Below are 258,313 nucleotides of genomic sequence, written 5' to 3'. Positions count from 1 at the left end.
GTTAAATCACCACCTGTCAACTCTCCTACTCAAAGGGGAAAGCAGCCTATGGTCATCTGAAACTATGATGACTTTTATTTCAGCTGAACTAAATAACTGATAGCCATTCACTTGTTAATTTAACAGGGCAATGGCTTGATCAATCAGAGTCAAGCTGCCTGGTTTAAATTTCAAACAATGCTTGGCAGTTAACTGTCAGTCATTATCAACTGGTGCATTCTCCATGGCAACACTCCACCAGAGTATGCTTTCCAACCAATTAGAACTCTCTTCTCATACAGTAAAAGTTGTTGTCTCCCCTGAATTTGGTATTCTTGCAATTGTCCTGATGAGTGCAAGATGGAAAGCTTCGACAAAATGTATTTTTTCAGCAGTACTCAAGTCAGTACGACCAAACAACTAAATTGTTAACCAGTCTCAAATATTCTGAAATGTTGGAAGACTACCATTCACAGCAAAAACGTTATACTGTACTTATCCGCGCTGTTGGTATGTTTCCAGTCAAATGTTTCTGAATGAATAAAAATAATGATGCTTGTATATCCCCTAAATTGGCAGTAGCAAAGTGGTTACCACTGTTGCTTCACAGTGCCAGGGACCCGTGTTCGATTCCCAGCTTGGGTCACTGTCCGTGCGGTGTCTGCACGTTCTACAAGTGTCTGCGTGGGTTTCTTCCAGGTGCTCCGGTTTCCTTCCACAAGTCCCGAAAGACGTGCTTGTTTGGTGAATTGGACATTCCGAATTCTCCTTGTACCCGAACAGGTGCCGTAGGGGATTTTCACAGTAACGTCATTGCAGTATTAATGTAAGCCTATTTGTGACACGAATAAAGATTATTATTATCCCCTCAAAACTCATCTTGTTCATGTGGCTCAACACTTCCTCTCAAACATAACCAATGAAAGTGCAAATCAACCAACTTTTCTTTCTGACCTCATGACTGCTGACATTTTAAGTGGTTCGCATTCTTTATTTCTGCCCCCTTCTCTTTCAAAACAGTCGTCATCATCACAAAACCTGTTCCTCTTGGAAACACCTAGAAAATGTTGCCTCCCAAATCTGTGCCTAGGTTTCCCACAACTCCTTGTCTGAGCTTCCAATTGGGTTTATATTCTTGCCACAGTGTTAAAATGGTGCTAACCTAAGTCATAACTTAAAAACTCTGACTGTAACCATGCTCTATTCCTCTTCAAAGCCTTTGACATGTGCAATCACTCCATCTTTCTTCAATAATCTTTTTTGATCAGCTAACTGGGATTACCATCCCTTGGTTTCACTCTTATCTCTTTAATCCTAACCTGAAAATCTCCTGAAATTGTTTATTTCTCTGCCCCAAACCACTTATTTTGGTGTCCCTAAAGGACCTATCCTTGCTCCCTTATTCATCATCGATATGCAGTTGTTTGGGAACATTATCCAAAGACAGTATCAGGTTCCGTATATGTGTTAGCCACACCCAGCTCTACCTCGCCATCACCTGCCTTGTTTCTCCACCCCCCCCCCCCCCCCCACCTTCTCATGTAACCACTCCCAGGCATGCAGCCTTCAAAGAACTTTGTATTCCTCCAATTTTGACCTCCTCTCCATTCCCCACTCCAGGATTTATAACCTTGCCCTCGGCTATCCCGGGCCCAAGCCCTGGTATTCTTTTCCTAACCTTCTCCATTTTTACACTTTTCTCTTCCTTAAAACTACCTACTGAAGCTTAGATCTTTGACCCCCTCCGAATATTGCTTTCTTTGCCGGAGTACTAATTTTTAGCGATTTAGCCTTCTGTGAGGCGCTCTGGGTTAGTTACAGACATTAAAGTGGTTTAATAAATATGCACGCTGTTGTTATTAACATTTCACATGTGCCTGCCCATAAATAGAGCTGAGCAGCTTTAACCTCTGCAGATCAATGTTCATTATGTAAAAGCAAGCCTCGCCTAAGCCTTAGATTAAAACCTGACAAAAGTCCTCAATACGATTAAAAACTAGCATTTCACGACAGGAAGGTGTGACTGAAATGCACATTTCATGAGCAGCATTGATTTGGTATCAACCCCTGACTGGGTTCTTGAGCTCCACTTAACGCAAGCATCAGTCCTATGCACAAAACACTGAAAGCTTGGCATTTTTGCAAAATCTACAAACCTTCTAATTTGAGAGGTAACATGGCTGGATCATTACGATTAAAGGGCAAATGACAATTTCAACAAGCACATTACCTTCACCGCTGCTCTTCCTCCAGTGTAAGTTATGCCTGGAAGGGCAAATATATTTTTCATTTCAGCTGAATGCGAGTAAATAAATGGTCGATCTTGATATTAACTCACATATATCACATGGGCTTCAGTTGAATCAGATTTACTTCTATAATTCCACAAAGTCTATTTTATTACAAGAAATTTATGATGACATACTTACTGCTAAGAATCATTCTGGAGAAATTATAACAACAGCAACTTCTACCTTATAGTGTATTTAACTTAACGTGCTAAGGTGCTTACAACGTAAATATATTTCCTTATATTTAGAATGCAAATATTTGTTTGGGTCAGACATTTAAATTACTTGTTTTAAGTAATCATTAGACTTCATGAGTGAAAGGAAATTGTTTGTGGATATACTTGTCATTCATAAGATAAATGTTTAGTTAGTCAATTGTACCAACAAGTGCATAACAAAATGTTTCTTTACGTTAATACTTTCACTTCCATGTGTATCCCACTCTTCTTTGACACTATAAGAGCACAGTGAATTATATAGAAATGTATTATGAAATTCTCAAACTCTGCCCTGTGTAACCCATAACCCCACGGCAAGTTCAGTATTTAATCAAACAATTGGCACATTGCATTTGGACTGATTTCTTAATTCTGTCATTCTGCAGTTTCCAAAGAATGTAACCCCATCACTTAAGTGGAATGATTTTCTGGCAAGTGCTACTTTGCAAAGACATGTTGCAATTCAAAATGATAATGACAGAACAGAAAGGATCAGATAAAAAAAAAGGACCAGATGCAGGAGCAAATCTGGGAATTATTTATGCTGGATGATCTCCAAATTGCTTCAAATATGAAATTTATCAAATACCTAACAGAGGGTTTGCATGTCAGGTCTATTTTGGAGAGTGGGATGACAAGTTCAGCAAATTAACTTCTGGCAGTTGTTGGTTGGACTAAAGTTTATCTGGTCTTTTCATTCAAGTCAGAGGCACTGGATATTGGCATTTGACAAATGACGAGGACTGTAAACAAATTATAGGAAGATATAGATAGGTGGCAGCTGAAGCACAGTGGGCTGAATAGCTGGCTTGTAATGCAGAACAAGGCAGCAGTGCGGGTTCAATTCCCGTACCGGTCTCCCCGAACAGGCGCCGGAATGTGGCGACGAGGGGCTTTTCACAGTAACCTCATTGAAGCCTCTTTGTGACAATAAGCGATTATTATTATTATTGTGTGAATTAGTGACGTATTTGTGTGGAAAAGTATAATTAATGGAAAGACACTGAAGGGTGTAAATGAGCACAAAGACCTAAGGGTACAAATATATAATTCCACGTAAGTATGAATGCAGGTACATAAAACCATAATAGAAAAGGCCAACAGTAGTATGGGTTTTATTTCTCACAGACCAAAATAGAGTGTTAGGTGTCCCATCATAGCAAGTGCATTGAGTGCTGTGTCGGCTGACCAAGGTGATGCCAGGGATAGGAATCTCAAGTTACAAAGACAGTTACTGGCACATTTTCTACTGAATTACAGAAGGCTAAAAATGGGAATTTATTGTAGATTTGTTAGGTTGAATTGGGAACAACTATTTCTCTGGTCAGTAAGGCGGTGATCAGGGATCTTCATTTTAAAATATTAGCAAGTTACTGAGGCAAACATGGCTGTTGGACCATAGAATATTCTTACATAGGGAGTGATTGAACTGGACATCATGCAATCTTCTGAGGCAAAACTGCACATTTGAAGCAGAGAAATATATACGATCACGGAGACAAGACAAGTGGCATTCAATGTGGATTGCTCCAACAAAGCTATCACATATAATGGGCTGGATTACCTCCCTCTGTGCTGTAAATTCTTCTTACTGGCTACTGTTGTGCATTCTGAGTTCTGCTGTGATTCGTTATCTTCAACACAAAACCTTTTTTTTTGTAAACCATTTAGCATTAGTAACTTGATGATTAATGACTTCAAAATCAAAGATAAGTATTAGGGTTAGGGTTAGGCTGCTGCTTTTTGCATTTACTGTACTCGTTCACTTCCCTATTTTGTTCCTTTATACAAAATTAATCACCTTGACAAGATCACCTGATGATCTTCAGTGGCAAGGCCACCAGTTTTGAGCCATTGGCAGGGCTGAGATTAAGAACTATGAGAGAAGGCTGGAATGACAAACTCGACCATTCCCTGCCACCTCAATCCCTTTAATGATAGAATAAATGTTTAACAATTTTTGTAATTGAAGGTTAAAAATAATTTTAAATACTGCTGAATGCAAAATATTAAATTGATGTGCAAGCAAAAAAAGGTAAAATGTGAATAAGCAGGTATCCATAATTCAGTCTTTGCTCCAAAGCCTTAACGTTTCTTGTTATTTAAATGTAATTGCAACCAGCATGTGAAGATATTTTTTGATTGTCCATATACACATTTTTATTGAAGCATCTTTTTAAATACTTATTTGAAATAAAATGAATGAAAATACTATTTACGATAATTTCATAGTGATTACACATACTTAAAATATACTACATTACCACTTGAATTGTTGATAATTGCTTAAAAGGTCATCATAAGACAAAAGGGTGGTGGTCCTGAAGCAGAATTAATGAGAATGTTTAATCAAGAAGCCATGACAGGCTACAGCTTCGAAAGCCATTGACATTCAGCAAAAAACATACAGTAGCACAGTTAGTTGTATTCATGCACTGGTAATCCAGAGATCTGGACAACTGATCCTGAGACATGGGTTCAAATCTCAAATGTCAGCACAGCAGCTGGGGAATTAAAATTTAGTTAAGATTAAATAACAGCTACAAAAATGTCCAATAAGAATAAAACCAGATGGCCCACCTGGCCATCAGACACAAGGGACACTCTGCCAGTTGACCCTGCTACGTCCTCCTTACTTCATCTGGGGATATATGGAAGAGCTGTCATCCCACAGACAAGTCAAGCTACAACCTGACATAGACATGCTCATAGAATCATACCTTTCAGCCAATGTTCTAGACTCCCCGATCACCAACTGGTGGTATAGAACACACCCACCTAAGGTGGTGATACAGCGGATATACAGTCAGGGCAAAATATTCCTGGGAGTCCGCAACATTGACTCCAGATTCCATGCACTCTCAAGCTTCAGAACAACCATGGACATGTAAATCTCCTTCTGATTATGACATAGCTGATAAATTACTGCTCCTCCACATTGAACATTACTTGAAAAATCACTGAAGAGAGCAAGAGTTCAGAATGTACTCTGGGTGGGAAACTTCAACGTTCATCACTAAGAGTGGCTGTGTGGCTCCATTACTGACCACGCTGGCTGAGTCCTTGAAGGAAATCAGCTTTTTCTGACAGGTAAAAGGCCATTTTAATGTAAATATTAAAGCCCAGTCTTTAAAACCCATTTTAAAAAGAGGATTTCAGTATTCATAAACTTAGGTCATGACAAAACACACAACTTGAACAGAGGTACAGAACTTGACACATCCACAAACTAGCTGGTGATAAATGCAACATTTTTACTGGCAATATGAACTGACTATTGTTCCAATGAACAGAATTCAAAATTAGTTTCATATTAAAAATGAGCTGGACCAGTGATCAGATCAAGGTCGGAATGAGCACCATAGCGAAATGAATCCACCATTGTTCAGAATATGGATAAAATGTGAGTCAGCAGAAAAACAGTAAGAACCAGACTCGATTACAGCGCAAAATCACATTCCATAGCACACACAAAAATTCAAACATGAAACATTTAAAACATATGTTGCACATTGAGGATTGACAATAACTATCCAATCAAATGTATTTGAAACTCACCCAAACCAATCAAGACGACATAGAGGTAGGGACTGATGGCCTCAGACTGATAACATTTTCCTTAAACATAAGACAGCCATTTTCTATCCGGATCAATCTATACTTTTACTTGACTATTCACTATCCTTATTTTCATATTTTCTCTTCTAAAACCCTTGAAGTCTGCGCAAGCTGACTTTGCCTTAAGCAAGAAACCATTTCTGTATTATTTTTGAAAATTAAAATTGTTTTATAAATTACTTCTCTTTAAGTCTTTTGCTGGCAAGGCTTTATTGAGAATAGATTTAAGTTTCTCTCAATTGTACTCAGTAGAGGCAATAAAAGATTCTTATTTCGCATCTGAGAACTGTACCTCAAATTTCTACCGAGTTTTAAATTGTATGCGAGACTGCACTTGAACCGCATGGTAGATCTCTACAATTGGCGTAGTCGGCAGGTCATGAAATCTGAAATTCGCAAAATGGCCGTCTTCAACACGGGAAAGGACTTTCATCCCTTTTCTGGAATTAGTTTTTGGAGTGAGTACAGGGGTCGGATTTGTTGTTGACGGAGGAGGAGAAGTAACAATTGATATGTTATTTTTAGCAGTTGCTGTTTCGGACTGGGACTGAGGTCTGGGTAGGATCAAGTTTAAAGCTGCGGACAGTTCTGGTCTTAAACCAGTGACAAATTGGGTTTTAAATGATCCTAATGCACTCATTTCACAGTTTTCCTCTTTTGGCTGGAGTTCCATTCCAGAAAACTCCTTCCAAACTGTTTTAAACATTTCATCATAGTTTGTGAGATCTTTAAATGGTTTAAAACCCAGGCTGTTGTCTTTATCACTTCAACTCCAAGCTATTTGGTGCTTAATGGGTTAAGTTGTATTACACTTTTGTTTGCCACTAGGCTCGTTGTTCAACTGAACAGGCTTTTCTTGTTTAACAATCTCACAGTCTATTAAAGCTGCCATGAGAGGCCTTTGGATCGGGGCCAGCAGCATGTCTTGGTCGGTCTCAGAGTAAGATAACCGTTTGTTCTGGGGGAAAAGGGTCCTGAACCCGGAAAGGACAGATAGTCTATTTGGCCAGACTGCCCCTGTGGAACTCCGATCAGTGTATTCATTGTTTTCATGTCACTAGCAGCTTGCAATAATGCAGGATCTGATCTAGATACCGCTGGTCCATCTTGGGTCTTAAAATCATTTCAACTATCGGCGTTGGTGGCGATATTTGCTTTGGAAAGTTGAGCTGAGGTTTTTATTTATAAATATATTTATTAAAGTTTTTTAACACAATTTTTCACCCTTACAAACAACCCCCCCCCCCTTGTAACAAAATAGAAAGATATAAACATGGTAAAACGATATGTTACAGAGCTTTGTACACTGGCTTCCTCCCGTACATGCCAGTTTTCCAGATCTTTCATGTGTTCTCTTGCTCAAATACCCCCTAGGCAGAGCCCCCTTCCCCCTCCCTCCCCCCCCCTTCACAGAACATCCCCCCCCTCGCCCCCCTGGGTTGCTGCTGCTGACCGACCTTCCTCTAACGCTCCGCGAGATAGTCTAGTAACGGTTGCCACCGCCTGTAGAACTCCTGCGCAGACCCTCTCAAGGCAAACTTTATCCTCTCCAGCTTAATGAACCCAGCCTTGTTGTTTATCCAGGCCTCCACACTGGGGGGCTTTGCCTCCTTCCACATTAGCAAGATCCTTCGCCGGGCTACTAGGGACGCAAAGGCCAGAATGCCGGCCTCATTCGCCTCCTGCACTCCCGGTTCGTCCACTACTCCAAATATTGCTAGCCCGCAGCTTGGCTTGACCCGGACTTTCACCACCTTAGATATTGTTCCCACCACTCCCCTCCAGAACCCCTCCAGTGCCGGGCATGACCAAAACATATGGACATGGTTCGCCGGACTTCCTGAGCACCTCCCACATCTGTTCTCTACCCCCAAAAACCTACTCAACCTCACCCCGTCAAGTGCGCTCTGTGAACCACCTTAAATTGTATCAGGCTGAGCCTGGCACACGAGGAGAAATGAACCCTACCTAGGGCATCAGCCCATAGCCCCTCCTCAATCTCCTCCCCCAGCTCCTCCTCCCATTTACCCTTCAGCTCCTCTACCAACGCTTCCCCCCTCTTCTTTCATCTCCTGATATATTGCCGACACCTTGCCCTCTCCCACCCATACGCTCGAGATCACCCTGTCTTGAATTTCCTGTGCCGGGAGCAACGGGAATTCCCTCACCTGCCGCCTCACAAACGCCCTCACCTGCATGTATCTGAAAGCATTTCCCGGGGGTATCTCAAACTTCTCCTCTAGTGCCCCTAGGCTCGCAAACGTCCCATCAATGAACAGGTCCCCCATTCTTCTAATCCCCACCCGATGCCAGCTCTGAAACCCCCCGTCCATCCTCCCCGGGACAAACCGGTGGTTACCCCTGATCGGGGACCACACCGAGGCTCCCATTGCACCCCTGTGCCGTCTCCACTGATACCAGATCTTTAGCGTTGCCGCCACCACCGGACTGAGCTGAGGTTTTAAAGACAGATTTGAAGGCTTTTGAGGCACTAATTTGTCTGTCAGTAATTTGTTATGACATTTCATGGTGTCCACGTCACTTTCCAAAATACATTTTTCCTCAAGTAACTGGCAATTCTGACTTTTAAGACCATCATTTTCTGATATTAACTGTTGAAGTTTGGATTCTGAGTCAGTATTTCTCTTTTGGAGTTCATCAATTTGTAATAGTAATAGCGGAGTTCTGCATTTTGAGTCTGCCAATAGTGTTTCAGTTTGATCAGATTTCTCGAGCTTAGATTTTGCAGCTCCTAATTGGTCAATGGCTGCCACTAGTTTTTCTTTGGCAGTTTTAAGTTCGCAATTGTGTTTTGTGTTTGTGACTGTTTCTTGCTGCTTATGGAGCTGTGCCATTACTGCAAAAGACCATTTCATATGTTTCTTTTTGGTCAATCACGTGGGTTTTCCCCAAATTGTTTGGATGTCGTCAAGGGACCACTGTCCTTTAAGGATGTCATATTTTGATTCAATTTTCGTAGCTACTTTAGACAATCCAAAATGTCTATAAATTGAAGATCTAAGGTCTCCCAATATATCGTCAACAGAGACATCTGGTACAGCGCGACCTCCCCTTGAAGTTGTGGGAAGTTGTTCTCTACCTTTTGAAGGAACTGAATCTATTTTAGGATTTTTGTCCGCCATAAATCCAGCCTTACACCCAATTTTTTTGTCGTCAACAAAGTTGTGCAATTTGACAATCACACCGCCGCGGCTATTCGTTATTCAGTCCCGTTTTATTTAGTTTTACGACCTGCACCCGATTGAATAACGCTTTCTTTAAAAAATCCTTTCTAAAGGGGTCGAAGCACTAGCTGGTGCAGCTTTAAGACTTTTAATGGGTGAAAAAAGAGATTTTCTTCCACCAGTCTAGCCATTTTTCTTTGGGTCTTCCGTCCTTCTGGCATTTCTTCGGTCTTCCGAATTCCTCCGACTCTGCGCTCCTCCCCTTTTGCCGAATACGCAAATTGTTAAAGAAAGCACATCAATCGTTACTTCTCCTCCTCCGTTAACAAATCCGCCCCCTGTACTCACTCCGAAAAAGAATTCCAGAAAAGATATGAAATTCCTTTCCCGTGTTGAAGACGGCCATTTTGCGAATTTCAGATTTGATTACAAACTGGACTCCTACGATGAAGACCCGCCTCCTGGCTACAGGGATATGCCCCAAATCACGTATTGCCAAAAAGTTGCCAAGAACTGTTAACTTGAGAAAGAAAAACTGTCATTATTTTGAATGTTGCTTTATTAATTTTAAGAAATTAACAAATCTTGTTAGCTGTGCTTTCTTTAACAGAGCGGGCAAATTCATCTACAGAAAACCAAGTTCATTCAGCGCAAGATTGATCCAGTCATATATTCAATAAGTTATTGTGTTTGATATTTTAAAATAAATGTTTAAAATTAGCTTGGAAATTAAAACTTCAGACAATGTGGAAGCTGTTTTTAAAACAACTCTGATTAAAAGTAAAGCCATGAAGAGAACACACCATTCGAAGACAGTTGATCACGGGAATTTGGCAGCAATCCAACTTTTACCCCCAGTCCATTTGAGTGACAGATATAAAAAACGTTTAGAGATGCAAATTGCCTCATTCCAAGTTATCCACCCACTGTACGCCCTCCTTTGTTTCTGCAGGGAAATTAACCCTTTCAACAGGCTTTTGTGTATACTCCAGAAGATGTCAAAGACTTGGCAATACACATCCAATACAAAGTTAAAAAAACTTGACCAACCCTTTGATTATACTCTTTGGGGTTGGCTTTCCGGATGGTTGGATGGCACAGGAATTAACATCATTCAGGGACTTTTCCTATTTTGCATATTTGGACTTATCATTTACGTACTAATGTTGCTGATCAGATACTTTGGCTAATGCATACCTACCCATAGTGCCCCACCAATCCACATGGTTCATATTAATTCATATGCACCATTAGCCAATAACATCAAAATGGAAAGTTTCTGTTGAACTATTATTTACTGCATTATTATTCATTTATTAGTGAATTATTAATAATTTTATTACTGAATGACATAATCAATTTTGATAACCATTTTACCTATTATTAATAAATCATATACTCAACTTCAGTATTTTGCTGTATAATCATTTTGTTTGTATACATGAAATTATTATTATTAATCGTTTATTACTGAATTATGTAATCATGATATCAATTTTTAATCAGTATATCAATGTTTTAAGCAATTTATCAATTTTTACTAAGTCATTTCCCTCATCTCCCTTCTTTATCAGGACTACCCGCTCAAAGAAATAAACATGCCCTCAGTGCACGAAACACAATTTATGCTAAAATTATTCCTTTTAATTGGGAAATAAGACTTGCCAACAAATTAAATAAAATAACAACTATCATACAAGATGTAGCTGATTATACCGCCACTGCCCTAAATAAAATCTCTGATGAAATGCGTGGCACTACAAAATCCAATGGCACTTGATTATGTGCTGGCCGAAAAAGGTGGCACCTGCGCCCTGATTGAGTGTTGCATTTTTATTCCAGATAATTCAAAAGAAGTTAAAGATCTGGCAGCACACATTCAAAAAGTCAGAAAGCTTGACACACCCTCAGATATCTCTATCTGGACAAAACTTTGCAAATGGTTGGGACCCACGGGAATATCCATAGTACGATTTATCTTTTTCTCCTGTGTATTCATCATCTACATAACATACTAGTATATCAAATGCGTTAGCCAACTATTCACCAAACGCAGGGCCCCACCAATCAGAATGGTTCACACTAATCCCACTGCACCACCATACAATGAAATTGAACTAAACTATTATTGTTGAACCGTTGCTAACCAATCAATTATTTGATTGTATTACTAATGTATTTCAAAAAGATTAATACTGAATCAGTAGAATCAAATTCAATTAATTGATTAATTGTTGTTGTATAATAATTTTTTTAAAGATTTTTATTAATTTTTGCCGTAATGCTTGAAATGCAAAGCTTGTCCACTCTATTGTTGAAGATTGTTATCAGTGACAATGTGAATGAGTTCCTCTTCGCGCTTTTACCTATCCTATCGCATTTACTCCTTTGTTTTATGTTATTGTGATATATCTCACTTAATCTTTCGATTTATCAAAGGGAGGACTGAAGGAAAGCAGCTATTTTTGATAAGTAAATGGCCATTTTAATGTAAATATTAAAGCCCAGTCTTTAAAACCCATTTTAAAAAGAGGATTTCAGTATTCATAAACTTAGGTCATGACAAAACACACAACTTGAACAGAGGTACAGAACTTGACACATCCACAAACTAGCTGGTGATAAATGCAACATTTTTACTGACAATACGAACTGACTATTGTTCTAATGAACAGAATTCAAAATTAGTTTCATATTAAAAATGAGCTGGACCAGTAATCAGATCAAGGTCGGAATGAGCACCATAGCAAAATGAAATGAAATGAAATTAAATGAAAATCGCTTATTGTCACAAGTAGGCTTCAAATGAAGTTACTGTGAAAAGCCACCATTGTTCAGAATATGGATAAACTGTGAGTCAGCAGAAAACCAGTAAGAACGAGACTCGATTACAGCACAAAATCACATTCCATAGCACACACAAAAATTCAAACATGAAACATTTAAAACTTATGTTGCACATTGAGGATTGACAATTAACTATCCAATCAAATGTATTTGAAACTCACCAAAACCAAACAGGACGATATAGAGGTAGGGACAGATGGCCTCAGACTGATAACATTTTCCTTAAACATGAGAGTTTGGCAGCCATTTTTCATCCGGATAAATCTATACTTTTACTTGACTATTCGCTATCCTTATTTTCAGATTTTCCCTTCTAAAACTCTTGAAGTCTGCGCAAGCTGTCTTTGCCTTAAGCAAGAAACCATTTCTGTATTAATTTTGAAAGTTAAAATTGTTTTATAAATTACTTCTCTTTAAGTCTTTTGCTGGCAAGGCTTTATTGAGAATAGATTTAAGTTTCTCTCAATTGTAATCAGTAGAGGCAATAAAAGGTTCTTACTTCTCATCCGAGAAGTGTAACTCAAATTTCTACCGAATTTTAAAGTGTATGCGAGACTGCACTTGAACCGCATGGTAATCTCTACAGTCCTATTAGCCAGACTGAATCCATGGCAACTGCTGAGAGAACCAACATAAATGAATTTACTTGAATTTATCCTCATTAATCTACATGCTGAAGATGTATCCGTCCAGGTCAGTATTAGTAGAAGTGACCAACAAATTCCTTGTGGAGATGAAATCCAGTCTTCACACTGATCAAAACCTCCATTGTCCTACCACTGTGTCAACTGGGATAGATTCAGAACAGATCTAGCAGCTTAATATTGGTAATCCATCCGATCCTGTCTGCCATCAGCAGCAGTAGAATTATATTCCACCACAATCTGTAACCACATGGCATAGCATATTCCTCACTCCACCATTATCATCAAGCCAGGGGATCATGGTTCAATGAAGAATGTAAAAGTCCATGCCAAGAGCACCAGCACACGTACCTAAAAATGAGATGCCAACCTGGTGAAACGACAACACATGATTGCATGCATGTTAAACAGTGGAAGAGGCATGGTAAATACAGAGCTAGGCAATCCCACAACCAAATGGTTTGATCAATGCTCTGCAGTCCCACCACATCCAGTCGTGAATGGTGGAGGACATTTAAACAACTAACAGGAGGAGGAGAATTTGTGGACACCCCATCCTCAATGACATGGCGGAGCCTAGCATCTGAGTGCAAAGGACAATGTTGAAATCATCTTCAGACAGATGTGTAGAATGGATGATTTGTCTTGGTTCCCTCTTGAGATACCCACAATTACAGGTGCCAGTCTCCAGCCAATTCAATTCACTCCACAGTGGTGTTGAAAACTTGTCCTCCAGAATTAGCTGTGCCTCCAGCCTCTTGCCAGATCAGCCCATAATTTCTAAAGTTGCAATCCAGCAAAAAGGGTATGGGAAGCTTAAGTGGTTATATTATTGGATTAGTGATCCAAAATGATCCAGAGACACAAAAAGTTTTACCACGCCAGTTGGGGAATTTAAATTCAGTTAATTAAATAAACCGGGAATAAAAAATTAGTGTCAGGAATGGTAACCAAATTCACTCCTTGTGACATCAAGAAATGACTGAAAGCACTGGATACATCAAAACTATGAGCCATGACACATACCAGCAGAAGAGCTTAAGACCTATGCTCCAGTACAAGCTGGACCTTACCAATGTTACAGAATTAGCATTTCCCTGAAAAAGTGGAAAGTTTACTCACCAATAGGAGATGCCGCTTTGGGTTCTGCAAGGACCACTCGGCTCCAAATTTGATCACAGGCTTGTTACAAACATGGTTAAAGAGAATTCCAGAGATGAGGTGACTGCCCTTGACATGAAGGCAGAATTTGACTTAGTGTGGCATTATGAAGCCTTCATGAAATTTAAGTCAATGGGAGATGAAATAATTCCAAACACAAGAAAAAGTAATAGACTTGAGGATTGGGAACAGTTTAATATTCAGCAAAGCAGACCAAGGGATTGATTAAGAAGGGAAAATACAATTTGAAAGTAAACTAGCGGGGAACATAACTGACTGCAAATGTTTCTATAGGTATGTAAAGAGAGAGGGGGCGGCATATGGCACAATGATTAGCACTGGGACTGTGATGCTGAGGTCCTGGGTTCGAATCCTGGCCCTGGGTCACTGTCCGTGTGGAGATTGCACATTCTCCCCATGTCTGCGTGGATTTCACTCACACAATCCAAAGATGTGCAGGTTAGGTGGATTGACCCCTTAATCGGAAAATAAAAATTGGTTACTCTAAATTTATTTTTAAAAAGATATATAAAAAGAAAAGATTAATAAAAGCTAATGTAGTTTCCAGACCCTTACAGTCAAAAACGGGGGAATTCATAACAGCGAACAAAGAAATGGCTGAGGAACTAAATTTGTACTTTTCTTCTATCTTTACAAAGGAAGACATGAATAATATACCAGAAGTTCTGTGAAGCACAAGTTTTAGTGAAGAGCTGAAGGAAATTTGTATTAGTAAAGAAATGGGTTTGGAGAAATTAGTGGGATTGAAGGCTGACGAATCTCCAGGGCCTGTTAATCTTCCCAGAGTACTTAAGGAAGTGGCCCTAGAAATAGTAGATCCATTGGTAGTTCCCTCCTTGTGATCCTAACGCGAAGCGTGAAGGATCACATAACTACGTTGCTTTCCTTTCCTGACCCAGTGAGCACTTCTTTCATGGCCTCTACACTGACCATAACTATGCAAAAAAATGTTAACTGACAATTCTAAGGGGCGCTATGTCAAACAGGGACATGCATTACAAAACAAGAAAATGGGAACCTCTAACTACCCTTAATACACTACACTCACTTGAACTTTTCATCACTCTAACTTCCTCAACCATACAAACAAAATCATAGCAGTTTATACACATTTTTCCTGGCTTGGTAGTCAAGCTCAGGATCGTACAATTGCACATGAACATTTCTTTATTTATAACAAAAACGTAAATGAATGCTCTTTATTATAGATCGCGGGGGTCGGGGGTCTGGTCGTATCCGAAAATAGGGGATCTGATCCTATATACCCGGGTGCGAGCGCGGTAGGCTCTCCTTCTCCATTTTCTCAGACGCATAGTCTGCACGATGCAGCAGAGTATCGCCAATACCAATAAGGATTCTATCAAGTAGGACAGGGAGTGAGTACCAGGTTATAAACCTGGCAAACCAAGATGGTGCGGTGTCGCTTGTGACTGGGCTCTGGGTACTGTGGGGAAGTGAATCATTAACGGCTGGGGGGCTTGAGGTCATGGGGTTCGCGTTCACGCGCAACCAAATGTCCATTGTAACGGTGAACCATGCGAAGGATGTCCTCATGGTTCTTCTTCTTTCGCTTCTCTTCTCTTCTCCGGTCCTGGAGTTCTGTGGAAACAAGCATAGTGTCTGTAACTATCTTGGTTTAACATCTTGTACGATAGTCTGTCTGTCCTTTTAGTGCTAATTACTCCCTTTATAATTGGTCACTATGTGTGACTCCCTCATTGTTTTTTCAAAAAACGAATTTTAGGACAAGACACACTTACAAATAATGAACCAGTGCGAGCCGTCTCGCAGACTGTGCGGTTTACCATCCAAATGTTTCAGGATGTAAATAGCATATGGTAGGCAACCTAAGGGTTACCTGAAACAAAACAAAACTTTTTGAACTAAAACTTTCCAAAATGAGGTGCGACGGGTAAGAGTTGGATGGAATCCCCGGGTAGGACGGCGACCAATGCCGTGTCTCCCCTACCCGAGCATAGTTGACCAGAGGGGGGGTTCCCAGGCAGGGCGGGTCCCAAGCCGTTTCTCCACTGCCTGAGCAACCGACAAGAACGGGCAAGAAATTATGTAATCATGGGGGGTTGCCGTAGTGGTTCTACCTTCGAAACAGAAGGGCAGTTACGAACGGGCGTCTGTCGACAGACGAGTTCCTCTGAACTGGCTTCTGGGACAGTGGCAAGTCTCTGTGGGCAAGTCCTCAAAGGTTTCTGCTGAAAGGGTGTGGGGCTGTGGAAAAAAAAAATTCCGGTCTGACATACAACATTTAATACACTACAAACAACATAAAACATGCTGCAGGTTCCATCAGAAAGGACACCGTTTTCTCCCAACCGGTTCCTTTTAAAACATCATCTGGATACCTCAGTTGTCGGTTGCGAACAGGGTCGAAAAGGGGTTCTCGTTTTGGGAGTCAGACTCAAGGTCGTCATCTTCTCCCGGATGCCAAACTCTTGAATGTATCAGGGCTGAAAGGGCTGCTTGGTATGATTTTGGATCGCTCTCGTCATTCCGGATGAGTCTGAACGAGTTGTCTCTGTGCCAATGGGTGGTGTCTAGTTGTGTGGGGACGGAATCGGGGTCGTCATTGTGGGTCGGTGGTGGGGTTTGTTTAGGAAAGTGATCATGAAGGCATCATTCGAATCCTGGTCAGATTCGCTGGGTGTGGGCCCTGTTGCATGGGGATAGTAGGGAAAGGTGCTGTGGCTATCGTCCGAGTCACAGTCGCCGTCTCTGCTGCTGCAGTCTGTGGGCGTTCTGGGGCGGAGTGTATCTTTCGGGGGTGGGGTCGAGGTCGAGTCCGTGGCTGGGCTGGACGTGTTGGGGGAGGGTAGGGTTACGTTGGCTGTGGGCAGGGTGTGGTGTGCTGCGTCGAGCATGACGTGGTGTGCGAGGTTAGACTGTGTTCCATGTGCCTTCAGCTGGTTGATATGGAACCACGCAGTCTTTCCATTGGGGTACTTTATCTTGGGCTTACTTTGTCCGCAATGGAGTACGGACCCGAGTACTTTGGTGTCAGGGATGTGCTGGGTTTGTATACAGAGAGCATGACTTGCTGTCCTACACTGTACTCAGTCGCATGCACTGTCTTGTCGAAACAAGCCTTGCTCTGTTTCGTCCTTGTGCCCAATTTCATTGCGGCTGCTAGCTGAGCCGTTTTAACATTATCCACTAATTGCTCTACTGCTTTCTCGTGTGTGAGGGCCGTCACTTCGGGGCTGATCAAGTCTAAACCTAATAAAAATTCTGAGCCTTTCATGGGGCGGCCGGTCATGAGGGTGTGTGGAGTGTAACCTGTGGAAGTTGAAACTGTATTATGCAAAAACATCAGCGCAAAAGGGAGGACTGAGTCCCAAGTGGTGTTGTTTTGCTGGACCATTTTTCTGAGGGTGGATTTTAGGGTCTGATTCATGCGCTCCACGATACCACTCGACTGGGGGTGGTATGCTATGTGGAATTTTTGGGTGATGCCAAATATCGTGAGGACGTTCTGCATGACACGTCCCGTAAAATGGGAACCTTGGTCGGATTCAATGCTGCGGGGGAGTCCCCATCTCGTAAAGATGTGGTGGGTCAAAATCTTGGCTGTGGTCTTTGCCGTGTTTGTCCTGGATGGGAATGCTTCCACCCATTTCGTAAACGTGTCTATCACCACGAGTACATATTTATAACCATTCCTGCAAGGGGGCAATGGTCCTATAAAATCAATCTGGAGGTTAGACCAGGGGCCATTAACGGATCGGGTGTGACTAAGCTCAGCCTTTTTGGCATATCTGTCCGGATAATTCTGGGCACAGATAAGACAATTCTCGATGTCGTGATTTACATCGTCCTTTAAATTCGGCCACCAACAAAGCTGCTTGAGGTGGGCTGTTGTGGGATCGATTCCCTGATGCCCATGACCGTCATGGAATAAACAAATCAGTTGATTTCTGTCCTGTTCAGGAACCACATAAAGGGTGTCTTTTAACACCACACCGTCATGTGTGGTCAGAGCATTCTTAAATCTCTCGTAGGGTGCTGGATAGTTTCCTTTTAAAATCTCCCTGAGATTGCTGTCCTGCTTCTGGGCCTCCACTAGATCCTCGATCCTAGTCTGTGAGACCTGAACTGCATTCACTGGTGCGCTTTCGGGGGGTGTCCAAAAATATCCATGCCTGGAACCTGCTTTAGCCAGTGCGTCGGCTTTTACATTTCCAGGGGGGGGAGGAACGATGGTGACTTTGAACTTTGACTATACCAAAAGTCCTGTTCTGTGCTCGCTCTAAGATGTGACGGAGCAATGGGGCTGAGGGGAGGGGTTTTCCGTCTGCAGAAACAAATCCTCTTGCTTTCCACAGGGGCAGGAATTCCGTGAGGCTGTTGCAGACATAGAGGCTGTCCGAGTATATGTCTGCTGGGCTGGGGAAGGAATCTGGGTGTTCCACTATATATGCGATGGCCGCAAGCTCTGCTGCCTGCGCGCCTAAGTGTCCTGGAAGTTTTATTGCTATTTCTTCCAGGGCGCGTCCCTGTGCGTCCTCGACATAAATACCGCATCCTGTTATGCACTTCCCAGCCAATATTGTTGAAGATCCATCCACATATATCCTTATGGGCCCACACGTGTCTGTGTGCTAGGGGCTCTGGGTTGAACTACCTATCTTTCTGGGGGTTGTTTTAGCAATAAAGGGGCCTGTGTTGTGGTGTGGAGAGATAATTTCACATTCATGGGGGGTTCCGGGGTACTGTTGGTTGTCGGCTAAAAAAGTGTGGGTCTTTGTTCGTTTCACAGTGATATCCCGTCCCTGCAAAAGAAGGGTCCATCGAGCTGCTCTTATTTGACTGACTGTACCGTCCTTGAGTCGTCCATCCAGTAAAAGTTGGGTGTGGGTGTGTTCTGTGAGGATCGTGATGGGGTTCAGTCCGGTAATGTACGAAAAATACTGAACTGCCCAAAATACTGCGAGCAGGTGCCTCTCACAGTCTGAAAATCCCTGCTCCACAGCATCTAAAATTCTGGAGGTGTAAGCTACGGGCCTTAACTGTTCGTGCCGATCCTGGAGGAGCACGGCCGAAAGGGTGCGGTCTGTGGTTGCCACCTCTATAGCGTAAGGGGAAAGCGGGTCTGGAACTTGTAGTGCGGGGGCTGCTAGAAGTGATTGCTTCAACGCATCCACAGCATCCGTATGCTGCGGAAGCCATTCCCATTGGCTCCTTTCTTTAGGAGGTCTGAGAGGGGTGCTGCCTTGCTGGCGAAACCGTCAATGTGGTTTCGGCAGTAGCCAACCAGTCCTAAAAACGACCGGAGGGCTGAAATGTTCTGGGGAAGGGGCAATTTAGCAATCGAGTCAATCCTTTTATGCTCGATCTCGCGTTTACCATGTGTGATAATTGTTCCCAAATATATCACCCTATCTTCCAAACTCTGGGCCTTTTTGGGGTTAACTTTACAACCAATTGAGTGTAAGAGTTCCAGGAGTTCGGACAGAAGCTCGGTGTGCTCTTCCTTGGTGTCTGTCTGCAGTAGTAGGCCGTCTACGTACTGGACCAGACAGTCGGGGCGAGAGAATTTGGCTAAACCATTTGCCAGCTGCCGGTGGAAAATGGAGGGGGAGTTGTGGAGGCCTTGTGGCAGGCATGTGCACGTGTACTGCTGATTTTTAAAGGTGAAGGCAAATTTGTACTGGCACGCCTTTGCCAATGGAATGGACCAGAATCCATTACTGACATCCAAAACCGTAAAGAATCGGGAATTGAGTCCCTGATTGAGCATGGTCTCGGGACTTGTTGCTCTTGTGGGGGCTGCTGCGGGGGTGATTTTGTTGAGTTCCCGATAATCAATGGTCAATCGCCATGATCCATCGGGCTTTCTCACTGGCCAAATCGGGGCATTATTAGTGGAGGCTACTGATCTAAGTACGCCCTGCTCTAATAAGCTTTCGATTACTTTTGCGATTTCGCCCTCTGCCTCTTGGGGAAATCCATATTGTTTTTGGGGTCTAGGGTCAGGTCCTGTGATCTGTACGGAGCCAGTCATCTGGCCACAGTCATGTTTGTGGGTCGCGAATGCTGCCCTGTTCTTTTGCAGAACTGCCCTAACCTGCTCGTCCGTACTAAGCGTGGTCGGGTTGAACCACAATTTGCCTATTGCGTTAATTTTGTTCGCGTATTCTCTTATGTTGAGCGTTGCGGGGGCTCTTGCAGACTTTGCCATTTTCCAGACACACTGGTCGACTGGATCAAATGATAAGTTGTGGGAATTCATAAAATCGATTCCTAGAATGTGTTTTGCTGTGTGAGGCAGATCGACTAAAACTACGGGGTGCTTGGTGGTGATGTTACCAATTTGAATGGGTACAGGGGCTGTGATGTGTCCCTGCTGTGAGTGGCCTGTAAAGCCGCTGAGGGTGATGGTGGCTGTAGTGGGCCACGTGTCCTTTTGAAACAGGGTGGAGGAATTTATTGTGGTGCGGGACCCTCCTGTGTCCCATAGAAATTTGATGGGCTTCCCCGAATTTTTGCTGCAACTACCGGTCGTCCGGACCTATCCCAAAGGGTGTCGCAGACCCAACTGGGGGAGCCCGAACACCGTCAGTCTGTTCCGGTCAGGTCCGTCTGATCTGAACGGGCACTAACAATATGAATGGGCTCTGTCTTCTTCTTACTTAGAGTGCCCGTCTGCTGGGCTCTCTGTGGCTTTCTAGGGGCACTGCATTCCCTTGCAAAGTGTCCTAAATGGCCACAGTTGTAACACTCCTGTGACTTGGGTGGGCGGCTGTTCTTTCCTTCATTTACCCATAAAGGGTTCTGGTCTGTTGTAACTGCCTGTATATCTGCGTCGGCCTGCTTTTCTTCGGGAATTTTAACTGCGGATTTGTTTTGTACAGATTACTCCCAGGCGCGGGACAATCTTTTCGCTACCCATTTTTCATTATGAGCTTCCTCTGAGGGATCATAATTTGCGCAGGCTTTCTGTCCTGTTTCTGTGGTATGGGAGATAAGGGTGCGGGTCCATTTGGCCATGTTGTCTCCAAAGACTGCTGCAAAGTGGATCCACAGGCATCCAGCAAACGCTGTGGGGTGCTCGGCTTTCTTTTGCCTGCATTTGTTGAGGCCATCTACGGGGTCAGCCCGGTTATACCCGATCGCATCCAGGATCGCGGTATGCATTTCTGCAAGGGTGCCTCCTCCTACATTCTGTGGGATTGGAAGGGCTGCTGCGACTGAAGGGTCTAAACTTAAAACTGTGAGCTTTACCGCCTCTCGCTCTTCCAGGCCGTACATGGTCGCCTGCTGCTTTACTCTGGCAAAGAAATGGTGGGGATTTGAGGTGGGGAGGAACGGTGTGATCGTATCGCACGCGTCCCGTAATTGGGTCACTGTTAAGGGGGTGGAGTATAGAAATTCCGCATCGTCCGATGTGGCTGTGCGGTGGGTGGTTACTGGATTCATTAGAGCCTGAACTATCTGCTCTGTGGGGGGTTGGGGCGCTTTTCTCTTGTGGGGCTTTCCGTGCGCACATGTTCCCTGAACATATCTCTGCGCTGCCTCGTTTAATTCTTCCCAATCAGGGCCGTCTTCCTTATCTAATTTTGCTCCAAAGGTTTCCTGGAATCCGTTTTGAACTGAAAGCAGAGATTGCAGCTCTGCAATCTGCTTCCGGCACTTTGCGTGGTCTAGTGAGCTTTGTCTTTGCCTTGTGATGGCAGCATGGAGTGCTCTTAACGCTGCCTTCAGGTCACCACACTGTCTCTGCAATGCTTCTACCTGCTTCGCTGTTTCTTCACGTACCAGGGCTGCACGTTGCGTGTCCTGATAGGCCTTTTCATATTGGGAGTGGAAGCTGCTTAAGTGCGCCAGACAAGACTGGTGTGCCCTTTTGGCATCCTCCACCTCTCCGTCTTTTGCTGCCAACTTCCTTCTCAATTCTAAGTTCTCTCTTTCTACCTCGCTTACATCGACCTTACTCATTCGATGTATGCCTTCTACTTCTTTCCGGAGCGTCCTAACGACCTCCTCTGTGCCTCGCAACTGTGCCAAGCAGGACATGATTGCCATCGGCTTGCGAGCTTTCCCTAAGCTCCTTTTGTGGATCTCGCTCAGGTTCTCCCACCACGTATGTCCTATACTCCCGGGGCCTGATTCCTCGTTGTCACAGAATTCACTCCAAAGGGGCCATCCCTTCCCTTTGAGGTACTTCCTGATTTCTTCCTCCCAAATGGGACATTGTCCCACTCTACTGCTGCTGGTCGCTGCGACCGCAAATTCCTCTGGGTTCATGAGGCGCTGCATTGCCTGCATTGCCATCTTTCCTATCTGAATGCTGCTCTTCAAATTTGGGACAAGGGTATGAAGGCGGTGCTATAAATACGGGTACGGCTTTCGCTACTTTCCGAAATACAAACTCCCGACAGTTTTGTCGCAACAAAAAATCTATCAGTTTTACCTTATCGCCCTGTTGGTTACGCATGCATACACACACTTCCGAATTATGAGTATTGATCAGCACTGCTTGAATGCTTGTGGTTTTCTGTTCCCAATTGGTCTCTAATCAAATTCTGGGTTCTGCCGGAGTGGTTATGCCACTTCTAGATCGGGTCCCGTCAGATGTCACCAAATAATGTTGCTAACTTTCCGGTTGGTTCAATTGCTCTGTTTTATTACCTTTGCTCTCGAGTCGCCAGGTATCTTTATGATACCGCCACGAGGTTCAAGTCCAAGTAATGATCAATAACTCAATACACCGATTAGTAAGATTCAAATTAAAGCACATTTATTATACACAGTAATCGCTACTCATGCACAAATTCTACGTCTAAGCTACTTCTATAACTAACAGGCCTATACTTAACGTCGGACTGGCCCACCAGGTCAGGGGAGCAAATGGCCTTTCGTTCGGGTTCTGAGTCTGCGGGATTCGAAGTTGGTACGGATTGGTACCTAGTAGCGCCTATCACGTAGCGAGTGTTGAATTAAGACTTACTTCTGTCGGTGGTCACTGCACCGGTCACGGTCAATGTTGGTTCGTGTTGCTGGGTGACCCGGGCAGGATGAAGAGGTGAAGAGAGCAATTTGAACTTGGGGGCTTAACTCTTATAGTCCCCAGGGGCTTCCCGCCTTTCGGGGCGGACCCTGTACCTGGTCCCAAGTGATTGGACTTTGTCCCAATCGCTTGGTTCGATTTCTCCAATACTGGAGCGGTTCCCTGATCGATGGGCGGTCTTGAGGTGTTCGTTCACCTCCTTTGTGTTGGCTCCTGCTGGCGCCGGGGAGTCTGGCGTTGCTTTGTGTGTCCAAAATGTTACTTATTGTTCCCGGGGATTGCTCATCAGTATGTAGATGGCTGCTACATCGTTATGCTGATGGTCGCTGGTATCGATGTTGTCTGGCCTTTTCCAGAGTAAAATACACAGCAAACCTGCACCTGCTGGTTTCTGTCTATGTTGGCTGACTTTCCCATCAGCCTTTGCCATTCGCCATTTTAAATCGGGAGTTGGCCAATTTAGGTGGCTACAACTTCCCAAATCACCTTTTTCAGCATTTTATATGATTTCAATAGGCTCTGCTGTGACAAAAATAAGAATTTTTAGCAGCAGCTTATAGGCGTTATGTGTATTATCTGATATATTATTTTTAAAAAGAGGTATAATCCTCAAAATTATTTCTGAAATTGAATTCTGGGATTTTTTGCTGTTGTCTGTAGCATGTTGAAACAATTCAGTCAAGCTATGGACTTAACATTAGCAGAGAATATTACTCAAGTGTTAGAAAAGGGCAATTCATAATTATAATCTATGCAGAACATTAGATTCTATGGATTACATCAACCCGACCTGGCACAGTTTTAACATATTTTTAGATATATTAATGTATACTGTTATCCATTATACTAGTAATTTTGTTAAGATTGCATAGTGGCATTTCAATGGAAAACCTGAAGACTTATCAATACAGGAACATAATTTAAATGGCAAATTTAAATTGGCATTAATTTGCCAACGTATATATTTTGTCAATTGAAAATGATGTCTCTTACACGTAGATTTGGACCCTGGTCCCCTAGAGGCCATATTCAGGGTGTCAGACCTGCCGGATTTGCAGATGGGTGCGGAAGCAGATGTCTTAGCCTTCGCTACGTTGAATGCTCTCAGGCTGGTCCTTTAGGGGCGGAGGGCAGCTTCTCCCCCTGTGCCTCGGCGTGGCTGGAGATCTAATGGAGTTCCCATACTTGGAGGTGCAACTTGTTCTGGGGTTTGTTTATTTTACACTTTGGGGATCTAGGTGCCGTCAAAGGATAGAGGGGGCAGTTGCGGGGGGGGGAGGGCGAGGGTGTGGGTTGGGTATGTGTTAATTCTATGTAACAATATTAAAATATTCTTTAAAAAGAAATGATGTCTCCTACCTGAAACAGCAGTTTGGCTAATATTCCTCTTGTCTGTTTTCCTTTTCTACCTTAAAAGTACTAGTTAGATACATGTTGTTGAAATCAGAGTCTCTGCAATTGACAGTTAAAAGATATATCAGAAGGTGAGAGCATTGAGGGAGAACTAGGGAACAGGGACAATGGGGCTCTGAGGCAGAGCAGTTAGGGAGAAGTTGCTGAACACAGCGGGTCTGATGGCCTGAAGTGCATATGTTTTAATGCAAGAAGTATTACGGGTAAGGCAGATGAACTTAGAGCTTGGATTAGTACTTGGAACTATGATGTTGTTGCCATTACAGAGACCTAGTTGAGGGAAGGGCAGGATTGGCAGCTAAAGGTTCCAGGATTTAGATGTTTCAGGCGGGATAGAGGGGGATGTAAAAGGGGAGGCGGAGTTGCGCTACTGGTTCGGGAGAATATCACAGCTGTACTGCGGGAGGACATCTCAGAGGGCAGTGAGGCTATATGGGTAGAGATCAGGAATAAGAAGGGTGCAGTCACAATGTTGGGGGTTTACTACAGGCCTCCCAACAGCCAGCGGGAGATAGAGGAGCAGATAGGTAGACAGATTTTGGAAAAGAGTAAAAACAACAGGGTTGTGGTGATGGGAGACTTCAACTTCCCCAATATTGACTGGGACTCACTTAGTGCCAGGGGCTTAGACGGGGCGGAGTTTGTAAGGAGCATCCAGGAGGGCTTCTTAAAACAATATGTAGACAGTCCAACTAGGGAAGGGGCGGTATTGGACCTGGTATTGAGGAATGAGCCCAGCAAAGGTGGTAGATGTTTTAGTAGGGGAGCATTTCGGTAACAGTGACCACAATTCAGTAAGTTTTAAAGTACTGGTGGACAAGGATAAGAGTGGTCCTAGGATGAATGTGCTAAATTGGGGGAAGGCTAATTATAACAATATTAGGCGGGAACTGAAGAACATAGATTGGGGGCGGATGTTTGAGGGCAAATCAACATCTGACATGTGGGAGGCTTTCAAGTGTCAGTTGAAAGGAATTCAGGACCGGCATGTTCCTGTGAGGAAGAAGGATAAATACGGCAATTTTCGGGAACCTTGGATAACGAGAGATATTGTAGGCCTCGTCAAAAAGGAAAAGGAGGCATTTGTCAGGGCTAAAAGGCTGGGAACAGACGAAGCCTGCGTGGAATATAAGGAAAGTAGGAAGGAACTTAAGCAAGGAGGGGTAGAAGGGGTCACAAAAAGTAATTGGCAAATAGGGTTAAGGAAAATCCCAAGGCTTTTTACACGTACATAAAAAGCAAGAGGGTAGCCAGGGAAAGGGTTGGCCCACTGAAGGATAGGCAAAGGAATCTATGTGTGGAGCCAGAGGAAATGGGCGAGGTACTAAATGAATACTTTGCATCAGTATTCACCAAAGAGAAGAAATTGGTAGATGTTGAGTCTGGAGAAGGGTGTGTAGATAGCCTGGGTCACATTGAGATCCAAAAAGTCGAGGTGTTGGGTATCTTAAAAAATATTAAGGAAGATAAGTCCCCAGGGCCTGATGGGATCTACCCCAGAATACTGAAGGAGGCTGGAGAGGAAATTGCTGAGGCCTTGACAGAAATCTTTGGATCCTCACTGTATTCAGGGGATGTCCCGGAGGACTGGAGAATAGCCAATGTTGTTCCTCTGTTTAAGAAGGGTAGCAAGGATAATCTAGGGAACTACAGGCCGGTGAGCCTTACTTCAGTGGTAGGGAAATTACTGGAGAGAATTCTTCGAGACAGGATCTACTCCCATTTGGAAGCAAATGGACGTATTAGTGAGAGGCAGCATGGTTTTGTGAAGGGAAGGTCGTGTCTCACTAACTTGATAAGAGTTTTTCGAGGAGGTCACTAAGATGATTGATGCAGGTAGGGCAGTGGATGTTGTCTATATGGACTTCAGTAAGGCCTTTGACAAGGTCCCTCATGGTAGACTAGTACAAAAGGTGAAGTCACACGGGATCAGGGGTGAGCTGGCAAGGTGGATACAGAACTGGCTAGGTCATAGAAGGCAGAGAGTAGCAATGGAAGGATGCTTTTCTAATTGGAGGGCTGTGACCAGTGGTGTTCCACAGGGATCAGTGCTGGGACCTTTGCTCTTTGTAGTATATATAAATGATTTGGAGAAAAATGTAACTGGTCTGATTAGTAAGTTTGCAGACGACACAAAGGTTGGTGGAATTGCGGATAGCGATGAGGACTGTCAGAGGATACAGCAGGATTTAGACTGTTTGGAGACTTGGGCGGAGAGATGGCAGATGGAGTTTAATCCGGACAAATGTGAGGTCATGCATTTTGGAAGGTCTAATGCAGGTAGGGACTATACAGTGAATGGTAGAACCCTCAAGAGTATTGAAAGTCAAAGAGATCTAGGAGTACAGGTCCACAGGTCACTGAAAGGGGCAACACAGGTGGAGAAGGTACTCAAGAAGGCATACGGCATGCTTGCCTTCATTGGCCGGGGCATTGAGTATAAGAATTTGCAAGTCATGTTGCAGCTGTATAGAACCTTAGTTAGGCCACACTTGGAGTATAGTGTTCAATTCTGGTCACCACACTACCAGAAGGATGTGGAGGCTTTAGAGAGGGTGCAGAAGAGATTTACCAGAATGTTGCCTGGTATGGAGGGCATTAGCTATGAGGAGCGGTTGAATAAACTCGGTTTGTTCTCACTGGAACGAAGGAGGTTGAGGGGAGACCTGATAGAGGTCTACAAAATTATGAGGGGCATAGACAGAGTGGATAGTCAGAGGCTTTTCCCCAGGGTAGAAGGGTCAATTACTAGGGGGCATAGGTTTAAGGTGAGAGGGGCAAGGTTTAGAGTAGATGTACGAGGCAAGTTTTTTACGCAGAGGGTAGTGGGTGCCTGGAACTCGCTACCGGAGGAGGTGGTGGAAGCAGGGACGATAGTGACATTTAAGGGGCATCTTGACAAATACATGAATAGGATGGGAATAGAGGGATACGGACCCAGGAAGTGTAGAAGATTGTAGTTTAGTCGGGCAGCATGGTCGGCACGGGCTTGGAGGGCCGAAGGGCCTGTTCCTGTGCTGTACATTTCTTTGTTCTTTGTATATGGGTTTCAGTAACTAAATACATTTTCGATCTTGCAGATTTTGGATCATCCAATATATCTCGGGCTGGCAAGGCAGGGGTGAAACTAATGGTAATTTAAGCATTAGAAGAAGAAACATCTTTCTCTTCCTTTTAATGTAGTAGTTTTCTGTAGATAATAGAGAGCTGACAAATATTAATATCTCTTATTTTGTTATTGAAATATTTGCAGAAAGATCATTTATGTCTGTTTTGATATAAGGTGAAATGTGACAATCACTTTTAATAGGGGCTGGTTTAGCACAGTGGGCTAAACAGCACGGGTTCAATTCCCGTACCGGCCTCCCCGAATGTGGCGACTAGGGGCTTTTCACAGTAAAGTCATTGAAGCCTACTTGTGACAATTATTTCTTCATTTATGGATGGTAAAGGATCTGGTATACATTGCCAGAATTTTTAAAAATAAATTATATCTCATTTTATAATGTATGACTTTCATTTACAGGCACAAATGATGTAACAAGTGTAAACAAATTGGTCTTTAATTAGTAGTTAACTGCTGCACCAGAAGATTCCTTGCTTGTTCAAGCACAAGTTTGCATGCCAAATTACAGTTTGATTGCACATTCTAATGTCAAAACAACTTTTTTTCAAAATTAATTTTTCTTTGACGAATATGTGAATTAGGAGCAGGAGTAAGCCATTCAGGCCTTCAAGCCTGCTCCACCATTCAATAATATCATGGCTGATCTGATTGTAGCTTCAACCCCACATTCCACCTACCCCTGATAAACCTTGATTTGCTTGTTAGTCAAGAATCTCTCTACCTCTGCCTTAAAAATGTTGACCCTGCCTCCAATGCTCTCGGGGGAGGATAGTACCAAAGATTCACAACCATCTGCGTGAAAAAAACATTTTCTCATCTCTGTCTTAAATGGGTGACATAAGAACATAAGGACTAGGACCAGGAGTAGGCCATCTGGGCCCTCGAGCCTGCTCCGCCATTCAATGAAATCATGGCTGATCTTTTGTGGACTCAGCTCCACTTTCCCGCCCGAACACCATCACCCTTTATTCCTTTATTCTTCAAAAAACTATCGATCTCTACCTTGAAAACATTTAATGAAGGAGCCTCAACTGCTTCACTGGGCAAGTAATTCCATAGATTCACAACCCTATGGGTGAAGAAGTTCCTCCAAAACTCAGTCCTAAATCTACTTCCCCTTATTTTGAGGCTATGCCCCCTAGCTCTGCTTTCACCCGCTAGTAGAAACAACCTCCCCGCATCTATCCTATCTATTCCCTTCATAATTTTATATGTTTGCATTAGATCCCCCCCTCATCCTTCTAAATTCCAACGAGTACAGTCCCAGTCTACTCAACCTCTCCTCGTAATCCAAACCCCTCAACTCTGGGATTAACCTGGTGAATCTTCCTCTGCACACCCTCCAGTGCCAGTACGTCCTTTCTTAAGTAAGGAGACCAAAACTGAACACAATACTCCAGGTGTGGTCTCACTAACACCTTATACAGTTGCAGTATAACCCCCCTAGTCTTAAACTCCATCCCTCTAGCAATGAAGGACAAAACTCCATTTGCCTTCTTAATCACCTGTTGCACCTGTAAACCAACTTTTTGCGACTCATGCTCTAGAACACCCAGGTCCCTCTGCACAGCAGCATGTTTTAATATTTTATCATTTAAATAATAATCCCTTTTGCTGTTATTCCTATCAAAATGGATAACCTCACATTTGTCCACATTGTATTCCATCTGCCAGACCCTAGCCCATTCACTCAAACTATCCAAATCCCTTTGGAGACTTCCAGTATCGTCTATACTTTTTGCTTTTATCTTAGTGTCGTCTGCAAACTTGGACACATTGCATTTGGTCCCCAATTCCAAATCATCTATGTATGTTAATCTGTGTATGTATGTTTAATCTGTGTCCCTCTCGCATGGGGAAACATCCTTTCAACATCCATCCTGTCAATTCCCATAAGGATCTTGTTCAATAAAATGACCTGAATCTTCTAAGCTCGAATGAAACAGGCCCAGCCTTTCCAACCTTTCCTCAAAACCCTCCATCCCAGATATCAAGTGAACCTTTTCTGAGCTGCTTTTATCGCATTTATCTGCCAAACCTTTGCCCACTCATTTTACTTATTTTTGACCGTTTTCAGACTCCTTACGTCTTCTACACAAATTACTTTCCTACCAATTTTTTTTTTGTGCCTTCAGCAATACATGGTTCCTTCATCCAAGGTATTAATATAAATTGTGAATAGTTGAGGTCCGGCCATGTCACATCTTGCCATCCTGAATAAGACCCATTTATTTATTCCCTACACCACGCTTCCTGTTAGCTAATCAATCCTCTATCCATGCTAATGTTACCCCTACATTATGAACTCTTACTTTACCTAGTAATCTTTTTAATAATAATCTTTATTGTCACAAGTAGGCTTACATTAACACTGCAATGAAGTTACTGTGAAAAGCCCCTAGTCGCCACATTGCAGCGCCTGGTCAGGTACACAGAGGGAGCATTCAGAATGTCCAAATTACCTAACAGCACTGTGGTGAGCCACGTATGGCTGTTGTATATATTATTGTATTTACTCACTGTTACTGCTGTTGTGTTAATGTTGTTGTTGGCTTGTGGCTCCGCCCCTCTGAGAAGGTATATAACCCATCGATCCGGGACAGCCTCTCAATGCAGGAGAAGCTACTGGTGGGCACATTCTAGCTGATTAAAACCACAGTTCTTGTTAACAACTGTTTTGTCTGGATTGATTAGTATCAATTTAATCAGCTAGAATTTTTTTTTAACATGGAAGCAGTTGTAAAACCAGAATGCCTCGATCTTGACCCGCAGGCGCCGGAGGCTACGGCAATATTTGAGCATTGGCTCAATTGTTTTGAGGCCTACCTCAGCTCCTTCACCGCCGAGGTCTCCCCGGAAATTAAACAGTGTCTCCTCAACGCCCGGGTGAGCCACAGGATTTTCCAGCTCATCAGAGACACGGTCTCATACACAGAGGCAGTGGAGCTGCTCAAACGAAAGTTTGTGAGGCCGGTGAACGAGGTACTCGCTCAACACCTCCTGACCACGCGGCGTCAGCGCCAGGGTGAGTCACTGGCTGAATACCTACGTGAACTGAAAGTACTCGTCTGCAGTTCTAACTGCAGGACTGTCATAGCGGTCGAGCACGTGGAGCTGATGGTCCGGGACACCTATGTGGCAGGTGTCTAGTCCAGCTACATCCGGCAGCGGCTTCTAGAAAAGGGGGCCCTCGACCTCGAGGAGACTGTGAAGCTGGCTACCTCGCTGGAAGTGGCCTTCCAGAGCCTGAATGCCTTCCCATCCGATCACGCTGCATCCTCGGGGACATCGGAGGCGCAGCCATAACTCGACCCAGGCGTGCCTCATTCCTGCGCCGCGCGGTAACCGTCCAGCTACGGAGGACCATGCTGTTACTTCTGCGGTCAGGGCCAGCACCCCAGGCAGCGTTGCCCGGCTCGCAACTCTACGTGTTACGAGTGTGGCAAGAAGGGGCACTACGCTAAAGTATGCCAAGCTAAGCCTAAAAATCAAAATCAAAAACCAAAAGCCTGTCAAGCCCAGTCTGAGACTCCAGACCCTGCAGCGTGGCATTGTGCCTGCCCGGAGCGCCCTCTGCTGACGCGTCACTCGCCGTGTGCAATCCATGGGGGCAGCCATTTTGTCCGACTTCGGCGACGCCACCATTTTGCAACCAGAACGACACTCATCAACTCAGCTCCATTCAACTTGAGCATTCCTGGATTTGCCATCTTCAAAGCTCGATGATGGCCATCAGCCTTAACGGGCAGGAGACGTCCTGCCTCTTCGACTCCGGGAGCACGGGTAGCTTTGTCCACCCGGACATCATAAGGCGCTGTTTCCCCCGGGTCCTCCCCGTCTCACAAGTCACATCCCTAGCTTCCGGATCACACTCAGTGCAGATCCAGGGGTACTGCACCGCCAACCTGGCAATACAGGGCGTCGAATACGCCAATTTCAAACTCTACGTCCTCCCCCATCTCTGCGCCCCTCTCCTACTGGGTTTAGACTTTCAGTGCAACCTCCGTAGTCTAACCCGGAAGTTCGGGGGACCCTTGCCCCCTCTCACCGTCTGTAGCCTCGCGACCCTGAAGGTCGCCCCTCCCTCGCTCTTTGTGAACCTCACCCCAGACTGTAAGCCCGTCGCCACTTGGAGCAGACGGTACAGTGCTCATGACAAGGTCTTCGTCTGGTCAGAGGTCCAGCGACTCCTGAGGGAAGGGATCATTGAGGCCAGTAATGGCCCCTGGGGAGCACAAGTGGTGGTTGTCAGGACCGGGGAGAAACACCGGATGGTCATCGACTACAGTCAGACAATCAACCGGTACACGCAGCTCGATGCGTACCCCCTCCCGCGCATATCTGACATGGTTAATTAGATTGCACAGTATAGAGTCTCTCTACGGTGGACTTGAAGTCCGCGTACCACAGCTCCCTATCCAGCGGGAGAACCACCAATACACTGCTTTTGAGGCAGCTGGCCGTCTCTCCCATTTCCTCAGGGTCCCCTTCGGCGTCACCAACGGGGTTTCAGTCTTCCAACGAACGATGGACCGAATGGTCGACCAGTACGGGCTGCGGGCCACATTCCCGTACTTGGATAATGTTACCATCTGCGGCCATGACCTGCAGGACCACGACGCCAACCGTCAAAAATTTCTCCGCACCTCCCGATTCCTTAATTTGACATATAAGGAGAAATGCGTTTTCCGCACAACCCGGCTAGCCATCCTCGGCTTTGTCATGGAAAACGGAGTCCTGGGGCCTAACACCGAACGCATGCGCCCCCTCCTACAACTCTCCCTCCCCCACTGCCCCAAGGCCCTGAAAAAGTGCTTGGGGTTCTTCTCCTACTATACCCAGTGGGTCCCCAACTACGCGGACAAAGCCCGCCCACTCATTAATTCCACCACTTTTCCCCTGATGGCTGAGGCCCGCCTGGCCTTCAACCGCATCAGATCCGAAATTGCCAAGGCCACAATGCACGCCCTGGACGAACCCATCCCATTCCGGGTGGAAAGCGATGCGTCTGACTTTGCCCTGGCAGCCACTCTTAACCAGGCAAGGAGGCCTGTCGCCTTTTTCCCCCGTACCCACCATGCCTCCGAAATTCAACACTCCTCTGTTGAAAAGGAGGCGCAAGCCATTGTGAAAACTGTGCGGCACTGGAGGCATTACCTGGCCAGCAGGAGATTTACTCTCCTCACAGACCAACGGTTGGTTGCCTTCATGTTCAACAACACGCAGCGGGGCAAAATTAAGAACAAGATTTTGGGGTGGAGGATCGAGCTCTCCACCTATAACTACACCTTGAGCCCCCAGATGCCCTGTCCCGTGGCACCTGCGACAACGCGCAGGCTGACCGGTTATGGGCTATCCACAACGACCTCTGTCACCCGGGGGTCACCCGGCTTCTCCACTTTGTCAAGGCCCGCAACCTGCCCTACTCCAAAGAGGTCAAGGCCATGACCAGAGACTGCCAAGTCTGTGCGGAGTGCAAGCCGCACTTCTAGCAGCCAGACACGGCCCACCTGGTGAAGGCCTCCCGCCCTTTTGAACGCCTCAGTGTGGATTTCAAAGGGCCACTCCCCTCCACTGATCGTAACGTGTACTTCCTCAACGTTGTTGAAGAGTACTCATGTTTTCCTTTAGCCTTCCCATGCCCTGACATGACCTCTGCCACAGTCATCAAGGCACTGCCAGCATCTTCACCCTGTTCGGTTTCCCCACTTATATTCACAGCGATCGGGGATCCTCATTCATGAGCGATGAGCTGCGTCAGTGCCTGCTCAGTAAGGGCATCGCCTCGAGCAGGACTACCAGCTACAACCCCAGGGGAAACGGGCAGGTGGAGAGGGAGAATGCTACGATCTGGAAGGCCGTCCTTCTGGCCCTACGGTCTATAAGTCTCCCAGTCGCCTGCCAGCAGGAGGTCCTCCCTGACGCGCTCCACTCCATCCGGTCACTGTTGTGCACTGCCACTAACGAGACCCCTCACAACCGTCTATTAGTCTTTCCTAGGAAGTCGATCTCCGGGGTCTCACTTCCTACCTGGCTCATGACTCCTGGGCCGGTACTCCTCCGGAAGAACCTGAGGAGCCATAAGGCCTACCCCTTGGTCGAGAGGGTTCACCTCTTCCATGCGAACCCTCAGTACGCATATGTGACACACCGCGACGGGCGACAGGACAGAGTCTCCCTCAGGGACCTGGCCCCCACGGGTACCCCTGCGCCCATCGCCTCCTTCCACCTCCCCATCTATCCAATCAACTCATACCATTAGCACTGCCCCTGCGCCGTCACCCTGTCCGGGACCCTGTTGTGAGGACGTGCACCCGGAGTCGAAGGTCTCGACGCCAGTGCCTACACTGCGGCATTCACAGCGGACAATACACCCTCCTGTGAGACTGAACATATGAGTCCACTTCACCCCCGCGGACATTTTTTTAAACAGGGGGTGAATGTGGTGAGCCACGTATGGCTGTTGTATATATTATTGTATTTACTCACTGTTACTGTTGGGTTGATGTTGTTGTTGGCTCCGCCTGTGGCTCCGCCCCTCTGAGAAGGTCTGTAACCCATCGATCCGGGACAGCCTCTGTGCGGGAGAAGCTACTGGTGGGCACATTCTAGCTGATTAAAACCAGTTCTTGTTAACTACCATTTCGACTGGATTGATTGGTATCAAGCACGTCTTTCAGGACTTGTGCGAGGAAACTGGAGCACCTGGAGGAAACCCACGCAGACACAAAAAGAATATGCAGACTCTGCAGACAGTGACCCAAGCCAGGAATCGAACCTGAGACGCTGTGAAGCCACAGTACTAACCACTGTGCTATCGTGCTGCCATTTTGATGTGGCACCTTGTCAAATACCTTCTGAAAATCTAAGTACAACACATCCATATATTTCCCTTCATCCAGGTTGCTTGTTACTTCATCAAAGAACTCTTAATAAATTCTTAAAACATGATTTCCTTTTTGCAAAACAATGTTGACTCCGCTTGATTGCATCCAGATTTTCTACTTATACTGCTGTAACCTCCGTAATAACAGATTCCAGCAGTTTCCTTACAACCAGATGTTATGCTGACTGGCCTGTATTTTACTGCTTTCTGTCTCCTTTTTGTTTTGAATCGAGGAGTCACATTCGCTATTTTCAATCTGATGGGACCTTTCCTGAATCTCGGAAAATTAAAAACCATGCATCCACAATCTCAGTAGCCTGGGATGAAGTTTTTAATTTAACGTGTGACAGACGCCCCAAACTAAGGGTGTTGCTGCGTTGGTGGAAAACTGGAAATCCACCTGGGAGGTGGCACTTCTGCAGCATTTGTGCCTCGTTGTTGAAAAATGCAATCCTCCAAAAGCAAGTTGTGCCGCGCTCGGTACATCTAAAAGCGGGTGTTCCCAGAAAAATCAAACAGGCCCCTGAGAGAAGGCGATGTCCGCCATCACTTGTGTTTGACTCCAACGCTTCGAAAATCCCAGCTGAAAAAGTTATAGCAGCAGCGTCACGCCTTATCCCACACGTGCTGTGCTGGGGGGGGGGGATGGAGAGCGGGAAATTCCTACAGCAGTGCAGTTAATTTTGCTTTGTGGACAGGAATTACATAAACGCGCGCATACTGGGCAAAGGGAGAAGTATATTTTCCCCACATCCCGCATTCGAAGTACCACGTTTTACTCTGTGGCAACAACACCAGGTCGCAGCCCCTCACTCCAGACCAAAGCTGACAGGCCCCAAAAGCCTGGTCGAACATTCCAGAAGAACGCAGGAGCGGCGACAGCGGGTTGCTGGGAGAAGTGCCACAGTCATTAAGGTGAGTTTCAACGGATGCAGGGAAGACGTGGGTTTAAAATTGGACCCCTGTCGCGGAAGAAAGAACAACGTTTGTAATGTAAAGTGCCGCTTTTACTGTGAGCCTCTACGAGCAGTTTGTAAAGAGGCTTGCTGTGTGCTCGGCACAGGCCCGAGGGGAGGGAGGAAGGACGAGGTGTCGGGTAACGCAATGCAGTTTGTGTTTGACAAAACGGGCAAATTATTTCAAAGGTAATAAAAACAGAAAATGCTGGAAGTACTCCGCAGTATACTGCTTTCAAATTATTTCAACCAGTTTGTAATATGTTTGATTTGGGGGGGGGGGGGGGCGGGAAAGTAGAGAATAATCTCCTTTCTTGGTCTTTCCTTTGGGTGGGGTTATCAGATCCGGTCTCACTGTCTGGCTCTATTTCGAGGGATGTGCTGTCTTTTAATATTCATTACAAGCCCACTGACTCCCATAGTTACCTGGACTACACTTCTTTGCACCCTGTTTCTTGTAAGGACTCGGCTCCGCTCTCCCAGCTTCTCCATCACATGAGTTCTGATGATTCATTCTTCCACAACAGCACTTTATTTTCCTCAATTGAGAATGAGATAATTCCCTCCACAATACCCTGGTCCATTCTTCTATCACCTCTAACACCTGATCCTCTTCTCATAGCACCTTCCCATGTAATCACATGAGATCTCATTCATTCAAGGAATGTGGACTTCGCTGGATGATCAGCATTTATTGCCAATACCTAATTGCCCAGGCAAAGGTGTTGGTGAGCTGCCTTCTTGAACCGCTGGATGTAATTAGTGTAAGTATACCCACAGTGGTGTTGGGAAGGATGTTCCAGGATTTTTGACCCAGTGATGTGTAATACCCCCTTTATGTCATCCTCCATGTCCAAAGCCCCAAACACTCCCTTCAACTTAGTCTGTTGTATTTGACGCTCACAATGCAGTCTCCTCTGCATTTGGGAGATGAAACACAGAGTCAACATTTTGCAGGATACCTCCACCTCCCAGTTGCTTGCCATTTGAATTCACCACCTAGCTCTCATGCTCTTGTTTATGTTTTTGGCCTACTGGTGTGTTCCAGTGGAGCTCAAAGCAGACTTGTGGAATATAACCTCATTATACGATTAGGCACTTCACAACCTTCTGGACTCATCATTGAGTTCAGAAACTTCAACCATAAACTCTTTGCTCCATTTTGTATCTACCCACGTTTTGCTTTCAGACAGAAATAACCTTTATTCTGCTATTAACGCATTCTGCTATTTTGTTTCAGACGTTGCTCATCTTTATTCTGCTATCAACACAGTGCTTTGTTCTTTTACTATTACCATTCCCATTCTCTTTGCTTTGTTCCATGACATCTTTGTTATTTAACCTCTCTATCCCTGACCTTTTCTTTTATTCCACCTGACCTCCCTCTCCATTTTCTCCACAGTATGAAACCTGTCTCCATTTCTGTCTCCCTTTAATTCTGAAGAAGAGTCATATTGGACTCAACATAAACCCTGTTTCTCTCCATATATGCTGCCAGACCAACTGAGATTTTCCAGCACTTTCTGTTTCTATTTCTGGTGCATAGCATCTGCAGTACTTTGCTTTTATTTTCAGATTTTTATGTTAAGTGCTTAACTTGTGGCATACTGCTACTTCGGTTAAATACTGTAAAATGTCACCAATTTTCTTTAGGAAGAAGACTGCAGGAATTCACCTTTGCTATTACTTAAAATGTGAAAGCTCCATATGTTTTAATCAGTAATTATTCAACCTCCAGTAGCATTGCACAAGTGTAAATCTTTGAGGTAAAAGGGTGGGAATAATTTGATCAGGATGTGTAAATGCAGAATGTCTTTAACCTAGGAGGGGGCCGTTTGGCCAATTGAGCTGTGCTGGCTCACTGCGAGAGAAATTTAACAAATTTCACTCTCTACCCTTTCCTCAAAGTTCTGTATACCTTTCCTCCTTCAGGTGCTTATCCAATTTACTTTTGAAAATCATTATTTAATCTGACTCCATCACCCTTTTGTTCCAGTGCATTCAAAATCATAACCACTCACTGCAAAAAATATTTTCTTATGTCACCTGGATCTACCTTATCAAATCTGGAATAATATGTGCAGTTTTGGTCTCCTTATCTGAGGAAGGATGTTCTTGATATAGAAATGTGTAGCAAAGGTTTACCAGACTGATTACTGAGATAGCAGGACTGACATATGAGGAGAGATTGAGTTGTTTCTGATTATTCTCTGGCGTTCAGAAGAATGAGGGGGAACCTCATAGAAACCTATACAATTCTTACAGGACTAGTGGATAGATGCAAGAAGGATGTTCCTGATGGTGGGGGAGCCCAGAATCAAGAGTCACAGCAAGGACTGAGATGGGGAGAAATTTCTTCACCCAGAGAGTGGTAAGCCTATGAAATTCGCTACCACAGAAAGTAGTTGAGGCCAAAACATTGCATGTTTTCAAGAAGGAGTTAGATACAACACTTGTGGGAGAAAGGGATCAAATGATATGGGAGGGAAGGCAGGAACAGCCTATTGAGTTGGATGATCAACCATGATCATAATGAATGGCGGAGGAGACTCAAAGGGCTGAATGATCTGCTCCTGTTTTCTATGTTTCTTTATTCTTTTGCCAATCACCTTAAATCTGCGCCCTCTAGTTAGAAAGTTTGGGAACTGTCGAGATTGAGGACTCTTGGACCTACGCCCTCCTGATTTTATACCACTGTGCTGCCACCTCTGGTGGCTCCGTCTTGCCAGTGGCATGACGATGGAGAGGTCTAGGATATTGGTTGTAAGGTACATTCATAGTTACAGAATCATGCCAGACTGTTGCTTGATTAGGCTGTGAGACAGCTTTCAAAGTTTTGGCACAAGTCCACAGATGTTGGTGAGGAGGACTTTGCAGAGTTGACTGGACAGGGTGTGCCGTTTCCATTTCCGGTGCACAGACTAATGCCGGGTTGTCCATTCTGTTTTATTCTTATTTGACTTTTCCTTAGCACTTTGAAACAGCTGAGTGTTGTGCTAGGCTGTTTTAGTAGACAGTTAAGAGTAAACCACATTGCTGTCAGTTTTGAATCACATGTAAGCCATACTTGATAAGGATTGCAGATTTTCCTCCCTGGAAGAGGTTAGTGAAACAGATAATCAAATTGTTTCAACATTAATGATCATTAAACTATCTTTTTAGTCCAGCTTTATTTATTAATTGAATGTAATAGATCCCAGTGGTGCAATTTAAATTCATGCTATCAGAGCATTAGTCCGGCTCTCTGGACTACCAGTTCATCAACATTGCCACTATGCTACCATCTCCCTTGTTATGTCCTATATTCTGTCCTTGTAGTTACATAACACATTTACATAAAATAGTGAAGCTAAGAGGCTTTCTCCACTATCTTTTAAATATATATTTGTGGATAAATTTGTCGCGTAATCCGATCAGTGAGGCAATGTTACAATGTTTCTGGATGTTGCTGATTTAGCGAATTGATATTGGTGGCAGCCTTTCCTTGCATTCTTCTAGTTCATTTGTCTTCATGAAGTCAAAGTTCATTTGTCTTCATCTTAACTTTGCATACTTCACCAAATTCCACTATTTCATGAATCCTTTGTTATGAAATCAACTTAAATGGTCATAAGAAAATTCTGGATGAGAAAAGCCATTGGTCTGTTAGTTAATCCATGTAGAATGATGCTGAAGTCCTGTGATTGTGCCATTTAGTCGGTTCTTAAATGATTCTAAGATTTTTGCTTCCACTACTTCATCTGGAAGTTCATTCCATGTTTGATCACTTTTTGTGTAAAGAATTTCTGATCATGATCCTATATTTACAACTTAGTTTAAAGTAAGTTTTACATTTTCCCCATTGAAAAGCTGACATACACTTTTATGTGATTAACTTTGAGGCTGGAGATCCCACATTTTTTGAACGGTTCATCATAACTCCATCCTCTTAGTCTTCGGGGGAGTCTATCTTTTCATGTATTTTATTCCAAACATATTCAAAAATGAAGTCACAAATCAGTAACCTTGTCAACACCCCCACAGATCACAGTTTGTATAATTCAACAAACAACTCCTCAAACATTGTCATGAACAGTCCCCACCGTGTCTCATAGCTCTCCGCTGATCCTCTAAACTGTAACTTAATCTTTTCCAGACAAAGGAAGTCATACAGGTCCCCCAGCCAGCTGCCACCCCTGGAGACATTGCCGACTGCCATTCCAACAACATTCTTCATCGGGCAATTAGAGAGGCAAAGGCCACGATATCGGCCCTCCTCCCCTCCATCAGCTCTGGCATTTCCAATACCCCAAAGATCGGCACCATTAGGTCCAACCTGACCTCTAGCCCCACAATTTCCAGTAGTGTCCCGAGTATCGCCTCCCAGTATATCTCCAACTTCTCACAGCTCCAGAACATGTGCGAATGATTCGCTGGCCCTCGTCTGCACTTCTCACTCATCTGCCACCCCCTGGAATAACCCACTCATTCTCGCCCAGTCATTTCTTTTTGCATAGAATCCCTACAATGCAGAAGGAGGCCATTTGGACCACCGAGTTTGCACCGACCCTTGGAAAGAGCACCCTACACAAGTCCACGCCTCCACCCTATCCCAGTAACCCGAACTAACCTTTTGGACACTAAGGGGCAATTTAGCATGGCCAATTTACCTATCCACGTCTTTGGACGGTAGGAAGAAACTGGGGCACCCGGAGGAAACCCACGCAAACATGGGGATAAAGTGAAAACTCCACACAGACAGTCTCCTGAGGCCAGAATTGAACCCGGGTCTCTGGAGCTGCCACCGGGCCGGTGCCACTGTACCATCAGTGCACAACCTTGAATTGGATCAAGCTCATCCTCGTGCACGAGGTGGTTGAATTTACCCTATGCATTACTTCACTCCACACTCTCCATTCTATCTCCCCATCTCTTCCCATTTATTCTTAATCCTCACCACCTGCATTCCCCCTTGCTTCCCCAGCCAACCATATATATCACCAATCCTGCCCTCCCATCCACATCTGGGAGAGTAACCACTCCAGCAGAGTATACTCTTTGGAAACCCTCTCCATTCTTTTCACACAAAGTCCCTCACTTGCATATACCTGAATTAATTTCTCTTCAGCAGCTCTTCCAGACCAGCAAACGTCTCTTCCAAGTACAAATCCCTCACCCTCACCAGCCCCGTCTGTCTCTACTTCCTATATATGCCATCCGCCTCGCCCGGCTTAAACCTGTGGTTCCCCCACCGATGTGTCAGCACTGACATCCCCCCCCCCCCCATCCTAAATTGTCTCCTCAACTGATCCACACCCTGATCGTGGACTGCACTACCATGTACGTTCACTGCACCAGCGGAGGCTGTTGTCACCGTGGCCCCCAAGCTGGACCCTCTCCAGGACTCCTCTTCCATCTTAACCCACTCTGACCCTTCTCCCTCCCACCACCGTCTCACCTTATCCATATTTGCCGCCCAGTAATAATGCAGTCGGTTCGGGAACGCCAGCCCCACTTTCTACCTCTGCCTCCATGGCACCTCCCCTTCCACACAAACTCCGAGATTGCGGTGCCTAATTTCCGGGGAAAAAAGGCCTTGGGGATAAAGAGCAGGAGGGTCTGGAATACAAACAGGAACCTCAACAGCACATTCACCTTAACCACCTAGACCCTCCCTGCCGGTGTGAGGTGCAGCGTATCCCACCTCTTAAAATCCCCCTTAACCTCCTCCACAAAGTTGTCAGATTCCACTTTTGCATCGTCGTTCACTTCCCCCATCACCTGGACCCCCAAGTACCTGAACCTGTCCTGAGCTACCCTAAATGGCAATGCTCCCAGATTGGCTCCTCGACCTGCCTCATTCACAGGAAACATCTCACTTTTTCCGGCATTCTTCCGACATTCAACTTCTATCTCAAGAAGGCCCCAGAACTTTCCAGTATACCCATAATTCTCCAGCAACTCTACCAATACTCTCCAGCAGGTCCCACGTGAACAGCAACAGGTCGTCTGCGTACAGCGACAACCAGTGTTCCCTACTCCCCCTGCCACTCCATTGACCCCCCCCCCCCCCCAAAGGCCATAGCCAAGGGCTCTATCGGCAGCACGAACAACAGCAGCAACAGCGGATACCCTTTCCTTGTTCCCCTGTGCAACCCAAAACTCCATGAACTCATCTCATTTGTCTGTACATTCACCTGGGGCCACAAATAACAGACACACCAACGCCACAAACTTGGGCCAAACTCTAACTTTCCCAGGATCTCGACAGGCACCTCCACTCCACCTGATCAAAGCCCTTCTCCGCGTCCATACAGACCACTACTTCTGGTCTCCGCCCCTCCTACCGGGTCATAATCATGTTTGACAGCCTCCTGATATTACTGGAGAGCTGTCAGCCCTTTATGAAGCCCATTTGGTCCTCACCAACCACCCCTGGAACACACCCTTCATCCTCCCCACCACTAATTTGACCAACACTTTCACATCTATGTTTAGCAGTGAAATAGGCCTGTATCACTCACACTCCAACAGATCCTTGCCCTTCTTCAGAATTAGCATAATTGACACCTGTGTCAATGTCTCCGGCAGCTCCCCCATTTCCAGTGCCTCGCTAAACATCCCCAGCAAATACGGTGCCAACTCAATCGCAAACTCCTTGTAGAACTATGTCGGGTAGCCGTCCGGCCCCGGGGCCTTCCCAACTTCACCCCCCTTATGCTGTCCATCGTCTCCCTCAGCCCTAATGGCTCCTCCAGAGTCTACATCCTCTCTCTATGCACCCTCCTTGCCCTCTGTTGCTGCCCCACTGCTTTTCCCATCTTCAGCCTGTCAAACTGATCTGTAACTGTTAACTCTCCGCCAACCCCTCCTTGGTGGGAACACTTGAATACTTCCTATTCACCTCGGCTATCTTGTCCAAGAACCGTCCATATTCCTCCCTACTCCTTCTGTCCCTGTGCGTGTTGAATGAGAGAACCCCCCCCCCCCCCCCCCCCTGTTAATTGGTATCACAGATTGAAAATAACTGGCCAAAGAACTGGAAGGGGCCTGAGAAATGTATTTGCACTGGATTTTTATGTTTGAAATGCCTTGTCTGAAAGACTGGTGGAAATAGATTCAGTGGTTTAAAAAAAACAATTCCCGGCCTATGGGGAAAGAGTAGGGGAATGGGACAAATTGGATAACTTTCAAAGAGCTGGCAGAGTTATGATTGGTTGAAGGGCCTCCTGTGCTGTATGATTCTCTGAGCCTAGTAAGCAAGGAATGGTAGGTAGAGCCAGAAAATTACACCGTTTCTTACTGTTTTGGTAATATATTTTGTTGACTGCTGCTCCGCATTGGTTAATCGTGTGTCTTCCAACATCATCCTGAACTATTTCAACACATTTCATGCAGTACATGTATTGTCAGTTTTTCTTTCTAGTATACAACACCTTACATTTGTAAATATTGTGTTCACTTGCCAATATTCTGCCCACAAACATATTTCACCCAGTCAAATACAGCTAACTAGATTTTGTACTCAATCATTTAGAATTTTGAAAGTGAGGTGGGGGGAAAATAAGTGTAGAAATATTGCCAGCTGTAAACCAAACAGTCGATGTTTTGGAGGGAGGGGGGGGGGGGGCGGGGGAAGAGGAGGTTGTGATCGAGGGATCACCAATGAAGTTGACATAAAGCTGAACAGACCAGTTCTGATCTGTTTGATTGATCCAATGTTAGAAGTAGGTGGCTTACCCAAACTGAACAAAATATTTCCATTCATAGACTGTATGGGGCTTCTTATTTCCTTTGCTGAATGACATTGCTAAAGTTTCAAAAGTAGTAAAATAATTGTGATAAACAATATGAAAAATGTTTTTGCTTTCAAACCAGGGCACTTTTTTTTCTGAAAGAAGCATTTGAAATTGTGTGCACGGATGATGATTGAAATTTTCATTATAAAGGTACGTAACCATAACTATTTAATGCATACCTTCTATTACATTTCTAGCACATTTGATCAGACTGCAGTTTTGTTTAATGATTTGAAGTTCATTTCTGTTCACATTATCATTACATACTTCACCAAATTCCACTTTTTCCACCTTTGGACTGTGGGAGGAAACCGGAGCACCTGGAGGAAACCCACGCCGACACTGGGAATCGAACCTGGGACCCTGGAGCTGTGAAGCAACTGCTAACCACTATGCTACCGTGCTGCCTTTGAATGTCACTGCAGGATGGTTAGATTCTCTCTCTCATTATAGATAGCGATTGCTTGCCACATCTGTGGTCAAGTTTACTGGCCACTTATCAGCTCAAACCTGAATGTTGCCCAGGTCTTGCTGCCTATGGGCATGGACTGCTTCAGTATGTAAGGAGTCATGGAATCATAGAATTTACAGTGCAGAAGGAAGCCATTCGGCCCATCGAGTCTGCACCAGCCCTTGGAAAGAGCACCCGAAGCAAGCCCACACCTCCACCCTGTCCCTGTAAGCACCCCGGAGCACCAGGTGGAAACCCAGTCAGACACTGGGAGAAAGTGCAAACTCACGGTGATTGCACCATTTGCGGCTCTGTGTGGCGGCACAGTGGTTAGCACTGCTGCCTCATCGCTCTTGTGACCTGGGTTCAATTCCGTCCTTGGTTGACTGTGTGGAGTTTGCAATTTCTCCCCGTGTCTGCATGGGTTTCCTCTGGGTGCTCCGGTTTCCTCCCACACTCCAAAGATGTGCAGGTTAGGTGGATTGGCCATGCTAAATTGCCACTTAGTGTCCAAAAAGGTTAGGTGGAGTTATGGGGATAGGGTGGAGGTGTGGCTGTAAATTCTATAATACAAAACTTTCAGATTAATAAATATATTTCTACATAACCTTTTGGATTTTAAATTCTGAAGCAATCGCCTAATACATTAAAATGGATTTTGGTGATTGTGTTTGCTGAATGAAAAGACCGAAAAATTATTTTCAGTTGGAGCGCAAACCATGTCCACATTCATTCTCAGAATGTGTGTGACACGGGAGTACGAAAAGCTAAGAGCCCATGAGCAAGGTATATATATGTGTCTTGCTTTTCACTCCTAGTATTCCCATAGCATTAATCCATCGATTCAGAAAAATTAAGTAAGTTTTCACCATTTCAGCCTTCAATTTGTTTCTTCAAATTCAGACGTTTTTGTCTTGTATTTCGTACATTGGTCACTATGTAGAACAATTTTCTAAAGTTCTAAATTTTCTTTGCAATTATTTTGAACCTGTGTCTGCTTTTTCTATTCTATACTTTGGGAACCATTCCCCAAACTATTTTGCAGAAGAGATCACATCTTGAATGCTTCTTTTGCAGCCTGGGGAACTCCAGATAGAGAACCATAGATAGATTTTTGTTAAGCAAAGACATAAGGGATATGGGTCAAAGGCAGGTATATGGAGTTATGCCGCAGATCAGCCATGACCTCATTAAAAAGCGGTACAGGCTCAAGGGACTGAATAGCCTACTCCTGTTCCTAGTTTCTCCTGTCAGTCCGCCATAATTGACACAAAAACTTGCATTTATATAGCATTGTTAAGAAAGTAGAATGGCCCAAGGTGCTTCAAGGAGCATTATCGAGTCACATGAGATACCGGAGCTCAAAGGTTTGTTCAAAGACAGAGGAGGAAAGAGGAATGTTAAGGTTCAGGAAGGGAATCCCAGAACTTGTGGCCCAGGCATTTGAGTGAACTGCTACCAATGATCAATTGATTAAAACTGGGGATGCACAAAAGGCTAGAATTGGAGGAGAGCTGATATATATGAGTCTTGTACAGCTGGAGGAGATGGCAGTGATAGGAGGAGATGAGACACTGAAGGGATTTAAAAACTAGGAATGAGAATCTTAAAATCAAGACATTGCTTTATTGGGAGCTGATGTAGGTCAGCGAGCACCAAGGTGACGGATGAATTAATGTAACTTGGTAGATGTTAGGATGCAGGCAGAATTTTAGATGAACTTGTTTTAATGGGGAGTGGAAGCTGAGAGGCTGTCTAAAAGGGAATTGGGGTACTAGTCTAAATACAGGATCAGTCTTTAATTCTTCTTTGTACTACTTTTGATATGATCCCTTTTGTCTCAGCAATTGGAACAGGATACAGTACTTCAAGTAGTGATCTGCATATTACTTGGTTATAACAGTTTCTTGTTAGTATTCTATTCTTTTTCCGATGTATTTTATTTTAACAGTTGTTGATTATTGCACTGCATTAAAAACAATAGGCTCTTTGGTTGTTTTAAACCGTTGTAGAGTGAATGGTTGCTTGCTCTTTTTTAATCCTACATACATTTGTCTGCAGCAAAGTTAACCTGTTATGTGTCTGCCATTTCTGATTGAATTGCCCTTTCTTGTTTGATGATAACAAATTTTACTCCTGGTCTATACCTACCTCTTTTTTAAATAATGGGACAATGTTATCAGTTCTCTCGCACCTCACCTGTGGTCAGGGAGGACTTGAACATTTCTAGCAGTACCCCTGATATCTCCTCCCTCAACAGCCTAGGGTACAGCTCATTCAGGCCAGCAGATTTATCCACTTTTAAAGCTGCTAAATCTGCCAATTTATCTCTCTCCCCCCCCCCCCCCCCCTCACTCTCTCTCACTCTCACTCTCTCTCTCTCTCTCTCTCTCTCCAATTTCCTCTAATATTTCACAGTTCTTCACCTGATGTCTATATCTACATTGTCCTATTTCATTGTGAAGATCGATGCAAAGTATTCATTGAGAACTGTACCCATATCTTCTGGGTCCACATACAGCTTTTCTGTATGATCCCTAATTGGCCATACTCTTTCCTTATTTACCCTCTTGTTCTTTATATATGGACAAAACCACTTTGGGGTTTCCTTTATTGTGCCAGCCAAAGCTTTTTCATGTAATTTCTTAGCTTTCCTAATTCCATTTTTCAGTTCCCCCTGCCCCTGCACTTTTTGTGCACCTCTAGGGACTCTGCCATATTGAGCCCTTGGTATCTGCCATTATCTCTTTTTTTCTTAATCCTGACCTTTTTGCCCCTTGACCTCCAGGGTTCTCTGGTTTTGGTCCCACCTTTTGTCTTTAAGGGAACATGTGGGCAACATGCTAGCATAGTGGTAAGCACTAAGGCTTCGCAGCGCCAGGGTCCCAAGTTCGATTCCCGGCTTGGGTCACTGTCTGTGCGGAGTCTGCACGTTCTCCCCGTGTCTGCGTGAGTTTCCTCCGGGTGCTCCGGTTTCCTCCCACAAGTCCCAAAAGATGCGAAGGTTAGGTGGATTGGCCATGCTAAATTGCCGCTTAGTGTCCAAAAAGGTTAGGTGGGGTTATGGGGATAGGGTGGAGGTGTGGGCTTATTAGGGCGTTCTTTACAAGTCCAAGGGCTGGTGCAGACCCTATTGGCCCATGAGCAAGGTGTATATATGTGTCTTGCTTTTCACTCCTAGTATTCCCATAGCATTAATCCATCGATTCAGAAAAATTAAGGTTGTATCACAGCTTGGTATGGAGCCTGCTCTGCCCAAGACCGCAGGAAACTACAAAAAGCCGTGAATGTAGCCCAGTCCATCACGCAAACCAGCCTCCCATCCATTGACTCTATAATTCCCGCTGCCTCAGAAAGGCAGCCAGCATAATTAAGGACCCCACGCACCCCGGACATACTCTCTTCCAGCTTCTTCCGTCAGGAAAAAGATACCAAAGTTTGAGGTCACGTACCAACCGACTCAAGAACAGCTTCTTCCCTACTGCCATCAGACTTTTGAATGGACCTACCTCGTATTAAGTTGATCTTTCCTCTACACCTTGCTATAACTGTAACATTATATTCTGCAGTCTCTCCTTCCTTCCCTATGTACGGTATGCATTGTTTGTACAGCATGCAAGAAACAATACTTTTCACTGTATACTAATACATGTGACAATAATAAATCAAATCAAAATTGCAGTGTTAATGTAAGCCCACTTGTGACAATAAAGATTATTATTATTATTATTTGCCCTGCACTCTTGCTATATCCTCCTTGAAGACCTCCCGCTGCTCTTGATACAGTTTTATCTACAAATTGTGGCTCCAAGTCGACTTGGGTCAAATCATTTTCCATTACTATCCTAAATCTAACTGAATTATGGTCACTATCTGCAAAATACTTGTCTATGATACATCTTCCACCAGTCTAAGCACATTTCCCACTGTTCAACCCAGAATTGCCCTCTCCCTTGTTTTATCCAATTCTTTACTTTCCAACTTCCAACAATGGTAAACCCTGGAATGTTAATGGTGAAACATTCCATGATGGTAATGCCATTGAACACCAAGAGAAATGAAAATGAAAATCGCTTATTGTCACAAGTAGGCTTTAATGAAGGTACTGTGAAAAGCCCTTTAGTCGCCACATTCCAGCGCCTGTTTGGGGAGGCTGGTACGGGAAATGGTTAGTAAGATTCTCTCTCTTGTTGGAGACTGTCATTGCCTGGCATTTGTGTGGTACAAAGAACAATTCAGCACAGCAACAGGCCCTTCGGCCCTCCCAGCCTGTACCGGCCATGATACCAACCTTTGCCAAAACCCTCAGTACTTCCTTGTGCCATATCCCTCTATGCCCATCCTAAACATGTGTTTGTCAAGATGCCTTTTGAATGCCGTTAATGTATCAGCTTCCACAACCTCCCCTGGCAACGCGTGCCAGGCACTCGCCATCCCCTGCGTAAAAAAACCTGCCTCGCACATCTCCTCTAAACTTTGCCCCATGGACCTTAAACCTATGCCCTCTGGTGACTGACCCCTCCACCCAGGGAAAGAGTGCCTGCCCATCTACTCTATACATGCCCCTCATAATCTTGTAGAACTCTTACAGATCACCCCTCAACCTCTGTTTTTCTAATGAAAACAGTCCCAAGTCTATTCAGCCTCCACATAGCTAACACCCTCCAGACCAGACAACCTCCTCTCCAACCTCTCCAAAGCCTCCACATCCTTCTGGTTGTGTGGCGATTAGAATTGGTGCTAATGTCACTTTGTGTGTGCTTAGGTGGAAGACCCTGGCTGTTTCTGGGGGCGAATAACTAATGGCTTTAGTGATCTGGTTGAAAATGCAAATCAGTTTCAAAAACTGGAGGAAAAGATGAATCAACTCTACCACAGAAGCCATGAAGATTTGGAAGAAATTAAGCTTCCTGTTCTAGAACAAGGGCAGGTAATTTGTTTTTTATACTCTGCCTGCGAACATTCATAAGCAAGGAATTGATACCTTAATTTACATACCAGTGAATCTTCTGATTCTTATGGAAATAAATTGGAACCTCTACCATCACTATCCATACCTGCAAGTAACAACATGCATGTTGCCACGGCAACATGGACTCCTTGGGGGCTGATTTGGCTCAGTTGGCTGGTGTGGATCAAATTGGTACCAATAGCACAGGATTTCATCCCCAATCCAGCTGGGATGGACTCAGGACCTGCCTCTTTGCCCTACCTATGTTTCAGATTGTAATGTTATGGGTTGGACTTGCCTTTAGGCAGAGAACTCAAGAAGAGAAGAAATCTTCTGCTGCATAATCCATGATGATTGTTCACAATTTACATAGATGATTTGGAGTTGGGGACCTAGGGCAATGTGTCGAAGTTTGCAGACGACACTAAGATGAGTGGTAAAGCAAAAAGTGCAAAGGATACCGGAAGTCTGCAGAGGGCTTTGGATAGGTTAAGTGAATGGGCTAGGGTCTGGCAGATGGAATACAATGTTGACAAATGTGAGGTTATCCATTTTGGTAGGAATAACAGCAAAAGGGATTATTATTTAAATGATAAAATATTAAAACATGCTGCTGTGCAGAGAGACCTGGGTGTGCTAGTGCATGAGTCGCATAAAGTTGCTTTACAGGTGCAACAGGTGATTAAGAAGGCAAATGGAGTTTTGTCCTTCATTGCTAGAGGGATGGAGTTTAAGACTAGGGTGGTTATGCTGCAATTGTATAAGGTGTTAGTGAGGCCACACCTGGAGTATTATGTTCAATTTTGGTCTCCTTACCTGAGAAAGGAGGTACTGGTGCTGGAGGGTGTGCAGAGGAGATCCACTAGGTTAATCCCAGAGCTGAAGGGGTTGTATTACGAGGAGAGGTTGAGTAGACTGGAACTGTACTCGTTGGAATTTTAGAAGGATGCGGGGGGATCTTATAGAAACATGTAAAATTATGAAGGGAATAGATGGGATAGATGCAGGCAGGTTGTTTCCACTGGCGGGTGAAAGCAGAACTAGGGGGCATAGCCTCAAAATAAGGGGAAGTAGATTTAGGACTGAGCTTAGGAGGAACTTCTTGTTGTGAATCTATGGAATTCCTTGCCCAGTGAAGCAGTTGAGGCTCCTTCATTAAATGTTTTTAAGATAAAGATAGTTTTTTGAAGAATAAAGGGATTAAGGGCGATGGTGTTCGGGCCGGAAAGTGGAGCTGAGTCCACAAAAGATCAGCCATGATCTCATTAAATGGTGGAGCAGGATTGAGGGGCCAGATGGACCTCTCCTGCTCCTAGTTCTTATGTTTTTACGTTCTTATGTTCAGTGTTCTTCTGAAGGGATGCTGCAAGCCAGCGGTGTTGTCTTCAGATAAGATGTTAAGTTGATGCTTTCCCTGTTCAGATTTATATTATAGATCCCATGGTATTATTTAAGGAGCAGGGTTCTCTAGGCATTCTGGTCAACATTCTGAATCTGCCAACACCACTAAAACTGATTATCCAGTTATTCACCTTATTTACTGTTTGTAGAGGTTTGCTGCACGTGGCCTTGGCTGCCATGTTTGACTACACAATAGTCGCCAACCATTTAGGAAGTCATTTATTGTTTGAAAAGCATTTTGCATCATCTACCTCTACCAAGTTCCGATGTGAATCCAAATTCTTTCTTTACTTTTCAAAGGAACATTTTACACTTGTATACATTATAATCCACTATTTAAGAAAGAGTCTTTTGAAAATAATTTCCTTAGTCCTGGCCCTTTGTTTCTTCTCAGTGAGAAAATAATGAGAACTGTCTTGAAATCTCATCTGTGGATAATGGTGTTCAAAGTTGGTAGGGATAAGTAACGCCTCAGTGCCTTAATTTAACTCTAACAAATTTGAGCTCAAATGTATAGCTGCTTGAGTAATCCATGCATAAAAATGGAGTTTATCTCTCTTCTAATTGGACAATAACTTTTTGTCTTTTGTTGCAGATATGTGCTATTTACTGCCATGAACTACGGTGCTGGTGCAGGGCAATATTAAAATCCCTTGTATCAAGTGGAAGCAGTTATCTTGCAGAGTGTTTCCTTGTTGACTACGCAAAGCACATTCTGGTGAAAGCAAAAGAGTAAGCATTAACTATGCACAATTTGCTTGTACTGTTGAGAGAGTGAAGATTTAAAACACATTTTATTAAACTAGTGGTATATTAATAAAGCATTCTAATTTGTTAAATTAATTTTGCTATTCATCAAGGTGAAACCTATGACTGTTGGGGATTAGAGCAAGCACTTTCTGGTCTATGGGGGAGACTTTAGAAGAGGAAGGAGTCTGTACCTCTGAGCCATGTTTTTGTTGGTGTCAGGATGTTAATACTGTCATCCATGATGACACCATGGCTGGCAAAAATCCAGTTTGAATGGCAAAAAATTCTGGGAGAAATATCGGTTGTGATGTGGTACTTTGATGAAAAGGGTGAGTAGGATGGAATGGAGTTGGTGAGCTGAATCTCCACTCTTTTCAACTTTTAGCATGCTCCTTGGGGGATTTTACAATTGGAGTTTGTATCCATTGCAGCATTGGGCTCTATGATGGGTCTAGTGGAGAATGCTGAGGGCTACATGGGCCAAAGGCTGTTTTTGAGGGGTTAATGACAGGTGAAAAGTTTAGCTCAGAATTTGTAATGTGTATGTATTAAAAGCAGGACTTGATATAGAAGAATCAGCTGAAAGATTACAAGATTGGGGGAGGGGGTTGCTGGAGAAGGGACTGTACGAAAACCATAAGTTTGAAATCACAGCAATGGGGTTGATGTGGTTGTCATTGTATACGTAAAAATAGACACAACGCTTAAAAGACAGTTCAAGTTAATCAAATTTTGAATTGTTTTTGAAAATTATATATTTTCCATTTTGCATATTTCAGTTGCCTTCAAATAATTCTAACATGGGAATATCTCTGCATGTTTACCAAATGTGGTTTTAATGCTCTGACGGGCTAACTCAGTTGAGGTTACAAAAGCATGACACAACCAACCAGTTTACAATTGCACAAATGAAAATCACCCAAGAAGCTACTGTTGCATGGTATATTACAACAGAAGAATTCTGCCCACTTCAAAATATCATTGGTATCTGCTGAACCATCAGCACTGATCCCTTTACAGCTTTCTATCCAAGAAATGAAACAAAATAATTTGATGTTTTGTATGTGGTACATGTTTAAGCATGGAGCAAAACATTTTTTTAAAGCAGTAGAATCTTGTGACTTTTGTGGTAGATAATTTGCCCAAACCTATATAAGCTAGAACCAATTAAATTGTGTGCGAATAATCAGGCTTGTTTTTCAGTTACATATCCATTACTAATTAAGAATCTACAAAATGTACCCTCTAATTTCTCTTTATTTAACTGCTAAAGTCATTGCAAGAGGGACTTTTTGCAGTTAGCATTCTGATCATTTTCAAATTTGCATATTCAGATTACTATCTGAATTTAGTTTTAAATACTGAGAAGAAGTAGAGCCAGATCTTCCAATCTCTGGATAGTTGGATACCCAGAAGATGTGCTATGGAACACCTCGGAATTCCAACACAAGGACTCTTTGGGAATTACCTGGGATGTTTAAAATTGCGATGGGCAATTCCCCTGATCCCCAGGAACCTCCTGATGGTTCCAACTTACTCACTTGGATAGTTACCCAGAAAATGTTAGACTGAAAAAAACCTACTCTAACACCTGGGTAACTACACAACTGACCCCCAAACACACTCATTGACTCCCCACTGACCCCTGACCTGACCCAAGTCTCTCCTTTCTCAACCTGACCTGACTAGCCCCCAACACCTGCCCCCCTTGCCCACTCACCCTCTCTCTGGAGTTCCTTTTAAACCAGCTTTTGAATATTTAAACTTCTTACTTACTGGGGTATGGCAGCCAGTGTTCCAGAAAGAAGCATGGCTTCTGCATGGATCTCTGCACTGCTCCCTACAAGGTTTGTTGCATTGGGTCAGATGTAAAGGATCCTCGGTCAGAAGCTACCTCAATTATCAGAGAAAGATAAATGTGCACATCTTTCTGATTAGGGTAGGAAATCGGGTTTCCGATCTGATCAGAAGATTGGGTCTAAGTGTTTAAGATGATAACTAATTTTGTGCAGTTAGACGGTGGTAGTAGTACATACAAACATGTGAATTAGGAGCAGGGATAGCCACTCTATTTTGCTGCACCATTCAATAAGATGATGACTGATTTGATTATAACCTCAACTCCACATTTCTGGCTACTCCCAGTAACCTTAGCACGCCCTTAGACCAAAAGAGATAGGAACAGGAGTAGACCCTTCAAACCTGCTCTTACATGGCTGATCTAACACTTACTAAGTTCACTTTCCTGCCTTATCTCCGTAACCCTCAATTCCCCCACTGATTAAAAACCTATCGATCTTCGCCTTGAAAAGGACTCGGCCCCCTCAGCATCCTGGGGTAACTAATTCAAAAGATTAACCACCCTTTGAGAGAAGAAATTCTTCCCCAAATCTGTCTAAGTGAACACTATGACTATGTCCTCTGGTCCTCCACTCTCCCATGAATGGAAACATCCTTCCAACATTTATCCTGTCTAACCCCTAAAAATCGTCTATGTTTCAATCATGTCACATCATCTCATTCTTCTGAACTCCAAGGTGTACAAACCCAAACTGTTTAATTCTTCCTCATATGGGAGCCCTTCCATACACCAGGCCATCATAGTAAACCTCCTCTGTACTGCCTCTAATATATCTTTCGGTACCAATGCTGCACACCGTGTTCTAAATGTGGTGTCACTCGTACCTTGTACAATTGCAGCAATACCTTTTCATTTTTATACTCCAGCCCCCTTGAAATAAAAACCAACATTCTATTTACCTTCCCTATTAACTTCTACAACTGTATGCTAGCTTTCTGGGTTTCATGAACAAGAACCCCCAATTCCCTTTGTGCTACAGCTTTCTGCAGTCTCTTTCCATTTAAATAATAATAATCCACATTCTCACTCTCTTCCAAAGTGAGCAATCTCACATTTTCCCACATTGAATTCCATTTGCCAATTTTCTGCCCGCACACTTAACCTGTCAATATCTCTCTGCAAACCATTTATATCTCCCTTACAACCTGCCTTCGCTCCTACCTTGTCTCATCCACAGATTTGGTCACAGTACACTCTGTTCCTTCCACCCTCCAAATCATTAATATTTATTGCGAAGAACTGCAGTCCCAGCACTGATCCCTGTGGCACTCCACTGGTTACTGCCCTCTAACCTGAGAAATACCTCCTCTTTACTTGCTGCTTCCTGTTAGTTAGCCAATTCTCTATCCATGCCAGAATATTTCCTCCAACACCATCAGCTCCTACTTGCCTTTTGTGTGGCACCTTATCAAATGCCTTTTGAAAATCCAAACGTATAACATCAACTGATTCTCCTCTACTGTGGCTGATACCTCCTCAACGAACTAGTAAATTTGTCAAACATGACTTTCCCCTTCATGAAACCATGCTGACTCTGCCTGATCAGATTATGGGTGCGATCTACTGGCCACGTCCTGCCGGAATAGAGCATGATGCGACCAGTAGATGCCGGGGGAGGGCTTCCGACGGTTGGTGCACCTCGCGAGATCTAACCAGGTCTCACGAGGCATCAAAATCAGGATCCCGCCCACAATAGGCGGGACCAAGCCTCGCACGCTGAAATGGTTTAAACCCACTTAGGCACGCTGACTCCGCATCTACCAGCTTCCCCAGGGAGACTCGAGCCGGGTGCCGTTCAGTACTGGTCCACACAAACGTGAACCAGGCAGAATGGCGCTTTTGGGGGGGGGGGTTCCCAGGCCATGGGAACCTTGGCACTACCAGGCTGGCACTGCCAAGGTTCCCAGGTGGCACTGCCAAGTTGACAGGAGAATTGCCAAGGTGGCACGGCCAAGGGTCAGGACCTGAGGGGGACCATATCCATGAAAGGAGGGTGGATGGAGGGTATGAAGGGTGAGGAGCTGCAGGTCACTTATGCAGAGGTCTCTGGAAAATTGGGCGGTGAAGGGTGGACGTCCTGGAAGGGGAGGGGCCCAAAAGGGGAGTGGGAAGGCCTGAAAAGGAGGGGACCCTCAGCGACCCTATAGCGGGGTGTCATTGCTTTTTGGGGAGTGGGGGGGGGGGGTGCGCGGCAATCTCTGAAGAGACAGTCTGGCTGGCGAATTCAGCTCCCCAGAAATGAAACTAATTGAAGTATTGGCGAGCCTGGTGAGAAATTTCACAAGGCCCAAATAGTGTGATTAGATAGAAGTGGAGAACTCGCCGATAGAGCGGAGAGAAACGGCGAGCAAAACACTGCAATTGGCACTTGGAAAGTTTCCTGTTCGAGCATATGACTTTCCAAATGCACTGCTATTCTCTCCTTTTACAATCGATTTGAATATTTTTTACAATAACTCCAGTTAGACTAACTGGCCTGTAGTTTCCTGCAGTTTGCTTCCTTTCCTTTTTGAACTAAGGTACCACATTGGCAGTTTTCTAATCCTTTGGCACAGTTTCATAATCAAGAATATATCTAGCTCTGCCTTAAAAATATTCAAAGACTCTTTAGCTCAAAAGTCAGTTCTAAAGCAGAGTTCTAAAGACTCACGACCCTCTGAGGAAAAAATAATTCTCCTCATCTCTGCATTAAATGAGTGATCACTTTTAAATAGTGGCCCCTGGATCTAGATTCTCCAACAAGAGAAAACACTCTCTCCACATCCACCCTGTTAAGACCCCTCAGGAAGTTTTCAATCCAGTTGCCTCTTTTAAACTCTAGTGAACACAAGCCTAACCTGTCAAACCTTTCTTCATAAGACAACCTGCCAATTCCTGGTATCAGTCTAGTAAATCTTCTTTGAACTGCTTCTAACACATTTACATCTCTTAAGTACAGAGACCAGGACAACTCTATAAGACTCTTATGACTCAACATCTATATTTCTGTTCAGTGTACGAAGAGCAGTTGATTCCTTTTGGAAGCTACCATACCGTGCTAAAAGATTTTCATTGTTTGGCATACAGCCAATGACATTGCACATTGATGTTTGTGAAGAGAAAGCAAAAATTGGGTAAGTAAGAACGTTGCAAAATGTTAACTAACTTATCTATCTTTACATTCTATCTTTACATACAATTAAAATAACCTTTGTTAGTATAATGTAAAGCACACCCAAATTTACAGATCTTGCAGATCAATTGTAGGAACCAGTTAATTCATCCTTTTTTAAAACCAAATAATGATCATTATCAAACTATGCTTCTATCCTGCATTTATTAATGGTTCAGTTTATTTCGTTGATCGCGTGCTCTCGTGACCTTCAGGGTATGCTATAGGTTCTAGAACATGTTAATAATGTTGTTAGATAACTTGGCTTGTGGATTTAAAGCCACTGCACAATGCCCCTGAAAGGAAGTGCCTCTGAATTGGAGCTTTATTAATAGTGGTGGAAATTGCTCCTGGCTTGTTCCTCTTGTTATCGCGACAATTTTCCCAGGTCATTGTGTCATTGAAAGAAGGAAGAAATCATCAAGAAAATGAAAGAAAACTGCAATTTTGAAATAAAATGAAGAACAAATCTGGAAATGGACAGATTAATCAGCATCTGTACAGGCGAAGGATGGTTGGCATTTCAAATTTTCCACTTTCCCTTGTCTCTCTCCACAAGAAGCAATAAGAATATGGTTTCAAACATAAAAAGCAGAAATTGAATAATTCATAACATATCAAGATGATCTCTGCAGTTAATTTTTGAAATGTCTTCAGTGCTTTTTTAAATTGGTGAGCTATGCTAGAAGCTTGGGGTAAAACAGAGTTCAGGTCCGTGATCTTTCAACTGAATTCAATTTTGATGCATCATCCTTTAGCTGAAGCATTAACTCTGTTTCTCTCTTCACAGATGCTACCTGACTTGCTGAGAGTTTCCAGCATTTTCTGTTTCTATTTCAGATTATTAGCATCCGCAGTACTCTGTTTTTCAATTAAAAACCTTGTTTTACTCTCTTTTCACTGCTTCCCAAGTGAAGAAAGCCATGTAGTTGACTCTCAAATTACAATTTTTAAAAAATTATTTGTATTCCCGCCCCCCCCCCCCCCCCAAATTCAAATTTAAGCCAATTCATGGTCTCCACAAGAGAGAGATACAAGATCAAAGCTGACAAGAAAAGGCAATGCACCTCAACGTGGGCTTGATCTGACGTTTGATCTTAGCCAAAAGGCCGAGAAGTGATTCAGTCTTAAAAATTTGATCCTTGAGATAAGCAAAAGCGTACCTTCTGGGTCATCATGATTTGCTAGTAAAGCCAGTGATTTCTGCTCCATGCTGTAGTCTGTTTCATGTCACCCCCCCCTACCTTTGTTATTCAGAAGTTATTACCCGAGTACATCATTAGCTCTCAAAGTATACTAATATTTATTTTAAAGTTCAGTACCTCTGCCCACCTCCCAAACCCATTCTCTACTGTTTTGCTCCCTAATCTAATGGTGTACTAGCATAGTCTCATTTTCAGCTGAGGAGTAACCATTGCAGCTGTGGTCTGAGTTAACTGAGTAGTGCAGTGGGCAATATCTGATGTGTTCAGAAATGAGAGGTTGGTGCCTTGATACCTTCAGCGAGTAGTTAATTATTTATATGATAGGTAGTGCTTTGGGCTAGATTGGTATTGCGCATAGTGACATTAGAGACCGTAGGGGGCACTGAGAACACCAGGGCAATTTGGAGGAGCTGATGCTTTTGAAAGTTAGAGAAGTATTTTTTGGGTGATTTCCAGCTGAGTATAGCGAGAAAGATATCCTCAGTCATGATATTTAAAGAGTACTTAATGGTTTTGTTTCATCAAACTGTTGGCACTTACGAACAATATTTTGTATTGGTTTACTTCATTTCTTTGCTTCTCACCCAGCACCCACTCCTTGAAAGTAGGGCAGGAGTTATGATTGAGTAAGAAATGGCAGCATGCTATCAGAAAATTACAGAGCTAATGATTTTCCCAGACTTTAGTCCTAAAAACGAATTGTATTCCCTTCTCAACGATTGTAGTGGATTTTCCAAATATGGAGCTGCGTTCTCATTTTTAAACAGTATGCTGCAATTGTTGAATGATTTTTATGGCATGTATTTGACATGTTTCTGGGACACAGTAGTTCTCACCACTAAGTATCGTTTATTACTCCCAGGACAGTCTCAAAAATGTTTTTTTGCAAAAGTTAAATCGCCTTGAATTCATAATAATGTACATTATTATACCAAGATGTTTTCATAAACATTATACAGCATTTCTATAATACACCATGTCAAGAAACCAAATTTTGGAATTGGGGTTTGAAGATAAAACTTGTCCCACCTTTCTATATTTTGACTTATGGTTTAATTCTTGTTGTAGAAACTGCAAATTTTGTTTTCTTTTACAGCCCAGCAGTAAAATGGGATAGTGCCGCAATACAATATTTCCAAAGAATATCTCGAGGTATGAGTTTTTTCTTTAACCCTTTAAAACCACGATCAAAAACACAGAGTCTTGGATGAAATGGAGTATATGTTGTCATTGAGTAAACTGATTAAAGTTTTTGTTTTGCATGCGGGTGGGATTTTAAACTGTTATTACAAAATGTCCATTGTACCAAATATCAATAGCGTAATCAACAATAACTGGACTGTTTTCAACTTTCAAATGTACAGTTACATCTTACTATGAAACACAAATGACCTGAGTGTCGTAGTAAATGTAGTTTTAAAGATTAACTTTCGCTTTATAGCTCTGCAATGTGAATAGTTTAAAATCCTGATTGATGCTTTATGTGTGGGTTATTATTTTATTGTCTGTAACAGAATCTGAAGCTGTTGAGGCACAATTACAAGGTGTTGCTGGGGATACCTTTGCAGTTCAATTATATCTCACTCTGAATGATGAAAAGGTAAGTTGATTTAAAGCAAATGGTTGTGCACGATAAAAGTAGAAGTTCTCAATTAAAATAAATAGTTGTGGGAAAACAGTTCATTATACATTATCTGTATTTTGATAATTGGAATAGATAATTAACTTTTTCTGGAAATTATATAATCTTTATTAGTGCCACAAGTAGGCTTACATTAACACTGCAATGAAGTTACTGTGAAAATCCCCCAGTCAACACTCTAGCGCCTCTTCGGTTACACTGAGGGAGAATGCAGAATGTCCAATTCCCCTAACACATCTTTCGAGACTTGTGGGAGGAAACCGGAGCACCTGGAGGAAACCCATGCAGACACTGGGAGAACCTGCAGACTCCGCACAGACAGTGATCCAAGCCGGGAATCGAACCCGGGTCCCTGGCGCTGTGAAGCAACAGTGGTAACCACTGTGTTACCGTACTGCCCTTAATCACTTTAGCGAATACAGTCCCAATTTTTTATCTGATGCATTGGTGCCAACATGATTTTGATGCAATTGTAGTGGACCTCGTAACTGCAAAACTTAATAGAAGTACTCCCTGTCCAAAGCCTGTCTGAAAGCATAGCGGCCCTGTCCCTGTTGACTGAGATTCTGCAGCTAGCACAGAGTGTGAAATGGGACAACAAGAATTTGTTCATCTTCCCCTACAATAGCAAGTAGCCCAAGAAGGGCTCGCAGGTATATGAGTGGTCCCAGGAGAAAACTGGAAATGGCAATGCTGTTGTTGCACAGACCTTTTCAGTTATGCAGTCATTAAAAATGAGCAGTCGATTTCTTCTCTTGTCCTTACATAATGTAAATGGGTCACCAAGATGCATGAAAAGACTTAATGAGCAACTCTGTTTAAAAAGGAGGGAACAGCTGAGACAAAAAGGGCATTCTGCTTTAACTACTCAAGATAATTTTGCTTGCTGAGTGGATTTTAAGCAACACCTTTGTAATTGTCAGTGCTCGTATAGGCAGCTGTCCAGGATAAGGGAGTAAACATTGGGGGCTATATTTCAATTGAAAAGGCTAATTCAGCAGTGTATACCTATTATTTTAGTTGTTCAGTAACTGGATACTGATTATTTTAAGTAGACCTTGCCTAGAAAATAGATTTAAACGGTAGATATTTTCACTCTTGTAATTCATTGGGATTTTAATGAAAAATCACACAATTAATGTAATTTGGATAAAAAGTTTCACTGAGTTGAGAAACCTGCCTTGTGTTTGGACAGCCTAGACTATTGACTTATGAAGCCAAGTCTAAGGGTCCTAAGCTAATTAAGTTTGAATGCCTCCATGTAGAATTTAATGCCCAAAGCAAAAACTGTTCAGGAAGCGATATGTGGGAGCAGGGTGAATGTTGATAAGTCTAAGTTTCCATGAAAGCGGATTATTTTGGAAAAATAATAATATAATAAGCTTTATTGTCACAAGTATGCTTACAGTAACACTGCAATGAAGTTAGTGAAAAGCCCCTAGTCGCCACATTCCGGCGCCTGTTCGGGTACACAGAGGGAGAATTCAGAATACTCAAATTACCTAACAGCACGCCTTTGTGACTTGTGGGAGCACCCGGAGGAAACCCACGCGACACAGGGAAACCATGTGGACTCCGCACAGACAGTGACCCAAGCCGCGAATCGAACCTAGGACCCTGGTGCTGTGAAGCAACAGTGCTAACCACTGTGCTACCGTGCTGCCCATAAGAGGTTAACTCTACATCTGAACTAGACTTGTAATGATCTAACTGTTCTTGATGAGTAAAAGATGTGGCACTAATGTTCCTTTTCTTCACAAAACAAAAAGAAAATAAGTAAGCACTGGTTTGACCATTCTCATTTTTCACATCATGCAATATATAGTTTTCATGCTGTTGTGAAACTATTGCTTTAGAATGAAAGCTTCACAGTAACTCCCTGAATTTGTCATTTCTTTTTAAAAATAATTCCTTTTTATTGCACATGGGTTTTTCTTTGAGAACAGAGAGTTCAGGTGATGGGTGGTATGGTGCTATTAGCGCTGATAAAGTGGAGGCGAGCTGATGAAGGTACTAGTTTCGATCGTGGTAGAGAGATGCAAATGCATCATAGTTTACATTAAATTGAAAATTCTGGCAAGCATGACTAAAATCTTGAAAACTGTGGACAAGAAGTGCATGCCAATGCAAGATTTTTTAACAATGAATCAATTTCATCCCAAATATGTCCTTGATCATTTCTTGTAGAAGCATGTCTTTTTCATACCATTGTAACCTGAATTTATGATTAGGATTTTTTTCTAATTCAAATAATTTTTTCGACAAGATGTTAATTTTTCTTTTTAAGGTGTGTCTGAATGATGATTTAGTAGCAAAATTTTTTGCATGTTACATTTCACCAAAAAATCAAAATCTGGCAAAAAATCTGAAATCTTCATCAGAGGTCTCTTCAGTATCGTGCCAGAAAGAAGAAGCACCAGTTAAGAAGAATATTGGTCATGCAGCATTAGCTCTTTGGTCTGAAACTGTGCAAGGGACTGCACTTACAATATTAAACCAAGGAAACCAAGGTGAGATCAAGCTCTTGACTGTGTCTATTGCTTTCTTGTTTTTCATATCTTCTGTCAAATTGTCACATTTCATCAGTTGTAAGGCATTCCTAAATGCTGTTTAGCTTAAATTTGCTTAAGGCTGTATATTCTACTTGGTTATACTTTCGTTACTGGTCATTTTGGATGTGCATTTTAATTGTTGATCTGAACTGCTTCCAGGTCATAACTTGTTTTTAAAAAAAAATCTTCCTCATCTTTCCTCCAGACCCCCGCCCATTTCTTGCTTTAAATTTGTGTGTCCTGCACAATCGGCTAACTCTTTGCTCCAAATAAAACAACTCCAGCCTTTCTAATATAGCTAAAATCCCTTTCGTCCCTGAAATCATTCTGGTAAATCATCTCTGCACTCTTGAGGACACTGGCTTCCGAAGTGTGGTGACCAGAACTGGATGTAATACTCTATAGTTGTGACCTGACCAGAGCCTTGTTAAGGCTTAGCTTATAGAATCAGAGTAACTTAACCTGCTTTTGCATTCAATATCCCGAGTGAGTATATCTCTTGTCTCTAATGAAGCCCAAAATCCCAAATGCTCCATTCATTCTAAGGGCAGCACGGTAGCCTTGTGGATAGCACAATTGCTTCACAGCTCCAGGGTCCCAGGTTCGATTCCGGCTTGGGTCAGTCACTGTCTGTGTGGAGTCTGCACATCCTCCCCGTGTGTGCGTGGGTTTCCTCCGGGTGCTCCGGTTTCCTCCCACAGTCCAAAGATGTGCGGGTTAGGTGGATTGGCCATGATAAATTGCCCTTAGTGTCCAAAATTGCCCTTAGTGTTGGGTGGGGTTACTGGGTTATGGGGATAGGGCGGAGGTGTTGACCTTGGGTAGGGTGCTCTTTCCAAGAGCCGGTGCAGACTCGATGGGCCGAATGGCCTCCTTCTGCACTGTAAATTCTATGATAATCTATGATTTAAGCTCATGAACCCACAGATCCCTATGTCTCAACACACTCACTTTATAATTGTACCATTAAGCCTATATTGCCTCTCCCTAAGCCTTCTGCCAAAATGCTTACCTCACACTTCTGTATTCAATTATTTTTGCCACTTGTCTACCTGTTTTATTCATCTATGTCCTACTGCAGTCGATTTGGTTTTATTCTCAATTTGCCAGAACTTCACGTTTAATAGCATCAGCAAATTTAGTATTCCAATGTCTATGTCACTCATCCTCCCATTATTTTGTGGATACCCTATTTATATAAGACAACATTTTATCTCACAATCAATATCACACAAACAGATTATCTGGCTATTATATTGCTGTTTATGGGAGTGTGGTGTGCATAAATTGTCTGCTGCATTTCCTACATTACAATATTGACTATACTTGTTCTGTTGGTTGTAAATTGTTTTGTGACATCCTGTGGCCATGGAAGGCACTATATAACTAAGTCTTTTTTAGTTTTGGAGTTCCATATTATGTTTACCTTTTATTATGAATTAAATATATTTGGACTTCTTAACTGTCTCTGTAGGCTCTGCTGGCCAAGGGGCAGTTTCTCAATGTCTACAATCCCGAGAGAACCTATCCTGCAAAAACTTGAATAAACAATGCAGCAAGACAACTGTATCCATATCCAGCAGAAAATCGGTGGAGTCAGTCAAAACGTTTTCCCTTTGTCCTTTGGAAAAACAATCCGATTGCAAGAAAACAAGGTACGTGTATATGCATTTCAATTGGCTTTCCTCTGCTAATAAGAATAATTGTTTATCAGCTGTAGCTCCATAAAAATGTATTTTATTCATCCTGTGGTACTGCTTACAGTAAAATAGAAGAAAAACAGAAAGGGACATTATCTTTTGGAAAACATAATGCTGGTTCTGTAATTCTATCAAATTGTTAAAGTTTTTTTCAAGTGTGAGGAATTTGTATCAGTGCAGTGGAGATTTACACATCGGCAGAGTATTTATCATTGTGGCCGATATGCCAGATTTACTCACGTTTAATGAATATGTCAGCTACTATAAAAGATATACTGAAGACACCCACCTCCATCTCTCTGCCACTTCCCCCATAAGATTACACCAACATTTCCTATCTCTGGTATCATCTCAGTAAATCTTGATTTCACCCTCTCCATCCTTCAATAGCTGAACTATTGATTCATACAGGCTGGGCATTGTAGCTTTGCTTTGTGCTGTGCCTCTTTTTTTTAAATAACTTTTATCAACTTGTTCCCACATGTCTATGCTCTTTTATAGTTTTGCCATTCAGTGCAAATTTATCTTGTTTCTCCCAAAATGTATTGTTTCACAAGTTTTCATATTAATTGACCATGTTAAATTGCCCCTCGGTGTTGAACGGTTAGGTGGGATTACGGGGATAGGGTGGCGGAGTGAGCCTAGATAGAGATGTTCTTTCAGAGGGTTGCTGCGGACCTGATGGGCTGAATGGCCTGCACTGTAGGGATTCTATGATTCCATTTCCAGTTATCAGGGTATGAATGTAGGTGAATCGGCTGCCATGTATTCACTTCTCCTCGCCTTTTTTAAACTTAGGTTTTACTTCCATGGTGAAATGAGAAAGGACAAGAAAATCTCCACAGCTTTGCAGAAATATGATGAAATACCAGCTTCAACAAGTTATGTTTTTATTCTACTTATTAATGTAATTTAAAATAAATATTTATGCAATAAAATACTATTTTCCAGGGCTAATACATGATAAAATTGCACTTATATTTATACTATGAATAGTGTAATTCATCTTCATTTAAAATTTGCCAATTGATTCTGGGGTGGCCAAGGAAGTTTTTCCAATAAGTCGTTAATCTGATCCTAGCTCTGTGCTGAAAATGCTCTGCTAACAGAAAGATTCCTTTAATTGGGTTCAGTACACTGAAGTTAAGGAGAGGAAAATTGTCTGGGGTTCCTACTCCTGAAAGCGGTGTAGCAGTTCCTGCTGAATGTGTGCATGTGTTGACATTGTGAGAGGATCAGAATTGTATTAATGCTGTGTTTAAGTAGTCTGGCAACACTCTGAAAACATGCATGAAAGCTAACCATTCAGATAAGGAAATGGAGAGTGAGCAACAACCAACTTGTATGAAATGCAAACTTAACAAGGAGTCCACATTGTTTGGAATGCAAGGAAATAAATTGATGAGAGAAAGAGCAAAATGCCTTCTTCATGAGCACCACTACTCCGTAGTAAAATACTGAGAGTGACATCCTTCTGTCATGATGTGGAGATGCCGGCGTTGGACTGGGGTGAGCACAGTACGAAGTCTTACAACACCAGGTTAAAGTCCAACAGGTTTGTTTCGATGCCACTAGCTTTCGGAGCGCTGCTCCTTCCTCAGGTGAATGAAGAGGTCTGTTCCAGAAACACATATATAGACAAATTCAAAGATGCCAAACAATGCTTGGAATGCGGCCATTAGCAGGTGATTAAATCTTTACAGATCCAGAGATGGGGTAACCCCAGGTTAAAGAGGTGTGAATTACATCAAGCCAGGACAATTGGTAGGATTTCGCAGGCCAGATGGTGGGGGATGAATGTAATGTGACATGAATCCCAGGTCCCGGTTGAGGCCGCACTCATGTGTGCGGAACTTGGCTATAAGTTTCTGCTCGGCGATTCTGCGTTGTTGCGCGTCCTGAAGGCCGCCTTGGAGAACGCTTACCAGGAGATCAGAGGCTGAATGCCCTTGACTGCTGAAGTGTTCTCCGACTGGAAGGGAACATTCCTGCCTGGTGATTGTTGCGCGATGTCCGTTCATTCGTTGTCGCAGCGTCTGCATGGTCTCGCCAATGTACCACGCTTCGGGACATCCTTTCCTGCAGCGTATGAGGTAGACAACGTTGGCCAAGTCGCACGAGTACGTACCGCGTACCTGGTGGGTGGTGTTCTCACGTGTAATAGTGGTATCCATGTCAATGATCTGGCACGTCTTGCAGAGATTGCCATGGCAGGGTTGTGTGGTGTCGTGGTCACTGTTCTGAAGACTGGGTAGTTTGCTGCATACAATGGTTCGTTTGAGGTTGCGCGGTTGTCCTTCTGTCATGTAAGACGATAGTTTGTGCTGTGGGGGTCAACTTTCTGTTAGGCATCGCCTGATGTGGCTCAGACAGGTATGGGATTTGGGGGGTGATGTGCACATAGCGGGCTGGTTTAGCACAGTGGGCTAAAAGCTGGCTTGTAATGCAGAACAAGGCCAGCATCGTGGGTTCAATTCCCATACCGGCCTCTCTGAACAGGTGCCGGAATGTGGCGACTAGGGGCTTTTCATAGTAACTTCATGGAAGCCTACTTGTGAAAAGCGATTTTTATTATTATTATTATTATGCCAATCCCTGGGGCCAGAGGTCTCTGTGTTATAGGTGAAGTTTCTCATCATCCAGACTGAGCAGTGGTGCTAACTTTTGGTTGGTTCAATTGGCTCTGTTTTATAACCTTTGCTCTCGAGGTAAAATCTGTATGATACCGCCACGAGGTTTAAGTTCAAGTAATGATCAATAACCCAATACACCGATTAGTAAGATTCAAATCAAAGCACATTTATTATACACAGTAATCTCTACTCATGCATAAATTCTATTTCTAAGCTACTTCTACAACTAACAGGCCTTGCTCTGTTTCTTTCTTGTGCCCAATTTCACTGCGGCTGCAAGCTGAGCCGTTTTAACATTTGCCACTAATTGTTCTACTGCTTTCTCGTGTGTGAGGGCCGTCACTTTGGGGCTGGTCACATCTAATCCTGATAAAAATTCTGTGCCTTTCATGGGGCGTCCGGTCATGAGAGTGTGTGGGGTGTAACCTGTGGATGTGGAAACTGTATTTCGCAAAAACATCAGCACAAAGGGGAGCAGCTTGAGCTGCTTGATGTGGGAGCTGGCAGATCCCATTGCGAGCTGCAGCGACCACATCTGCAGTAAGTGTTGGCTGCTCGAAGAGCTCCGGCTCAGAGTTGATGAGCTGGAGTCTGAGCTTCAAACACTGAGGCACATCTGGGAGGGGGAGACTTACCTGGACACTGTGTTTCAGGAGGCAGTCACACCTGTCAGAGTAAGTAGTTTAAATCCTGCCAGTGGCCAGGGACAGCAGGGTGTGACTGCAAGTCAGGCAGGTAAAGGGAACCAGCAGTTAGGAACTCAGGAGCCTCAGCCCTTGACTCTGTCCAACAGGTATGAGGCACTTGCTCCCTGTGTGGATGGCGAACAGGGCTGCAGGAAGGATGAGTCAGCTGACCAAGGCACCATGGTTCAGCAGGCCATTCAAGGGGAGGGAGTAAATAGGCAAGTTGCAGGGGATTCTATTATCAGGGGGATAGATAGTATCCTTTGTGAGCAGGATAAAGAGTCCCGCATGGTATGTTGCCTGCCCGGTGCTAGGGTGCGGGACATCTCTGACCGGCTTGAAAGGATACTGGAGAGGGAGGGGGAGGATCCAGTTGTTGTGGTCCATGTCGGTACCAACAACATAGGCAAGTCTAGGAAAGAAGACCTGTTTAGAGATTATAAAGAGCTAGGATTCAAATTAAAAAACAGGTCGTCAAGGGTCATAATCTCCGGATTACTGCCCGAGCCACGTGCAAATTGGCATAGGGAGGCAAGAATAAGGGAAGTTAACAAGTGGCTGAAAGAGTGGTGTGGGAAAGAGGGGTTCCTTTTCATGGGACACTGGCATCAGTTTTGGGACAGGGGGGACCTATACTGTTGGGATGGTCTCCACCTGAACCGAGCTGGGACCAGTGTTCTGGCGAAAAGAGTAAATAGGGTGGTCAATAGCACTTTAAACTAAAGATTGGGGGGGAAGGGAACGTCAGGGAACCAAGAGGTGAAGTAATCAGTGGGAAGCGTAGCTGCTTAGGAATACAAAAAAGCACGAAAAGACAAAACTCAGGAGAGGTTACGATAGTCTCCATCCCACAAAATATGACAGTGTATGGAAAGGTTCAGTAAACCAAGGTCCACCACACTAAGAAAACAAAAAGGGACGGTCAATAGAGAATTAAAGGTGCTATATTTAAATGCGCGCAGTGTACGGAACAAGGCAGATGAGCTTGTGGCCCAGATTGTGACTGGCAGGTATGATGTGGTAGGCATCACAGAGACATGGTTGCAGGGGGTTCAGGACTGGCATTTAAACATCCAGGGATTCACAACCTATCGAAAAGACAGAGAGGTGGGCAAAGGGGGTGGGGTTGCCTTGTTAATTAGGAATGAAATTAAATCAATAGCACTAAACGACATAGGACCAGGTGATGTGGAGTCTGTGTGGGTAGAGTTGAGGAACCACAAAGGCAAAAAAACCATAATGGGAGTTATGTACAGGCCTCCTAACAGTGGTCAGGACCGGGGGCACAAAATGCACCACAAAATAGAAAGTGCATGTCAGAAAGGCAAGGTCACAGTGATCATGGGGGACTTCAATATGCAGGTGGACTGGGTAAATAATGCTGCCAGTGGACCCAAGGAAAGGGAATTCATTGAATGTTTACAGGAGGGCTTTTTGGAACAGCTTGTGATGGAGCCCACGAGGGAACAGGCCATTCTGGACTTAGTGTTATGTAATGAGCCAGACTTGATTAAAGATCTTAAAGTAAGGGAGCACTTAGGAGGCAGTGATCATAATATGGTAGAATTCAATCTCCAATTTGAAAGAAAGAAGGTAGAATCAGATGTAAAGGTGCTACAGTTAAATAAAGGTAACTACAGTGGCATGAGGGAGGAACTGACGAAAATCGACTGGGAGCAGAGCCTAGTGGGAAAGACAGTAGAACAGCAATGGCAGGAGTTTCTGGGAGTAATTGAGGACACAGTACAGAGGTTCATCCCAAAGAAAAGAAAGGTTATCAGAGGGGGGGATTAGGCAGCCATGGCTGACAAAGGAAGTTAGGGAATGCATCAAAGCAAAAGAGAAAGCCTATAATGTGGCAAAGAGTAGTTTGAAGTCAGAAGATTGTGAAGGCTACAAAAATAAACAGAGGATAACAAAGAGAGAAATAAGGAAAGAGAGGATCAAATATGAAGGTAGGCTAGCCAGTAACATTAGGAATGATAGTAAAAGTTTCTTTAAATACATTAAAAACAAACGGAGGCAAAAGTTGACATTGGGCCGCTCCAAAATGACGCTGGTAATTTTGTGATGGGAGACGAGGAAATAGCTGAGGAACTAAATAAGTACTTTGCATCAGTCTTCACAGTAGAAGACATGAGTAATATCCCAACAATTCCGGAGAGTCAGGGGGCAGAGTTGAATATGGTAGCCATCACAAAGGAGAAAGTGCTAGAGAAACAAAGAGGTCTAAAAATTGATAAATCTCCGGGCCCGGATGGACTACATCCTAGAGTTCTGAAGGAGATAGCTGAAGAAATAGTGGAGGCGTTAGTTATGATCTTTCAAAAGTCACTGGAGTCCGGGAAAGTCCCAGAGGATTGGAAAATCGCTGTTGTAACCCCCCTGTTCAAGAAGGGAACAAGGAAAAAGATGGAAAATTATAGGCCAATTAGCCTAACCTCGGTTGTTGGCAAGATTCTAGAATCCATTGTTAAGGATGAGATTTCTAAATTCTTGGAAGTGCAGGGTTGGATTAGGACAAGTCAGCATGGATTTAGTAAGGGGAGGTCGTGCCTGACAAACCTGTTGGAGTTCTTTGAAGAGATAAGAAATAGGTTAGACCAAGGAGAGCCAATGGATGTTATCTATCTTGACTTCCAAAAGGCCTTTGATAAGGTGCCTCACGGGAGACTGCTGAGTAAAATAAGGGCCCATGGTATTCGAGGCAAGGTACTAACATGGATTGACGATTGGCTGTCAGGCAGAAGGCAGAGAGTTGGGATAAAAGGTTCTTTTTCGGAATGGCAACCGGTGACGAGTGGTGTCCCGCAGGGTTCAGTGTTGGGGCCACAGCTGTTCTCTTTATATATTAACGATCTAGATGACGGGACTGGGGGCATTCTGGCTAAGTTTGCCGATGATACAAAGATAGGTGGAGGGGCAGGTAGTATGGAGGAGGTGGGGAGGCTGCAGAAAGATTTAGACAGTTTAGGAGAGTGGTCCAAGAAATGGCTGATGAAATTCAACGTGGGCAAGTGCAAGGTCTTGCACTTTGGAAAAAAGAATAGAGGCATGGACTATTTTCTAAACGGTGACAAAATTCATAATGCTGAAGTGCAAAGGAACTTGGGAGTCCTAGTCCAGGATTCTCTAAAGATAAACTTGCAGGTTGAGTCCGTAATTAAGAAAGCAAATGCAATGTTGTCATTTATCTCAAGAGGCTTGGAATATAAATGCAGGGATGTACTTCTGAAGCTTTATAAAGCATTAGTTAGGCCCCATTTAGAATACTGTGAGCAATTTTGGGCCCCACATCTCAGGAAGGACATACTGGCACTGGAGCGGGTCCAGCGGAGATTCACACGGATGATCCCAGGAATGGTAGGCCTAACATACGATGAACGTCTGAGGATCCTGGGATTATATTCATTGGAGTTTAGGAGGTTGAGGGGAGATCTAATAGAAACTTACAAGATAATGAATGGCTTAGATAGGGTGGATGTAGGGAAGTTGTTTCCATTAGCAGGGGAGACTAGGACCCGGGGGCACAGCCTTAGAATAAAAGGGAGTCACTTTAGAACAGAGATGAGGAGAAATTTCTTCAGCCAGAGAATGGTAGGTCTGTGGAATTCATTGCCACAGAGGGCGGTGGAGGCCGGGACGTTGAGTGTCTTTAAGACAGAAGTTGATAAATTCTTGATTTCTCGAGGAATTAAGGGCTGTGGAGAGAGCTGGTAAATGGAGTTGAAATCAGCCATGATTGAATGGTGGAGTGGACTCGATGGGCCGAATGGCCTTCCGCTCCTATGTCTTATGGACTGAGTCCCAAGTGGTGTTTTGCTGGACCATTTTTCTGAGGGTGGATTTTAGGGTCTGATTCCTGCGCTCCACGATACCACTTGACTGGGGGTGGTATGCAATGTGGAATTTTTGGGTAATGCCAAATATCGTGAGGACGTTCTGCATGACACGTCCTGTAAAATGGAAACCTTGGTCTGATTCGATGGTGCGGGGGAGTCCCCATCTCGTAAAGATGTGGTGGGTTAAAATTTTGGCTGTGGTCTTTGTGTGTTCGTTCTGGATGGGAATGCTTCACCCATTTCGTAAACGTGTCTATCACCACGAGTACATATTTATAACCATTCCTGCAAGGGGGCAATGGTCCAATATAATCAATCTGGAGGTTAGACCAGGGGCCATTAACGGATCGGGTGTGACTGAGTTGAGCTTTTTTGGCGTATCTGTCCGGATTGTTCTGGGCACAGATAAGACTATTCTCAACGTAGTGAGTTACATCTTCTTTCAAACTCGGCCACCAACAGAGCTGCCTGAGGTGGGCTGTAGTGGGATCGATTCCCTGATGTCCCGGAATGTCCTGGAAGAAACAAATCAGTTGATTCCTGTCCTGTTCAGGAACCACATAAAGGGTGTCTTTTAACACCACACCATCATGTGTGGTCAGAGCGTTCTTAAATCTCTCAAAAGGTGCTGGACAGTTTCCTTTTAAAATCTCCCTGAGATTGTTGTCCTGCTTCTGGGCCTGCATTAAACCCTCGATATTAGTCTGCGAGACCAGAACTGCATTCACTGGTGTGCTTTCGGGGGGTGGCCAAAAATATCCATGCCTGGAACCTGCTTTAGCCAGTGCGTTGGCTTTTACATTTCCAGGTGGGGAGGAACGATGGTGACTACGAACTTTAACTATTCCAAAAGTCCTGTTCTGTGCTCGCTCTAAGATGTGACGGAGCAATGGGGCTGAGGGAGGGGTTTTCCGTCTGCGGAAACAAATCCTCTTGCTTTCCACAGGGGTAGCAATTCCGTAAGGCTGTTGCAGACATAGAGGCTGTCCGAATATATGTCTGCTGGGCTGGGGATGGAATCTGGGTGTTCCACTATGTATGCGATGGCCGCAAGTTCTGCCGCCTGTGCGCCTAAGTGTCCTGGAAGTTTTATTGCTATTTCTTCTAGGGCGCGTCCCTGCGCGTCCTCGACGTAAATGCCACATCCTGTTATGCGCTTCCCTACTAATATTGTGGGAGATCCATCCACATATATCCTTATGGGCCCACACGTGTCTGTGTGCTGGGGGCTCTGGGTTGAACTACCTATCTCTCTGGGGGGGTGTTTTAGCAATAAAGGGGCCTGTGTTGTGGTGTGGAGAGATAATTTCACATTCATGGGGGGTTCTGGGGTACTGTAGGTTATCGGCTAAAAAAAAGTGTGGGTCTTTGTCCTTTTAACAGTGATGTCCCGTCCCTGCAAAAGAAGGGTCCATCTGGCTGCTCTAATCTGACTAACTGTATCCTTGAGTTGTCCGTCCAATAAAAGTTGGGTGGGGGTGTGTTCTGTCAGAATTGTGATGGGGTTCAGTCCGGTTATGTACGAAAAATACTGTACTGCCCAAAAAACTGCAAGCAGGTGCCTTTCACCAGCTGAGAATCCCTGCTCCACAGCATCTAAAACTCTGGACGCGTAAACCACGGGCCTTAACTGTTCGTGCCGTTCCTGAAGGAGCATGGCCGAAAGGGTGCGGTCTGTGCTTGCTACCTCTATGGCGTAAGGGGAAAGCGGGTCTGGAACTTGTAGTGCGGGGGCTGCTATGAGTGCTCTTTTCAAAGAGTCCACAGCATCCGTCTGCTGTGGAAGCCATTCCCAGGGGGCTCCTTTCTTTAGGAGGTCTGAGAGGGGCGCTGCCTTGCTGGCAAAACCGTCAATGTGGTTTCAGCAGTAGCCAACCAGCCCTAAAAACGACCGGAGGGATGAAACATTCTGGGGAAGGGACAATTTAGCAATCGAGTCAATCCTGTTGTGCTCGATCTCGCGTTTACCATGCGTGATAATTGTACTCATATATCACCTTGTTTTCCAAAATCTGGGCCTTTTTGGGGTTAACTTTACATCCAATTGCTTGTAGGAGTTCCAGGAGTTCGGACAGAAGCTCGATGTGCTCTTCCTTGGTGTCTGTCTGCAGTAGTATGTTGTCTACGTACTGGACCAGACATTCGGGGCGAGAAAATTTGGCTAAACCATTTGCCAGCTGTCGGTGGAAAATGGAGTGGGAGTTGTGGAATCCTTGTGGAAGGCATGTCCACGTGTACTGTTGATTTTTAAAGGTGAAGGCAAATTTGTACTGGCACACCTTTGCCAATGGAATGGCCCAGAATCCATTACTGATATCCAAAACCGTAAAGTATCGGGAATTGAGTCCCTGCTTGAGCATGGTCTCGGGACTTGTTGCTACTGTGGGGGCTGCTGCGGGGGTGATTTTGTTGCGTTCCCGGTAATCGATGGTCAGTCGCCATGATCCATCGGGCTTTCTCACTGGCCAAATCGGGGCATTATTAGTGGAGGCCACTGATCTGAGTACGCCCTGCTCTAATAAGCTGTCGATTACTTTCGCGATTTCTCCCTCTGCCTCTTGGGGAAATCCATATTGCTTTTGGGATCTAGGGTCCGGTCCTGTGATTTGTACTGAACTAGTCATCCGGCCACAGTCGTGTTTGTGGGTCGCGAATGCTGTCCTGTTCTTTTGTAAAGCTGCCCTAACCTGCATGTCTGTGCTAATTGTAGTCGGGTTAAACCAAAATCCGCCTACTGCGCTAATTTTGTTGGCGTATTCACCTATTGTGAGCATTGCGGGGGCTCTTGCGGATTTTGCCATTTTCCAGACACATTGGTTGACTGGATCAAAGGATAGGTGGTGGGAATTCATAAAATCTATGCCCAAAATGTGTTCTGCCGTGTGGGGTAGATCGACTTAAACTATGGGGTGCTTTGTGGTGATGTTGCCGATTTGAATGGGTACAGGGGCTGTGATGTGTCCCTGCTGTGAGTGGCCTGTAAAGCCGCTGAGGGTGATAGTGGCTGTAGTGGGCCACGTGTCCTTTTGAAACATGGTGGAGGAATTTATTGTGGTGCGGGACCCTCCTGTGTCCCAGAGAAACTCGATGGGCTGTCCCCATATTTTCGCTGCAACTACCGGTCGGCCGGTCCTATCCCAAAGGGTGTCGCAGACCCAACTGGGGGAGCCCGAACACCGTCAGTCCGTTCCGTTCACGTCCGTCTGATCTGAACGGGTGCTCACACTATGTATGGGCTCTGTCTTATTCTTATTCAGGGTGCCTGCCTGCTGTGCTCTCTGTGGCTTTCGTGGGGCATTGCATTCTCTTGCAAAGTGTCCCAACTGTCCACAGTTGTAACACTCCTGTGACTTTGGTGGGGGGCTGTTCTTGCCTTCATTTACCCATGCGGGGTTCTGGTGTGTTTTAACTGCTTGTTTGTCTGCTTCTGCCTGCTGTTCTTCGGGATTTTTAACTGCGGGTTTGTTTTGTACAGACTGCTCCCAGGCGCGGGACGATCTTTTTACGACCCATTTCTGATTATGAGCCTCCTCTGAGGGATCATAATTCGCACACGCTTTTTGTCCTGTTTCTGTGGCATGGGAGATAAGGGTGCGGGTCCATTTGGCCATGTTGTCTGGGGACAAATGGGCGCGGTCTAAGTCTCCAAAAACTGCTGTAAAATGGATCCACAGGCGTCCAGCAAACGCTGTGGGGTGCTGGTTTTTTTTTTGCCTGCACTTATTGAGGCCATCTACAGGGTCACCCAGGTTATACCCGATCACGTCTAGGATCGCGGTATGCATTTCTGCAAGGGTGCCTCCTACTTTCTGTGGGTCGGGAAGGGCTGCTACGACCGAAGGGTCCAAACTCAAAACTGTGAGCATCATGTGCTCTCGCTCATCCAGGCCATACATGGTCGCCTGGTGCTTTACTCTGGCAAAGAAGTGGTGGGGGTCTGAGGTGGGGAGGAACGGTTTGATTTTCTCGCACGCGTCCCGTAATTGGGTCACTGTTAAGGGGGTGGTGTACAGAAATTCCGTGTCGTCCGATGTGGCTGTGCGGTGGGTGGTGACTGGATTCACTGGAGCCTGAACTATCTGCTCTGTGGGGGGTTGCTGCGCTTTTCTCTTCTGGGGCTTTCCCTGTGCACATGTTCCCTGAACATATCTCTGCGCTATCTCATTTAACTCTTCCCAATCCGGGCCGTCTTCCTCGTCTAACTGTGATCCAAAGGTTTCCTGGAATCCTTTTCGAACTGAAAGCAGAAATTGCAGTTCTGCAATCTGCTTCCGGCACTTTGCGTGGTCTAGTCAGCTTTGTCTTTGCTCCCTGGTGCCAGCATGGAGTGCTCTTAACGCTGCCTTCAGGTCACTACAGTGCCTCTGCAATGCCTCTACCTGCTTCTCGGTTTCCTCTCGTACCAGGACTGCACGTTGCGTGTCCTGATTGGCCTTTTCGTACTGGGACTGGAAGCTGCTTGGATGCGCCAGACAAGACTGGTGTCCCCACTTGGCATCATCCACCTCTCCGACTTTTGCTGCCAACTTCCTCCTCAATTCTACGTTCTCTCTCTTTCTACCTCACTGACATCGACCTTGCTCATTCGATGTATGCCTTCTACTTCTTTCCGGAGCGTCCTAACGACCTCCTCTGTGCCTCGCAACTGTGCCAAACAGGACACGATTGCCATCGGCTTGCGAGCTTTTCCTAAGCTCTTCTTGCGAATCGCGCTCAGGTTCTCCCACCAAATATGTCCTCTACTCCCGGGACCTGTTTCCTCATTGTTACAGAATTCGCTCCAAAGGGTCCATCCTTTCCTTTTGAGGTACTTCCTGATTTCCTCTTCCCAAACGGGACATTGTCCTACTCTACTGCTGCTGGTCGCTGCGACCGCAAATTCTTCTGGATTCATGAGGCGTTGGATTGCCTGCATTGCCATCTTTCCTATCTGAATGCTATCTTAAATTTGGAACGAGGGGGATTAAGGCGGTGCTGTAATTACGGGTACGACTTTCGCTATTTTTCCGGAATACAAACTCCCGACAGTTTTGTCACAACAAAAACATCTATCCGTATAACCTTATCGCCCTGTTAGTTACGCATGCATTTAACACACTTCCGAATTATGAGGATTGATCAGAACTGCTTGAACACTTATGGTTTTCTGTTCCCAATTGGATCTCTAATTCAAATTTTTGGGTTTGCCCAGAGTGGTGAAGCCACTTCTAGATCGGGTCCCGTCAGATGTCGCCAGTAATATGTTGCTAACGTTTGGTTGGTTCAATTGGCTCTGTTTTATAACCTTTGCTCTCGAGTCGCCAGGTATCTGTATGATGCCGCCACGAGGTTCAAGTTCAAGTAATGATCAATAACTCAACACATCAGTTCGTAAGATTCAAATCAAAGCACATTTATTATACAAAGTAATCGCTACTCATGCATAAATTCTACTTCTAAGCTACTTCCACAACTAACGGGCCTATACTTGGCTTCGGACTGGCCCACCAGGTCAGGGGAACAAATGGCCTTTCGTTCGGGTTCTGAGTCTGCGGGATTCAAAAGCTGGTACGAACTGGTAGCTAGGAGCACCTATCTCGTAGCGAGTGTTGACTTAAGACTTACGGTCTCTTGGCAGCTGAACCGGTCACTGTTGAGGGTTGGTTTGCGGTGCTGAGTGACTCGGTCAAGAAGAACAATTTGACCTTGGGGAGGTGGGGGGGGGCTTAACGTTATAGTCCCCAGGGGCTTCCCGCCTTTCGGGGTGGACCCTGTACCTGGTTCCAAGTGATTGGACTTCGTTCCAATCGCTTGGTTCGATTTCTCCAATACTGGAGCGGTTCCCTGGTCGATGGGCGGTCTTGAGGTGTCTGTTAACCTCTTGTGTTGGCTCCTGCTGGCGCCGAGGAGTCTGGCTTGGCCTTGTTTATCCCAAATGTTTCGATTGTTCCCGGGGATCGTTCATTACTATGTAAATGGCTGCTACATTATGCAGATGGCTGCTTGTATCGATGCTGTCTGGGCTTTTGCAGAGTTTAATACACAGTAAACTTCCACCTGCTAGTTTCTGCCTATGTTGGCTGAATTTCCCTGCAGCCTTTGCTGTTCTCCATTTTACGTCAGGAGTTGGCCAACCCAGGTGGCTACAGCAGCCACACTTCAAATCCGCTTTTTAAAGCCTGGCAGTTGTATGTTTTAAGTCCGTCTTCAGGTCAGTGTCACTGACAATTGCTGGGCTGCTGCTTCCACTCTTTTTGTGTAGCTTCATGGTTCCAATTTTTATTTTGAAAAGTCTTCCAGGAAACCATGGAGCTACCTGAAGGTCAAAAGAGTGCTCTTGGTTAAATAGCTGCTTGAAAAATGTAACGTGAAATCCCTGTAATCATTTTGGAACCAATTGAATGCTCTGTTACTGGCTACAAACAGATCCTGGAACAAGTTGGTGTTTTGGAAGCCCTCTTCTGACCCTCAGATGGCAAATTTTATTTTCTCCAGTTTCAGAAATTCTGGCAGGTTGGAGAGCCAGTCTGCAGCCTAAGGTGGTGCTGCCAACCGGCAGCCGAGCAGGATTCTCCAGTGGCCTTTCAGGGAGGCAAAGGCTAGGGCATCGGCCCCTTCCCCATGCTAGTCTGAGACTCTGAAGAACGCCATTTTTGGATATTGCTCCACCCTCATTCTCACAGCTCTGGACATGGCCTCCAAAATGACTGGCAAGTCTGGCAGGCCCAGAACATGTGGATGTGATTGGCTGGACCTCCCTGGCATCGTTCACACTTGCCCTCGACCTCCGGAGAGAAGCTACTCATTCGGGTTCTGGTGAGGTGCGCTCTGTGCACCACCTTAGTTATGTTAGGCTGAACCCTGTGCATGGAGAGGGGAGTTGGCCCTGTGCAGTGATTAGATCCAGAGACCTCCCCTATTTCTATGCCTAATTCCTCCTCCCATTTTTCCCTGGTCTTGCCCAGGAGGGAGAGTATCTCCTCCCATAGTCTCCCTACTGGTCCCCACAGTTTCCCTCCTCTAGGTCACCCGTGTCCAGCAGTTCTTCGACAAACGTGAGTCCTGGTATCTGGGAATGCGTCGTCCTTTTCTCCATCAGACTTGTCGGGTTCCATTTGTGGATCCGTATCCAGTTGTGGGCTATTTAGATCCCCAGGTAGCGGAATTTGGTCTGGGCTTGTTTGAACGGCAGCCCTTCCAGCTCTGTCCCTCCCCTCTGCGGGTTCAAAGGTGTTATAACCTGCCTGCTTACCATTGGCCGGGGACTAATGACAATCCCACAATCCTGTGGGAGTAATGAGCTTTCTCAATGAGGGGGGGCGGAGAAACCATTAGTAAACTCCTAGTATAAATAAAGCTGGCCAGTTTGGAACCAGCAGGAAGGAGAGTGCAGCAAGGGAAGTTGCTGCTGCTGTTATATATATATATATATATATATATATATATTATTGTAAATACATGTTATTACTTTGTATCCTTAAAACTCATGCTGGATTCTTCGTGACCCTCACAAAACTGGCGACAAGGGTTAAAGTGAATAGCTGTCTACACTGCTGAAGCCACCTCCCTGGATTTTCCAACAACAGGTTGGAAGTTGTTTTCTATTATATCATGCCTCTGTATGGACGCTTGGATGTTTTTGATGCTGCGCTGGAAAGCTGGAACCAGTACGCACAACGGATGCGTTACTATTTCCGGGCAAACAATATCACCGAAAACGAGCACCAGGTGGGCATATTGCTCACCGCCTGCGGCCCACATACGTTTGGGGTGATTAGGAGCCTTACGTACCCAGCTGCGCCGGACACCAAAACATTTGATGAACTTGTGAATATAGTGGGGCAACATTTTAACCCAACCCCGTCCACGATAGTCCAGCGTTACCAGTTTAATACCGCTGAGAGGACCCCTGGAGAATCCCTTGCCGATTTTCTATCCAGGCTACGCAGGATTGCGGAGTACTGTGACTGGTGAGACCTTGTCAGAAATGTTACGCGACCGTTTTGTTTGCGGTATTGTCAATGCGGCCACCCAGAGAAAGTTGCTAGCTGAGCCAACATTGACTTTTCAACAGGCCATTCAAATAGTATTGTCCAGAGAGAGCGCAGAACGAGGAGTGCAGGAGCTACAGGGAATGGACGTGCATGGCTTGGGGCGCAACCTCTTCCGTCCGAAAACGTCCCCCCGCACTCCTGCAGTACCTTGGGCGAGGCGACGTCCGGACCGACGCCAGTGGCCGTCGGACATTCCTCCCCGAAGGGAGCCTTCTCCAGAACCAATGGATGAGGAGCCATGTCCGTGTCAGACTTGTAGGCGCCGACCCCGTCGCGGACGCCGGTCCTGGGGGCGTCAGAGGCGCCGTCATTCCGACCGAAACTGGGACCAGCCCAGCGGTCGTACCTTCCATGTGGATGAACCTGCGGCGGCTACTCCTGATGACGTGGAGACGGAGGATGACTGCCTGCAGCTGCATTGTGTGGCAGCTCCCCGTGTGGCCCCCATTAAGGTGACAGTACGGGTCAATGGTCACCCGCTTGAGATGGAGTTGGACACTGGCGCAGCCGTCTCCGTGATCGCCCAGAGGACATTTGACTGCATCAAGCAGGGTATACAGAGCCCTTACATTAACCGACTCACAGGCCAGGTTGGCCACCGACACGGGGGAACCACTGGACATTGCAGGAACTACAATGATCCCTGTTGTTTATGGACGCCAGGAGGGGCGTTTCCCACTTATCGTGGTGCGCGGCCATGGGCCCAGCCTGTTGGGTCGGGACTGGTTGCGCCATTTGCGGTTGCAATGGCAGCACATCCTCCAAACAGTTTCTGAAGGGTTGACTGAGGTGCTAGGACGATACCCAGATGTATTCCAACCTGGTTTGGGGAAAATAAAATGGGCCGTAGCCCGTATCCAAGTCGAACCAGGAGCCACGCCGTGCTATTTCCGGGCGCGCCCGGTGCCTTACGCCTTGCTCGAGAAGGTAGAAGGGGAGCTCACTCGTTTGGAGAGTTTGGTTATTATGAGGCCCGTACGTTTTGCTGACTGGGCAGCACCAATTGTACCTGTAATGAAGCCAGATGCCACAGTTCGCTTGTGTGGCGACTATAAACTTACAGTGAATACGGTTTCCCGACTCGACTGATATCCAATGCCTCGCATATAGGATCTCTACGCGAAGCTTGCAGGTGGACTCTCGTTCACAAAATTAGATATGAGTCACGCCTACCTGCAGTTGGAGCTGAACCCTGCCTCCCGACCATATGTAACGATTAATACACACCGGGGCCTGTATGAATATACACGGTTGCCCTTTGGAATATCCTCTGCCTGCGCTATTTTTCAACGTGTTATGTATGCATTTTGAGAGGTTTACCACGTGTTGCTGTCTACTTAGGTGATGTTTTGATTACAGGGACGTCAGAGCAGGAACGTTTGGAAAATCTGGAGGCTGTCCTTAGACGCTTTTCGGAGGCTGGAGTCCGTTTACATCGCGCAAAGTGCGTATTTCAGACTAAGGAAGTAGTCTACCTAGGTTGTCAGGTGGACCATGAAGGTTTGCACCCTGTCGCAGAGAAGGTGCGTGCGATTCAACAGGCCCCCGCCCCGACTGACACTTCGCAACTTCGTTCTTTTCTCGGTCTCGTAAACTATTATGGGAAGTTCCTCCCCAATCTGGCAACTACGCTTCCCTGTTGCACCTTCTGCTAAAGAAAAATCCCACCTGGATTTGGGGTCAGCCGCAAAAAAACGCTTTCCGGCGGGTAAAGCAACAATTGTCGTCGTCTGGGTTACTAACCCACTATGATCCTGGAAAGCCTTTGCTCGTCACATGTGATGCATCCCTGTATGGTATTGGGGCCGTCCTGTCCCACAAGATGGAGAACAGGGCCGAGCGACCAATAGCTTTCGCCTCCCGCACATTGACTGCAGCGGAGAAAAAGTACGCGCAGATCGAGAAGGAGGGCCTGGCAGTGGTTTTTGCGGTGAAACGCTGCCACCAGTACGTGTATAGCCGCCATTTCACTATCGTGACTGATCATAAGCCTCTGCTGGGACTTTTCAGAGAGGATAAGCCAATACCGCCCATTGCTTCTGCACGGATCCAGCGCTGGGCTTTGTTGCTTGGTGCATACGAGTATTCTCTGGAGCACAAACCAGGAACGCAGATAGCAAATGCCGACTCACTGAGCCGATTGCCTTTATCGACCAGCCCCATGTCGACCCCCACGACTGGTGAGGTGGTTGCAACCCTAAATTTTATGGACACCTTGCCTGTCACGGCATCACAGATCCGTGAGTGGACCCAGACGGAGCCAGTCCTGTCAAAGGTTCGGCACATAGTCCTGTATGGTGGGCAGCATAGACAGCTCCCAGGCGAGTTGCGGGCATTTTCCTCCAAGCTGTCAGAATTCAATGTGGAAGACGGCATCCTCTTGTGGGGGACGCGTGTGATTGCCCCGGAAAAAATCCAGGAGCTGATACTAAGAGACTTGCACAATGGGCATCCAGGTGTGACCAAAATGAAAATGTTGGCCCGGAGTTATGTCTGGTGGCCAGGAATCGACACCAACATTGAGAAGGTGGCCCAAAACTGCTCCATTTGCCAGGAGCATCAGAAGCTTCCGCCGGCTGCGCCCCTACATCACTGGGAAAGGCAAGGGCGGCCTTGGGCACGCTTGCATGCAGATTTCGCAGGCCCTTTTCAAGGATCCATGTTCCTTCTATTAATCGACGCCCAGTCTAAATGGCTAGAGGTGCATAAGGGACAACGTCCTGCGCAACAATTGAAAATATGCGTTTGTCGTTTAGTACGCATGGCCTCCCCGAGGTGCTGGTCACGGATAACGCCACTCCATTCATGAGTGAGGAGTTTGCGAGATTCATGAAGATGAACGGCATACGCCATATCCGCACTGCGCCACACCACCCGGCTTCAAATGGGTTGGTAGAGCGTGCAGTGCAGACATTCAAAAGAGGCCTAAAGAAGCAGTCTTCCGGATCAATGGACACGAGACTGGCTCGCTTTCTGTTTACGTATAGGACCACCCCGCATGCGGTGACTGGGGTAGCTCCCGCAGAACTCCTAATGCGCCGGAGACTTCGCACCCGCCTCAGTATGGTTTTCCCGGACATTGGCGCAAAAGTACGCCGCACACAAGAACGGCAGGGACAGGGATTTTCTCTGCATCGGCCGATTCGGCAGTTTGCGCCCGGTGACCCAGTGTTCGTTCGGAATTTTGCTGGTGCTGCCCAGTGGGTTCCTGGTGTAATCTTTCGCCAAACGGGCCCTATATCTTACCAGGTGCAAGCCCAGGGTCGTCTCCAGCGCAAACATGTAGACCACGTTCGGTCCAGAAGACTCCCCTCAAAAGATTCCCCGCCCCCGGAGCTCATTTCTACAGCCGCAGAGACCAGAGACAAGGGAAGGTAGTCCTCACAATCTTCCACTGGTGCCTCAGGTCGTTACAGAACCGAATGGAGATAGAGACGCTGACATGACGGAGGCAGCAGACTCTGACTCCGAGATGGAGACACAGGACGCATCAGAGGGGGAATCCTCGGGTCCATGGGCCGTGGATGTACAACCGTTGCGCCGTTCATCACTGAAGCGCCGGTCTCCGTCTCGTTACACGCCGCCTGATCCAGCGCTGCGTGCAAGTGGTGTCCGGCTTGCGGCAAAACGAGTCCGATGCCCTCCTTCGCCAGCGTCTTCGGTGGATTCCTTGGACTTGGGGGGGGGGGGGGGGGGAAGGGATGTTATAACCTGCCTGCTTACCATTGGCTGGGGACTAATGACAATCCCACAATCCTGTGGGAGTATGAGCTTCCCCAATGGGCGGAGAAACCATTAGTAAACTCCTAGTATAAATAAAGCTGGCCAGTTTAGGAACCAGCAGGAAGGAGAGTGCAGCAAGGGATGTTGCTGCTGCTGCTGTTATTACTTTGTATCCTTAAAACTCGTGCTGGATTCTTCGTGGCCCTCACAAAAAAAGGGAAGATTTCACTTTTGCTCAATGTGTAAATGTGTAACCCGAGAAGGCTGTGAACCCCTTTAAGAGTTTCATTATCCTTTCCGTGCTGGTCCAGAGGCTCAAAATATTGAGGGGCAGGTCATCTGTGTAGAGTGAAACTCTGTGCTCTCTGTCTCCACTTTGGACACCTCTCCACCCCTTCACTGTTTTGAGGCCAATCGCCAGTGCCTCGATTGGCAGAGCAACCAGCAGCGGGGATAGTGGGCATCCCTGCCTCGTGCCTCTGTGCAGCTGGAAGTATTCAGAGCTGGTGGTGTTTGGCTGTACGTACGCTCGCCCTGGGAGCACTATACAGCAGTTTCACCCAAGAGGTGAACCCTGGCCCGAATCCAAACCCTTCCATTACCTCAAGGAGGTACTTCCACTCTATTGGATTCAGTGAAAAGTATTGTTCTGTGTACAGTCCCGACAGATCATTCCATACGGAAAAAAAACATAGGGCACACATAAATACACAAGTGTAAATACATAGACACAGGCATCGGATGAAGCATACAGGAGTGCAGGGGTTGAGTTGAGGAACCACAAAGGCAAAAAAACCATAAAGAGAGTTATGTACAGGCCTCTTAACAGTGGTCAGGACCAGGGGCACAAAATGCACCACGAAATAGCGCATGTCAGAAAGGCAAGGTCACAGTGATCATGGGGGACTTCAATATGCAGGTGGACTGGGTAAATAATGTTGCCAGTGGACCCAAAGAAAGGGAATTCATTGAATGTTTACAGGAGGGCTTTTTGGAACAGCTTGTGATGGAGCCCACGAGGGAACAGGCCATTCTGGACTTAGTGTTATGTAATGAGCCAGACTTGATTAAAGATCTTAAAGTAAGGGAACACTTAGGAGGCAGTGATCATAATATGGTAGAATTCAGTCTGCAATTTGAAAGAAAGAAGGTAGAATCAGATGTAAAGGTGCTACAGTTAAATAAAGGTAACTGCAGGGGCATGAGGGAGGAACTGACGAAAATCGACTGGGAGCAGAGCCTAGTGGGAAAGACAGTAGAACAGCAATGGCAGGAGTTTCTGGGAGTAATTGAGGACACGGTACAGAGGTTCATCCCAAAGAAAAGAGAGGTTATCAGAGGGGGGACTAGGCAGCCATGGCTGACAAAGGAAGTCAGGGAATGCATCAAAGCAAAAGAGAAAGCCTATAATGTGGCAAAGAGTAGTGGGAAGTCAGAAGATTGGGAAGGCTACAAAAACAAACGGAGGATAACAAAGAGAGAAATAAGGAAAGAGAGGATCAAATATGAAGGTAGGCTAGCCAGTAACATTAGGAATGATAGTAAAAGTTTCTTTAAATACATTAAAAACAAACGGGAGGCAAAAGTAGATATTGGGCCGCTCCAAAATGACACTGGTAATCGAGTGATGGGAGACAAGGAAATAGCTGAGGAACTAAATATGTACTTTGCGTCAGTCTTCACAGTAGAAGACATGAGTAATATCCCAACAATTCCGGAGAGTGAGGGGGCAGAGTTGAATATGGTAGCCATCACAAAGGAGAAAGTGCTAGAGAAACTAAGAGGTCTAAAAATTGATAATCCTCCGGGCCCAGATGGGCTACATCCTCGAGTTCTAAAGGAGATAGCTGAAGAAATAGTGGAGGCGTTAGTTATGATCTTTCAAAAGTCACTGGAGTCAGGGAAAGTCCCAGAGGATTGGAAAATCGCTGTTGTAACCCCCCTGTTCAAGAAGGGAACAAGAAAAAAGATGGAAAATAATAGGCCAATTAGTCTAACCTCGGTTGTTGGCAAGATTCTAGAATCCATTGTTAAGGATGAGATTTCTAAATTCTTGGAAGTGCAGGGTTGGATTAGAACAAGTCAGCATGGATTTAGTAAGGGGAGGTCGTGCCTGACAAACCTGTTGGAGTTCTTTGAAGAGATAACAAATAGGTTAGACCAAGGAGAGCTAATGGATGTTATCTATCTTGACTTCCAAAAGGCCTTTGATAAGGTGCCTCATGGGAGACTGCTGAGTAAAATAAAATAAGGGCCCATGGTATTCGAGGCAAGGTACTAACATGGATTGACGATTGGCTGTCAGGCAGAAGGCAGAGAGTTGGGATAAAAGGTTCTTTTTCGGAATGGCAACCGGTGACGAGTGGTGTCCCGCAGGGTTCAGTGTTGGGGCCACAACTCGTTTATATATTAACGATCTAGATAACGGGACTGGGGGCATTCTGGCTAAGTTTGCCGATGATACAAAGATAGGTGGAGGGGCAGGTAGTATTGTGGAGGTGGGGAGGCTGCAGAAAGATTTAGACAGTTTCGGAGAGTGGTCCAAGAAATGGCTGATGTAATTCAACGTGGGCAAGTGCGAGGTCTTGCACTTTGGAAAAAAGAATAGAGGCATGGACTATTTTCTAAACGGTGACAAAATTCATAATGCTGAAGTGCAAAGGGACTTGGGAGTCCTAGTCCAGGATTCTCTAAAGATAAACTTGCAGGTTGAGTCCGTAATTAAGAAAGCAAATGCAATGTTGTCATTTATCTCAAGAGGCTTGGAATATAAAATCAGGGATGTACTTATGAAGCCTTATAAAGCACTAGTTAGGCCCCATTTAGAATACGGTGAGCAATTTTGGGCCCCACACCTCAGAAAGGACACACTCGCACTGGAGCGGGTCGAGCGGAGATTCACACGGATGATCCCAGGAATGGTAGGCCTAACATACGATGAACGTCTGAGGATCCTGGGATTATATTCATTGGAGTTTAGGAGGTTATGGGGAGATCTAATAGAAACTTACAAGATAATGAATGGCTTAGATAGGGTGGACGTAGGGAAGTTGTTTCCATTAGCAGGGGAGACTAGGATCCGGGGGCACAGCCTTAGAATAAAAGGGAGTCACTTTAGAACAGAGATGAGGAGAAATTTCTTCAGCCAGAGAGTGGTGGGTCTGTGGAATTCATTGCCACAGAGGGCGGAGGAGGCCGGGACGTTGAGTGTCTTTAAGACAGAAGTTGCAAAATTCTTGATTTCTCGAGGAATTAAGGGCTATGGAGAGAGAGCGGGTAAATGGAGTTGAAATCAGCCATGATTGAATGGTGGAGTGGACTTGATGGGCCGAATGGCCTTACTTCCGCTCCTCTGTCTTATGGTCTTATACTACTCAGTAGAGAAGCTGTGTGAAGAGATCAGATCAGTCCAGAAGAGGGTAATTCAGGAGTCTGGTAACAGCGGGTATGAAGCTGTTTTTGAATTTGTTAGTGCGTGTTTTCAGACTTTTGTATCTCCTGCCCGATGGAAGAAGTTGGAAGAGTGAATAACCTGGGTGGGAGGGGTCTTTTATTATGACTCTGTCAAAGGCCTCTTCTGCACCCAGGGATCACCTCTAGTGTTCTCTCCCTGGATGGGATCATTATCACGTTCAGCAGGCACCTGATGTTCGATGTTAGCAAACTGCTCTTCACAAAGCCCATCTGGTCCTCTGCGACTACCTCTGGCACGCAGCTCTGCAGCCCTGTTGCCAGGATCTTTGCGTCTGCGTTGAGCAGTGAGATGGATCGCATTCCGTCGGGTCTGTGTCCTTTTTGAGTATCAGTGATATTGAGACTTGTGTCAGTGGCCGGGTGCCCCTTACTAGGTCTGTGAACATCTCTCCCGCAGGTGCAGGGCCAATGCTGGCGCTAATTCTTTGCAGAAGTCTGTTGGGAATCCATCTGGCCCCGGCAACTTCCGCCTGCATGAAGTTGATACTCTCTATGACTTCCCCCAGTTCCAATGGTGCTTCTAGAGCCATTCTGCAACAACCGGCATGTCCAGTCCGTCGAGGAACTGCTTCATCCCCGAGTCCCCCTCGGGGATTTGGAGGTGTACAGCACCGGGTAGAAGGTTCTGATGGCATCGGTGACCCTTTCCGGCGTGGCAACTAGTCTGCCGCTGCTGTCCCTGAACTGGGCTACCTTCCTCATGGCTGCCTGTTTTCTCATCTGGTGAGCCAGCAAACGGCTCGCTTTGTTTCCCTGTTCGGAGTAGGTCCCCCGTGCCTGGCGGAGCTGGTGCATTGCTTTCCCATTGGAGAGCAGGTCAAAATCAATTTGTAGCTTCTTCCTCTCTGCCAGTAGCTCTATGGTCGGGGTCGTGGAGTACTGCCCCATCCATCTCCAGTATGGAGTCGACCAGCTCTTGCCTAGTTGCCCTCTCCTATCTTTGCGTGCCTTGTACGCAATAACCACCCCCCCCTCCTATCAATGCCTTCAGTGCCACCCAGAACGTGGAGGGTGGGACCTCCCCATTCTGGTTCTTGATAACATGCCCATCTATGGCCTGTGATGTTTATGGCCTGTAATATCTATTCGCAGGATGCCTCATTGGCCAGAAGGCCCATGTCCAGCCTCCACTGGGGGGGGCGGGGGGGGTTAGTTGTGCCCAGCCCATTTCCAACCTCACTTCCATGTAGTGTGTAGCGTGGAGTGTGGTCAGAGATTACTATTGTGGAGTACTCCGCCCCTACCACCGCTTTCCTCACTACAAAGAAGTCGATCCTAGTATATACCCTCTGTACTTGGGAGAAGAAGGGAACTCCTTCTCCCCTGGGTGTGTTAACCTCGATGTGTCCACTGCCCCCATCTGCTCCATGAAGATGGGCAGTTCCTTCGCCATGTTTGACTTTTTTCCATGTTTTGGGATTTGGTCTGTCTGTCCATGGGGCCTGTACGCAGTTAAAGTTTTGCGCGCCCTCCATCATGAGTTAATGTGCGTCTATGTCGGGGATTTCCGGCATGGTTTTCTTCATGAATTCCAGTGTCATCCCAGTTGGGAGCGTACACGTTTACAAGGATTACTGGTGCCCCTTCCAGGACATTACTAACCATGACGTACTGTCCCCCTTGGTCAGTAACCATCCTCGTTGCTGTGGATGCTGCTCTATTATTGAGCAGTATGGCTGCCCCCTCCCCCAACCCTCGTTCCGTAGCACGAATGGTTCATCTGTCCCACCCAGCTCTTTCTTACCCGCAGTCGGTCCTTCTCCCTCAGGTGGGTCTCCTGGAAAAAGACTATGTCGGCTTTCATACTTTTCAGATGGGCGAAGACTCTGGATTTTTTTCACTGGGCCATTAAGTCCCCAGGTGACTGTTCTGACAGAGGTTTCTGCACCCCCGGCGGGATCAGCCATACTTGCCTTATGGATGCACCCCTGCACTCTGGGGTTTCCCTTTGTTAGGAGGCCATCCAAGTGATGGCCATGGTTACCGTCCTCACCACATGGCTGTGCTGCCTGTGCTCTGGGGTTTCCCTTTGTACAGGTCCCCCCGGTCGATCTATACCTCCCCTCGACCAATGCGTGTCTCTTCTCTTTCCCCTCCCTTCCTCCTCCTCACCCCCTCCTTTTATCTTACTGCTCTCACCCCCTCCTTTTTGGCACTTGATATCAGATTTGAAGACGTGGCGATTCCGTCCGGCGCAAATAATCTCTACATTTTTTGTCATGACCGGTCCAATTAAGTGTCTGCTTCACTGCTGGTTTTGTTGCCTTTCCAGCCCATGCTTGTGCGCACATTCTCCTGCTTCTGCTGGTGTGGTGAAATAGTACTCCCTGCCCTGGAAAGTCACCCAGAGCTTGACGGGAATCAGTATTCCGGACTGCACATTGTTCTTCTAGAGGGCTACCTTGGCTTTGTTAAATTCTGCCCGGCGCTGGTCCAGGTCTGCCCCAATGTCCTGGTACAACAAGATTGAGTGCCCTTCACATTTACAGGACCTTGTATGACTTGCCCAGTTCTGGATCTTTCCCCGGTCTTGGTACTGGTGCAGTTTTGCAATGACGGCCCGCGCCTGCTCCCCGGCTTTGGGCTTTGGCCGGAGTGAAAACTGTGGGCTCTGTCCACTTCTGGGGGTTTGGGGAAGTTTCCCCCTCCAACCGGTTTGCCCAGCATCTGGGCCATGTACTCTAGGTTTTGTTGCCTTCAGTGCCCTCCGGTAGGCCCATAATGCGGAGGTTTTGGCAGCGCGATCGATTTTATTTTCTTGGTCCTTGACCTTCCCACTTAGTGTCCCTTGCGTCGCCACCAACCTTGCCATCTCTATCTCCAGTGAGGCGATCCGATCGCTCTGGTCGGTCACAGCCTTTTCCAGCCTCCTATGCCTCTAGCCGCTGTTCCGTTTTTTCCAGCATCGCTTGCAGGGTGACCAGCGTCTCCGCTACCCGTACTTTGACCGACGCCATCATTTCAAGTTTGATGGCATCCTTGTGCTCGTGAAGTTCCTGTATTGTGAATTCCCTCTATTCGTTCATCGGGAGGTAGCCCGGTATATTTTCTGACAGTCCATCCCATTCGGGTATGGCCAGGACCTCGTCGCCCCGTGTGATCACCATCGCCTTAGTCTTCCTCTCCTTTTACTGCCTCTGCCGTCTCTTGGCTCCTCGGGCTGTTGTTGGTTGGCATGTTTATTTGTCGTGGTGGTGTTGGAGGAGGGTGGTCCCCCCCCGTCCCCGTCAATGTTTAGTGGGCTACTTTGTTAAATTAAATGAGTTATAACTACCTAATTTCGAATTTCCAGGAGGAGAGCCATCTTTTGTGCGTCCGCTCAGCACATCCCTGTCACCCAAAGTCCATCCAGGTACTTTTTAAAGGGTGTGAGGCAACCCATCTCTACCACCTCCCAGGCAGTGCATTCCAGACTGTCACCACCCTCTGGGTAAAAATGTTGTCCCCAACATCACCCCCCAACCCTCACCTTGTACTTGTGTCCCCTCGTGACTGACCTTCAACTAAGAAGAACAGCTGGTCCCTATCAACCCTGTCCATGCCCCTCATAATCTTGTATACCTCGATCAGGTCGCCCCTCAGTCTTCTCTGCTCCAACGAAAACAACCCAAGCCTATCGAACCTCTCTTCATAACTTAAATGTTCCATGCCAGGCAAAATCCTGGTGAAGCTCCTCTGCATCCCCTCCAGTGCAATCACATCTTTCCTATAATGTGCCGATCAGAATTGCACACAGCTGTGGCCTCACCAAAGTTCTATAAAACTCCAACATGACCTCCCTGCTTTTGTAATCTGTGCCTCGACTGATAAAGGCAAGTGTCCTGTAAGCCTTTTTCACCACCCTATTAACCTGCCCTGCCACCTTCAGAGATCTGTGGACAAACACGGCAAGGTCGCTTTATTCTTCAGAACTTCCCAGTGTCAGGCCATTCACTGAACACTTCCTTGTCACATTACTCCTTCCAAAGTGTATCGCCTCACACTTTTCAGGGTTAAATTCCATTTGCCCATTTGATCATCCTGTCTAAATCTTCCTGTAACCCAACACTCAATCTCACTGTTAACCCCCCAGCCAATCTTTGTGTCATCTGCAAGCTTACTGATCCTACCGCCCCACATAGTCACCTATGTCGTTCATATAAATGACAAATAAACAGGGGACTCAGCACAGATCTCTGTGGTACACCAAAGGATATTGGCTTCCAGTCACTAAAGTAGTCGAATCCACCGTCTCAAATTACCCTGTATCCCATGTGCATTTGCTTTTTTTTTGTAAGTCTCCCATGTGGGCCCTTGTGAAAGGCTTTGCTGAAACCCATATAAATGACATCAATTGCACTACCCTCATCTACGCACCTGGTAGTCACCTCTAAAAATTCAATCAAATTTGTTAGGCATGACCTTCCTCTTACAAAGCCATACTGACTATCCCTGATCAAGCCTTGCCTTTCCAAGTGGAGATACATCTGTTCTTCAAAATTTTCTCCAATAGTTTCCCTACCACTTATGTGAGACTCACTGCTCTGTAGTTCCCTGGCTTATCTCTACAACCCTTAAATAGTGGAACCACATCAGCAGTTCTCCAGTCCTCTGGCACCTCCCCCGTGGCCAGAGAGGAATTAAAAATTTGGGTCAGAGTCCCTGCAATCTCCTCCCTCGCTTCCCACAGCATCCTGCGACGTAATTCATCGGGACCTGGACATGTGTCCATTTTTAAGTACCTTCAATACCTTGTCACTCCCTTTGCCAATTTATTCAAGAACCTCACAGTCTCTGTCCCTGAGTTTCATACTTACACCCTTGGGTGAAGACGGATATGAAGTATTCGTTCAACACCCTCTCCTTTGTTTTGAACTGAGAAGCTAAAGTCAATCGTGGATCTTCCATTCCTGAAGCCACAATGGGATTTAGGGTAGATGCACGGGTACATTTATTCGCTGCACCTATTATTCTTGATTGGAAAAAGTAATTTGGATATACTAATCTCTGCAATCCAGAAAACTATTTTTCAGAAGCACCAATTGTCTGGAATTTCTTTGGCAGACCCAAACGTTCCCGCAACATTATTTTAGTACTGGATCTCGAAGTAGAAACATGGAAAATGCAATATTTTGATAAGTAAAATAATTTTTGTTTCTGCTTTAGAATGTTATATAATTTTTATATTTAAAGTAAGCAAATATTTGTACTTGTGGTTTTTCTGGTTCACAGACTTATGGTTAGGAATTCTAACATCGTTCCATAAACCAGAAAAGTCCAAACCAGAAATGGTTGGTCCCAAGCAATCCAGAATGGAGAGGTTACATGTGAAAAAAAAGTTTACAAAGGCAGCCTAGGAATATTCATGCCGATAGATAGCTGTGTTGAAGATTAGGTAGACCATGCATTTCATTACCTACATGCATTAAGATTTAACGGGGTACGGGCTGTGCTTTTATAGAAAATATATATGCATTGTTGTTCATTAAGGGTGACCATTAATAGCATTTATACAACTGTTTTACAGGCTTCTACAGTTTTTAAACCCAGATCCATTGAATACAAAAAATGAGCTTGAATTTCATCTGCAACAGGTAACTTGATGAGAAATAGTCATGGCACCGCTAAGTAGTTTTAATAATGAGGGAAAAAAATTAAGGTTGATTTTTCTCCCTCCTTATCTTCACAAATACACATGGCTTTTAAGGTTAATACGGGTTACAAAATATACCTTGGGTTATAATGGTCTCAGTGTCCCTTTAAACACATAGGCTGGCTGTGGTAAGACAGACACTACAATACAAGTGAATGTCTGTGGATTTCTTCTCAAAATTCTCCAAATCACCCCCCCCCTTCAGATGATTCTTGTACCGTGAGTCATAGAAACATAGAATTTACAGTGCAGAAGGAGGTTCATCGAGTCTACACCGGCCCTTGGAAATAGCACACATCTAGGCCCACACCCATAACCCAGTAACCCCACCTAACCTTTTTGGACACTAAGGGCAATTTAGCATGGCCAAGCCACCTAACCTGCACATCTTTGGACTGTGGGAGGAAACCGGAGAACCCACGCAGACACTGCGAGAATGTGCAGACTCCGCACAGACAGTGACCCAAGCTAGGAATTGAACCTGGGACCCTGGAGCTGCGAAGCAACTGTGCTAACCACTGTATTACCGTGCTGCCCCAATAGTTCTTGAATGACAAGGTTGGTAAGATAGAGGAGGTTAAAAGTGACTAGATTTGGTGTAAGAGGGAAATTTCTGGGGTATTGAGACCAGCTCTAGAACTGAAGCAGCCTCCAGAGAATGGATAGGCAGGACTGGTACCACATCTCCTGCAGAGAGTAATGTTAGCACACTGGACTAAATCGCTGGCTTTTAAAGACGACCAAGGCAGGCCAGCAACACGGTTCAATTCCCGTACCAGCCTTCCCGAACAGGCGCCAGAATGTGGCGACTAGGGGCTTTTCACAGTGACTTCATTGAAGCCTACTTGTGACAATAAGCGATTTTCATTATTTTCATTATTAGTGCATGCCCATGGAGTCACCTTGTCTCACTGAACTCCGGCTTCCACACAAGTGATTTCAAATTCTGCTTTCAAAAATATACTTTTAAAATCTTCTTTTAAACAATGCAGTCCTTCAGTTGCTCCCATCAAAGTTTTGTTTTCAAGTTTTACACCTCCCTCTTCAGGATTTCTTTTGTCTGAAAGACTGCTCTCCAATCCAGCCCCACTGATTTTTTGCGATTATGTCAGGTCTCCTAAATTGTCGCAAAATCTAAAAATCACTTCAGAATCTTTCTGGCATCTGAGCCATCTTCTCCTGTCTAATGGGGCTGGCTTAGCACTGGGTTAAAAAGCTGGCTTGTAATGCAGAACAAGGCCAGCAGCGTGGGTTTAATTCCCGTACCGGCCTCCCCAAACAGGCGCCAGAATGTGGCGACTAGGGGCTTTTCACAGTAACTCCATTGAAGTCTACTTGTGACAATAAGTTGTTATTATTCTTTACTTGGGCAGTTCACTGTGCTAGGACTGTTCACCTTGGATTTCTTGGAAACTTCTTTTTATTTCTTTAGTTTCCTTAATTAGCTGGACCTTAGCTCTATGCACTAGTTTTCTTAACTATTCCTGCACGGTATGGTTTTCTCCTTGCAAAGCTGAGAGCGATGCCCCCTATATGGCCTTCTAATCTAACTGCCAATCAATTTGACTAAAATTAAACTCAAAAAACCTTAAAGGGGCCTGTGATTGTTAGGCAACAACCTCATGCTTCTGCCAAGCTTTGCTTTTCACGCTATAACCTCTTTATGCACAATGGAAGCAGTTTTAATTGAAACCCAAGTCCCGGCACATGCAAAGCACCTTTTTTCCAGCAGGAATCTTACTATAGGTTCACCCTTTCTTACACAGGTACACTAAATTAAACCCACTTAATACTCTACCTTATTTCTAATATTTATCAATGCAATTATAAATCCTTTAAAACTACCTTAATCTAGATTGTGTACGGCTGCCAGAAAAAACTAGGGTTGCACAGTGCCACAGATGGTAATCACATCTAAGTCAGCAAAGCATACTAATTCTGCTGTCAGCGAGATGGATCAAATTACTGATGTACTGTGCACATCCTTTTATATAATAATTTTTCTTTTTAAATTCTCAATTGTCCACTACATGTATCATAATTTTTAAAAACTGCACAAATTTTGCACCGTTTCAAAAAGACTAAAATGAATTAAAGTTCTTTTAAGGGAGTATCCTAGTGGTTGGTTACTTTATTTTCTGCTAAACGTTTCTTGCAAACTAGTCTCTTGTTTTATCTAGGTGATAAGGTACGAATTCTCAATGTATGACACTGTTCAAAATTATGTTTGAATAGAATGCCAATGATTTGTGAATGATCGCAATGGATTTCTTTAGAAGATGAGTATAGTCCTTTCTAGTGTCAGACATTTGCATTCTTCAGTCTGGTATTTGATCTCTTCTTGGGTTAACTGAATTTAGCTGCATAGTTATTCCGCATTTAAGTTTGTTTATTTTGTTTTAGACATTCTATGTACAATAATTAAGTATTATGGCTCTCGAAGCAACGCAAGTTGACAGAGGCTCTCCGAATAAAATAAGTGGCATTGTTGACCACATAAATTGTAGTTGTATCTTTCGGCAATGAGAAAGTGTATGGCCGGGATTCTCCGAGCCCCACACCGGGTCGGAGAATCCCCGGGGGGAGCTGCGAATCCCGCCCCGACGCCGCCTGCCCTATTTTCTGGCGTCGTTTTTCGGGCGGCGGCGAGTTTCCCACCACGCCGGTCGGGGGCCATTGACAGCGGTCACCTTCGGGGCCAGCTGGTGCGGCGCCAACCCTTCCACCGTCCACCTAGCCCCCGAAAGTTCGGAGAATTCCTTGCTTTCGGGGGCCGTTGATGCCGGAGTGGTTGACGCCGGTTTTCCCGCCGACGTAGGGACTTAGTCCCCAAAAGGGAGAATCCCGCCCTATATCTTTTTTTCAGAAATATGTTTTCTATGGTGAAAGTTGGCTTCTGCATTTAAGTTTGAGCAAAACCTTTGTCTCATTAGAATCTGTTCTTTTTAGCCATCCCACAAAATGGCTTTTGACCTATGGAATGGAGTCTTAGTGCATTCACACAACAAATTGAGTCCTTGCAGAAGCATGGAAATGTCACCTGTTTCTCTGGATTTGAAAAAGGTACAGTTTTTATACATCACTAAATGCAAACTAGTTTGTACAGAAACTTTACAAATCTGAAAATGGAATGAATCCAGAACTTGGTTCAGTTGTATTCACTCAATACAGGACCTGTAATGCACCAGCAAGTTTATTTTTCTTTCTGTGGCAAAAGGTTGCACTTGTAAGTGTGTCTCACCTTCTACTTGTATTCTGCTATTTTCTTTTTGACACTTAGCTTGACAAGTTTAACACCATCACCTGCAAATGCAGGCTTTGAAAATCCCTCCATCATTTAATTTGTTGGTATCTCGACAATCTTTTGCAGGCTTATGACCCGTTCATTGACTCTGGCCTCCCAGTACATTTCAGTTTTGCGCTGCTCTCTTTTTGGAAGAGCTTCCAGGGTATTTTTAGGACTCCCTCTACATCTGTTTTCCACCTCTTGGTCCTAATCACTACTTTCCCAGCACGTATCCTTTTGACTAACTTCTGGTTACCTCTCCCAGCAGTGCAACTCTTTGCAACTCCATGCAGCACCTTGAGATGTTTTTCAATGTTAATAGATCTTCATTACTATCATCATCAACATTGTAAACCTCAGGAAATGTATTTATGAGCTCTGTTATGAACATAAAGATTCGCTAGTAATTTATTTACTTTTTAATTTCAAGTATCCAATTCTTTTTTTTTCCAATTAAGAGGCAATGTAGCGTGACCAATCCACCTACGCACATCTTTGGGTTGGGGTGAGAGTCATGCAAACACGAGGAGAATGTGCACACTCACACGGCCCAGTGCGAGTAGTTTATGATAATCAAAAATAACTAAGCATCTGCCTTAGGGAGACAGAATTTAATAAATTAAGCCATTGTCAAACTGCAATAATGAAACTGAATACATTGTAGGCTTTGTCGAAGAGAATAACATTTTCTTATGTTGAACTTCTTGCATTTCCCCTTTGATCCAAATTGTCCTGCTTCTCTCTAATATCCAAAGTCATTTAATTCACATAAATGTGTGACACCTTTTGGTTGTCTGTGTACCATACACTGCGTAGAAAATAGCTTGGCTGTACTGAGTGAAATTGTGTAGCTGCATGGTAAATTCCTAGATTATTTGCTATTATTCTTATTTAGCACAACATGTTAAATCATGGAGTATGGCTTCTTTACACAATTATCTGGTTTATTTTCTCTCAGGAATTATGTAAAATAAAAACTGGTATTCCAAACATTGTGCAAGCTTACTGCTGGCCTGCTATAGGTCGTGGTTGTGACTTAGTTGCCATATCAAAGAAAGGAGATGACCCTCTTCTATACATCCCTCCATTGTTGACGTTTCTACAGTTACCATCTGTATACAGCTATCAACCCAGACGAAATTTGGTAAATTCATGTGAATTCTGTTTGACTTTTTTGTTTTCATGTTAGTGTTTCACATATGTTTTGTATCATGTCCACAAAAGTTGATACGTCTAAGTATATTTAAAATTCAATTTATATCAATCTTCCAGTTCTCTGTTATAGCTCCTTTAACCTCTGACTTCTTGGACAATTCTCTTCATTTCTCCAGTTTTTCTAACTAGCAGCTCTTCAAATCTCTGCACTTGTTTTCTTAACCATTGCGCCATGGTATGGCTTTTCTTCTAGTAAAGCTGAGAGAGATGTTCCCTTCTAAACCAACTGCTTTTAACAGCTGTGTGAGCTGCCTTCCCCTCGCTACCTATCTCCAACTGCAATCAAATTAGCTAACTAAAACCTAAAAACGTTTCTACCTTACAAGGCCTCAGTTGCTCAGCACCCACTTGTTAATTTACTCTTCACACTGTAGCCCTCTTTAAGCATAGCATTACAGTTGGATTGAAACCAACCCCCACACATACAAACACCTTTGTGCAGCATGAATCAAATTATAGGTTTTACCCTTCCAGGCACAGAAGCGTTAAATTAAACCCACTTAAAACAAAAATGTATTTCTCAATGTTTACTAATACAAATATAAATCCCATAAAACTACCTTTGTTTTCCAACAAACCCAGCCTTGGATAAATTCAGTGAGCTAGCCTCCACTGCTTCATGTGGAAGAGAATTATTTTTTTATCTCACCTCTGTCTTTAAAGGAAATCCTCTTATTTATTTACAATATATATTAATGACTTGGACAAGGGAAGTGCATGTACTATTAACAGGTTTGCGGATGGGATGTAGACCGGGTAAGTGAGGGGGAAAATGTGGCCGACGAAATATATTGCCGCAAAAGTGAAGGAATGCACTTTTGTGGGAAGAATAAAAGAGATAAATATTATTTAAATGTTGAAAGCTGCAGCACAAAGGGATTTGGGGGTCTTCGTACATAAATCATAAAAGCTAGCTTGCAAGTTCCAGGTAATTGGGAAAGCAAGTGGAATGCTGGCCTTTTTTTCAAAGGAAATGGAGAATAAAAATCAGGAAGTCTTAATAAAATTTCCCAAGGCATTAGTAGACCACACCTGAAAAATTGTAAACCATTTTGGTCCCACTATCTAAGGAAAGATATACTGGCATTGGAGATAGTCTAGAGAATGTTCACTAGGTGATTCTGGGTACGGAGGGATTTCCCCTTTGAGAAGTTGAACCTGTTGGGTCTGTACTCTTTAGAATTTAGAAGATTGAGAGGCACCCATATCAAGACATGAGGGATTCTCAGGGAGCTTGACAGGCTAGATGCAGAGAGGTTATTGTCCCTTATGAGATCAGCCATGATCGAATGGTGGAGCAGACTCGATGAGCCAGGTGGCCTAATCCTGCTCCTATATCTTATGAACCTATGTGAGAGTACATGACCAGAGGGTATTATCTCCAGAGTAAGACATCGCCCATTTAAGACCAAGATGAGGAAGAATTTCTTCTCTTGAGAGCAGTGAATCTGTGGAATTCTTTACCGTAGAGGCTGGGGCTTTAAGAATGTTCAAGGCTGAGACAGACACATTTTTAATCTGCAAGGGAATCGAGGGTTATGAGGAAAGACCAGAAAAGGGTTCTGGGGATACGGCGGGAAAGTAGAGTTGAGGATTATATTATGAGATCTCATTGAATGGCCTACTTGTTCTCTTGTGTCTTCTGGTGAGTCACTTTTTAAATGGAGTCCCCTAGTGCGAGTCTCTCCCGTGAAAATGATAGGAAACACCTGCCTAGTACCTATCCTATCAAGTCCCATCAGGATCTTGTATATCTCAATAAGATCACCTCTCCCTTTTGCAAGGCATACTGGCTGCCAGGAAGCCCACAGGAAGCTCCACTCGGCATCTACCGGCTGCGCCTTTCTCCCAGTTGAGCAGGACGCGGCCGATAGATTTCGCCCATAGTCTCTCATACATAAATATTTAATTTCCACCTTAGTCAGTACATGTCTGTTCTTTAAGTCAACAGTATAATTTGATCTTGTTCTATCCAAACAACTAGTGTTAGAACTCACGCTTTTAGCATGTCAGTGCAACATGCATTCTTTTTTTCTGTTTGAACTGCTACGCTCTGTATCCTTAAGTCCTGCAATTCTGTACTCTATTGATCTCCACTACACTTAAGCAAATATTTGTTCACCCTGTTGTCTAATTTGCTTATCGAAAGCCCTCCGTATAACTGCACCCTTATCAGTTGCCTTTTGTATAATTTTTTAATCTTCAATTTATCCAAGCTTCTTGACACATGGGAGAAATGATCTGAAATGCTGCTCCAATTACAGGTTCCATTTCTCCCATGCTGGTTGCTACAGCTTCTCAAATCACAGATATCCTCCCTCCCATTTTTGCTGCTCCTCCAGAGACCAAATCTGTGATTGGACGAGCAGTAAGGGAAATTAGAGGTAGTATTAGAGTCAAAGAAGAGACTTACAAATTAGCAAAAAAATGCAATAGACCTGTGGATTGAGAACAGTTAAAAGATTCAGCAAATGCAGACCAAGGGATTGGTTAAGAAGTAGAAAATACAATATGAAAGTAAGCAAGCAGAGAACATAAAAACTGACTGTAAAAGTTTCTATAGGTATGTCAAGAAAAAAAGATTGATAAAAATAATGTAGGCCCCTTACAGTCAGAAACGGGGGAATTCGACTTCCGGCGGAGTCATGTAGGCGGAGGTCACAGGTTGGGTGACTCCTGCTCGACGCTCTGGTTTTCAGTGCCCTGTTACAGGGGCAGTTTTGTACAAACTGGTGCAGGAAAGCATAAGGAAGGTGGGGAATGTCAAAGACCTAGAAGAAAACCGTTGGGAAGAAGGGGACGAGTGAAGGTTCGCCGTCAAGTGAAAGGGTCACCCCGACAGCAGGAAAGATGGTGGAGGCTGATTCGCCGGGTGGGGCTGTTCCCCTCACAGTGGAAACTCTGACCGTGATGGCTGGAGAATTCGAGAGGCAGATCGCTAAGCACATGGAGATGCTGCAAAAGGAGATGATGGCTGAGATGAAGGAGTGAGTGGAGGAGGCGATTGTCCCGGTGAAGGTACGGGATCAAGGAGAGAAATTGAAGGGGGTGGAGGAAGTTCTGTCGCAGCACACTGACCAGTTCACTTCGATGGGTGAGGAGCTGCAGGGGGTGGTGGAGGCCAACCAAGGGCTCAGAGCCAAGGTGAAGGACCTAGAGAACAGGTCGAGGCGGCAGAACCTACGAATTGTGGACCTGCCTGCGGGGATGGAGGGCCCAAGGCGAACTTGAGTACTTGCAAAGTAGTTGGCAGAGTTGTCCGGGGAGGGGGAAGAAGCTTCCCGATTATGAGCTGGACAGGGCTCACACAGGCCCAAGCCAAAAGCAAACGAGCCACCGAGGGCAGTTATAATTTGTTTCCACAAGTCTCATGCTAAGGAGAAGATCCTGAGTTGGGCGAAGTAAAGGCGTGAGGTGAAGTGGGAAGGAGTTGGTAGAGTATCCAATTATTTTATTCCAATTAAGGGAAAATTTAGCATGGCGAATCCATCCAACCTACACATCTTGGTTTGTTAGGGTGAAACCCAAGCAGACACGGGGAGAATGTGCAAACTCCACACAGACAGTGACCCGAGGCTAAGGAGTTGATATTGTAATATACCAAGACTTGACGGTGGAGCTGACGAGTAGGCAGGCGGCCTTCCGACAGGTGAAGGCAGCACTCTACAGTAACGTTGTGAGATTTGGCGTGGTCTGCCCGGCGAAGTTGAGGTTGACCTACAATTCTAGAGACGTTTACTTCAAGGCAATGGAGGCGGAGGGGGCGTTCGTGAAGGCTGAAGGATTGGGATTGAAATGAAATGGGATATGGACTTAGGGCAGTTTCCTGGATGTGGTTTTTACACTGGTTTTGTTTGTCTTTGTTTCCAGGGACTGGGTCATGGGGGCGGGGATGGAGAGGAGAGGGGCCTGACCAGGGGCCTCCACAGTAGCAAGCAACGGTTGGCTAGTGAACAGGAGTGTGGTAGAGGGACGGTCCACAGTCGTTGGAACCTGTTTGACCAGGTTCCGATTGGCCTGGGAGGTGTGAAAGGTGGGGATGATGAGATCGATACTGGGAGAGGTATTTTCAGGAGGAAGTGGATGGGGGGATTCTGGAGGGGACGGAGGTTAACGGTAACAAAAGGATGGGGCAGGTCAGGCTGAAGGCAGGGCCCGGGGATATGATGATGGAGGATCGGGGGAGGGGGCGGGGAGACGGTGAGGGACCCTGGTCAGGATAGTGAGGTGGAACGTGAAGGGCTTAGCGGGGCCGGTGAAGAGATCGAGGGTTTTTACACACTTGAAGAGCTTAAAAGCCGACGTGGTGACGTTGCAGGCGATCCATCTGAGGGTGAAGGATCAGGTGAGGCTTAGGAAGGGTTGGGTGAGTCAGGTTTTCCCCACTCTGGGTTCGATAGCAGAGCTTGGGGGGGGCGGGTAGGGTATTGGTGGGCAAGGGGGTGAGGTTTTAGATGGCGACGGTAGTGGTGGATCGGGGGCAGGTACGTGATAGTGACGGGGGCGCTAGAAGGGAATTTGGTGGCACCGGCAAGCATATATGGTCCCAACTGGGATGATGCGGGGTTTGTGAAGAGAGCACTGGGTGCCACCCCAACACTCGTTGATAGTTGTGGAGGGATTGGAATATGGTGCAGGATCCAAAGGTGGACAGGCCTCACCTGCGCTCGCTGGCCCAGTCGGGGGGGGGGGGGGGGGGGGCAGAGGCCCTGGCTGGGCTTAAATTGTGGTTTTCCTTGCTTGCATTTCTTTTTATAACTTTCCTCGTGATCGTTGCAGACAGTTAGAAGGACAGAATGGGCAATTGAGGCAGGCAAGTAAGAGGTCAAAATGTGTGGGAAGGGCGAAGAAGGAAAAATCTACCTGTTCATCATTGGGCAAGCTCTTGAGGGTTCCAGAGATTTACAGAGGTGTACAACATAAAATTGTGTTTCTAACATTAACGTTTGTGTTAATTTTGGTGTTTTCATTCAGGAAAGCAAAAATCAATAAGATTTAAGGCAGACGTGTTTCAACACCTGGGGTAAAGCATTAAACCAATAATTTTGTGATGTATTTTAGAATCTAATTCATACAAGTAATAGAACAATCTTTATTTGTTTTTCTTTGAATGTTAGCCATTAGCAATAATTATTTGCCCTGGACGACAGAAGGCCCACTTTGTGTGTCAGGTGTTAATGGACTTAACAAGGGGTTCTCGACCTCTTTCTCTATCGCTGATTTTGGTTGGACAAGATCCAGAAGAAACAAAGAAAATGAAACTTACCAAAGCATGTAAGTGTGATTGTTGGCAGACTGGCTTCTATGCAAATACAGGTCTTTGATGAGAATGAATATTAGGTAAAATCTAATGTATTCTATTCTCTGTTGTAGAATGAATAATTTCCTCTAAATGGATCCTTGTAATGACATATGATCAACTGTAATGAAGACTTTTAGGACTTTGTCTTCCTCCTTTGCTCTAGTCAGTCGATTTAATGATTTACTTTTCCTCTAGTTTCTGCCTCTTGATCCCAATTCCTTTCAAAAAACTATGATTAACACTTTCTATCTATATTCATATTCAAGTCGGTCTCAAAAATCCAATTGATTCTCCAAAGTTTTGAATTTTTGTGCTTAAAGCTGCGGTCTACATTGTATGCAACTATTAACATCAATGCACATGGATATCAAGGTCCCTCTGCACAGAAGCATGCTGCAATTTTTTTACAATTTAAATAATCCATTTTGCTGTTGTTCCTGCCAAAATGGATGACCTCACTTAAACTATCTAAATCCCTCTGCAGACTTTGTGTCCTCCGAGCACTTTGCTCTACCACTCATCTTTGTGTCATCTGCGAACTTTAATGTATTACACTTGGTCCCCAACTCCAAATCATTTATGTAAATAGACAATAATTGCAGTCCCAACACTGATCCCTGAGGCACACCACTAGCCACTGATCATCAACTAGAAAAACACCCATTTATCCCCACTCTTTGCTTTCTGTTAGTTGACCAATCCTCTATTCATGCTAATACATACCCGCGAAGAAGGCCTATGGTGTGCTAGCGTTCATTAGCAGAGGGATTGAATTTGGGAGCCGTGAGGTGATGATGCAGCTGTACAGAACCTTGGTAGGGCCACATTTGGAGTACTGTGTACAGTTCTGGTCGCCTCATTTTAGGAAGGATGTGGAAGCTTTGGAAAAGGTGCAAAGGAGAATTACCAGGATGTTGCCTGGAATGGAGAGTAGGTCTTACGAGGAAAGGTTGAGGGTGCTGGGCCTTTTCTCATTAGAACAGAGAAGGATGAGGGGCGACTTGATAGAGGTTTATAAGATGATCAGGGGAATAGATAGAGTAGACAGTGAGAGACTTTTCCCCCGGTTGGAACAAAGCATTACAAGGGGACATAAATTTAAGGTGAATGGTGGAAGATATAGGGGGGATGTCAGAGGTAGGTTCTTTACCAAGAGAGTAGTGGGGGCATGGAATGCACTGCCTGTGGAAGTAGTTGAGTCGGAAACATTAGGGACCTACAAGCGGCTATTGGATAGGTGCATCGATTACGGTAGAATGATGGGGGTGTAGATTGATTTGTTCTTAATCTAGGACAAAGGTTCGGCACAACATCAAGGGCCAATGTTCTGTGCTGTATTTTTCTATGTTCTAACTAATATAATATTGTAACATGCCAAGCAATTTTCCATTATAAAGAAAAACCATGAAATCCGTTTCATGTTTCCAAATATTCTGTCATTTAAAGGGAAACCAAAGAGCTGATATTCACCGGGGCTAGATTTCCAAGTGGGAGGGAAGAGTTCTGATTGTGGAATTGTAACTCCACACCATGAGTTTTTTAACAGGCTCTGTACAGAAGCAATCTTTGTTGACCAGCTTGGTTCAAAGTCAGGCAAGGAATGTTTCAAAGATGCTGCTCGGGGTAAAGGTTTCAAGTGGTAGGTACAGCCTGGTTTAACGGGTTGGTGGATGTTCACGGGGGTTTAAAGAGAGATTGAGGGCAGAGATGGGGGTTGAAAGTAGAGGGGTGCATTGGGGAGGATCATTGGAAACTGTGGAAGGGTATCTGGATCGTTGTGGCTGGGGAAGGGATGGGGGGGGGGGGGGAGCTGGAATTGAAATTGTTCGCTGGATGGCCTTGTAGGCTGGGGGGTAAATATCCCTGGTCCTCCTAGCCCAGAGCCAGTTCCAAAAAGGCACTTACCTGATAGATCTGAGGCTCTTCACTTCCTTTTACCTGCCAGATTTCCCGAGGCTTGGAAATCTGGTCAATTGGTTAAAAAAAGAAATACGATTAAATTGGAAGCTTGCAGCCTCTCTAGAAGTTTTCAATGGCCAATCTGTCTCTTGGGAGTGGAATACTGATTCACCCTGTTAATGAGGTTCAAGGCCATTAGGATATTTGTTTCAAATGTTTAGATTCTAAACTTCCCATTCCCCACCAGTTTTTGAAGGTTTTAATTATCGCAATCTGTTTAAATATTGGATACTTTGTTGAGTATATTTTGTTAAAAATATTAAATATTCTATGATAGGTTCTTTTGGGAAGTTAGAAATCCTGACCCAAATGTGCAATTATTTTGGTGCAATTATTTTGGTGAACTTAGTGGTATGTTTGATTAGAGCTGAAAACAGAGGTGTTTTCTGGAGGGCAAAGTGGAGGGTTAGGCATAGTTGGATGATGCACATCACAGAGTGGTTGGAGACCAGCTGCAGATGGCACAAGACAGGTGAACATGACATGCTATGACAGCAGACCTCCTGGTAAGGAGTATCTACAAGCAGCAGCAGTTATATATTTGACATGTATTTTGATGAGAAATGACAGAGATGAAAGTCTTTTTCTGAAAACAATTGGGAGAGTGTATAATCTCAGTTTCTGGCTCACAAGGTGTGATGCCAAAGCAGTGGGAAAATAAAAATTATGCTGAAAATCTGAAAATGAGCATCAGTGAAGCATACAGGAAGAGGGATTTTTTTTTAAACCAAATATCATAACGAATATTAAAATACAGCTATATTATTCTTAGAATTTTGGTAACTTATTATGAGCACTTTTCAAACGCGTGTATTAGGAAGAAGGAATAATAAATTGGGGTATGGAATGTTTTGTGTGTATGATATATATTTTATATGTGTGCTTAAAACTTTGCTTGACAGGTGCAAAATCTTTTTTCAATTCTGTTGGACAAACTGCTTGTTTAAAAAAGGTAATCTGAATGAGATGTCTGAGTAGTCTGTTATAATTTTTTAAGTTTCACCAGTTTAAGGATGACATCTGTTAGTGTAATCAGTTCTTGGTAAATATAATTTGCAATTAACCGAAAAATACAATCTATTACATTGGATAAGCAAAACCGCTCGAGCAGAGCAATCGATTAATTTTTAGAGTTGCGTTTTAAGTTCATGTCCTGCACAAGGTTAAGTTAACTTATGAACAACTGAACTCAAAACTAATTTAAATAAATCTATTGATAGCATCACCTTTTTGTGCTTGCTAATTATACTTTGGTTGAACATGTTTTTCCTGACTTCCGGGTGCGGCGATGACCAGCTGAGTCGCACGTTTCGGCAGCTCCCTGTGAAACGGACTTTTGGGCTCTTGATAGGAGCCCCAACGGCAATTTTGACGGCTAAAAACACTGTGCGGTAAACCAGAAGGGAATCCCCCCTGGATACGGATGGAAAAAGGAGGAGAGAGTGGCCAGATTGCAGTGGATCCTTTAGAACAGCGGCAAGGAAGGCAAGCAAAAACCAAGATGGCGTCGGAAGGTGGCAGTTTAACATGGGGCCCTGAACAACAAGAGTTCTTGAAATGCTGTGTGGAAGAGATCAAAAAGGAAATGAAGAAAGAGCTGTTGGCCCCGATACTACAGGCGATCGAAGGGCTAAAGGAGGAACAAAAGACCCAGGAGCGGGAGCTTCGGGTCGTGAAGGCAAAGGCAGCCGAGAATGAGGACGATATACAGGGCCTGGTGGTGAAGACGGAGACGCAGGAGGCACATCAGAAACGATGTGTGGAAAGGTTGGAGGCACTGGAAAACAACGCAAGGAGGAACAACCTGAGGATTCTTGGTCTTCCTGAAGGTGTGGAGGGAGCGGACGTCGGGGCATATGTGAGCACGATGCTGCACTCGTTAATGGGAGCGGAGGCCCCGGCGGGTCCGTTGGAGGTGGAGGGAGCATACCGAGTGATGGCGCGAGGACCGAGAGCAGGAGAAATTCCCAGAGCCATAGTGGTGAGATTCCTCCGTTTTAAGGATAGAGAAATGGTCCTTAGATGGGCGAAGAAAACTCTGAGCAGTAAATGGGAGAACGCGGTGATCCGCGTTTATCAAGACTGGAGTGCGGAGGTGGCGAGAAGGAGGGCGAGCTTTAATCGGGCCAAGGCGGTGCTTCATAAAAAGAAGATAAAATTTGGAATGCTGCCACCGGCAAGACTGTGGGTCACATATCGAGGGAGGCACCACTACTTTGAGACGGCGGATGAAGCGTGGACTTTTATTGTGGAAGAAAAACTGGAATGAGCGGGTTATTAAAAAGAACGTTCGAACAAAGTGGTGGGGCGAATGTGGGGGGCAAAGAGGGGTTTTATGTACTAATCCTGCGATGTGGTAACTTTTCTCTCTCCCACAGGTGGTGCTGGGGGGAGGAGGGGAGGTGGAGGAGATGGGGCGTTGGCCATTGGGGGCGGGGCCAAGGGAGAAGCGCGGGCTTGGTTCCCGCGCTATGATAATCATGGCGGGAATAGAGAAGCAGGAAGGAGGGGGCGTCGCACGGTGCGAGCCGAGGTCACGGGGGGAAGCCGAGGTCAGCCAGAGTTTGCTGACTTCTGGGAGCAACATGGGGGGAGTAATTACGCTAGCGGGGGATCTAGCGGGGGGGGTGGGAGGGGGAATTACTGGGTTGCTGCTGCTGGGGAGAGGGGGGAGCTGGTATGGGAGAGGATGGGCGGGGGGCACCGCCTGGGGGAGATACAGCTGCGTGGGAACCGGGTGAGGAGCTGGAAAAAGGGGATGGCTAATCGACAAGGGGGGGGGTAGGAAGCCCCCCAACTCGGCTGATCACGTGGAACGTGAGAGGGCTGAACGGGCCGATAAAGAGGGCACGGGTACTCGCACACCTTAAGAAACTTAAGGCAGATGTGGTTATGTTACAGGAAACGCACCTGAAACTGATAGACCAGGTTAGGCTACGCAAAGGATGGGTGGGGCAGGTGTTCCATTCGGGGCTAGATGCGAAAAACAGGGGGGTGGCTATATTAGTGGGGAAGCGGGTAATGTTCGAGGCAAAGACTATAGTGGCGGATAACGGGGGCAGATACGTGATGGTGAGTGGCAAATTACAGGGGGAGGCGGTGGTCTTGGTAAACGTATATGCCCCGAACTGGGATGATGCCAATTTTATGAGGCGGATGCTAGGACGCATTCCGGACCAAGAGATGGGAAAGCTGATAATGGGGGGAGATTTTAATACGGTGTTGGAACCAGGGCTGGATAGGTCGAAGTCCAGGACTGGAAGGAGGCCGGCAGCAGCCAAGGTGCTTAAAGATTTTATGGAGCAGATGGGAGGTGTAGACCCGTGGAGATTTAGCAGACCTAGGAGTAAGGAGTTCTCGTTTTTCTCCTATGTCCATAAAGTCTACTCGCGAATAGACTTTTTTGTGCTGGGTAGGGCATTGATCCCGAAGGTGAGGGGAACGGAGTATACGGCTATAGCCATTTCGGATCACGCTCCACACTGGGTGGACTTGGAGATAGGGGAGGAAACAGGAGGGCGCCCACCCTGGAGAATGGACATGGGACTAATGGCAGATGAGGGGGTGTGTCTAAGGGTGAGGGGGTGCATTGAAAAGTACTTGGAACTCAATGATAATGGGGAGGTCCAGGTGGGAGTGGTCTGGGAGGCGTTGAAGGCGGTGGTTAGAGGGGAGCTGATATCAATAAGGGCACATAAAGGGAAGCAGGAGAGTAAGGAACGGGAGCGGTTGCTGCAAGAACTTTTGAGGGTGGACAGACAATATGCGGAAGCACCGGAGGAGGGACTGTACAGGGAAAGGCAAAGGCTACATGTAGAATTTGACTTGCTGACTACAGGCACTGCAGAGGCACAATGGAGGAAGGCACAGGGTGTACAGTACGAATATGGGGAGAAGGCGAGCAGGTTGCTGGCACACCAATTGAGGAAAAGGGGAGCAGCGAGGGGAATAGGGAGAGTGAGGGATGAGGAAGGAGAGATGGAGCGGGGAACGGAGAGAGTGAATGGAGTGTTCAAGACATTTTATAAAAAATTATATGAAGCTCAACCCCCGGATGGGAGGGAGAGAATGATGGGCTTCTTGGATCGGCTGGAATTTCCCAAGGTGGAAGAGCAGGAAAGGGTGGGACTGGGAGCACAGATCGAGGTAGAAGAAGTGGTGAAAGGAATTAGGAGCATGCAGGCGGGAAAGGCCCCGGGACCGGATGGATTCCCAGTCGAATTCTATAGCAAATATGTGGACTTGCTCGCCCCGGTACTGACGAGCACCTTTAATGAGGCAAAGGAAAGGGGACAACTGCCCCCGACTATGTCTGAAGCAACGATATCGCTTCTCTTAAAGAAGGAAAAGGACCCGCTACAATGCGGGTCCTATAGACCTATTTCCCTCCTAAATGTAGATGCCAAGGTCCTGGCCAAGGTAATGGCAATGAGAATAGAGGAATGTGTCCCGGGGGTGGTCCACGAGGACCAAACTGGGTTTGTGAAGGGGAGACAGCTGAACACGAATATACGGAGGTTGTTAGGGGTAATGATGATGGCCCCACCAGAGGGAGAAACGGAGATAGTAGTGGCGATGGATGCCGAGAAAGCATTTGATAGAGTGGAGTGGGATTATTTGTGGGAGGTGTTGAGGAGATTTGGTTTTGGAGAGGGGTATGTTAGATGGGTGCAGCTGTTGTATAGCGCCCCAGTGGTGAGCGTGGTCACGAATGGACGGGGATCTGCATATTTTCAGCACCATAGAGGGACAAGGCAGGGATGCCCTCTGTCCCCATTATTGTTTGCACTGGCGATTGAGCCCCTGGCGATAGCGTTGAGGGGTTCCAAGAAGTGGAGGGGAGTACTTAGGGGAGGAGAAGAGCACCGGGTATCTTTGTATGCGGACGATTTGCTACTATACGTGGAGGACCCGGCGGAGGGGATGCCGGAAATAATGCGGATACTTGGGGAGTTTGGGGATTTTTCAGGGTATAAATTGAACATGGGGAAAAGTGAGTTGTTTGTGGTGCATCCAGGGGAGCAGAGTAGAGAAATAGAGGACCTACCGCTGAGGAAGGTAACAAGGGACTTTCGTTACCTGGGGATCCAGATAGCTAAGAATTGGGGCACATTGCATAGGTTAAATTTAACGCGGTTGGTGGAACAGATGGAGGAGGATTTCAAGAGATGGGATATGGTATCCCTGTCAATGGCAGGAAGGGTGCAGGCGGTTAAGATGGTGGTCCTCCCGAGATTCCTCTTTGTGTTTCAGTGCCTCCCGGTGGTGATCACGAAGGCTTTTTTTAAAAGGATTGAAAAGAGCATCATGGGTTTTGTGTGGGCCAGGAAGACCCCGAGAGTGAGGAGGGGATTCTTACAGCGTAGCAGGGATAGGGGGGGGCTGGCACTACCGAGCCTAAGTGAGTATTATTGGGCCGCTAATATTTCAATGGTGAGTAAGTGGATGGGAGAGGAGGAGGGAGCGGCGTGGAAGAGATTAGAGAGGGCGTCCTGTAGGGGGACTAGCCTACAGGCTATGGTGACAGCCCCATTGCCGTTCTCACCGAGGAACTACACCACAAGCCCGGTGGTGGTGGCTACACTGAAGATTTGGGGACAGTGGAGACGGCATAGGGGAAGGACTGGAGCCTTGGGGGGGTCCCCGATAAGAAACAACCATAGGTTTGCCCCGGGGGGAATGGATGGGGGATATGGAATGTGGCAAAGAGCAGGAATAACGCAACTGAAAGATCTGTTTGTGGATGGGAAGTTCGCGAGTCTGGGAGCGCTGACCGAGAAATATGGGTTGCCCCAAGGGAATGCATTCAGGTATATGCAACTGAGGGCTTTTGCGAGGCAACAGGTGAGGGAATTCCCGCAGCTCCCGACACAAGAGGTGCAGGACAGAGTGATCTCAAAGACATGGGTGGGGGATGGTAAGGTGTCAGATATATATAGGGAAATGAGGGACGAAGGGGAGACTATGGTAGATGAACTAAAAGGGAAATGGGAAGAAGAGCTGGGGGAGGAGATCGAGGAGGGGCTGTGGGCAGATGCCCTAAGCAGGGTAAACTCGTCGTCCTCGTGTGCCAGGCTAAGCCTGATTCAGTTTAAGGTATTACACAGGGCACATATGACTGGAGCACGGCTCAGTAAATTTTTTGGGGTGGAGGATAGGTGTGCGAGGTGCTCGAGAAGCCCAGCGAATCATACCCATATGTTTTGGTCATGCCCGGCACTACAGAGGTTTTGGATGGGGGTGACAAAGGTGCTTTCAAAAGTAGTAGGAGTCCGGGTCGAACCAAGCTGGGGGTTGGCTATATTTGGGGTTGCACAAGAGCCGGGAGTGCAGGAGGCGAGAGAGGCCGATGTTTTGGCCTTTGCGTCCCTAGTAGCCCGGCGCAGGATATTGCTAATGTGGAAAGAAGCCAAGCCCCCGGGGGTGGAGACCTGGATAAATGACATGGCGGGGTTTATAAAGCTAGAGCGGATTAAGTTCGTCCTAAGGGGGTCGGCTCAAGGGTTCACCAGGCGGTGGCAACCGTTCGTCGAATACCTCGCAGAAAGATAGACGGAATGGGAAAAAGAAGGCAGCAGCAGCAGCCCAGGATCCGGGGGGGGGGGAGGAGGAGGAGGAGGAACCAGAAGGACTCTCAGGGTTGTTAATATATACTGTATAGTATGTATAGGTCGTTGCTACAGATAATTATATATTGGACTGTTAAATTATATTTTTGGAGAGTGTTACTTGTGACAAGGCAGTTGCCAATTAGGGCTAGTTTCCATTTTTGTTATTTATTATTTATTCATTTTTTGTTTATAAAATAGGTCATTGTTATTTGTGTTGTTATAATATTGTGTAAAGAATGCACAATGTACTGTGTTGGTTGACCAAAAATTTTCAATAAAATATTTAATAAAAAAAAAAGAACATGTTTTTCCTCCTAATAGCAATTATCCATGAAACAGTACTTAATGACTCATTATTACTTACAAATTTTCAGTCTTGACTTTAAAATATAAATTTAATTGCAGGTGATGTAGTTGTTACTACGCCTCACAGTCTGATACGGATCCTTCAAATACACTGCCTATTTTTTATTAGACTCAGCCATTTGGTGTTGGACAGGGTTGATGTACTTTTCGATGAAGCAATGGGTGAAGTGAGTAATGTATTGAAATGTTAGATTAGTAGTCACAATTCTTGATTTGATTATTTGCTTACTGTCACTTTATTGAAGCTAAACATACGCTGGTTTAAGATTCTATAATTTCCTTGAAAATCCAAAAAGACCTGAATTGATCAGTATGGGTACAAGATGCAAGGATGATATTCAGTTAAAATATGCATATTAAAAGGTACGTTGAAGACAGACAAATATAAAAAACCATGGAGCAGTAGGTTCATTTCTTTGTTCCAGATGTCCAATGTAGCTGCATTTGGAGTTGCAGCCTGTCTTCTGTGTGGTGGTGCTGCAGGGAAGGTAGGCACATTTCTGAAGAAAGGAGAACAAATGCAGCGTTCCCGCTATATTCTTTTTGATGTGCATCCTCATAATTGGCACAAAGCTCCAATGTGGATGTTTTTGGCTATGTGGCCACTATTGATGCAAAAAAAAATAGTTTGGCCTCGTTGAAAATAGGTGCAGACATTTCTGGCCTGATGAGTTTGTAACATTGTGTGATATTGGCTGGCTGACGGCTTTTTTCCTCTCCCCACAGTAGAAATCCAGGAATAGAGCTCTGCCTGACAACGTGAAGCCTGAAACAGTTTTCTGAAAAAATTGAACTCGTACAGTTAATGCATTCTGTTGCAATTTTGGGATTTAATCTTCTGTAACTTGGTGTAAGAAATTAAATAATTTCAGTTGTTTTGTTCCCAGAAGTTTGAAATAATTACACTTTAAGATTCATAACTCGGGAGCTTCATTGAGTTTATTTCTTGCAGTTCTCCTTGTGGCTGACTGATATGTTGTTGGTTTGCACCTGGCTGCAGTGCAGCAGTAAATATGGCACTCTGAATGTATATTTGCATCACCATTAGTTCCTAACTCTGTGAATAGTAAACAATATAACATCACTTTTTTAAAAAAATTATAATGACTCCTTATCAATATAACTATTCCAGTCATGTCTTTTTTATTATATCTAACCAAAGATGGTTAACAATTAACTTTAATAATTAAGCTGGACACCTTTAGATTCTGTTGGAGCTTGGTTTCTCAAAATATGATACATGATATTGCTTGAGTGGTAGAATATTGTGCCTTCATCTTGTAGATTTGTTAATATTGGAAGAGAGCTTTTGATGTGTTGGCATGCTGCACAGGCAATTCTGTGTGTGTTGATGTTGTGTATTGCTCCTGATAAGTTCTGCTTAATGTCGCTAATGTTGTCTCACTTGCTGGTGATGTTGATGTTTCACCACTTGGTGGTGCTGTTGATGTTATCATGCTGGTTAGTGATGTTGATGCTGTTTTCTGCTTTTCCAGTTCTAGTGCAGGTCCAATATAACTGTTCCTTCTCATGTGCTTTTTCATTGCTTTTGGTCCCAATGCTATGTGACTTGATATCGCAGCTTCACCACATTTGCTGGGTTTCAGGCTTTCATGATAGAATCCTATATGCATACAGTTTGTCCTTTTCAACAGCTTAGACAAGGAATGGCATGCTTAATAAAGTGTTGACCTCCTACCTATGCATCAGTGAGTTGTTGTCTTACTTCCCCCTGGTCAGCTGAGGCAGAGTTGTCTTATACTTGCCTTCAACGGCTCTACAGCAATTTCATGGCAGTCTTGATGGGTGTAGATCAGGGTGACAATAAGGAAGGTCTGGGACTTCCTTTGTATCTTGCCACTTTTTAAGGGTTTTCTTGACTGTCTAGACGTGTCTTTCTATAGACCCGTGTTCTCTTGGGAAATATGGGAACAAGGTCATGATAGAATTGTTCAGCAAATTCCTTTACATTCTCTAAAGATGAAATGTTGCTCTTTTGGGACTTCTAGTGGTGGCCTGCAGGGAGCGGTCATGCACAAGGTATGAAATGAAATGAAAATCGCTTATTGTCACAAGTAGGCTTCAAATGAAGTTACTGTGAAAAGCCCCTAGTCGCCACATTCCGGCGCCTGCTCGGGGAGGCTGGTACGGGAATTGAACCCGCACTGCTGGCCTTGTTCTGCTTTACAAGCCAGCTATTTAGCCCACTGTGCTAAACCAGCCCCATGAGAGGTCATGCACAAGGTAGCTCCCAACAGGGTTCTTGATCTTCGGCCTTTTTTGCCCTGTTTCTGAGGTTATTTTATTCGAAGAATCCCATCTACCAGATAATATAAGGTGCCCACATTAAAGAGATGCCAAGAAAGGCCAGAGGAAAGAAACCTAGGGATAGAAATTCGGCAATGGATTCAGCGACTTCACGAGGCTCCTCGGTGGAGAAAATGGCGGAGGCTGCTTCTGTGACTCCGGCCACTCCAATCACGGCCGATATATATTGACTGGAGTACTAGTGACAGAATTTGAGAAGCAGTGGAGAGTTATGTCTGGGGACCTTGGAAAGTCGATAGAGGAGGCCCTAGGTACCATATGATCTAAGGTGGAGAAACCGTTGAGAAGGTAAGGGTACATGAATAAAGGTGTGGAAAGGCTTTGTCAAAACACAGCAAGCAAATTGTTTCGCTGAAGACTGAAATCGTTCTGGCAGCTGGTGAGAATAAGAAGCTGAGTACTAAGGTTGACTATCTCAAGCTGCTCGATGAGGCAGGACCTCGGAATTGTGGGGTTAGAGTCATAGAGGTTTACAGCATGAAAACAGGCCCTTCAGCCCAACTTGTCCATGCCGCCCAGTTTTTACCACTAAGCTAGTCCCAATTGCCTGCATTTGGCCCATAAGCCTCCCTATCCAGCTTTCCTATATAACTGTCTAAATGCTTTTTAAAAGGCAAAATTGTACCCGCCTCTACTGCCTCTGGCAGCTCATCCCAGACACTCACCACCCTATGTGAAATAAATTGCCCCACTGGACACTTTTGTATCTCTCCCCTCTCACCTTAAACCTATGCCCTCTTATTTTAGACTTTGGGACCTTTGGGAAAAGATGCTGACCATCTACCTTATCTATGCCCCTCATTATTTTATAGACCTCTGTAAGATCACCCCTAAGATAGGGTGAGGGAGTGGGCCTAGGTAGGGTGCTCTTTCGGAGGGTAGGTGCAGACACAATGGGTTGAATGCTTCCTTCTGCACTGTAAGACTCTATAATTCTATGCATTATGGTTGTTATGGGAAATATATAGCTCCAGGTGGGGGAAGTAGCTGCAGCTTATATCAGTTTAGTATGGGATAATGAGTTTGTTTTGTTGGGGTAGGTGGGAGGGGGAATCGTTCGTTTTCATGTTGCCGCCAAGAAAACCTGGGAGGGGTTATTAACTTAACTAAAACAAACCATGAATCAAATCCTAAGCCCATCAACAAAAACAGAATGAGCAACAGGTATTTAAACTTACACGCCACCGCCGCCACCACCACCCTGTGAATGGGGTTGTCAATGCTAGCCATGCCTTTTGTGACAATCCTCTGCCGGTTTTACCCTGGTGGCCATTGCACTGTTCGGGTTCCCCGCTTATATACATATAGTGATAGGGGGTCCTCTTTTATGAGCGACGAACTGCGTCAATTCCTGCTCAGCAAGGGCATCGCCTCGAGCAGGACGACCAGTTACAACCCCCGGGGTAACGGACAGGTAGAGAGGGAGAATGGAACGACTGTCCTACTAGCCCTACGGTCCAGGAACCTCCCAGTCTCCCGCTGGCAAGAAGTCCTCCCGGATGCCCTCTCATGGGGCTGGTTTAGCACAGTGGGCTAAATAGCTGGCTTGTAAAGCAGAACAAGGCCAGCAGTGCGGGTTCAATTCCCGTACCAGCCTCCCCGAGCAGGCGCCGGAATGTGGCGACTAGGGGCTTTTCACAGTAACTTCATTTGAAGCCTACTTGTGACAATAAGCGATTTTCATTTCATTTCATACCTTGTGCATGACCGCTCCCTACAGGCCATTAAAATGTTTTAATCATTGGTGAAACCCGCTGTCAATGTGAATATAGAGACACAAATTGTCGAAAGAAGAATTTCCAGCTATGCAATGAAAATCTAATTCTTGTCGGGCGGCATGGTGCACAGTGGTTAGCACTGCTGCCTCACAGCACTGAGGACCCAGGTTCGATCCCCGGGTCACTGTCTGTGTGGAGTTTGCCCATTCTCCCAGTGTCTGCATGGGTCTCACCCCGACAACCCAAAGATGTGCCCCACAAAATTGCCCTGTGGTGGCCAGCAACTACAAAACATAACAACATGGTATAATTGGTTATTCAGGTACCGTAATACCTCCGTAAAGTGTTTAGTAACTATTTACAAGTCTGGTAGCTATGTACATTCGGTGTTTTATATTTACAGATTCCGGTTAAAATGAAGCAATCAGTCGATCGGGGGCCCTGGTCGTCCTCTGTGATCGTTGGAGCCTCGGTGGTGACTCCGGTGGAGGCTTAGGCGTCTGTGCCTCCGGGAGCGTGGCTTCGATCTCCATGGCAGCTTCGTCACCCCTAGACGGCGCTGGTGGGGAAAACGGCTGACCTGGGGAGGGAGCGCCTGCAGGGCGGCGTCGGTGGGTGGGGGGGGCCTAGGCAGGGGCGGCGGAAGGACCGATCCTCCTGTAAGGTGCTGCGGTGGAAGGGAGGGTGGGACTGATGGCTGGAATGTACGTGGAGTTCCGGCGGGTGCCAGGTCCCGTAGGGAGACGGTATCTTGTCGGCTGTCGGGGTACGCCACGTAGGCGTACTGGGGGTTAGCATGGAGCAGATGGACCCTCTCGACCAGCGGGTCCGACTTGTGCGCCCGCACGTGTTTTCGGAGCAGGATGGGTCCGGGTGCTGCCAGCCAGGTCGGGAGCAAGGTCCCGGAGGAGGACTTCCTAGAGGACAAGGAGACGTTCGTGAGGTGTCTGATTGGTGGTTGTACAAAGCAGTGACCGGATGGAGTGGAGGGCATCCGGGAGGACTTCTTGCCAGCGGGAGACTGGGAGGTTCCTGGACCGTAGGGCTAGTAGGACAGTCGTTCCATTCTCCCTCTCTACCTGTCCGTTACCCCGGGGGTTGTAACTGGTCGTCCTGCTCGAGGCGATGCCCTTGCTGAGCAGGAATTGACGCAGTTCGTCGCTCATAAAAGAGGACCCCCTATCACTATATGTATATAAGCGGGGAACCCGAACAGTGCAAAGATGCTATGGAGGGCCTTGATGACGGTGGAGGCGGTCATGTTGGGGCAGGGGATGGCGAATGGGAACCGGGAGTACTCCTACATCCTGAACGTGATTGACGTGTTGCGGTCGGTGGAGGAGAAGGGGGCCTTTGAAGTCCATGCTGAGGCGTTCAAAGGGACAGGAACCCTTTATCAGGTGCACTTTCTCTGGTCGGTAGAAGTGCGGTTTGCACTCCACGCAGATTTGGCAGTCCCTGGTGGCTGTCCTGACCACCTCGATGGAGTAGGGCATGTTGCGGGTCGTGACGAAATGGAAAAAGCGAGTGACCCCCGGGTGGCAGAGGTCCTCGTGGAGGGCTCGGAGGCGGTCCACTTGTGCGGTGGCACATGTGCCGCGTGACAGGGTGTCAGGAGGCTCATTTAGCTTCCCGGGACGATACAAGATCTCGTAGTTGTAGGTGGAGAGTTCAATCCTCCACTGCAAGATTTTGTCGTTTTTTTATCTTGCCCGGCTTTGCATTATCGAACATGAAAGCCACCGACCGTTGGTCAGTGAGGAGAGTGAATCTCCTGCCGGCCAGGTAATGACTCCAATGTCGCACAGCTTCTACTATGGCCTGGGTCTCCTTTTCGACTGAGGAGTGGCGGATTTCGGAAGCATGGAGGGTACGGGAGAAGAAGGTCACGGGTCTGCCCACTTGGTTGAGGGTTGCCGCCAGAGCTACGTCGGACGCTTCGCTCTCGACCTGGAAGGGGAGGGACTCATCGATGGCGTGCATCGTGGCCTTTGCAATGTCTGCTTTGATGCGGCTGATGGCCTGGCGGGCCTCTATCGACAGGGGAAAAACTGTGGTTTGGATTAGGGGACGGGCTATGTCCGCGTAGTTGGGGACCCACTGGCCGTAGTAGCTAAAAAAAACCTTAGGCAGCGCTTCAGGGCCTTCGAGCAGTGAGGGAGGAGGAACGCCATAAGGGGGCGCATGCGTTCAGGGTCGGGGCCTACAACTCCATTTCGCACTACGTAGCCGAGGATGGCTAGATGGTCGGTGCTAAACACGCATTTACCCTTATTGTACGTTAGGTTAAGGATCTTTGCGGTCTGGAGAAATTTTCGGAGGTTGGTGTCGTGGTCCTGCTGGTCGTGGCAGCAGATGGTGACATCGAGATATGGGAATGTTGCCCGTAAACCGTACCGGCACGGTAGCATTGTGGATAGCACAATTGCTTCACAGCTCCAGGGTCCCAGGTTCGATTCCGGCTTGGGTCACTGTCTGTGCGGAGTCTGCACATCCTCCCCGTGTGTGCGTGGGTTTCCTCCGGGTGCTCCGATTTCCTCCCACAGTCCAAAGATGTGCGGGTTAGGTGGATTGGCCATGATAAATTGCCCTTAGTGTCCAAAATTGCCCTTAGTGGGGTTACTGGGTTATGGGGATAGGGTGGAGGTGTTGACCTTGGGTAGGGTGCTCTTTCCAAAAGCCGGTGCAGACTCGATGGGCCGAATGGCCTCCTTCTGCACTGTAAATTCTATGATCTAACCATTCGGTCCATCTCGATCTGGAAGATCAAGACCCCGTTAGTGACACCAAAGGGAACCTTTAAGAAGTGATAGAGCGACCCATCTGCCTCGAAGGCAGTGTATTTGCAGTCACTAGTGTGGATGGGGAGCTGGTGGTAGTGTTAACTTTTGGTTGGTTCAATTGGCTCTGTTTTATAACCTTTGCTCTCGAGTCGCCAGGTATCTTTATGATACTGCCACGAGGTTCAAGTTCAAGTAATGATCAATAACTCAACACACCAGTTAGTAAGATTCAAATCAAAGCACATTTATTATACACAGTAAATCGCTACTCATGCATAAATTCTACTTCTAAGCTACTTCCACAACTAACAGGCCTATACTTAGCTTCGGACTGGCCCACCAGGTCAGGAGAACACATGGCCTTTCGTTCGGAATCTGAAACTGCGGGATTCAAAGCCGGTATGGACTGGTATCTAGGAGCGCCTATCTCGTAGCGAACGTCGACTTGAGACTTACTTCAGTGATGCGGCAGCTTGGACAGTCACTCTCAAGGGTTGGTTTGCGTTGCTGAGTGACCCTGTCAAGAAGAACGATTTGAACTTGGGGGCTTAACTCTTATAGTCCCCAGGGGCTTCCCGCCTTTCGGGCGGACCCTGTACCTGGTTCCAAGTGATTGGACTTAGTTCCAATTGCTTGGTTCGATTTCTCCAATACTGGAGCGGATCCCTGATCGATGGGCGGTCTTGAGGTGTTCGTTAACCTCTTTTGTGTTGGCTCCTGCTGGCGCCGGGGAGTCTGGCTTAGCTTTGTTTGTCCCAAATGTTGCGATTGTTCCCGGGGATTGCTTATCAGTATGTAGATGGCTGCTACATTATTATGCAGATGGCTGTTTGTATCGATGCTGTCTGGGCTTTTGCAGAGTTTAAGTTTAACACACAGTAAACTTGCACCTGCTGGTTTCTGCCTGTGTTGGCTGAATTTCCCTGCAGCCTTTGCTGTTCTCCATTTTACATCGGGAATTGGCCAATTCAGGTGGCTACAGTAGGCGGACTTGAGATCCACCATGGAGAAGACCTTATAATGCACAATCCTGTTTACCAGGTCGGATATGCGGGGGGGGGGACGGACACGTCCAGCTTTGTCAACCTGTTGATGGTCTGACTTTAGTCGATGACCATCCTATGCTTCTCCCTGGTCTTCACCACCACTACTTGAGCTCTCAAGGGGCTGTTACTGGCTTCAATGACCCCTTCCCTCAGTAGCCTTTGGACCTCTGATCTAATAAAGATCCAGTCCTGGGCACTTTAGCGTCCGCTCCTGGTGGCGACGGGTTTGCAATCGGGGTGAGGTTCGCAAACCGGGATGGGAGTCGACCTTGAAGGTCGCGAGGCTGCAGACAGTAAGGGGGGGGAGGGTAATAGGGCCGTCGAATTGGAAGGTCAGACTTTGAAGGTTACACTGGAAGTCTAAACCCAGGAGTGTAGCCGCGCAGAGGTGGGGAAGGACGTAGAGACGGAAATTTTTGAACTCCCTTCCCTGGACTGTGAGGTTTGCTAAACAAAACCCCTTTATCTCCACTGAGTGGGAACCAGAGGCCAGTGAGATTTTTTGATTAACAGGGTGGATGAGGAGGGAACAGCGCCTTACCGTGTCGGGGTGTCTGAAGCTCTCCGTGCTCCCAGAGTCAATTAGGCAGGACGTCTCGTGCCCGTCGTTGAAAACGGTCGTCGTTGCGGTTGAGTGTTCGAGGTCGAGATTGATCCAGAGTCACCGTGGCCAATCGCAGTAGTTGAGAATTCTGTTCAGGCAGTGTGTGGTCGGCCGAGCTGGGATCCTGGGGGCCCATCCAAGATGGCGTCTCCCATTGGTCGCACATGGCCGCGGGTGCACAAAATGGCGGCGCCCATCCCTCAAGCGTGGCGTCCGTGGAACCAGATGGCGGCGCACGGGGTCCGCACGTGGCCCTGAGATATGGGGGTGGCGGCGACCGCTGGCCACACTGGGCCCGTGGAGAAGTTTGTGGTGGCGGTCCGGATTCGCCGCTGGACACCACGGCCACTGCTCGGGCCTGACATACCCCCACGAAATGGCCCTTTTTGCCGCATCCCCTGCAGGTGGATGCGCGGGCCGGGCAGCGCTGGCGGGGGTGCTTGGCCTGCCCGCAAAAGTAGCAGCGGGGCCCCTCGGGGTTGGCAGGCCGCCTTGCAGCGCAGGCCTGCGGGGGAACGGGGGAAGTCTCTGGGGCGGCCGCTGCGGGGTTCCACGCTGCCCAGGGGGCTGCCGCATGGTCGGGAACGTAGGTGCGGGCGTTCCTGGAGGCCACGTCCAGGGAGCCTTCAAGGGCCCGTGCCTCCCTAAGACCCAGGGTGTCTTTCTCTAACAGGCGCTGGCGGATTTGAGATGAAAGCATACCTGCCACAAAAGCGTCCCGGACTAAGAGTTCCGTGTGTTCGCTCGCCGAAACTTGCGGGCAGCCGCAGCTTCTGCACAGCACCAGGAGTGCGCGGTAGAATTCCTCCAACAATTCCCCATGGGTTTGCCGTCTTGTTGCAAGCAGATGCCGGGCGTAGACCTGGTTTACCGGGCGAATGTACTGTCCTTTTAGCAGCTCGATTGCTGCATCAAAGTCTTCCGCTTCCTCGATGAGGGTGTAGATCTCCGGGCTCACCCTTGAGTGCAGTTTCTGCTCTCCCGTGGGTGCGTTTTCTGCCGTCTTGAGATACCCTTTAAAACACGCCAGCCAGTGCTTAAAGATCGCCACTGAGTTTGCCACGTTGGGGCTAAGTTGCAGGAGCTCCATCCTTTCTTCTTAAAATCTAGCTTATTAAATTGATGCACGATCAATGACCACTAAAACAAGGTTGTAGTACAACTGAAGGCTTTAATAAGCTAGATGTTTCCCCAGCAGCTCAGGTACAGAATGAGGGCTGCTGGGACGGCACGTGTTCTTATACCCCGCCTATCAGGGCGGAGCTATTATACTCAAGCCAATAGCAAGCATATAGGTTCTACCAATGGTACTTCAGCCTCTCGGGTAACGTAATACGTATAATACCACACTGGGATAGGGTGGAGGTGTGGGGTCAAGTAGGGTGCTCTTTCCAAGAGCTGGTGCAGACTCGATGGGCTGAATGGCCTCCTTCTGCACTGTAAATTCTGTAAATTGAAAAAAAATAATTGGGTACTCTAAATTTATTTTAAAAATCTAATTCTTGTCTATTTTAAACATAGATGACTACCATCCTGCAATGCTTCAGGGAAGCTACTAATGTTCCAGAGAGAAGGTCGACCCTACAACAGCTCATTGCTGTTGGAAAGCATTGGACAAAGCAAATGGACAGTTTAGTAAAAGAAAATCAAAGCGATCCTTATGTTGTTATAACAGCCATGGAAGAAGCTGCACTGTACGGAAATGTGCATCAGGTTTGTACTTGTGAAATATGACTAGGTCTGAGGTAGTTTGATTCTAATGCTGTGATCATCTGACTGCAATCAGGTGAGAGTATACATTTTTAAAATTTGAATCTTTGTTTTTAAGTTATAATTATTGTGAACTACCATGTTGTGGGTTCCAAAATATCAAAGAATTACTAGAAAAAAATTGGATGAAATATTTGAAACTCTGCCACCCTGTAGAAAATTTTAATATTACATTTTAAGTAAATTTCTTAAGAGAAACCTGATATGTACCTTTCAACATGTCTGTCTTCAGAATATGTTAACCCTCATACAAGCTTCATCTTATGTGTATTCATGCTTTCAAATTTTTTACAAAACATATATTTGTTCAAGGAGTGAGGATGTCGCTGCTACGGCCATCATTAATTAGCCTTGATAAGCTGGTGGTAAGCCACTGCCTTAAACTGCTGCGGTTCATGGGTCATAGTTACACGCACAGGGCTGTTAGGGAGGAAGTTACAAGATTTTGACCCAGTAACAGTGGGGGGATAAAAAGCAATATAGATCCAAGTGAGGGTGGTGTGTAATTTGGAAGTTGCAGGTGGTGTTATTCCAATGTGCTAGTTGCCTTAATTCCTCTAGGTGGTAAAGGTCATGGGTTTGGGAAGCACTGTTGGAGCAAGCTTAGTGAGTTACTGCAGTGCATCATGTGGATGATGCACACTGCTGCCACTGGTGGAGTGAGTGAATTTTTGAAGTTGTTATTGGGAGCTAATTAAGTGGGCTGCTTTGTCCTGGCTGATGTCAAGCTTCTTGAGTGTTTTTGGAGTGGCACTCATCCAGGCAAATGGGAGTATTTCATCACACTCCTTACATCTTGTAGATGGTGGACAGGCTTTGGGGAGTCAGGTGGTGAGTTACCTACTGAAAATTCCCAGCCTTTGGCCTGCCATTGCATCCACAGTATCTAAATGGTGGCTGGTCCAGTTCAGTTTCTGGTCATTGGTTACTGATGATGAGGATTCAGTGATGGTAAAGTCATTTGATGTTGCGGGAAGATGATTAGATCCTCTTTTGCTGGGATGTCATTGCTTGGCACTTGTATGGTCTGAATGTTACTTTCCACTTATCGGTCCAAGCCTGTATATTGTCCAGGTTTTGCTGGGTGCCAGCACAGACACTTCATTATCTACGGAGATGCGAACAGAACTGAACATTGTGCAATTGTCAGTAAATATCCTCACTTCTGACCTTAATGGAGAGAAGGTAATTGAAGCAGGTGAAGGTGGCTGGCCCGAGGACATTGCCCTGAGGCAGCGATTCTCTTATGGTCGAGATGATTAGCCTCTAACAACCACAAAAATCTTATTTTGTGCAAGACATGACTCCAACCAGTGAAATCTCCCCGCTGATTTCCATTTCCTTCAATTTTACTGGAGCTTCTTGAAATCACATTTGATCAAACGCTGCTTTGATGTCCAGAGCCGTCACTCTGACCTCACCTCTGGAATTCAACTCTATTCTCTATTGTCCTTTCTACCACAATTTAAGTTTAATTAAAACATTTCAGCAATACTGAAGCTCCACTCCTTTGTTTTACATGTTTTCTTTCCTTTGCAGTGTTTATATTTTGAGCTTTGGGCCTTCATATGTGGTTCTCAACCATTTTTTAAAAAATGTGTCTTCTGCCAGTTGAGGTCTTTGGGGCCCTCCAGTGTTTGTTGAAAAGGAAAGTGCATTCCCTTTGCAAGTCTTATTTGATAAATTTATTGAGTAACTCCTAAGATCCTACAACTCTTAGATCTATTAGTCTTCCAGTTGAGGCAGTAATTAAACTGGGCTTTTTGCTTGAGAACAAGCTTTTATTGATCAGGGTTGCAGAAGCTTGATTCTTAATGCGTGTTTCTGAAATTATAAAGATTGCTTGACCTATACTGTAGCATTTCCCAATTAGATCCAAGTTCCTACCCTCCATCCTATTGTGTGGCACTATCACTGCTCAATGGGATAGGTTTTGAACAGATCATAAGAATTAGGCATCCATGAGGCGCTGTGGGACATCAGCAAAATTGTATACAACCACAAGCTATAACCTCGCATTCTGGCATATCCCCCACTCTACCACTGCCAATACACTGAGGGATCAACCCTGGTCCAAAGAAGAGTGCCGGAGGGCTTGCCAGGAGCAGCGCCAAGTTGCATGCCAAACAGCATTCAATAGACACAGCTAAGCATTGCCACAACTAACGGATGCGATCTAAACTCTGCAGTCGTGCCAAGTCCAGTCAGGAATGGTGATGGACAATTGCACAACTAACTAGAGGGAACAGACTCCACAAATATTCCCATCCTCAATGATGGGGGTGCCCAGCATATCAGTGCAAAGACGAGGCTAAAGTATTTGCAACCATCTTCAGCTAGATGTACTAAGTGGAGGCAATAAGACGTAGGAGCAGAAGTAGGCCTATTGAATCTACTCCGTGATTCAATGACATCATGACTGATCTGATATAATCCTCAACTCCACTTTCCTGCCTAATCCCTTGATTCCCTTACTGATTAAAAATATGTCTATCTCAGCCTTGAACATGCTTAACGACCCAGCCTCTACAGCGCTCATTACCCTGTAGGAGAATAAATTCCTCCTCATCACTGTCTTAAATAGGCAACCGCTTACTCTGAGACTATGCCCTCTGGTTCTAATTGTGCCCTCTGAGAATCTATCTCCGCCTTCTTCTGAGGTTCCCAGCATAACAGGTGCCTGTCTTCAGCTAATACGATTCACTGGTCTACTCTCATTAGCAAAGTAATGGAAAGAGTTTTGACAATACTGTCTAGCGGCACTTGCTCAGCAATAACCTGCTCACGGATGCTCAGCTTGGGTTCCGTCAGGACTATTCCGTTCCTGACCTCATTACAGCATTGGTCCACACATGGAAAAAAAGAACTGAAATTGAACTGAGGTTCAAGTGATTGTCTTTGACATCAAGGCCACATTTGACCAAGTGTGCCATCAAGGAGTCCCAACAAAACTGGAATCAATGGAAATCAGGGGGAAATTTCTCCATTGGTAGGAGTCATAACTTGCACAATGGAAGATGGTTGTGGTTGTTGGAGGTCAATCATCTCCGTTCCAGGACATCACTGCAGGAGTTCCACGGGGCAGTGTCCCAGGCCCAACCATCTTCAGCTGTAGCATCAATGACCTTCGTTCAATCATAAGGTCAGAAGTATGGATGTTTGTTGATGACTCCACAATGTTCAGCACTATTTGCAATTCCGCTGATTCTGAAGCAATCTGTGCCTATTTGCAGCAAAACTTTCACTGGAACAGCATTCAAGCTTTGGACTGATAAATGGCAAGTAACATTGTGCTACACGATGGCAGGAAATGACCATCTCCAATTGAACCTGCATAGGACCATGGGAATTATGGCCAACCCAGGACTCAGACAGATACACAGCCTATGTGTATCTAAAACAGAGGTAACCAGACCTGATCGAAACCCCCGCTCGTTTGCATTTTAATGGCCCATTTTCCCAGGACAGTAGAACTCCAATCAAGCAACAGGTACAGCCACAAACTGATCGGCGCCACTCCCCTTACTCAAAGCACAACGGCCAAGGTCAATGACCGCTAAGGACCCGCCCAGCCACCAAGGCACCCGCCCCTTTATTGGCCGAAATCGAAGACCGTGATCAGAGCCCTGTCGAACTATTGGGTCCAAGGTTAAGGATCGCCCCAAAGAGCGTGAAATCCCAGAGGGATAAAAGAGGACACAGCCATGTGTTCTGTCTCTTTTGGATCCAGCCTGTGCCAGCCCAATTGTAGCAGGAACAGCCAGCTAAGTTCAAGACCAACGATCGCTAATTGGCGGATGAGCCCAGCAGAGACAGAGCCACTTTCTTCGAACCAGCTAAGTGAGATCCAGATAAAGGCAGTGTACATTTGCACAGTGCCGGTTGCCCTGAAGTTAAGTATAGGTTATTGTAGCTGATAGGTGTAGTTTAACTCGTAGTAGATATTGTGTTTGCATGTTGAGATAACTCTTGTGTATGTAAATAAACCATCTTTTGACCAACTAACTGGTTATGTGGTCATTTGATCACAAGGGAAGGCTTGTGGTTCACTAAGATAAATAGAAATACCCACAGTAATGGCGACGCTGTTGGGACCGAAACAGAGCAACAAGAGATTCTGACCATTTCCCCTTTACAGTCAATGATATTATTCTCGCTGAATCGTCCAAAATCAGCATCATGCGGGTTACCATTGACCAGAAACTGAAGTGTGCATGCTATATAAAGACTATGGCTACAAGAGCAGATCATGGGCTGGGAATTTTGAGATGAGTAACTCACCCCCTGGTTTTCCCAAAATCTGTCCACCATCTACAAGGCACAAGTCAGGAATGTGATGGATGTTGTTCATTTGCCTGGATGAGTACAGCTTAAACAACACTCAAGAAACTCAACACTATCATTCAGGGCAATGCAGGCAGCTTGATTGGCACATCATCCATCCCCTTTAACATGCACTCCCTCCACCACTGTTCACCATAGCAGCAGTGTGCGTTTTTGTTATTAGTTCATGGGATGTAGCATCACTGGTTAAGCCAGCATTTGTGTCATCCCTAATTGCCCCTGCGATGCACTACAGCAGCTCACTAAGGCCTGTTCCATATCTGTGACCTCTACCACACAGAACGACAAGGCACATTCCATCCTGACTGAGAACTATATTACCATTCACTGTCACTGGGTCAAAATCCTGGAACTTCCTTCCTGACAGCACCGTGGGTGTACCTACACCACATGGACCGCAGCAGTTGAAGAAGGCAGTTCACCACTAATGTCGCTAGGCCATTTAAGGATGGACAATGTCTCTGGCCCAGCCAAGGACGCCCACATCCTGTTTATAAAAAAAATGTTAAAAGCTATTGAAATGGAGCCTCCTTTGTCGTTTTAATTTTATATCTTGTAGTGTGATTGCTCAGATGATTTGTATCTAAAATTAATCACATTTTACTTACAAAACAAAATTTCAACTTTTTGGGCTTGCTTCAGGTTTCAAATAGGCATCGGTTTCCTGAATGATCTCAAGGACAGACATCCAAGTCTGGAAATGTGCATGGGAGAGTAACGGACACTGTAATGGGTTAACAATTATGTTAATGAGACCATGATTATATTAATGATGTAAGTTTGACCTCAAGGATCACCTGACCAAGAGGCTTCAGAATCCAAGACACTCCAGAGACCCAGACGCAGAAATGATTATGTTCCAGAAACCATGTGCTTGAAGTCTTGAAGATGTCCTGGTCTCCCACTGCACCCTGTTCTATCCCCAGCTGTCTAGACTATGTCCTGCCACTGTACACAGGTGTACGCGGGAGTAGAGAGTGAGGCAGACGGTGCCCAACTCTCCCTCACTTAAATCAAATTCACTCACAAATGATCGTCATACATTTACTCGACCTCACGTCTTGTGGCTATGGGTGAGCAATGAAGCAGCAGGTGTGGTCCGGTGGAGCTGCAAGCCTGCACACAGGCGGCTCAGGCCATAGGGTCGTCTTTCACTGAATCAAAGCAGCAGGTGGCTGCCGGGTTTCACCGAGCAGCCCTTTTCAGGACCACACTGCTCACCTCTGTAGTTTGAGAAAAAGTGCCCCGAATATTGCCGAATATTGGCTAGGGACATTGTAAACGCACTAGTGATAATTTATCAAAATTCACTTGACTCTGGGGTGGTCCCAGAGGATTGGAAAGTAGCAAACGTGACACCACTGTTTAAAAAAGGAGATCGGCAGAAAGCGGGTAATTATAGGCCGGTAAGCTTAACTTCGGTTGTAGGGAAAATGCTGGAATCTATCATTAAGGAGGAAATAGCGGGGCACCTGGAGGGAAATTGTCCCATTGGGCAGACGCAGCATGGGTTCACAAAGGGTAGGTCGTGTCTTGACTAATTTGGTAGAATTATTTGAGGCCGTTACCAGTACAGTAGATAACGGGGAGCCAATGGATGTGGTATATCTGGATTTCCAGAAAGCTTTTGACAAGGTGCCACACAAAAGGTTGCTGCATAAACTAAAGATGCATGGCATTGAGGGTAAAGTGGTAGTATGGGTAGAGGATTGGTTAACTAACAGAAAGCAGAGAGTGGGGATAAATGGGTGTTTCTCTGGTTGGCAATCTGTAACTAGTGGGGTCCCTCAAGGATCAGTGTTGGGCCCGCAGTTGATCACAATTTACATAGACGATTTGGAGTTGGGGACCAAGTGCAATGTGTCAAAGTTTGCAGACGACACTAAGATGAGTGGTAAAGCAAAAAGTGCAGAGGATACTGGAAGTCTGCAGAAGGATTTGGATAGGTTAGGTGAATGGGCTAGGGTCTGGCAGATGGAATTCAATGTTGCCAAGTGTGAGGCTATCCATTTTGGGAGGAATAACAGCAGAATGGATTATTATTTAAACGGTAAGATGTTAAAACATGCTGCTGTGCAGAGGGACCTGGGTGTGCTGGTGCACGAGTCGCAAAAAGTTGGTGTGCAGGTGCAACAGGTGATTAAGAAGGCTAATCGAGTTTTGTCTTTCATTGCTAGAGGGATGGAGTTCAAGACTAGTGAGATTATGCTGCAATTGTATAGGGTGTTGGTGAGGCCGCATCTGGAGTATTGTGTTCAGTTTTGGTTTCCTTACCTGAGAAAGGACATATTGGCACTGGAGGGAGTGCAGAGGAGATTCACTAGGTTGATCCCAGAGTTGAGGGGATTAGATTATGACGAGAGGTTGAGGAGACTGGGACTGTACTCATTGGAGTTTAGAAGGATGCGGGGGGATCTTATTGAGACATATAAAATTATGAAGGGAATAGATAGGATAGATGCGGGCAGGTTGTTTCCACTGGTCGGGGAAAGCAGAACTAGGGGGCATAGCCTCAAAATAAGGGGAGGTAGATTTAGGACGGAGTGCAGGAGGAACTTCTTCACCCAAAGGGTTGTCAATCTCTGGAATTCCTTGCCCAGTAAAGCAGTTGAGGCTCCTTCTTTAAACGTTTTTAAGAAAAAGATAGATGCCTTTCTAAAGAATAAAGGGATTCGGGGATGTGGTGTACGGGCCGGAGAGTGGAGCTGAGAACACAAAGATCAGCCATGATCTCATTAAATGGCGGAGCAGGCTCGAGGGGCCAGATGGCCTACTCCTGTTCCTAGTTCGTATGTTCACCAGAACCTGGCTAGGTTAACGGCTGGCTTCCCACTTAGCATTAGCAATATCAAATGAGAAAAAAAGCAAATATGACCCAACTCACCTTTGGCGCATGGAATGTGCATGCTCTTTTTAAAAATATTTTATTAAAGGTTTCATATTTAACAAACACAATCTGAATTACAATAATTGAACACCAATTTGTTCAAACATGGTGCAATTGTCATGTTAACAACACAAGTAATCCCGGGGAACATGGACAGGGGGTATTGACTGTGGAGGAGGGCGGGGATTGTGAGGATGGGGGATCTGTTCCTGGAAGGGAGCTTTCCGAGCATGAGGGCGCTGGAGGAGAAGTTTGGGCTGGCGAGAGGGAACGACTTTCAATACTTACAGGTGCGGGAATTTGTATGCAGACTGGTGCCGTCTTTCCCACGTCTCCCGTCGAAGGGGAGGCAGGACCGGGTAGTTTCTAGGGGAGAGGTGGGAGAGGGTAGAGTCTCCGACGTCTACAAGGAACTAATGTTAGCTGAGGATACGCAGACCGAGGACCTGAAGCTTAAGTGGGAAGAGGAGCTCGGGAGGGGAGGGGGGGGGGGGGGGGGGGAGATGGAGGATGGTGTCTGGGCAGAAGCCCTGAGCAGAGTAAACACGACCGCAACATGCACCAGGCTCAGCCTGATCCAGTTTAAGGTCGTGCATCGGGCCCACATGACGGTGGCCCGGATGAGCAAATTCTTCGGGCTGGAGGACAAGTGTGCTAGATGCGCCGGAGGGCCAGCTAACCATGCACACATGTTCTGGTCGTGCCCTAAACTCATGGGGTATTGGCAGGGATTCGCAGATGTCATGTCCTGGGTATTGAAAACTGGGGTGGTAATGAGCCCTGAGGTGGCAATCTTTGGGGTTTCGGAGGACCCGGGAGTCCAGGAAGAGAGAGAGGCTGCCGTTCTGGCCTTTGCTTCCCTGGTAGCTCAGCGACGAATACTGTTAGCATGGAGGGACTCAAAGCCTCCGAGGGCTGAGGTATGGCTATCGGACATGGCGAGCTTCTTGGCCTAGAGAAAGTCAAGTTCGCCTTGAGGTTCGCTACTAGGATTCGCACGAAGGTGGCAGCCATTTATTGACTTCTTTGCAGAGGAGTAAGTGTCAGTGGGGGGCGTGCGAGAGTAGAGTAGGCAGATATTGAGGCAGGTCCATGCGTGAACAGAGCCGTGGTTTGCACTATGTTTATTATGTGTCTTGACTTCTTTTTTTGTTGTTGTTGTTGTGTTATGTTATTGCTAGTAACATAAGGTGCCACTTGATGTAGGCTCTGCTGAAAGATGCTCCAGACTCGGAGATAAGTTTAATGTATTTGTACAATGTCACTTTTTCTATATGCCTAAAATACCTCAATAAAATTGTTTGTTTTTAAAAAAAGCAACACCAGTAATAAGTGATTTAAAAAACCATACAACAAAGGCTACATCCAACCCCTCCCCACCCCACCAATAAACCTTGTATCCACCCCCCCCCCCCACCACATCTCCCTACAGCTGATAGTAATTAACTCTTTGAAGTATGAGATAAATGGCTGCCAGCTCAGGTAGAATCCACAGCCAATCCCCTGACACTGTACTTGACCTTTTCCAGGTATTAAAACGTCCATACGGTCACCCAACCAGGCCGAGGAACTAGGCGGAGCAGTCGCTCTCCATTCCAGCAGAATTCTCTTTCGGCAAAAGTGTGTGCATCAGCCTTCACCCTCATTCGCAGCCCCGACGAGTCCCGACAACCTGAAAATGGCCACCAACGGACAAGGCTTCAGATCAATGTCAACAACTGCTGACATGGTGCTAAAGAAGGAGACCCAAAAGCTTACCATCTTTGGATAAGACCGGAACATGTGGGTATAGTTGGCGGGCCCCCAAGAACACTGCTTGCACCTGTCCTCCGCTCCATCAAAGAACCCACTCATCCTACTTTTGGTTAGATGAGCTCTATGAACCACCTTGAGTTGGATGAGGCTGAGCTGCATGCAGGATGAGGTGGAATGTACCCATCAGAGAGCCACATTCCACACATCCTCATCTAAGATGGGTCCCAACTCCTCCTCCCATTTCACCTTCATCCGGTAAAGGAATCTCGATTCCAATTCATTTCATAGATATTCGAGATCCTCTCCCCTCCAGTTCTTGCCAAACATAAGAGTTCCTCCAACAGGGAAGGCTGTGGCGCCAAGAGGGAACGCAGGGCAAATCCTGCAAACTAAGTCGCACAGTTAGTTGTGTCCCTGCTAGTAGGAATTTCTGTCGAGAACTCCTCCCAATTGGCGAACCGTCTCTGTAAACAGGACTCCAAAGCACTCCAGCCCCTTCCCATTCCCATACCTTAAAAGTGGAATCCAAATCCAATGGCACAAACAAATGATGACCTTTTATAGGAGCCAGTAATGATATGGCAGAATGTGCGCACTCTCATGGACAATGCTCAAGCTGATAGATCAGAACGGAGAACTGTCCTAGCGGGCAGAGAGCTAGCCCAATGCGAAATGCACCTTGCAGAGGCAGGTCAACTCTGGGCAATAGGGGCAGGATACACTCACTTTCTTGTGGGGTGGTCAAGCCAAAGAGCAGCGGCACGAGGCTGGTGTGGGTTTTGCAGTCAAAAATAAACTGGTGAACAAGTAACCAGCCTCCCAAAGGGTCTAAACGACCGCCTCATGTCACTCAAGATCCCATCATCAGCACATATGTCACCACAATGACCAATCCTGAGGTCATCAAGGCGAAACTCTATGAAGACCTCCACTTTCTGACTACAGCAACATCAATGCCAGATAGGCTGGTCATACTTGGTGACTTTTAAAGCACAGATCACCAAACTTGTCGAAGTGTTATTGGCAAAGGCGGAGCTTGGAAAGACAACAGCAAACGTCATCTACTACTGCAATTCTGTGCTGAGCATGAGCTGCTTCTCACCAATGCAGTTTTCTGGCTCCCAAACCAAAATAAAGCATCCTGGAAACACCGTCGTTCTGGGTACTGACAATTCATCGATAACACCATTGTCCGGAAGAATGACAGACAAGATGTCAGGGTTATTGTGTTATGTTATTGCTAGTAACATAAGCTGCCACTTGATGTAGGCTCTGCTGAAAGATGCTCCAGACTCGGAGATAAGTTTAATGTATTTATTGAACGATTAACAATGCTCTTAAATGAGTTTGACACTCTACTAATCTGCCTCTAGTAACTCAGTCTATTCTGCTAACTAGACAAGCTTGCTCTCGACCATGTGCTAGGGTGTGATGTTGCGGATAATCAACCCTGCCCTGCTCTCTTGGTTTCTGCCGGTGGAAGAGGCAGAGCCTATGTGCCTTGTCCTTTTTATATGGGTCGTGTAGTGCCCCCTTGTGGTAATGCCACCTCTGGGTGTCCTGATTACCCATTGGTTGTGTCCTGTTCTAATGACCCATTGGTTGCGTGTCTGCATGTCATGACATTTCTGGTGCTCCCTCTAGTGGTTACTTAGTTGTAGTGTATTTACATTAACCCTTTGTGAATATACAGTGATGCATATCACTACAAGGGTGACTCGGACTAGTGGCATTGACTGACCACAGACTTGTCATCTCTAAAATGTGTCTGAAAGTTCAGCCAAAGAGAGACCCTCAAGGGAAGGAGATTCCCAAGTGCCTGAAAATCTCAAAACTGTAAACTGACAACAACAGTAGCTCACTGATGATCTAGCGAAGAAGCTAAATAACCTTCAGACCATCTCCAACAACATCGAGGAAATCTGGGCTTCCCTACAGGATACTGTGTATACCACAGCTTAAGGGATACTCAGTCCCACCAAGCACAAGCACCAGGACTGGCTTGATCAAAATAACGCTGAGACCGAGCATCTTCTTGACGAAAAATGCAAGTTACACATAGTATACGTAAAATCTGCTACAACCAACATCCGCAGCACAGTCCAATGCAGACTACGTGCGATGCAGGACAAATGGTTGAATCAAAAGGCAGATGATATACAAGCCTATGCTGACAGAAAGACATGAAGCGCTTCTACGAATCTGTCAGGATGGTCTGTGGTCCTGAATTAGCTAGCTCCTCTCAGCTTCTCTGTGCTGATGGGGCCATGCTACTTGAGGAGAAATCTCAGATCCTAGAGAGATGGGCTGAGCATTTCATTAACGTCCTCAACAGACCATCTAACACCAATGACTAAGCTATAACTAAGCTGCCCCAGGTTAACATCAACCCTGCTCTAGGCACTCCACCCACACTGCTGGAAACCGAGAAAGTTGTAGAGCAATTATCAAGTGAAAAAACCCCTGGAGCTGATCGAATTCCAGCAGAGATCTATAAATATGGTAGATCATAGCTGCTCAGAAAGCTCACCCAGCTCTTTCAGATCACATGGGAGCAAAGGGTCCTTCCACAGAATTTTAAAAACGCCTTAATTGTTCACATCTACAACGCAAAGGCAACCGCCAGTCTTGTGACAATCACAAGAAGCGGAACGAGGGGTTAAAACCATCAAGACTGTCCTGAAAAAGAACAATGGCCCAGAGCTGGCCTTGTTCAACTGATGGACAGAAGGCTGAAAACCCAACTTCCTTCGCTCCAACATCAACTTTAGACTCAATGTCGCTCTCCAAAACTGACTGACTCAGGAAGGTGTCCCAAACAAACAGCAAGAGAGGCAGTCCAACCGGCATAACTGCTGCCATAGGGCACAGACACTGCTCACACTAGAACCAGGGCACAAAGTCTGGATCGGAGACCGTCAGACCCAAGGTATGGTCAACCCACTAACTGGTAATACCTAGTCAACAAACCACCTGGGATTTTACAAAGCAATAGAAAGGCCTTGATCCCCCTAGAGACTACAAGGAGCCAATCCTTCCAATAATATCAAAATGAGGCTGTTAAGCCAGTCCTTCCTGCAAACACTCCCAGAAATTGCGTTCAATTCCTGGAGGCGGGTGTACTAACCCCAATCGAGCATACTCCAGCAACCCTAACCAAGAGCCCTCGAGACAAGATCAGGGAGAGTTGAAGCACCTGACAGGCTGAACCTATGATATTGTAATCTTGGGGCAGATAGCTGGAATGTAAATAGCTTACCAAAATGTTTGAGATTATTCTTGGGGGAAGATGTTAAGTAATGGGTTAATGGTTATTTTAATGAGACTATGATGATATTCATGATTAAGTATGACATCAAGGGTCCGATGGCAAAGAGAGCCAGAAGCCACGCACTCACTACAAAGTCTTGTAATAGTGTAAATAAATAGTTTTTAGAAAATCTCTACACTGAATACCTCAAGTCAGTCATTGTCTAACATTAAACTTCCACGAAACAGGGAGAATTGGATATTCTTTCCTCCCCTGTAACTATTGGATTTATTGTGCTTTAAGATTGTTACATCTAACAGCTTCATTGAGCCTGATGCTAGTTTCGCATTTGCAGCATGTGATTTCGGAGACTGAAAAGCTCTTTTTGTGGTTTCATATGGCTTCTTGTCGTCTTAAGAGATTTGATTAATTTTGGGTATTCCTGTGATAATATCCTTTTACAAAGGATTGCTATGTTGAGTAAGCATTGCCAATTATAGTAACCTGGTCAAAACAAAGATACGTTTCCCTTTCCAAAGAGAGTCATAGAAAGGTGCAGCAGGATGTGCGAAAGCTGATGGGTTGGTGACATTATCATCCTGCTACCCAGTATTTGCCTGTCACCTAACACAGGCAGTGCAGATGAAACTTCACAAAAGCTGGCCTTTTTTGTTTGTTATGTTTGTGTTCTGACCTGTAGTATATTCAACAGCAGAATATGTTTGAGAATTATTGTTGCAATAAGAATTTGTTGATGGAATTTCTTCTTTAGGTTGTGCAGGTTTGTCTGGATTGTGAGAAGACATCATTTTTGCTGACCATGTTAGACTTCACCTCTGAGATTTTGCAGAAGACTATTATCTTTACTAATTGTGCTGAGGAAGTGGATCATGTGTTCAAAGTAGGTAAAATGGTTAAGATGTGCGTTCATCTCTTTGGGCATTCTGAGTTTAGATTAAATATACCATTTCTGGTTGGTATGGAGGCCTGTTCTAATAATAAAAGTGCCACTGTCTACATTGGTGTTTTGAAAACCTTTTCAGATTACACTCTTAATGCAGTGATGTAAATTGTGTTGAACCTTTTATGTGTAATTGTCAAGAAAAATATGATGCATGGTTCTTCATACACATTGTATTCGGGGAATATTGCCATAGATAAATGTTTGGGTTGAAGGACAGGAAACAGTAGGTTAACTAATGAGGTGCTGTAAGGATCAGCCTTGGGGCCATAACTAATTATAATCTATATTAATGACTTGGAAATATTATACTTCGGCATACAACACATCGAGGTGGGAAAGTGGCTAACATCACAAATCTAGGTGGGAAAGTAAGCTGAGAGGGGGATACAAGAAGTTGCAAGGGGCTATATGCAGGTTAAGGCAGATGAAGTATAATTGGAAACATGAGGCCATTTACTTAAGTAGGAAGAAAATAAATAACTGGATACTTTTTTAAATGGCAGACAGCTATTAACTGTTTGTTCATAACAAAACGGGTGTCCTTATAGGTGAAACACAAAATTGACATGTAAATATTTTGTCTCAAAAGAAATACTATTATTTCTGTTTACTCAATGCAGATTTTAACAATGCAAATCAGTGCTAGAATATATCTGTTTTTATATGCATTCATGGGATGTGGGCATTACTGCTGGACTAGCACTTATTGCCCATCTGCAATTGCCCTTGAGAAAGTGAGCCACATTTTTGAACTGCTACAGTCCATTTTTGTAGAACACCCACAGTGCTATATTGTTGAGTGATCTAATCATTTATTAAAGGCAATATTTATTTTTTAAAGTTTTACTGTTACTGAAAATTGAGAGGCACAGTAGCACAGTCGGTAGCACTGTTGCTTCGCAGCTGCAGGGTCCCAGGTTCAATTCCCGGCTTGGGTCAGTGTCTGTGTGGAGTCTGCACGTTCTCCCTGTGTCTGCCTGGGTTTCACCCGGGTGCTCTGGTTTCCTCCCACAAGTCCTGAAGGATGTGCTATTAGGTAATTTGGACATTCTGTATTCTCCCTCTGTGTACCCGAACAGGTGCCGGAATGTGGCGACTAGGGACTTTTCACAGTAACTTCATTGCAGTGTTCATGTAAGCCTACTTGTCACAATAACGATTATTAATTAAATTAAATTATAGCTACCAGTGTGTGCAACTGCATGAGGAGACAATGCAATGAGTGGTAATGTCACTGGATTAGAAATCTAGAGGCCCAGGCTAATGTTTTAGGGACATGGGTTCAATACCCACCATGGCAGCTGGTGGAATTTAAACTTAGTTGATAAATATGGAATTATAAAGATGGTTTCATGGTCACAATTGCTGAGACTTTCATCAATTGTTGTAAAAAAACATCCGATTCACTAATGTCCTTTAGAGAAAGAAATCCGGTTACTTGTGACTTCAGACCCACTGTATTGTGGTTGACTCTGTGCTGCCCTCTGAAATGGCCTAGCAAACCACTCCGTTCAAGGGAAATCAGGGATGGACAACAAATGCTGACTTTGTCAATGATGCCTACATCCCATGGCCCATGAAAAACTAATTTAAAACAAAGTTTAAAAACTTCAAATGAATTACAGTTGTGCATTTGTTCTTATTGGAGAAAATAGGGAATTCACTTTTTTTTTAAGTTGATGATATTTGAGCTATCTAAATCCCATGTGCATATTCTAATTTTCATTTCACATTTTGGAAAATGATTAAAAGGTTCATTATAATCCATGATTATTTTTCGGTTTGATGAGCAACTTGCTTAGTGAGTTCACAGCTGGTGAACTCCTCAAAATCCCATTGGAATGGAGGAAATGGACATTTTCCAGCCTACTAAATCATTGTGGGACAACATTCTCAAAGTTGGCAGCGAGCAATGACTGGTGAATCTGCATCATAATCTTGCATGCTTTTGTATAATTTTAACGTAAGATTTTGGTGGATATAAAGAATCCTGCGGCACTATTTGATTTTCTTCTTTTGGCCAACATTTATCCTTCAATCAACACAAACAGATTGACTGGTTATTGATCGTTATTGCTGTTGTTGGACTACAAAATTATGACTACATAACCAATGCAATTCATTGACTGAAATGCTGACAGCCATCCTGATGACATTGAATCATAGAATTTACGGTGCAGAAGGAGGCCATTTGGTCCATCGAGTCTACCCTTGGAAACAGCACCCACCCAAGCCTACACCTTCACACTATTCCTGCAACTCCACGTAACCTTTTGGACACCAAGGCCAATCCCGCAACTCCACCTAACCTTTTGGACACCAAGGCCAATTTAGCATGGCCAATCCACCTAACCTGCACTTCTTTGGACTGTGGGAGGAAACCGGAGCACCCGGAGGAAATCCATGCAGACACGGGGAGCAAGTACAAACTCCACACAGTCACCCAAGGTCGGAATTGAACCCTGATCCTTGGAGCTGTGAGGCAGCAGTGCTAGCCACTGTCCACCCCAAAACAGAAAATACGAAAGTAAAATCTATATTTTCCACCCAAATTCAGAGGTAGCTCAATAATAATAATCGCTTATTGTCACAAGTAGGCTTCAATGAAGTTGCTGTGAAAAGCCCCTAGTCGCCACATTCTGGCACATGTTTGGGGAGTCCGATACGGGAATTGAACCTGCGCTGCTGGCCTTGTTCTGCATTACACTGTGCTAAACCAGCCCCAATAAGTATATGAGAAAGAAAGGGATTGATCGATGTTGATGGGGATTAGATGAAGTATGCTGAATGGAGGCTTATTTTGCGCATACATTATTCTTGTAGAATGACCTGCTATTGCATTGTAAATTCTATTTAAGCTTTTTTTGGCCTTGGTCCTTTTTCCTTCTTTCAACTGTATCTTTCATTCACTGACTTTCTGTGCATTTTTTAAAAAATACAATAGTGTATGGATTTCTGGACATTTAGAGACTTTTTAATAAAGTAAGTTTAATACAAAACAACTCAGCTGGTACTTTAGCTAAAAGTATGTGAAATTCCAGAGGAGTAATTTGGCTGAAAACGGAATCTGAGACTGTTGTAACTATTAGTGAACTCTTGTGTTGTCAAGGTAATTTTAAAATTGTTGAACTCTTTTAATAGTATATCCTATTCTTGAGAATCTTGTAGTAACATCTCTCCTCCAGGCTTTGGGCAGCAATTCAAATTTCTGCATGAAGGTCCATGAAGGAATGAGCATCCATGTTACCAATGTAATGGAGCAGTGGAATAAGAAATTCAATCCTGGCACACATGTAATATTAGGTGAGTATTTCAAACACTGAAGTTTTAAAATGTACAGAAAATATCTACATTTTAGTCATATTAATGTTTGTATTTTGCAAGCTGTAGGAAAAAAAATAGTTTGTGTACATATTCCCATATTCCAGTCTACATATGCTCTAGATCAGTGGTTAACATTTTTATGTTAAGGTCATTTATGGGTTTAAAAAATAACCTTCACCATAACAGATACATGCACGGTTTGGTTTAACAATCTTCATTCCAGAGGTATCTAGGTTTCCATAAAAACAATGAAATCTGATTTATTTTTTGTTTGATACTTATTATCATGAAAGTGGAATAGTATCTCATATTAGGATATTTTCAATATTGTTGTGTCACATTGTTAACCCTTTAAGAGGACCACACAAATATTGCTTGTTCAGTATTTTAGGATCCCGGATGAGAACCCAACTATTTGTAAAACTGTGAGGAAATGTTACTGCACCCCAGAAGTGATAACATTGACTCATAGGTATCTTTTATGTTAAAACAAACTTTAATTTAAACATAGAATTAACCACAATAACAACAAAGAAATAGCTTTACAGTTAATAGTTACAATTCTTAAGTAAAAGAGAAAACCTTAACTTGCTTCCCAAACCTACCACTGTATTGCAATTAAGCAAACCAATATATTTCAAATGCCACTCATAAATAAAGTTAACAACCAGGTTTCTACTTGCTTTTCTCTGTGAAGAATCTTTGGAGAGTGAGCGTTTCAGGACTAAGCTGAAACACCTCTATTCAAATGAGATTCGATGTCCCTCGACTTGTTTAGCCAGGACCAAACACAATACTCCTCATAAATTATCTACCTCACAAGAGTCCTTCAAACTTAAACAATATCCCATTAGCTAGCTATCTGTTGTCATGTGAGAGTACCTTTAAGACACGGATGTTGAAGCAATGTACCTTTAAGAAAACAGTGATGTCAGAGAGTGGGTGGAGCTGAGCAGTTCAGCCATTTTGAAGTTTCAGTTTGAAAAAGAGCTTGTGTGTGTCTGTGTGTTTCCAGAGAGCTGCAGTTTGGAGGAAAATAGCTTGGGGAGTGTCTGTTTTGCAGTGGCTGGACTTGCTGTGATGAATCATAGAATTTACAGTGCAGAAGGAGGCCATTCGGCCCATCGAGTCTGTACTGGCTCTTGGAAAGAGCACCCTACCCAAGGTCAACACCTCCACCTCATCCCCATAACCCAGTAACCCCACCCAACACTAAGGGCAATTTTGGACACTATGGGCAATTTATCATGGCCAATCCACCTAACCTGCACATCTTTGGACTGTGGGAGGAAGCCGGAGCACCCGGAGGAAACCCACGCAGACACGGGGAGGATGTGCAGACTCCGCACAGACAGTGATCCAAGCCAGAATCGAACCTGGGACTCTGGAGCTGTGAAGCAATTGTGCTATCCACAATGCTACCGTGCTGCTCTGCTCTGCCATGAAAGACTATCTCCCTGGATCATTTGGGTGATTTAAACTCCTAATAGTAAACCTGATGTGATTCTGTTTAAAGGTGTTAAGTCTCTTGGAAGTTTGAAGGAACATTTTGAGGAATTATTTACTGTTGTAATATTTTCGGAGTTATCCAATGTTTATTTAAGATGTTAAGTTGAGTTCATGGAATAAACAGTGTTTTGTGTTTAAAAATCCACGTGTCCATAATTGTAATCCCACGTCTAGGGAACAAGCCGTGTGCTAGGAAAAGCAACAAATACATTAAAGGGGGAGGTTGGTTGAACTCCATGATACATTTCGGGGTTCTGAAAACGCCTCTCCCATAACACTGTAAACAAGTAAATGGCTATCAATATCTATTAGCAGAACATCACCTGCAAATCAATGATTATCTCACTTTTGCAGCAAATCAATGATCTCGCTTTTACAACACCTTGGTCATTGCTCTTGCAGTCATATATGATAATACACGACACATTTTGTAATTCATAAATTCTGAGTTGAATTTTGTTTTGAATATTTATTTCCCTAACAGTTACGACTGATAACTATCTCAAAGCCTTGAGAATCACAGATGCCACCTGTGTAATCCATTATCATTTTCCTCCATCTTGGGATATATTTGGAGCTCGTCTATGTTGCATGGTTGACAATTTTGATAATCTGATTGTGGAGGTACAGTACATTGTTTGTAAAATGTATTTTATTTAAAAATGTAGAAATATCTCTGAAAATGTTATCATTGAGCTTCATGCAAGAGTATTCAGATTCAGCAGTGGTTTTTGGGGATGTATTGTTTGTTCTGTGAACTAGTTTTAGTTGCCTCTTAAACCTTGGAGATGTTTTAGCAAGGGGAAAACTGCAACATATAGAAATAGAGTATTTGAAGTGTTAAATCTGAACTTTACCTTGTTCCTCTTTAATTTTTATTCTGCTGAAAAAATTTGAAAGCTTGAGCAGTTGATTTGTCTTGAAACATTTTGGTCGACATTTTGTCAATCTAAGTCACCGTCATAGTTACTGTTGCCTCTGCAATGTGTTTTTTAAAAATGTATTCTTTCTTGAGACATTAGTGCCACTGCCTTGGCCAGAATTATTATTTCACGTCACTAATTGTCTACGTGAAGGTGGTGGTGAGCCACCTTCTTGAACTGCTGCAGTCCAGAGAGTAAGCACACTCGCATTCCTATGAGGGAGGGAGTTCCAGGATTTTGACCCAGCAACAGTGAAAGGATGTAATGTTGTAGGGACATAAATTATGTTCCTATTTTTCTTTCTAATGGTGCAATTTTGACAACTGCTTACAAATGTTATATAATAGCCAAATCTGAAACTTTTAGAGAGCTTCTACGTCCCCGTATCCTTATAACATTCCACAAACCGCCCCTGGACCACTGTGTGAATTCCAAAGATTAATGACCCTCTGAGAGAAGATATTCATTCTCCTCACCATCTTAAATAGGTGACCCCCTTTTTTTAAACAGTGCTGCCCCCTTCTAGATTCCTCCACAAGGTAAACATTGAAGCCACCTGCAAAGCCCCCCTCAGAATTCAATAAGATCATTGCTTCATGCTTCAAAACTCCAGTAAGTATCGGCCCATCCTGCTCAACCTTTCCTCATTAGACAACTCCTTCATCCAGGAATCAACCTGATGAATCTTCTCTGAACTGTCTCAAATGCAGGTATATCCGTCTTTAAATAAGGAGACCAAAACTGCCCTGTACAGATGGAGCAAGAATATAAAAGTATACTTTCATACTCCACCCCCCCCCCCCTTGCAATAAAAGCCAACATTTCATTTACCTTCCTAATTACTTGCAGTACCTGCATTCTAACGTTTGTGAGTATATAGGACATCTGCATCACTCTACACCACAGCATTCTTCAGTTCTCTCCATTTAAATAATATTTTGTTTCTTGATTCCTCCTGCCAAAGTGGACAATCTCATATTTCCCACATTTTCTACTCTTATCTGCCAAATTTTTGCCCACTAACCTAACCTACCCTACGTCTTTGCTGCGTCTGTCCTCCTCACATCTTGCTTTTCTACCTATCTTTATATTGGCAGAAAATCTGGCAAAAGTTCACTCAGTCCGTTCATCCGAGTTGTTAATCTAGATTGTAAATAGTTGAGGTCGCAGCACTGATCCCAGTTGCATTTCACAAGTCATAATTTGCCAAAATGAAAATGGTCCATTTATCTTGACTATGTTACCGGTTAGTTGACCAATCCTCTGACAATGCAAATATGTTACCCCAACATCATGAGCTCTTATCTTGTGCTGCAATCTTTTATGTGGCATCTTACTGAATGCCTTTTGGAAATGTAAATACACTATACTCTGCTGATTCCCCTTTAACCACCCTACTGTTGCAACAAACTCTAATAAATTGTCAAACACAATTTTCCTTTCAAACAATCAAGCAGAGTTAGCATGTGATGCGACCATCAATTCACACGAGACGATTAGTAGAAGTGAACAGTGGTTTTAATAAGCTAGATCTGTGCCTGCCTGCGACTGCACTGTACTGAGTGCCACCTACAGGCTGCAGATCTATATACCACCCCCGAGGGGGCGGAGCCACAGGCGGAACCCACAAGGGCATCAACATAATACAATACAATACAGTGGTGAATTGTAGCAGCAATCCGTTCACCACAGCATGGTTTCATGAATTTCGAAATCTCTGCCTCTGCTACCTGAGATGGATTCTGGTATTTTTTCAAATATAACATTGGGATAACTGACCCACAGTTTTCTACTTTCTTTCTCCCTCCTTCCTTAAGTAAAGGCATTGCATTTGCAGCTTCCCGATCTGCTGGGACCTTTCCGGATCCCAAGGAATTTGGGAAGATTACAACCACTATCTCTGCAGCATTATCAAAGACCCCTCCCACCCGGCTTACTCTTCCAACTTCTTCCATCGGGCAGGAGATACAAAAGTCTGAGAACATGCACGAACAGATTCAAAAACAGTTTCTTCCCCACTGTCACCAGACTCCTAAACTACCCTCTTATGGACTGACCTCATTAACACTACACCCCTGAATGCTCCACCTGATGCCGGTGTTATGTAGTTACATTGTGTACGTTGTGTTACCCTATTATGTATTTTCTTTTATTTCCTTTTCTTTTTATGTACTTCATGATCTGTTGAGCTGCTCGCAGAAAAATACTTTTCACTGTACCTGGGAACACGTGATAATAAACAAAATCCAAATCCAGATCAATGGGTCCATGGAACTTATCATCCTCTAATTCCTTTAGTTTTCCTGGAAGATTTTCCTCTTGTGATAGTGATTGCTTTAAGTTCTTCCCTCTCTTTTGAAACTTGATTTTCTGCTACTGATGGTATGCTTTTTGTGCCTTCTATCGTGAAGGCAAAAATGAAATACTTGTTCAAGGTTTCTGACATTTCCTGGCATTTCAGCATTAATCCCCTAGTCTCCACCATTAAGGAACTAATGTTTACTTTAGCTACTCTCTTCCCTTTTTATATATTTGTAGAAACTCGTCTTATCTTTTTTATTCCTCCTAGTTTACTCTCTTATTGTGATTTCTTCCTTTTTTTTAGTCGTCGTTTGTTATTTTCCAGGATTTTCCCCATCTTCTGGCCTACTGCTAAACTTTCCAGCATTGTATTCATTTTCTTCCAAATTGATACCATACACAACCTCCAAATCCAATGTTGAATTATTATTCATATTCATATTTTTATTGTACTTATCTTCATTCCCACACTTCAACATAATCAGTGTTACTTTAAAGGTGCATAAGAGTTTACAATGGGATTGCTTTCTTATGACTGTTCAACATTTTTGCTATTTAAATTAACTGCAGTTTATTCCTTATCCATATTCGTAAACTGGTTATAAGAGAAATGAATGAGGATGATGTAGATTTTATAAATTGACCTTGGAGTCTTGGTGTTTTGGCATGTGTACTGCATAGTGTTGAATGTTGCTAGTGCCTTTCAAAAATTAATGTGTAGAACCTTTAGCACATGTTTATGTTATTATTTGATGTAAAATGTTTTCTTAATACCAGGGATCAATTCTTCAAAGTCAGTCAATCATACTACTGACAGACAAAGACGCACCACAAGCATCTTCTATTCTGCACTATCTGGAAAGAACAGATGCTAAAATTCCTAAAGAGCTATATACATTTATTTCTGATCTGAATAACACTGATGCCATTTGCTATGACAAATCTTTGTGCAAATACCTTAAAGCATATGGAATCTGCAGGTAAGCTCTTAGAAATAGCTTGCTTTATGGACATGAGGAAAAATCTAGAGAGCTACAATGACAAGGCAGCTCGGTTCTTTGGACATAGATTTCTATTTGGACTGGTATATCCTTTTATAATGGGGAAAAGCAACAAATTAATTGGTTTATAGCAGATTATATAGCTGGTAAGCAGACTAATCTGAAATTTCAAGAATTCCCATCAGATATTTGGTACAAAAATTATTTTCTTTGATTAGGGATATTTTTCATTTAGTTGACTTGGTATAATTCCTGGTATGGGAATTAAAATGTTCATGTCAAGAATGGTTATAATCCTCTCTAATTTACATATATAATGTAAAATAACGTATATTAGGTTGATAAGCTAAAACATTACCTGGAATTTGTTGTAAATAATTCAAAAATGTTTGGTGCAGGAGCAGGCTATTTTGTTCTGATACCACAAATCAAATGGATAATTTGGTGTAGTTGTCATGGATTTACCCATTAACAGCAGCAAAATTATAGATTTCATAGAATTTGCAGTGCAGAAGGAGGCCATTCGGCCCATCGAGTCTGCACCGGCTCTTGGAAAGAGCACCCTGCCCAAGGTCCACACCTCTACCCTATCCCCATAACCCAGTAACCCCACCTAAAACAGAATAGGTTGCGTTCTGCCTAGCAACAGGTACAAATTTGCCGAGCGACATAATGGCCAGTATTCAAAAGACCATATGAGATGTGCCTTTCCCAGCCATCGTGATAGATCAGGTGTGACTTGCCTACTAGTAGAAACAGCTTACCTAGACGATTGGGAGATCAGTGAGGAAGACACATGTTAATTTCCAGGAATGAGAAGGGCAGACATCCAAATACACAAAATGCAGATTCAAAGGGGAACAGTGGTATAATTGCCAGCACCCTCAGAAGCAGACAGGCTAGTTTACATCTAGTAGCCTGGAGGCCAGTTTTACACCTAACAGCCTCTAAGTCTTGGAGCCAAAACAGTGCAAAAGCCTTCATAACATCTTTGCTGGACCAGGACAAGACATTTCCCAGACCTATCACCCCTGTGTTGTGTCATAACTATAAGCTGGTTTTGACTTGTAGATCTATTTGATTTGGATGTTGTTTGGGGGAAAGGGGGAGTCTTAAGGAGTTCAGCAATCGTAGATATATTTTGGAACAAGAGTACGTTCTACATAAACCATGTGTGTGTTTAGTAATTCATATACTTAATTGGCTTAACATAAAGTTTTGTGTATTTGTCTTTTCTTCAATTTAATAAATAGTATTTAATGATTATTACACAGTGACTGGGCTGCTTATTCTCACTGGGGTTTTACTTGGCTCCTCACATCATACCAAAACTATACACATCCACGAGCTAGTGTTCCAAGTTGGGATACCCTCGCAATAACATCAGCGTGGTTTGTGGCAGTAGTATCCTTAATTTAATCATAAATGAACCTTTTATTTACTGAGCAGGTCTAACCCAATTGCATCAGAATACACTTGTTCGCACCATTTCTTTACTCTTACAAAGGATTTCCTGCTATTGCACTCATCACGCTGATGTGACAATGTGTTAGGCACCAGAATTCCCTTGATATAACACTGAACCTCGACCATCTGTATCAAATTGATAACATTGTGTTTTTGCTCATTTCAGGGAGAACAAAGCATGCCCAAGTCGTCACAGACTTCACCGAGATGTGGACACACCACGGTGTCTTTCAGGTGTAAAGAAGTTGCCTGCTTCAGGCTATGTTGAGGTAAAATTACTTGTGATTTACTTTTGTGCCTTGCCTTGTGAGCTTGTTTTGAAATTTTGCTTCTTTGTACAGTTTTCACCATTTGTTTAGGATTTGCTTACTTGTCATTAGAAATTTGAGCATTATATCTACAGTGCTATTTTCTGTGAATGCTTTTTTTCTTTATTCTTTCCTGGGATGTGGGCATAGCTGGCAGGTCAGCATTTGTTGCCCACCCCTCATTGCCCTTGAACTGTGTGGTTTGCCACACCATTTTCGAGGGCAGTTAAGAGTCAACTATACTGCTGTGAGTCTGGAGTCGCATGTAGAGCAGACCAGATAAGGTTGGCAGATTTCCTTCCTTAATGGACATGAGTGAACCAGGTGGATTTTTACAACAATTGACTATGGTTTCATGACTAGCTTTTTAATTCTAGACTATTAATAGAATTTAAATTCCACCAGCTGCCATGGTGGTATTTGAGCCCTTGTTCCCAGAATATGGGCCTCTAGATTACTAGTCTAGTGACGTTGCCACTCTGCCAACATTTCCTCCCATGTCACAGTAGAATAGCAATTAATGACCAGCTTTACAATAGTAACTTTATACCCAGTTAGAAACTAATATTTATAATTTGAACAATGCATAATTTATCTTTATTTTAGCAAAGCAGCTAAAGGAACTTTGATTGAATTACTTTTTGATGTACAAGTCAAACTCTCTACATCTTGGTTTAGTGAATTTCTTAATTGATCAAAATGGTTCTTTTTATCCATACATTTGCAACAGGCAGATTTATTTTCATGCAGCTTGTATCCTAAATGAGGTAATGCATTTATAGATACTGTGCTGGATTAATCGATTCCCCAGCCGCATGCTTCTCAGCAGTGGGGGGTGGGAGGTGGTGGTGAGGCAGAGTTGGGTGATGGTAGTGGGCCTGTTCACTGGTGGTGGGATTTTTTCTACTCGCCACTTGTCAACGGACTTTCCCATTGAAGCCAGCCCACGCCGATGGGAAAACTGAGGACGGGGTGCGCTACTTGCGGGGTAAATGAATCACAACGGCCAGAGAATTCCGGCCACTATCTTGTTAAAACGTGAACCATGAAATATTGTATTTGGTATATAGAAAACCAACTCCCATCAATAACTGTACCTTCATTTGATCTCACCATAGGATTCTGCACTTTGCACCTACACATCTGGTGGATCCTTGTTCTCTTGAAAAGTTAGAAGTCTTACAGCACCAAGTTAAAGTCCAACAGGTTTGTTTGGAGTCACTAGTTTTCAGAGCGCAGCTCCTTCCTCAGGTGAGCTCCGAAAGCTAGTGACTCCAAACAAACCTGTTGGACTTAAACCTGGTGTTGTAAGACTTCTTACTGTGCCCACCCCAGTCCAACGCCGGCATCTCCACATCTGGAAAAGTTGGTATTGAAACAGCTCCTTCTCATGTACCCCATCACCTGTACTACTTCTACAAGTAACCAGTTAGGTTTTAAGGAACAAATGAAAGGATGAGAAACAGCGGTTTAGGAAGGGCATTCAGAATTTTGGTTCTGGGCAGCTTTAATCATAGCCACCAAAGTGAAGTGATGAAATTGATAATGTACAAGAGGCCAGGAATGGAAGAACGCAGATATGTTGGAGGGTTGTAGTGATTTGAACACAAAAGTAAGAATTTTAAAATCGAGGCTTTGCCAGGCTATGAGCCAATGTCAGTCTGCAAAAAACAGAAGTGATAGGTAAGTGAGACTTGGTGCAAGTTCGGCTGCAACCAGCAGAGGTTTGGATGAGATCTAGCCCACGAAGGCTGGTAGGTGGAAGGCTGCCAGGACATGTGTGGAGTTTGATGGTGACCATGGTATGGATGAGGGTTTCATTTGGAAATGGGCTAAGGTAAGAGCAGAGACGGCTGATATTATGGAAATGGAAGTAGGCGGTCTTGGTGATGATGGGGATATGGGGTTAGTAGCCTAGTTCAGTGTCAAAAAGGATGCTAAGATACAAACAATTTGGTTCAGCCCCAGAGAATGGTCAGCTAGGGAGATGTTAGTGGCTAAGGAATCCAGTCTTTTTCAGGGTCGGAAGAAAATGCCTTCACTCTTCCAAATATTTAAACCGAGCAGATTTCTGCTCCAGTACTGAATGTCAGACAAACAATTTGAGAAATCCGAGGCAGTGGAGGGGGATGCGAGATGGTGGTGAGGCAGAGTTGGGTGATGGTAGTGCGCCGTGGGATCTGGCATTGTATTTTCTGATGACATTGGCATCAAGCAGCATGTAAAGGAGACCGAGGATATATCCTTTGAGGACACTGGAGATAATGGTGCAGGAATGGGAAAAGAAGCCTTTGTAGGAGTTTCTGAATGGAATTCAATGGTGTCCCATCCAACTAGGCAATGGAGGACAGGCACTGAGGAGGATGGAGAGGTCAACTGTGTCAAAAGCTGAAAATAGGTACAGATTTAAGAGATGATAATACATTCAAAATCTCGTGTAACAAGTTGGAATGTTTCCTGTAAAAAGCTATTCCAAAACCTGTTTTTAGAAAGAAAATAATGAAAAACAGTGCTTAAAAAGTGAGCACTGAAAGAGCATAAATTCTAAAAAGCCTACTACCAGTCCCGCTACCTATTCAAGAGCTTCTCATCTCAAACCAGCTTTGCAGCTTGGTGCAAAAGCTGGAAAAATAGTGGGGTTTTTGCAAGTATCCTGTGACCATAATGAGACATGCATGAAATGTCCACTGGTTCTTGAGCACTGCACAAAATGGCCAGAAAATCACAAGCAGAAGAAAATCGGCAAATCCCTATTTTCCTAATGTGACTATCCAACAAAGTTGATGACAAATATTCTATATATTGTGAGTTCATCAAAGAGAAGGAAAAATCTGTGCTGCTCGCACTCTTGTAAGGTCACCTCTTTTCTTGAGGATAGATGTATAGATGTGTTGTTATATTGAGTATGAAAATAATTTCTTCATATGTGGAATTAAATTTCTCCAGATTACTCCAACATGTATCAGTGATGCTACCAGTTATTATGGTAGAATAATACATTGCAGAAGTAAATGGGAGGATCCTCCTGTTTCAATGGAAGAGGACTATCTGATGCTTTTGAAAGATATGGCTGATTATTACTCAGAAGAGAACCACAGGAAACCAGTAGAGCAATTGGTAGTTTCTGTTCTATATGGATTGGAGGAAAAAACATATAGCAGGTAAAATGGGAAATTTTATTTTCATTGTTGACAGTAAAACTCTAATTTAACAAGGGAATAACAATTATTCAGACCGGAGCTTTTTAACAGCCGGTATTGTGGCTGCTGAATACAGTCTTTATTTTTTAATTTGAAGATGAGATTGTGGGGTTACGTTTTTTAACCAACCAGATTAAATTTATCAAACCTTGGTAATCTCGAACAATTTTGGGTGCACATTTCAGATTATGAAATATGGCTACATCACATATTAGTTTAATATTTTTTTTAATAAACATTTTATTGAGGTATTTCTTTGACTTTGTAACAGCAACAAAATCAACAATATACATAAAAAGGAAAATATAAACATAGTGCAAATTCCGTCTCCCTCTCCTACAGGTCCTACAATTGTTTAACCCCCTAACCTACACTAACCTAACCCCCCCCCCCCCCCCTTCTGCTGACGATGAATTATCTGCGAGGAAGTTGACGAATGGTTGCCACCTCCATGTGAACCCCAACAGAGACCCACTTATTTTCTCCAGGCAGAGGAAGCTAGCCATGTCTGAAAGCCAGGTCTCCGATTTCAGGGGCTTTGAGTCCCTCCATGCTAGTAATATGCGCCTCCGGGCTACCAGGGAAGCAAAGGCCAGAACGTCCTCCTGGATTCCCGGATCCTGCGACACCCCAATAATCGCCACATCGGGACTCATTGCCACCCTCATATATAATACCGTGGACATGGTGTCGGCAAACCCCTGCCAAAATCCCCTCCGTTTTGGACATGCTCAGAACATATGGACATGGTTCGCTGGCCCCCTCGCACACTTCGCACACCTATCCTCCACCCCAAAGAATCTGCTCATCCGGGCCACTGTCATGTGAGCCCGGTGAACGACCTTAAATTGGATCAGGCTGAGCCTGGCACATGTTGCGGTCGCGTTGACCCTTCCAAACGCGTCCGGCCAGAGGCCCTCCTCTATCTCTCCCCCCAGCTCCTCCTTCCACTTTTGCTTCAGCTCCTCGGTCTGCGTCTCCTCCGAACCCATAAGCTCTTTATATATGTCCAAGACGCTCCCCTCTCCTATCCACCTCTAGAGACCACCCTATCCTGAAACCCCCTTAGCAGCAGGAGTAGGAAGGTTGGTACCTGCTTCCGCAGTAAGTCCCATACCTGTAAATATTGGAATTCATTTCCCCCCGCCAATGCAAACTTCTCCTCCAGCGCCCTCCTATTCTCCTCCAGCGCCCTCAGACTCGGGAAGCTTCCTCTATGAACAAGTCCCCCATCCTCTCAATCCCCGCTCTCTGCCAAATTCTGAACCCCCTGTCCATCCTCCCCGGGGCAAACCGATGGTTATCGCAGATTGGGGACCACACCATGCCCCCTCTGCTCCCACATGTCTCCACTGCTCCCAGACTCTAAGGGCCGCCACCACCACTGGACTGGTGGAGTACTGCGCCGGCGGGAACGGCAGAGGCGCCGTTACCAACGCTCCCAAACCTGTGCCCTTACAAGAAGCTGCCTCCATGTGCACCCACGCCGGCTCACCCCCCACCAGCCACCTCCTCACCATGGCTATGTTGGCCGCCCAGTAGTAGTTGCTGAAATTCGGCAGCGCCAGCCCTCCATCCTGCTCGAGCATTGCCCTCTTCACCCGTGGGGACTTGCTCCCCCCCCCCCACACACACACAGCCCACGATAATCTTATTGATCCGCTTAAAAAAGGACCACGGGATGAAGATGGAGAGGCATTGGAAGACGAATAGGAATCTCGGGAGGACCGTCAATTTTACAGCCTGCACTCTACCCGCCAGAGACAACGGGAGCGCATCCCATCTCCGGAAATCCTCCTTCATCTGATCCACCAACCAGGCCAAGTTCAATTTATGTAGCCTGTCCCAATCCCTCGCCACTTGGATACCCAGGTACCTGAAACTGTCCCCTACCACTCTGAACGGCAGTTCCCCCAGTCGCCTCTCCTGACCTCTCGCCTGGACCACAAACATCTCTCTTTTCCCCATATTGAGCTTATACCCTGAAAACCGGCCGAATTCCCCTAAAGTTGCCATAATTTCTTCCATCCCCTCCATTGGTTCTGAGACGTACAGCAGTACGTCATTCGCATACACCGAGACTCTGTGCTCAACCCCCCGCCCCCAGACCAACCCCTCTAGCCTCTTGAGGCCCTCAGAGCAATTGCCAGCGGCTCTATCACTAGCGCAAACAGCAGTGGGGAAAGGGGGCATCCCTGTCTCGTCCCCCGGTGCAGCCTGAAATAGTCTGAAGTCGTCCTATTTGTCCGTACACTAGCAACTGGAGCCTGGTACAGCAACCTAACCCAGTCAACAAAGCCCCTTCCAAACCCGAACCGCTCCAGCACCTCCCATAAGTAATCCCATCAACCCGGTCAAAGGCTTTTTCCGCGTCCATCGCGACCACCACCTTAACTTCCCTACCTTCCGAGGGCATCATGATCACGTTTAGCAGCCTTCTTTTATTGGCCACCAGCTGTCTGCCCTTAACGAACCCAGTCTGATCCGCCACTATAACGTCCGGTACACAGTCCTCAATCCTGGAGGACAGAATTTTGGCCAGAAGTTTGGCATCTACATTCAGCAAGGAAATCGGCCTGTAAGACCCACACAGCTCCGGGTCCTTGTCCCTTTTCAGAATGAGCGAGATCATGGCCTGTGATATCGTCTGGGGCAGAGCCCCTAGTTTAATATTTTTTAACTATGCAATGTGATGACCTAGAAATTAATACCAGTAATATATCTTTCTAACAATTAAGACTAGTGATTTGCAATTCATAACAAAATGTGGATAATATATGATCCAAAACTGAAAGTACTATTAGTGGTCCTGTATTTTGTAATAAAATTCTGTAATTCCTTTCCAAATCATAAAGCTGATTAGTGGGTTATGGTTGAGGATACAGCGACAAGATATTTTATAAATAACAGATTGGCCTTGCTGAGAGGGGAGTTTGGCTTGGGCAATTAAAGTAGGAGGGATATGAGGAATGAGCAGTGAGGAGTTAATTGAGCTGTAAGAAACAAGAAAAAGATATAGGATTGAGGGGCTGAATGGCCTACCTCCATTTCTCTATTCTTATGAACCACCAAAGCTTAGAAACTGCACTTTCTAGATTGCTGGATGTTGGAGTGGATTTGAAGGAGAACATAGTTTGAAGAACTCAAGTAAGTAAAACATAAAATGAAGGAGTAAGTTTTAAACATAATAGAATACCATAACTGGAGTAATGCTATGGTAATACCGTATGAGACAACTGCTGCAGAAAACTTGTCATTGTGAAAATTGGATGTGGAGAAAGTGTAGCTTCTAGGCTTTGTGTTTCATTAGAACATATAATTAGAGATGGATCATTCGGTTTCTACAGCCTTATCTGCTGTCTATCGGATCATGAATAAGCTGTACCTCAATTCCATTTACCTGCCTTTGTACCTTATTTACTTGATTAGCTAATTAGCTAACAAAAGTACGGCAGCACGGTAGCCTTGTGGATAGCACAATTGCTTCACAGCTCCAGGGTCCCAGGTTCGATTCCGGCTTGGGTCACTGTCTGTGCGGAGTCTGCACATCCTCCCCGTGTGTGCGTGGGTTTCCTCCGGGTGCTCCGGTTTCCTCCCACAGTCCAAAGATGTGCAGGTTAGGTGGATTGGCCATGATAAATTGCCTTTAGTGTTCAAAATTGCCCTTAGTGTTGGGTGGGGTTACTGGGTTATGGGGATAGGGTGGAGGTGTTGACCTTGGGTAGGGTGCTCTTTCCAAGAGCCGGTGCAGACTTGATGGGCCGAATGGCCTCCTTCTGCACTGTCAATTCTATGAAAAAAAGTCTATCAATTTTAGCATCCGCATTCAAAGCCTTTTGGAAATAGAGTTTCAGATTTCCAATAAGCTTTGTGTGAAAAGGGGCATTCTTACTATGTTTCTCTTCCACTTTTGAAACTTCCTGCTTCCCCACACCTCACTATGACTGGAAATGAAAAAATAGTGTACAGATCTGGGTGATTTGATGTTATGTCGCCTGAGAGAAGGAGAATCCTGGAATTAGTACTTTGAATAAATTCTTTTCATGATGATGACAAAGTTTTGAAAGAGTTTTGTCGTTATAATATTTTGATTGAAAAATGTGACATTAATAAACCTAATGTAGATTGGAAGTGTGCATCATGTTCAAGACTCGTAATATACTAAATATAGATCTTTTCTCTGACTGCCTCTGTAAAATGATAAATAAGCACATGGCTTTAATAAAACTTTCAAATTCATAACAAAAATATTATTATTATGATGTTTTAAGGGTACAGTTAATAGGATTGCCACAAAAGGCTGAGAGTGCAGTTCTCAGTAATGCAAGAGTAAAGTACATTGACAGTGGTCAAACTGGACAAGTGATGCAGAAACAGCTGCTCGAACTACCTGCCAAATTTCAGGTTCTGCCACCACAGGTTGTCGAATTTATTATATGTCGAGTAAAACCTATTGACAATGAAATGGATTGGAATCCACAGGTAAGGAGTAAACATTTGTGTTTGAAAAGCTGCGCTATGACATTTGTCGGTCCACAATTTCAGATGTTCCTCAATATTGCAAGAAAATTTTGGTGGAAATAATGTTTCCCAGCTGATACTGGACTCGCGGGATGTGTCCCTTGTTGTCGGATCAAGCATGGATGTTGTTCAGGTCTTATTCCATGTGGGCACAGACTGCATCAGGACCTGAAGAGTAGCAAATAGTGCTGAACATCATGCAATCATCAGCAAATATCCCCATTTCTGACCTTATGATGGAGGGCTGATTATTGATGAAACAGCTGCACTGGCTGGGCCAAGGACACTACTTGAAGAAACTCATGCAGTGGTGCTCTGAGCCTGAGATGATTTGCCTCACCACAACCATCTTCCTGTGTGTTAAGTATCAACCCCCCCCCCCCCCCCCTCCCCCCGGTCAACACACACACACGCACACTCCGGTTCCCGTTGACTTTAAGCTTGCTGGCTACACGTGAAACGTGCAAATGAGAAATGTGAGAGGACCAAGGATTGATTCTTGCTGGCATCAAAGTAATGTTGAAAGAGCAAGAAAAGAAGCGATTGATGATGATTCTATGACTAAGATTAGTTAAGAATGGAATTGGGCAAGTGCAGTCCCACCCAGAAGATTGATGGTGGAGAGGCATTGGAGGAGAATGTTGCATTCACTCTGTACAAGACTGCGGGCAGGTCGAGGATGTGGAGGAATAGTTTTACCATTGTCACAGCCTGATATTATGACATTTGTGATTTTGAGAGCTGTTTTGGTATTGTGGCATTAAATGCTAAATACTAATCTCCTCCCTCAGGTTTAGCTACTCCTCTATCAAGTTAATGAATTAGTTTTTTCAATGTTTTTTTTTAAATTTAACACTGATTCCCTACCAGCCAATCAGGTCACAGCTTTACTGTGATGTCACTTCTCATTTTTTTTCCCCCCCACAATTTGAAAATGCAGAGAGACACACACACAGTATCACTTACCACCCCAGACTGCATTCCGGATTTCTCCCACTCAGCTCTGCTCCCAACGTGAAGCCGCAGATCCCTGAGGTAAGTTATTTTATACCAATTATCTTCCCAGACTGCACTCCGGATTAATCCTGTTCAGCTCTGCTCCCGATGTGAAGGCCGCAAATCACTGAGGTATGTTGTTTTATATCACTTACCTTCCCAGACTGCACTCCGGATTTCTCCCGCTCAGCTCTGCTCCCGAATTTAAAAAAATATATAGTCATTCACATCAGAAAACTGATGGAACAGGTTAGTAAGTTTCTGTTTCACCTCAGAGCATTTCAGTCTGAATTGTGCCTGAATAATTAATAAAAGTCTCCCCACAATGTTTGCAAGGATCGTTAAGTGATGTGGGAAGGCAGTTGAAAGCATTCCAAAAGTGTACAAATTCACAGCATTAATCTGGACATAATTCGGTACGGATTAGCTACTTCATTGATGGAAACCACTGGGATGTCTAATTTCGCAATTGAGAATGTCAAGCTCATAAAGGGTGTTTTTTCCACAGTTACAGTTAAAAGATGTTTGGTCTTTATTCTTCATCTGGGAGCTTTGTGCTTCATGTAAAAAGATGCATCTGAATTGTTCAATGTTTAGTGATAAAAGTGAGCGCTGTTGACCTTAATTTCTTTTTTCATCATTTTGAAGTGGTTGAAAACTTGTACTCCTTCCCCAGCCCATAACCTTATTTTACAATGCAGTATATTTTATTCTTGTTTTGGAAAATGAGAAACTGAAGAATTAATTCTAACTGCAAGAATTCTGACCTTCATAATGAATATTTGATTTGTTTTCTTGGTATGTAAGCCGTTTGAAGCACATTAGCCCATTTTATGAATTAGCCGGTGTCTGAGAACGGTATGATTCTAAGTGTAGTTTTTGACTTGAAACTTTCTGATTTTTAACAGGTTTCCAGATTTATTAAACAAAAGATCAGCAATAAATCACTCAACGCCAAAATTGTTCTTGCTCTTGGTAATACTTTATGGCTGAATACTGTAGTGAGTATGAGAAATTAAATCTCAAAGCTAAATGTACTGTTCCAAATTGAAGTTTATTGTTTAAGTGGATGTCAGGTGGATTTTTCTCACTCCTACTTAATTTGCTCACACATGCAATTATTTTTTACTTTAAATGCTTAATGGAAAGCTTAATTATATGTAACCATAGAATTTGAACGGAATTCTTGGAAGTCAATTAGGTGTTTGAAAAAGGATGTTTTCATCCTAGCAATAGACAGTGGAAGTTCAATGGAGGTGGCAGAGGCTGTTGATTAGGACTGCAGGCACTGTATTGTTGAGAACAAGGAAGTAAGATGGAAAGCCATTAAAAACAAAACGGAGGGCAGCACGGTGGCACAGTGGTTAGCACTGTTGACGCACGGCGCCGAGGTCCCAAGTTCGATCCCGGCTCTGGGTAACTGTCCGTGTGAAGTTTACACATTCTCCCCGTGTTTGCATGGGTTTTGCCCCCATAACCCAAAGATATGCAGTCTAGGTGGATTGGCCACGCTAAATTGCCCCTTAATTGGACGAAATGATTTGGTACTCAATTTATAAAATTAGAAAAAAGAAAAACAACAATTTGATTGGAGAAAATTCTCAAATGTAAAAATAGAAATCCATAAGAAAGCAATGGATCAAGTATAACCTACTTGGTTCTAAGAGTCTGTACATACATTTTACAGTCAGCTGTTGCCATTGAGATTGCCATTGTAAGGAGTCCCTTTGGAATCTCGCTTGCATCCAGAGCCGTACTCTGCACGTAACGGGAATGAGTGACAATGCCAGTTATGTGTTAAAACAATAATTTTGTCGAGTAACAATTATAACATTTATATATAATTAGAACTGATAATGTGGAAGAACTAAGAAAAAAAGATTTATTGAAAGAAGACATTTTGTATATTAAAAGGAACAAAGAAAGATAATTCTACATACGATATATTATAAACATTAACCCCAAATTGGTCTGTTCACAACAACTTCCCAAAATGGATAACCCCAACTTATTCTGCTCTACGACAGGAACTTAATTTGGTGCAATTCCTCTTGGTTCATCCATCACCAAGTGTCCAAATAACCTTATAACAGGTAGGCACCACAGTCAGTCACTCCGTTTTTGGCCCTTCCTCCCGTTGTCTCCAGTGGTTGATTATTCCACTCCGGCTGCAGCACCGAATCCTGGAAACAAGGCCCTTTAAGCCAAATGTCTTGCTCCATTCCACCTTTTTGAGACGTTGTTCAGACTTTCTCAACAGGTCTGTAAGCATACGTCCTTATCAATTCTCACAGGCACTACAAGGTTTTGCAGACTTCACAATCCAAGATGTTTACATATTTTTGATGGTGTCTTCCCAACTGTCATCAATTAGCTGGCATGTTTATCAATCAAACTCTTATCTCCTGATGACCACACTGCAGTTGACCACCTTACACAAGGCCGTACTTTTTCCGACTTTGTTTTCCAATGGTCATCAAATTAAGTTTTTTTTTATTTTTTTAAATACGACTTCTGAATAAAATAAACAACTTTTTTTAGAAATAGGACTTTTGAATAAAATAAATGACTTTTAGTAGTCTAACTTAGAATGGAAATACAGAGCTGTAATTCAAACACCAAATGATTAATATGGACAACATGTCACTACTGATTATCATTGATTAACTAATCAAAGCACACTCACAGATGGGTTTAGATCAATGTCTACAACGTTAGATTCAATACAAAATAACTATTTATTCAGTATAGGCTTAAAATCCATAAACTCTGATATGTACATTTTTGTAACCAAATAGTCTACGTTGTGCGAATCAGAAGTGTTTTTATGGTTGATATTTCTTATTGAGGTACACATGGCTAAATTAACTGATCTGAAGACCACAATATTGGAATTTAACATTCGCTCAGAAATCATGAATTCTGGATTTGGAACAGATAATGCAGAGCACATTGAACAGTTGAAAGAACTCTGTAGGACAGCTGGACTTTGTTTGACTGATGAGGATTCTCCCCTGAAGCAGTAAGTTGCTATGATATTAAAAATTACTTTCTAATCGATCTAGTTGTGCTCAATAAATTACAACTATTCAATTTAACATGAGAATCATACTTCCTCATTCAGAACCGTCTGCGTCAGGCATGTCAAATTCCTGATTTGCACGATCGGATCAGCATCCTGGTGCCAAACATATGCCATATTCAGCAAAACACTTTGAACATGCCACGGTAAAAATTAGTATAATTTCACCCATTTTTTGGGCATAAAATTAGCACAATGTACACCAATTACTGGAGATGCAATTTTTAGGTGCACCTGGCATTTTCTGAAATCGGCTTTGGATCAAATTAAATATTCAGGGATGGGTCCTGCACTTATTTCAGGATCCTCTTGTAAAATGTGCTGGAGAAACTAGGTGGACCTTGTGCCACACAAGCTCCAATTAGTTTAACCAGTTCTCCAGCAGTCCTTTGACGGGCACTGTAGAATTGGTTGGAAAATGTCATCTTCCAATAAACCTCTCTCTCTTGACTATGAAGAAGCAGGAGTACTCCTCTCGGCTGCACAGCACCATGTGTGGGTCGTACTCGGCCTGTAACCTCCTGCATCTCCTTCATGTATTGGAACTACTGCTGCTTCCTGAGCATAGTGGGAGTCCTCAGTCTCCATTCCCATATACCTAGCAGTGAAAACAATCTTACACATTTCACCCAAAATAAGGAGCGCAGACATTGTTGCTGAGGCTCCTGCACAAGAAATGCTGAGCCCAGTGTGGACACCACTACTCCACCTACCTCCCCCGACGTGTTCTGTTTCCTTCACCTAACCTTGTCCAGTCTCAGCCTCCTAACACCCTCTCAGTCCAAATCTCTGCTTCCCAAACGCCAATCTTATTCTTGTGACCTTCCTCTCTGGTTTCCCATCCCTCAAAAATCCTAATCATGCACTCCACAAGTATGCTGATGGAGGACAGTGATGCTGTGGTAACAGTTTAAAAAGATCTGAGGGATCACATGATGTGAGAGTGGAAGCGTCTGCATTTTCGCAAGCTCTGGCTCTGCTCATCTTTCAATCTTTATTTTTATCCTTGTGGACACCTTTTTGTGTATTGATTTGCATGGTTAGTGCAAAGTATCAAGAGTTGTTGGTCAGTGTCTCCGCTTTATTGAGTCGAGTTGAAAGGCATTAATCCTTGTTGCTTTATAGCAGCTGGAAGAAGGTGGGGCAGGGCCCTGTTTTTGGCACAGCTACTTTTGTGAGGATTCCCGTCCTGACGGTATGGTGTTTACCGGCTGATGATGGCTGCGAGCGATGAATGGCTTAGTTTTGCAATATGAGACATCAAAACCCAGTTTCAGGAAGTGCAAGGTGTCTTTGTGAAGGCAGTGGTGGCACATGAAGAAGTTCTTGTGACAGAGAGAGCATTATTCTTGGTAGAAGCCCAGCATGGTTGAGGTTCTGTTGCATGAACTGTTGTCCATCCTGAGGGGTGAGGGCATGGGGGAACCAGTGTGGAGCCCTGCTGAGCCTGATGACTCCGGTGAAATGGTGGAGAGTTTCTAATAATAATAATAATCTTTATTATTGTCACAAGTAGGCTTACGTTAACACTGCATGAAGTTACTGTGAAAGTCCCCTAGGCCGGGTTGAGAACTGGCTGCCATGCTTTGGGAGTCTCGATCTGGAGGAAGGGCTGCTCAAATTCGATGGAGCACATTGAATCCCATCTTCAAAGCCTGGGATTGGGGTGGCCTTCCAACCTCTGGTTCTATGTGGTCCTGTTCCTGGTGTCAGCCAAGAGGAATGGGAACTACGTGAGCCCGCCAGGCTGTTTTCCCCCCAACCTGCGGGAGCCTGCCTGTGCCCGGTCAAGTTGGCAGGTTGGAAGTACTGAATCTAGTGTTCCGATCGCTGAAATCCCTGGAAGATCTCCTGTTTTACCCTTGATGTCTACTTTCTTTGTGCGCCAATGGAGTGATCTTTTATCCTGGTGATGGCCTCGATCCTCAATTGACCCTGGACTTTACGCCCTGATAATCATGATGTCTGTTAATGTTGTTACTTTATCTGCTTGAATTTTTTGGGGGTGACAATCAATTATCCTAAATTAATAAGTTTGTATTATGTTAAGTTGAATTTGTGCACAAAAGTTTCTTTATCCTTTTGTATCCTTGGCGGCAGGATGAGCCGAGCTGGAGCAGGGTGGAGGGTGTGGGTGATAAGGTTAGATCTGTCCTCACTATGTTCGAGGACCGTCCCCCACAGTCCGAAATAATTTTTTTCTTTAGGTTGCCCTTATCTTCTTGGGCCCAGGCAAGTTGTGTTTTAACCTATTGAGAACAGGAGTTTGTCGAGGACTCCCTTAGGGGTGGGGGGAGAGGAGTCAGTCATTTACCCTGAATTGTGTCTCCCTCTGACTGTTTTTATGCTGCCAGAACTTTTGTGGTGTGGTTGGCCATCATATCCTGGGGTGGAACAGTAGTTAGCACTGTTGCCTCACAGCTCCAGGGTCCCGGAATCAATTCTGTCCTCGGATGACTGTCTGTGTGGAGTTTGCGCTTTCTCCCCGTGTCTGCGTGGGTTTCCTCCAGGTGGTCCAGTTTCCTCCCACAGTCCAAATATGTGCAGGTTAGGTGGATTGACCATGCTAAATTGCCCCTTGGTGTCCAAAAGGTTAGGTGGGGTTATGGGGATAGGGTGGGTTAAGTAGGGTGTTCTTTCCAAGTGCCGGTGCAGAATGGCCTCCTTCTTCACTGTAAATTCTATGATGATTCTATGATCCTCTATTTTTGGTGTCTGGTGGGTCAGCGGTCTAGGGAGGGTTTCCTTGGGTGCAGTGTTTCCAACGGTATCTGCACATCTGTCATCATCCACTTGGCTGGCAGCTCTCCAAGGTGGGACTTTCTATCCAGGAAGGGGTGGGTGTCTAATTTGAGAGCAATTAATGCTGCTCCTAGTATAAAATTCAAGACTGCTGTCAGGATCAGAGCTTACCCCTCCCCCAACCTTTTAGCAAGATGGGGTGGGGACCATGATATCCTGGAAAATCTAGCTGAGAGAATAGGAAAAATGGGCAGATACTGTAATTGGAAGGAGGTGACTACTGATGTTCCGCTAGGATCTGTGTTTGGCCGCGTAACATATTAGACAACCACTTATCTAAGTTTACTGATGACACATATATTGGTGCTGTGATATTGTAGGTAGGAGCGTAACATTTCAAAGCAACATTGATGAATTAAGTCACATATTCCATGAAATTTGAAAGTAGCACAGTGGTTAGCACTGTTGCTTCACAGCACCAGGGTCCCAAGTTTGATTCGCGCTTGGGTCACTGTCGGTGTGGAGTCTGCACGTTCTCTCCGTGTCTGCGTGGGTTTCGTCCGGATGCTCCAGTTTCCTTCACAAGTCTGAAAAACGTGCTTGCTAGGTGAATTGGACATTCTGAATTCTCCCTCTGTACCCGAACAGGTGCCGGAGTATGGTGACTTGGGGCTTTTCACAGTAACTTCATTACAGTGTTAATGTAAGCCTACTTGTGACAATAATAAAGATTATTATTAGATTCAGGGGTGATTTGTTCGAAGTTTTTTTTTTTAGGAATTTGAAAGGAATTGATGGGCTATATAAAGAACTTTCTCTGGACAAGTGAACGTAATTTTAAAATTAGAAGCCAAACTGTTCAGAAGAAAAGTTAGGAAGCACTCATCAAAGGGTGACAGATGTGTGGAACTAGCTCAATCAAATCAAGGATATGAAGCCAAGGTAGGTAGATGAGAGTTCAGGTACAGATCAGTAAAGATCTGTCTGTTTCTAAGTTCTTCTATCGAGCGGAAGTTGGATGGTCTTTCCCTTTCCAGGTTGCTTGTAAATTTCTTTGGATGGTATGGATTGCCTGAGCATAAAGGTAAGTTATTTTTTAAATAAGGTGCAGTTCTTTCTCATTGCTGCTTTTGCACTAGCTGCAAGAATGTAATGCAAGTTGATTCATTTTTATTCTTTTTAAATTCCTAACATTTGAGGAAGATACCTCTACTACACTGCAAAGGAGGATCATTTAGAAAGACACACATCATATCATGACCATACTGCACTATCTGTGAGATTAGCTCAGTTGGTAGTGCATTTGAACTTTTAAGATTAGAAATGTATGTTCAAATTAGCAAGATATCAAAAATTTGTGCTCATAATCAAAATAAAAACTCCAAAGCAGTGATAAACTCCAACACAATGTAAAACCAAAGCCCCCGCTTGCCTGCCTTAGTAATTCAGAGGGACATTAAACAGTGCCAAATATCCTGTTCAATGTCCCTCCTGAAACCAATACTAACACAAAACATAATCTCGTGACTGTTTGTTTGACATTGATGAAAAGAGTGGTTACCATGTTTACCTATGTGGCCACAATTAATAAGAATGTGCTGCTTGAAGAATTTTCTTTCAGTTTGACTATTTCTAATCGTAATCTGTGAAATCAAACTTTGTGCAAGTAATATGATTTGTTTTATAGGCCACTTTACGATAAGAAGTTAGAACGTGCCATTCTCAAGAATGATGGAAACTACCATTCAGTCATAATTTCTGAATTTCATAGTCCAAAGCAATTCTACGTGCAGTTGGTGGCAGCACGGGAAGCGTAAGTAAATAGTACAGTTAAGAATTTATAAAAGTGGTTTTCCATCTTGCCCCATAGGTGCAAAATTCAAAATGAAATTGACAAATGGCTGAAAATAGTAAGATAAAGATTATTTTTCTGTTCCATCAGGCTGTGCGCTTTAGAGAATGAAATTAACCAAAAAGCCATGGAAAAGGAAACTTCCATTTCAGGCAGTTATGTGCCAGCTATTGGCGACTTGTGCTTGGCGTTTTGTGAAACAAAAAAGAGGTAACTATTCAGATGTCCTTACGCTGCAGTTTGCTTGTGTGTGTCTTGCCAAGCAAGTGATTGGGCCGAGCATCAGTTTTATTCTTCAATCATTACAGTAAACATGATAAAGTTAGCATTAACCAACATGGCAGGCAGATCACAGGGATGCAACTTAGGCCATGTGATTAGTCTGTAAGAAAACCTGAGACTTTTACAAAAAGCTTTTCTTGGATTTTACAGATTAAATTGAGATCCATGTTGATGGGGTATTTTGAGGAGAAGATTAAATTAAAAATTGTTTTTAAAAACACTCAATTTCTCTCAGAGACATGGGTGGGGGATGGTAAGGTGTCGGACATATATCGGGAAATGAGGGACGAGGGGAGTGATCATGGTAGATGAGCTGAAAGGGAAATGGGAAGAAGAGCTGGGGGAGAAGATTGAGGAGGGGCTGTGGGCTGATGCCCTACGTAGGGTAAACTCATCGTCCTCGTGTGCCAGGCTAAGCCTGATACAATTCAAGGTTCTACACAGGGCGCATATGACTGGAGCACGGCTCAGTAAATTTTTGGGGGTAGAGGATAGGTGTGGGAGGTGCTCGAGAAGCCCAGCGAATCACACCCACATGTTCTGGTCATGCCCGGCACTACAGGGGTTCTGGGTGGGGGTGGCAAAGGTGGTGGGGGTCCGGGTCGAACCAAGCTGGGGGTTGGCTATATTCGGGGTTGCAGAAGAGCCGGGAGTGCAGGAGGCGAGAGAGGCTGATGCTTTGGCCCTTGCGTCCCTAATAGCCCGGCGCAGGATATTGTTAATGTGGAAGGAAGCCAAACCCCCGGGTGTGGAGACCTGGATAAACGACATGGCAGGGTTTATAAAATTAGAACGGATCAAGTTCGTATTAAGGGGTTCGGCTCAAGGGTTCACCAGGCGGTGGCAACCGTTCGTCGACTACCTCACAGAAAGATAGAGGGAATGGAAAAGAAGAAGCCAACAGCAGCAACCCGGGGGGGGGGGGGGGGGGGGAGAGGAGGAACCGGACGGACTCTCAGGGATGTCATTGTATATGTATAGACACTTGTTATAGGTAATGTATATTGGATTGTATCTTTGAAGAGTAACTATTTTTGACAAGGCAGTTGCCACTCAGTTTTGTTAAGTTTCTGTTTATATATTATTTATTTATTTGTTTAAAATTGGCCACGGTTATTTATATTGCTTTGTTGTTGTTCAAAAGAAAAACTATGTACTGTTATGTTTGGCCACAAAATTCTGAATAAAATATATTTTTTTTAAAAAACACTCAATTTCTGTGACAAATAGGATAAATAAATGTGGGTCTCAGATAATTGGGTACTTCCAGATTAATGCATGTGAACTATTTAATTTCTTGAATTTTGTTTTCTATTTCCTTTCTCAATTTTCCTTCTACCCTGTTATACTTATACCACAGTTGTACCTCCAGCCTGATATTTGGGTACCTGAATGATGCACAAAATCAATTTTAATAATTTGAAGTTGATCATAATACAGACACACAAATTACTGAATTCTCAAAAATAAAGCTTGTGAACCAGAAATCAGAGTTGTGTGAATACAAAGATCTTTCAGATTTGTTTAGCTGGAGGAGATTAGAACGGGGAGTGACTGTTTCATTGGGAATTTAATCATTTAAACAAAAATATGCAAATTTTTAAATCTGGCATTGGCAGACCAGTGGAATGCTCTATAAATATGTAGGTTTGCTTCTAATGACATAACTGAGTCCTAAACTCAATTTCAATTTGAGGCCTGAATAGGAAAGCTGTGCTTCATGTGTAAAGACAGCAGAGATTCATCAGTGTTTTTCAGTGAGAGGCTTTATTAATCAGTTAAGGTGTCTGTTTACAGAGATTGCCTCATGGCAGAGGTCACCTGACTACAGAAATTTATATGTGACATGGGAACGGAGTCAGTTCAATTCCTTGAAGGCTTGCATGCATGCACTTCAGCATCTCTCCTCATCTGAGGGATGATTACTCTTATTTCCTTTGTACAGGATGCCATCTTGGCCTGAGAGTTCAACTCCGTATGCGCAATATGTTCTTGTGACTATAAGGTGTGTCCTTGATGCTCTCAGGCCATCCTTTCATCACTATGTCTTTTTGCGCTGCATCTTGTTGGGTAGTTTGCTTGATTTGAGCAGGGCGCTTGTCTGTCAGATTCAATGTCTCTGCTGGGTTGATGACTTCCAGATCATGCCTAGCTGCTGCTTCATGTTGAATCTGGAAGATTTCACATCCTGTCTTAGAATCCTCAACTATCTTCATGAGGAACGCTGTTCTCAACAGCATGTCTGCATCTGTTTTCCTCGCTTGCATGTCGTGACCAAATTATATCTTCGTAAATAAAATAACATTCTTTGCAGATGCTTGGGAACAGATAGAAGCGGTTTGCCAGAAATGCTTTGAAGGGCTTTGCGGTTGAATTCCACTGTTACTTTGTCTTTCTCAAGCAGGTACTGATGTACAAGCAAAACCGATAGCCAGACACTTTTTCCCAATCTGAGCATAGCGTTGTTCTTATTTGTGTTAGTGCCCTGGACACACATGTGACTAGTTGATCAGAGTTCCTCGACCTGCCTCGCAGGCTTCATACTGCAAGGTGACGTCCACCATAGTAGTTCAGCATAGGCATTGTCGTTACTAGTTATTGATTCTAGTGAATGATGCTTCTTATTCTGTTCTCCAATATCACACCACCTCCTTGCCAGTGAGCTTGCACAGTAGTTCACATTCTGCTGCCAAATTAGGCAAAAATTTTGCAAAACAGTTCACAAATACAGCAAATCTTTGGCACTACTTTCATGTCTGTTGGCCCTGCCGCAGCTTTCATCATGTCAGGATCCGGGCAAAGACCTTTTGCCATCCATGCATGACCTAAGTGCTTGATTGACATCAGGCATCTTAGCAAATTTTTCTTGGTCGGCTTCAAATTAATCTGGCAAATTCTCCAGCAGTCAGATTAAATTCTCATCCTTGTCAGCTAAGGCTTCTTCCATTTTATCTCCACATCCATAGACTAGTAGATCATCCACTATGGTTTCCACTCTGGAAGATCACTGACTACCTCATACCATCTACATTGATACTCTTCTGGAATGCTGGAAATGCCAAACAACATGCGCAACCATCTGCATCCTCCAACAGGCATCCAGAAAGTAGTTTGAAAGCTGATGCTTTCACCCAGCTTCACTTGTCAATAACCATCCTTCGCATCTCGGACAGCGGATATCTTTAGCTTAGCAAGTTGAAGCAAACCTCCTTCCGTGATTGGCATGGCATAATGAGATCTCTTCACTTTATTTAAATCCTTTGGGTCTAAACATACTAAGATTTCCAGGTTGCTTCACTGCTATCCAGCTGCTAGGAGTTGTCATTTTGTTTTGATTATTCCCCTCTTCTGACTTGTATTTTAGGCTCGCCTTGTGGGTAAGGCCCTGAATTGGTTGTACACTCTCATCGACTTCTAGATGATATTCTCCTGGTTGACATCCCAACCCTTTAACACATCTTTGTACTCCTCTAGGACCTGCTCTGCTGCCAATGGTTTTGTCTGTTCTGATATGTTGTAAACCTCTGTTGGCACTTCAGGGTTACCAGTCCAACTTTAGACTGGCTTAAGCTTAAATGGGTGGAGCCTGAGAGGGGTCATGGCCATGAAGGGCGGGGTGGCCTGAGGAGAGTGCCCTTGGTGATCCAATCGCGGGCTATTGCATACTTGAGGGGGGTTTACCCCTGGTGTCAAGAGTTGTGAGTATTGCCCATGACTGCGGTGGGATTGTGATGTCCGTAGGTTGGGGGTGTGGGAGACCTTCAACTTAACTTTGAGATCTGGGTACCCTTTAAAAAGAGCAGCCCGATCTCGAAGGAGCCGGTCTTGCCAGCGTCTTTAGGTCCCTAATCCTGAAAAAATTCTAAGTATGGGTGAATTCAATGAGCATTTCCTTGAGCTCCAAAACAATGATTGAAGTGTGGGCGGATTGCAATGGGATTCACGCCAGAACAACTGGTGGAATTCTCACCAGTTTTCCCACCCAAAATGGCACTTTGGCATTTTTTGGGAGAATCACGCCCACTTCCATGTTCCATGTATAAAGACAGCAATGCTTCATCAGTTTATTCAGTGAGAGGCTTTATTGAACTGGCCGTTAAGATGTCTGATTATAGAGGCTGCCTCATGACAGAGGTCATCTGACTACAGAACACCATATGTGACATGTAGACTGATTGGATTTCAAAAGCCAAACATCCTCTTAGAACATAGAACATTACGGCGCAGTCCAGGCCCTTCGGCCCTCGATGTTGCGTCGACCTGCGAAACCACTCTAAAGCCCATCTACACTATTCCCTTATCGTCTATATGTCTATCCAATGACCATTTGAATGCCCTTCGTGTTGGCGAATCCATTACTGTTGCAGGCAGGGCATTCCACGCCCTTACTACTCTCTGAGTAAAGAACCTACCTCTGACATCTGTCCTATATCTATCTCCCCTCAATTTAAAGTTATGTCCCCTCGTGCTAGACATCACCATCCGAGGAAAACGACTCTCACTGTGCACCTTATCTAATCCTCTGATCATCTTGTATGCCTCAATTAAGTCACCTCTTAACCTTCTCTCTAACGAAAACAGCCTCAAGTCCCTCAGCCTTCCCTCATAAGATCTTCCCTCCATGCCAGGCAACATTTTGGTAAATCTCCTCTGCACCCTTTCCAATGCTTCCACATCCTTCCTATAATGCGGCGACCAGAATTGCACGCAATACTCCAAATGCGGCCGCACCAGAGTTTTGTACAGCTGCAACATGACCTCATGGCTCCGAAACTCAATCCCTCTACCAATAAAAGCTAACACACCGTACGCCTTCTTAACAACCCTCTCAACCTGGGTGGCAACTTTCAGGGATCTATGTACATGGACACCAAGATCTCTCTGCTCATCCACACTGCCAAGAATCTTACCATTAGCCCAGTACTCTGTCTTCCTGTTATTCCTTCCAAAATGAATCACCTCACACTTTTCTGCATTAAACTCCATTTGCCACCTCTCAGCCCAGCCCTGCAGCTTATTTATGTCCCTCTGTAACTTGTAACATCCTTCCGCACTGTCCACAACTCCACCGACTTTGGTGTCATCTGCAAATTTACTCACCCATCCTTCTACACCCTCCTCCAGGTCATTTATAAAAATGACAAATAGCAGTGGCCCCAAAACAGATCCTTGTGGTACACCACTAGTAACTGGAGTCCAGTCTGAACATTTCCCATCAACCATCACCCTTTGTCGTCTTCCAGCTAGCCAATTTCTGATCCAAACTGCTAAATCACCCTGAATCACATGCCTCCGTATTTTCTGCAGTAGCCTACCGTGGGGAACCTTATCAAATGCTTTACTGAAATTCATATACACCACATCAACTGCTTTACCCTCGTACACCAGTTTGGTCACCTTCTCAAAGAATTCAATAAGGTTTGTGAGGCACGACCTACCCTTCACAAAACCGTGTTGACTATCTCTATTCAAATTATTCCTTTCCAGATGATTATACATCCTATCTCTTATAAATCTTTCCAAGACTTTGCCCACAACAGAAGTAAGGCTCACTGGTCTATAGTTACCGGGGTTGTCTCTACTCCCCCTCTTGAACAAGGGGACAACATTTGCTATCCTCCAGTCTTCTGGCACTATTCCTGTAGACAAAGATGACTTAAAGATCAAAGTCAAAGTCTCAGCAATCTCCTCCCTAGCTTCCCAGAGAATCCTAGGATGAATCCTAAACGGCCCAGGGGACTTATCTATTTTCACACTTTCCAGAATTGCTAACACCGCATCCTGATGAACCTCAAGCCCTTCTAGTCTAGTAGCCTGAATCTTAGTATTCTCCTCGACAACATTTTTCCTGTGTAAATACTGACGAAAAATATTCATTTAACACCTCTCCTATCTCTTCGGACTCCTCGCACATCTTCCCACTACTGTCCTTGACTGGCCCCACTCTTACCCTAGTCATTCTTTTATTCCTGACATATCTATAGAAAGCTTTAGGGTTATCCTTGATCCTACCTGCCAAAGACGTCTCATGTCCCCTCTTGGCTCTTCTTAGCTCTCTCTTGTGGTCCTTCCTAGTTAACTTGTAACTCTCGAGCGCCCTTACTGAACCTTCATGTCTCATCTTTACATAAGCCTCCTTCTTCCTCTTGACAAGTGTTTCGACTGTTTTAGTAAACCACGGTTCCCACGCTCGACCACTTCCTCCCTGCCTGACAGGTACATACTTATCAAGGACACGCAGTAGCTGTTCCTTGAACAAGCTCCGCATTTCCATTGTACCCATCCCCTGCAGTTTTCCTCTCCATCCGATGTTTCCTAAGTCTTGCCTCATCGCATCATAATTGCCTTTCCCCCAGATGTAACTCTTGCCCTGCGGTATGTACCTATCCCTTTCCATCACTAAAGTAAACGTAATCGAATTGTAGTCACTATCACCAAAGTGCTCACCTACCTCCAAACACCTGTCCTGGTTCATTACCCAGTACCAAATCCAATATGGCCTCGCCTCTCGTTGGCCTATCTACATTCTGTGTCAGGAAACCCTCCTGCACACACTGGACAAAAGCGGACCTATCTAAAGTACTCGAACTATAGCGTATCCAGTCAATATTTGGAAAGTTAAAGTCCCCCATAACAACTATCTTGTTGCTTTCGCTCCTATCCAGAATCATCTTTGCAATCCTTTCCTTTTACATCTCTGGAACTTTTCGGAGGCCTATAGAAAACCCCTAACAGGGTGACCTCTCCTTTCCTGTTTCTAACCTCAGCCCATACTACCTCAGTAGACGAGTCCTCATCAAACGTCCTTTCTGCCACCGTAATACTGTCCTTGGCTAACAATGCCACCCCTCCCCCTATTTTACCACCTTCCCTGAGCTTACTGAAATATCTAAACCCCGGCACCTGCAACAACCATTCCTGTCCCTGCTCTATCCATGTCTCCGAAATGGCCACAACATCGAAGTCCCAGGTACCAACCCATGCCGCAAGTTCACCCACCTTATTCCGGATGCTCTTGGCATTGAAGAAGACACACTTTAAACCACCTTCCTGCCTGCCGGTGCACTCCTGCAACCTTAAAACCTTACTCATGACCTCACTACTCTCAACCTCCTGTATACTGGAGCTACAATTCAGGTTCCCAAGCCCCTGCTGAACTAGTTTAAACCCTCCCGAAGAGCATTAGCAAATTTCCCCCCCCAGGATATTGGTACCTCTCTGGTCCAGGTGTAGCCCATCCCGTTTGTAGAGGTCCCACCGACCCCAGAATGAGCCCCAATTATCCAGAAATCTGAAACCCTCCCTCCTGCACCATCCCTGTAGTTCAACTCCTCTCTCTCTCCCTATTCCTCATCTTGCTGGCACGGGTAGCAACGCAGAGATAATAACTCTGTTTGTCCTAGATCTAAGTTTCCACCCGAGCTCCCTGAATTCCTGTCTTACATCCCTATCCCTTTTCCTACCTATGTCGTTGGTATCTATGTGGACCACGACTTGGGGCTGCTCCCCCTGTCCCTTAGGATCCCGAAAACACGATCCGAGACATCACGGACCCTGGCACCTGGGAGGGAACACACCAACCGTGAGTCTCTCTCGTTCCCACAGAAGCTCCTATCTATCCCTCAAACTTCATTTTTCATAACAAACAAAAAAATACAAGTGAGAATTGTTAGCTTCCCCTCCAAATCAAATCTGCTGAAAACTGCAGTCAGGGCTTGAAGAGGCCCAGCAAAGGAGGTTTTACAATTTCCTTTTACCCAGAAGGTAATTTTGAATCCCCATTTTCCTAACTTCTTTTCCCCTCCTGATTGGAATTCCAAACCTCTTTGCTTTTGTTGTTAGATTTCCCATGACTTGAAAGGTTTCATCTGCCAGGTTTTTGTGGCTGTACAGCTCCTCTCAGTTGAGATCCTTGCAGCTTTGGTCAGAAAATTGCCATGTTGCTGCCAGCCATGGACAGGCCAACTCATTAAGTCCACCAACTGGCCTAAATGTTGATATGGACCTTAAAACTAAATTTTTTTCTGAAAGAATATTATGTTGATATGACGCAGATACTGAAGAGTGAAAGTTTAGGCTGTTGGTTATGGATTGGCAGTGTCTGACTTTTTCTTCATTTGGAAAACTAATGACAAATTTTCCTTGAAATTTCAGGTGGCGTAGAGTGAACGTCTTGTCAGTTCTCTACACCAAAAGGAATTGTACGGTGTTCTTTGTGGATTTTGGGACATGCAGCTGTGTTTCATTGAACAACATTCAACCTTTAGTGAAAGACGTCCTTCAGCTTCCTTTTCAGGTCAGTTTTAATTGTTAATTAAACTGCATTTAATAATGGGAAGAATTTTTTTTAAATACTGCAACTAAACATAAAGTTAGAGAAAGGAAGCTACTTTTAAATTTAAAGTCTCCAGTGTCCCAGAGGACCATAGACTGCTCTCCTCTTTGAGAGAGAGCTGACTGGTGGTGATTTAACTTGAGGCTCACCACACCTCAGGCGAGAGGAAAGAGAAGGATTTGTGGCCACAAATGGGGACCAGGCGGAACCACACTTGGGGTATCTACCAGGGGATCAAAGGCTCCTGGGTAATTGTTCTCCAGATAGGGTGCCACTTGGGCACCCTGGCAGAGCCCACCTGGGCAGCTTGTCAGAGAGAATCACTGAGAATGACGAGATGTGATCAACTCATGGAGGGCTTACCCCCATTGGCTTGCTGGAAGAAGCCAATCTCACTTACTCACAGGAGCTCTTCAACGATTTGGGATCTCTCCTTGTCGTGTGCAAGCTTGGCCTCGATGAAGGCAAACGGAGGGAATGTGCTGGGAAACGTTGGAGGAGAGGTTGAAAGGTATGCATGTCTACTTAAAGTGTGCTGAGCCCTGCTCCGTAAGGGATGATGAAAGAGTTTGTGCAGCATGATAGATGAGATGCTGGAGATGTTGAAATGCCCGTGAGACAATCAGTGGTGATATGCCCCCTGCTAATATTGAGTAACCCTTTCAGTACATGATGCTGTTATAAGAGTGTGAGATTGGAATGAGCTCTAGGTTGACTTGCGCTGGCAGAGCAGATGAATCATTCATTCTCTTCCTACATTGGATGGTGTTTCATGGGTGAGTCCCCATTGTGCTGATCGCCTTTGCAATGGCCTCCCAGGCCTGAGAGGTGAGGTTGATGGGCTTCCTGGAGCCACCCCTGGGATAGAGGATATCCCAGTGTTGCCACACATCAGTGATGAGCACCTCCAGAGAGTCACTGTTGAACTTTGGAACAGCTCTCTTCTTTGACACAGCCTTTTTGAAACTTCTCCTGAAAGCTGGGCTGAAGAGGGTGAGGGTGGCGTCTAATTATAGCGCCTATACCAATCAGTTCATTAGGTGGCAGCGGGATTGGCGAATTAGTTCTCAATCTGCCATGTGATTCAGAGCAAAACTCACCTATGCATAATTAATGCATTTCCGAAAGCAAAGTCAGGTGCGATTTCTTGCCACACCCAGTACGAAATGTTTAGTGGAACCGGCCCACCATGGTACTTAGTCACAAAAATAGAAAATTCCACCCTCTGTGAAGTTTAAAGTCCTCCATGATTATTGCAATACCTTTGTTTACAAGCTTCTCTTATTAAGACTGTTCAACAATATAGCTCATGTTGGGGACGGGGAGAGGGATCGGTTTGTAAACCACTGCACTTCACGAGTATTTTTATCCATTATTAATTCTTATTTCCATCAATATTGAGTCTACTCCCTACTATCCCTCGCCAAGATCATTCCTCACTTGCTGAACTTGCGTCATCTGTAATTATTAGTGCTGCTACCCTCCTTGTCTATTTTTAAAAAAATAAATATTTTTATTCTTCTCCTTTTTCACATTTTCTCCCGCATTTACACCCGTCAACAATAATCAGCAACACATATGTCAATCCCCATAACAGTAACAACGCTCCCATCCTTCCACCAACCCCCAAACTCAGCCCGCATGTTTACATAAACAAATGACAAAAAGGAATCCGGGATTACCCATAGTCACCCTTAATATACACAGCCCCCCCCCCCCCCCCCAACTAATGTTCGATGTTATCCAGTTCTTGAAAGTGCATAATAAATAGTGCCCGTGACTTGTAGAACTCCTCCGAGCTTCCCCTCAGTTCGAACTTAACCTTCTCAAGGGTCAAGTATTCCAACAGGTCCCCCCCGCCACGCCAGGGCACTGGGTGGAGAGGCTGCTCTCCATCCCAGCAGGATCCGCCTTCGGGCGATCAATGAGGCGAAGGCTACAACATCTGCCTCTGACCCGTTTCCAACCCTGGCTGGTCCAACACCCCGAATATGGCCTCCCGGGGACCCGGGTCCAGTTTTACATGCACCACCTTGGAAATGACCCTAAACACCTCCTTCCAGTACTCCCCTAGCTTTGGACAGGACCAAAACATATGAACGTGATTAGCGACCCCCCCCCCCCCCCCCCCCCCCCCGGGCCATGTTCACACACATCCTCTACTCCTTCACAAAATCGGCTCATCCTTGCCCTTGTGAGGTGCGCTCTATATACCACCTTCAGCTGTATCAGCCCCAACCTTGCACATGAGGTGGAGGCATTCACTCTCCGGAGCATCTCACACCAGACCCCCTCCGCTATAACCTCTCCCAGCTCTTCCTCCCACTTTGCTTTGATCCCTTCCAGTGGTGCCTTATCCTCTTCCAAAATAGCTCCGTACACCGCTGACACTGCCCCCTTCTCCAGTCCCCTTCTCGTCAACACCTCCTCCAGCAATGTGGAGGCCAGTTCCTCTGGGAAGCTCTGTATTTCCTTCCTGGCAAAATCCCGAACCTGCATGTACCTAAACACTTCTCCCTGCTCCAGCCCATACTTCGCTTCCAGCTCCCTCAATCCTGCAAACCGACCCCGAAGAAACAAATCTTTTAGCGTCTTAATCCCCTTCTCTTCCCATTTCCAAAAACTTCCATCCCACCTCCCTGGCTCAAATCTGTGGTTCCTCCGAATCGGCATTTCCCTTGACCCTGCCCCCAACCCGAAGTGTTGGCGAAACTGCCTCCAGATTTTCAATGAAGCTATTATTACCGGACACCCTGAGTATTTCCCCGGAGCTATCTGGAACGGCGCTGTTGCTAGTGCTTTCAGCCCCGACCCCCAGCACAAACACTCCTCCATCCTGACCCACTGGGAATCAACCCCTCTGACCCAGCTCTGCCCCTTCTCCACATTCGCCGCCCAGGAGTAGTACAACAGGTTTGGGAGACCCAAACCCCCTGCCTGCCTTCCCCTCTGTAGCAACACCTTTCTCACTCTGGCCACCTTCCCTCTCCATATGAACGAGGTAATCCTTCCCTCATTCTCCCTGAAAAAGACTTTGGCAGGATAATCGGTAGGCATTGAAAAATAAACAGAAATCGCAGCAACACGTTCATTTTAACCGCCTGTACCCGACCCGCCAGTGACAGAGGAAGGCCATCCCACCTTGCCAGATCAGCTTTCACTCTCCCCACCAAACTAGTGATGTTGTACCTGCGAAGCCTCCCCCACTCCCGGGCAATCTGCAACCCCAGATACCTAAAATGAGTCCCTGCTCTACGGAATGGCAGCCCTCCCACCCCTGCCCCCACCCCCGGCCGAGACGCCACAAAATACTCACTCTTGTCCAGGTTCAGCTTGTACCCCGAGAAAGTCCCAAATACCCGCACAGTAGCTCCAATATTCCTCCTATCGACGCACTCGGTTCCGACACATACAGCAGCAAGTCGTTGGCATATAAGGACACCCTATGCTCTATCTCCCTTCCTTCCCCCCCCCCCCCCCGGCACTCTTCCTTTCCATGCTCCCGAACTTCTCAATTCGATGGCCAACGGCTCAATCGCAAGTGCAAACAGCAGGGGGGACATAGGACATCCCTGTCTCATCCCACGGTGGAGAGAAAAGTATCTCAAACTGATATTGTTTGTGCAGACACTCTCCCTCGGCTCCTTATATAATAGCTTTACCCAGTTCATAAATCATGGTCCAATCCCAAACCGCTCCAGCACTGCCATCAGGTACCCCCATTCTACCCGATCAAACGCCTTCTCGGCGTCCAATGTCACAACCACCTCTGTTTACTTCCCCTCCGCCGGTGCCATAACTATGTTCAAAACCCTCCTAATGTTCGAAAACAGCTGCCTCCCTTTCACGAACCCCGTCTGATCCTCCCCTATCACCTTCGGGAGGCACTCCTCCAGCCTACCCGCCCAGTACCTTCGCCAACACTTTTGCGTCCACATTCAGAAGTGATATGGGCCTATACGACCCACACTCCGTTGGATCCTTATCTTTTTTTAGCAACAGTGAAATCGATGCCTGCCCCAAGGTTTGCGGCAACACCCCCTTCCCTATCGCCTCTTCAAACAGCCCCACCATCAGGGGTGCCAGCCTATCCTTGAATTTTTTATAATATTCCTCCGGAAACCCATCCGGCCCTGCCACCTTCCCCGACTGCATCCTCCCAATCGCACCCTTTATCTCCTGCTCCACTATTGCTCCTTCTAATGTAGCCCTGTCCCCCTCCCCTAGCCTTGGGTACTCCAACCCATTTAGAAATTCCTGCATCTCACGGTCTCCCCCGGGTGACTCTGACTTGTACAACCTCTCATAAATCTCCTCAAAACCAAAGGCGAGTAGGATGCTGGCGCACCAGCTGCGCAGGAGGGAGGCGGCCAGAGAGATTAGGGGAATGTGGGATAGGGAACGCAACATGGTGCTGAGCCCAGAGAGGGTCAATGAAGTCTTCAGGGAGTTCTACGGTAGGTTATACAAGTCGGAACCTCCCGGGGAGGGGGAAGGGATGAGGCGGTTCATGGACCGGTTGAGGTTCCCAAGGGTGGAGACAGAGCGGGTGCAGGGACTGGGGGCCTCGATTGGGTTGGAGAAGGTAGCCAGGAGGCTGGCAGGCATGCAGACGGGCATGGCCCAGGGCCCGGACGGCTTCTCCGTAGAATTTTATAAGAAGTTCTCGGAGCTGTTGAGCCCGCTCCTGATGAGAACCTTCAATGAGGCAAAGGAGGAAGGGATCCTCCCTCTGACAATGTCGCAGGCATTGATCTCGCTTATCCTGAAGAAGGAGAAGGATCCGCTTCAGTGTGGGTCCTACAGGCTGATATCGCTCCTGAATGTGGATGCCAAGCTGTTGGCAAAAATCCTGGCCACCAGAATAGAGCACTGTGTCCCGGGAGTGACTGGGGAGGACCAGACGGGTTTTGTTAAGGGCAGGCAGCTGAACGCGAATGTGAGGAGGCTCCTGAATATTATCATGATGCCCTCGGACGGGGGTGGGGAGGTGGAGGTGATGGCTGCGATGGACGCGGAGAAGGCCTTTGAAACGGTGCAGTGGAGTATCTGTGGGAGGCGCTAGGCAGGTTTGGATTTGGGGAGGGATTTATAGGGTGGGTCAAGCTGCTGTATCAGGCCCCTGTAGCGAGTGTGTCCACAAACCGGCTAAGGTCGGAATATTTCGGGCTGCATCGGGGGACGAGACAGGGGTGTCCTATGTGCCCGTTGCTGTTTGCCCTGGCAATCGAGTCGTTGGCCATTGCGCTCAGGACTTCGGGGGATTGGAGGGGACTGGTGCGCGGAGGGAAGGAGCACCGGGTCTCCCTCTACGCGGATGACCTGCTGTTGTATATTTCGGACCCGTTAGAGGGGATGGGGTAGGTCATGCGGATCCTGGGGGACTTCGGGAGGTTCTCTGGGTATAAGTTGAACGTGGGGAAGAGTGAGCTGTTCGTGGTCCACGGTAGGGGCCAGGAGGAGAGACTGAGGGAGCTCCCGCTCAGGATAGTGGAGAGGAGCTTTCGGTATTTGTGGATACAAGTGGCCAGGAACTGGGATGCCCTGCACAGGCTCAACTTAACCTGGCTAGTGGAGCAGATGGAGAGAGAGTTTAAAAGGTGGGATATGCTCCCGCTTTCCTTGGCAGGACGGGTGCAGACTGTGAAGATGACTGTTCTCCCCAGGTTCCTCTTCGTGTTTCAGTGCCTCCCCATTTCCATCCCCAAGTCCTTTTTCAAGCAGGTGAATAGGATTGTTACGGGATTTGTGTGGGCGAATAAAACCCCGCGAGTCAAAAGGGTATCCTTGGAGCGTAGCCGGGGGCGGGGGGGGGGGGCACAGGGAGGACTGGCTCTGCCGAACTTCTGCCGTTAATACTGGCCGGCCAATGTGGCCATGATCAGGAAATGGATGGTGGAGGTGGGGGCGGTCGGAGGCGGGGGTGTGTAGAGGCACCAATCTAGGGGCACTTGTTACGGCTACGCTGCCGTTCTCGCCGGCACGATATGCCACTAGCCCGGTGGTGATGGCGGCACTGAGGATCTGGGGGGCAGTGGAGGGGGCCTCGGTGTAGACCCCGATACGGAATAACCACAGATTTGCTCCGGGTAGGTTGGATGGGGGATACCAAGGCTGGTATAGGGCAGGTATTAGGAGGATGGGGGACCTGTTTATAGACGGGACTTTCCCTAGCATGCAGGCGCTATCCCCGGGAATGCATTCAGGTACCTCCAGGTTCGGGACTTTCTTAGAAAACAGGTGGGGACATTTCCGCTGCTGCCCCCGCGTAGGATCCAGGACCGGGTGGTGTCTGGCATCTGGGTAGGGGAGGGGAAGGTGTCGGACATATATCAGGAGCTGCAGGAGGTAGAGGAAGCCTCAGTGGAGGAGTTGAAGGGCAAGTGGGAGGAGGAGCTGGGTGAGGGCCTCTGGGCCGACGCCCTGGGCAGGGTGAACTCCTTCTCATCATGTGCCAGGCTCAGTTTAATTCAGTTTAATGTGGTGCATCGGGCGCATGTAACGGCGGCAAGAATGAGTACATTTTTTGGGGTGGAGGACAGGTGCCCGAGATGTACAGGGAGTCTGGCGAACCATGCCCATATGTTTTGGGCAAGCCCGGCGCTTAAAGAATTCTGGCAGGGGTTTGCGAGGGTGATGTCTAGGATTTTGGACACTTGGGTGAAGGCGAGTCCAACAGTTACGATATTTGGGGTGTCGGAGGATCCGGGAGTGCAGGAAGCGAAAGAGGCCGAGGTACTGGCCTTTGCCTCCCTGGTAGCCCAGAGTCGGATCTTGCTAATGTGGAGGGACTCAAAACCCCCGGGTGTGGAGACCTGGGTTAGCGATTATGGCGGGGTTCCTCAGCCTGGAGCGAATAAAGTTCGCCTTGAGAGGGTCCTTGATGGGGTTCTCCCAGCGGTGGCAACCTTCCCTTGACTTTCTAGGGCAGCAGTAAGTGTCAGCAGCAGCAGCATCCTGGGGGGGGGGGGGGAGGGTGGGTGGGTTCAGGTGGGGGTACTGCTGATATAATATGAGTTGGGCATGGAGACAAAACCCACCTTGTTCTGTTTTTATTTAAAAAAAGGAAAAACTTTTCTGTTGTGTAAGTAGTTTCACTGTAAGCTTTGGCATATGTTGATTGTTATTTTTTATCATCTGTATTTCTATTTTTGTTATGTAAAAACGCTCTTTGGAAAAGCTTCAATAAAACATATATTAAAAAAATAAATGTAAATAAAAACTCCTCAAAATCCTTGTTAATCAGCACTGTAGCCACCACCAACTTCCCTGCCCTATCCCTCACCTGAAGAATTTCCCTTGCTGCTGCATCCCTCCGGAGCTGACCTGCTAACATACCTGTTCATAAACTGCACACCTTGCTCGTCTCATTTGGCGCACCGCCTTCCTGGTGGACAGTCGGTCGAAGCTCGCCTGTAGTTCCTTCCTCTTTCCCAGCTTCGCTGGGTCCCCATCTTCTGCATACCTCCTATCTACCTCCAACATCTCATCTATTACCCTCTGCTGTTCCAACCTCTCCTCTTTGTCCACCCTGGCCTTAAACGAAATTACCTCATCCCTCACCACCGCCTTTAGAGCCTCCCAGACGACTGCCTTCGACACCTCACCCGTACAATTGAAACCTACATATTCCTTAATTACCTTTTCAATTTTCTCACAGAACACTTGGTTCCCCAAAAGCCACACATCCAGTTTCCACCCCGGTCTCTGCGCTACCCCCTTCTCCAGCCCCATATCCACCCAATGTGGAGCGTGATCTGACACTGCAATTGCAGAGTATTCCGACCCCTTGACTCCAGCCAGCAAAGCCTTTCCCACCACAAAAAAGTCGATCCGTGAGTATACCTTATGGACTGCTGAGAAAAACGAGTACTTCCATTCCCTTGGGTGCAGGAACCTCCCAAAGGTCCACCCCTCCCATTTCCACCATTAGCCCAGCCAGCGCTCTTCCCCCCCCCCCCCCACCCCCCCCCCCCCCCCCCACCCCCTCGCCCCCTCTCTCTCCTGCACCACGTTCCAGTCCCCCCCCACAATCAGCTCATGTGTGTCCAAGTCGGGAATGGCCCCAGACACCTTCCTCGCGAATTCCACATCGTCCCAATTGGGACCGTATACACTTAACAGTGCCACTAATCTCCCCTCCAGTGCCCCTGTCACAATCACATATCTACCCCGCTGATCTGCCACCACCTTCTCCATCTAGAAGCGTACCCTTTTGCTGACCAACACCGCTACCCCTCGAGCCGTTCCATCAAATCCGGAGTGAAGCACTTGGCTAACCCAACCCTTTTTAAGTCTCACCTGGTCCTTCACCCTCAAGTGAGTCTCCTGCAGCATTGCTACTTCGGCTTTCAAACTTTTTATTTTTTTCATTCTCCTTTTTCACATTTTCTCCCACATTTACATCCATCAACAATAAACAATAATCAGCAAGATATGTCAGTCCCCATAATAACAACGATCCCATCTACCCACCAACCCCCAAACCTCAACCCGCATGTTTACATAAACAAATGACAAAAAGGAATCAGGGATTACCCGTAGTCACCCTTAATCTTACACAGCTTCTTCCCCCCCCTTCCCTTGTCCAAATATATACCACATTGGCTCCTTTAGTCTCTACACCCGCGCGCAGTGATACAAAAAAGAAGAAAATACAGTCATGAGGTTACATCGGCACATGGCCATTCCTCAATTTGCCAGTTCTGCCACAGTCCTTCTGCTTTCGCAAGCTCCTCCGCTGCTTCCGCCGTTCCAAAATAAAAGTCCCTGAGCTTGTAAATCACCCTCAGCTTCGCTGGATATACAATGCCGCACCACACCTTGCTAATGTACAGTGCCCTCTTCACCCGGTTGAAGGCAGCCCGCCTCCTTGCCAGCTCCACCGTCAAGTCCTGGTATACACGTATACCAGCTCCAGCCCACTGCACCACCCGCTTCTGCTTGGCCCAGCTCAGGACCTTCTCCTTCACACTGTGCCTACGGAAGCACAGAGTCACTGCCCTTGGCGGCTCACTCGCCTTTGGTACAGGCCTCCACGACCGATGAGCCCGATCCAGTTCATATCGGGAGGGACCTTCCCCCTCCCCCAATAGTTTTGCCAACATCGCGGCAAAATACTCAGTCGGCTTCGGTCCTTCAACTCCTTCGGGCAGCCCCACAATCCTCAAATTCTGTCGCCTGGATCTGTTTTCCAGGTCTTCCATTTTTCCTCGCAGATCCTTGTTAGTATCCATCACCTTCCGCATCTCTTTCCCCATCGAGGCAAGTTGATCACCGTGCTGCAATAACGTCTCCTCCACTTCCTTCAGCGCCTCCCCTTGCTCTCGCACCTCCGCCACTGCGTTCGCCACCTCCGTCCTCACCGGGGAAACCGCCTCCTCCACCAGCACACTCAAAACCTCCCACATCCCCTTCCTCACCGTCTCCATGCATTTTGCAATCTGCGCCAACTGCTTTTCAAATTCCGCAGCCATCACCTTAGTTATTTCTTCAGCCGTTAGCAGTGCGGCCTTCCCTGGTGCTCCAGCCTCCATTTTTCTTGGTGACCCCACGGTGACCTTTCCACTCCCTGTCGGAACTTCAGCTGTTTTTTTTTCGGCCGTTTTCTTGCTCACCCTCGACATTTTTCTTTGTTCTTTTATTCCTCCTGTGTCTTCACTGTGCCTCCTCCGCGCCTTCTCCCTGCTTCTGCCGCCTCCGTGGACCCTGGGACCGGGCTTAAAGCCCCGAAAATGCCGTTGCCGAACGGGAGCTCTCCATTGTGCAGCCGCCTCCCGCCCGCCGTCGCCGGCTTTCAAACTTTTAAGATGCGCAAGCACCCTTGACCTCTTGACCGGACCTCCTAGCCCTCTCACATTCCACGTGACTATCCTTACTGGGGGTCTCTCACCCCCACCACCCCCCCAACCTTTCTTATCCACCATCACCATACCACCGGGCCCTGCCGCATAAGCCTGACCAGCCCCTGTCCATTGTTAACATCGAACCCCTTCCACACCCCCACCCGCCCCTCCCAAGAACCCCCCCTACTAAAACATCCCCCAACATCCATCCCTTCCCCTCCTTTCGCTCGCCTCGTAGGCCCATTGAAGCCTGCTATCCAGGCTCCAACGTCCGTAGCCCTCCCCTCACCTCACCCCCGTTCACTAGCTGACTTTAGTTAGCTAGCGCGGGTGGCTCCCCCTGCCAGACATATCGCCCCCTTCCACCCAGTCCCAGAGAAAGAAACAACAAAACAAACCCAACAATCCAACTCCTACAATTCACGAACATAACATTTAACCGTCGCAACACAGAACGCCAATCAACCTACCATTAACTTGAACTCTGTAACAATGCAAAGAGGAGTAAATTGCAATACAAATCAGTAAAAAGAAAGTTGTAACATTTATACATTTTCCAGCTTCTCAAACAAACACAGTCCACAGTCTCTTCCAGTTCCGCTCTTCACGTCTGTCCCAAGCCTTCTGCCCTCACGAACACCTCAGCCGCCTCCGCTGTCTCAAAATAAAAGTCTTTGGCGTTATATGTTACTCTCAGCTTCGCCGGGTACACCATACCAAATCGCACCCCTTGTACAAAGCCGCCTTCACTCGCCCAAACGCCGCTCGTCTTTTTGCCAACTCCACCGTTAGGTCCTGGTAGATCCGAACCGCAGTACCATCCCACAGCACCTCACGCTTCTGCTTCGCCCAACTTAATACCTTTTTCATGCAAAACTTATGGTAGCAGATAATTACTGCCCTTGGCGGCTCGTTCACTTTGGGCTTCGGCCTTAATGACCGATGAGCTCGGTCTAGCTCGTACAGGGAGGGTATCTCACCCTCCCCCATCAGCTCCGCCAACTTCTTAGCGAAGTATTGCGTTGGCCTTGGGCCCTCTATCCCTTCGGGCAAGCCCACAATTCTCAAATTGTGCCGCCTTGAGCGGTTTTCCAAGTCTTCCAGCTTTGCTCGGAGTCCTCTGTTAACCTCCACCACCCTCCGCAGCTCGTCCCCATCGAGGTGACCTGGTCGCTGTGTCATGACGCGGCCTCCTCCACTTCCTTCATCTTCTCGCCCTGCTCTCTCACCTCGACCGATGCCTTTGCCACAGCGACCCTCACTGGGCCGATTGCCTCCTCCACCAATGACTTCAACGTGACCGCCGTCTCCTTCCTCAAGGTCTCCATGTGCCTCGCAAACTATTTTTCTAGCTCCACCGCCATCACTTCGGTCATCGTCTCACCGTAAGTAGTGCGCCCCCTCCTTGCAGCTCAGCTTCCGCCATCCTATCAACACTTTTGCTTGTCTTCTCCTTCAGCGGCGAACCTGCGTTTCCTCCTTTCTTCGACGCTGCTCGTCGCATCCTTTAGCGGTTTATTGTTTTTTATCTTCTTTCTTTTCTCCTCTCTCCCCCTTCACCCACCTGTCCTTCATCAATCTGACTTTTTTGGGGAAAAAAAGGGGAGGGAAAAAAAAACTTTTACCAAACTTCCTTAAACCTTCTTTCTTACTCCTCTACAATTCCCCCAGAGCTCCCCTGGGACCAGGCTCCAGCCTTCTTTCTTCCTCCTAGGTGGGAACCATCCGACGTGGAGCACCCTCCCTACATAGTGCTCTGGCCTCGGGCCTGCCTCCTCGTAGCTCCGCCTCCACTGCTCTGACCTCGATGCCGCGCTGGGCCCAGCGCCTCAGCCCCCGCCGCTCGACACCCGTGCGGGGTTCTTCGCCGGTTTTTAAACCGGCCCCGCTAGCTGCTCGTGACGGCCCCACAGGCCGACGATAGTCGGGGGGTGCGTGAAGACTCTGGGATTTCCCCAAAATCACCGCGCTCCTTTTCTATTCTCTCTGTGTTTTTGAAGCAATAAGTACTCTGAAATATTAATTTACAGCCTTATGACTATGCGACCATAATGGCTATTAAATCCTTCCCATTTATATCTGTTTGTGACATTTGTTCAAATGTCTTCGTGCAAATGCTTTGTGCATTCAGATAGTGTTTAATTTTTATGTTTTACCATTTATTCCTGATTTGATCTTTTCACTGATGCACTCTTGCTATTAAACTCTCTCTCTTCTGTTGCACTTTTTGTTTTTACCTTCATTGATCCACTGCCCTAAACTTTTGGCTTTTCTCTTTAGATTTCTAAATTTCTCCTTGTTTAGTAATCTTACCTTTTGAGGTTCTGTTTATTAATTTGGGCCCTAGTTCCTCAAAACTTCTCAGCAGAATCTGATTGCTAGTTCTACTTATGTCGTTGGTCTACACATGAACCGTACCAACTGTTCCACTCAAAGGTTCTTCTCTCGCTGCAAAGTGATGTCGAGCAGGTAGCACAACCTTTGGAGCTCATGGTCACAATTGCAGTACCCGGTATCTAACCCCTGACTATATTGTCCCACGCTGCTACCATATTCCTGTTCACTTTCCTACTTGAATAGCTTCCTATACCATGATGCTGTTGTCAGTTGTTCATACCCTCTGAAAACTTTCCCCTTATCCATTAAGGCTTCAGGCAGTAAAAGTCTCATACCTGTTGGATTAGGGCAGCGGTCAAGGATTTTCCAGCCCTGCATCTGGGGCACACTTACCTGCCTGACTGAAAGTCTCGCTCTCCTGTTCGTGACCATGAACCAGACCTGTACTATTACCTAAGGGATGTGGGGTCGGCACGGTAGCACAGTGGTTAGTTCAGTGGTTAGCACAGTTGCTTCACAGCTCCAGGCTCCAAGGTTCGATTCCCGGCTTGGGTCACTGTCTATGCGGAGTCTGCACGTTCTCCCCGTGTTTGAGGGGGTTTCCTCCGGGTGCTCCGGTTTCCTCCCACAGTCCAAAGATGTGCAGGTTAGGTGGATTGGCCATGCTAAATTGCCCTTAGTGTCCAAAAATGGTTAGATGGGGTTACGAGGGTAGGGTGGAGGTATGGGCTTAGGTTGGGTGCTCTTTCCGAGAGCCGGTGCAGACTCGATGGGCCGAATGGCCTCCTTCTGCACTGTAAATTCTATGATTCTATGATCACTTCCTGAATAAAGTGTCGAGGTAACTTCTCCCTGATGCCCTCGCCAATGTCAGCTTCCCAGACTCCAACTCATCAAATCTGAGCTGATGTTCTTCAAGCTGCAGCTACTTATTCTGGATGTGATAGGCCAGGATTGCAATGCTGTCCAGGTACTCTCTTTTGCGGCATACCACCTACATTATCATCCCTATCTAACCTTATTTTTAATTAAAGTTTCTGTATTTAATCATTTCATGCATTCTTTATATGATCTAAAGTTATTAGATAAATTTAAATATTTGCCTGCTACCATTGCCACCCATTTTATGGATGACATCACTGTAATTTTTTTTCTCCCTTGCCATTTTGTGCCTTACCTTTTTCCTTACAACCTAGACTTATTTATTCAGTTAAAGGATGCAATGCTCTTAGTGCTTAGATAAACAATGACATAAATGCTAAGCAGGTGCTGAAGAATCAGAGCTCATCTCTGTACGAACTGTATTGTTACTTTTTGGTTTCTTCCTCCATTTGCCTAATATCCTATACCTGACTTGTTTGCATACGGAAGTTTTACTGAGAAGTGATTGTTGGAGCTCCTTCCTCAATATGATTCTTTAAAACATGATGAATGATTGAATGGTGCAGGGTTTTTTATTCCAATCTATCCAAGTGTAGCCAGAGAATTGTCAGCATTGCCTTCTCTTTCCACTTGCACATTACCTTTTGAGGTCCCTCACAGATCTATCTTTGGTCCCCACCGCCCCCATTTCTCATTTACATCCTGCCCCTTGACGTTATCATCCGAAAATACATCCGGTTCTACATGTGTGCTGAAACATCTCCCTTTTGTTCATATTTTGTTCAGTAATTGTTCGGTCTAATTGAAATGCATGCTGTGTAGTCAAGTTTTATAGTCACAGAGTCACGAATGGCATAGAAGGAGGCTATTCAACCCATGACTTCTCTGCTGGCTTGCTGTGGAGCACTCCAGTCATTCCCACTCCCCCACTTGGTTGCTGTAGCCCAGAAGGTTTATTCCCTAATTCAGCTAATTGTCCTGTACAATAAGTTCTTTTAACTTTTTCACCCATTAGAAATACAAATCCTGAAGCCATTACATTACTTAACTGTGGCCATCTAGCTTTACATATGATTGTGGATTAATATAGCCCTATATGATTATCTTGGTGTTGCAGGCCATCTGCTGTTCGTTATTTGGTGTGGAACCTGTGGGAAAAAACTGGAACCCAGAGATTAAAGAGTTGGTATTCACTACTTTTCAGGACAAGGAGCTCCAAGTTAAAGTTATTGAACAAAATAGAAATGATCTAAGTGAGTTGATATAATCTTTGTTAGTGTCACAAGTAGGTTTACATTAACACTGCAATGAAGTTACTGTGAAAATCCCCAGTCGCCATACTCCGGCACCTGTTCAGGTACACTGAGGGAGAATTCAGAATGTCCAATTCAACCAAATTGATAACATCTAAAATATGCAAAATTAAATTTGGGTGGATGAGTTTCCTAGAAGTCATAGAATACCCACAGTGCAGAAGGAGGCCATTCGGCCCATCAAGTCTGTACCGTTCCTCTGAAAGAGCATCCTCCCTCGGGTCAGACCCCATCCTAACCTTTTAACCGAGTAACTCCACCAAACCATTCGGATACCAAGGGGCAATTTAGCATGGCCAATCCACCTAACCTGCACATCTTTGGACAGTGGTAGGAAACTGGAGCACCCTGAGGAAACTCACGCTGACACGGGGAGAAAGTGCAGACTCCACACAGATAGTGAACCAGAATCGAACCCGGGTGCCTGGCGCTGTGAGGCAACGGTGCTAACCACTGTACCACCGTCTCGCCCCCACAATAAATTGGGTTTTTAAACACTTTTTAAATGGGAACAACATTTGGAAGTCTGCATTGGGAAGTATACTTCAATCATAACAGAGAAATGTCATTAATGTGTTAAATTGAAATATTTCCCTTGTATTTTGAAAAAATGTATTTTTCTTTGTAGCTGCTGTTGTGTGCTACCATGTCGTTGTGCAAGATCCCTCTAATGCTGGCTCTTTAAAACTATCAGAATGTGTTGAATCTAAAGGACAAGGTGAAGGGCCACCTGCAATTTTAAACCAATTGTTTCCTGATGAAGCAGCAATAAATAGTCAGACCAGCTCCATTTCATGCCTCGGTTCTTCTGTTTGTGCACTTTTAGGAGATCAAAATTGTAAGTGATGCTTACCTGATTATAAAGTTAGTAAACTGCTCTGGCAGTTTTTTAAGCTGAAAATGTCCAACTGTTGGCCAAGTGTAATCTGTGTAAGATTCAGTTGCCTAATGTGTAAATTATTACATGGTATCAGCGTGAAGTATGGTGATATCAAGCTGAAAACCTACAATTTTCAGAGTATGTTCCACAGGCATTTGTTGAGAAAATCAACACTGCCTTTGTCCCCGCTCATCTGGAGCTGAAACCATCATTCAAACCTTTGTTATTTGCAGACCACTATTCTAATGCTCTCTGTAGCGCACAAAGACTCCGTGAGACGAATAGAGTGAAGTCGATGAGGCTTTATTAAGCGTGTCTGTTCCCCCGCAGCTCAATAGTAGACTGGCCTGCGGGGGAGGACTCCGGCTTCTTATACTCCGCCTTCAGGGCGGAGCTAGAGGTCAACAGCCAACCAGGACCCGGGATCTGTCAGCCAATGACATTAGGGCTTCCAGTCCCACATGACCCCCAATACATACTACCACATTCACCCCTTGTCAAAAATGAACCCGGCGGGGTGATGCTTCGTATGGTGGTAAGGGTTTACAGAGCTGGTCCTGGGAGGAATATTCACATGGCAATACAGTATTGTACAATTTTGTCCTGTTTCAACTATTTACAGAGAGTATAGGGAGAAAAGCAAAATGTTCTTGTGAAAAAGTCCATATTTCGATTTAGATCGACGCCACGAGTCGGTCGGGCGGTCTGGTCGTCCGTGTCGATCGCCTCGGCCCCGGTGGTGGTGGTGGTGCTTGTACAGGTGTTGTCGTCTCCGGGAGCCTTACGGTTTCAGCTTGGGCTTTATTCTTGGTCGGGCCTGAGGGGAGGGGAACCGATCCTCCTGGGAAGGGGGCGGTCGCGGGGTGCGGCGGCGGCAGGAAGGGGGGGGGTTGGGTGAATGGTGTCCGGGGGGTGTGTGTGTTGCCGGCGGGCGCCAGATCCCGCAGGGAGACCGTGTCCTGTCGACCGTCGGGGTACTCCACGTAAGCGTACGGCGGGTTCGCGTGGAGGAGGTGAACCCTTTCGACCAACGGGTCCGCCTTGTGTGCCCGCACATGCTTTCGGAGCAAGATGGGTCCTGGGGCCGCCAGCCAGGTCGGCAGCGACGTTCCAGAGGAGGACCTCCTAGGGAAGACAAGGAGACGCTCATGAGGCGTTTGATTAGTGCTCGTACATAATAACGACCGGATGGAGTGGAGAGGGTCCAGGAGGACCTCCTGCCACCGTGAAACTGGGAGGTCCCTGGACCGTAGGGCCAGTAGGACGGCCTTCCAGACCGTGCCGTTCTCCCTCTCTACTTGCCCGTTCCCCCGGGGGTTGTAGCTGGTCGTCCTGCTTGAGGCTATGCCCTTACTGAGCAGGAACTGGCGCAGCTCGTCACTCATGAAAGAGGACCCCCTGTCGCTGTGGACGTATGCGGGGTAACCGAACAGTGTGAAGATGCTGTTCGGGACTTTAATAACTGTGGCCGCGGTCATGTCAGAGCAGGGAATGGCAAAAGGGAAGCGGGAGTATTCGTCCACCACATTAAGAAAATATGTGTTGCGGTCGGTGGAGGGGAGGAGGGGCCCTTTGAAATCGAGACTGAGGCGTTCAAAGGGGCGGGAAGCCTTAATCAGGTGCGCTCCATCCGGCCTGAAAAAATGCGGTTTGCATTCCGCGCAGATGTGGCAGTCCCTTGTGACTGTACGGACCTCCTCTAAAGAGCATGGGAGATTGCGGGACTTGATGAAGTGGAAAAACCGAGTGACCCCCGGGTGGCAGAGGTCCTCGTGGAGGGTTTGGAGGCGGTTAATTTGTGCGTTGGCACATGTGCCGCGGGATAGGGCATCGGACGGCTCGTTCAGCTTTCCGGGACGATACAAAATCTCATAGTTGAAGGTGGAGAGCTCGATCCTCCCACCTTAAGATCTTGTCGTTTTTGATTTTGCCCTGCTGTGCATTATCGAACATGAATGCTACCGACCGTTGGTCCGTGAGGAGAGTGAATCTCCTGCCGGCCAGGTAATGCCTCCAATGTCGCACAGCTTCCACTATGGCTTGGGCTTCCTTTTCCACTGAGGAGTGGCGGATTTCTGAGGCGTGGAGGGTCCGGGAGAAAAAGGCCACGGGTCTGCCCGCTTGGCTAAGGGTGGCCGCTAGAGCTACGTCGGAGGCGTCGCTCTCGACCTGGAAGGGGAGGGACTCGTCGATGGCGCGCATAGTGGCCTTTGCGATATCCGCTTTGATGCGGCTGAAGGCCTGGCAAGCCTCTGTCGACAGAGGGAAGGTCGTGGTCTGTATTAGTGGGCGGGCCTTGTCTGCGTACTGGGGGACCCACTGGGCGTAGTATGAAAAGAACCCCAGGCAGCGTTTCAGGGCTTTTGGGCAGTGCGGGAGGGGAAATTCCATGAGGGCGCGCATACGTTCGGGGTCGGGGCCTATTATCCCATTGCGCACTACGTAGCCCAGAATGGCTAGCCGATTGGTGCGAAAAACGCACTTGTCCTCGTTGTACGTGAGGTTCAAGGCTTTGGCGGTCTGGAGGAATTTTGAGGTTGGCGTCGTGGTCCTGCTGGTCGTGGCCGCAGATGGTTACATTGTCAAGATACGGGAACGTGGCCCGCAACCCATGTTGATCAACCATTCGGTCCATCTCCCGTTGGAAGACCGAGACCCCGTTTGTGACGCCAAAAGGGACCCTTAGGAAATGGTATAATCGCCCGTCTGCCTCGAAGGCTGTGTACTTGCGGTCACTTGGGCGGATGGGGAGCTGATGGTAGGCGGACTTGAGGTCCCCGGTGGTGAAGACTTTATATTAGGCAATCCGATTGACCATGTCGGATATGCGGGGTAGAGGGTACGCGTCTAGTTGTGTGTACCTGTTGATGGTCTGGCTATAGTCTATGACCATCCTTTGTTTCTCCCCTGTCTTCACTACTACCACCTGCGCTCTCCAGGGACTATTGCTGGCCTGGATTATGCCCTCCTTTAGTAGCCGCTGGACTTCGGACCGAATGAAGGTCCGGTCCTGGGCGCTGTACCGTCTGCTCCTAGTGGCGACGGGTTTGCAATCCGGGGTGAGGTTCGCAAACAAAGACGGGGGTTGCACCTTGAGGGTTGCGAGGCCGCAGATAGTGGGGGTATTGGGCCGCCGAATTTGAACGCAAGGCTCTGTAGATTGCATTGGAAATCTAATCCCAGCAAGGTGGGGGCACATAGAGTTGGGGAAGGACGTTTAGTTTGTAGTTTTTGAACTCCCTCCCCTGCACCGTTCGGGTAACTATGCAGAATCCTTGGATCTGTACGGAGTGGGATCCTGCAGCTAGGGAAATCTTTTGTGCGCTGGGATAGGTGGTCAAGGAACAGCGTCATACTGTGTCGGGGTGGATAAAGCTCTCCGTGCTCCCGGAGTCGACTAGGCATGGCGTCTCGTGGCCGTTTATTAGCACCGTTGTCGTCGTCGTCTGGAGTGTCCGGGGCCGAGCTTGATCGAGCGTAATTGAAGCGAGACGTGGTTGTAGTAGTGGAGTGGGGTCCGTTGTTGCCGTCAAAGATGGCGTCGGGGATGGACAAAATGGCCGCCCCCATACATCGCATGTGGCTGGTGGGTCACAAGATGGTGGCGGGGGTGGACAAAATGGCCGCCCCCACGCGTCGTACAGGTCTGGGGCGGTCCAAGATGGCGGCGCCCTTCCTCCCCTCGTGGTGGCCGGGACCCAAAATGGCGGCGTCTGCGGGTCGCACATGGGGGGCTGGGGAGCGCTAGGACCGCGCGGAGCTCCCTCACCGGGGACAGCGGTGGTCAGGACCCAAGTTGGTGGCGCCGGCGGGTCAGACATGGGGCGCGGGGTGGGGGTTAGGGGGGCGTTAGGGACGCGCAAAACTCCCTCTTCTCCGTGGAGAGTGGTGGCCGGGACCCAAAGCGGTAGCGCCGGCGGGTCATACATGGGGTACGGGGAGGGGGGTTGGGGAGCGTAAGCGGCATGCAGGGCTCCCTGTTCTCCCGGGACCGCGGTGGTCGGGACCCAGAGCGGCTGCGCCTGCGGGTCGTGCATGGCGTGCTGGGGGGGTTGGGGCGCGTAAACGGCTTGCAGGGCTTCCTGTTCTCCCGGGACAGCGGCGACCTCGCGGGACCGGCACATAACCGCGTAATGGCCCTTTTTCCCGCAGCTCTTGCAGATAGCTGCGCGGGCCAGGCAGCGCTGCCGGGGGTGTTTCGCCTGGCCGCAGAAATAACAGCGGGCGCCCCCGGTGCGACTCGGCGTTTGGACCGCGCAAGCCTGTGGGGTGTCTGGGGGGGGGGTTTGTCGCGACGGGTACGTACGGAGCCCAATGGGCTGCCGCGCGGTCGGGGCCGTAGGCGCGGGTATTACGCGCGGCCACGTCTAGGGAGGCTGCTAGGGCCCGGGCCTCAAGAGTCCTAGCGACTCTCTTTCTAGAAGTCTTTGGCGGATTTGGGGGGAATTCATGCCTGCCACAAAAGCATCGCGCATTAACATGTCCGTGTGTTCATTTGCGTTCACCGAAGGGCAGCTGCAGGCTCGTCCCAAAATCAGCAGCGCGGCGTAGAATTCATCCATCGATTCTCCGGGACCTTGCCGTCTCGTCGCGAGCTGGTAGCGAGCGTAGATTTGGTTAACTGGGCGGACATAGAGACTTTTCAGTGCTGCGAACGCCGTTTGGAAATCGTCCGAGTCTTCGATGAGGGAGAAGATTTCCGTGCTCACCCTCGAGTGCAGGACCTGTAGTTTTTGGTCTTCTGTGACCCGGCCGGTGGTCGTTCTGAGGTAGGCCTCGAAGCAAGTCTGCCAGTGCTTGAAGGCTGCTGCCGTGTTCACTGCGTGGGGGCTGATCCTCAGGCATTCCGGAATGATCCTGAGCTCCATAGTCCTTTTTAGGCACGCTTAATAAATTGTAGCACACAAAGACTCCGTGAGACGAATAGAGTGAAGTCGATGAGGCTTTATTAAGCGTGTCTGTTCCCCCGCAGCTCAATAGTAGACTGGCCTGCGGGGGAGGACTCCGGCTGCTTATACTCCGCCTTCAGGGCGGAGCTAGAGGTCAACGGCCAACCAGGACCCGGGATCTGTCAGCCAATGACATTAGGGCTTCCAGTCCCACATGACCCCCAATACATACTACCACACTCTCCTGATCTCCTATCCCCTATCTGTAAATTGAAGCTGTTCGAAATCTTAAATACCCTGTTCTCTCATCACTTGCTGACCAAAATTGACTATGGTTTGCCAACCCCTTGATTTTTAAAAGTTTAATCTACAATTTTCATGTTCCACCATTGGTAACTGTGCCTTCAACTATTTTGATCCTAAGCTCTGGAATTCTCTCCCTGAACCTCTCTCAACACTTTTAAGATGCTTTTTAAAACCTACCTTTGACCAAAGGGCATCTGTACTATCATCTCTACATGGCTTTGCATTGATTTCTGCTGATAGTCCTCCTATGAAGCCCCTTGTTATGTTTTACTTCATTAAAAGTGCAAGAATTACATATTTATTTTTGAACTCTGAATAACCTTTGAGTCTGTCCAAAGAATCTTTTTTTTAATTACGAAATCAGTGCAAAATTGTTCGTTGATTTTCCAGTATGTCCTGTGGCATTGCTCAGTGTAACACAGTTTAGAAATTAGGAACAGGAATAGGCCATTCTGCCACTTGAAGTTGTGCTGCGATTCAGTTGGCTCATAGCTGATCTGAATCTTAATTCTACCTTGTCACCTGACTCTGTAACCCTTAATTATCTTGCCTATCAACAATCAGTCAATCTTTGGTTTGAAATTTTCATGCTACCTAGCCACCACAGTTTTTTTTGGGTAGGAGAGCTTTCCACGATCCTTGTGTGAAGTTTGCCCTTCCTGACCACGGCATATTTTTAACTTTGAGATTGCACCCCCTTGTTTTGGACCCCCTTGTTTTGGATTCTCCAAACAGAGTCTTTCTTTAAATCAGCTCAAGCAACCAGATGGATCACCACTTAATCTTACGTTCTCAAGGCCAGTGCAAGCCCAATCAATGCAATTCGGTCTGATAAATTATCTGTTTTAGCCCAGCTTCATTCTGGTGAATCTGTACTGCACTCCTCAGACCAACATATCCTTCCTGGGGTGTATTACCCCGAACTGAGCTCCGTTCTCTAAATGTCTAACTGCATCATCACTTTCCCCTTTTTATATGCCAGACCCCTTGAGATAAAGGCCAACATTCCATTAGCCTCTTAAATTATAGTTTCTTCTTGTCCTTTAGCCTCTAATGAATTCCATTGGATTGCGGCACTTTTTGCAGGAGGGCTGCGTGGCAGGGGAGGGCATTTCAGATAATGAGATGGTTGAGATTTTTCTGTGTGATTAATGTGGTAATTCTATTAATTCTGAATAAGTTATTTTGTGAAATAATGTACATCCATCGCCTTGCTCCAATAAAATCTCTCAAAATAACCCAGTCAAAACATGTTTGAAATGGTTTATCTTTTATTTTAAAGCATCTTCATTAAGAACCACAACAGTGGAAGAACTCAAAAACATGGTGCTGCAGTATCCTGCAGACAATGCATCAGAATCAAGTTTAAGCTTCCTCTGCAGATTGCTACAGTTCCTCTCTACTCCTAAAGAACAAGCTGATGTAATAGTAGCAATGACTCATTTGGCCAAGATGCAAGTAAGGTAAGACCATTTTAAATACTGCTCAATATTCTTTGACAGTTCAACATGTTCTGTTGGAGAATAGACCAGAATGTTCCAAAATGTGTGTCCTTTTTCAGTTTGTTTAAACCCTTATTTTGGACACTAGATATTTCAGATATAGAGAAAATCACCGTGAAGAAACAAAAACTTGAAGTGTTTTGAGTAATTTTCAGGACAAAGGCCTGGATTCTAAGCTTTGGTTCAGGACCCCAAGGTCAGGGTCAAATTTGGAACCCAACCCTGTGCTGTGTCAGGATCAGTCCCCCAACAGTGTTCTTGTCTTGATTAGATGATTCGTGGATACAGGCAATTGGGGATGGGCAATTAAAATGCTGGCCAAACCAACGATACCCACGTCCCGTGAAAGAATATCATAAAAGACATGCGGTGCACTCACGTTCAGTTAAGGACAGTATGCAGGCTTGGAAAGCTGGAGAGCCAATAGAAGGCCCTTCACCACAGAGTTATCTGCAGCCTGTTGTTGCAGGTAAGGGAGACAGAAGGTGACTTCATCTTGAGGTGTCCCCTTAGCACATGTAAAACATGTTAACTAAAAAATAACCACCGCCACTGGGCTAGCACTGCAGAGGAGAAACCCATCTTACAGGATGACTTGCAGCTGTTGCCAGGTAAGGAAGGGATTTGTGGTGGCAAGGGTGTCTCAGAGGCATCCTGGAACACTGGCTCCCTCCTAGCTTGCTGACCAGAGGTTGCCCCGAGGCACTGTGAAATTATATGCCTGACCTGTGTTCGTTCACGCTTCAAATTTGGGTGAAAAGTTTGCCACTAGTGGCTAGATCATGAAATTGAAGGACAATGTCCTAGCACTGGGAAAGATACTTATTCCACTTATTCCAGAACCTATTGCTATGCAAGTTACATGGGTAACATACACTGTGGAATATTTGAATATGTATTCATTGTTATTGAGTTCTCAATTTAATGTGCAGCACATGTACCAAATTGTTACATAGATCATTATGTATGGCACTACCAATGTGCTAAATGGGATAAATTTTGGATGCATCTAGTAACTCTAAACTGGGTCATAGTCATAGAGACCTCCAGCACAGAAAAGGCCCTTCGACCCATAGCATCTGCGCCAGTCAAAAACAACCACCTAACTATTCTAATTCCATTTTCCAGCACTTCACCTATAGCCTTCTATGTCTTAATATTGCCTTAATATTGCAAGTGCACACCTAAATACTTCTTAAATGTTAAGAGGATCTCTGCCTCCACCACCCTTTCAGGCAGTGAGTTACAGACTCCCACCACCCTCTGGGTGAAAAAGCTTTCCCTCACATCTCCTCTCCCTTACCTTAAATCTATGCCCCCTGGTCATTGACCCCTCCACCAAGAGGAAAGGTTTCTTCCTGTCTATTCTATCCATGCCCCTCATAATTTTATACATCTCAATCATGTCCCCCCCCCCCCCCCCCCCTCAGTCTTCTCTGTTCCAAGGAAAATAACTCCAGTCTATCCAATCTCTTCATAGCTAAAATTCTCCAGCCCAGGTAACAGTCTGGTAAGTCTCCTCTGCACGCTTTCAAGTGCTATCATATCCCTCCTATAATATGGATTCCAGAACTTCGCACAATACTCTAGCTGTGCCTAACCAACGTTTTATACAGTTCCAGCACAACCTCTCTGCTCTTAAACTCTATCTCAGCTAATAAAGGCAAGTATACCATGTGGCTTCTTAACCAGTTTTCACCTTCTCTGCTACCTTAAGGGACCGATGTTCATGGACTCCAAGGTCCCTCTGATCTTCCGTGCTTCCCAGGGTTGTGCCGTTTATCATGTATTCCCTTGCCTTGTCTGTCCTGCCCAAGTGCATCACCTCACACTTAACCAGATTGAATTCCATTTGCCGTTGATCAGCCATCTGACCAGCCTTCTGTAATCTAAGGAAGTCCTCCTCACTATTTACCACCCCACCAGTTTTCGTATCATCCGCGCACTTACTGATCAACCCTCCAACATTCATATCTAAATCATTGATATCAACCACAAACCGCAATGGCCCCAACACTGATCCCTGCAGGACCCCACTGGGCACAGGATTCCACTTAGAAAAACACCCCTCAACCATCTGGATCCAATTTGCCAAATTTCATTGGATCCCATGGGCTCTTACCTTCACTATATGTCTCCCATGTGGGACCTTATCAAAAGCCTTGCTGAAGTTCAAGTAGACTACGTCAAATGCATTTCCCTCATCTGCATACTAGGTCACCTCTTCGAAAAATTCACTCAAGTTGGTCAGACATGACCTTGCCTTAACAAAGCCATGCTGACTATTCTCGATTAATCCCTGCCCCTCAAATGCAAATTAATCCTGTGTCTCAGAATTGCTTCCAATAGTTTCCCCGCCACTAAGGTTAGACTGACTGTCCTGTAGTTTCCTGGTTTATCCCGTCCTCCCTTCTTGAATAAAGTATCACATTGGCTATCCTTCAGTCTTCCGGCGCCTCTCCTTTGGCCAGAAAGGAATTGAAAATTATTGCCAGCGCCCCTGTTATTTCCTCCCTTGCCTCATTCTACAGCCTGGGATATATGTCACCTGACCCTGGAGATTTGTCTACTTTTAAGCCTGCTGGACCATTTGGAATCTCCCCTCTGTCTATGTTAATCTCTTTAATTTTATCACAGTCTTTCTCCCTGAATTCCAAGCCCACACTGTTCCTCTCACAAGTGAACACTGACACAAAGTATTCATTTAGAACCTACCTATTTCTCCTCGATGCATTTTAAGAATTCCGCTCCCTCAAAACCTTCCCTATCTTGCCAGGTGACCCTGTATTCTGGACTATTGAGCTGCCAATCCTGCCCCTCTCTCAAGCATGTCTCAGTGACAGCAATGATCAGACCCCAGGTTTCAATTTGTGTCCTCAATTCAACTACCTTGTTCGTAAGACTCCTTGTATTAAAATAAATGCCACCAGACTCCCTTGTGACCTAACTGGTCTAGACGTTCAATCCATGAGATGCTGTGGGCCATCAGTAACAGCAGAATTGTACACAACATCAATCTGTAACCTCAAGGCCTGGCATTTCCTCCTATCTGCCAGTACTATCAAGCTCCGGGATCAACCTAGGTTCAATGAAGTGCAGAAGGGCATGCAGGAACAGCACTAGGCATTCCTAAAATGAGGTCTTCGCCAGGTGAAAACTGGTCTACTTGCATGTCGAACAGCGCAAGCAGCATGCAGTAGAATGAGCTAATTACCTACAACCAATGGAACAAATCTAAGCTCTGAAATGCTGCCACATCCAGCCTTTAAAGGTGGTGGATAAATAACTGCAAGAGGAGGCTCCACAAATATCCCCATCCTCAACCCAACACATGCAAAAGACAAGACTGAAGCATTTGCAACCATCTTCAGCCAGAATTATTCAGTGGGTAATCCATCGCAGCCTCATCCGGAAGTTTCCAGCATTACAGCTGTCCGTCTTCAAGCAATTTGATTCACTCCATCAAGAAACAGCTGAAGACACTGGACACTGAAAAGGATATGGACACTGCCAAGATTCTGGCAGTAGTACTGAAGACTTTTGCCCCAGAACTAGCTGTGCCCTTAACCAAGCTGTTCCTGTACGGCTACAACACTGGCATCTACCTGGCAATGTGGGAAAACTGCCCTGGTATGTCGTGATCACAAAAAGGGTGAATCCGACCCTGCCAATTACACACCATCTGTCTACTCTCGATCATTAGCAAAATGATGGAAGGTGTCATCAACAGTGCTATCAAGTACTAAGTCTTCGGTACAAGTAAAAGCTGTTTTAAAACACTTTAGACATAATTTTCTTTTGTCATTTGTACAGCTTAAGAAATGGAAACACAGATGGCATGAGCACATCCTAGAACCATAATTGTTTACCTATCATGTCTGTATTGGTTAAAACAATCTAAAACTGATCCCACTATCCCACTTCATCTGTGTAATCCTCTATCATCCTCTATAAGAATGTTATCTGATAAATCACTCCTGGGTATTCATAGTTCTATTCTGTAAAAATCTTTAATGTTCTGAAGCATTTAAATGCTCCAAATTCTTTTTCAGAATCTAATTCTCTTGTCATATTATTATTGCAGAAATCTGGATGAAATCAAAAATGAAAAAGGAATTTGTGTGCTTGTGAACCTACTTCAGGGTGAGAAATCCATATTGACTTTCAGCATTAATTAAGATTTCTGACCATCTAGTTCTCAGAATTTTGTTCAATGTTATTCTCAAAATGATGGAACCATTTTCACTGCTCTGAATTCTCTCTGGTTTTAGTAACCAATGCAGAACTACAAGAAAGTGTCTGCGTTGCACTTGGGATTCTAAGTGAAAACCGTGATCTCTGTACAGCTATTATTGATGCCGATGCATTGAAGCACCTTTGCCATTTACTGAAAAAACCGGTTGAAAACAATGTGTGGGAAGCTATTATTGGAGCTTTAGCTGCACTTCTTTCCTCCAGCAGGTATAAAAGAATGATTTAAATGGTATCTTCCATATATAATGATAGTGACCTTTCTTTTATGAGTGCTAAACTCTCGCAGGTAGAAATGTTGGGGTTCAGATTAGAAGGGAACATCGCATGAAATACAAAGTTTGCCTGCCTAATTGCAAAAAAAAAATGAATTTAAGCACCTGGATTTGCTTTAACTAGTCCAAAAATAGGTTTCCTTGTGTAAATTATAAACTTGCATATCCTGACAAAACCTCTTCCCTCATCTATCCCCCTTGTATCCCACCTAATCTTCCTCATTCTTATCTTTTTTCCTTATCTCTGTTTCCTTATCTCTGTTCCCATTATCTTTCTACTTCTTTCCTCTGTCCCAATCACCTTTTTCCTCCTTCCAGAGTCCTTTGTTAATGAGAAATAAAAGGATGAATACGAGTTATGTATATGTTGTAAAATGAAATGTTTTATTTTCATTGTTATCCAATTAATTTACTTGGCTTGCTATACTTATTGTAATTAAAATGCATGTGTTTGTAAACGTTAAATGTATTTTTTCTGGCCAATCTATCAAACTTCATCCCTTCTGTGAAACTTCAACTTATTGCTGAAGTTCCAAAAGCATTGATTGCTTCCCGTACTCCTGGGTATTGCTGTTCATTTGTGAGCCTTAGTAGTAAATGTTAGTAGGCAGGAATCTCAGCTGACCCTGATTCTGTCCTCAACTGATGTTAATGAACTTCTAGTTTCATCAGAGGTTTCTAAAAATTATTTTTGAGACTTGATTAGCCCATGTGCTAGTAGGCTACAGCAGGAGCCTTGGCAGAAAATTTGGGGTGATTATCTAGTGGAGCTCCTAGAATATAGTTGATTTAGCCTTGCAGAAAATATTTGGTAAAGTCACTCAAAAAAACAAATTATAAAAGTCTATAATAGAAAGTGGGACTCGGCAAAAATTGAGCACTTATGAAAGATAGAACATTAGATGTCAACTTGGGTCGTCTTAGCATAAGCAGGCCGTGATGACCTGAAAGTGGCTTATCAACCCATTTGAACAGACACTTTGGCCACTTCCACGTCCAAGGCCATCAGTTACTGGATGACCAGATGCTCGCCTGTTTCAGTTATCAGTCCTTTTAAATATGATGCTAAAACATTGAATATATTCAAGAGGCGGCTAGATATAGCACTTGGGGCGAATGGGATCAAAGGCTATGAGGAGAAAGCAGGATTAGGCTATCGAGTTGGATGATCAGCCATGATCGTGATAAATGGCAGAGCAGGCTCGAAGGGCCAAAAGGCCGTCTCCTGCTCCTATCTTCTATGTATCGATGAAAATCAATAACCTGTACCGTGGAACTTATCCCCATTATCAACTGGCTATCCAGCTGAAGAGCCTGAAGAGTAAATTTCTATTTTTATCCTTATTGGGCCTTTCAGGCTGAACAAATATTACCTGGACACTGCTGCAACGGGTTTTCAATTTAAAATTGCCGCAAAAGGCGTGAAAAGAGGTTGGGAAAAAATTCTTCTTGTAGAGCATGGAATGAGGCAGATAATGTAACAACTTTTAAGGAAAAATTGGGTAAATATTTGTAGCAAAGCGAAATCCATGTTTATATGTGAAGAGTAGATCGCTGGGATTAGTATTAGATTACTGTAATGAGAAGCTAGCACAAACATATTAGGCCTCCCCAGGTGCTGTCAGTATCTTTCTTTCCAGGGATGGAAATCAGTGATCTGTTGGTAGTCCTCTCTTCACAACAATCCAATTACATGGAGAAATTTCATGATTTATATTTTGGAATCTAAAATCATCATGTTATAGTTTTGAGAATAGTATAGCATTTTATTGCATGCACATAAATATGTCCTTTCTTAGGGTTTGTGAAGAAATTGAAGAGCAAGACATTATCTGTCATCTTTGTACAAAAATTCAGCAATCCTCAAAGGATAAGGTAAAATCAAAGATACTAATTTAATTACTATGGTATGAATAATTTACAGGTAGTTTCAAATTATACCATTTACGGGTAGCTTATGAGTGACCACAAACCATTTGGTTAGCTTCTGACTCTCCTGATACCATAATTGAAAACTGGTAATTTATTCAAAATATTGCAACATACTAAGACCTAGTTAACTTGCCTGTGACAATCTACTTGAAGGGAAAGCCCAAGGTCTGAATTATTTCTATTTGATAGTACTGCATTCTGCAATCAGAAATTAGATGCTCGTGGCTCAAAGGTCTTTTAATAGGATTTTAGTTAGATTCATTTGTTTATCCTCATGTGGCTCCCTATTTGTCTGTGAAGCCTAATCTCTGAAAGCAATATTATCCTTTTGGTGGGGTAGACTGCAAAACTAACCACTCCTTTAGGTGCTGTACTCAGTAGAGTAGTGGGGCGGCACGGTAGCACAAGGGTACTATAAAGATCAGGTGAACTGTTGTCTGAATGTGGCAAAAATGAGAATGCTTTGTCCAGTTTTGTGTTTGACTTGCTTTACTTTGAGAATATTTCAAGCTAGTCTGTCACCTTGTTTTGTTTATATTAAATGTATTTGCCTAGCAATACCATTGGAACCGACTGCTAAAATTACCTGCTCAAAAAGCAGTCTGCTTTATGCAAGTGAAACCTTATTTGATGACCGCCTTCATGACCACTTCCCTTCTGCTTGCAATTGGTGTCCTAAACTAACCCTGGCTACCCAATTAAACTTTGCCTTGCATTCCTATGTTGACCTGTTGGCCTGTACGGTGTTCCAATCAAGCTTTACAAAAGCTTCTAGAAAAGTATCTCCTCTTTCCTCCAAGTACCCTGCAACTTCCTGGCTTGAAATTAATACTACGAAGTTCAGACTTTAGCCAGACCCTCAATTTTAGAACTGACTGCATTCTGCCCGACTTTTCGCACACCTGCCAACCTAGCTCTGAATCTCTACCATTCTTTGGGGGTCTCACCTGAGATAGTTACACGTTCTGGTTGAAGTGTTTATCCATTACTCGTGTAATAAAGGAAAGATTGGCAACCACCAGCCAGTATGTATAATGAATTATAACTGTTTATTTACAAACTGTATTTACACAGTCTTTGGCAATGTTATCACTACTCGCTCTCGGATCTACTCTGGCTGCAAAAGCCCACGTAATGCACCATGATCCCCATGCTCGATTCTCATTAGGCGATGAGGCCCGATGTCCCTCCTGATGTGCTCTCTTTAAAGGGGCCGGCTAATACACCCTTCCCCCTTTAAGTCCCTTATTATACAATACATGAAATAGTTATACCATTAACAAAGCACCATGTAATAATCCACAGGAGGCAGGGGTTCCGTCACCACACCAGTATTTATTTGCTATAACTTATATACAAGAGCAGCTCCAAACAGTGCTGCTAGCATTCCAGTCAACTTAAGACTGCCTCACAAAGCCTACACAGGTGCTTATATGGGCCCCCTCAATGAGCTATCATTGAGGGAGCTCATACTCCAATTGGCCAACCAATAATGCCAATTGGAGGTCATGACACACCAGTACTGAGAAATACTTCTTGTACACAATCCATTAAAATCTCAATTTGTCAGGGGACTTTCTCTTCCTCTGGGAGCGGCATAGCTCAACTGGCTGCGGCTCAACTATCGAGGTAGATTCTGCTGCAGATATCTCATTAGGACTCTCCTCTGGATTCTGTATCTCAGTTTTTCAGTTTCAATGGGGTCAGCACTTTTGCCTGCCACTGGCTAATCAGCCACTTCATCTCTTGAGCAAACCACCTTTCAGGCACAACTGGATTAGGCAGCAACACTAGCTCCACCTTGGGACTTCCAGTGATGGGGATGCACAAAAAGTGGCCTCCAAGAACCCAAAATTAGGTTCTTTTACCCAAAATAGCCTGCTAGAACAGGGGAAAAATGCATCTCCTCACTCTACCCAACAGCATCACAAGATACAATGTCGATCAACAGTAGCTCCAGAGGCCGCAAAGACGCAAAAAGCAGCAGAAGCCAAGAGAAGCAAGCAAATTCGATGGCAGACACACGAGGCAAAGAAACACCGGCCACTGCAGGGCGAGAGGGACTAACCAGACCCACACTGGGTTCCCCCTCACTGCAGAGTGGATGGAGGACGTTCCTCACAGGGAGCTCAGGGAAGAGATAATGATCAATATCAAAGTGGTGGTCCTGGTGCAGGTGGCCCTGGACAAGACAGAGAAACAACAGGAAGCCCAGGGGAGCACCATCAAGGAATTGGAAAGAGTCTCAACGGATCAGAATGACCAGATCGTCGCCCTAGAAACGGAGGTAGCGAGGTTGGTGGCGACACAGGGAAGTCTAAAAGGGAAAATAGAGGACCAGGAGAACCGGTCACAGTGCCAAAATCGAAGAATACTGGGTCTGCTGGAAGGGACCGAAGGCAGTGACCCCACGAACTATGTGGCCCAAATGCTGGGAAACCTGGTGGGAAAGGCCAGCTTCCCCAACCCGCCAGAGATAGACAGAGCCCACAAATCGCTCCGGCTGAAACCCAAGGCTGGGGAACAACCAAGGATGATCAAGTGAAAAATTCCACCGGTACCAGGACCTGGAAAGAATCCTGCACTGCGCCAGGCAAGGATCTGCACCTGGGAGGGGCACCAGATCAGGATTTACCAGGATATTGGGACAGACCTGGCCAAGCAGCGAGTGGAGTTCAACAGAGCAAAGGTGGCTATGTGCAAAAGCAAGGTAAAGTTTGGGATGCTGTATCCAGCCAAACTATGGAACACATTCCAGGGCAGGGAGCATTTTTTCATGGCCCCTGCGGACCTGGACAAATTTGTCCAGGAAACTGGGCTGGGAAGACGGCAACAAAGGCGATTATTAGAAGAGGCACATTTCCCCCATGGACGAGACATGGGAAAAATGGGAGGAAGAACTACGGATAGAAATAGGAGCGAAGCACCGAACAGGGCAATCTCCACCTCCACATTCGCAAGGCTAAGCCTAATGCAGAGCAACCTAACCAGAACCTGAATGAGCAGCTTCTTCTTGGAGGTGGGGGATAAATATGAACAGTGCTGGAGAGGCCCAGCCAACCACACCCACATGTTCTGGACATGCCCCAGACGTGTCGGGTTATGGACATCCTTTTTTGAGGCAATGTGGGGATGAAGGTAGAGCCAAGACCGAAAGTGGCCATATTCAGTCTACTGGGTATCAGATTGGCTGTCCGACATGTTGGAATTTCTCCAACTGGAGAAAATCAAATTTGCCATCCAGGAGTCGGAAGAGGGCTTCCACAAGACACTGGAGCCATGTTCCAAGACCTGTTTGTAGTGAACAGCCAATAGAGGGGAGGGGGTGGGGGGCTGAGGCACCGGAGAATCATGGATAGCAAAGAAAGGGGAAGGGGGTGGAGAGGGAGGGAGGAGTAAAATCCCACAGGAAGCCCGCATAACTGCAAGGGGATTAAACCCAGGGGCAAAAAGAGGACCAGAGGGAATGGCAGCAAGCAGAGAAGCACAAGCCAGGGCCAATAACAAGCAGGGCAACAGAGGCAGACCGGCCAAATAAATGCCGCAACCACTGGAGGGAGACAAAGCAGGCAATTAGTTATTTATTTATTTTTAAAATATTTTATTGAAGCATTTGTAATTTTCACAATTTAACATATTGACATTTCTAAAACATCCACGCGGGTCGACGTACAAAATACCCCCTAAAATAACAACAAACAATAGACCATGTACCCCACTTCTCCCGCCCTAACCCCAATTACCCGTATACTAAATTCCCTATCCTTATTTAACATTACCATGCCACCTATTTTCCCTTTTTCCCCCCCCCCCCCCTTACTGCTGACGTTCAGTTTTTGTTAAAGAAATCGATGAACGGCTGCCAACTCCGGGTGAATGCCTGTATTGATCCTCTTAAAGCAAACTTGATTTTCTCCAGACTGAGAAACTCTACCATATCGTTGACCCACACTCCTGATTTCGGGGGCTCCGAATCCCTCGATCTCAGCAAGATCTGTCTCCGGGCCACCAGGGAGGAGAAGGCCAGAATATCGGCCACCGCCCCCCCCCCCCCCCCCCCTTTGCCCCAGGATCTTACGACACCTCAAATATTGCTAATTCTGGACTCTGAGTTACCCTACCTTCCAGGACATCCGACATAACATCTGCAAGTCCCTGCCAGAATTCCATCAGTTTCGAACATGCCCAAAACATATGAACATGGTTGGCCGGGCTACCCCCCAACCGCCCACATCTGTCCTCCACCTCCTCAAAGAACCTACTCATCCGGGCTACCGTTATGTGGGCCCTCTGGACTACCTTGAACTGAATCAAGCGGAGTCTAGCACAGGACGAGGATGCATTTACCCTTTTCAAGGCTTTTTCCCACAGTTCAGTTTCCAGCTCTCCTAGCTCCTCTTCCCCTCTCTCTGATAGGGGTCCCTTCCCACTCCCAACAGTCCCTGTATATGTCCGAAACCTTCCCACCTCCAACCCCTGTTCTTGACAGCATTTTATCCTGTAGTCCCCTCAGGGGGAGGCGAGGAAAGCTTGGGACCTGTCTCTGTACAAAGTCCTGCACTTGAAGATACCGAAACCCGTTCCCTCCCGGCAAGTCAAACTCCTCCTCTAATGTCTCCTAGGTCGGGAAGCCCTCCTGGATGAATAGATCCCGAAACCTCTCAATCCCTGCCCGCTGCCATACCTTAAAGCCCCCATCCAGCCCCCTCGGGACAAACCGGTGATTGGCACAGATCGGTGACCACACTGACGCCCCCTCCAGTCTCATATGCTGCCTCCATTGCCCCCACGCCCTCAGGACTGCCACCACCACAGGACTTGTGAAGAACCGAGCCGGTGAGAACGGCAGGGGCGCCGTCAGTAAAGCCTCCAGACTCGTACCTTTGCAGGATGCTGCCTCCATCCGCTGCCAGACCGACCTCTCCCCCACTACCCACTTCCTGACCATCGCTATGTTGGCAGCCCAGTAATAGTTAATAAAACTCGGGAGAGCCAAACCCCCTTCCCCGCGAGCCCGTTCCAGGAGTACCCTCTTTACTCTCGGGGTTTTATCCGCCCATATAAACCTTGATATCGCCACATTAATACTTCTGAAAAAAGCCTTTGGGACAGAAACCGGGAGACACTGAAAAAAGAAAAGCAGTCTCGGAAGGAGTCATCTTCACCGTCTGAACCCTCCCCGTCAGTGGGAGCATGTCCCATCTACAAAAATCCCTTCTCATTTGATCCACTGCTTTGCCCAAATTTAACTTGTGAAACTGCCCCCAATCCTTCGCCACTTGAATCCCCAGATACCTAAGACTCTTCCCAACCACTCTAAAATGTAGCTCCTTCCGCCTCCTTTCCTGCCCCCCTGCCTCATTCACGAACATCTCGCTTTTTCCCATGTTTAATTTATAGCCTGAAAATCGCCCAAATTCTCCTAATACCTCCATGATTTCGGTCATTTCCCCCCCCCCCCCCTTGCCCCAAACCGGGTCCGTGATATAAAGCAGCAAGTCGTCCGCATAGAGAGAGACCCTGTGCTCCATCCCACTTCTCACTATTCCCCTCCAGGTATTCGTTACTCTCCGAGCCATTGCTAAGGGTTCTATGGCCATGCCAAACGGTAATGGGGAGAGCGGGCATCCCTGCCTTGTCCCCCGACAAAGACTAAAGTATTCTGACCGAACTCGGTTAGTTCTTACATTTGCCACCAGGGCCTGGTACAGTAGCCGGACCCACTCCACAAATCCCTACCCAAACCTGCCTAAAATATCCCATAGATACTTCCACTCCACCCGGTCGAAAGCCTTCTCCGCGTCCATGGCAACTACCACCTCAGCCACGCAGCCCTCCACTGGCATCATAATTACATTAAGAAGCTGTCTAATGTTGGATGTCAGGTGCCTGCCCTTCACAAATCCCGACTGATCCTCCCCAATTATCTTCGGGACACAATCCTCTATTCGAGTGGCCAGGATCTTTGCTAATAATTTGGCATCTAAATTCAAGAGGGAGATTGGCCTGTACGATCCACAGCTCCCCGGATCCTTGTCCCGCTTCAGGATGAGAGAAATTGATGCCTGTGATAACGTTGGGGGGAGTACTCCCAGCTCCTTGGACTCGTTGAAAGCCTTAACCAGGAGTGGCCCCAGTAACCCAGAGAACTTCTTATAAAATTCCACTGGGAACCCATCAGGTCCCGGGGCTTTACCTGATTGCATCTCCCCAGTCCCAATCGGGCACTCCAGAGCCTCCACCAGCTCCTCATTTACCTTTGGGAACTCTAGCCTCCCCAGAAATTGATTCATGCCCTCCTCCCCATCCGGGGGTTCTGACTCGTATAGCTGACTATAAAATTCCCGAAACACTTCATTCACCACCCCCGGGTCCGTCACCGTCTTCCCCCTCAAATCCTTTATTTTCCCTATTTCCCTCGCCGCCTCCGGTTTCCTCAGCTGATGTGCCAGCATCCTGCTAACTTTCTCCCCATGTTCATATATTGCCCCTTTTACCGTCCTCAGTTGACCCCTCCGCCTTTCTTGTGGAAAGGAGCCCAAGCTCCATTTGAAGTCTCTGACGCTCCTTCAGGAGCTCCTCATTTGGAGACTCCATATATCTCCTGTCCACCTGTAAGATTTCTCCTACCAACCTGTCCAGCTCCGACCGCTCAGTTTTATCCCTGTGGGCTCGAATCGAAATACAGTCCCCTCTAATGACCGCTTTCAGTGCCTCCCAGACCACCCCAGCTGCAGTCTCTCCTGTGTCATTGACCTTTATGTACCCCCGAATGGCCTCTCTCACTCGCTCACAGGTCCCCTCATACGCTAACAGCCCTGTATCTAGTCTCCACTGTGGGCGCTGGGACATTCCCGTGTCTGTCCTTGGGTCTATCCAGTGTGGTGCATGATCTGAGACCACAATTGCTGAGTATTCAGTGTCCTCAACCCCTGCTAGCAGTGTTTTATCTAGCATGAAGAAATCTATCCTGGAATAAGCCTTGTGTACATGGGAGTAGAATGAATATTTTCTGCTCGTTGCTCTCTCAAATCTCCACGGATCCACCCCTCCCATGCGCTCCATGAACCCCCGCAGTTCCTTTGCCATTACTGATAGTTTCCCCGACCAAGCACTCCACCGGTCCAGTCTCGGGTCCAGGACCATATTAAAGTCACCCCCCCCCCCCCCCACCAATGATCAGCCGGTGCGAGTCAAAGTCTGGGATCTTCCCCAGCACCTTCCTGATCAACGTGAAATCATCCCAGTTAGGGGCATGTATATTCACCAGCACAACTGCCATTCCCTCTAACTTCCCACTAACCATAATAAATCTGCCTCCCGGGTATACCTCTATCCTCCCCACCTCGAATGTCACCCTTTTATTAATCAGGATAGCCACCCCCCTTGTTTTAAAGTCCAGTCCTGAGCGAAACACTTGCCCGACCCATCCCTTCTTTAATCTAATTTGGTCTCCCAGCTTCAAGTGTGTCTCCTGTAACATAGCCATGTCCGCTTTTAACTGTCTCAGGTGTGCAAACACATGAGCTCTCTTAACCGGCCCGCTCAGTCCACGAACATTCCATGTAACCAGTCTGTCGGGGGGGGTGCTTTTGCCCCCCTCCCCTGTCGGTCAATCATGACCTTTCCTAGGCCAACTCCTAGCCAGTGTTCCACACCTCGCTTGATTCACCCCTCGGTGGCGACTGCCATCTGATCTCCATCTCCAGTCTCCCAACTGTCCCTTGCTCGTCAGCAGTGAACCCCCCCCCCACCCCCACTTTGCTCCCATGAACGAGCTATCCAGCTAGCTCAGCATCTCCCACCCTCTGGTGTCAATAAGCCTGCCGACTGCCAGATTCTATCATACCTAACAATAAAACAAGCCCTCAACACAGTAACAACAATCCCAAAAAGCAAACATACCCTCCCCCAAAGTGCAGGCAAAGAGGCAAACCCCTCCCCCTTTAACCGATTCTTATCAGTCCTGTAAGCTTCAAACAGAATCCAACACAAAGGAAGAAGCTTCAAGCAGCTGAAGTGAAAATTATGCATGCAAGAATCCACCACCATTCTTGTGAAAACTAAAACACCCATTCGCATCTTAAAAGTTCTTCCCTCTGTGATATCATACATAAAGCAGTAAATCAAATTACACAAGAAGAGAGGAAAGAAAAAAAAATTAAAACACCAAAACCCTTTTCTTCCCGAACATCGCAACTTAACTCACAAAATTAAAAGACCGAAATATTTAACAAGACATGTCAAAACACCGAACAATCTTTCTCACCATCCCGCCATCCTGTCTCCTCCCTCAAACTCAGACCCCCACAGTTTGAGTTTAAAAGTCGTTGCACCAGATTGCCAGGTTCTACCCCTCCCCCTCTGACCGATTCTTATCGGTCCCATCACTTTCAAAGAGAATCAATACCAATAGAAGAAGCTCCAAGCAGCTTAATCGAAATTATGCATGCAAGAATCAACCATCTTTATCACAGAGACTAAATCAAAATCAAATTACACAAGATGAGAGAAAAAATAAGAGAGAAAAACATTTGTGTGTTTTTTTTAATAAAACACCCAAACCCCTTCCCGCAAAGCAGGCAATTATAAATATGTATCATGAGCCTAGCCTGTTCTCGCGCTGGTTGACTTTTAAAAATCTTTTTAGTTTTTTACTTCTGTCTTTCTCTCTTGTATAAACCAGAACCGCACCCTGATTACCTTTGTAAAGAACTACTGACAGGTATGACACCTGTACCTCAACGTTCAAACCACAAATATGTAATGTAAAATGATTTATTAAATAGAAGATGTGAAAATCCAATAAAAACATAAAACCACTTGTTCCAGCTTGTCCTAAAAGCAGCTTATGATCTGTAATAATAGTGAAATGGCGGCCGTATACATATTAGTGAAATTTCTTAATGCCATAAATGATGGCCGAACCTTCCTTTTCTATCTATGCATATCCCTGTTCTGCATGAGATAAAGTTCCTGATACCAATCCAGTGGATCTCTCAGACCTATCTTCCATTACAAGGGATAATATAGCTCCAGCTCCATATGGTGACGCATCACATGTAAGCACTAGTTTTTTCTTTGAATCAAAATGTACGAATAAACTTGAAGATTGAAGCACCTAATTCATTTGATTTAAAGCTTTTTGTGGGATTCTTCCAGTACAGGAACCATGGCTGTTCAGGTGTACAATACCCCACTCCGGTGGTGCCGTCCCCCATCCCCCACCCTCTCCAATGCCCTCAGTGATCCTCAACACGCCTGGCCCTCCTAAATCTACCACTACATTTTGGTGTTTCCCTAGGATGCACATATGAGGTGGAAGCAGCCAGCTGCCTATCTCGTCCCATGGCCCTCAATGCCCCGGCGGGTGTCCTCTGGGTTCGGAGGGCCCCAGCTCACTTGTCAGTGGCACATGCACAGCCATGCTGTCCTGTCGCATGTGCTGACCCCGAGACGCGGCCTCATCAGAGGGATGGAACCCGGGGGAACTGGTGCCAACTGCTCCCACTCCATAGGACGGGTTCGGGTTGGTGTTCAGCACCCCCTCCACCTGGTCAGTGCCCAAAGGTCCCTGGGGTCCACCTTGGGGTGTAGGGGCAGCTGTTTCGAGCACCGGCTGCCCATGCATCCATGCGGTTCCCCAATGTCTGCATCATGGTGTCGACGCCTTTGACCATGCACCTCAGTGACTGGGACATGCTCTGCAGTGACTCAGCCATGCCCACCTGAGACTCGGACAAGCTCTGCAGTGCCTTGGTCATGCCTATCTGAGAGCGGGGCATGTCCCACAGAACCTCGTCAAGGTTGGCCTGGTACTGGGTGACAACCCCCAGCGAGGCAGACATTCTGCCAAGGCCCTCAGCCATGGCCATCACCGACTGCGCGACGCCTTCACTCATGGTGCTGACTTTGTGCACCAGGCTCTCCACTGCGATCGCCACCCTAGCAGCATTGGCCTTGGTGCCACTCATTGCCGGCACCATCCCCTGCGCCCGTAGACTCTGGGACTCCTCCAAGTGGCTATGGAACGACGCTGACATCTCTGAATGACCCAGGTGCTCCCTATTGTCTCCATCAGCTCCGCATAACCCACTTCCAGAAGCTCAGCATCTGTCTTGGACCCAGCTGGGTTCTGGGATCCTGCAACCTTCTGACTGCTGTCTCGCCTGGGGGTTCCTGCCTCCACCTGATGTGCATCATCAGCAGTGTGGTGCTCGCCAGATTGTGCCCCAGATGCCTAACCACTAACATGTCCCACTGAGGTGTGTGTATCTGCGCTGGTGGGGGGTGGGGATGACAGCTGTGCCAAGACTGTAACAGTTGCATCCTCTGAGCTCTCCTCCGAGGTGTTCTCCTCTGAGTCAGGAGAGGGGGCCGCCTGGGTGGGCTGGCTCCGTCGCCTGGAGGACCTGCGGGAGAATGAACATGTGGTCAGTGGGAAGAATGGGTCAGTCAGTAAGGCAATCAGTACTTGCATATGACAGGTCCTTCGGGCGGGGCCCAATGGTTCCTCACCTCCGTGGCATCCATCTGCCTTCGCATTGGTGACCGCCCTGTCCTCAGCCACCCCAGGCACCTCCAGGGCCTGCTCCTCAAAGGTGACGTCCGGCACCCCACCGCTAACCTTGGCCTTCTCCCGCTAATCCTGGGAGAGCTTTTCCTGAGGAGAGGGCATCATTCGCCACACGCGTGGTTCACATTGATGGTAGATGGGGTATGAAGGTGGGGGGGGGAGGGGAAGTTGGGGGGGGGGGGGGGTGTGGATGCTCCCTTTGGGGGGTGGGTGGTGTGTTGGTCATTGACCTTCCTCCTGCACTGGAGGTCAGTCTTCCTGGTCATACTCCCCGAGCTGACAGCTGCCACCACCTCGTCCCACCTTTCGGGACCCTCAGGGGAACAGGACATCCCTCCTGATCTCCACCGTGTCCAGGAGCCTCCCTAGGTCAGCGTCCCGAATCTTGGGGCTGATCTCCTGGGTGCCATTGGTACGAGCTGACTGGGGTTGTCTGCGCAAGTGCAGCTTAAGTGCTGCTCGACCTTATTTGCAGGGGGCTGGCTGCCGAGAAGCCCATGAGACCTTGTTAAGTGGACCAATTAACATTGAATTTAGTTGCCGACCTTGCAGGGCCGAGCACCGGGAAGCTCGCGGCAATTCCTGCTCGCTATCGCACTTAGAAATTTTTCCAGAGAATCACGGCCAGTACAAAATATGAAGAATTTGTTTCAACAGCATGTTTGAACTAAAAGCATTTCATGAATTTGAAACAAAATTGCCCTGTGGATCCCAGGAGATTTTTGGAACTCAAAGGGACAGCTCAATACAACATTGTTAATTTGTAAAGTATTTGAATACTTCTATGGTAATAAATATTCAGCATAACTTATTGATGAACAGAAAGAGATTGGAAGAAAAATATGTTTAATATAGTGTCTCATGTCCTTGGGACATTCCAAATTGCTTTATAACCAATGAAGTGTTTGAAATGTTGCTACTTCTCAAACTTAACATCAAACGGGAGTTGCTTTTGAAGTCAAGATGATATCCTTCCACATTTGTTCTTTGCAAGGTTTTGGAAAACATTCTGAAGGTTTTGTGTCATCTCAGTGGAAGACCCCAGAGTCTAAATTTAATGTTATCCAGTGGACTTGCTGTGACTGTTGAGAGGTATGTAACATTACAGTATCTAAAATATGTATACAGTTTTGCATGGAGGTACTGTAGGAGCTACAAACCAGGAAAAGATCTAAAACAGATGCTGTAGCATCACAGTATATATTCAAGTATATTCTTATCTCTTTTGATTCCAATTTGATCTACTGCATGGGAATTTAACCGTGATTTTCTTGACTGTTTCAGGCTGTTAGCGAGCACATCTAACAGGAGTGCTTTATATGAAATTGCAAACAATTTGAAGTTTTCACTGGCCAGTTTGCAAAATTTATATTGCTTACAAAACGGTGCAGCCTTCTGTGACGGAAATACTGGTATTTATTCGCCTTGGTAGACTATAATTTGTAGCATTTGTTCTTGTTATGAAATAGAAAATATTCTAAGAATGTTTTTTTATAAATATGTTTTTAAAATAAAATAAACAGTAAAATTATTTATTCATCAGATGCAGCATTAACGATGTTGGTTTGAAGGACAAATTTTGACCCGAACACTGGGAGAAGTCCCCTGATCCTCTTCATAGTGGGATCTTTTACTTCCATCTGAATTGTAGATGGGGTCTCGGTTTAGTTTTTCAACTGAAAGACTCCATTTTAAATGGTTCAGCACCCCTTCAATGCTAAATTAAATAACACTGGTTAACATTCAAATTAAATGTCATCTTGATATGCTGATGAAAAGCTCGAATCCTTTTCAAGTTTGTTCTTTGATTTTGTGTCCTTCATACTTTTTGCTGCAGTTTTTAAAAGTTGTAACATTAAACCTCTTACTGTGAATTTTTCATTGCATAACTGCTTTGGAGAAATTTCATGTCCAGGAAAGTGCCCATTTTATATTGCAGAGCAATTTGTTCAGCAACTGACTCCAATTTAAAACAATTTCAAATTTAATAATCATTTCATCAGAGTCTGGAAAGTCAGTACCAATTTTGCTGCTTTACAGTCCTGTACAGATGATTTAAGCCCAGCTCCGTGTTGGTGGTGGGGAAAAACTTATCATCTCCATCACTGTCATCAGGGCTGGTTGTGAAACCACCTTTTCTGATGTGCATAATCTCCAGCCACATAAATGCTACCACTATGTGTGCTGGTTTGCTGCTATAAATGAAACATTTGGTTGGTGTAGACTCGATGGGCCAAAAGGCCTCCTTCTGCACTGTAGGGATTCTATGGTTTATTTGAGACATTTTAACATATAATATCAATAACATCATCATTGTTGTTCAAGCCATACTAAAGCCTTCCTCACTAACATCAGTGGACTTGTGCCAAAATTGTGCCCAAACTAATCAAGTTACAGCCAGATCTAGTCACCAAATCATACAGCTAATGTCCAGACCCTTCCAGTACCATCCTTGGAAATGCACTGTGCCAGCAGCAGGACAGATCCGACAGAGATGGCAGTACAGTCGTATGCAGTCAGCTGGGAGTGTTCAACCTTGACTCTGGACTAAAGTCTCATGGCATAGGTCAGACATGGGCAAGAAAATCTTCTGCTCATTACCACCTGCAACCCTCCTTCAGCTGATGAATCAGAACTCTTTCATGCCGAACACCACTTGGGAAAACACTAAGGAATAGCAAGGGCACAGAATGTTCTTTGTGTGGAGAACTTCAGTGAACAGTGTGGCTCAGGAGCATTTCTACAGATCAAGCTGGCTGAGTCCTGAAGGGCATGTCTGCAAATTGAATCTGAGGCAGATGGTGAGCGAACCAATGAGAGGACGAAACCTATTTGGCCTCACCCAAACCAATCTACCTATCACAGATAAAGTTGTCGATGACAGTATTGATAGGAGTGATCATTGCAAAGTCCTTATTGAGAAGGAAGTCCTAAATTCTCTCTCAATGCTGCTCATCATGTTGTGTGGCATAACTTCCATGCTAAATGGCTGGATCTAACAGCTCAAAACTAGGCATCCATGAGGTGCTATGAGCCACCACCAGCAGCAGAATTGTATTCAACTACAACCTGTAATCTCATCCCTCACTCTATCATTTCCAACAAGCCAGGTGATCAGTCCTCGTTCAATGAGGAGTGTAGAAGAGCATGCCAGGAATATCACCAGGTATACCTAAAATCAAGGGGTTAGCCTGGAGAAGCTGCAACATAGGATTTCCATGCATGCTCGATAAAGGAAGCAGCATGAAAGCTCTGCAGCCCTACATCTTTCAGTCATCAATGGTGGTGGACAAGCAACTAACCGTAGGAGGATGCTTCACAAACTTCCCCATCCTCAATGAAGAGGTACCCCAGCACGTGTGCAAAAGTGAAAGTGGAAGCCTTTTCAACCATCTTCAGCCCAAGTGGCAGATCCATCTTATCCTTTTCCTGAGGTCCCCAGCATCACAAACACCAGTCTTCAGCCATCTCTTGTTATCACATATGGTATATTTGGACTTTCAGAAGGTATTTGATAAAGTCCCGCATAAGAGATTATTGTGCAAAATAAAAGCACATGGGATTAGGGGAAATGTATTGAGGTGGATAGAAAACTGGTTGGCAGAGAGGAAACCAAGAGTAGGGATTAATGGGACCTTTTCAAATTAGCAGGCAGTAACTAGTGGGGTGCCACAGAGATCGGTGCTGGGACCCCAGCTATTCATAGAATTTTTTTACAGTGCAGAAGGAGGCCATTCGGCCCATCGAGTCTGCATCGGCTCTTGGAAAGAGCACCCTACCCAAGGTCAACACCTATCCCCATAACCCAGTAACCCCACCCAGCACGAAGGGCAATTTTGGACACTATGGGCAATTTATCATGGCCAATCCACCTAACCTGCACATCTTTGGACTGTGGGAGGAAACCGGAGCACCCGGAGGAAACCCACGCACACACGGGGAGGATGTGCAGACTCCGCACAGACAGTGACCCAAGCTGGAATCGAACCTGGGACCCTGGAGCTGTGAAGCAATTGTGCTATCCACAATGCTACCGTGCTGCCCCCAAACACACTATATATTAATGATTTGGATGAGGAAACAAAATGTAACATCTCGAAGTTTGCAGATGATACCAGGTTAGGCGGGAGGGTGAATTATGATGAAGATGCAGGGATCCTACAGCATGATCTGGACAGATTGGGCGAGTAGGCAAATCAATGGCAGTGCAGGATAATTTGGATAAGTATGAGGTTATTCACTTTGGAAACACCAGGAAGGCAGATTACTATCTGAATGGTTGTAAACTGGGAGAGCGGAGTGTGCAGCGGGACCTTGTGCACCAGTCGTTGAAGGTAAGCATGCAGGTGCAGCAGGCAGTAAAGAAGGCTAATGGTATGTTGGCCTTTATCGCGAGAGGTTTCGAGTATAGAAGCAGGGATGTGTTGCTGCAATTATACAGAGCCCTGGTGAGGCCACACCTGGAGTATTATGTGCAGTTTTGGTCTCCTTCTCTGAGGAAGAATGTTCTTGTTCTCGAGGGAGTGCAGTAAAGGTTTACCAGACTGATTCCAGGGGTGGCGGGACTGTGTCATGTGAGAGTACCTTTAAGAAATGGGTGTTTATAAATGGGTGTGTATATAAATATCTGTAGTGAGAGTACCTTTAAGAAATGGGTGTTTATTACTGCAGTGATGTCAGAGTGGATGGAGCTGGGCTGTCTGTCAGCTGTTTGCTGCAGGGTGTGTTTTAGTTTCGCTTTCAGAGCTGGATAGCTGCAGTCACAGCTTGAAGGTGTATTAGAGGCTCTCTCTGTAATCTAAAGACTGTAAATCAATCCTGGTGATTTAAAACTAAAAACAGTAGTGACTTTAACCTGATGTGCTTCTGCTAAAAGGTGTTTTAAGTCTTATGGATGTTAAAAGGAAAGCTTAAAGGATTACTTAGTGTTGTAGTCTTTGGGGGTTGTTTTTGAATTAATGGTTGCTAAGATGTTCACTATGTTTTAAAAAGGTTATTTGGAGTTCATAGAATAAACATTGTTTTGCTTTAAAAAATACTTTTCCATTGCTGCTGTACCACACCTGTAGAGTGGGCCGTGTGCTCCCCATACCACAAAATATTAAAAGTTGTGGGTCAGGTGAACTCCATGATACACTTTTGGGGTTCTCTAAACCCTGGCCCATAACAAATTGGGGGCTCGAGGGAGATAAAAGTCTTATCTATTGGATTATCTTAGTGAACTTAAAGACAGTGAGGGGTGAGCACATTGTGGTTGCTTTTCAGGTGTGGTATTCTAGTTTAAGTAGGGAGTGTGGCTCTTTCAGAGGCTCAGAAGTTTTTGGGGGTGGAGACGGTCACACGCAGTACCTTACGGACAGAGACTAAAAGCAGACTGAGATTTGGCAAAAACATTGCAGTTAACATTACCTAACAAAATGCGAAAAGGTGAGGTCATTATGGTGGTGGCTAAGCATTTAAAGTTGCCTGAGATACAGTTAGACTCATTGGAAATCGCATAAAATTCAGTTACGAGTTAAACAAATGGAACATGAGAAATAATTAAAGCAGCTTGAATATGAGAGAGAGAGAAGAAAAAGAGAGAGAAGAAAGGAAAACAGAAAGAATAGCCCTAGCAGTACAAAAAGAAAGAGAAAGGGAGATACAAATCAGGGAAAAAGATAAAGAGAGAGAGTTTGAACTTCAGAAAATGGCCATGAAACATGACAGTCAGTTAAAATTGGCAGACGTAAAGGGAAACGTACAGTTGGTGGATAGTGATGAGGATAGTGAGAAAGAGCATCATAGTCGAAGGCTCAGTGGGAATCTATTTAAATATGTCCAAGCATTGCCAACGTTTGACGAGAAGGAGGTAGAAGCCTTTTTCATTTCATTTGAGAAGGTAGCTAAACAAATGAAATGGCCACAGGACATGTGGGTATTACTGATTCAAACAAAGCTGATAGGTAGGGCTATTGAAGTGTTTGCATCACTACCGGAGGAAGTATCTGAGACGTATGACGAGGTGAAAAAATCCATCTTAGGTGCACATGAATGCCTGAAGCCTACAGACAAAGGTTTAGAAATTTAAGGAAAGAATTTGGTCAAACATACATGGAGGTTGAAAGGCTCAAACAGAGTAATTCTGATAGGTGGATAAGGGCTTTGAAAATAGACCAAACGTATGAAGCTCTCAGAGAAATTATGCTTTTGGAGGAGTTTAACAATTCAATTCCTGATGTAGTGAGAACTCGTGGAAGAGCAGAGGGTTAAAACTGCGAGGTTAGCAGCAGAAATAGCAGGTGATTATGAATTAGTTCATAAATCAAATCTTGGTTTCCGACATCAGTTTCAGCTGTGAGGGTTAGAAATTGGGGACATGAAAAATACTCAAGTGGGAAAGGTAAAGGTGATCTGATGGGAGATAATAAGGAGAGTATACCTCAGATTAAAAAAGAAATCCAGGAGGGTGGAAGAGAAATGAAAAGTTTCAAATGTTTTCACTGTAATAAACTAGGCCATGTAAAGTCACAGTGTTGGTGGTTGAAGAAAAGCACTGGGAAGGCTGATATGGTAAAACAGGATAAGACAGTGGGGTTTGTTAAAGTGGTAAAGGAAAGCACAAGTGAAGCGAAGGAGGTGCAAAAGATTGTACAGCCTGTTCAAGAAGTAATTGTTAAGAAGGTGCCAGATCTCTTTAAAGAATTTACTTGTGTGGGTAAAGTTTACTCCTGTGTATCAGGAGGAGCAGGTAAAGAAGTCACAATTTTAAGAGATACTGGAGCTAGTCAATCTTTAATGGAAAGAGATGAGGAGTTACGTAGTTTGGGAAGAATGTTGCCGGAAAAGGTGGTAATATGTGGAATTCACAGTGAGAGGAGTAGTGTTCCATTATATAAGGTAAGGTTGGAAAGTCCAGTGAAGAGTGGTGAAGTGGTAGTAGGAGTAATAGAGAAACTATCTTGTCCAGGAATACAGTTTATCTTGGGTAATGATATAGCTAGATCGCAGGTGGGAGTGATGCCTACTGTGGTTGATAAGCCAGTGGAAAATCAGACAACTGAAATGTTGAAGGACGAATATCCTGGGATTTTTCCGGATTGTGTAGTAACAAGGTCGCAAAGTCACATGTTAAGACGAGAAATCAAAGAGTGAAGATGAAGTTGAAGTGCAACTATCAGAAACGATTTTTGATCAAATGGTTGAAAAAGAATAAGAACAGGTGGAGGATGAGGCGGATATTTTTAGTTCAGGAAAATTGGCGGAGTTACAACAAAAAGATGTAGAAATAAAACGGATGTATCAGAAAGCATACACTGAAGAGGAATCTGAGTGTATACCAGAGCGTTATTACCGTAAAAGTGATGGCTTGATGAGAAAATGGAGACCTTTACAGATGCAGGCGGATGAAAAGTGGGCAGAAGTTCATCAAATCGTATTGCCGGTGGGGTATAGAAAGGAGGTGTTGCGAGTTGCACATGAGGTACCAGTGGGAGGTCATTTCGGAATAAAGAAACTCAAGCTAAAATACAAAAACATTTTTATTGGCCTGGACTACATAAAGATGGAGTTAAATTTTGTCAATCATGTCACACATGTCAAGTGATAAGGAAACCTCAAGCAGTGATAAAACCAGCGCCCTTTATACCCATTCCAGCATTTGAGGAACCTTTTACAAGGGTTCTAATCGATTGCGTAGGACCGCTTCCTAAAACAAAAAGTGGGAATCAATATCTTTTGACGATAATGGATGTGTCTACTCGGTTTCCAGAGGCCATTCCAGTACGTAATATTACAGCTAAAAAGATTGTGGAGGAGTTACTTAAATTCTTTACTAGATATGGACTACCCACAGAAATACAATCGGATCAAGGATCGAATTTTACCTCGAGGTTATTCAAAGAAGTTATGGATCGCTTAGGAATAAAACAATTTAAATCAACTGCGTACCATCCAGAATCGCAGGGAGCGTTAGAAAGGTGGCATCAGACATTAAAGACAATGTTGAGGGCTTATTGTCATGATTATCCAGGGATTTGGGATAAAGGAATTCGATTCATACTGTTTGCAATTAGGGATGCACCTAATGAGTCAACCAAATTTAGTCCTTTTGAACTAATTTTTGGTCATAAGGTAAGGACCACTTAAATTGATTAAGGAAAAATTGGTGAGTGAGAAATCAGAAATTCCATTATTGGATTACGTGTCGAATTTTAGGGAACGATTAAATAGAGCAGGTGAATTGGCTGGACAACATTTAAAAGTTGCACAAAATGTGATGAAACGGGTAGTGGACAAGAAATCCAAAGTTCGTAGTTTTGCCAGTGGGGATAAAGTTTTAGTGTTGTTACCAGTGGTAGGTGAACCTTTAAAAGCAAGGTTTTGTGGACCTTACCAGATTGAAAGGAAATTAAGTGAGGTGAATTATGTGGTAAAAACGCCAGATAGAAGGAAAACTCACCAAATGTGTCATGTGAATATGCTTAAAGGTACTTTGAAAGGGAAGGAGAGCAAAAGGAGGAGGTTTTAATGATTCTAACTCAAAGTGACGAACCAAATCCAGATGACTGTGAATTTGACATACCTCAAATTAAATTGGAAAACGAGGATGTTCTTAAAAATTGGGATAAATTGTTGAGTTACCTTCCAGAGGAAAAACGGAATGACCTGAAAGAGTTATTGATATCACGTGGGCAAGTTTGTGGAGATAAATTGGGAAGTACTAAAATGGCTATACATGATGTAGATGTGGGAAATGCTGTTCCAATCAAACAACATCCACACAGACAACCCTTTAAAATTGGCACAGGTTAACCAAGAGATTGAGAGTATGCTGAATAATGGCATAATTGAAGTGGGTTGCAGCCAATGGAGCTCACCCATCGTGGTGGTACCTAAACCAGACGGTACCCAACGGTTGTGTGTGGACTATAGAAAGGTTAATGCAGTTACAAGAACGGACTCTTATCCTATCCCACATTTGGAGGATTGCATTGAGAAAGTGGGACAATCAGCTTTTAATTCCAAACTGGATTTACTTAAAGGTTACTGGCAGGTACCTTTTATCTGAAAGGGCAAAGGAGATTTCAGCTTTTGTGACTCCAGATGGTATATGCCAATTCAAAGTTATGCCATTTGGCATGAAAAACGCCCCAGCCACATTTCAACGGTTAACTAACGAGGTCGTTTCAGGATTACCCAATTGTGCGGTATACATCGACGATCAGGTAATTTTCAGCCAGACATAGAAAGAACATTTAAAACATCTGATGGAGTTATTCGATCGCCTTCAGGAGGCGGGTTTGGTGATAAACCTAGCCAAAAGTGAATTTGGAAAAGCCCAAGTCACTTTCCTTGGCCATACAATCGGACAGGGTCGAATGGTCACACGGGATGTGAAACCAACAGTTATTGAGGAGTTTTCAATACCCTCAAGACGAAGGGAAATAATGCGATTTCTTGGCATGAGTGGATTTGATCGAACATTTGTGCAAAAGTTTTGTAGCGTGATTGGACTTGCTCAAGAAGCGTAACAAATTCCAGTGGACAGTGGAGTTTCAACAGGCATTTGACTGCCTGAAAGCTGTGATAACCAATGCTCATGTGCTGGAGAATTACAAGGGTCTCTGGTTAGATTGAACTAAAGTATCTGACTTTAAAGAGAAATGCCGAGGCGTAGAGAAATGGATGGATCGTGCAGAGACCTTCCTGTTCAAAGAGACTGTCAATCGAGAAGGATTTCAGTTGGAGGAAGAAAAACAAAAAACAAATGGACTATATTATTATACCTGTTTGCATGTGCTGTTTTTTTGAAACGAAAATGTTTCAAATACTGTGTGCATTTCTTTACGAATAGTGAAAAGGTGAAAAATGAAACCATCTTGAAGTTGATGGTTTATTTTTTTTTCTTGGGGTGAGGTGTCATGTGAGAGTACCTTTAAGAAATGGGTGTTTATAAATGGGTGTGTATATAAATATTTGTAGTGCGAGTACCTTTAAGAAATGGGCGTTTATTACCGCAGTGATGTCAGAGAGTGGGTGGAGCTGGGCTGTCTGTCAGCTTTTTACTTTCGTTTTAGGCTGTTTGCTGCAGGGTGTGTGTTAGTTTCGTTTTCAGAGCTGGATAGCTGCAGTCACAGCCAGAAGGTGTATTAGAGTCTCTCTCTGTAATCTAAAGACTGTAAATCGATCCTGGTGATTTAAAACTAATAACAGTAGTAACTTTAACCTGATGTGCTTCTGGTAAAAGATGTTTTAAATCTTATGGATGTTAAAAGGAAAGCTTAAAGGAATACTTAGTATTGTAGTCTTTGGGGGTTGTATTTGAATTAATGGTTGCTAAGATGTTCACTATGTTTTAAAAAGGTTATCTTGAGTTCATAGAATAAACATTGTTTTGCTTTAAAAAATACTTTTCCATTTGTGCTGTACCACACCTGTAGAGTGGGCTGTGTGCTTCCCATGCCACAATCTACTAAAAGTTGTGGGTCAGGTGAACTCCATGATACACTTTAGGGTTCTCTGAACCCTGGCCCATAACAACTGTCATATGAGGAGAGATTGACTAGGTTGGGATTGTTCTCGCTGGAGTTCAGAAGAAGGAGGGGGGATCTCATAGAGACTTATAAAATTTTAATGGGACTAGACAGGGTAGATGCAGGGAAGATGTTACCAATGATGGGTGTGTCCAGATCCAGGGATCACAGTCTGAGGATTCAGGGTAAACCATTTCAGACAGAGATGAAGAGACATTTCTTCACTCAAAGAGTGGTGAGCCTGTGGAATTCATTACCACAGGAATTAGTTGATGCTAAAACTTTGAATATATTCAAGAGGCGGAAAGATATAGCACCTGGGGAGAATGGGATCAAAGGCTATGGGGAGAAAGCAGGATTAGGCTATTGAGTTGGATGATCAGCCATGATCGTGATGAATCACGGAGCAGGCTTGAAGGGCCAAAAGGCCTCTTCCTGCTCCTGTCTTCTATGTATCACATGGAATTAATCGAATTGACTGAAGGAACTGGACACAACTGGCTACAGGCCTTGCGCATCCCAGCTATAGTATTTCTGCTCCAGAACTAGCCATGCCTCGAACCACGCTGTTCCAATACAGCTACAAAACGGGCATCTACCCCAAAATGTGGAAAATTACGCCGATCTCCTTGATATTCACCAGCATTATTATTGCCGACTCGCCCATTAACAGTCCCTGGTGTTACCAGTTACCCAGAAACCGAACTAGACCAGCCACATAAATATGGTGGCTATAAGAGCCAGACAGAGGCTGGGAATCGTACACCGAGTAACTTGCCTCCTTGCCTGGAAGGGTCAACTGCTCCATGAAGCTCAACAACACCCAGGACAGCAGCCCGATTAGTTGGCAGCCCATCTACCACCGTAAACATCCAGTCCCTCCACTACTGGTTCACATGACAGTCGTGTGCACCATCTACCACAAAGCACAGCAGCAAGTCATCAAAGCTCCTCCTCACAAACCTCACAAACGTGCAACCTTTACCACCCAAATGAGCAGAAGATGCATAGGAACACCACCATCTGCAAGTTCCCCTCCAAATCACATGACATCCTGACAGAACTGTATCGCTTTTCCTCACCATCATTGGTTCAAATATTCTGGAGCTCCCTCCTTAATAACACTGTTGATGTATCTACACCACACACAGTCTGCAGATGTTCAAGAAGGCAGCTTGCCACCTTCTCAAGTATTTATGGTTGGCAGTACATGCTGACCCAGTGAATTATTTTTTTAATTAGAAACTAATTTTTAAAAATGTGTTTCAACTTTTAACTGTGAATCAATTTGTGGAAAATAAATGAAACTGCCATTAAGTACTTTGACGTGCTTAACAGAGGTTAACAAAGGTGGTTTGCATTTTGTTTGGAAATACCAGTGCTGAATGACAGGTGCAATGCGTTCAAATAGAAAAATGAATTGGTAAAAGCAGAAAATGTATTTTCAGTTTCCAAGGATTCTTCCACAATTAATATATATTTTAAGATTCATGTTTTATATTATTTTCTGATCACAGATATTGTGGATGTTCCTGAAGATGGCAAAAATCAGTCAACAATGGATCATAAAAGGTTATCCGTATTGATATTAAATATTCCTGTCTGCAAACTAGTTGTGTAATATGGTTACATAATTTAAACTAAATTTCGAGTTTTGAATTTGATTTTACATTTTAACTTGTCATTGTTTATATATTCCTGTAGCTTTCATCCAGAAATCAAGTGGCATCAGAAGGAAGACCGGCTCATACTGAATGTGAAATTGCGAAATTTTACTGAACATTCATGCAAATTTGGCAATTGCAGAGTAGTATTTAGGTAAAAGCTAGCTAAAGTTTGGATTACTTACAAAGAAAGTTATTGTCTTTGATCTTTATCTGAGGCTTCATATTATTTAATTGCAGTGCCTTTGTTGGTATCAAATTATACTTGGCGGATTTGGAACTTCAAGGTAGTATTTTAGAAGAAAAGTGTTCATGTGTCGCTAAAAATGAAGAGCCTGTCATAACACTGTTTAAAGAAGAGAATGGTGAATGGAGCAATTTGCTGAAATTCAAGGTAATTGTAGTCAAATAAGTTGCAAAACTTGGAACAAAATTAATAGCTGGCTGTGATTTAAATGTTCAGTTTGGTTGAAGCAAGGTGGATGTTATTGCAAATAGTGCATACAGAAACAAATTTTCAATTGTTCCAAAATGCACTTTTACCAATCAAATGCTGCCAATTTAGTGCTGCTTTTGAATTTGGTTGGATTTTCTATTAAAAAACAACTTCTGTATAGAATTCAGCTCTGGTATCCAGGTTTGGATCAAGGTTGCAATGCAGTATGAATCAGCATGGCCCTGGGAGAACCCAAACTGATCATCTGTGAACAGGTTATATGTGAAGTCCCGTTATTGTTCAATATAATGCTTTGATGTGAAAGATACCGTTTGTGTGACACTTAGCTGCTTAGAATTTTGTTTATTCTATGTTCATGACAGCGGATCATGTTTTGTAAAGCTGGTAGCAGTCTAAAGTGAACTAGCCAGATGTATTCAAGTCATGAGTCAGAAAGTCCTATTTTTTTAACTAGATTTTCAAATCCAGCAAGTTTATTTTTAGATTGCCATTGACTGTATAACATCCATGCTTTAGCTGATGAAGGATCATCACAACTAGAACAATTTAACAGTAATTATTTATCTGGTTAAATATATTTACATCAAGTTTATATGAAGCTGTTACATTTTGACAAACAAATTAATCAAAACTCGAAATTGCATCAGTTGTCACGAGACAAACTTTGTCCTTTCCCCCTTTCACTATTTCCACTTCTCTCTCTCAGACACTGGGGTAGCTGGGACAGAAGGGGGTGGAGAGGAAAAACGGACTCTGAGACAGACAGGACGAGGGGCAGGAGTTTGTGCGAGCTGCAGAACGTACAGCTATTCTACACCATCCATGTTCCTACAACACCCTGTTTAGCACAGGGCTAAATAGCTGGCTTTTAAGGCAGGCCAGCAGCGCGGGTTCAATTCCCGTACCAGCCTCCCCAAACAGGCACAGGAATGTGGCGACTAGAGGCTTTTCACAGTAACTTCATTTGAAGCCTACTTGTGACAATAAGCGAAATTTATTTAATTTCAACTAGTCAGATTGTTCTACATGTGATGCTGTACACTCATTTCAAAGTCAAATTTGTATTTAAGGGAAAAGTTCAGACCACTGGTTTGGAGCCTTTGAATCACAACACTTTGAATGTGACTGTTTATCATCCTTCAGCTAACTACATATTAAGAAATGAAAACATGCAGCCGGGCTAGGTAGCTGCTCTGGGGAGCTTAATCATGTTACTGTTTCAGAGAAATTCTGCCTGAGCTGATTGTTTTCTAGCATTTTCAGTTTTTTCCCCCTATTTTCCAGCATTCCCGGTGTATTACTTGGGGAACCTCATTCCTGTCTTACTATTTTAGCTGCATTATAAAGCTTTAAAAATAATTTCTGTTCATGCTGCATGTTGAAATGGGTTTAGAAATGACTCTATATGCCTTCCTGATCCTACATTTGAGCTTTGATGATGATTTGCAGCAATGTTCAGAGGGCTATATGTACTGCGCACTCTGGTTTCTTCGAAACAGAGCGGATTACGTTTACTGCACGCCACTGACATTCATTATCGTAAGGATTTCGACTGCATTTTCTTTCAGAATCCAAATGTCACTTTTGATTTCAACTATTTTGAGGAAGCGACGGATGATGTATCTCTTCCAATTTTCAATGGTAAGATTGTTTCTATAAAAGAAAATCTAAGTATTTTTGTCAGGTACTATGAAGATCCAAGTACAAAAGATTGATCCTATTTTTACTCCAATAAAAATAATAACTTTGAATAACTTTGCCTTTAACTATGATCACTAAAATATTCATCTTCTGCACCCATTGCTGTTTTATTGGATTTGTTTTTCTTCTACATTCCCCTACCTCCCCAGCATTTTGCTGAGACCGGTCATTTGGAGAGCTGTTCCAGTGCTTTGACTTAGCACTGCCCAAAATAAAATGAGGTGGTGTTTTCAAGTTCCTGTTTGAGTTCATTACCTCTATAGACTCTTATGTAAGAAAGACTGGGGGGGGACTGCACGTTGCTTGGATTAGAGTATGATTTGAAGTAGTATATCCCAGGTGTCAATGTAAAAATCAGGTTTACTCCTTTGAATTGGGAGGAAAAACCTCAAGGTTTACTGATTGCATTAGAGCCAGGGGATTGACAAACTGTTTGTTGGTTACTTTGATTGTTGAAGGACAGAATAATACCAATCCCATTAAATAGTTTACACCAACTGACACTAAGCTCCAGTAGCAAGTCTCCAGTGGATCACGGGGTTAGTTCACAGTTGTTGCCTTCTTGTTGAATCCCAATACAAGACTACTTGCAATTCTGTCTTCTCAACATGTAGTCTCAAAGTATTATGTCATGGTACATAGATATATCAGAAGTTTGACTTGAGACCAAAGGACAGAGCAGTCTCAAAATTACATGCTGTTGCCAACGTCTTACACTGGTTACAGATGCTTCCTTGACTGCTGTCTCCATCATTAGTAGGCTGGGCCTGACGTGCACTGGTACAGTTTTAGACCAATTGTCATCAGTTGGTGCAAACTGCCTGTTGGCATTGGTAGTCTTCTATTCAACAATTAAATTTTACCGATAAGCAGTTAGGTCTAAATAGGCAAATGTTCTTCAAATCCAGATAGGACTTTGTCCTTTTGTTCTTTGTAGAATTGCATACATAATATTTGTGGTATCAGAACCAATTGGTTCTTTTTCTCCTGAACACTATTAACTATGCATCATCTTGCATTGACTGCTCAGGTGGGAGTGGACATGGAACAAATACCTGAAATGAGTATAAATAGATATATCAGAACGGATATTTGTCCTTGAATCAAGAAATGACCTTTCCTACTTGTGACTGACTATCCCTCTCTTAGCTGACATTTTATATATCAAGCTATTCAAATTTGAGATTCGTTAGGGGGAAAAATGGGCTTTAAATCCGTATCTCCAGTTTTCATTGTTGAAGTGTTTAAATGGTGGGACAAACAAACAATATTTTTATGCTGAAAAACAAAATTGTTCCTACATATAGAATATTAATAGATCTATGAATGTCATAAGTATCAGTTTGTTTTTCCTCTTATTCTGTGCTTCTAGATTTTAGAAGAAAGGGACAACAAGTAATAATGGAACCCAGCGTAGATGAATGTGGTAGTTTTACCAGTACTAATGACAGTTCTGAAGAAGATTACTGAAGATTCGGGTAAATATCCCAGTTCAAGGTTTATGGTACTGCATCAAATATTCTCTCAAGTACTCCAATTTTTTTTCCCCCAATTACGAGATAATTTAGCACGGCCAATTCATCTACCCTCCACATCTTTGGGTTGTGGGGGTAACACCCACGCAGACACTAGGAGAATGTGAAAACTCTTACACGCTCAGTGACCCAGGGTCGGGATCGAACCCAGGTCCTCGGCGAGGCCCTCTCAAGTGCACAGCTGCTGGTCATTGCTGAAGTTTTGTAATTGGCAGTGTTCTGTATATTCAACATAACTGTAAAATAACATTACCTAGGAATATAGAAAAAGTATCAGCTTCTATTCTAAATTGAATATTTGTGTCTTTCATAATTTCAAGGCAGACCATGAAAATACTTCATAAAACACCACCAATTACAAATTGCTAGGATGCTTTATTTCATAGCCATTGAACTAACAGAGCATCAGTTACGTGATAAGTTACGATGGAATGGTGCTTGCTGCTGAACTTATAAAGTTGACCACAAAGATGTCGCAGACCTGAGTGTAGATTTTCTTTTCTGACATTCATTTCAATTTGCTACCTTCCTAAAGGAGTCTGTAATGTCCAGCAACAGGACAGGCAGACTGATCAACCAATCAAATTGAAAGATTCTTACCTACAGAAAAGCAGGGAGTATAAATCACATTTATATCATTGTACAGAAAGCAAGCAAAAGATGGGGACGTATATGTGGGTTCAGAGAGAAGCTTAAACGTCAGAACAAATATTTTTATAAAAAATCTACTATTTCTAAATGGTTTTTCTGAGAGAATGAGACTACATTTCGTAAAATGGGTTTTTAAGGCCCTCTGAGGTTGTTCTTCAGTAAGTCATACACCGCTTAGTCTGCTGATTAAATCTCAGTCAGATGAAACAAGATTTAACTTTATTTATAATGACCTGTTACATGAAAATAGTGTGAATAGTTGAAGTTCATGCAATATCAGTGATTTCTAAAGTAATCCATCTGCGAAGACTGCAGAAGTATGGCTTGTGGAGAAGCAGGGTGATACTGAAAGCAGTGTTCAGATTTCCGCATTTAACTGCACATGTGCAGAAGTTGTTGTCTGTTTTACTCCGAAATAACAGTGTGCGGTGACTGCCATACCATTATTACAATCACAAATTCTGGGTTGATGTGCTTGCCCACATTAGTGCGTCATCTTAACTGAATCAAAAGTTCTCCACACGAGCACGTTGACCTCTTGGGTCAGGCCAAAGCTTGTCCTCCCAGCTTCTGTTCAAATTCCAGATTTAAAAAAAAAATTTATTCGTGTTGTGTTCCCTGTCAAAGGGCCAGAGAACTCTCAATATAATGGCTCAATTACTGAGACAGGCTAACAAATTACTTTTTAGATTCTGTGGGCAGCAATATCAAAACTTGCGTTATCAGCATTTAAACCATCCATCATCTCAGTGGCTTTTTTTTAAAGAAAAGGTGTGAATATACTTTAGAAATTTCATATTCAAAGGTAGCTGTTTACATACCCTTCCTGTAGAAAAAAATGAGTCAAAAAAATCCAAAAGCGCGATAGGTCCCTCAGAAAACATGATGTTTTAATAGTTTAGGTAAATACCAACACTGATCTGCATTCATGTAGTGTTAGAATAAATATTAGCATTTTGGCAAATGTATTTCTTATTTGTTAAACCTATACAGATGAACAGAAAAATCCCTTCATGCCACTTCAGAAAATTACCTTCGAATATTGTCAGTCGATAGAGATTGTTTTGGGTTTCATTCGTCTCGCATGTACTTAATGGATATGAGTTCAGTCAGGAAAAACACTTGAGATATATTTGGCTTTTTCATCCGTTCTCAATGGCACCTCATATTATTTGGAGATCCATTTATATTTCACATTACTCTGTTTTTCGAAAATCTTTTTCCAGATCACACTAACTGTCTCTAAATAATTTTAGAACAATTGTCTTTGTTTCCCGTTTCTTCTAACTTAATTTTTCATCTTATCCAAAGGAACTGATGGGTTTAGAAGAGGAGAGGAAACAATTTATTTTCAAAGCACGAATGCTTCACCTGTGAGAAACTTTGCCAGATTTGAAACTTTGAATGTCCTTGCTTTGTGAAAAGAACGAGGATGATCTCATTCCACAGAAACTGCCAGACCTGCAGTCTTTCCAGTATTTTCCGTTTTTATTATCAAAGAAATAACTTGCCAAAATCACTAAAAGTTAATAACGGGTACAATCCACTGGCTGTTCACGCCAGCAGGATATTCCAGTCCCACGCTGGGGCATGGGTTTCCCAGTGACGAGGGGTGCAGTCACCAGGAAATCCTGTTGACAACAGTGGGCTGCCTCCACTGCCAAAAAACACACGGCAGGTTGGTTGGTAAATTACACCCAACACTTACTGTATCAGTGCCCACAGATGTACTGAAGGAAAAGTTAATTGTGGAAACCTCTACATTCAAGCAACATGTTTTCAGCAATAATTTGAAATGCTGATCTCTGAATTATTATTTTACCTATTATGAGCTCCAATTTTTCTCAAACGTATCACAAACAATTGGTGCCCTTATGCTCACTCCTATGTATGTCCAATGGTCCAGTTCCTGTAAGTTAAATCTGTTCCCCGTTATTTGCTGTGGCGTTAGCAGTGGTTGGAATTTTCAAACTTGGATATCGTCTTTCAAAGCACCAAGTTTTTAATATGTGAAAGTCCAGTGCGTATCTGTCATATTCTGTTACAGATGCAAACAGCCATATCGTAACCTGAAGCCTAAAATTTACAAGTGGCTAACAATTGCTCTTCTTGACGAATATAGTTTGTTTACAGATAGTTATCTGTTTTTGCTAATTTAATTCAGTTTCACATGGGGAGCATTTGCACAATGGCTTTAAAGTAACTGGCCAGGTTAGCCTAATTATCCCAATTATACTGCAGACATCAGACCATGGATGAGCAGTCTTATACTCTATTATCACACCTTAGAAAAGCAAAACACTGCAAATGCTGCAAGTTATTAACTCATTTTCTCTCTTTGCAGATGTTGCCTGACCTGAGTAATTCCAGCATTTCTGGGTTTTTTAATAAACTTTTAGAGTACCCAATTCATTTTTTCCTATTAAGGGGCAATTTGTGTGGCCAATCCACCTACTGCACATCTTTGGGTTGTGGGGGCGAAACCCATGCAAACACGGGGTGAATGTGCAAACTCCACACGGACAGTGACCCAGGGCCGGGATCGGACCTAGGACCTCGGCGCCGTGAGGCAAAGTTCTAACCAGCATTTCTGTTTTTACCATCACACCCTCACTTCATTCTATGCCTATCAGCTTTAATTACAACTTCTGAAAGCCACTACACCTTCCCCCAGACTCCACATGTTGCACAAAGATGAAATATCCCACACGAGCAATAGAATTATAAAATTTGGAGAAGAGACATTCCTCTCCCACTGCACGTGCACTAGGGCTAGCTCTTTAACTGAGTCTATCTATTCCAACACTCTTGCTCTATGTTTTACAATTTTAAAGTACTTGTCCAATTCCCTTCTTAACTGGCCTTGAGGTTTCCACTTGTTATAAAGAATTCCAATAATTCTTTAAAATAATTGAGCTTGAAACTTTCATTCTTCGAGCCATAGTTTTTGTGCCCTCTGATGTAGCTAGTTGGTGCCAACCTGTGTTGATATTGGACATTCTTACAGATCCCCTGCATGGGACCATGGACTACAAAACGCTACATATGCTTTTTTACGCATCTAATTCTTGGATCCTTGGTCAACTAAATGCAGCATTGACAGTTTTTAAATCTGTAAATTCAATAGACCTTCAATTTTACAGGAGAAGCAAAGTGCTGACGCTCAACCTTAACTTGGTGCCAAATGTGGGGGAAGTCTCTATCTGGCTTTATCCTGTTATTTCCACTTGCGAACAAATCCTTAAATAGGCTTGATTTCAATAAACTACTGAAATGTGTAATGTCTCATCATTCTATTTATCCGAAAACTTTATCTTTGCAAATGTTAAAGAAAGGTCTCTAACATTTAATCTATAAATATTCTCCTGTGGGCACTAGTTTCATTCAATTAGGTTTTTCAATTAGGAGCTAAAATTTACATTGTACATGATCTGTGGCATATCTTCATGGCATTTTCTCATTTCACACTGTACCCGAACAGTCGCCGGAGTGTGGCGTCTAGGGGATTTTCATAATAACTTCATTGCAGTGTTAATGTCTGCCTACTTGTGACATTAATAAAGATTGTATCTGTATGTTAACTCTGTTTACTCATTGATTTTGGCTTCCGGCGGGGGACGAGAGCGGTCGGGGGTGGAGGAGCGCCTGGGGGGAAGCAAAGTTGCGTCCCGTTCCTCGCCGACAACTTGCAACGGCCCAGACCCAGAGTGGAGACCGAGCCAGCAGCAAGGACCGACCCCCAGCGGCGATCACCATGAGGCAGGCAGCGGAACAAAGAGGGACTCCCGACCCAACCAGAAGCCTCTCTCCCGACCCTGGGTGAGTGAGGGGAAAAAAATGAACTTCCCCTTTCTAAAAAAAAAACTTTGAAAAGAAAAATTAAAGAGAAATGATTTTTTTCACTTTTTAAAAGAAAACAAATTTTCTTGAAGAGTGTTATTTTTAAAAAAGTGTTAGAGGAGAGATGAGAGGGGAAAAGAAAAAGTGGGGGAAAAGAAAAAATACATGGCAGAAGGGAGCCAAAGCAGAGGGAGAAACGGCACCAAAAGCAGACGGGGCAATTGGCGAGCCCGTTCACACGAGCTAATCAGCGCACGAAGTGGCAGAACAGCAGGTTCGCCGCAACAAAAATAACTGGACAGTCAGGAGCATTCTCTCCCTGGGCCAGGGGGGATCTGGAACTGGAAGGCAGCCTTTGCCGAGGTGCTGAGGGAATATCTGCAGGAAAACAAGGCAGAGGCCAGAGCAGACATAGCAGTCGCAGTGCAGGCAGCAATGGCCAAGGCCCTGGCGGAGGTGCAACTCACCCTGGGCAGAGCAGAGGAGAAACTGGAAGCCCAAGAGGAGAAACTAAAGCTCAAGAGGCGACCATTAAGGTTCTGGAAAAAGCCACGACTGACATGAGCAACTGGATCACGGCCCTGGAGAAGGAGGTGGTGAGACTGGTCATAGCGCAGGGAAGCCTGAAGGGCCGAGTGGACAATCAGGAAAACCGCTCGAGAAGGCAAAATGTCAGGATAGTGGGCCTACCAGAGGGGATCGAGGGTAGAAACCCCATGGCATACGTGGTCGCGATGCTGGGCAACTTAATGGGGAGGAAATCTTTCCCTAACCCACCAGAAATGGACAGAGCACACCGGTCGCTGCACCCAAAGCCCAAGGCAGGGGACCACCCAAGGGCAGTTATAGCTCAACTGCACCGGTACCAAGACAGGGAAACAATCCTGCGCTGGGCCAGGCAAAACAGAACCTACAAATGGGAAGGACACTTCATTAGAGTTTACGAGGACATTGGGGCAGACCTAGCCAGGAGACGGGCCGAATTCAATAGAGCGAAAGCAGCACTTCACAAGAGCAACGTGCGTTTTGGTATGCTGTACCCAGCGAAACTTCTTCACAGCCCCTGCCGGAGCAGACAAGTTTGTCGAGGAACACGGGCTGGAAAACCAACAGCTGGGGTAGAAATAAGGGGCCCCTGGCAAGGGGCAACAACACACCGACAGGGGCGGAGGGGGGGAGGCAATGCCAGGCCCGCCCCCACCCCTACCACGGCGAGCGCACCCTGAACAAAAAGCAAACATTTACCCGAGGGACCGCTTCAGTTGAGAGACCAGGCCCTAGCACGAGGGAATGAGAGTAGCGGAGAAGGGAGAGCAAGCGAGAGGAGTGCAGGGTAGGATGGGGGAAGAGTGGGCAGAAATCCGCAGAGGCCGGGCAAGGGAGAAGCGAGACAGTAACTCTCGAGAGGGGAGCCACGCACTAGCAGGAAAGCTAGCGCCGGGGACATGCAACAAAGCAGGACCACAGCGCGCCCCCAATGGGGGGGAAGGCATCAAGCGGGGGGGGGGGGGGGGGCGACCACAGAACATACACAGAAGAGCAAACGGGGATAGGAACAGGGGAAAGCGGGACAAAGGAGGGATATATGGGAGAGGGGGGAAAGGGAGGGACCGGGGGGGGGGGGGCACAGGGAGGGAGAGACCTGGGAGGGGGGGGGGGCACAGGGAAGGAGGGACAAACCAGGCTAGAAAAGGAATAGCAATAGGGCTACAAAGTACAACGACCGAGGGCACGGAACAGGGAATCGCTGCATCCCCCCCAGTACGGTCTCTGGGCGAAGGGAGACCCTAGAGTGCAGGGGACTACCCGCGTGGTGAACGCATAGTGGGCGTCCATGTCTGGTGCCTCCTGGACAAAGGAAACCCTGAAGCGCAGGGTCCCGACCTCATGGAGAGAGCAGTGACAGCGGCCATCCTGTGTTGTTATGCTTCTTCATGTAGCATGAGCTACTTCCATGATGTAGACTCTGACAAAGGTTCAGACTTGTGATGTACCATCAATCACCACGAGACGAAAATGGTGAAACTATTGAGGCTTTATTGCACTAGAGGTTGAGCCTCCTGCAGCTGGAACTAGAATGGAAGCAGCGCAGGAGAGCATGCACTTTTATACATCGCCTGCTGGGAGGAGCCAGCAGGTTGGGATTTACTGTGTTAACTGTAATACAGTGGCAGTACTACCATAAATACACGTAGTGTGTGACCAGTGGTGTTTACCACATTCACCCCCTGTTTTAATAAAAACAAAGTCCAGCGGGGGTGAAAAACAACGTTACAGATTGAGTCTATCGGGGCTATGACCCTCCGCCGCGATCGCCTCAGTCCTGGTTGTGGTGTGGGTACTGATGTGGATACCTACGACTCCGGGAGTGTGTTGTCCTCTCCTTCACCCAGTAGTGGATCCGGTGAGGGGACAGATGCTGCTGGGGTGGGGGCTGTGGTGAGGGTTGCTGGTGGGAGGGTGAACGGTGCAGGGGCGGGGGAAGCAACCGGAGGGGGAGGGGATGATGGTGGTTGTGGGTGGGGATCCTGCTCTCTCTGAGCTTGTACCTCTCTCTGACTCTTGGCGTCCGGCTGCTCTCTGTGGCCTTGTACCGCTCTCTGTCTCTTGGTGTCATGCCGCAGCAGAATCCTGTACTTCTGGGTTAGGATGTGGGCTGTGCTGGGCTGAGGATCCTCAAATCTGAAGAACTCGCCCATGTCTGTGTCGGATTCCGTACAACACATCTCGTTGTGGTTCGGATTTGGTACTGAGATCGCCACGTCCAATGATGAAATCATCGTCTGAGCCGTAGTCTTCAAGGTCCATATCATCACTTTTTGTGTCGGAGCTGTCGTGCTCGTGATGTCCAAAGAAGTAATCAACGTCTGAGTCGTAGTCTTCAAGGACTAAATCATCTCTTAGGGCGGTGCTAACTGCTTGTTGCAGGCTTCTGTGGAGGTTACTTTCAGCTACTGGTTGAAGTTCAGGTGAAAGAATTGTGTTTTTCGGCTTTAAAATTTATATTTACTGTTTTGGGACATTTCCCCTTTCAGTGGACGTGGTCCGGGGCCTCTGACGTCATGCCGCTGGTGACGGAGAGAGAGTAGGAATGGATCGCGCATGCGCAGATCGCTTTTCCTGTACTTTGCGCTCTTTTTGCAACTGTGCATGCGCGGCTTCACATGCATGCACACACGGTCCTTCCTTTTCTGTGCGCTCTTTGCGCATGTGCGGCTTCTATGCGGTGGGCGTGATGCTTCCTGATCTGTCCCTGTGTCTCTGAGTGTCGCCTATGGAAAAAGAGAAAGAGCATGTCCTTTTATATGGGTAGCCCCCTTGTGGTAGTGTCACCTCTGGGTGTGTCTTGACTGCCCATTGGTCCTGTCCTATCTTACTGACCTATCGGTTGAATGTCTGTGTGTCATGATGTCTCTGGTGCTCCCTCTAGTGTGTACTCAGTCCTAGTGTATCTACATTAACCCTTGTGCATTTACAGTGATGCATATCACCACATCCTGGACGGCCCCCTAACAAAGGGAAAACCCGGAGGGCAGGGGCGCGTCCACCAGGTAAGTATGGTTAATCCCACAGGAGTGAGGGGACCAGAAGCCCCCCACCAGGATAGTCACCTGGAATGTAAGGGGACTCTCAGGCCCAGTGAAAAGATCCAGAGTCCTCACCCACCTAAGAAATATGAAGGCCGACATAGTCTTCCTCCAAGAGACACACCTGAGAGAGCAGGACCGACTGCGGGTAAGAAAGGGCTGGGTGGGACAAACCTACCATTCCTGCTATGGGACGAGGGCCACGGGGGGTGGCAATACTGACCAGCAAGAGGGCGATGTTTAGGGCGACAAAGACGGTTATGGACCCAGGGGGACAGTATGTCATGGTCAGCGGGGCCCTGGATGGGGCACCGGTAGTACTAGTTAATGTGTACGCGCTCAACTGGGACGACACAAGCTTAATCAAGAAGACCATGGCAGAAATATCTGACATAGAGACGCACCGACTAATCATGGGGGGCAGGGGGGGGGGGGAAAAGAGAGACTTCAACTGTGTACAGGATCCAACGACTGACAGATCAAACCCCAAAACGGGGAAGACCTCAAGCATGGCGAGGGAACTCAGTCACTTTATGGAGCCGATGGGAGGGTGGACCCCTGGAGGTTCGCCTACCCAGGGGAGAAGGAGTTCTCCTCCCCATACACAACGTATACACCAGAATTGACTCCTTTGTGGTGGGGAAAACGGTGCTTCCAGGGATAGACAAAGTGGAATACTCCGCAATTGTGATATCAGACCACGCTCCACACTACATGGACGTGAGGCTGGAGACGGGCAGGGCTCAATGCCCCACATGCAGGTTGGACATTGCCCTACTAGCTGGCAAGGCCTTCAATGAAAAGATATCACGGGCCATAGCAATGTACACGGAGAACAACCAAAACGGGGAGGTCTCACCCTCCATATTCTGGGAAGCACTAAAGGCCGTACTAAGAGGGGAAATCGCTTTCAAAGCGCGAAGAGATAGGGAGGAAAGGGCGGCTCGGCAGCAGCTGGTCGACTCCATACTGGAGGTAGACCATAAATACTCCAAGGCCCCGACCGTAGAGCTCCTGGCGGAGAGGAAAGAGCTACAAAGGAACTTTGATCTGCTCTCCACCACGAAAGCATTGCACCAACTCCTCCAGGCACATGGGACCCTGTACGAACACGGAGACAAAAACAGCCGCCCATTGGCACACCAGCTGAGAAAGCAGGCAGCCACCAGAGAAATTACACAAATCAGGGATACCAGAGGCACGCTAGAAACAGAACCAGAAAAGATCAACAAAACCTTCAAGGTCTTCTACCACGGGCTGTACACCTCAAAGCCCCCAATGGGGGAGTCCGGGATGAAACGGTTCCTTGATGGACTGGACATACCAGTCATGGGGAGGGCAGAAAACGGGGCCAGGCAGCACCACTAGCACTGGGAGAGATCATGGACAGCATTAGCTCCATGCAGGCTGATGCACTATCAATTATGATGAGACAAGAGTAGAATGTAATCGAGGCTTTATTACACAGAGATGTGTGGCATCCTACAGCAGCTTACGAAATGGCTGCTGTTCGGAGAGCGCACACATTTATACTCCGCCTCCTGGGCGGAGCCAGCAGGCATGGATCTACCCCCGTACCTGTAGTACAGGGGCCTTACCGTAATACCCATATATACAATATATTACAACAGTGGTGACTACCACAGTGACTACAACACAGGCGAAGGCACCGGGACCAGACGGGTTCCCGGCAGACTTCTACAACAAATTTGCGACAGCACTGGCCCCGAACCTGTGGGAGATATTCACAGACTCGCTAGCTAGGGGCACACTGCCACCCACGCTAGCACAGGCCTCAATCTTGCTGATACCTAAGAAAGATAAAGACCCAACGGAATGTGGGTCATACAGACCCATCTCACTGCTGAACGCAGATGCCAAAATCCTAGCCAAAAGGCTCGAAGACTGCGTACCAGAGGCGGTCGTAGAGGACCAGACGGGCTTTGTCAAAGGTAGACAGCTTACCTCAAACATCAGGCGCCTGCTGAACGTGATAATGACCCCCTCCGGTGAGGAGTACCAGACGCAGAAAAGGCCTTCGACAGAGTCGAATGGAAATTCCTCATAGAGATACTGGAGTGGTTCGGGCTTGGAACAGGGTTCACCTCCTGGGTAAAACTCCTATACAACGCTCCCATGGCGAGTGTACGGATGCTTCCAGCTGCACAGGGGCACCAGACAAGGATGCCCACTGTCCCCACTGCTGTTCGCTCTAGTGATCGAGCCACTTGCAATTGCGCTCAGAGTAGCAAAATGCTGGAGGGGGATCCGAAGGGGAGGCAGAGAGCACAGAGTCTCACTCTATGCAGATGACCTGCTCCTCTACATTTCGGATCCACAGAACAGCATGGACGGAATCATCGCGCTCCTGAAAGAGTTTGGCGTCTTCTCAGGCTACAAACTCAACATTAGCAAAAGCGAGATCTTCCTGGTACACCCATAAGTAGGGGGGGCAGCAGCAATGGGACTGCCGTTTAAACAAGCCCGACACAAATTCCGCTACCTGGGGATCCAAATAGCCCATGAGTGGAAAGGGAACCACAAATGGAAGCTCACCAGTCTGACAGAGGAAGTAAAAAAAGGACCTGCAAAGATGGAACACACTTCCACTCTCCCTCACGGCGAGTGTCCAGACGATCAAATGAACGTACTGCCCAGGTACCTCTTCCTACTTAGATCCATTCCAATCTACATCCCCAAGGCCTTTTTCAAAGCACTAGACAATCTAATCATGGCGTTTATATGGGAGGGGGAAGAATGCTAGGATCCCAAAGAAGGTCCTACAAAAAACAAAATCCAGGGGAGGGGCTAGCCCTCCCAAACCTACAATTCTACCACTGGGCGGTGCCGGCCGAGCGAATAAGGGGATGGATCAAGGAGCCAGAAGCCGAGTGGGTGGGCGCGGAAGAGCCTCCTGCATGGGGACCTCCCTCCGGGCCCTCACCACGGCAGCACTCCCATCCCCACACAAAAAACACTCCAGCAGCCCGCTGGTGATAGCCACCTTCCAGTCCTGGAAATGAATGAAAAAATGAAAATCGCTTAATGTCACAAGTAGGCTTCAAATGAAGTTACTGTGAAAAGCCCCTAGTCGCCACATTCCGGCACCTGTTCGGGGAGGCTGTTACGGGAATTGAACCGTGCTGCTGGCCTGCCTTGGTCTGCATCCAAAGCCAGCGATTTAGCCCTGTGCTAAACAGGCGCTGGAACCAACTACGGCAGCAATTTGGCCTGACCAAAATGTCGGACAAAGCTCCCATCTGCAACAACCATAGGTTCATACCAGCGCTGACTGACGCCACCTTCAAAAGGTGGGGACAGGACGGAGGGACACTGACAGTCAGGGACCTATACACGGATGGCAGGATCGCAACATTGGACGAACTGACAGAAATTCTAGCTAGCCAGGGGGAACGAGCTAAGGTACCTGCAATTCAAAAACTTCCTACGAAAGGAGACAAGGACGTATCCACAACCGCCACGACAGACATTACTGGAAGAGTTACTGGACACAAGCATCCTAGATAAAGGAAACTGTAGCGACATGTATGACCGACTGGTTGAAAGGGCCGACACCATACTGGACGCAACAAGAAAGAAATGGGAGGAGGACCTGGGGATTGAAATAGGGTGGGGACTCTGGAGTGAAGCACTGCACAGGGTCACCTCCACCTCCACGTGCGCAAGGCTCAGCCTGACGCATAGAGCCCACTTAACAAGAACCCGTATGAGTAGGTTCTTCCCGGAGGTGGAGGATAGATGTGAACGGTGCCAAGGAGGCCCAGCCAACCACGCCTGCATGTTCTGGTCTTGCCCCAGACTTGCGGGGTACTGGACAGCCTTCTTCGAGGCAATGTCCAGTGTTGGGGGTGAGGGTGGAGCCATGCCCGAAAGTGGCGGTCTTCGGGGTTTCAGACCAGCCAGATCTATTCCTGGGGAGGAGGGTGGACGCCCTTGCCTTTGCCTCCCTGATCGCCCGCCGTAGAATCCTGTTCGGCTGGCGGTCAGCAGCACCACCCAAAGCTACAGACTGGCTGTCCGACCTCTCGGAATCTCGGAGGGTCAGGCGACGGCTTCCACAAAACGTGGGAGCCATTCACCCAATTATTCCGGGACCTGTTTGTGGCCAACGAACAAGTAGAAGAATAGCCAGGTAGCCAAGAATCAGGGGAAAGTAGCCAAAGCATGAGAGGGAGAGATTGACCGGGGAGAGGGGGGGGGAAGAGGGAAGAGACGGGGAACAATGGAGGAGAACCAGTGAGATGGGAGGGAGGCCGGAAGGAGGGCACGGGAAACGATAACAAACTTGGCATCTACAGGAACAGAGAACAAGGAGAATCCAGGCGTAAGACTGGAGGAACGGCTGAAGTGGAGGTGAGCGTGAGACGACAACGGCAGCAAAATCCATCCGAGAGAAGCAAGTGACAACACCAACACCAGATCCATTCGAGTATTGCCCACTGTAATTGTTTCTCCGGCACCCAAGTGTATATCTAGCTCCCCAGTCCCCCCCCCCCCCCCCCCCCCCCGCCACACACACACACAAACAGATGCCTACATTTTGCCAATTGTACAGAGTTGCTGCTGTTGAGGTCATGATACCCTACCAGTTATTTTCTTTTTTAATTATTACTTTTTTTGGGGTATGTTTGTGTGTGCCCTTCTGTTCTATATATCTTATTCTGTGTACATAACGGTAAATATACTTTGTTCAAAAACACAATAAAAGAACATTTATAAAAACATCTTGGTTCCATAGTCCTTCACAATTTTGCCTAACAATCTAATTTTTGAACTTCTCAATTGAATTGGCCTCTACAGTACTTTGTGGGAAAGAACGTCTACACTCGGGAATGCAACATGTTCTAATAATTTAATCATTCTGGTGAATCTATGCTGCACCCTCATGACCAGTTTATCTTCCTGAGGTGCAGTGCCTGGAACTTCGTTGGCCTCGACCACCCTCTGCAGCTCCTCCACCATCGAGGTGAGCTGATCGCTGTGTTGTGTCAAGGCCTCCTCCACTCCCTTAATTTTCTCACCCTGCTCCCGCACCTCAGCCGATGCCTTCAACACAGCCACCTTCACCGGGCAATTGCCTCCTTGATCAACACCTTCAACGTCACCATCATCTACTTCCTCAACACTTCCATGTGCTTGCAAACTGCTTTTCCAACTCCAAGGCCATCACCGTGGTCATATTTTCTGCCATAAGCAGTGCCATGAAAACCAGAGCACCCGGAGGAAACCCATGACCCAGCCTCCGCCATCTTGCCAGCTCCCAGGCTGGCCCTTTCACTCATCGGTGAACCCTCACTTCCTCTTTTCATGGCAGCTTTCTTCAGATTTTTCGACATTATCCTCCTTCCTAACTTGATCAACAAAAAAATTGCCCCTGGGACTGGGCATTAAAGTCCAAAAAAGAAGCCTCGAGCAGGAGCCACCCATAGAATTTGCAGTGCAGAAGGAGGCCATTCGGCCCATCAGGTCTGCACCGGCACTTAGAAAGAGCACTCCATTTAAGTCCACGCATCCACCCTATCACCGTAACACTTTTTGTGGACACTAAGAGCAATTTAGCATGGTCAATCCACCTAACCTGGACATCTTTGGACTGTGGAAGGAAACCGGAGCACCCGGAGGAAATCCACGCAGACATGGGGAGAACGTGCAGACTCCGAACAAACAGTGACCCAAGCCTGGAATCGAACCTGGGACCCTGGAGCTGTGAAGCAACAGTGCTAACCACTGTGCTACCGTGCTGCCTTCAAGTTGCCCATCGTGCAACTTCCCTCCTACATGCTGCCACCGCAAGTCAGTTCTTTTATGTCCTTGATAGTGCATTAGCAACAATGTCCTCTTTCTCTATGATACCACAAAAGCTTTTCTTTTATTTCTTCAAAGTAGTGTCAGTTGATAATTTTTAAGTTGTACACTATTCCAATGTTATCAATAATTACATCGGTCTTGAAGTCAGATGAAACATGAATGGACTTCAGGTTTGTCTCGTTGGTGTAGAATGCCTGCAGTGATTCTCCAGTATTGATATCCCACCAGTGGAGACCAACGTCTTACCTTTGGGAGAAAAGTAAAGATCTATAACCCAGCATTCTTGTTTGGATTCCTTGTTTTCTGATTCTTCTGAACATATGTGAAGTAAAGAACTATCTTGTACCCTCCTGATCCTGATTTCACCAATTTCATCACCTGTAGCCAAGTATTCATTATCCCAAGTGAATTTGCAGCTTCGGACACAGGCATTGTGACAGTTAATACTTGAAGAGGCTGTGGTAGTAGAGGTATTACGGTACCTGGTAATGCTGGAACACCATTGGTAGAAATTATATGCTTTCTATTGGTCAAGTTGTATGGTAGCTCTGACCTGCTAGGCGGGGTATAAGAGCCCGTGCCGCCCCAGCAGCCTTCATTCTGTACCTGAGCTGCTGGGGGAAACATCTAGCTTATAAAAGCCTTCACTTGGACTACAACCTCGCTTTAGTGGTCATTGATCGTGCATCAATTTAATAAGCTAGATTTAAAAGGATGGAGCTCCGAATCAAGCCGGAGTGTCTGCAACTCAGCCCCCACGTGGCGCACTCAGCGGCAATCTTCAAGCACTGGCTGGCGTGTTTTAAAGGATATCTCGGGACGGCCGAAAACACACCCATGGGAGAACAGAAATTGCAAGTCCTGCACTCGAGGGTGAGTCCAGAGATTAACACCCTCATCGAGGAAGCGGAAGACTTTGATGCAGCAATAGAGCTGCTAAAAAGACATTATATTTGTCCGGTAAACCAGGTCTACGCCCGACATCTGCTAGCAACGAGGCGACAAATCCCTGGGGAATCGCTGGAAGAATTCTACCGTGCACTCCTGGTGTTGGGGAGAAACTGCAGCTGCCCGCGAGTTTCGGCGAGCGAACACACAGAACTCTTGGTCCGGGACGCTTTCGTGGTAGGTATGCTGTCCTCCCAAATCCGCCAGCGATTGTTGGAAAAAGACACTCTAGGTCTCACTCTCGGACACTGTGGCCTCCAGAAATGCCCGCGCTTATGTTCCCGACCGCACGGCAGCCCCCTGGGCAGCGTGGAAACCTTCCGCAGCTGACCCTAAGACAACCCCCATTCCCCCACAAGCTTGTGCTGCAAGGCAGCCTGGCAACCCCGGGGGGGCCCTGCTGTTACTTTTGCGGGCAGGCCAAGCACCCCCGCCAGCGCTGCCCGGCCCGCGCATCCACCTGCAAGGGATGCGGTAAAAAGGCCATTTCGTGGTGGTATGCCAGGCCCGTGCGGTTGCCGCGGTCTCCGGAGGTGAATGCGGACCACCACCACAACCTCTCCACGGTCCCCGTGCGGCCAGTGGGCGCCGCCATCTTCCTACTCCAGGGCCACGTGCGGCCCCCGGGCGCCGCCATCTTGTCCCGCGGACGCCATGTTAGATGGATGGGCGCCGCCATTTTGTGCACCCCCAGCCATGTGCGACCAATGGGAGCCGCCATCTTGGATGGACCCCCAGGACCCCAGCTCGGCTGACCACACTGCCCGAAGAGAACACTCAACTGCTGAGATTAGCCTCGGTGACTCTGGATCAGTCCCGGCCTCAAACACTCTCAACTGCTACAACGACTGTATTTATCAACAGGCACGAGACGTCCTGCCTAATCGACTCTGGGAGCACGGAGAGCTTCATACATCCCGACACGGTAAGGCGCTGTTCTCTCCTCGTCCACCCCGTTAATCAAAAAATCTCCCTGGCCTCCGGTTACCACTCAGTCGAGATAAAGGGGTTTTGTGCAGCAAACCTCACAGTCCAGGGAAGGGAGTTTAAAAATTACCGGCTCGACGTCCTTCCCCACTTCTGCGTGGCCACACTCCTAGGTTTCGACTTCCAGTGTAACCTCCAAAGTCTAACTTTCAAATTAGGCGGCCCTATACCCCCCCCCCCCCCCACCTCACTGTCTGCGGCCTCGCGACCCTTGAGGTTGATCCGCCTTCCCTGTTTGCGAACCTCACCCCGGATTGCAAACCCGTCACCACCAGGAGCAGACGGTACAGTGCCCAGGAGCGGAACTTTATTAGGTCAGAGGTCCAAAGGCTACTGAGGGAAGGAGTCATCGAAGCTAGCAACAGTCCCTGGAGAGCTCAAGTAGTGGTGGTAAAGACCGGGGAGAAGCATAGGATGGTCATCGACTACAGTCAGACCATCAACAGGTTTACGCAGCTGGACGTGTACCCTCTCCCCTGCATATCCAACCTGATAAACAGGATCGCGCATTATAAGGTCTTCTCTACGGTGGATCTCAAGTCCGCCTAGCACCAGCTCCCCATCCGCACTAGTGACCACAGATACACTGCCTTTGAGGCAGACGGGCGGCTCTATCACTTCTTAAGGGTTCCCTTCGGTGTCACCAACGGGGTCTCTGTCTTCCAACGCGAGATGGACCGATTGGTTGACCGGTACGGTTTACGGGCAACATTCCCATATCTCGATAATGTCACCATCTGCGGCCACGACCAGCAGGACCATGACACCAACCTCCGAAAATTTTTCCATACCGCAAAGATCCTTAACCTTACATACAACAAGGATAAATGCGTGTTTAGCACCGACCGCCTAGCCATCCTCGGCTACGTAGTGCAAAATGCAGTTATGGGCCCAACTCTGAACGCATGCGCCCCCTCATGGAGTTCCCCCTCCCTCACTGTTCCAAGGCCCTGAAGCGCTGCCTAGCGTTTTTCAGTTACTACGCCCAGTGGGTCCCCAACTATGCTGACAAGGCCCGTCCCCTGATCCAATCCACAGCTTTTCCTTTGTCGATAGAGGCCCGCCAGGCCTTCAGCCGCATCAAAACGGACATTGCAAAGGCCACGATGCACGCCATCGATGAGTCCCTCCCATTCCAGGTCGTGAGCGACACGTCTGACGTAGCTCTGGCGGCCACCCTCAACCAAGCGGGCAGGCCCGTGGCCTTCTTCTCACGTACCCTCCATGTTCCGAAATCCGCCACTCCTCAGTCGAAAAGGAGACCCAGGCCATAGTAGAAGCTGCGCGACATTGGAGGCATTACCTGGCCGGCAGGAGATTCACTCTCACTGACCAACGGTCGGTTACTTTTATGTTCGATAATGCACAGCGGGCAAGATAAAAAAACGATAAGATCTTGCGGTGGAGGATAAAACTCTCCACCTACAACTACGAGATCTTGTATCGTCCCGGGAAGCTAAACGAGCCTCCTGACGCCCTGTCCCGCGGCACGTGTGCCACCGCACAAGTGGACCGCCTCCGAGCCCTCCACAATGACCTCTGCCACCCGGGGGTCACTCGCTTTTTCCATTTCGTCAAGACCCGCAACCTGCTCTACTCCATCGAGGAGGTCAGGACAGCCACCAGGGACTGCCAAATCTGCGCGGAGTGCAAACTGCACTTCTACCGGCCAGAGAAAGCGCACCTGATAAAGGCTTCCCGTCCCTTTGAACGCCTCAGCGTGGACTTCAAAGGCCCCCTTCCTTCCACCGACTGCAACACGTACTTCCTGAACGTGATTGGCGAGTACTCCCGGTTCACATTCGTCATCCCCTGCCCCGACATGACCGCAACCACCGTCATCAAGGCCCTCCATAGCATCCTTGCACTGTTCGGGTTCCCTGCCTACATACATAATGATAGGGCGGGGGGGGGGTTCTCCTTTATGAGCGACGAACTGCATCAATTCCTGCTCAGCAAGGGCATCGCCTCGAGCAGGACGACCAGTTACAACTCTCGGGGTAACGGACAGGTAGAGAGGGAGAACGGAACGGTCTGGAAGACTGTCCTACTGACCCTATGGTCCAGGAATCTCCCAGTCTCCCACTGGCAGGAAGTCCTCCCGGATGCCCTCCATCCATCCGGTCACTGCTTTTTACCACAACCAACCAGACACCTCACGAAGGTCTCCTTGTCTTCCCCAGGAAGTCCTCTGGGACCTCGCTCCCGACCTGGCTGACAGCTCCCGGTCCCATCCTGCTCCAAAAACACGTGCCGGCGCACAAGTCGGACCCGTTGGTCGGGAGGGTCCTTCTTCTCCACGCTAACCCCCAGTACGCCTACGTGGTGTACCCCGACAACCGACAAGATACGGTCTCCCTACGAGACCTGGCGCCCGCCGTAGCTCCACGCACACCCCAGCCACCAGTCCCACCCTCCCCTCCACCAGGGCACCTTACAGGAGGATAGGTCCTTCTGCCGATCCCGTCTAGGCCCCCCCACCCACCGACGCACCCCGCAGGCGCTCCCTTCCCAGGTCAACTGTTTTCCCCACCAGCGCCATCGAGGGGTGTTGAAGCTGCCACAGAGATCGAGGCCACGTTCCCGGAGTCACAGACGCCCGAACCTCCACTGGAGTCACCACCGAAGTTCCGACGATCACAGAGGACGACCAGGGCCCCCGATCGACTGATTGCTTCATTTTAAATTGTAAATTTAAATTGTAAATAGTTACTAGAATTGTAAATAGTTACAAAACGCTGTACGGAGGTATTACGGTACCTTCATAACTAATTCTACCACGTTGCCATGTTTGTAGTATCAGGCCACCACCCCCGCCGGATTCCTTTTTAATGGGGTGAATGTGGTAGTAGAGATATTACGGTACCTGGTAATGCTGGAACACCATTGGTAGAAATTGTATGCTTCCTATTGGTCCAGCTGTATGGTAGCTCCGCCCTGCTAGGTGGGGTATAACAGCCCGTGCCGCCCCAGCAGCCTTCATTCTGTACCTGAGCTGCTGGGGGAAACATCTAGCTTATTAAAGTCTTCAGTTGGACTACAACCTCGCTTTAGTGGTCATTGATCGTGCATCAGAGGCATAGTACCGTACATTTCATAGAATCATTTGGTGCAACTTATCAGCATGTGGGTAACTCTGACTATACATTTTCATTATCGTTTTCAAAGTTTGATGCCATCTCTCTAAAACTCCCTGTGACTTTGGATGATATGCTGATGAGTAATATTGTTTATTTCCAGGCTATGCATAACTTCCTTAAAACATTGACCATTGATCCGACGATATTTCTTTTGATAAGCTTTTTTTGTAAAGAATTTGGTTAATTCTTCGACAACTCTTTTCACTGTAATGTTTCTTAATGGTATGGCTTCGGGAAATATGGTGGACACATCCATAATTGTTAGGAAGTATTGATTTCCATTCCTTGTTTTAGCAAGTGGTCCTATACAATCTATTAAACCTCTTGTAAAAGATTCTTTAAAAGCTGAAACAGGAATTAAAGGTTCTATTACAGCTTGCAGTTTCCCTATTACTTGACATGTATGACCGGTTTGACAAAATTTAACTGCATCTGTTAAGGCAATATAACTCTTTTTGTATCTTTTCTTGAGTTTTCCTGATTCCTAAATGGCCCCCTAAAGGAATTTCATAAGCTATTCTTAGAAACTCTTTCCTATACACTGGGGCAGTATACCTTAATGAATCTCTGCTCATTTTCACCTGTAGTAACATGAGTATCATAGAATCATAGAATTTACAGTGCAGAAGGAGGCTATTCGGCCCATTAAGTCTGCACGCATCCTTGGTAAGAGTACCCTACCCAAGCCCACACTGCCACCCTATCTTAGTAACCCCACGTAACCTTTTTGGACACTAAGGGCAATTTAGCACGGCCAATCCACATAACCTGCACATCTTTGGACTGGGAGTAAACCGGAGCACCCGGAGGAAATCCACACAGACACTGGGAGAACTCAAATCCCGGCCCTGGGTCACCGTCCGTGTGGAGTTTGCACATTCTCCCCGTGTCTGCGTGGGTTTCACCCCCACAACCCAAAGATGTGCGTGGTCGATGGATTGGCCGCGCTAAATTGCCCCTTAATTGGAAATAAAAAATTGGGCATCTAAATTTGTTTAAAAAAAGACACTGGGAGAACGTGCAGCCTCCACACAATGTCCAAGAATCGAACCTGGGACCCTGGTGCTGTGGAGCAACAGTGCTAACCACTGTGCTACTGTGCTGCCCAGGGCCTCCATTTTATAATTAGTATGTTATCCTTCACATATGAGCATTCAGGAATACATTGAACAAACAATTCCGAATAAGCCTTTTGACAAATGTGTTTTATCTTTTCATCTCCTTGAGGTTAGGCGTGCCTTGGAAGCTGGTTTAGCACAATGGGCTAAACAGCTGGCACGTAATGCAGAACAAGGCAGCAGTGCGGGTTCAATTCCCGTACCGGCCTCCCTGAACAGGCGCCAGAATGTGGCGACTAGCGGCTTTTCACACTAACTTCACGGAAGCCTACTTATGACAAGCGATTATTATTAGGTATCTCCATCATTTTATTTGAACTAAACATGCCAGTTTCCTTATCTACTTCCCTTTCATCTTCACCCATCTCACTAAAGATGGTGTCAGCTAATTGTATCTCATTGCTCTCCTCCTCCTATTTCCTCTTATGTGCCTGATGTACCGTCAATAACCACGAGACGAGACTGGTGAAACAATCGAGGCTTTATTGCACAAGATGTTGTGCCTCCCGCAGCTGGAACCAGAATGGAAGCAGCGCAGGAGAGCATACACTTTTATACACCGCCTGCTGGGTGGAGCCAGCAGGCAGGGATTTGCCATCGATCCTGTACTATACGGGCAGTGCCGTAATACACACAATATATCACTAGTGGTGTTTACCACATTCATCCCCTGTTTAAAAAAAAGTCCGCTGGGGGTGACGAAATTATTACAAATTAAGTCTGTCGGGGTCTTTAACCCTCCGCCACGCTCGCCTCAGTCCTCGTGGTGATATGGGCGCCGACGTGGTCACCTGTGACTCCGGGAGCGTGTTGTCCTCGTCTTCGTCACCCCTGAGTGGATCCAGTGGGAGGACGGATCCTGCTGGGGTGGGGGCTGCGGTGAGGTTCGCTGGAGGGAGGGTGACTGGCGCAGGGGTGAATGAGGCAACCGGGGCGGGGGCGGTGGTGTCAGGTCGGGGGTTGTGGGTGGGGACCCAGCGGGTGCCAGGTCCCGGAGGGAAACTGTCCTGGCACCTGTCAGGGTGTGCCACGTAGGCGTACTGCAGGTTTGCATGTAGGAGGTGGACCTTCTCGACCAAGGAGTCCGATTTATGGCTCCATACATGCTTCCGGAGGAGGACGGGTCCAAGAACTGTCAGCCACGTTGGGAGGGAGACCCCAGAGGTGGACTTCCTGGGGAAGGCAAACACACGTTCGTGTGGGGTCCCATTAGTGGCGGTGCAGTGGAACGACCGGATGGAGTGGAGCGTGTCGGGGAGGACCTCTTGCCAGCGGGAGACCGAGAGATTTTTAGACTGCAGGGCCAGCAGGACTGGCCTTCCAGACCGTCCCGTTCCCCCTCTCCACATGCCCGTTTCCACAGGGGTTGTAGCTGGTCGTCCTGCCCGAGGCGATGTCCTTGCTGAGCAGGAACTGACGCAGCTCATCGCTCATGAAAGAGGATCCCCGATCGCTGTGGATGTAGGTGGGGAAATCGAACTGAGTGAAGATGCTGTGCAGGGCTTTGATTACCATAGCAGAAGTCACGTCGGGGCACAGGATGGCGAAAGGGAACCGGGGGTATTCATCAATTATGTTGAGGAAGTACACGTTGCGATCGGTGGAGGGGAGTGGCCCTTTGAAGTCCACGCTGAGGCGTTCAAAGGGGCGGGAGGCCTTCACCAGGTGCATTCTATCTGGCCGGTAGAAGTGCGGCTTGCACTCTGCGCAGACTTGGCAGTCTCTGGTGACGGTCCTGACCTCCTCAATGGAGTAGGGCAGGTTGCGGGCCTTGACAAAATGGAAGAACCGGGTGACCCCCGGGTGGCAGAGGTCATAGTGGAGAGCCCGGAGTCGGTCCACTTGTGCGCTGGCACATGTACCGCGGGATAGGGCATCAGGGGGCTCGTTGAGCTTCCCCGGGCGATACAAGATCTCATAATTATAGGTGGAGAGCGCGATCCTCCACCTCAAGATCTTGTCATTTTTGATCGTGCCCCGCTATGTATTATTAAACACGAAAGCAACCGACCGTTGGTCAGTGAGGAGAGTGAATCTCCTGCCGGCCAGGTAATGCCTCCAATGTCGCACAGCTTCCACAATGGCTTGGGCCTCCTTTTCGACAGAGGAGTGCTGAATTTCGGAGGCATGGAGGGTGCGGGAAAAGAAGGCCACGGGTCTGCCCGCATGGTTGAGGGTGGCGGCCAGAGCCACGTCCGATGCATCGCTCTCCACCTGAAAGGGGAGGGACTCGTCAACCGCGTGCATCGTGGCCTTGGTGATGTCCGCCTTGATGTGGGTGAAGGCCTGGCGGGCCTCAACCGTCAGGGGAAAAACTGTGGACTTGATGAGTGGGCGGGCCTTGTCCGCATAATTAGGGACCCACTGGGTGTAATACAAGAAAGACCCCAGGCATCGTTTCAGGGCTCTGGGGCAGTGGGGGAGAGAGAGTTCCAGTCGGGAGCGCATGCGGTCGGGGCCGAGCCATAGGACTCCATTTTCCACTACGTAGCCAAGGATGGCTCAGCGTTTGGTGCGGAACACGCATTTCTCCTTATTGTATGTGAGGTTGAGGAGTTTGGCGGTATGGAGGAATTTTTGGAGGTTTGCGTCGTGGTCCTGCTGATCTTCGCAGCAGATGGTGACGTTATCTAGGTACGGGAAGGTGGCCCGCAGCCTGTACTGGTCAACCATTCGGTCCATCTCTCGCTGGAAGACCAAGACCCCATTGGTGACGCCGAAGGGAACTCTGAGGAAGTGATAGAGGCAGCCATCTGCTTCGAACGCAGTGTATTGGTGGTTCTCCGGGCAGATGGGGAGTTGGTGGTAGGCGGACTTCAAGTCAACTGTGGAGAAGACTCGATACTGAGCAATCTGATTGACCATGTCAGATATGTGTGGGAGGGGGTACGCGTTGAGCTGCGTGTATCGGTTGATGGTCTGGCTGTAGTCAATGACCATCCTGTGCTTCTCCCCAGTCTTCACTACCATCACTTGAGCTCTCCAGGGGCTGTTGCCTGCCGCAATTATCCCCTCCCGCCGAAGCCGTTGGACCTCCGACCTGATGAAGGTCCTGTCCTGGGCACTGTACCGTCTGCTCCTAGTGGCGATGGGTTTGCAGTCCGTGGTGAGGTTCCCAAACAGTGAAGGTGGATCGACCTTAAGGGTCGTTAGACTGCAGACGGTGAGGGGGATAGGGGTCCTCCGAATTTCAAAGTAAGGCTTTGGAGATGGCATTGAAAATCCAGGCCGAGCAACAGGGCAACGCAGAGGTTGGGGAGGACGTAGAGCCTGAAGTTGCTGAACTCTACGTGGACGGTGAGGGTCGCGATACAGTACCCCCGGATTTCAACGGAATGGGATCCGGAGGCCAGGGAGATTTTCTGGGTGACGGGGTGTACCGGGAGGGAGCAGCGCCTTACCGTAGTGGGGTGGATGAAACTCTGTGCTCCCAGAGTTGAAGAGGCAGGTTGTCTCGTGCCCGTTGATCTTCACCGTCGTCGTAGCGGTCGCGAGGTTGCAGGGCCGTGACTGATCCAGGGTGATGGAGGCGAGCTGCGGAAGATGCTGGGAGGTCCCGTGCTGGTCAGCGGTGGCGGAGGTAGCAGTAGGCGGCGAACAGCCAGACGAGCAGGGGCCCTCAGGCACGGTCCAAAATGGCGCCGACGATGGCGCATAATGGCAATGGCGGGTAGCATCAAAGATGGCGGCGCCCATGGGCCACACGTGGCTTGCGGAGGAGAAGATGGCAGGCCCCTGGGTCGTACGTGGGGGGTGTAGAAATGCCGGGCCTAGAAAGCGGCGCCCGACTGGGCCTGGCAAACAGAAACAAAGTGTCCTTTCTGCCCTCACCCGTTGCAGGTCGCGCTCCGCGCCGGGCAGCACTACCTTGGGTGTTTGCTTTGTCCACAAATATAACACTTGGGCCCCCAGATGTGGCTGGCTACCGCGCGGCGCAGGCTTGCGGTGAGCTGGAATCGGCTGCTGGTGGGGCCCACGAGGGTGCCGCGCGGTCGGGGGTGTAGGACTCTGGGTTACGGGAGGCCACTTCTAGTGAATTAGCAAGCTGCCTAGTCTCAGCAAGATCGAGCGTACCCCCTTCCAATAGTTGCTGGCGGACGTACGTAGACTTTATGCCCGTGACATAAGCGTCTCTAATTAATAGTTCGGTGTGTTGGACTTCCGAAACTGCCTGGCAGTCACAGTTCCTACCGAGAATCTGTAGGGGCCGCAAGAAATCGTCCAGAGTCTCCCCGGGGAGTTGCCGTCTCGTGGCCAGGAGGTGCCTGGCGTACACTCGATTCACCGGTTTAACGTAATGTCCCTTTAGGAGCGTCATCGCTTATGAGTAGGTGGGCGCATCCCGGATGAGGGGGAAAATTTCAGGGTCTCACCCGTGAATAGAGGACTTGGAGCTTCTGTGGGTCCGAGGGTTCTTCAGTAGCTGCTCAGAGGTAGCCTTCGAAGCAGGCTAGCCAGTCGTCGAATGTGGACGTGGCATTGGCTGCGTGAGGGCTCAGCTGCAGGCGATCAGGCTTGATTAGGAGATCCATCGTTTAAAATCTTGTGCAATGAAGTGATGTACCGTCAATTACCACAAGACGAGAATGGTGAAACAATCGAGGCTTTATTGCACAAGATGTTGTGCCTCCCACAGCTGGAACCAGAATGTAAGCAGCGCAGGTGAGCATACACTTCTATACGCCGCCTGCTGGGCGGAGCCAGCAGGCAGGGACTTACCGTCGTACCTGTAATATACGGGCAGTGCCGTAATACACACAATATATCACTAGTGGTGTTTACCACAGTGCCTTTGATCTCAATAACACATAATCAGGAAACAGTCCCGGATGGTCAAGTTGGAATTTGTATGTAGCTTGACTGTCTACAGGCTGTTCAACTACAGTAGGTATCACTATCATCTGTCACCCAGCTACATCGTTACCCAAGATAAATTGAACACGGCAATAGACAATGTTTCTACCACTCCAACAACCACAGCTAAACCCCTATCCGTTTCTTTTTTTTATCCAAATCTTTACTTTTCATTTCATTCCAATTTTCTAATACTTGCCACTTATCAACTCAAACTAAACATTGTCCAGATTGTGCTGCATTTGGGCAAGGACTGCTCCATTGTCTGAGTAGTCGCAATGCAACTGAATATTGTGCAATCATCAGCAAATATCCCAAAATATGTCCTAATGATGAAGGGTAGGTCATTGATGAAACAGTTGATAATGGTTTGGCCTGGAACATTACCCTTAGGAACTCCTGCAGGGATGTACTGGGGCTGACATGATTGGTTTCCAACAGCCTCACCATCTTCCTTTGTGCTAGCTATGATTCCAGTGAGTGCAGAGTTTTCCCACTGATTCCAATTGGTTTCAATTTTATCAGGGCCCCTTATGCCACCAAATGCTGCCTTGACGTTAAGGGCAATCATCTCATCTCTGGAATTCTCCATGTTTGGGCCTAGTCTCTGATGCAAAGTGTGCAGCCAACTGGTCCTGGCAAAACCCGAATTGAATATCAGTGGAATGGTTATTGTTATGTAATTGCTGCGTGATATAACTGTTGGTGGGCAATACCTTCCATCACTTTGCTGATGATCAAGAGATAAATGATGAGGTAGTAATTGCCCATATAAGATTTGTCCTGTCTTTTGTGAATAGGACAGTTTTCCACATTGCTAGGTAGATGTTGGTGTAGTAACTACTGGAACAGCTTGGCGAGGAATCCAGCTAATTCTGGAGGAAGGAAGAAGACTCAAGCCCCCAGCTTGAAGATGGTGTCTGATTCCCACGTGCTTGGCCAGCACGAACGTGTAGTGATGCCCCTACGGGTCCATTAGATAAGTATTAGCAGTTAAAATCTATACTTGTAAACATATAGTGGTAGACCTTGAAGGAAATAGAAGCATTTACGTGTATGATACAGTATAAGAGAATCCGTCTTGTAGCAGTCATAGTATTCAAGTTTTTAAAAACATTTTCCTAATAAAGACGTGATTTGATTCAAAAATAAAGTTGCTGTGTCTATCAATTGACTGGAGCAAGGGTCCTGATCAACATTGTATCACCATATTCTACCAGTGGTTAGGACATATCCAGGATTCTTTTCTTAATTCATGGGATGTGGGCGTTGCTGGCTGGACCAGCATTTATCACCCATCGCTGATTGCCCTGCTAGACTTGCCAGAGTCAACCACATTGCTGCAGATGTGGAGTCACATGTAGGGCAGACCAGATAATGAATGCAGATTTCCTTCACGAAATTACATTAGTGAAGCAGATAGGTTTTAATTCCAGATTGTTATTGAATTCCATGGTAGATTCAAACCTGGATCCCCAGAGCATATTAACTCTAAATTACTCGTCCAATGAAAAGAATGCGGCACTATTGTCTGGGACATTGGCTTTAAGGTATGATTCTGTGAGTATGACTACATTAGGCTGTTGCTTGACTTATCTGTAGGATAGCTCTTCTGGCACAACCAGCACTGCCATCACCTGCTGAGCTTTTGATTATTCTACTGGTTTTTCACATTAAACCATCTGGCCAGAAATCCATCTTCCTGGGCCATGATCCATTTCTCTGCCACCTCTGATTATGGTCATCTCCAAAATGTTGCTGCAGTTTTTCTGCCTGACAAAAATACCTCCAGCTATGCATTCTCTGATACTCATCCTTCGAATAGCTTCTGCACTCACCATGTGTACTGATTTCCAAACCTGGACATCCCATTTCACAATGTTCTTAGCTGATTAATCTTGCCCACATCACCTTTATCCTACCATGGGATCTCAGACTTTATCTCAGGAAACTCGCCAATTTGGCATGTCCACATTAACTCTTACCAACTTTTGGACGTCCGGTTGCGGCGATGCGGAGCTAAGCCACACGTTTCGGCAGCTCCCGCGACAACGGACTTTCGGGCTCTCCAGAGGAGCCCCAACGGAACTTTTTTGAATTGATCCCGTGTGGGAAGGTGCAGTAAGGTCCCCCCCTTACGATATATGGCCGAGATCAGCGGTGGAGCGGCAAAAAAAGTGGCTCTGGAGCAGCGGCAAAAACGGGGGGAAAAAGCAAGATGGCGGAGGGCGGAGAGCGAGCAGCATGGGGGCCGGACCAGCAGGAGTTCCTTAAGCGCTGTGTGGACGAACTGAAAAAGGAGGTGCTGGCGCCAATGCTGTTGGCGATCGAGGGACTGAAGGAAACTCAGAAGACCCAGGCGGTGGAGCTTCGTGAGGTGAAAGATAAAATGAATGACAACGAGGACGAGATCCTGGGCCTGGCGGTAAAAGTGGAGGCGCACGAGGCGGTGCACAGGAGGTGGGCCGAGAGAATTGAGGTCCTGGAGAACATGTCGAGGAGGAAGAACCTCCGGATTCTGGGTCTTCCCGAAGGAGTAGAGAGAGCTGATGCCGGGGCGTATGTGAGTACGATGCTCCATGCGCTGATGGGAGCGGAGGCCTCTCCGACCCCCCTGGAGCTGGAAGGGGCTCACCGGGTCCTGGCGAGGAGACCTAAGGCTGATGAGCCGCCAAGGGCGATAGTGGCAAGGTTCCATCGCTTCGCGGACAAAGAAAGTGTGCTGAGATGGGCCAAGAAGGTGCGGAGCAGTAGATGGGAGAACGCGGTGATCCGAGTATACCAGGATTGGAGCACGGAGGAGCAAGGAGGAGAGCTGGCTTCAACCGGGCCAAAGCGGTGCTGCATTAAAAAAAGAGTCAGGTTCGGCATGCTGCAGCCTGCGCGACTGTGGGTCACTTATCAGGACCGACACCATTACTTTGAAACGGCAGAAGACGCTTGGATCTTTATTCAGATGGAAAAACTGGACTCGAACTGAGGGGATGTGGTTGTGGGGGGAGATGTTGGTTGTATATGGGGTTGTAAATATGGGTAAAGAATACTTCATGGGTGGGATGATGGATGGGGATGTGGGTAGAGTTCTGGTTAAAATTCCTAAAATTTCCTTTTTTCTTTTCTGTAGACGAGATGATGATGATGGGGAATGTGGGCGTCGGTGCTGGAGGGAGGTGAGACTCGGGGATGAGGGAACTGGGATATGGCCGCAACTGGAGCAGTTCCACAGGGGGGCGGGGCTGGTTCAGGAAAGCTCGGGCTTTTTCCCGCGCCAAAAGGGGGGGGGGGGGGGGGGGGATGGAGGAAGGTAAGGAGGAGGAGAGACTCCCACACGGGGAGATCAACGGGAAGGCGGGGGAAGCCGGGGTCAGCAGAAGTCAGCTGACGCACGGAAGTAATATGGGGGAGCAAAAGAGCTAGATGTGGATCTAGCGGGGTGGGGGGGGGGGGGGGGCGGTGGTGTGGAGGGAAGGGGGGTGGGAGAGGGGGGATTCTAGGGTTGCTGCTGCACTGTCCGAGGGGGAACTGAAAATGGAAGAGGTGGTTGGGGCGGGGGTTCCCCGCCTGGGGGACTGGAGAGTGCGGGAGGCGCGAGCACGGGACTGGCCTAAGATAGGACATGGCAAGTCGGCGGGGGGGGGGGGGGGTTTGGGATTGGGAGGCCCCCCAATCCGGCTGATCACGTGGAATGTGAGAGGCCTAAATGGGCCGGTTAAGAGGGCCCGAGTGTTCGCGCACCTAAAGAGACTGAAGGCAGACGTGGTCATGCTTCAGGAGACACATCTGAAGGTGGCAGATCAGGTCAGGTTAAGGAAGGGATGGGTGGGACAGGTGTTCCATTTGGGGCTGGATGCGAAGAAGAGGGATGGCAATACTGGTGGGAAAGCGGGTGTCGTTTGAGGCCAAGAACATAGTAGCGGACCAGGGAGGCCGATACGTGATGGTGAGTGGTAGGTTGCAGGGGACGGAGGTGGTACTGGTGAATGAAAATGCCCCGAACTGGGACGATGCTGGATTCATGAAACGGATGTTGGGGCGTATTCCAGACCTGGAGGTAGGGAGCTTGATAATGGGTGGGGATTTTAACACGGTGCTGGACCCAGCATTAGATCGCTCCAGATCTAGGGCGGGGAAGAGGCCGGCTGCGGCCAAGGTGCTTAGGGGGTTTATGGACCAGATGGGGGGAGTAGATCCGTGGAGATTTGCCAGGCCTTTGGCCAGAGAATTTTCCTTTTTCTCCCACATACATAAGGCCTACTCCCGGTGGGATTTTTTTGTTCTGGGCAGGGCATTGATCCCGAAAGTGGAGGGAACGGAGTATTCGGCCATAGCCATTTCAGACCATGCCCCGCATTGGGTGGAGCTGGAGCTAGGGGAGGAGAGGGACCAGCGCCCGCTGTGGAGGTTGGATGTTGGCTTCTGGCGGATGAGGAGGTGAGCGGGCAGATCCGGGGGTGAATTGAAAGCTATCTAGAGGCTAACGATAATGGGGAGGTGCAGGTGGGGGTGGTCTAGGTGGTGCTGAAAGCGGTGGTTAGGGGAGAGCTAATCTTCACTAGGGCCCACAAGGAGAAGAAGGAGAGGAGAGAGAGGGAGAGATTGGTGGGGGTGATTTTAAGGGTGGATAGGAGGTATGCAGAGGTCCCCGAAGGGGGACTACTCAAGGAGCGACGAAGCCTCCAGGTCGAGTTCGACCTGTTGACCACCAAGAAGGCAGAGGTGCAGTGGAGGAAAGCGCAAGGGGCGGTGTATGAGTATGGGGAGAAGGCTAGCCGGATGTTGGCACACCAGCTTCGGAAGCGGGAGGCAGCGAGGGTGATTGGGGGAGTTAGGGATAAAGGGGGGAACACGGTGAGGCGTGCGGTAGGAATAAATGGGGTATTTAGAGACTTTTATGAGGGGCTGTATGGGTCTGAGCCCCTGACGGAGGAGGGGGGGATGCGTCGATTTTTGGATTGGCTGAGGTTCCAGAGGTGGAGCAGGTGGCTGGGCTTGGGGCACCGATTGGGCTGGAGGAGCTGACTAAGGGACTAGGGAGTATGCAGGCGGGGAAGGCACCGGGGCCGGATGGGTTCCCGGTAGAATTTTACCAGAAGTACATGGACCTGCTGGGCCCTCTATTAGTGAGGACTTTCAATGAGGCGAGGAAGGGGGGGGAGGGCCCTACCCCCGACAATGTCCAGGGCGCTGATCTTGCTGATCTTGAAGTGGTACAAGGACCCATTACAGTGTAGGTCGTCTCGGCCAATCTCTCTCCTCAACGTGGACGCGAAGCTGTTAGTGAAGGTGTTGGCTACCAGAATTGAGGACTGTGTCCCGGGGGTGATTCACGAGGACCAGACAGGTTTTGTTAAGGGAAGGCAGCTGAATACCAATGTGCGGAGGCTCCTTAACGTAATCATGATGCCTGCAGTAGAGGGGGAAGCGGAGAAGGCCTTCGATAGGGTGGAGTGGGAGTACCTTTGGGAAGTGTTGAGGAGGTTTGGGTTCGGGGAGGGGTTCATTAGTTGGGTTAGACTACTTTACGAAGCCCGGTGGCGAGTGTGGCCACGAATCGGAGGAGGTCGGAATACTTTCGGCTGTACCGGGGGACAAGGCAGGGGTGCCCCCCATCCCCCTTGCTATTTGCATTGGCAATTGAGCCTTTGGCTATGACTCTAAGGGAGTCCAGGAACTGGAGGGGGCTGGTCTGGGGGGGAGGGGGGAACACCGGGTATCGTTGTATGCCGATGACCTGTTACTGTATGTGGCGGACCCAGTGGGGGTGATGCCGGAGGTGATGCGGATCCTCAGGGAGTTTGGGGACTTTTCCGGGTATAAGCTCAACGTGAGGAAGAATGAGCTCTTCGTGGTACACCCAGGGGACCAGGGAAGGGGCATAGACGAGCTTCCACTGAAGAGGGCGGAAAGGAGTTTTCGGTACTTAGGGATCCAGGTGGCCAGGAGCTGGGGGGCCGTACACAAGCTCAACTTCACGAGGCTGGTGGAGCAGATGGAGGAGGAGTTTAAAAGGTGGGATATGCTGCCACTCTCCCTGGCGGGTAGGGTACAGTCAGTGAAGATGACGGTGCTCCCGAGGTTCCTTTTTATATTCCAGTGCCTCCCCATCCTGATCCCTAAGGCCTTTTTTAAGCGGGTCAGTAGGAGCATCATGGGATTCCTGTGGGCGAAACAGGTGTTTCTGGAGCGGAGTAGGGACAGAGGAGGGTTAGCGTTACCTAATCTCTGTGGGTATTACTGGGCTGCCAATGTGGTGATGATACGCAAGTGGGTAATGGAGGGGGAGGGTGCGGCGTGGAAGAGGCTGGAGATGGCGTCCTGTGTGGGCACGTGTCTGGGAGCGCTGGTGACAGCACCGCTGCCGCTCCCGCCGACTAGGTACACCACGAGTCCGGTGGTGGCGGCGACTTTGAAAATTGGGGGCAGTGAAGACGCCACAGGGGTGAGGTAGAGGCATCGGTTTGGTCCCCGATCCGGGAGAACCATCGGTTCGTCCCGGGGAGAATGGATGGAGGGTTCCTGAGCTGGCACAGGGCAGGAATTAGAAGGATGGGGGACCTGTTTTTAGATGGGACATTTGCGAGCCTTGGGCGCTGGACGAATAATTCGGGCTTCCCCCCCGGAAATGCCTTCAGGTACATGCAGGTGATGCAAGATCAATGACCACTAAAGCGAGGTTGTAGTCCTACTGAAAGCTTTAATAAGCTAGCTGTTTTCCCCAGCAGCTCAGGTACAGAATGAAGGCTGCTGGTGCGGCACGGGTTCTTATACCCCACCTAGCAGGGCGGAGCTACCATACATCCTAACAAATAGAAAGCATACAGTTTCCACCAATGGTGCTTCAGCCTATCAGGTACCGTAATATCTATAATACCACATTCACCCCCTGTTAAAAAAGAGTCCGGCAGGGGTGGTGGCCTGAAACTACAAAACATGGCAACATGATAGAATTAGTTATGGAGGCACCGTAATACCTCCGTACAGTGTTTTGTAACTATTTACAATTCTGATAGCTATGTACATTTGATGGTTTACATTCACAGTTTACAATTAAAATGGAGCAATTAGATTACAGTTTACAGTCTACAATTTAAAATTAAGCAATCAGTCGATCGGGGCCCTGGTCGTCCTCTGTGATCGTCGGAGCTTCGGTGGTGACTCCGGTGGAGGCTCGGGCGTCTGTGACTCTGGGAGCGTGGCTTCAATCTCCATGGCAGCTTCGGCACCCCTAGATGGCGCTGGTGGGGAAAACGGTTGACTCTGGGAGGGGAGCGTCGGCGGGTGGGAGGACCTAGACGGGGCCGGCGGAAGGACAGATGCTCCTGTAAGGTGCTGCGGTGGAGGGGAGCGTCGGACTGGTGGCTGGGATGTGCGTGGGGTTCCGGCGGCCGCCAAGTCCCGTAGGGAGACCGTATCTTGTCGGCCGTCGGGGTACGACACGTAGGCGTACTGGGGGTTAGCATGGAGCAGATGGACCCTCTTGACCAACGGGTCCGACTTGTGCGCCCGCACGTGTTTTCGGAGCAGGATAGGTCGGGAGCGAGGTCCCAGAGGAGGAATTCCTAGGGAAGACAAGGAGACGTTCGTGAGGTGTCTGGTTGGTGGTCGTACAAAGCAGTGACCGGATGGAGTGGAGGGCATCCGGGAGGACTTCCTGCCAGCGGGAGACTGGGAGGTTCCTGGACTGTAGGGCCAGTAGGATGGTCTTCCAGACTGCTCCGTTCTCCCTCTCTACCTGTCTGTTACCCCGGGGGTTGTAACTGGTCGTCCTGCTCGAGGCGATGCCCTTGCTGAACAAGAATTGACGCAGTTCGTCGCTCATAAAGGAAGACCCCCTATCACTGTGAATGTAAGCGGGGAACCCGAGCAGTGCAAAGATGCTATGGAGGGCCTTGATTACAGTGGTTGGGGTTATGTCGGGGCAGGGGATGGCAAATGGGAACCGGGAGTACTCGTCAATGACGTTCAGGAAGTACGTGTTGCGGTCGGTGGAGGGGATGGGGCCTTTGAAGTCCATGCTGAGGCGTTCAAAGGGCGGGAAGCCTTTATCAGGTGCGGTTTCTCTGGTCGGTCGAAGTGCGGTTTGCACTCCGCGCAGATTTGGCAGTCCCTGGGGGCTGTCCTGACCTCCTCGATGGAGTAGGGCAGGTTGCGGGTATTGACAAAATGGATAAAACGAGTGACCCCCCGGGTGGCAGATGTCCTCGTGGAGGGTTCAGAGGCAGTCCACTTGTACGGTGGCACATGTGCCGCGGGACAGGGCATCAGGAGGCTCATTTAGCTTCCCGGGACGATACAAGGTCTCGTAGTTGTAGGTGGAGAGTTCAATCCTCCACCGCAAGATCTTGTTGTTTTTTATCTTGCCCCGCTGTGCATTATCGAACATGAAAGCCACCGACCGTGGGTCAGTGAGGAGAGTGAATCTCCTGCCGGCCAGGTAATGCCTCCAATGTCGCACAGCTTCTACTATGGCCTGGGCCTCCTTTTCGACTGAGGAGTGGCGGATTTCAGAAGTTGGAGGGTGCGAGAGAAGAAGGCCTTGGGTCTGCCCGCTTGGTTGAGGGTGGCCGCCAGAGCTACGTCGGACGCGTAGCTCTCGACCTGAAAGGGGAGGGACTCGTCGATGGCGTGCATCATGGCCTTTGCAACGGCTGAAGGCCTGGCGGGCCTCTATCGACAGGGAAAAAGCTGTGGATTGGGTCAAGGGACGGGCCTTGTCCACATAGTTGGGGACCCACTGGGCGTAGTAGCTAAAAAATCCGAGGCAGCGCTTCAGGGCCTTGGAGCAGTAAGGAAGGGGGAACTCCATAAGGGGGCGCATGCGTTCAGGGTTGGGGCCTATAACTCCATTTCGCACTACGTAGCTGAGGATGGCTAGGCGGTCGGTGCTAAACATGCATTTATCCTTGTTGTATGTAAGGTTAAGGATTTTTGCGGTCTGGAGAAATTTTCGGAGGCTGGTGTCGTGGTCCTGCTGGTCATGGCCGCAGATGGTGACATTATCGAGATACGGGAATGTTGCCCGTAAACCGTACCGGTCAACCATTCGGTCCATCTCTCGTTGGAAGACCGAGACCCCGTTAGTGACACCAAAGGCAACCCTTAAAGAAGTGATAGTGCCGCCCATCTGCCTCGAAGGCAGTGTATTTGCGGTCACTAATGCGGGTGGGGAGCTGGTGGTAGGCGGACTTGAGATCCACCGTGGAGAAGACCTTTTAATGCGCGATCCTGTTTACCAGGTCGGATATGGCGGGGGAAGAGAGTACGCGTCCAGCAGTGTAAACCTGTTGATGGTCTGACTGTAGTCGATGACCATCCTATGCTTCTCCCCGGTCTTTACCACCACTACTTGAGCTCTCCAGCTCTTGAGCTCTCCAGGCTTCAATGACCCCTTCCCTCAGTAGCCTTTGGACCTCTGACCTAAAAAAGATCCGGTCCTGAGCACTGTACCGTCTGCTCCTGGTGGCAACGGGTTTGCAATCCAGGGTGAGGTCCGCAAACAGGGAAGGCGGGTCAACCTTAAGGGTCGCGAGGCCGCAGACAGTAGGGGGGGGGGTATATGGCCACCGAATTTGAAGGTTAGACTTTGGAGGTTACACTGGAAGTCTAAACCCAGGAGTGTAGCCGCGCAGAAGTGGG

At 46.0% G+C, this 258,313-nt stretch overlaps 1 protein-coding gene across 1 annotated transcript; it reads left to right on the top strand.

The window, feature by feature from the left end:
* The first annotated feature begins 35,071 nt into the window (after positions 1 to 35,071).
* Positions 35,072 to 227,921, top strand: tdrd12 (tudor domain containing 12). Its single transcript, XM_072517655.1, has 43 exons — positions 35,072 to 35,327; positions 43,226 to 43,296; positions 48,363 to 48,527; positions 50,545 to 50,681; positions 55,554 to 55,673; positions 58,013 to 58,068; positions 58,431 to 58,516; positions 60,846 to 61,068; positions 62,585 to 62,765; positions 63,609 to 63,717; positions 88,105 to 88,241; positions 90,708 to 90,774; positions 93,783 to 93,896; positions 95,078 to 95,263; positions 100,452 to 100,608; positions 109,612 to 109,739; positions 119,573 to 119,764; positions 132,830 to 132,958; positions 136,207 to 136,324; positions 138,339 to 138,478; positions 141,856 to 142,058; positions 143,713 to 143,815; positions 146,801 to 147,015; positions 151,326 to 151,536; positions 153,480 to 153,572; positions 155,421 to 155,593; positions 160,083 to 160,208; positions 160,338 to 160,457; positions 168,684 to 168,825; positions 183,046 to 183,181; positions 183,870 to 184,079; positions 190,599 to 190,779; positions 194,903 to 194,961; positions 195,090 to 195,279; positions 197,144 to 197,219; positions 208,847 to 208,944; positions 209,137 to 209,264; positions 219,884 to 219,938; positions 220,071 to 220,184; positions 220,271 to 220,424; positions 222,056 to 222,128; positions 223,561 to 223,666; positions 225,686 to 227,921. Exons 2-42 carry the CDS (start codon positions 43,270 to 43,272, stop codon positions 223,656 to 223,658), a joined length of 5,430 nt encoding a protein of 1,809 aa, XP_072373756.1. The 5' UTR covers positions 35,072 to 35,327; positions 43,226 to 43,269; the 3' UTR covers positions 223,659 to 223,666; positions 225,686 to 227,921.
* The last annotated feature ends 30,392 nt before the right edge of the window (positions 227,922 to 258,313 follow it).

The sequence above is a fragment of the Scyliorhinus torazame genome, chromosome 10, assembly GCF_047496885.1.
Source record: "Scyliorhinus torazame isolate Kashiwa2021f chromosome 10, sScyTor2.1, whole genome shotgun sequence".
NCBI lineage: Eukaryota > Metazoa > Chordata > Chondrichthyes > Carcharhiniformes > Scyliorhinidae > Scyliorhinus > Scyliorhinus torazame.
The sequence above is the reverse complement of the archived record's forward strand: the minus strand, read 5'-3'. Positions and strand labels throughout refer to the sequence as shown.

What these genes read in the sequence shown, in the direction of transcription:
- tdrd12 (XM_072517655.1), top strand. Translation starts at nt 43,270, where the DNA reads ATGATGATTGAAATTTTCATTATAAAG. An exon ending in CTTTATGGCTGAATACTGTA is followed by an intron (nt 153,573 to 155,420) that starts GTGAGTATGAGA and finishes TTTCTTATTGAG; the next exon opens with GTACACATGGCTAAATTAAC. An exon ending in ACTTTTAGGAGATCAAAATT is followed by an intron (nt 184,080 to 190,598) that starts GTAAGTGATGCT and finishes TTTATTTTAAAG; the next exon opens with CATCTTCATTAAGAACCACA.